At 35.6% G+C, this 288,358-nt stretch overlaps 2 protein-coding genes across 3 annotated transcripts; one reads left to right on the top strand and one right to left on the bottom strand.

The window, feature by feature from the left end:
• The first annotated feature begins 19,672 nt into the window (after window positions 1-19,672).
• Window positions 19,673-29,415, top strand: LOC140136031 (protein rolling stone-like). Its single transcript, XM_072157737.1, has 4 exons — window positions 19,673-19,768; window positions 24,698-24,943; window positions 26,348-26,567; window positions 28,332-29,415. The coding sequence occupies exons 2-4, from the start codon at window positions 24,851-24,853 to the stop codon at window positions 28,901-28,903; spliced, it is 885 nt and encodes a 294-aa protein (XP_072013838.1). The 5' UTR covers window positions 19,673-19,768; window positions 24,698-24,850; the 3' UTR covers window positions 28,904-29,415.
• A 16,104-nt stretch (window positions 29,416-45,519) lies between these two features.
• LOC140136030 (neuronal acetylcholine receptor subunit beta-4-like) lies at window positions 45,520-200,899 on the bottom strand. Of its 2 annotated transcripts, XM_072157735.1 has the most exons (6): window positions 200,711-200,899; window positions 200,221-200,563; window positions 138,385-138,524; window positions 50,658-50,812; window positions 46,973-48,074; window positions 45,520-46,180 (listed from the first exon to the last, which is right to left on the bottom strand). In XM_072157735.1, the coding sequence occupies exons 2-6, from the start codon at window positions 200,318-200,320 to the stop codon at window positions 45,971-45,973; spliced, it is 1,707 nt and encodes a 568-aa protein (XP_072013836.1). In that variant the 5' UTR covers window positions 200,321-200,563; window positions 200,711-200,899; the 3' UTR covers window positions 45,520-45,970. The 2 variants fall into 2 exon arrangements, with proteins under 2 accessions (XP_072013836.1, XP_072013835.1); XM_072157734.1 differs by lacking the exon at window positions 200,711-200,899 and having other exon boundaries at window positions 200,221-200,667.
• Between the last annotated feature and the right edge of the window lie 87,459 nt (window positions 200,900-288,358).

Here is a 288,358-nt window from a genome sequence, read left to right as displayed (position 1 = left end):
ATTCTAGAAAATATAGTTTTGTAACATGTCCTAAATTTTTAGCTAATTTAGGTGTTTGGAAATATTCGCACTTTGGTGTTTTAGGAAGGATATGTAAATATAGATAACACCAAAAAATATGAAGAAATTATTTCCAAACCGTGTTACGTTCCACGGCCATTATGTTTCTCATTTTCAAGAATGTGGTTAACAATATGCACACTATTGTCTCATTTCGTGAACAAAGGCCAACACAGTATTGTTATATTGCGTTCGCTTTATAATCGTTCACCCAACTGAATACCAGCTCATTGCACAGGTAAATCAGAAACATGTGTGTGTGGATTTAACCAGAGAAGATCTGATGTAACATAGTTGAGCTGTTTTCAATGAGTGTTATCTTGGTTTAATAGCTTTTAATGGGGTTTAAGTCCGGCAAAGGTCGTGGTGAATTCTACTGTAGACATGACTGCATCATGAAAATGTGAATTGCTTAGTCATATCCATGACTCGTTCAAGTTTAACTCGAGTCAATAAAAACAAAATTACCCATTTCTTGCACAATAAGATTCTTGCCATTCTTCTTCTTGTAGAAAGGGGTAAGGAACTTAATGCTAATTGTCCCTGTCGACTCGTAATGAGCTCGGGGAGCTGATGATGGCTGCGATGGTTATTATGCATAGGCGGACCAGGGTTCGCGCCTATATAGATTTACATCCCAAGATGATGCTAAATGCTATAAGGTGTTTCTTGGTTTTTGGGCCATATTGGTCAGCGACTTTCTGTATATATCGAAATGATTATTATATGTCATTACGCTGTATAAATGCGCCATAACTTTTCTTTTCAGGACACGCTTTTGCGGCTGGTGCTCTGCTCCCTTTGGTGTGTGACTTTCGGGTGATGCATTCTGGCAAAGGATGGTTTTCTTTACCGGAAATTCATATCAAGCTGCCATTTACACCGTTCTTCTCCGAGATCATTGAGTTAGTATGAGTTAAAATAATAATTACTATTTACTACACAGATGTTTTAAAGTAGGCCTAATTGAGTTTTGAACTGGTGGGTGTAGCCTCAAATCAAGAATTCCAACTGGAAAGAAAAGTAGATTTATGATATCCCGTATTTCCAGTGGCGGTGCCGGGGGCGTAATTTCTTTCTGCAACCATAATGGGCCGCAATGCAATAACACATAGTACATACATATAATTATAGGCCTATGAGGCTAGATATAACACGAGTTTGTTACATTATTATTTCCTCTTACTTAATAAAATAAAAAGAAATCGATAGAATTAAAATTCTACAACGGTTTACCTGGGGTTCGAACCCACAACCTATGTACCCATAGTCTAATGCCTACACGACTGTGCTATGATTCGTTGTGCCAGAAAGGTGCTTGTTTATGATACTTATTGATTACGGAATAAAGTGCATACACACAATATACTATTACTAGTATATTAGTACTAATAAATACGAATATAATCCTAACCCTAACCCTAACCCTAATCCCTAACCCTAACCCTAACCCTAACCCTAAACCCTAACCCTAAACCCTAACCCTGACCCTAACCCTAACTCTAACTCTAACACTAACCCTAACCCCTAACCCCTTACCCTAACCCTAACCATAAGACCCTAACCCTGACAATAATGAACCTTGCCTCGGACTATGCGGTTAGTGATATATTGCGGCCCATTATGGTTGCAGAAAGAAATTAAGCGTGCCGGGGTGGGGTGGGATGGTGGAGGGAGGCATGCAGGCCATTTCAGTCAGATTTAAAAGCCCATTAGTTTTTGAACAAAAAATACAACATTTTGGGCATATTCAGACGTGCCTGATGAGGGGCATTGCGATTGACGATTGCCCACCCCACAACTCAACGCAAAAAAGAGAAATAATCCTTGTTCCCATTACCGATTAAATACGCACACATTCGGAAACACCTTGATTTGGGTGCAAAATATTTCAATGTTCATGAAACTTTCACTGCAAATAATATGAAACTGAAACTGAATTTCAACCAGTCTTTCAACTGTAAGCAATGATGTTTGACCAATTAAGTGGTATCCCAGCAAACACAAAAACGTTTTAAAAACGTTTTAAATAAGTTATATTTTGGCTTTTGGTTTAGGTAAAAACGTTTTAATAACATTAAAATGTCGGGTTATATAAAGGTCATGATAACGTTTTAAAACGTTTTGTATGAAAACACACAACTACAATATTTTTAAATGTTTTCAAAAAATGTTAAACTATTTTTGAAAACATTTTTGCCAAACATTGTGTCAATACTTAAGGGCTGGGGTATGAGCGACCTTGAAGTTCCGGTATCTGGAGAGGGGAAGCAATGAGTTACCCCAAATCACAGCGGCAGGTAGTGACTGGGCCGCCGAGTGCTAATATATATTTATTTTGGAAGGTTCGTGTTTGTTTTAAATTTTGGGGCGTTTTTCCAAAATTTGACATTTTTGGTCATATTTCAAAAAAGCGACATGCCAAAGACAACTCTTTGGGCACATAGTTTGTTATTGTTATTGCAGTTCTTTTCCACATACCTACGTTAACATTCGATTTCGTGATTTGCTAATATTATATATTTTATGACTGCAATTTGGCGTTTTCAATGCGTTTTACACGTATCATGAAATTAACGCAAATATCTAGTCACGCTGCTTTTAGAATTTTTACCTGATCGTCGGCTTTTGCAGGCAACAGAATGCAGATTGGCTCACGATAGATGTCGTATTCCTCTATGTGGTTCACTCATTGATAAAATGAGTTTGCATTCCTTGTAACAACACACACATTGCCGTCTGGAAACCGGGTCTGGTACTGATTTTGGGACAGCCAATAGACTTCAGCGCCGTATCAAATCTCATAAAAACCACACGACTGACGACTATGTGTTTATGTTTCCCGCACGAAAGCTTGTGTCTACATCTATTATTATACTTCTTTGGAAACGTTGACCTTTGACCATTCTTTGTATAACGCCCTGATATGACCTTGATATGTTCGCTTGATTGGGTACGTTATAGCATCCATTTCATTGAGGTGTTAGGACTTGGTCAGTATAATACTTGCAGGGATACAATAGTTTAACATGGTGTGTGAGCATGGTGAAAGACTCATTATTGATTAGGCGCGGACATATTAAAGGCACAGGTCCTTTGCGTGTATAGCAGAAAATTATAATAGAATGTGTGAATAGAATGTTTGAATTTTGCAACTAAAATACTAACTGCATTCTGCATTATGTATTTATTTATTTATTTAGGCCTATGCCTATTTATTTATTTACTGACTTATTTATTTATTTTATTTATTTGGAATATTAGTTAGTAGGTCTAGTTAGTAATATTCCATGATAGGCCTACGTCGGTTTATTATTGATTGTTGATAACTTGACAACTTGATTGATTGATCGATTGATAGTCATTTCACATTATATTCCTAGTTTATAGGCCAATTTGAATAGCATCGTACATTAGATAAATAGACCTATCAGTATTGATTTATTCTATTCAGCAATATCAAGGATTACTATCAAACTTCTCATAGCTGATTGTCAGTTGGCTCAGTGGTAACGCAGTAGGTTTTACAACACCGAGGTCCCGGGTTCGATTCCCACCTCTGCCTATTTTTTGCAAAGCTGAGAAAAAATGAAATTTCTGGACTGCAAACTTATTTGGCGCGCGATCTGAGCTGGTCCTTTTCTGGTGGCTGTGTCTGTTACAGGCACACTCCCTCTGCATCCAAACCAGGTTCACGCTCATTACACCTCCCTTAAATAACAGTACGTTAAAATATTTGAACCCAGCAAACACAGAAATGTTCTTAAAATGTTTTTTCTGCCTCCGCCAGGAGGTAGTATGATTTGAAATTTACACCTAAAATGCCGCACATTGCGCGGCATATAGGCCGATTGTACAAATTTATATTCTGACAAGTACTCTAATTTCCGCCCAATATCGAAAGCCCAATATATATCCCCACCACTTTGCGCCATACATAAATTCGCCTATCGCCATTTCCGAATGTTCAAAAGGTAATCACGCTTCCTCAGCATGTGCAATAAATTAGCATTAAAATTAATCTTATTCTATAGGGATTCTAGAAACACCTAGCACGTGGCGCCAATGGTGCGAGTCTATCAAGCTCATGAATTATGCATTAGAATTTTTTCAAACTCATATGTTGTATAATTGAAGACCGAATTAAAAAGACTAGCTTGCGTATGCCGTCCTGTCAACCAGACCAAAAATGCCATACTGCGCAGGTCAGCAACCAATCACGGCGTGCCTTTGTCATGACGTCAGATGCAAACTAGTATTTTAATTCGGTATTTAATTATGGGTTGTAGCCTCATCATGGAATAAAGATAGAGCACATCAGCAATATCGTAGAAATAAAGTCGGACAACCGTTATGCTGTGTGTGGCAATGGGAAAACACATTAAACAAGGTTTAATTTCATGATTACATGAAACCTGATTATCAATGCAAAAACTTTGGCTGGAGAAGTTGAAGCTGACGTTCATGGCGACACTTTGGATGTGATAATTTGACATCATGGATTGTTTTGTGCAAAATTTGAGGTATTTTTGTGTCATTTAATACGCGGTGAGTCAGCAGGCCGACTGGCATGCATGCTAGGCTCGACTAGGCCGCAATCATCGTGCATGCGTGTCTACATCATAATAATAGGTTGAAATGATGGGATTGAAAAGACCGGCTAGCTATTTGATTTCTCTGCATACGAGATGTATGTGCTGTGCCGTGTTCAACTATGATGCGCCTAGTTGCGCCTATAGCCGCGCCTATGGCCGGCTTCATTGCTGTTCAAATCATGTACTAAAGTATTGCAATTTTATTGCGTTGATATAATTCGGAATAATTCGTTTTAAAGTATTTGCTTCCCATGCGTGGTTGGTCATGTTGGTGGTATGTATGTCAGTTTTTACATTCTACTGAGTACTGTTGCAATATTTTTGTATGCATACCCATGACCGTTTCAAGACTATGACTGAGAAATTTGCTTTTTGTTTGTTAAGATAAAAATAAAAATGCAAGAATCATCTTTCCCCACACAATACTTCTTACAAACAAGGTGTTGATATTGGCCCTTTCGATGCAAAACAAAGCACAAATGAAGGAAAGAAAACAAAACAATAATGTTTTTGATTTTTATTCAATTACACATACAAAAAAGTAATGGCCTATGAAAAGACCCCCCTAAATATAATAATATTAATATTATTTTAGTCCTGAATACAAAATGTAATAAACAAGCATAAAAGAATCTGATACGAAAATCTGTTTCTCTGAAACGTTACAATTGTAATTTTCAGTCAAAAAATCCACAAAAATGACTCTTGATACAACTTAGGCCTATATTTTAAAAAACAGAAACGGCTGCCTGCATCTGGAACTCTTCATATCTGAAAGTTTGAAGGTCTTATTTCATACATCAGAATTATCTGCAAGATGGCTTTAGGTGACCGTGGCCCTATTGGCTAATGCACAAATTTAGATTTTCTTTCTATTTAAATAATACTATAGTATGTTAAAGCTTATGCCCTGTAGATTACATTCGGTTCTTGAGATATGGCCTGTCAAAATGGCGCGTGAAACCAAAACAAAAAATTGGCAACAACTTTCTTTTTATTTTTTTTTTTTTTGCAGTTTCCAGTTGCCAGATGATTTTCTAATTACATGCATGAATTATGCAAAGTAAAGATTTCAGATAATCAGATACAATTAAAAGAGCTATGGCACTGAGGCATGGTAGGCCTACATGGGTAGAACACACACTATACTACAAAATTACGGTTGCGTTTTGGCAAATTTCAATTTGCATAATTAATCAGGGCCACTTATTAGAAAAGTTGATTAGGGCCCAAATTAATTATGCAAATGGAAATTTGCCAAAGGCATCCATGGGTTTTATATCTTATTTTGTAGCCGATCTGAACATTTTACTTTGTATAACTCTTGCATATATAATTAGAAAATAAGGCCTACCTGACAACATTGCATAACAAAAATAAAAGAAAGCCATTTTCACAGGCCATATTTTGGTAACCGAATATCCGATTAAAATAAAATTTTCAGTCTTGTAATCAGGAGAGAATGGGCTCACATATTTCAATCAGACAAAAATCTATATCCAATAGCGTTACCTTAAAGCTAGCATTATAAGTGTCTCCTTAACTAATAACAAAAGTTGCCCATTTGTATCTTGGAGGCATTGTCTTTTTTAAAGACATTTCTTGTTTCAAAACCTTTTAAGAACATTTAAATGTCGGGTTATATAAAGGTCATGAAAACGTTTTTAAAACGTTATTGAAAATATTTTGGGCAAACATTTTTCACAAAATATTTTTTCAACCCCAAAATAACATTCTGTTTAGAATGTTTTGTATCAAGTTTTCAAGAATTTTTTTGGAATGTTATTAAAACGTTTTTATACCCTTTATATAACCCGACATTTAAACGTTTTCTGTAAAACATTTTTGTTTGCTGAGCAGTAGATTATCAAAAATGTTTTTAAGGTTATGAAAACGTTTTATACTCTTAATATACCCATTATATAACCCGACATTTAAACGTTTTCTGACAACCTTTTATAACCTTTTGCGAATGATGTCGAAAACGTTTTGTGTTTGCTGGGATATTGTGTGCTGTTCTGAAAGTCGATAATATTTGCGTTTTACACTTGTAGGTTGAAGTCGCCCAATCCGCAAGTTATACGAGATATGGTTTTATGGGGGACACGATACACACCAGATGAGGCTCTCAAGGCTAGTCTTCTTGATGCGGTAGTCCCAACTCAAGACTTGGTACCATTCTCATGTGATTTGGCCAAGAGAAGTCTAGGTAAGAGAAGTGACGATTATTGATGCCTTTCTTTATCCAGACCGTACAGCCGCCTACAATTCAGGGTCGTAATTGCCGATGGGTGGACGGGGACTACGGAGAGGGGGATGGGTGGAGAGAGGGAGGGAAGAGAGGGGTTGAGAGGGAGAAAGATATTGGAATACATGCAGACGGATATGGAGAAAGAGGACAGAGAGGCGAGAAAGGGGTTCATTCAACAAGCTTACGGAGCCTGAATCCACAGTGGCGTGCAGAATGCAACTGACTAGGAATTTCGAAAACAGGCGTGCAAACTGCAGAATGCAACTGACTAGGTATTTCGAAGTAAAATGGGAACCATGAGAATGGCTAGCTTACCGGGCTGGCCAGAGACAGAAATTGGTCCAGTACAGAGAGATGTAGAAAGAAATTGAGAGAGTTTAGAATAGAAAAAGAATACGGTATGAGATCTTAGAAAGGCAGACAGGACTATGAGAGACAGAGAGTAGAGAGGACAGAAAGAGAATGGGAGAGAGATAGAAGCAAGAGACAGAGGATGTAGCTGAAAGTACTGAGTGAGGGGGGGGGGGTATATGGGTGGCGGCATTAAATTACATGATTTAAAGTAGTACTACACCCCTTGATAACTTTGTGACTAATTTTGCATTTTTCTCAAAAATAATAACCCATTGGTAATAAAAGTTATGTATATTATAGGGGCTAGGAATTACTACACTGGAATTTCAGTGACTCAAGACAAGCGGTACGTTATTTATGATAAGAAAAGAGGTACCGCTGGAATGTATATTGGATTCCTTGCCCCTATAACATACATAACTTTTGTTACCAGTGTGAAGTTATTTTTGAGAAAATGCAAAATTAGTCACAAAATTTTATCAGGGGGTGTAGTAAAGTAATACATCTTCAATTAATTTCGTAACTTTTTTTATCTGTAGGTAAAAATGGTATCGACAGAAGCATGATGGCAACGATGAAAAATGACCTGTATGGAAATCGACTTAGAAGCAAAAACATACTCCGAGACGAAATTGGCACGTCGAAACTGTAGCAAAAGCTTAATTTTATTCATAGGGAATTTTGGAGCAAGGAGTATTCGGGAAGATTGGGAATGCACTTCGAAAATCATGCGATAACGAAAATGTTGCAATAATAATTTCACCGCGGCGAAATTGGGGGATGGACTTTTTGGCGCTCAGAATTTCTCAGGTATTATCCAATGTCCGTCGCCTCTTACCAAGAAAAAAAAACGTTTTTCCATGGCGACATTCTAGAATCTGCGCGACGAAAGAAATGGTCACCACGGTGAAATTAATTTATTAATTTCAGAACGACAAAATTCTTATCATGACATTAATGACATTGCTCAGAGGTCGCCGTATAGTAATCTATGTATATTTTGACCAATTTTATAGAGACTAACGAGCCATGTTACATTTGAAATGAATGTGCAAATAATTCCTTTCCATCGCTTTAATAATTACGTCATTAACGACATTATTTTGACACTCAAAAACATGTTTTGGGATAAAGAGTTACTTTTAGTAGTTTGTGGGCACTTCCGTAGTTGCGAATGGACATTTCAGACTTTGAGGACCCAGAACTTCTAAATTTGATTCTAATCCCATTCTCAGTTGGCATGACAAATCACAAAAATACTTCCGTTGGGGACGTATATTCACAGAAAGTGAATTTTTTTTATTTACTTGTCACAATTTCACAGATCTTTGATGGAAACTGATAAAGGTTTTGTTTGCAAGAGGGACCAAGCTGAAGAAAACCAGGAATAATAATAATAAAAAGAAAAACTTTTGTCTTTTTGTTAAATGTATCAATCTTCGCCATTGCGGTGATATATGCAAACTTTATTTGTTTGAGTGAAAAATACTTAAAAGGTGGTTAAAGGTGATAGTTTTAGGATTGAACGTCCACAACAGGGTAAACAATTAATTTGCTCAGACTTTTTTGAAATTGGCAGGAAATTGTTCATCTACTCATGTGGAGTAAGGAAAAAAACAGTTTGCACTATCTACCTTATCTAATCGCTGAGATATGAGATATTTGTAAAGTTTGATTAAGTGGTTGACATAATTACGAAACTGCCCATGTGATATCGTCTCTGACAAGTTATTTTATAATATATTAAGGGCTGGGGTATGAACGTTTGGAGAGTATTTATTTTGGGACATCAGAGCACATCAGACATATCGAATTGCATTCTGAATACGAAGAATGTCATTCTGATATCAAATAATTTTGATTTTTTGAAATTCGCAATTTAATACACATTTTATGGCAAATCATTAAAATTGATATTTTTGATATTTAACAGTACTTGAAGTAAACTTTATAAATCTGATGATTTATACTTAAAGTGTATGTAGGTGGGATGAAAAGCCGACGATCAATTGAAAATTTTGACCTTTCGTATTGAAGATATGGATTTTTTTCCCAAAACACCAAAAAAAAAAATTAGGTCTTTTTGGGAAAAAATCCATATCTTCAATATGAAAGGTCAAAATTTTCAATTGACCGTCGGCTTTTTCCTCCTGCTACATACACTTTAAGAATATATCATTAGATTTATATAATTTACTTCGAGGATTGTTATATATCAAAAATTTGAAAAATATCAAATAATTTGTCATAAAATTTGTATTATATTGTGATTTTCAAAAAATGAAAATTATTTGATATCAGAAAGACATGTTTCGTATTCAGAATGCAATTCGATAGGTCTGAGGTGCTCTCATGTCCCACAAAAAAAATACTGTCGAAACGCAATAAACGCTCATTTTAGATCCCTTAACATGATTAAAGCAACTAAAAGGCTTATGTCAGGTTTGTTGCCTTCGTGTGTTTTTTGTTTTTGTTTTGTTTTGTTCTCTTCAAAATGAATTACAACAGCATTGTGCATAAGATTTCGTGGAATTACTATATTGCTATTCAACAGGGTTTTATGCTACATGTATCTACTGCTGATATAGACATTGATGACTTAGTGGCATTGCTGATAAAGACCAGAGGATGATTTAAGGAAGCCCACCATGCATTGCAAAAGTATTATCGCTAGAGTTTCAACTGCCACTTTGCTTTTCGAATCCCATTGAACTCTGTGCAAAAGATGTTGTTGTAAAATTGCTTGTGTGTCATTATTACTTGGTCGATTTCAGATTGAAAGTGATGTGTGTTTAAAGGATAATTCACACCTTCTGTAGATAACATAAAATGTGAAATCGACTGGCATAAAACTGGTGTTTTTATTGTTGACATAACTGTCCCAATTCAAATTTAACCACACAGTTCTATGTAGTAGCAGAGCAGTGTTGTCATGTTTCTTCACACTGCTATGCTAGGTGCATGAATACCCAGTAGGGTGTTGGGAAGTCTACTACTGATGGAGGCCAGAGATGGAGGCATTGATGACTTAGCGACAATGTTATCTACTACTGATGGAGGCATTGATGACTTCATGACAATGATATCTACTGCTGATGGAGGCATTGATGACTTAGTGACAATGCTATCTACTGCTGATGGAGGCATTGATGACTTAGTGATAATGCTATCTACTGCTGATGGAGGCAATGATGACTTCATGACAATGCTATCTACTGCTGATGGAGGCATTGATGACTTAGTGACAATGCTATCTACTGCTGATGGAGGCATTGATGACTTCGTCATGACAATGCTATCTACTGCTGATGGAGGCATTGCTGACTTAGTGACAATGCTATCTACTACTGATGGAGGCATTGATGACTAAGTGACAATGCTATCTACTGCTGATGGAGGCATTGATGACTTAGTGACAATGCTATCTACTGCTGATGGAGGCATTGATGACTTCGTGACAATGTTATCTACTGCTGATGGAGGCAATGATGACTTCATCATGACAATTCTATCTACTGCTGATGGAGGCATTGACGACTTCACGACAATGCTATCTACTGCTGATGGAGGCAATGATGACTTCATCATGACAATGCTATCTACTGCTGATGGAGGCATTGATAACTTGGTGACAATGCTATCTACTGCTTGATGGAGGCATTGATGACTTCGTCATGACAATGCTATCTACTGCTGATGGAGGCATTGCTGACTTAGTGACAATGCTATCTACTACTGATGGAGGCATTGATGACTAAGTGACAATGCTATCTACTGCTGATGGAGGCATTGATGCCTTAGAGACAATGCTATCTACTACTGATGGAGGCCAGAGGATGATTTAAGGAAGCCCCATCATGCACTGTAAAAGTACATAACATAAAATGTGAAATCGACCAACCTTTTGAAGGTGTTTTTATTGTAAATATATCTGTCCAAATTCAAATTCAACCATGCACGTGTGTATGCAGTGGGCGGGCAGTGGTGTCATGTTCACTCACACAGCTGTGCTAACCGCAAGTTTGCTGGGAAGTGCTTAAATCATCCTCTGGATGGAGGCATTGATGACTTAGCGACAATGTTATCTACTACTGATGGAGGCATTGATGACTTCATGACAATGATATCTACTGCTGATGGAGGCATTGATGACTTAGTGACAATGCTATCTACTGCTGATGGAGGCATTGATGACTTAGTGATAATGCTATCTACTGCTGATGGAGGCAATGATGACTTCATGACAATGCTATCTACTGCTGATGGAGGCATTGATGACTTAGTGACAATGCTATCTACTGCTGATGGAGGCATTGATGACTTCGTCATGACAATGCTATCTACTGCTGATGGAGGCATTGCTGACTTAGTGACAATGCTATCTACTACTGATGGAGGCATTGATGACTAAGTGACAATGCTATCTACTGCTGATGGAGGCATTGATGACTTAGTGACAATGCTATCTATTGCTGATGGAGGCATTGATGACTTCGTGACAATGTTATCTACTGCTGATGGAGGCAATGATGACTTCATCATGACAATTCTATCTACTGTTGATGGAGGCATTGACGACTTCACGACAATGCTATCTACTGCTGATGGAGGCAATGATGACTTCATCATGACAATGCTATCTACTGCTGATGGAGGCATTGATGACTTCATGACAATGCTATCTACTGCTGTTGGGGGCATTGATGACTTCGTCATGACAATGCTATCTACTGCTGATGGAGGCATTGCTGACTTAGTGACAATGCTATCTACTACTGATGGAGGCATTGATGACTAAGTGACAATGCTATCTACTGCTGATGGAGGCATTGATGCCTTAGAGACAATGCTATCTACTACTGATGGAGGCCAGAGGATGATTTAAGGAAGCCCCATCATGCACTGTAAAAGTGTTATCACTAGAGTTTCAACTGCCACTTTACTTTTCAAATCCCATTGAACTCTGTGCAAAAGATGTTGTTTTAGAATTGCCCGTGTGTCGTCATTACTTGGTCGATTTCAGATCTAAAGTGATGTATGCATGAAGGATAATTCACACCTTCTGTACATAACATAAAATGTGAAATCGACCAACCTTTTGAAGGTGTTTTCATTGTAAATATATATCTGTCCAAATTCGAATTCAACCATGCACGTGTGTATGCAGTGGGCGGGCAGTGGTGTCATGTTCACTCACACAGCTGTGCTAACCGCAAGACTTGCTGGGAAGTGCTTAAATCATCCTCTGGATGGAGGCATTGATGACTTAGCGACAATGTTATCTACTACTGATGGAGGCATTGATGACTTCATGACAATGATATCTACTGCTGATGGAGGCATTGATGACTTAGTGACAATGCTATCTACTGCTGATGGAGGCATTGATGACTTAGTGATAATGCTATCTACTGCTGATGGAGGCAATGATGACTTCATGACAATGCTATCTACTGCTGATGGAGGCATTGATGACTTAGTGACAATGCTATCTACTGCTGATGGAGGCATTGATGACTTCGTCATGACAATGCTATCTACTGCTGATGGAGGCATTGCTGACTTAGTGACAATGCTATCTACTACTGATGGAGGCATTGATGACTAAGTGACAATGCTATGCTATCTACTGCTGATGGAGGCATTGATGACTTCGTGACAATGTTATCTACTGCTGATGGAGGCAATGATGACTTCATCATGACAATGCTATCTACTGTTGATGGAGGCATTGACGACTTCACGACAATGCTATCTACTGCTGATGGAGGCAATGATGACTTCATCATGACAATGCTATCTACTGCTGATGGAGGCATTGATAACTTAGTGACATTGCTATCTACTGCTGATGGAGGCATTGATGACTTCGTCATGACAATGCTATCTACTGCTGATGGAGGCATTGCTGACTTAGTGACAATGCTATCTACTGCTGATGGAGGCATTGATGACTTAGTAACAATGCTATCTACTGCTGATGGAGGCATTGATGACTTAGTGGCAATGCTCTCTACTTCTGATGGAGGCATTGATGACTTAGTGACAATGCTATCTACTGCTGATAGAGGCATTGATGACTTAGTGATAATGCTATCTACTGCTGATGGAGGCATTGATGACTTAATGACAATGCTATCTACTGCTGATGGAGGCATTGGTGACTTCATGTCAATGCTATTTACTTCTGATGGAGGCATTGATGACTTAGTGATAATGCTATCTACTTCTGATGGAAGCATTGATGACTTCATGACAATGCTATCTACTGCTGATGGAGGCATTGATGACTTAGTGACAATGCTATCTACTGCTGATGGAGGCATTGATGACTTAGTGACAATGCTATCTACTGCTGATGGAGGCATTGATGACTTCATGACAATGCTATCTACTTCTGATGGAGGCATTGATGACTTAGTGACAATGCTATCTACTGCTGATGGAGGCATTGATGACTTCATGACAATGCTATCTACTTCTGATGGAGGCATTGATATGACTTCATGACAATGCTATCTACTGCTGATGGAGGCATTGATGACTTCATGACAATGCTATCTACTGCTGATGGAGGCATTGATGACTTCATGACAATGTTATCTACTTCTGATGGAGGCATTGATGACTTAGTGACAATGCTATCTACTACTGATGGAGTCTTTGATGACTTCATGACAATGCTATCTACTTCTGATGGAAGCATTGATGACTTAGTGACAATGCTATCTATTGCTGATGGAGGCATTGATGACTTCATGACAAGGCTATCTACTACTGATGGAGGCATTGATGACTTAGCGACAATGCTATCTACTACTGATGGAGGCATTGATGACTTCATGACAATGATATCGACTGCTGATGGAGGCATTGATGACTTAGTGACAATGCTATCTACTGCTGATGGAGGCATTGATGACTTAGTGATAATGCTATCTACTGCTGATGGAGGCAATGATGACTTCATGACAATGATATCTACTGCTGATGGAGGCATTGATGACTTAGTGACAATGCTATCTACTGCTGATGGAGGCATTGATGACTTCATGACAATGCTATCTACTGCTGATGGAGGCATTGATGACTTCACGACAATGCTATCTACTGCTGATGGAGGCAATGATGACTTCATCATGACAATGCTATCTACTGCTGATGGAGGCATTGATGACTTAGTGACAATGTTATCTACTGCTGATGGAGGCATTGATGACTTCGTGACAATGCTATCTACTGCTGATGGAGGCATTGATGCCTTAGAGACAATGCTATCTTCTTCTGATGGAAGCATTGATGACTTAGTGACAATGCTATCTACTGCTGATGGAGACATTGATGACTTCATGACAAGGCTATCTACTGCTGATAGAGGCATTGATGACTTAGTGACAATGCTATATACTGCTGATGGAGGCATTGACGACTTCACGACAATGCTATCTACTGCTGATGGAGGCAATGATGACTTCATCATGACAATGCTATCTACTGCTGATGGAGGCATTGATAACTTGGTGACAATGCTATCTACTGCTGATGGAGGCATTGATGACTTCGTCATGACAATGCTATCTACTGCTGATGGAGGCATTGCTGACTTAGTGACAATGCTATCTACTACTGATGGAGGCATTGATGACTAAGTGACAATGCTATCTACTGCTGATGGAGGCATTGATGCCTTAGAGACAATGCTATCTACTACTGATGGAGGCCAGAGGATGATTTAAGGAAGCCCCATCATGCACTGTAAAAGTGTTATCACTAGAGTTTCAACTGCCACTTTACTTTTCAAATCCCATTGAACTCTGTGCAAAAGATGTTGTTTTAGAATTGCCCGTGTGTCGTCATTACTTGGTCGATTTCAGATCTAAAGTGATGTATGCATGAAGGATAATTCACACCTTCTGTACATAACATAAAATGTGAAATCGACCAACCTTTTGAAGGTGTTTTCATTGTAAATATATCTGTCCAAATTCGAATTCAACCATGCACGTGTGTATGCAGTGGGCGGGCAGTGGTGTCATGTTCACTCACACAGCTGTGCTAACCGCAAGACTTGCTGGGAAGTGCTTAAATCATCCTCTGGATGGAGGCATTGATGACTTAGCGACAATGTTATCTACTACTGATGGAGGCATTGATGACTTCATGACAATGATATCTACTGCTGATGGAGGCATTGATGACTTAGTGACAATGCTATCTACTGCTGATGGAGGCATTGATGACTTAGTGATAATGCTATCTACTGCTGATGGAGGCAATGATGACTTCATGACAATGCTATCTACTGCTGATGGAGGCATTGATGACTTAGTGACAATGCTATCTACTGCTGATGGAGGCATTGATGACTTCGTCATGACAATGCTATCTACTGCTGATGGAGGCATTGCTGACTTAGTGACAATGCTATCTACTACTGATGGAGGCATTGATGACTAAGTGACAATGCTATCTACTGCTGATGGAGGCATTGATGACTTCGTGACAATGTTATCTACTGCTGATGGAGGCAATGATGACTTCATCATGACAATGCTATCTACTGCTGATGGAGGCATTGACGACTTCACGACAATGCTATCTACTGCTGATGGAGGCAATGATGACTTCATCATGACAATGCTATCTACTGCTGATGGAGGCATTGATAACTTAGTGACATTGCTATCTACTGCTGATGGAGGCATTGATGACTTCGTCATGACAATGCTATCTACTGCTGATGGAGGCATTGCTGACTTAGTGACAATGCTATCTACTGCTGATGGAGGCATTGATGACTTAGTAACAATGCTATCTACTGCTGATGGAGGCATTGATGACTTAGTGGCAATGCTCTCTACTTCTGATGGAGGCATTGATGACTTAGTGACAATGCTATCTACTGCTGATAGAGGCATTGATGACTTAGTGATAATGCTATCTACTGCTGATGGAGGCATTGATGACTTAATGACAATGCTATCTACTGCTGATGGAGGCATTGGTGACTTCATGTCAATGCTATTTACTTCTGATGGAGGCATTGATGACTTAGTGATAATGCTATCTACTTCTGATGGAAGCATTGATGACTTCATGACAATGCTATCTACTGCTGATGGAGGCATTGATGACTTAGTGACAATGCTATCTACTGCTGATGGAGGCATTGATGACTTAGTGACAATGCTATCTACTGCTGATGGAGGCATTGATGACTTCATGACAATGCTATCTACTTCTGATGGAGGCATTGATATGACTTCATGACAATGCTATCTACTGCTGATGGAGGCATTGATGACTTCATGACAATGCTATCTACTGCTGATGGAGGCATTGATGACTTCATGACAATGTTATCTACTTCTGATGGAGGCATTGATGACTTAGTGACAATGCTATCTACTACTGATGGAGTCTTTGATGACTTCATGACAATGCTATCTACTTCTGATGGAAGCATTGATGACTTAGTGACAATGCTATCTATTGCTGATGGAGGCATTGATGACTTCATGACAAGGCTATCTACTACTGATGGAGGCATTGATGACTTAGCGACAATGCTATCTACTACTGATGGAGGCATTGATGACTTCATGACAATGATATCGACTGCTGATGGAGGCATTGATGACTTAGTGACAATGCTATCTACTGCTGATGGAGGCATTGATGACTTAGTGATAATGCTATCTACTGCTGATGGAGGCAATGATGACTTCATGACAATGATATCTACTGCTGATGGAGGCATTGATGACTTAGTGACAATGCTATCTACTGCTGATGGAGGCATTGATGACTTCATGACAATGCTATCTACTGCTGATGGAGGCATTGATGACTTCACGACAATGCTATCTACTGCTGATGGAGGCAATGATGACTTCATCATGACAATGCTATCTACTGCTGATGGAGGCATTGATGACTTAGTGACAATGTTATCTACTGCTGATGGAGGCATTGATGACTTCGTGACAATGCTATCTACTGCTGATGGAGGCATTGATGCCTTAGAGACAATGCTATCTTCTTCTGATGGAAGCATTGATGACTTAGTGACAATGCTATCTACTGCTGATGGAGACATTGATGACTTCATGACAAGGCTATCTACTGCTGATAGAGGCATTGATGACTTAGTGACAATGCTATATACTGCTGATGGAGGCATTGATGACTTAGTGACAATGCTATCTACTGCTGATGGAGGCATTGGTGACTTCATGTCAATGCTATTTACTTCTGATGGAGGCATTGATGACTTAGTGACAATGCTATCTACTGCTGATGGAGGCATTGATGACTTCATGGCAATGCTATCTACTGCTGATGGAGGCATTGATGACTTAGTGACAATGCTATCTACTGCTGATGGAGGTATTGATGACTTAGTGACAATGCTATTTTCTGCTGATGGAGGCATTGATGACTTCATGACAAGGCTATCTACTGCTGATTGGGGCATTGATGACTTAGTGACAATGCTATATACTGCTGATGGAGGCATTGATGACTTAGTGACAATGCTATATACTGCTGATGGAGGCATTGGTGACTTCATGTCAATGCTATTTACTTCTGATGGAGGCATTGATGACTTAGTGACAATGCTATCTACTGCTGATGGAGGCATTGATGACTTCATGGCAATGCTATCTACTGCTGATGGAGGCATTGATGACTTAGTGACAATGCTATCTACTGCTGATGGAGGTATTGATGACTTAGTGACAATGCTATTTTCTGCTGATGGAGGCATTGATGACTTCATGACAAGGCTATCTACTGCTGATTGGGGCATTGATGACTTAGTGACAATGCTATACTGCTGATGGAGGCATTGATGACTTAGTGACAATGCTATATACTGCTGATGGAGGCATTGATGACTTAGTGACAATGCTATCTACTGCTGATGGAGGCATTGATGACTTACCGGTAGGTCTACTGATATGCTATCTACTGCTGATGGAGGCATTGATGACTTACTGACAATGCTATCTACTGCTGATGGAGGCATTGATGAATTCTGACAATGCTATCTACTGCTGATAGAGGCATTGGCGACTTTGTGACAATGCTCTACACAGTGGGGGTAGAGTTCATGATGACTTAGCTTCGTAACAATGATCTACTGCTGAAATGACAATGCTATAGGCCGACTGCTGATAGAAGCATTATGAGCTGTAGTGAGTGACAAAGCTATATCTACTGCTGATAGATGCATGACTTATGATACTAGGCCTATATAAGCTGCTTAAAGTGGCGACACAGCGCTATCTAGGTCTACTGATGATGGGAGCAGTGACGACTTGGTGACAATAGGCATGCTTAGCCTATAGGCCTACTGCTTTCAATTATTTGAGAGGAAATGCAGGGGGTAAAATTTCAAAGTTGGTCAAAAAAATTAATGTAGGCATATTGCGCTCATCACAAGGATTCAGAAAAAAATATAGTTTGATGTGTCTCCGAAATACAGTTCTCGAGTTGTAGGCATAGGCCTAAAGGTCAAATTTTGGGGTCCAATTAGTCTCAAATTGTTCCTTTGGCAAAAACGACTGGTCATATTGAGAAAAGATGCATTGTTTTGGATGTTTAATTAGCCTACATAGTACGTCCCAAAATAGGTCAAGACCAACAGGGCTCAATGGATTTTGATCTTTTTTTGCTGTTACCAAGGTATCAAACCATTTGAAATAGGTCTATGGCAAACTATTCCTTTTTTTAAATGTTCTTACTAGTGGAGTAATCTGAGACCATTTTTTTAAATGAGAGAATTTTTAAATTTCTGACGTTTGACCGTTCCCCTATAACTCAAGAACTGTAGGCCTACATCGGAGATAGTTCAAACTATACTTTTTCTGAATTCCTATGACAAGAGGAATACATTGGTAGGCCTATGGTGTTTTTTTTTTGGTTTTTTTTATTAAGATTTTACCAACTTCGAAATTTCACCTGCTGCATTAGCGGCCACTTTGGATAAATTTATGCAAATTAGGCATTGTTCCACCACGGGGATTTTCGGGGACTTAGTGTGTTTATTAAGTATGCTTTTCTGAAATGAATGGTAATTAAATGGGTTTGCAGTGGTGTGTGATTTCATACTTTGACGTAGGCTAATTGTGATCTTTTCAATCTAAACCTTGATGATTCAAATTTTGGGATTTTTAGCATTTTTACCTTTATTTTGATTAAAACGACAAATAAACAGCAGTATGTTTGCCTATATTAGGTTTGAAATTTTAGCTTTTTAAAAAGAATTGCTGGAATTGGTGCCCTAAACCCCGGATTACATCTGTCTAACTTTTTTTTCCTTTCAATTTTTGCTGCCTGGCCTGTGCCTGGCCAAGGACACTGAAATCACACGCGCTTCCTGTACAGTCATACCGGCTGTCGGTATCCGATTACGAAATTGATTGTTTTGTTTGCGTTTCTAGTTCTACAGTCAATAAAAACTAGCGTCTATGTCCCGGTCTAGGACAAGATATGTGCTTTTGTAGGTATTACAGTACGCCAGGATTTAACACTATTGTGTCTTATATATTATCATGTATCTAGAAAGTATTTAAGGGAAGTGAGAGTTCATGTGTATTGTGTAAGCTTATCAGTCATGCATAAATAGCTAAATTAATATGATATAAACCAACCCCGGAAGTGGCTAGTTGCTCGAGAACTCTAGCTTCGAATTTGCACACGATAGTTACGCATTCGATGCTAGAGTACTTTACTATGGTTTTTCGGTCGGACAGCGGTGCAATTTTTTACACCGGAGGTTATTTATTCTGTTAATGTTGAAATTTGGATGAAAGTTATTTCGATGAGTCAACTGTATCTTTTGAGCAACATGTGCGTATTTTGGACAGTTTAAAATTTTGCTGAAGTGTAATTTTAGCAACATTTTTGATGCAATCGCCTGTCGTGATTGGCCGTGTTTACTTCTGAACTTCCATTGCTTTACACGGTGTCATGCTTCAGCAAATCCGACTAGATTTTGAATGCAAAGGTCTCTAGCCTAGAATGTGAAGCTATCGGTGAGCAAATTCTTGGCTAGAGTTCTCGAGCAAGTGGCTAGTTATGCCCAGTGTGGTATTAGACTCGCTTGCCAGTCCTATATACGCCGTGCCTATGTATATGAAGGACTGGCTTACGCCATTTTGGATGTCAATGGGAAATACACACTTAACGATTTGCTCCGATAAAAAAAAAAAAAAAAAATCTTAAAAATTTCATCAATGTATATAAAAGTGGTACCAACCTTATTGTGCTTGCTAATTTAAGACTCGGTTGAAACAAAATTAAGGATCGAATGCATTTTAGTGTCCAAAAAGGCAAAATTATCATCAAAGATCTGCGAAATCGGCACCCTTGAAGGGTTCAGAATTTGAATCGAAGCGAAAATATCCGATCTTTGCGATCAAAAACACAAAATTACAACTTTAAACATACTATTGGCAAAAGACATTATTACCAAACAATATAGAATAGAAAATTTGACATCATTTTCTCAAAATATTGAAGAAATTTGCTCACTAGACATCGAAAAAGTACGCAATCCAATTCCCGTTCAAACGCGTGGGAAACTGAAAGTGCATAATCCCCACTAGTGTGGTATCCGTGTTGTGGACGTGGTGTTCCACGTAATTTGTGTGTTACAGACCAAAATCGCCAGATTGCTACGAAGTTGTGTTGTCAGTTCTGGTAAGATCAAGATGATCATAGTTGTTTAATGGGTTACTTACATGTTTACGAACTGAACTTAGCCTAGGACAGCTAGTGAGGGAGTATAAAAAGTATACGTCGAACAACTGAATACATGCACAACGTGTGGACCAATATATTTTTGTAAACATTTTGGGCCTATAACAAAATGTATATTTTCGTACAATTGTACAACTATCGTCTACCCTATGACTTATAAAAGTTACCTGTTATCAAGTGTCCGCAAAAAATTGATTGGCTTACGATTGCGAAGAATGGTTTTTGCAACCAATCACATACACAAAACGGGTTATAAATAAATAAGGCGCCCGTCGGAAATTTTGTACACGTCCATGATGACGTCATGCCCAGTGCCACGAGGTAGCGGAGGCTTCGCTTTTCTGCAAGCGGCGAGTGGTATAAAAGTCAGTTTCACACATTTATGGAGCATATCATAAAATCTCTGAGCACATCCACAGCGCATTTGACAGATAAAAATGACATTTGCAATTCTGAGCAACGGGATTCCATGAAATTGAAGATTATGTAAGTTATTCTACAGGATCTGTAATAATTAACAGCTGGTCTGCTGTATTTGAAGTGCATATATAGACTATGCCATAGTCGAATTTTATTAAAAATATGTTATTATTAGTCATGATGAACCCATTTCGTTGAACTCAAAATTATACTGATGTTTATTAAAATTAAAGTATTCAATAGTAAAATGGTCATAAAGAGTTAAAAATATCAGATGATTAGTGACAATAAAAGAAATGGAATGCAACATTATCTTGCATAATTATAATGGCTCACTTTAATACTGAACAATTCTGATTTTGGAATCTACCAGTTTATTGATAGCGAACCCCGAAAATCCGACTATGGACTTTGAATTTTAAGCAGAACTTTACCCGGGACTTTGCTCTCTAAAAACACACTGTCAAGCATACTTGTTTATCAGTCCATTAACCACAAGTACTAAGCATGGTATAGTACAAGACGCGCTAGATGTTTGATGAGAGATTAACTTTTGCGTCAACACATTGGCCTAACTCTCCATAGAGTCCCGTGTTAAAAATCTTAACCGCAAGGCAAAGTCAGTAGTCCACTTGGGAAGCTAACAAACAGAGGGAGTGCGGTGACTGAAAAGATCAGATACAGATGTGAAAATCTATCAGTTGCACACAAATCAATATAAATCAGAGTTTTATGCTTAAATGTAATAGCCAGAGTATGCAAAATGGGCAAGTGGACTACGGAGAAGTCTAAAGTGCATATTGAAGTTTGTAAGTTTGTGATTTCGTATGTTATGTGCAATAGATATTACAGGAAGCTTAAATTGGCACGCTTTCCTGCAATTTGTCCGTCGCTTACGAAAGTTATTTGTAGTTCAGGGCATGTCACACCGAGTGTGACGTGACCTCGCTGGGCATATATAAAAAGCATGGTAAGCTTAAGCGTACACGTGAATATTCGGTGGTTTGGTGCCCACAGTCATGCAGTACTCCCGGCAGTACTGCTTTTTAATCAATTCTATGACTTATATATAAAATCTAGAGTGGTAAAATCATTAAGTACATGCACATTCTAAGCTTACCATGCTTACTCACTAATTAGCTGTCCCATGTACCCAAATATTTTTGGCACATTCTCGATCTTTCATTATTGTAAAAAACAAAAACAAAAAAACCTTTCCCAACACGTAATGTGGAAGTGATATGTGAGCTGAAAAGATGACATCATTTAGGGGTGGTGCAATAATTATGTGTACCCCGGGTGAATTATAGGGGGGGGTTTTTTGGCAGGCCACAAGGGGGGAGCAAGCATTTTTGGCAGGTCAAAAGGGGGTCAAGCGATTTTTGGCAGGTCGAAAGGGGGGGCAAGCAATTTTTGGCGCAGATATTTTGGGTACCCTTTTATATTACGCCCTAAAAAGGCGTAGGAAAAGCGTTAGGAACACGTTCAAATATGCAAGATTTCCTGCTTGCTTCGCTCGCATTATATGATAAGACAATTTAAGGTTTTAAATTCGGGTTCCCAAAAATCTTGCATGTGTAAGGGGGGGCAAAGATTTTTTGGCACGTCAAAAGGGGGGGGGCAAAGGTTTTTGGCACATCGAAGAAGGGGCAAAGATTTTTGGCATGGCCAAAGGGGGGCGATTTTTTTGGCAGACCATTTTGAGAATTCACCCCGAGTACACATAATTATTGCACCACCCTTAGCGAAATTCAGACTCTATGCACCATAGAAAATCATCCGAATAACATGGAAACTATGTGAAATTTTTTTAATCAATCATGAAATATTAATCAAGACAATTTATGGAATCGAGGCATACCAAAAACAGTTCCTAGTTAATAAACTTTCTGCTCAGGTCGCAGGAGAACACTGGATTGTTTTGTTTTTCCCAATACATCGCTGCTGTAGCTTATTACGCATTGGCACTGTGCAATCAGGGTACAGGAACTGATGTCCACATCAAGTTGTCCACATCCAACTTTGTTTCGTCAGCACAGGCATGGACTGTTTATATCATACTGTACTGACATTTTGTGTTACAGAATACTACTCTCTTCAAATTTGGATAATAAGGAGTCCTAAATCATCACAAATTCACTTACAAATCTCAGGTCATATGTTTCCTTTCTTATATTTTCAACGTCATCATCGACTGATTCAATTTGTTGAAAAAATCCTTGCAAATGAGATATTTTGAAAAGAAGTACAGCCCTATGAAGTATACAGCTCTAGCAAAATTATGATTTTCCAACGGATGGGTCGAAGTAGTCTTTCCGCAGCCAGTTCCACTCCTTCCATATAAGCATGCAGTCAGAATGGCAGATGGAGCGGAACCAAAGTGGCTGCGGTGAAGACTATCTAGTACTTAGGGTTGTAAAATTCCGGAAATTTTCGGAGGGAAAGTTTCCACCAGAAATTTTAGGGATTAACAGGAATTAATGGGAATTAACAGGAATTTTCATTCAAATCTAAAAATCAAAGTTTAAACAGGGAATCACTGTTTAGATTAGGGTATTTGAGTAGTTTATAAGAGCATACAGTCATAATAAAGAACTACTTCAAGAATGATCAATAACCATTTTCATCAAAAAAAACACAACAAGCATGACCAGATCTTACTGCGTTATTTTTTTGCTCAATAAAACATCTTTCACTAGAGAGTACAATGAGTCAATAACCGCAAACTCTGAAGGGATGATCATTATCTTAAATCTTATTACATAAAGACTTCTATTATTTTAGTAATAGAATACTTTAGCACTATCAACATTTTTGTTACCAGCTACCAGCTACATGTAAGTGATCTTGAATATTAAATTTAAACTCTCATTCAGTGCTACATGTAGCTCATAAGATGTGAACTACAAAGATCTTGCATGAGTTAATGCCCTGGAGTTAGCGTCTTCTGTTCAGTACCAAAATGCACATGTACCATGATGTAGGCCTACATATGCACATTTCTTTTTTTTTGAAAATTAAAATACAAATAATCACCAATTATTTTTCATAGTCACCAATTATGGAACTAAGAACCCACATTTCAGGTAAATTTTGGAGGGAAATGTCTGTAAATAATAGAAAGATTTGTCATCTTTGGGAAAGTTAAAATATATGTAAGGGGGGTAAAGCATTTTCAGGCATTTCTTGTCGATATAAATTGGCAATAAAATTGCATTACACATTTACCTGTTTTTGTTTATTATAGGCTGGTATTTAGCATGTTAGCTTGGTGACACCATACTTACTTGAAATACTGCCTATAGGAGAAACAGCAACACATACCAGTGAGTGAGAACTTGATCTGCTGTACCTCTCTGTCCAGTGATATGTCAAATTGGTAGTTCATCTTTAATAGATAATGGGTGCCTGCTGTTGTAGACCTCGAAGCAGAATCCAGTGGTCTGATTTGTTGCTTGATCACAAGGATCCGAAGCTATTCACAAAATCACAGGTAAGTGCTGACAGATTTGAAATGAACAAATCGCCAGTTGCATTACATAGTGATGGATGTCAAACCCAGGGTGTTTTACATAGTGATGGATATTGATCGCAAATTTATCACAAAATGGGCATCAGGAAAATGTTTAGGTAAATTGCATTGGGCATAAATAACAAACTTGCCATTAATGTTCAACAATTCATGTGTTTATTAAAAGTAGACCCTTGAAAGATATTTTCAAAACGTTAAAATGTAGTTATGTTGTACAGCTCACATATGTAATAGATTGCCAAAGTTATTCGTCACTATCTGTCTTGGGCAATTATTTTGAGAGCGCAACAACTAGCTGTCACTATGGATTTTATCCTAAAATGCAGATCCGTCACTATGTAATGCACCCGACGAAATAGGGTTTAAATTGTAAGAGGGCTCTATCTGTAGTAGCTGTCAGGTGTCAAAACTGTCAAATGTTTATAGTGCATTGCAGATATGTTAATTTACAATTTTACATGAAGTTAAAACACAGGGGATCAACTGTGACAGCAAACAAAGATACTTAGAATTGATCAAGTAATGCTAGTTCAGAGTAGGGTTTGCCCAACATTTGAATCAAATTGCCTGTCCAAATTAGACCTTTAAAACATTTACCAGACTTCTGCAGACCACTGGGGGTTTGAAGAATTTGTGTCGCTATGACCTTGTTTTGCAAATCTGGTCTAATAAAAAGGTCAGTAGCCTTTCTCAACACCTACAATTATAATGTAGCATCTGTCCAATCAAAGGCACTCATTTTGCCTGTCCCAGGAGCAAACTCCCCATCTAAAATGACAGACAGACAGGTTGCTAGCTAAGACACTGGTTCAGAGATAAAATGAGAGATTTAATTGAATTCATTGAAAGCAATTTTACACAGCTGTAAGGTAAGGTAGAGTGGGTATGAACAAAAATGTGTAGTTATAATTAAAAAAGTAATTTATTTCTTCAGCCCCCCGATTCAAATAGTTATAATTCAACCCTTTCCCGAAATGATTTGAATGTTTGTACATTCATCAATCGATTGGGTTGGAATGAAATTCGTACGGTATTGCAAATAAGCCCTGTTCCCCCAATCAATGTTGAATCCTGACATTTGGTTCATGTGCGCTCAGAAGTACCCAACATTGATTGGTAGGGCAGGGGGAGGTATTGGGGGTGAGGGTGTTTCCTGTTTAGACTTGACACTAAAGAAAGCACCATTTCATCACTCTAAAAATAACATAATTATGGCCATTACAAGGTGCCCATTTTATTTTTCATTCCAACCTATTTTATCTAGTATTGTAGTTACACCACAATTTACAAGAACAATGGAAATTTACAATACCATGGAGTGTCATTGTTTTTTTTGTTTTTTTGTTTTCTCTTTCATTGTTGCAGTGGTTTGATTCCCGCGGTTACTTCTTGGCCTACCGAGTCCTTGTCAGCTGTTACTTTTTGGCATGGTTGATTATATTATGTGTGATTAGAATTCCAGACCGGGGTAGTCGCACATTTATATATCTCTCAGAATGGTCATTTATAATACTTAATTGCTACTTCTTAGCAGCAGCTTTGGGTGCGTTATTATACACATATAGGGAATACCAGCAAGTACAGAGTAAGTGCTATTAACACTCTTCATTTGGGTGTCGTCTGCAGTCTGGAGACGACAAGTTTCAGATTTTCTTTAAAAATTTAGATATTTTGGAATTTTACATTTTTATGACCATATTTGGGATCAGCATGAAAAATGCATTAAAATTAGTACAAACAAGCCTAGTATTGGTTCAGAGGTTCTTGAGATAGCTCTTGATATATTGAGAAAATATCTCAAAATCTGGACTCCTTATGTTGAAGCCTATACTAGTAATTGGCTAACATGCAGATCATTAAATATATATATCTCAGAATGCTCATTTGAAGTACTTAATTGGTACTTCATATGCTTTGGTTCACCTCAAGTTAGATGGTGACGTAGGTGTGTAGTTCGCTGATAGCAGTCAAGCACTCATAAAGTTAATTGTGCAGAGCATACATGCGCAAGTCTGTCAGCACACTTGCCGCACATCTGCGAAAAAGTATTGACATCTACCACACTTGAGGTAATCCCCACACTCTTAGATTAAGGGTTCTAAGAGGCTTTTTCGGCTGTAGTCCAGGGGAACTTTCAAAGCTTCTTCAAAGGGAACATGGCACACTGGTTAAGGTCTTTGCCTTTGGTGCGCAAGGTCCCAGGAAAAAAATCTTATCTACTCTCCGCGTGGCAAGGTGGATGACCCATGATAAAAGACAGTAATCCGGGTTAAGGGATCTAGAATGAGCGTTTATGGCGTTTCGACAGTATTTTTTGTGGGACATAAGAGCACCTCAGACATATCGAATTGCATTCTGAATACGAAGAATGTCTTTCTGATATCAAATAATTTTCATTTTTTGAAATTCACGATATAATACAAATTTTATGACAAATTATTAAAATTTGATATTTTCAAATTTTTGATATATAACAGTCCTCAAAATAAATTTTATAAATCTAATGATGTATTCTTAAAGTGTATGTAGCTGGGAGGAAAAGCCGACGATCAATTGAAAATTTTGACCTTTTATATTGAAGATCTGGATTTTTTCCCCCAAAAGACCTATTTTTTGTTGGTGTTTTGGGGAAAAATCCATATCTTCAATACGAAAGGTCAAAATTTTCAATTGATCGTCGGCTTTTCATCCCACCTACATACACTTTAAGTATAAATCATCAGATTTATAAAGTTTACTTCAAGTACTGTTAAATATCAAAAATATCAATTTTAATGATTTGCCATAAAATGTGTATTACATTGCGAATTTCAAAAAATCAAAATTATTTGATATCAGAATGACATTCTTCGTATTCAGAATGCAATTCGATATGTCTGATGTGCTCTAATGTCCCACAATAAATACTGTCCAAACGCTCATACCTTCCCTTAATAAGCCCGATTGTTGGCTATACTTGCCTGTCGTATCCACTTCACCAGGTCACCCTACCAAAATATCAGAATAGATGCACACAAATATCGATTTAAAAATTTGGAAAATTGTGGCCTAATTTTGTAAATTTTTGTCCTGGTATTTATGCATATCCAAGTGTTCCCTCTGAGTAGTATGCCTCAAGCTTTATTGCAGTTTGGAAGCTACATTAACAGTTGGTAAGTCAATCTCTCTAAAACTATCACCAACCTCTTGAGTACACCACAGGATTATATCATGGCTTTTTCGTAATAACTTTATTTGGGGTTCATCTCGACTTGGAACCTGAGATATGTCCTTCAGTATTTGTTCTTTCTCCTAATAACTATTAATCTGTAACTCTTATTTTTTTATCCTGAAAAATTTAAATATGCAGGAAGATCCGAAGATTCTGAGCCAGAACCTCCATTACTACGCAGCTCGGTGACAAGCACTGCTAACACCGGCACCAATCGTCTTCCAGTATATCTCAGGATATCATGGTGTCTCTTCAGTATCAGTGCAGGTGTATGTACTATGGTAACTATGGTATACTGGTCTATTCTCTTCTCAGCAAAGGATGCAACTAAAATTAGTTTAGCTATCGAGTTTAATGTTCATTTGGTTGGTACTGTACTACTTTTCGTCGATCTGTGTATATCTGCCTTTCCTATGCGTGTCATCCACAGTGTTTACCCGTGTATATTTGGAATGACATATGTACTATTTTCAGTGATATACTGGGCAGCGGGTGGGGTAACTAGTAGTGGACGTACGGCTATATACCCTATATTGGACTGGGATAAGCCTTTGCAAACTGTCGGGTTTGTTTTGTTAGCATGCGTATTGGGTATACTGGGCTATGCAATATTCTATGGGGCGTACCGATTACGTGTCAAGATATTTGACAGATATTTTAGAAGAAATGAACTTGGATATCAACAGGTTACCGATTATAATGAGGTTTAGGGCGTGTTCTTCAGTACCTTTTGTTGTAACATCTGTAATACATGTCACAAAGTTTTGAATTAAATCTTTTACTAGAACTTACTTTTACAACATGCTACGTTGCATCTGATACCAGCAGACTTCATCAGGTAACTGACCTGCTGAGTTGGTCATGTATGGGTCAGTTGCCTGATGAAGTCTGATGGTATCAGACGCAATGTAGCAAGTTGTAAAAGTGAGTTCCAGTAAAAGATTGTGATTTCAACGACTGGATGGCTGAGAATATTCACTATTTTAATACTGACATGTCTTAAATAGTTACTGCAATATTTGTAAGTAGTCTCTTTGTGGAATGCCTTAAATAGTATTATATATATATAGTCTTATAGTATTTTATCATAAACCTCTGTACGTATATTTCTTTTTTTACCCCTCATACATACCAGCTGGAACACCAGTTCCTGACAATCTTAATTAAACAGTAATTGCAATATTTGTAAATACAGTCCAACCTCTCTTATCCGCCATGATGGGACCAAGCATTGGCGGATAAGTGAAAAATCCGGATAAATGAATTATATGTAATTATGCATTGAATGTCTGAAGTGCTAACATCGAGACAGCAAAAGGTTACTCAAAATGGGGTAATAACACTGACAGATAGTATTTGAATGCTGTATGCCACATAGTTATGGCCTTCTAAATGCTTCAGCGCATGAAATCAAGCTCCCAAAGCATTAAAAACATGTTTTTCTATGAAGATCACATGTCCGGATAATAGGGAGATCCATATAAATGAGGTCTGGATAAGAGAGGTTGGAATGTAGCCTCTTTGTACAGTGCCTGAAATAGTATTTTTATATGTAGTCTTAAAGCCTGTAAATTACTTTTTTATGTTAGTATTTTTATGACCTTGTCTTTGACAATGATACTGCCCATGCAGTGCATTCTGCCAGAATCGAAAGCTCCTGCCACAGAACTTTGTAAATGTACTTATATATTTTTCTTACATTACTTACAGTATTTTTACTTTTTACATGTATACTGCTGTATTAAATCAATAGTTTGATTATTGTAGTATGTTTTGAAGAATGTGCATTGGGGTGTATGTACATGTTGATTCTTTTAAAGGAATTTCAGTTGAGATCTGTTGAAGACCAACAAAATCTCCAAAATTCTCTGAAGTTGCTTAAAAATGGTTGATAATCATAAATGGGATAATTACCCTTAAACATTTTTCTTCATAAAGAAGATTTTTTGGAAGCTTTTAGAAATATCTTCCACAGCTAGGGGGAGTATGTTTTTTAAATGTAAGTGGTCTGAGTTAATCATTTTGAAACCCATACTCCCCCTGTATTATGGCTTTACCTATATCTTCCACAACTGGAATGAGTATTTCAAATGGAAGCTACCCAATTGTCTATTTTATTTAAAACTCATACTCCCTCTGTGGAAGACTTTAGCTAAATCTTCCACAGGGGGAATGTGGATTTTAAATGTAATAGCCGGACATAACAACATTTTATCCAAAAGTGGTAAAATATTAACCAACTTTGGTTACTATGTATTTACTTGTTAAATTATTTTAACCAACCACTGTGTTTTAACCACATTTTAACACAAAGTTGTGTAAAAAGTGCCCTACTTTGCTTTTTGAACCAGTGTTTGGTTACCAAGTGAACAACAATATGGTTTGTTAAAATATTTTCACCCAATGTTGGTAAAATGTCAACCAACTGTTGGTTAAATTTTAACCAAACAAAGTAAATTTAACCAATGTTGGTTAGAATGAACCATGTTGGCAAGTTATCACATATTATCCTATATAGTAACATTGTTTACAATCTCAGTTCCCCAGTTATAACCTGTTTTTAAGCATGTTGCTCTTTATACTAGCTATATTATCACTGATAAAAATGGGGCAAATATTATCTAACGTTGGTTCAAATGACACAACAGTTGTCTAAATGAATGGCCAAAAAAATGAAACCAACAATTGGCTTAAGTGTATTGGTTTAATTTCGGCCAATAATTTAGACTATCGATAAGATTTCACACCACCAAATAGTATTATATGGTTGTGCGTCCTTAATTAAAAAAAAACCTCAAAGCATTAAAATGAATAGATATTTGCATAATTTTGGATATATTTAGATTGGTCATGATGAGTAATGTTAAACACTGCAAGTGTACCACATATGGGATAGATCGAGTAATTTTTCTTCTGTTATCTTTACAGAAACACTGCCATGATTTTGCATGTAAATTAGATAATTCCTGGACATCATAGACTTTGAAGCTCTTTGAGGGCCAATTATAAAAAATAATTCTTAGCCAGAGGGATCAGGCAAGGGCTGATTTCAACCATCATAGCTGTCATTAAGAACTAAGGATGAAATCAAAACTTGCCTGCTGGTTCTGGGCGGTTCCATCCGGTTGGAGCTGGTTTCTATTGTTCTAAACAATGGAACATGGTTCAACCACCGGTCAACCGGCAGTCGAGGTTTGATTCCATCCCTAAGTCGCTGCTGTCTGAGACTAGTAAACCAACTAGTCTGGGCTCCTGTGAAGAAAAAATGATGTTTTTTCTTAAGGCAAAATTAGCACATATCTCTATGGGACTCTGATTTGGTGGTGTGAGATCATAATATTTAAACCAACATTATGGCAAAGTTAATTTGCCTATATTATTTAGAGGCATCAGATGGAACTTACTTAAAATTATATACTGTCTTTGTAGTCTGTTATATATTTGTCGATATCTGTGAATTTACCTCTGACTGCATTTTATTCTGAAGGGCTACAGAACACATGTATATTGTAACTGTCACAATTCAGCGATTTCTGCACTAGTTTATTTTAGCATACTGCCATTTTACTGTATTATTGTAAAAAATGTAGAGCCTTATTATTTTATAATCAATTGGACCAATCTGATGTGATATAGTCTACATTTTACAAAAAATATAAATATTACAAAATGTGGTGTGTTTCGTCGTTCATTGTCGTATACAATAAGTTGATAGTAATATCAGGTGCTATAGTATGGACACAAGCAGTGGGAAATACAAGGACCAAACAATATTTACACTGGAGGGGAGGGGGTGGGAGGTGGGGTAAATAGGAATAAGAATGGGCTTTTCACAGGACTGGTACCAAAAATCACGTAGTGAGGATGATGTGGTGATTGGACCATTTTCGCTTAATATTTGCTGTTCCCCCTTTATGCTAGGAGCTGCTAGGTCAGAAGGTAAAAGAAATGCAACCTAAATTTTGTTTTCACAGTGCATTTAGGTTCCTGTATCAACATTGAACATCATTTTAGAAAAATCAACCCATGCGAAATGGGATAAAAGGGTAATCAAAGCTTTTACAAGGGTCAAATTTTTGAAACTGTTCACATCCTGTTGAAACCCACTCCAACATATTCCTCTGACCAATAAGGATTATATTTTGACTTATCTGTCGTTCTTGAAATGTCAAATTTGGTGCATTTTGCAGGCGACAAAATCATCTAAAGATGCTCTGATTTTGACAAATGTTGTTCAAATTGTTCCTCTTACAAAAACAATTCAAAATCGAGGATGTGTTAATAGGTTGTTGCACAGGTAACATCATAAAACAGGCCAAGGTCTATAAATTCAATGGGATTCCACTGAATCCTACCGAAGTAGCAAAACAACCAGGATAGGCCTTGTGGCAAACTATTTTAATTTGGACAGGTTTTTGGAAACAAAAAGTATGAGACAATTATAAAAGGCTATAACAATGTTGACATAGGCCTATGTGGAGCCCAAAATATAACCTTTGACCTTTCACTTACTACTTGAGAACGGTGCATTATATAGTTAGATCAAACTATACTTTTTCTGAATCGTTATGAAATGAGGAGTACTGTGGTATTGATTTTAATAATTAAGGTTTGAGCAATTTTGACATTTGACCCCTGTATTTGTAATAAGCTTAATTGATGACATATCTTGCTTGATTTTTTCTACACTGTCTTATAGGGTTATAGGACTCTCATCAGGGACCTAATAGAATTGCATTGTGAAAACCAGATTTAGGTTCCACTTTTTTACCTTTTGGGATTTGAAGCTGTTATAGTCCTAGCCTACTTTGAAACTAGAGCAGTTACTGCATTTTAGCTGAACCGTGGTGCTTTGGCAGTTCAAAAGGGCCCAAAATATAAATATTGACCAAGATCTGATGAGTAGTGTTCGTGGCATTTCAAGATATGTCCATTTCATTTCAGGTAGGAAGTAAGGAAGTAACATAAACTTATATAGGCCGATACCAGGTTTAGCAGAAACTTGCAGCTTGAAGGGCTTGCAGCAAGGATATTAAAATCTAAGAGTCTTCCTCTCACCCAAAACCCCATATATATTTTTAATTGTTTACTCAACGAATGTCTCTTATTGTGAGCTACTGCGAAAGTCTTCAGTCTTACACCTGTATTCATCAATTTCTTATTAAATTGCCCTGTCCGGGCAACATAGTTATTTTCTGCAACCATAATGGACCGCAATACGTAACCCTAAACCCTGGCTAAACCTGAACCCTCACCCTAACACTAACCCTTAAGATTTATTGATCATCTAAATTATTGAAAAAAAAAACATGCATGCTTACCTTATTTATTCAGAGCCTTTCTTTGGTATATGCATTTGAAATGAATCTCCTAAGGGATCGGATAGCAACGTTTGCACTGCACCGTCAAGTTGGTAGGCTTATATATACCTTGCTCGTTTTCTTTCTAATCATTTTTTTATTTAGCTTTTATTTTTTGAAAGAAAAACAATATTAGAAAACCATTTTAATTGTAAATTAATTTTGATATAATATTGATGTATTGGTGAAATATGATGAATGTGTACTTAGTATTTAATAAGGAAACGTAAAACAGGCTGGAAGAATTCATTTAAATTAAAAGAAAAGTATAAAATCACAATCAGCAGAAAGCAAGTCCAAAGTATACCATGCGATGGAGATTTAAATTTAAAGAGTGCACACCAGTAAATAGTCCCCATTGACTTTCTGTACAAACAGTGTTCGGGAAAACGTCATTTTCTTGACCTGAGCGACTCAGTTCTTCAAAACTTCACTTTCGGCAAGTTGAATGGCAGATAAAGACAGCCAGTGCAAAGAAAACACATGGAGTCCAGTGATTTTTCGCGGGAAATTGCCGACTAGATCACTTTATAACTTTTATATGCCATGACAGATTATATGTCAGCTTAAAAATGTCATGTTTCTGACATGTAATACATTTTGAAAGCTTAGCCGCTTCATAAAAAGTCAGATCCTGTTCATTTTTCATAGACAATCTAATACCCAGACCTAAATGAGGATTAAATATGAATATTAAAAATGTTTTAAGCCTTTTCTAACGTATTACTCTAAGTCTTATTCGAAACACCGATTTTTCCTCCAAAAGTACTTGAACACTGTTACCAAAATAATTGGTATGCCGCCATCTAGAACGTTTCAAAATATGTGCAATATTCCAATCTCTGACCTGCTTAAAAAAAGCATATATATATGTGACGTGTCATGTCAAAAGGAGACACTTTTGGGCAGGTTATCAATTTTGAGATTCTTACATATCTTTAATATGAAGATATTTTGCTCCACAACGCCGTTTTCCCCAATGAAATCGGACATTCCTAAGCGAAGATATTGAGTTCGTAAGTTATGGTATTATAAAATTGGAAATTGAGATATCGGCCTTTGAAAATATTATTGACAATGTTGAGAGTAGGAATTACCTTGAAAAAATGTTTAAAAAATACAAGATGCCAGTTATATTCCAGTCTGAAACTATCAGACAATATTTTTAACATTGATAACATCACAAATTCACAACAAACCCAAATTGTGAAAAAATTACCACCGGTTAGATTTTTGGCTATTTCTCCATTTTCGATCCTGCCCAAAAGTGTCTCCTTTTGACATGACACGTCACATATGCTTTGATTCTAAAATTCGAGGGTCTTAAAATTTTGTATTTGACAGAGATGTGTAGCTGGGATTCCAAAAACATATCCCATAATATTATAAATTTGATGGAAAAAAAACACCCAAAATTATACTAATTTTCGATAATATCTGTTCCAAATTACGATAACTTAGTTCTGGATAGTTGTCACAAATTTTGCTTAAAAACAACGAAGAATCGGCAATCTGTGGACATTTTGTTGAAAACACACCCTATCTCTAAGTAAAATGATCTGCCGCAAATCCCCGTACCTACTTTCCACTCAAACCCGACGGAGAAGGGCTTTATTAAAGTTTTTATTTATTAATCGAGAGAGACGATTTTTAAAGCAGGATTCAAATATATAATACAGTTATTAACTGGGATTGCATCCCGGGGATTGCATAGGCATATAAACTAACTTTCAGAGTCGGACCCCTTTTCAGTTTTCAATAAGAACCATCATACACACGCGACTGGTGTACGAGACTAGCACTATAGGGGCTGTGCAATAATTATGAGCCCCCCGAAATTTCCGAACGGCCCGCCAAAAATCGCTTGCGCCCCCCTCGGCCCGCCAAAAATCGCTTGCCCCCCTTTACACATGCCAAATTTTTGGGATCCCAATTTGCAAACCTTAAATGGTCTATATATATGTTGCGAGCGAAGCGAGCAGGAAAATTTGCATATTAAAGCGTTTCCGAACGGCCCGCCAAAAATCGCTTGCCCCCCCCTCGGCCCGCCAAAATCGCTTCCCCCCCTCTCGGCCCGCCCAAAAATCTTTGCCCCCCCTTTACACATGCCAAATTTTGGGATCCCAATTTGCAAACCTTAAATGGTCCCAAAAATCGCCTGCCCCCCTCTCGGATGGCCAAAAATTGCTTTCCCCCCTTTCGACTCGCCAACAATTTCTTCCCATCCTCAATTTTACCCTCCCCCGGGCTCATAATTATTGCACCGCCCCAAACCAATTTCGAATTAATTTCAAAGTGGACTACAAAAATGTCCCGAATGGAAACTCGCCAAAAGTGCATATTGTTTTGTTTTTGGTTTTTGTTATCATATTTTCTATTTTAAAAAGCCTTAGTATAATCTAAAATCATTTAATTAATTATTGAAAGGATTTTGCACGAGGGGTAACTTTCAAGTTAGACAGGGAATTTTGTGTTTCTAGTATCCTCTTTTTAGGTTATGGTTTTGTGGGGCACGGTGGCATGGCGGTACGGGCTTGGTAATCGGTATAAAAGATACTTGAACACTGTTACGAAAATTGGTATGCCGCCATCTAACGTTACAAAATTTGTGCAATTTTCCAATCTCTGACCAGCTTGAAAAGAAGCATTATGCTTACTGATTCCAAAATTCAGGGGTCTTCAAATTTTGTATTGGACAGATATGTGTAGCTGGGATTCCAAAAACATATCCCCAAAATATACTACATTTGATGGAATCTAGAAATAACTACAATACTGTGTAAAAGTGGTAAACATTTTTTAAATTCATGATTGAAAGGATTTTTGCACGAGGGATAAGTGTCAAGTTAGACACTTATTGGGGCATTTTAAGCTTCTAGTATCCTCTTTTTAGGGTATGGTTTTGTGGGGACACGGTGGCATGGCGGTACGGGCATTCCACTGTACTCGCAATCGATCTAAACGGTACTTGAACACTGTTACCAAAATTGGTATACCGCCATCTACGGTGTTACAAAATTTGTGCGATTTTCCAATCTCTGAACAGCTCTCCGGCAATCACAACATTATGCCTTATATATTAGGAAAATTATTATCAAGCACGAATCACATGGTTTTATTTTAAACAAACTCATATTGACCATAAAAACGAATAAAAAACAGCCGTGTTTCACTCAACACGCGATATTCAAAATTCCCGGTTGCCGAAAGTGTCTGGTGCAACCATCATTCATCATTCATTCGGTTGCGAAGCAGGCGACTACAAAGTTTCTCCATGTACTACGATTTGAAGCCAAAGTGGTAATGGCATCTGGCAGTCTATTCCCAGAATATAATAAATTTGATGGAAAAAACACCCAAAACTATACTAATTTGCGATTATGTCTGTTCAAAATTACGATAACTTAGTTCTGGAAAATTTTCACAAATTTTGCTTAACAGCAACGAAGAATCGGCAATCTTTGAACATTTTGTTGAAAACAGACCTTATCTAATATACGTCTAGCCCTCTTCTTTTGTTCCATTGTCTATTGTATTTCTTTTGTTAAAAGTCTGGTCAACTGTCGATTATATCAAGTAATGTTGACACGTCAAGATAATCTGGACAGGTCAAGATAATCTGGACAGGTCAAGATAATCTTGGTCAGGTCAAGATAATCTTGGTCAGGTCAATAAATTTTGAACAAGAGAAGTACATGTTCGCATTTAGAAACACTGGCCACATTATTTGACTTTTTGGACATTTCAACAAACTTAAAAAGTACATTATGAATTGATCAAACTATAGAGGGCTCTAATTTTGAATTCATATATTTTACACGATCAGCATAAATTATTATGCAAGTTTATGCATATTATATTTAAATAAAGATGGTATATTGAATGACACCAAGAACACCTCTATTGAATAATGCAAATTAGTTTGTATTATGTCTCTTAACTTAAGCTTGCATAATAAGGACGAGGGTATCAACATAGATGAACTCCTGGATGGGGCAGCTTTAATTAGCATGAGGCCGCATTGATATGTAAATAGCGTATTGTTATTTAAATTTGTGCCCAGACGTATTGAGGGCGACAGTCATGTTATCCAGACGGAGAATGGCTGCATGTGCCGGGCATGTCAAATTGCTGAGTGAAGGCTGATAATCACCTTTCTGTATAGGTAATTAAGCTAGTATATTTCGTGTACCAGTTGGTTATAACAAAAATATAGTACCATATTAAATATATTAAGTGTATAAACTTTGAAATTTACATGAATTTGAAGAGCAGAGCTTCGAAATCTAGCTAAGTCAGGTGGTGTGAAATTCTGCTACGTGACCCCCTCTGCGTGGTAGAATTATATTCATAAAACATTGAATTTAACAGATATCATGGGCAGCCAACCACGATTTATCAGCATTTAAAATATATGTTAATTAACAAAGATAAATAATAAAGAGTACAAATGGCAATTAACTAGTAAACAAGCCTGACATCTTTAAATGTTGCCACGTGATTTCCCGAACACATGATATGTCAACATGTGACCACTATTCAGATTCACCATAAATATTTGGAGTATTGATGCACGGCTTGCACATACACTGTGCATTTCTTTACCTCCGTATAAAATCAATAATTCATGCTGGGAGCCAAGTAACATTCTGTCTGCTTAGTGCATATATGTATTTTATTTTACTTGAGAGCATAATAGAAATACATAAGACGAATAAGGCGCCATGATGGAAGGTCAGTTCGGGTATCAAAGGTTATCGTAACTTCAAATACTACTTGTATTTCACACCTCGCCTCTGTCACATATTTCCTTTATATTATTGACAGCAAGTCCTAATTTTGACTTTGCTATTGCAAAATATCATTTCATATCAAATTAGTAGACTTTCTTTGAAAAAACATATCACTGGTGCCTGATGGGAATAACCGTCCGCCATTTCATTAAACTGGATCGTTTTCGCCTGGTTTGTGCCCAGATGTATTGGGGGCGTGCTATACTCTCATTGAACAGGCAAAGTTCGCAAAACGAACAACGTTGTTATTTGCCAATATCAAGTAACATGATCCAAGGGGTCGAACATGAATTATTCATAACGGATCGATAACTGGCCTCACTTTCTAGCTGGTAAACCAGCGGAATTTTTCATAGGTTTTGCGTTGCTAATAGAACAACCGTGAATTTAGTGTCACCCCCTTGGTATCAATCTACCTTTGTCCCCCCCCTCTCCCAACAAAACGCAGATTCCGACAAATTAGGTTACAAAACAAGAGCCATGAGGTCTTACATCAGTTCAACCAAGGATATTTTGTGCACCTAAAATGCAGTACATTACAGGCCACAAGACTAGATGTAGGAAACCTACAACAATCTGCGGCCTAACCCCAACCAAAATAGGTCGAGAAGGGTACCCAGGAAAATGTGTTGATTTGGTTCGGGACATTTATTCTAAACGTATATTAAAGATAAATATATATTCTATGGTGTTAAAAGAGTTGTCTTGGTAAAACCCACCTACTTTGGTAATTTGACCTTTGAACTATTTACATATTCATTATTAATATTATGAATTAATGAGGAATTAATAAGGCTCTCGAGTGGGATAGGACCAGCGCACTGAATGGTCTATTGTTCTATTGTGTCCGATTTGAGCGCTGACATATTGGAAAATGTTGCCAATCAATATTCATGAGAGTGTACATTCAACGTCCAATTTTCGAAATTGGATGACTTGTGCTTGGCAGGTAACTAGGTGTAAAATACATCTGACTGGGCGTTTTAAATACGTAACGCATAAAGGCATTGACATCATCGAATGGCTGCCTATAGTGCTGTTAGTGTTAGGCCTATGTGTGTGTGTGGGGGGGGCTGTGTTTAGTTTCTAATAATAATTATTATAAGGCCTACATTTATTTGTCATTCCTTTCTTTTCCTTTCTCTGTACTTATTCTTTCCTTGCTAAAGTATCACTCCCTCTTCTTATCTCCCTTCCCTTCTCCATCCCCTCATACTTATTGTCCCCTCTCATTCCTATCATTTTCCTTACCTTTCTATTCATTTACTTCTATTTATTTATTTCTCTTCATTTCTTCCTCTTTCTCTCTTCCTCCAGCCCCCTCTCATTCTTCATGTCCCCTCCTCCACCTCTTCCTCCCTCATCCCCTCCCAAGACCTCTCACAAAAGAGCTGCTCCCCTTCAGTACGCCATTGTTCATGACATTCTCCTTAAAATAAAATAAAATGTCAATTTGTGAAACAACTTTTATATAGGCCTATACCGGTATACTTATTATATGTTACATGTATACGTAGCTATTACCATACAGTACTATAGACATGCAGACATGGCAGCCTTGATGTGTCATTCAGCAAGCGCATTCAATTTATTTAAATGAAGCACCTACAGTCAGTGGGGTGACAACGAACTGTTCATCGGCGGCTAATGTGTGCCTTTTGTGCTTACGGCTACTCAATCACATCCTTGTGTGTTATGGTAACAAAGGGTACTTTTCGTTCCAGTAAGCGCTTTCACGCGACTTTTGTTTGATCACTTATTGACAGTAGCCTGCTCGGCCCTGATTTGGTAAAACGATCTAACTTGAAATTTGGACATTTTGAGATAAATCCATATCATGGGTAATGTGAGGGCGCTCTTTCCATTGGTGACATCCTAAAATCACCACCATGCCACCAAATAATGAGATTTTTATGTTTTCTAAGACATTAGATCTGTTTAATAATTTATTTTATTCAAAAAGAAAAACGTCACGTGTTCAAACTTAAAAGCTCTTTTTCTCGAAACAGCGATTTTAATTTCAAGTTAGACCATTTTACCAAATCAGGGCCGTGCTAGGTAAAGCGTTAATACACTGTCGGGTCAGCTTACCGATTTAATGGCGGAAGCCCTTTGTCCCAAACAAAAGGTACCTTTCGATGAATAGCTTGTCAGATTTCAAATCGGCACAAGTGAACAATGCGTTACATAATCTATTGCCTCTCCATCTTTAATAGCTCCATGGATAGGACCACAAGTGAATTGAATAGAATCTCCCGTAAAATCAATTGAATCAATTCTGTATTGATTTGATTAAATCACTTGCATTTGTCACTAGATAGACCCATAGACTCGAACGCAGGACACATGGAAGGAATATTACACTGTCTCGGGGTGTTTTTATTTTGGGAAAAACCCTAAACTTTTACAAGATAATAGTACATCAGCTTTTCCATTTTATCTTTTGGAATCTATTACAACAAATTCGTTTATTTTATGGTTCGCATGTTAGTCGCTAACATGCTCACCATACCTCAACAAGACACCGATTATCTATGGTAATGGTCTGTTTCTCACCCTTTATCTACTACATAAAAATTGTTTTCTGAAAATTGCGACATACTAAAAAGCCTGCGAATGCCTGCCAATGATCTACCGTAAATCCCCGTACCTACTTGCCACTCAGACCCGACGAAGAAGGGCTTTATTTGTCGAAGTTTTTATTTATTAATCGAGAGAGACGATTTTTAAAGAAGGATTCAAATATATGATACAGTTATCAACTGGGATTGCATAGGTATATGAACTAAATTTCAGAGTCGGTCCCCTTTTCAGGATATTCTTCTGCTTGGTTTTCAATAGGAACCATCATACACACCCGGCTGGTGTTTATAGACTAGTACTAAACCAACTTCCAATTTATTTCAAGTGGAGTACAAAAATGTCCCGAAACTCGCCAAAAGAGCATTTTTTGTTTTTTGTTTTTGTTATTATATTTTCTATTTTCCGGATAATCTAAAAACATTTAATTTTCATTAAAATGATTGAAAGGATTTTTGCATGAGGGATAACTTTCAAGTTAGACACTTATAGGGGCATTTTGTGCTTCTGGTATCCTCTTTTTAGATTATGGTTTTGTGGGGCACGGTGGCATGGCGGTACGGGCTCTACCTCGCAATCGGTCTAAAAGATACTTGAACACTGTTACGAAAATTGGTATGCCGCCATCTAACGTTACAAATTTGTACAATTTTGCAATCTCTGAACAGCTTAAAAAGAAGCATATCTGATATGCTTACTGATTCCAAAATTCGAGGGTCTTGACATTTTGTATTCAGTATTAAATGTGTAGCTGGGATTCCAAAAACATATCCCAAAAGTATACTAAATTTGATGGAAAAACACTCAAAATTATACTGCAAACTATTTTCCCCTCCCCTTTGGTTTTGGTGGGCGGTCGTAGAGGGGCATAGTTCGCTTCAACCATTCACTGGACGTTAAACAAATCGTTCCTTATATAATTTTTTTAACATTTTTTTGTTAAATTAATTAATGATTGAAAGGATTTTAGTACGAGGTTATAACTTTCAAGTTAGACACTTATAGGGGCATTTTGTGCTTCAAGTATCCTCTTTTTAGTAGATTTATTTGCATATTGAATTTGGTTAGGTTCACAAACATTATTTATTATGTAGCCCTAAGCTTCTGAAAATCTCAACGTTTTTGGAGGGGTGAGTTTGTGGATCAGAATGTGCTCCTTTAAAATAATAAACACAAATATATGCTACAGTACAAGTCATTGATTTTTCAAATCTTTCTTTGATTTATTTATTAAAAGTTATTACCATCATATTCAACAGCTAAAAAGGGATCATAAAACAGTGTTTGACTTTAACTATTATCAAATTTAACGAAAATTACAGCTAGATTCCTCCTATATGGAAGTCTCAATGCCGGCAACCTTAACCCACTAGGTCTTACCTATGGTGAACACAAGTAACCCTTGCCTGCATGTACAGTCCCAACAACTGACATTCACGTCAACTGATTACCTTTGATGCATTTGGAAGTGTTACCATAAATGAACAATTATCTGCCTCTTTCGCAAAGGTAACGCACAGAGGTTTGTGTTGCTCACCCCCTCGACACTACTGACCATCTAACAGCATTTCTGATTGGTTGATAACTTGAAATGCTCATTTTAATTGCCAATTATAACTAGGCTTTAAATGTTTTATAGTCAAACTTGTATTAGCAGGTGATTTTATTAATACCTTCCTTGATTGGTTCAAATTTGGACACAATCTTCATTTTGGCCAATCGGCAGGTAGTTCTCATGGGGTTTAAATTATGAATTTAATTGCTGAATTACACACTTGATGACCATATAAGACAATATGTTGACTTCCGTTTCCTGTACGTTTATGTTGTTTCACAATACAAAATATTTGGTCAGAAACCCTACCTACATCTTGTCAAACGGGTCAAAGGTCAAGTAATAGTAAATATATTCAACCAATCTGAATTGGAAAAGCTAGAAATTAACTAGCTAACAAAATATATAGTACAACATGATCTAATATTACTATGTCAAATTATAATGCCACTAGTCAAAGGCCCGGTCAAAGGTCAGATAATAGAGGTCAAAGATCAATCAACTATATTGTCCGTTGTATTAAACCCATACATTGATTGCACATTCATGCGGGTGTTTGACCAGATTGACAACCTCGTCCCCTTACATTACCCCAATGCAGATTTTGGAATCAAGTGAAAGCACATTTGTTTCTCATACCCCAGTGAAATCTTAGGCCTGGAATATGTTTCCATAATTCAGGCGGTATGAACAAAAAACATGGTAGTTTGGTGGTTTACCACCAGTGCTACCATCTCTCAGAAGTCGTGTAGTCTTCTATGTGCCACCAGACATGCTAATATTACTCCTAGAGTCCAAATCACTGGAGCAAATGAACTCAAACCTTGGAAAACCGTGTTTGAATGATAGCCTCAATGTGAAGTATAAAATAAACACTATATGGGTTACATTCGGATCACAATCTAGTCATGCGCCTTTATTCTATATGCACGGGAAGGTTAGAGTTATTGTCAGACTTTTAAGTTTTCTTAGAGTCATGTTGTCAAGTTCCTGCAGAGTTCTTGTCGCTATAGTTTCTGGTAATGTATGTACTGAAATAACTTCACAGGTCCGTCATGGTGTTATAATGTCTCACCATGGAAGAAAGAGATGAGAAGGAACCACAACGACTTCGATCGGCCAAGTTTTAATCCGCTTATCTATTGACGCATGAAAAGAAAAGCTATCAATGGTACTTACTTTCATGTATGATCCATTTACCGCGATCGATGCTTGGCAAAATCATTACTGGAAAAAATGTATAACAAACCCATCCACGAACAAACAAACGCTACCCAGAAGAAAGATTATGAAATTTCACTGATGCTCTGAACATGTATAGTAGCTTTGTTTTGGGATCTACAGTTAAACTGTTTTCTTGATCGTGTTGTGTAGAAAATGTCCTATAAAACATCGAAAAGGTAATCAAAATCGGCCGTTTTTTTGCTGAGTTTCATCTTTAGCAAATAAGGTAAGATTTTGGTGACTTTTCGATGAAAAATAGATGTAAAATGTTCTTAAATAATGCACAATGTTCCGGTTGAGTCCGGTACATAAAACCTGTTTAATTTAATAGTTTATATGTGTATAATCGTAACTAGCTAACTCGTTTCAGTGCCAAAGACTGCCAACTCTGAGAAAAAAGTCATCAAAGTTCGGGAAAATTGGGCAAAATGGAAGAAAAAGATGTAGGCCATCAATGACCGATGATCACGTCACCAAAGAAAATCCTATAGGGTGCTTGCACGGAAGGTCATTAGTTCAAATCATCCTTCACACACGCTCCAGAAGACATGCAAATACATGGAATACAATACCAATCACCTATTTAACGCGGGGTATTGATCAAAGTAAATCCTCATGAATAACAATGTCAACTAAATGTCGGTAAAGGGAGTGTACAAAGTGAATGCGTTCGTTGTGGTTCCTTCTTATCTCTTTCTTCCATGGTCTCACCAAGATACAGTGGTTCCGGTCATACCAAAGATGTCAACGGTCAACAGTCAAACCGTCATAGGATAAGCAAGTCGGAGTTCAAAGGTCGTAATGTGTCTCGCTTTAAATCTATAATTAAGACTATTTGTCATCTGGATTATCATAATGTCTGCGTCTTTATCGTCATATAAAAAGGTAGATTCTCCAGTAATATTCACTGTCTTTGGGTGTTCAAGTCATACGTTTGCAGAATTTTTCAGATGTTTTTTTATTAAACACTTTCTAAATCAAAATATATGTCACGTTGCGTTCGTTTATTAGGCTTTACATTTACAAACTATATAAAGCTTCTGCTTTTAGTCATGAATAGCAATAACGTAGCGTCTATGTTGTCATATTCGGGTAGGTTGGTTCGGTTTACATACATACATACTTTGTTTCAGCCCAAACCCGGCTTTATCCTGCGAAACATTCAATGCAATTTAATCTTGTCATCGTGTCACGACTACGTTAACAATTTAACTCACTCTGCGACTGGTAAAATATAAGTGTCATAAGTTTTTAAATCAGTAGGTGCTATGAGTATTTTGATTCACATTATAATAATCACCGTCCTGTCAATGCTTAGGTCATTTATCATACCGCGTTTTTCTTATACATAACGTGATGCGGGATTCTGCTCTGTTGGAGCACTCTACCAGACCAGGCCAGACCAGACCAGAAGTTGGTAATTCAGAAAGTTATTTTTGTCAAGGTCATAGTTGATATGTTCGTCTTCAATAGTGTTGCATGCTTGGTATTGGTAAAAAGTTCTTGTCATGTGATCACAGTCTGTTGGCTATAGAATAATGATAATGATAGTCCGCGTTCATCAGGACTCCACATTGCAATTTCTTTTTTCCAATTTAAATTACATGTATACCTTATTAAACCCCTACAAAATTGTCAGGATTTAGTCTGTCAAAAGCGGTCACAGATGCTAGATTACAAAGACAGTCTATTGTTTTCTTGTTGGCAAATATTGCCGTATACTAAATGTTTCGGGGAAAGGAATTTTATCAATATTGTTTCGTTCATTATTTATTAACCAGCAAACACAAGAACGCACTCCCTATTTTCAATAATATTATTACTAATATCATATACCTCCCATGTTGTGTTATTATTAAACAGTATAACCTAAGTTTGCATAGAACGATATATATATTAAAGCTAAATTACAGTCTAATCACCAGTGATGGATGATCAATGAGTGACCAATCAAATGACTTGTTACTTCTTGTGTCGAAAAGTAGAATCTATCTCATTGGTCACCAATCGCTCATGACTGCGATTGAACTGTACATTAAGTCATTTTTTTTAACGATGCACTCACTTGCATTCTTTATTTGAATTCTGTATTTTTTTTATAATGTTCATTTCAACAGTGACCATGGAAATCATATTGTCACAAAATTTTCTTAAATTTCATTATTCCCTGTTAGTTTGAAGTTTGTTGCCGCTCTGCAGCACAAAAAGTCCCACCCTTAAGTGCATCTTTAAAAAACAGTTTTTCATATCAGCTGCATGTGGTCCTCAGTTCGGATCCTCTGTAGTAGACGGTGATGGCTTTATGTTAATGATTTCAGGTTTGTCAACGATCTGCGGAGGATGGAACCCAGCTGGCTCCCAAAGTACTGGGGAAGAGAGGAGGATGGAAGTGGTTCCTACAAAAACAGCAATCATGTAGATATAAAGAAAAATACGATCAACGATCATTGAGACGTAGGACCAGTCTTCTTCAACCTGAAAAAAAAAATACAAGAGAACGATGTTATTAATTGTTGATCTTACTGGCTGTTGATTAATATCATAGTCTCTCTCTATATAATGTATAATAGGCTATGGATTTTTGTATACTACCGCTTCAGGACATATATTTTAATCCTACCTTAATGTAAGGCATTACTGCATAATTCCGCCACTAACTTTGGCGGTGACCACTAAGCTTTATAGCCACTACATTGTAGCGGTCTCCAATATCAAAGGTAGCGGTCACGAACATGTGTGGCTAAACTCTGCTAAGAGTAAACACTCTAATTAGTTCCATAATTTTCCTCTGTAGTCGATGATAGCGCTTGAGATCTTCGAAGTACATTCTTACCTCAAACACAGCAATTTTAATTTTAATTTTAATTATCGGCAGCTGATATTAATTTCTTATTAAAATTATTAATATGAGCTGGCGATAGCTGACCTATATCGAGGAATCCAAAATTTCAAGTTCCAGATACTTGACAGTGTTAAGCTTCCAAGCATAGAATGCGGCCAATGAGCTAGTGGCCAAGGCGTTATGGATGCTACGAAAGTCAGTGGTGAAATTATGCAGCAGTGCCTAAACGATTGCCTGTTGTCAATACTGTACGATTTAATATCACATTTATATTCTTCAGTTTGGATTGGATGCATTTTAGGGTGTCATAAAACGTAACGAATTGTCCCTTGAATAGGAATAGACATGCACTTAACGGGAATATTGAAAATATAGACATAATAATAAAAACCGACTATGAAGTCGCATGGGCAAATCCTCATTACCCTTTTGTCTTTGTCATTGTCCCTTGTCCTTTCCACAATAAAGTTGATGTAGTTTAGACCCTCCTTGAGTCTTGCTGGAAGTCCTTTTTCACCATCTAAATTTGCATCTGGATCAATCTCTTCACCAGTCTCACTCTCTCGCCACTCCAAGCCTTCATCCAAAGCTGGGTTCAGCGAAAATCTTGTACCTTCCATATTCGACCCGCGATGTAGAGGCTTATAATTGACGCTGTTTGCTCGGCTACCGAAGGCATTCCTATTAAAGCACGACCTGTCTAATGCTGGAGAGTCTGTACAACTATGTGTTTGCATGCATATTTTCTTAGAGTTTGCTAATGCCTCTATTTCTTTGACGTGTTCCATTTCATCGCAAGTGATGTTGTAACTAAGGTAATTCTTAGGTCTTTCAACCCAAAGGTACTTTGCCATGTTACTGTCAATGAATACGAGTCTAACCCATGCTGGCATGGTGTGAGTGTCTGCACCACGAAAAAATATGTTAATGTTAATAACTGTGACAACAGTAGACACAGCGACCATACCCATCGTGAACAGCAGATAACAACCTATCATAGGAATGGAAGAAGAGGTGGTTGGTATGCTCTCTGCAATCAGCAGCAAGAACACAATTAAGGCAAGGAGAATGGAGATACACAATGTTACTTTCTCACCACTTTCAGTGGGAAGGTAGAAGACAAAGATTGTTAGGAACGTTATAAGCACACAGGGGATTACAAAGGTCACGATGTAGAACAATGACTTCCGGTGAAGTACAAAGGCAAAGGTCAAGTCAACGTATGTGTTATCACAGCATGGGTACTTAATAGTGTGCTTCTCAATGGGAGTATCAACAATATCCCATTCCTGATTTGGCCAATATAATTCTCGCTCAATTCTAGAGCTTAAAGCTTCAAGATCAATTTTACTAGCGTCATATGTCCAAGAACCAAATTTCAGGACGCATTCTTGTTCGTCAAAAGGAAAATATTGAATGTCAATATTGCAGGCACTTTTATAAACTGCAGGAGGCAGCCAATAGACAGTACCATTGGCGTGTACTAGAGCCATCGTTTCCTTCGTAACATCGTACGGACCATCAACACTGTAATAGAAAAGATACATTAACGAAATATCAATTGAAGGTGGAAAATGTATGTTTTGACATATGAAGACATCAACAATACTGCAAATTCTGCAGCATGTTTGTTTTTCATAAGATGAAAGAGCGGAATCAGTTCAGCAGCGGAATCCACAGATATTTATTCTTGTATAACACAATGATAATTAAGCATGCTTTTTGACAATAAAGATTTCATAAAAAATGAAATTAGACTAACACTACATATTAGACAACGTAGAGTCCTCAGGAACAAGCTCGGTCAGGCATTTAAAAATGACGATATACAAGTTGTCCGTCCTGCGATCGGTCAGAGACGTCCAGCCAAGCTTGTTCCCGATAATACTAGACGAGGGTGTTCAAACAGGGACACTGAGAATAGTCTAGCCCAATATGTTGTGCTCACCGGGTGTGCTCATCGTTGTTTACAGTGTTATACAGTTAATTGTACCAGTATTAGTGTCAGATAGGTACGTTTTACTATACCATCTGATATATGTGATCAGCTGTTTACATCTTGGTAAGGCAAAAGTTATAAAATAATTTACTGTTGGCTGGCGCGGGACATTGGAAAAATATTACGCAAATGGAACGTAAGAAAGTCGTCACAGTCGTCGAAAGTACTCTGTTAATGATATGTACGTACGACCCTCTTGCATGGGATTGTATTCTAGGCTTTCAACACAAAGTACTTCCAGATGCGACTTATGGCAATCCACAGCTGAAAACATTTACTGACAGTAACGAGATGACCCGACATATGACCCTCGTAAGTGAATGTATGTAAATAAAGATGACTAAATAGTTTGACATCTTGCGTCAGGCGGGAAAAGTATGGTGAATAATTTTGATGTTTAAAGCCAGACAAAATTAATGGTTTCATCTTAATACACAACCAGTCTGTATCAATGTTGTGTTTTCCTTGTGATTTGTGATAATCCGCAAATAGCTCGTGTGTTGATACTCAAACAATTGAGGTAAGCACGTATATGTAGGAAGGAAGAAAAGATACCATGACAGTAAATGTTCATTCTCTACTAAAGAGTAAAACAAAAATAACTACCTATTTGGTTTGGTTTCTGTATTTCAAAAAGTATTTCTTCAATTGAAAAGATTTTTGGCATGCATCATCATTTATCAGTCATCTGTAGTTGACATCATGTTTGAATGAGCACACATTAAATAAAGGAGTTCACTAATTCAAAAGTTAATCGATTATTAATGCACGTTTTCCCGATACCGGGTGCTCGATTATAATCCAGTGTACTTGCTAATAATGGTTGCCCAATAATAATGCAATTTTTCCTGATGCTGGGTGCCTGATTATAATGCAAGTGCCCGATTGCAATTTCCCTATTCTGGTCAGAGAATTGGGCATGATGTCAAATTGAGAATCACTGATAATGATCAGAATGCGGACAGGACACTGTAAAAGGATACTAATTTTTGCGACTTTTGAAATCAGCAATCTCTCCATTCTCGTGTGATTACTCATGCATTAGAACACCTGTGGGATTAGAGCCCCTGAATATGCATAGGCAATGAGTCTGTAGTTGATGCATGTCAACAATATTTTCAGTGGAAGAATTTTTTTTTTTTTATATAGAAACAAATCCTAAAGGGTAGCTATTTTTTTACTCTTTAGTATATACCGAGGGTTGAGAACACTAGAAGTCCTTAATACTCAGAATATGAAAATCACTCGGAAGGATGTCTCTTTTCCCATTCAATTCGGTATAACGCATCACATCAAAAGCCGCATCGCATCAAAATACGCTTCTATTTATTACTTTATTTGGTAATTCGTCGGTTGTATTCCATAGTGGCGTATAGTGGGGCGCCGCGAATAAACAACTTATCGAGAAAATCGGGTTTGAAGAAATGCCAATTTAAAATCGAGTTGTGTAAATCAGACATTCATTATATTTTGTAAATGATGTGAAATTTCTGTAGTAAACTAAATAGATTTTATTGTTATATATTTTTCAAAAGAAATAAATACATAACATTGCTGGCAAACGGAAAACAAAAAGCACAAAACTATACGTCAGTATGGAAAACACGCAAAACTCAATACCATAACCTAACGTTAACCTTACGCCATCTCGGTCGCCGTGTAATCCCTATAGCGTTACTTTTCGTCGACTTCATTCCATAGTGGCGTATAGGTCCGATACGCCACTATGACATGTAGAGGGGTGTACGCCACTATGATATTTCATAATTATAAAATGTGTATAAAAAGAGGCGTATGGTCGATACGCCACTATGGAAAACACAAAATTTCACTTTGTAACTATACGCCACATTTAATTAATTAATTAATAATTAATTAGCTAATTTTGACTGATGAGACTTAGAAAAATGAAAGAGAATATTATTAAAAACATATGTGCCAATTTTCAAAAAAATGACCAAAAATCACTATACGCCACTATGGAATACAGCCGACGAATTTAGGTTAAGTGTTTTTCAGATATTGCTTTTGTTTCAAGTGTTCGGGTACTTTTTGTGAGCAGCATAGTTACCTATTCATTAGCCATTATAACCTTTACATAAATTACTTACTTATTGTATAGAACAAGATCTGGTCTCCACAGTGTAGTGATGGGTATATGGATGACTGTAACATTGCCATAATGTAGCGGACTCCAAGCTAATCGATAATCGATCCATCGTTGTTTTACCCACAGACTGGTGGTCATCACTTGATTTCGTTCATCCTGAATAATCAAATATAAAAAGAAAACACAAATAGTCTTTGTAAGGTAATGTAGTTTAATAGTTCAATTAGGAAATGCTAGTTTGAAATGAGAATTAAAAAATCGAGGGTTGACAACCAGAAAGCCTCATCTCACAATGACAGGCTACGATACAGTCTACTGAACCACTAAAAATGATAAAATTTAATAGAAAACAAAGAAATGTTGGAGGAAATATTGATTTTGTAGACCAAACAAGTAGCTATCCTTCCTTATATGTTTGTATGATTTTAAAGGGTATTAAATAAGGATTTCAAATCTGGATTATCTCAAAAAGTTATTTTGTCAACTTTATGCTTATTATCGGAGACCTGGTTATTGTGAGTTAAGGCTTTCTGGTTGACAACCCTAGAAATGTTGCACGATATAGTGACATAAAATGTCGGATTTGAAAACGATTGCTACCTCTTTTATGTCAGAAGCCAATCGTATTTACCCGGCTGTAAAATTAGTGGCTATTAGAGACCAATTGACCGTGGATTGAGTTATTTATATTATGAATTTGAAATCTGATCTGATATGATTTGCCCAGATGTACCTCAACGATGGAACGACTGAGCCCGTTATTAAAGCAGTACATACGCCATCAACGGTCGGGGTTTTCTTTTCTGGCTTTTGTGTGTGATCAGTCCATTCCGGAATTGCACACGAAGAAATACCGGGACGGAATGTAATACACACCCCAACGGCGCCACGAAATTCGATCGCAGCCAGTATTTTATCACTGTTGTCTGCGATCTCTGATTACGAGCAAGATTTGATCGAAATGATATAAAATATGTTTTGTGAGTAGAGCAGTCAGTTTATGATAGTGACAATTGAAACAAACTCTCTACTCATTGATAGACAATAAGGAGCCAATCAATACACGTAATTTAATACTTTGGCTTCATTTGCATGTGAAATTAAATTGTACGGAGCACACAACCTCTTACCGCGTTGTTTTATCCCAATTTGCTTATTGTACAGAATGGTTACGTGAAATAAAACCTAGCTAGTAAAATTAAAGATACTGATATTGCACAAATTGATTTCTTACAAATAAAATGAATCCTCCAGATATCATAAATTGGATGCATTACCTCTGGCATCACATCTTTTGAACTATTCTAAACACTAAAAATCCTGCACTAAAAACTCTTTTTTCCTGATCAGCAATTTTTCTGTTTGTTTTAATGCTTTTGTGCTAATGGTGTGACGGTGACGGATACAGCGACTGCGGGTTTTATAAATTAAATTAAATGGAGGGAACGACCTGGACAATTTAGCTTTTAAAAATTTGATCGTTAAAAGGAAAACCGTCGAAGAGCGGCCAACCATTGAAACGTGTAACTCTTCACGCTTTCGTTTTCTTCTCAATTTACTTCTACTTTACCCGTGGAAACTAACTTTCATTTTATAGCTTCAAACATTTAATAACATTCAGATCTACGCATACTCAATTTAAGAGAAGGCTTCAAGGCATATAGTATACACATGAACCTCTGTAGATCTAACGTTTCATCAGTCATCGAGGCTCGGTATAAGTTTGCCTAAACTAGCCAATTACAGCACACTGAAACGTGGATGGGCAGATTGCAGGCACGTCGACGATTGAAGGAATGGAAACATTCCTTGGGACCACAGAGCTTTAAAATTTAATTAGGTTGTGAACAGTTCATATTTCATCCGACATTAGACAAGGGCCTTTTGGTGAGTGAAAAAGAAGACAAACCGGCCATTCACCGCAATGGCATAATGAGTTTCCTGTATTGTAAAGCGTATTCAAAAACCGGTGTTATTCAGTATTCGTTCCCTAAGCATAAACGTGACGCGCAAAAGATTAACCCGTATAAATGTGGGGCATATGCCTTGTTTAATTTTACCTCTACTTCCCTCGCGACCGCCTTTTATCCCTTCTTTACTCTTTCTCTCTCACCAACGAATTAAATTAAAACAAATGTTGTGCATACAGCTAATGCTCTGTATAACCTGGTGTAGCCCACGCTGTATAATCTATTGCTTAACAAACAAAACGCCTGTCAAATAGTGATCAATGGAACTTATGCACTACGGTTTTTAACTGGGACCAATCTAGAATTATGTGGATCAGTATTATTCATAATGCGTCCACATATTAGAGAATAGAGATGATGGAGCATACGTTATCTTGATGTACGGTACGCATGACGCGAATTTTTACAGATTGTGCGCTACTTCCATCACGCGTTACTGTGTTTTGATCCTTATGATCTTAATGTAGATTGCTCCATCGGTAAATGATGTTCCTTACTTGAGCTATAGTCTAGACTTGATCGCAGATTGCTTCAATTCCGGTAAATTATGTTCCTTGAGTTATAGCATAGACTTCATCGCAGTTGTAACACTAATGATGTTGTTTTAGCTTCTTTCAAGTGTACACCATTCGTGTTCCCTAGTTTACACAACCCTTAACGAGTAACGGTACCTCCCACGACGATATTACCCTTAAGACCAGGCCTCTAATAGAACCTGCATTATATTGTTCATTTACGGTACTTGAAAGCTTTATTGTAATTGTTTATTGTCCACCAGATGAACCCCAATTATATAGAAGTAAGACCGTTGATCAGTTCTAAAACACAATTTCATTTAAATGTGATGCAGTATATCAAAAGGGGGGACTTGCAGGTAAAGTCAATTTTGAGTTCAGTATTTCAGCTTGAGCATTTTGAAAGCTTTATAATTACACCTCATTGATTAAGGCATTCATATTTTACACGTGAAAAAGCATGCCAAATTCTTACTTTTTTCTTTATTCTGTTCTGTCTAGTTGATTCTATATCTTGAAAAGCACTCTGCCACAAATGTATCACAAATAAATTTGTTAATGTGCTTTCAGATGATAACCACATGGTGGCGACTTCAGCACATTAACTACTCTGACCAGCCTTTGAAATCAATTTTCCGGACTTCTGTTTATTCGGACGGCCAGAGTTCAGCCGTTCAATATATGAACTTCCTTATATAAATTGGTCGCTGACTTTCAAACGGAAATGTTCATTTAGCCCGTACGTCCGAGAGACTAGAGAGGCTATGGCTTACATGACAATATCGTTTACATTTTATCTGTGCTGATGTGTAAATAGCAATAAAGTTTAGATCTTTCTTATTTTAAATTTTTTAATAGATGTAGATTCAAAAACATCTTAATGTAGATTGCTCCAATGTCGGTAAATGATGTTCCTTACTTGAGCTATAGCCTAGACTTCATCGCAGTTGTAATACTAATGATGTTGTTTTATATTCTCTCAAGTGTACACCATTATTGACAATCGTGTTCCCTAGTTTACACAACTCTCAACGAGTAACGGTACCTCCCACGACGATATTACCCTTAAGACCAGGCCTTTGAATTGAATTGAATTGAATTGTTCATTTACGGTACTTGAAAGCTTTATTGTAATCTATTGTCCACCAGATTATTCCCAATTATATAGAAATAAGACCGATATTCAGTTCTTTAAAACAGAATTCCAATTAAATACTTTACTTCCAGATGACAACCACATGGTGGCGACCTCAGCAGATTAACTACTCTTACCAGCCTTTGATATCAGTTTGCCGGACTTCTGTTTATTCTGACGACTAGGTTTCAACCGTTCAATATAATGAACTTCCTTATATAAATTGGTCGCGGATTTTCAAACGGAAATGTCCATTTAGCCCGTACGTCCGAGAGAATGCAGATGCTATGGCTTACGCGTCAATATCGTTTACATATGTGCTGTAAATAGCAATAAAATTTCGATCTTATTTAAAAGTTGACAGTATCCTAATTTACAAACCCATGTTGAATAAAACTATCGGTAAATTTTGTTTTACAAGTCAAATAATGTACAGTTTAGACGTTTCATCTTCTAGCAACATTCCCACTGTCATCTCCTGATTGAATAACTTTTTGACGACGTGTTGTATGGTTTTATTTGGAAAATTATATCATTTGCATTGTACTAATGCTATTACCAGCTTGTACCGATAATAAAATAATTACAAATATTGCTTTAATACCGTAAAACCTCGTCTACAAGCTTATAAATGAAAAGTTTTTTGTTTGTTTTTGATGAAAGCTAAATTAAAACGAGACAGCCGTAAATATGCAAATACAATAGATTGGTCTTACAATAGTACTTGTTTGCATATGTTTGTATCGGTAATTAATTTGCTGAAACTCCAAAATATTATAATTTTGTCGATGAACGGGGTTTGGATTAATTTAGCTTTCATTAAAAGCACTCTATATGCTTGTAGACGAGGTTTTACGGTATATGTAGACCATCGTTTACTTGACTTGTTCCAAAGGTAAACTCTAACCATAACCCTTTCGCCGTAACCATATAAGTAACGGGTTTTTGCAGTTGAAATCCACACACCCCTTATAGAAGACATGACCTTAATCTTCCACACGGGGGGAGGATTTCATATGGAGTTACTTGAATGGGTGACTCCACTTGAAATCTGCACTCTCTGTGTGGAAGATTAAGGCCATGTCTTCCATAGCGGGTGTGTGGATTTTAACTGGAATAGCATTGCGTGTCGAACAAGCGAAGAATGAGTTAATATATTATCCTTATTTCCATTTTTATCTTACATTCATAAGCTAGCCTATATTCATTTTCATTTTATGGTATTCCTGTGTGTATATCTATCCGCCCTTCTTGTAATTCGACAAACATTTCCATATAAATATTTCTGTTGTTCTTTCTCCTCCCTCCTGAGTTAACTCTTCCCTTTCAATTAGGTTCTTACGCTATACAACGTATTCATATATCTTTGGAGGGTTTAAAGATTTTGTTTATGAATGCTGCACCATGTCTTATAAGCTGGACCAGAAATAGTTTCTTCATCTTATTTCAAGTAATCATGGAGGCTGGGTTGAAAGGCATACAGTAGGCAAAATTGAGTTGTGTTTATTAAATTTTTGTGGTGGTATGTGCAAACAGAATGATAGTATGTCGATTTTCTGTGATATATTGGAACTCAAATGACGGCTTGAAGATTTCATTCATTCATTCATTTATGGTTTATTAACACAATGCATTGTAGCCCGCAGGCTAAATTACAGCAAAGTTTACATTAAAAGACATATATAATATACACAATAAAGAATTATGACAAAATGCAAGTGAACAACAAAATAAATAAACAAAATATTGCAGCAAACCCTATAGCACAAACCATACGAAAGCAAAACAAGTTAATAATCCACCCCAAGAAATCCAACCCAGACTACTCACAAGCACACAACATTTGCACAGCACAATTTACAGCACACTGGAAGGGCACCATAACCACTCACAACAGTTGCTCACACACACCACTCAGCATGACACTAGACACATCCTGAATTATACCACAATCAAGAGTCCTCACACCAACAAAACTCACATATCATAGTCTATTCACCCACCCACCCACCCCCCCTATACTTTCAATACAACAATACAATAAGATAATATCAAGAATTTGGAAAAATAAAACACTTCAATATAAAAACAGTTAGCCAGCAACATGATTAAAATTAGAGCACATTACATGAGTTCATTGAGCAAATCGACAAAATAAGGTATTGCACTATTTTGAAACCGATTGGTTCTGCACTTGATTTTGTTAAAATGGTTTGCATTTCTCAGAGAATATTGCACTTTATCTTTAACTTTTAAAGGCAACCAGGTACTGAACTCATCTGACTTGTAGATATCCATGGCAAATTTAACACACAGCATTTTACGCCTTTCCTGAAGGCTGGTGAGGTTGCACAGATCAAGAGCATGGTCATACGACAGATAATCTGGACCAAGAATGATCCTGAGGGCTCTTTTTTGCACCCTCTCTAGCATTAAGACCTGAGATTCAGTTATTCCTGCATTCCACACAGGTACGGCATACTCTAATAAAGGCCGCACATAACATCTGTAAATAGTAATCAAATCATCAACAGAAAGGCTGAATTTCTTAAGCACTTTAAGCATGTACAACTTATTGCTAGCCTTACGCTTGACTTGAGACAAATGAAGATCCCATTTCAAGTCGGAGGAAATTGTAACACCTAAAATTTTCACTTTGTCCACAATTGCCAAATTCTCGGAACACATTTGGACAGGTGCACTGTCGGGTGGGTTCTTCATAAAGGTAACATTCATGTTAACACACTTTTCAGGATTTAATTTCATATCATTTTGCTTTGCCCAGTCACAAAACCATCAAGAACATTTTGCAAAGATTCAGTATCACCAATACGGGTTTTCTCAACAATTGTCATGTCATCAACATACTTTAAACTCAGAACCCGGCCATCGGTAACATTTGTGCGGACAGCTTCATTAAATTTGGCCAGAAAACCAAGAGGGCCAAACTTGGTACCCTGCGGAAGACCACCTTTTAGGGTAACAAACTCAGAACTGTGATTTTGATAACGAACACACTGCATTCGTTCTTCTAAGAAACTGCACACCCAAGGGATCACTGATGGACGAGTTCCCAAGTTAAGAAGGTCCTTTATGACGATATTATGATTGATAAGGTCAAAAGCCTTACTGAAGTCGGTTATGACAACCGAACACTTTGATTTCAATTGGTCCGTATAAGAACACAAATTGTTAACCAGTTTGACTAGATAATGTGAAGTTGAAACACCCTTGCGGTTACCAAATTGATTTGGGTCAAGATTGTGTTCAATATCCGACATAATCCATTCGGTGACAAATCCCTCAGCTAACTTCGCGAAATGGTCAGTTAATGAGACCGGACGCAGTTTGTCCCACGAAGGCGGCGAAGTTTTAGGCAAGGGTATTACAGTAGCTTTTTTCCATTGTATAGGGACAACACCATTCTGGTAAGAACAATTGAGAAGATCAGCTAACGGCTTGCTGAGTTCGTAGGCGAATTCGCGAATTAGGTTCGCAGGAATGCCATCCGGACCCCCTGCTTTCCGACGATTAAGGTTCTTTAAACGATCATACACGTCCCATTCATAAATTGTGGGACAAGAATCCGGCGCTGGAAGAAACACTGGTAGGGAAGACCGTTCCAAAACATCAATGTCTTTTGTGATGGAAGCAAAATGCTGGTTGATGCTGTCAGCAACCGCAGAAACATTAGTTTTGTCAACTCCAGGTGGAGGAGCTATAGTTGGCGAACTCTTCTGGCCTGAAGTAATGAACTTGATCTCTCTATACCAAGCAGCAGGGTTTTCGGATTTCATATTTTGAATCCTGTTGTGATAGTAGTCTTTTTTAGCATCAGAAATTTTGCGGATGATCATATTTCTGACTGATTTCCACCGGGGATCACCTTTGCCAAACAGTTTTTGTCTCTCATTGATCAGGGCTTTGATATCATCTGTCATCCATGGTCTATCTTCTATATGAAGCTTTACTGTCCGTGTAGGAAAGTGGTCGCTGATAGCTGCATTAAGTGTCTCATACATAGCATTACACTTGCTCTGAGGATCATTAGCCGAGTAAACTTCGGTCCAATCATGCGCAATAATCCACTGTCCAAATTCCCGAACAGAGGATTCTTTCATGGGTCTAATTGATTTCTTCACGGTGACATTGTGTTTGGTGAGACTAGGAAGAGGTTTCCACAAAACAACATTATGATCAGTCCTACGCCCGAATGGTGGAAACGTGTCAGGAGTTTCATACTGTTTGGAAACATTGGTGACTATTTTGTCTAGAATAGCATTACCTCGGGTAGGCTTGTTTACTACTTGTGCGAAACCTCCAGTAGCTAATCGCTCGATGTCAATGCGATTAACGTCACCAGCAATCGTGATACCAGCATTAGGGTATTTGGTGCTGATGATATCTATAGACTGTTGCAAGTGGTCAAGCAACAAATCAACATGAGGATCATCAGGTGGAGAATAAACGGCACAATAATACAAAGATGTTATAGATCGTGGAAGGAATGCTGGTCTTATTTGCATCCACACGACCTCCAATTCGTCTGGAACCTGAATGTCAACAGTTTTTGGATGCAGTGAGTCACGAATATACAGGGCGACTCCTCCGTGGATACGATTTTCACGCGGTTTAGAAAACAAAGTAAAGTTATCCACTTGCAAGTGATCTAGCGAGGAATCTGGCTTGATCCATGTTTCTGATATACATGCAATATCAACAGAGTGATCATGAATGAACGATCTAAATTCATCCATCTTGTTGTTAACTGACATTGGGTTGCAAACAACAACAGTTGGAAATTTGTCTTTACGTGTAATAAGTTTGGGAATAGCAGTGAGATTGGAGAGAGTGGCTCCCCTCTGATCCGATACTTTAGTCTATCTTGAAGGATTGGTAACAGGAATACGCCTGTGGATGTGCGTGCCTCCTCTCCGTCCACGTCGGCGTTCATACTTTTTAAGCCAATTAAGATCAACATTGGGCTCAGTGAGACTTGCATTATGATATCTAAAGTCTAACAGCTCATTGCGAGAATAGCGATACTCCGTACTGTGGTCACTATTTAGTACGGGTGAAGAGATTGAATACAAAATAGTGAGTTCATTTGAATGACATGCTGTAGCTCTGTGAGTAAGTCTATAGAATTATACTAAACGTACTACGATGAAAATGAAAATATAGATGCAAAAATGGGACCGATTCAAAATAAATTCCTCTTTTCAGAAAACGTACCCTTAATAAGTTATGGTTAGTATTAATATTGCTCATTTTAATGTGATCGTACTATTAAATATTGAATGTAAATTAACATGACAGTTAGGTTTGATAGTATCACACTAACGCAAAATCATATAAATAATAATTAGTATTTCGTATGTCTGGAAAGAAAAATATACGTACATATGTGTTTGCTATAAAGTTTATTTATGCTACGGCACACACCGCAGTATTTTCCTTTACATACTGGTGTGAGTGGAGTTCAAGTAATAGTACCTAACATACGATTTTAAATAATATAAACTGTAAGTCATCAATTCTCGCACTAGTCTTTCAAAGAAGTAAAAATGCACAAAATGCTAAATTTCTAGGATAAAACGTCTTGATATAAGATCTCTGCAAAGTTGAGCCCGCTAGTATATATACACACCGCAGTGGTGAGAATATGCACAAGTTTAAACTGTAAACAAAATGATCTAATGTCATAAATTCTTAGGAAGATTTGGCCTTTCATATTTCCCAGTACATTTCGAGACAGCAATATCTTATGTTATAAGATCCTTTGAAAGATTGAACATAAACTAAAAATGCAAACATTCAAATCCGCAAGGACAATGTTCTATAACCCCAATATGCTTGTACACCCATCGAGTGACCTTTATATTCAATGGGTACCTAAACTCATACGCGAGTCAAGTGTTGTGATATCATATTTAAATGGAGCTTATGGAACTATGGCATGGTAGATGAGGCAACTTGTACTCATAGTAATAGGCTTTGAACCGTCTTTCCACTATACAGCTGACAAGTAATTAAAGATGAAAAAGGGTCGTATAGGTTTCATAAGAAAAATCGTACTTACTTTCGATCATTTATTTCCAAAATGCCCTGTCATATTTGCTTGTGAAATTAGACCTAAGTTTTTTCTTTTGTACCTAGTTTTACGATTGACATAACCGTCTTTACCATAAAAACCAGCATTGATATTAAACCACCTGGACGGGATCTGAAGTATTGGCTTCTAATATTCAAAAGTGTCTTTTTATGATACTGTAAAATATTCATTGGTTTTTTTCTTATTTTATGATGTCATTCACTATAGTGGGTATTTCTTGTACTGTTCGAACGGCATTTTGTTCATTTAAAATCAAGTATCTTTCCATTTAATTACAAGATTGTAGAAATATCTTGAACAATTTCAGAACCTAAACAAAATGTGTACTCTTTTAAACTCAAGACCAGGTTACAAAGGAGAACAAAAGCTATAATAATTATAATTAATAGCTTCATATTGGCGACCATGTGTTTTACAGTATAGGCATATCAGGATGTATAATTACTTTATTAAGATTTCACAAAGCTTACAAAGGTTCCTATTATTCAGTATACTATTACGTTCTTCACAATAGCGGTAACATATCAGCATGTTGTTCTCTATACAAAACAACCTGTAGGCAATTCCGACAATCTTCCACTCAACAAATCGCACGCCCACTAATACACCCAGAGTGTTCCATAGCACTATACTTAATCTAATTTATCATTGAATAGGATGTCCATATATTATTATCCATCACTATGTACATCCGATAAAGAATGGAGCGTTTTCTCTTCTCTCGGACAGGACAAAAACCCTATCGGCATTTTCTCTTGCGTCGACTAAGAAGCCATGTAGTTAAAGTTGTTTTTTACATTATTAGTAGACCATGGTTCCTAGTAAAGTAGTGTATGCAAAAAGCCGTGGGCATCCCTACAGACCAGTACTTGAAGGAGTTGATCGTACCCGCTGGGTTGATGTCTGTGAGAAGGCAAAGGTCCGGTCATTGAAGACATGGATTGCATTATTAACAACTAAACCACACTGTATCTCCTAATGCTTTTTGAAATTAACACTATAGAAACAGGATATTGAAAGAAATGTATGTGAACAATACGAATTCATCTTAACGGAATGTTCTTTCCTTTTTTCAACGGTTCTTTTTTGTGACATAATGAGATGTTATTATCTGAGGTTATATATAGGCATTGCATCCTGCAGAAAAATTTTAAGCATTTCCTAGTATGCTAAGTATAAAAGAATTTAACTCTGAATCGTGCAACAGTTTGTAATATTTTAAAACACACATTCTCCAGATTGTAACAAAGACGATCTACTTATGTAATATTACGCTTTACAAATATGTATTCATACATGTTAAAACCTTATAGCGTGGTATCTATTTCCGAAACCATAGCGTTAATGTTCCATAAAACGATCTAAGTAATCACAAACTGTAATGCAACAAAAATGCGTGACTTGGGAATACGTGAAGGACAGTATTGCTCTGGAATCCCTATTGTCTTAAGATTTATCAAGTGTCGGTATAGGAAACCGCATAAGCTCGACGCGAATTTTACAGATTATGCGCGTTGGCATCATGCGTTACTGTGTTCTTATTCTGGACATTAGTGATGCTTTATGGATACTAATTTAAACAAATCTTTATGTAAATTGCTCCAATGTTGGTAAAACGATGTTCATTACTTGAGCTACAGTCTGGACTTGGTCGTTGTTACCGTATTACTAATGATGTTATTTTTTAAGTGTTCAATATTAATGACAATCATGATCCATAGTTTACACAACCCTTAAGGAGTAACAGTACCTCCCGCGATATACATCTTTAGACTAGCCTCTAATAGAACCTTCATTACTCATATACGATAGCTGAAAGCTTTATTGTAATTGTTTATTGTTCACTAGAGTATCCCCAGTAAGACCATTATTTAGTTCTTTCAAACACAATTCCAATAAAATAATGCTTGTTATGTACTTCCAGATGATAACTGCATGGTGGTGACTTCAGCAGATAAAATACTCTTACCAGCCTTTGAAATCAGTTTTCCGGACTTCTGTTTATTCGGACGACCAGGGTTCAAGCGTTCAATATAAGAACTTCCTAATATAAATTCGTCGCGGATTTTTAAACGGAAATGTCCATTTAGCCCGTACGTCCGAGAGACCGCAGAGGCTATGACTTACACATCAGTATCGTTTACATTTTATCTGTGCTGTAAATATCAATAAAGTTTCGATTTTATTCTAAAGTTGACCGTATTCTAATATACAAACCCATATTGAATAAATCCATTGGTAAATCTTGTTTTAGAAATTTCATATTCCGATCGGAAAACTTTATCAGTAATGTGCTGATCTAGCAACACTCCCTCTCATCTCCAGATTAAATAATGTTTTGATGACGTTGGTATAATTATAGTTGCAAAATCATAGTATTCGAATTGTGCTAATGATATTACCAGCTTGTACCGATAATGAAATAATTGCAAATATTGCTTTAATATAGATAGACCATCATTTGCTCGACACTACACTTGCTCTAAACAGAAAACTCTAACCATAACCCTATCGCCTTAACCATATTATATTGAAAGTCACAAGTAATGGGCTATTCCCGTTGAAATTCATTCACCCCCTATGGAAGACATGACCTTAATCTCCAATACAGGGAATGTGCATTTCAAATGGAGTTACCTGAATGTGTGACTCCATTTGAAATCTGCACTCCCTGTGTGGAAGATTAAGACCATGTCTTCCATAGCGGGTGTGTGGATTTCAAGTGCAATAGCATTGCGTATCGAACAAGCGGAGGATTATTGCGTTAATATAGTCCTTATTTCCATTTCATCTTACATTCATAAGCTAGCCTATATTCATTTTCATTTTATGGTATTGCTGTGTGTATATCTATCCGCCCTTCTTGTAATTCGACAAACATTTCCATATAAATATTTCTGTTGTTCTTTCTCCTCCCTCCTGAGTTAACTCTTCCCTTTCAATTAGGTTCTTACGCTATACAACGTATTCATATATCTTTGGAGGGTTTAAAGATTTTGATAATGAATGCTGCACCATGTCTTATAGGCTGGACCAGAATTAGTTTCTTCATCTTATTTCAAGTAATCATGGAGGCTGGGTTGAAAGGCATACAGTAGGCAAAATTGAGTTGTGTTTATTGAATTTTTGTAGTGGTATGTGCAAACAGAATGATAGTATGTCGATTTTCTGTGATATATTGGAACTTAGATGACGGCTTGAAGAGATTGAATACAAAATAGTGTGTTCATTTGAATGGCATGATGTAGCTCTGTGAGTAAGTCTATAGAATTATACTAAACCCACTGCGATTTAAAATGGAAATATAGATGCAAAAATGGGACCGATTCAAAATAAATTCTTCTTTTCAGCAACCGTACCCTTAATAAGTATGATTAGTATTAATAATGCTCAATTTATTGTGATCGCACTATGAAATATTGAATGTAAATTACCATGACAGTTAGGTTTGATAGAATCACACTAACGCAAAATCATATAAATAATAATTAGTATTTCGTATGTCTGGAAAGAAAAATATACGTACATATGTCTTTGCTATAAAGTTTATTTATGCTACGACACACACCGCTGTATTTCCCTTTACATACTGATGTGAGTAGGTTCAAGTAATAGTACCTAACATTTGATTTAAACAAAATAAGCTATAAGCCATCAATTCTAGCACTATAGTCTTTCAAAGAAGTAAAAATGCACAAAATGCTAAATTTGTAGGATAAAACGTCTTGATATAAGATCTCTGCAAAGTTGAGCCCTGTAGTATATTATACTCCGCAGTGGTAAAAATATGCACAAGTTTAAACTGTAAACAAAATGATCTAATGTCATAGATTCTTAGGAAGATTTAGCCTTCCATATTTCCCAGTACATTTCTAGACAGTAATATCTCATGTTATAAGATCCTTTGAAAGATTGATCATAAACTAAAAATGCAAACATTCAAATCCGGAAGGACAAAGTTCTATAACTCCAATATGCATGTATACTTATCGAGTGACCTTTATATTCAATGGGTACCTAAACTCATACGCGAGTCAAGTGTTGTGATATCATATTTAAATGGAGCTTATGGAACTATGGCATGATAGATGAGGCAACTTGTACTCATAGTAATAGGCTTTGAACCGTCTTTCCACTATACAGCTGACAAGTAATTAAAGATGAAAAAGGGTCGTATAGGTTTCATAAGAAAAATCGTACTTACTTTCGATCATTTATTTCCAAAATGCCCTGTCATATTTGCTTGTGAAATTAGACCTAAGTTTTTTCTTTTTGTACCTAGTTTTACGATTGACATAACCGTCTTTACCATAAAAGCCAGCATTGATATTAAACCACCTGGACGGGATCTGAAGTATTGGCTTCTAATATTCAAAAGTGTCTTTTTATGATACTGTAAAATATTCATTGTTTTTTTTTCTTATTTTATGATGTCATTCACTATAGTGGGTATTTCTTGTACTGTTCGAACGGCATTTTGTTCATTTAAAATCAAGTATCTTTCCATTTATGACAAGATTGTAGAAATATCTTGAACAATTTCAGAACCTAAACAAAATGTGTACTCTTTTAAACTCAAGACCAGGTTACAAAGGAGAACAAAAGCTATAATAATTATAATTAATAGCTTCATATTGGCGACCATGTGTTTTACAGTATAGGCATATCAGGATGTATAATTACTTTATTAAGATTTCACAAAGCTTACAAAGGTTCCTATTATTCAGTATACTATTACGTTCTTCACAATAGCGGTAACATATCAGCATGTTGTTCTCTATACAAAACAACCTGTAGGCAATTCCGACAATCTTCCACTCAACAAATCGCACGCCCACTAATACACCCAGAGTGTTCCATAGCACTATACTTAATCTAATTTATCATTGAATAGGATGTCCATATATTATTATCCATCACTATGTACATCCGATAAAGAATGGAGCGTTTTCTCTTCTCTCGGACAGGACAAAAACCCTATCGGCATTTTCTCTTGCGTCGACTAAGAAGCCATGTAGTTAAAGTTGTTTTTTACATTCGTAGTAGACCATGGTTCCTAGTAAAGTAGTGTATGCAAAAAGCCGTGGGCATCCCTACAGACCAGTACTTGAAGGAGTTGATCGTAGCCGCTGGGTTGATGTCTGTGAGAAGGCAAAGGTCCGGTCATGGTTTGCATTATTAACAACTAAACCACACTGTATCTCCTAATGCTTTTTGTAATTTACACTATAGAAACAGGATATTGAAAGAAATGTATGTGAACAATACGAATTCATCTTAACGGAATGTTCTTTCCTTTTTTCAACGGTTCTTTTTTGTGACATAATGAGATGTTATTATCTGAGGTTATATATAGGCATTGCATCCTGCAGAAAAATGTTAAGCATTTCCTAGTATGCTAAGTATAAAAGAATTTAACTCTGAATCGTGCAACAGTTTGTAATATTTTAAAACACACATTCTCCAGATTGTAACAAAGACGATCTACTTATGTAATATTACGCTTTACAAATATGTATTCATACATGTTAAAACCTTATAGCGTGGTATCTATTTCCGAAACCATAGCGTTAATGTTCCATAAAACGATCTAAGTAATCACAAACTGTAATGCAACAAAATGCGTGACTTGGGAATACGTGAAGGACAGTATTGCTCTGGAATCCCTATTGTCTTAAGATTTATCAAGTGTCGGTATAGGAAACCCGGCATTGGAGACCATTTATAAGAGCTGATTTTATGACTAAATTTGGTTGAAGCTATGCACCACACAAATCGCTAGTTGGTTTACATGGACACCCGGTAATTCACTTCATTGGGGGTAATACATGTTAAGCAAGCCGGAGAAGCAACAGCAAGAAAGAACAAGAACAACAACGAGATAACAACAATAGTAGCAGCATCAACAATATACATAGTCATAACATGAGCTTAAACAAACATCGCTTTTAGAGGAAACCATAGATCTAGAAAGCTGCAATATTAAAATGTCATCTCGTTAATTTTGGTTAAAAACAAATTAACAATTAGCTCATTTTGAGTTTAAATATAATTGTTCAAGGAAGTGAAATGTATCACTATTCTAGAGTTACGTTGACCAGTAATAGTCACATTGAGTCCACATGATAGAATAGATCTACCGTAAAACCTCGTCTACAAGCATATAGAGTGTTTTTTGATGAAAGTTAAATTAATATGAAGCAGTCGTAAATATGCCAATACAATACATTGGTATTACAAGAGTACTTGTTTGTATATGCTTGTCTTGGTAATTTATTTGCTCAAACTCCATAATGTTATAATTTGTTTCGATGGATGGCGCCTGTATTAATTTGGCTTTCATTAAAAAAACTCTATATGCTTTTACGGTATATCCAGTATTGCCGCTTGACCGCATAAGCTCGACGCGAATTTTACAGATTATGCGCGTTGGCATCATGCGTTACTGTGTTCTTATTCTGGACATTAGTGATGCTTTATGGATACTAATTTAAACAAATCTTTATGTAAATTGCTCCAATGTTGGTAAAACGATGTTCATTACTTGAGCTACAGTCTGGACTTGGTCGTTGTTACCGTATTACTAATGATGTTATTTTTTAAGTGTTCAATATTAATGACAATCATGATCCATAGTTTACACAACCCTTAAGGAGTAACAGTACCTCCCGCGATATACATCTTTAGACTAGCCTCTAATAGAACCTTCATTACTCATATACGATAGCTGAAAGCTTTATTGTAATTGTTTATTGTTCACTAGAGTATCCCCAGTAAGACCATTATTTAGTTCTTTCAAACACAATTCCAATAAAATAATGCTTGTTATGTACTTCCAGATGATAACTGCATGGTGGTGACTTCAGCAGATAAAATACTCTTACCAGCCTTTGAAATCAGTTTTCCGGACTTCTGTTTATTCGGACGACCAGGGTTCAAGCGTTCAATATAAGAACTTCCTAATATAAATTCGTCGCGGATTTTTAAACGGAAATGTCCATTTAGCCCGTACGTCCGAGAGACCGCAGAGGCTATGACTTACACATCAGTATCGTTTACATTTTATCTGTGCTGTAAATATCAATAAAGTTTCGATTTTATATTCTAAAGTTGACCGTATTCTAATATACAAACCCATATTGAATAAATCCATTGGTAAATCTTGTTTTAGAAATTTCATATTCCGATCGGAAAACTTTATCAGTAATGTGCTGATCTAGCAACACTCCCACTCTCATCTCCAGATTAAATAATGTTTTGATGACGTTGGTATAATTATAGTTGCAAAATCATAGTATTCGAATTGTGCTAATGATATTACCAGCTTGTACCGATAATGAAATAATTGCAAATATTGCTTTAATATAGATAGACCATCATTTGCTCGACACTACACTTGTTCTAAACAGAAAACTCTAACCATTACCCTATCGCCTTAACCATACTGAAAGTCATAAGTAATGGGCTATTCCAGTTGAAATCCTTACACCCCCTATGGAAGACATGACCTTAATCTCCAATACAGGGAATGTGAATTTCAAATGGAGTTACCTGAATGGGTGACTCCAATTGAAATCTGCACTCCCTGTGTGGAAGATTAAGATCATGTCTTCCATAGCGGGTGTGTGGATTTCAACGGGAATAGCATTGCGTGTCGAACAAGCGGAGGATTGTGTTAATATATTATTATCCTTATTTCCATTTCATCTTACATTCATAAGCTAGCCTATATTCATTTTCATTTTATAGTATTCCTGTGTGTATATCTATCCGCCCTTCTTGTAATTCGACAACCATTTCCATATAAATATTTCTGTTGTTCTTTCTCCTCCCCCCTGAGTTAACTCTTCCCTTTCAATTAGGTTCTTACGCTATACAACGTATTCATATATCTTTGGAGGGTTTAAATATTTTGTTTATGAATGCTGCACCATGTCTTATAGGCTGGACCAGAAAGAGTTTCTTCATCTTATTTCAAGTAATCATGGAGGCTGGGTTGAAAGGCATACAGTAGGCAAAATTGAGTTGTGTTTATTGAATTTTTGTGGTGGTATGTGCAAACAGAATGAAAGTATGTCGATTTTCTGTGATATATTGGGACTCAAATGACGGCTTGAAGAGATTGAATACAAAATAGTGCGTTCATTGGAATGACATGATGTAGCTCTGTGAGTAAGTCTATAGAATTATATTAAACTCAATACGATAAAAATGAAAATATAGATGCAAAAATGGGACCGATTCAAAATAAATTCTTCTTTTCAGCAACCGTACCCTTAACAGCTATGGGTAGTATTAATAATGCTCAATTTATTGTGATCGTACTATGTAAATTACCATGACAGTAAGGTTTGATAGAATCACACTAACGCAAAATCATATAAATAATAATTAGTATTTCGTATGTCTGGAAAGAAAAATATACGTACATATGTCTTTGCTATAAAGTTTATTTATGCTACGACACACACCGCTGTATTTCCCTTTACATACTGATGTGAGTAGGTTCAAGTAATAGTACCTAACATTTGATTTAAACAATATATACTTTAAGCCATCAATTCTCGCACTATAGTCTTTCAAACAAGTAAAAATGCACAAAATGCTCAATTTGTAGGATAAAACGTCCTGATATAAGATCGCTGCAAAGTTGAGCCCTGTAGTATACTCCGCAGTGGTGAGCATATGCATAAGTTTAAACTGTAAACAAATGATCTAATGTCATAGATTCTTAGGAAGATTTAGCCTTTCATATTTCCCAGTACATTTAAAGTCCTTCAAAGAAGTAAAAATGTACAAAATGCTAAACTTCTAGGATAAAACGTCTTGATATAAGATATCTGTAAAGTTGAGCCCTGTAGTATATATACTCCGCAGTGGTGAGAATATGCATAAGTTTAAACTGTAAACAAAATGATCTAATGTCATAGATTCCTAGGAAGATTTAGCCTTCCATATTTCCTAGTACATTTCGAGACAGCAGTTTCTTATGTTATAAGATCCTTTGAAAGATTGATCATAAACTAAAAATTCAAACATTCAAATGCAAGGACAAAGTTCTGTTTTGTTTTTTACATTATTAGTAGACCATGGTTCCTAGTAAAGTAGTGTATGCAAAAAGCCGTGGGCATCCCTACAGACCAGTACTTGAAGGAGTTGATCGTAGCCGCTGGGTTGATGTCTGTGAGAAGGCAAAGGTCCGGTCATTGAATACATCGATTGCATTATGAACAACTAAACCACAGTATACTTCCTAATGCTTTTTTTTTGGTAATTTACATAGAAACAGGATATTGAATGAAATGTATGAGAACAATACGAATTCATCTTAACGGAATGTTCTTTCCTTTTTTCAACGGTTCTTTTTTGTGACATAATGAGATGTTATTTCTGAGGTTATAAATATGTTTCATATCCTGCAGAAAAATGTGAAGCATTTCACGGTAGGTGTATGGTATTTAAGAATTTCACACTGTATCGTGCAAATGTTACATTCTGTAATATTTTAAAATACACATTCTCAAGATTGTAACAAAGACGATCTACTTATGTAATATTACGCTTTACAAATATGCATTCATACCTGTTACAACTTTAGAGCGTGGTGTATCTTTCAAAACCAAACATAGTGTAAACGTTCCATAAAACGTTCTAAGTAATCACAAAATGTAATGTAAAGATCAGATGCACAAAATGCGTGACTTGGGAATACGTGAAGGACAATATTACTCTAGAGTCACTATTGTCTCAAGATTGATCAAGTGTCGGTAATAATTTTTTTTACCAGAGTATCCCCCGTAAGACTGTTATTCAGTTCTTTAAAACACAATTTCAATAAAACAATTTTTGTTATGTACTTCCAGATGATAACCACGTGGTGGTGACTTCAGCAGATAAAATTCTCTTACTAGCCTTTGAAATCAGTTTTCCGGACTTCTGTTTATTCGGGCGACCAGGATTCAACCGTTCAATATAAGAACTTCCTAATATAAATTCGTCGCGGATTTTCAAACGGAAATGTCCATTTAGCCCGTACGTCCGAGAGACCGCAGAGGCTATGGCTTACACGTCAGTATCGTTTACATTTTATCTGTGCTGTAAATATCAACAAAGTTTCGATCTTATTCTAAAGTTGACAGTATCCTAATGTAAAAACCCATATTGAATAAAACAATAGGTAAATCTTGTTTTACAAGTCAAATAATTTACGTTTTAGAAGTTTCATCTTCCGATCGGAAGACTTCATCAGTAATGAGTTGATCTAGCAACACTCCTACTGTCATCTCCAGATTGAATAATGTTTTTACCAGTTTGTACCGGTAATAGAATAATTGCAAATATTACTTTAATGTCTGTAGACCATCGTTTGCTCAACACTCCACTTGTTCTAAACAGCAAACTCTAACCATAACCATATCGCCTTAACCATATTGAAAGTCATAAGTAATGGGCTATTCCCGTTGAAATCCTTACACCCCCTATGGAAGACATGACCTTTATCTCCAATACAGGGAATGTGAATTTCAAATGGAGTTACCTGAATGGGTGACTCCAATTGAAATCTGCACTCCCTGTGTGGAAGATTAAGATCATGTCTTCCATAGGGGGTGTGGGGATTTCAAGTGGAATAGCATTGCGTATCGAACAAGCGGAGGATTGTGTTAATATATTATTATCCTTATTTCCATTTCATCTTACATTCATAAGCTAACCTATATTCATTTTCATTTTATGGTATTCCTGTGTGTATATCTATCCGCCCTTCTTGTAATTCGACAAACATTTCCATATAAATATTTCTGTTGTTCTTTCTCCTCCCTCCTGAGTTAACTCTTCCCTTTCAATTAGGTTCTTACGCTATACAACGTATTCATATATCTTTGGAGGGTTTAAAGATTTTGTTTATTAATGCTGCACCATGTCTTATAAGCTGGACCAGAATTAGTTTCTTCATCTTATTTCAAGTAATCATGGAGGCTGGGTTGAAAGGCATACAGTAGGCAAAATTGAGTTGTGTTTATTGAATTTTTGTGGTGGTATGTGCAAACAGAATGATAGTATGTCGATTTTCTGTGATATATTGGAACTCAAATGACGGCTTGAAGAGATTGAATACAAAATAGTGAGTTCATTTGAATGGCATGATGTAGCTCTGTGAGTAAGTCTATAGAATTATACTAAACGTACTACGATGAAAATGAAAATATAGATGCAAAAATGGGACCGATTCAAAATAAATTCCTCTTTTCAGAAAACGTACCCTTAATAAGTTATGGTTAGTATTAATATTGCTCATTTTAATGTGATCGTACTATTAAATATTGAATGTAAATTAACATGACAGTTAGGTTTGATAGTATCACACTAACGCAAAATCATATAAATAATAATTAGTATTTCGTATGTCTGGAAAGAAAAATATACGTACATATGTGTTTGCTATAAAGTTTATTTATGCTACGACACACACCGCAGTATTTTCCGTTACATACTGGTGTGAGTGGAGTTCAAGTAATAGTACCTAACATACGATTTTAAATAATATAAACTGTAAGTCATCAATTCTCGCACTAGTCTTTCAAAGAAGTAAAAATGCACAAATGCTAAATTTCTAGGATAAAACGTCTTGATATAAGATCTCTGCAAAGTTGAGCCCGCTAGTATATATACACACCGCAGTGGTGAGAATATGCACAAGTTTAAACTGTAAACAAAATGATCTAATGTCATAAATTCTTAGGAAGATTTGGCCTTTCATATTTCCCAGTACATTTCGAGACAGCAATATCTTATGTTATAAGATCCTTTGAAAGATTGAACATAAACTAAAAATGCAAACATTCAAATCCGCAAGGACAATGTTCTATAACCCCAATATGCTTGTACACCCATCGAGTGACCTTTATATTCAATGGGTACCTAAACTCATACGCGAGTCAAGTGTTGTGATATCATATTTAAATGGAGCTTATGGAACTATGGCATGATAGATGAGGCAACTTGTACTCATAGTAATAGGCTTTGAACCGTCTTTCCACTATACAGCTGACAAGTAATTAAAGATGAAAAAGGGTTGTATAGGTTTCATAAGAAAAATCGTACTTACTTTCGATCATTTATTTCCAAAATGCCCTGTCATATTTGCTTGTGAAATTAGACCTAAGTTTTTTTCTTTTGTACCTAGTTTTACCATTGACATAACCGTCTTTACCATAAAAGCCAGCATTGATATTAAACCACCTGGACGGGATCTGAAGTATTGGCTTCTAATATTCAAAAGTGTCTTTTTATGATACTGTAAAATATTCATTGGTTGTTTTCTTATTTTATGATGTCATTCACTATAGTGGGTATTTCTTGTACTGTTCGAACGGCATTTTGTTCATTTAAAATCAAGTATCTTTCCATTTATGACAAGATTGTAGAAATATCTTGAACAATTTTAGAACCTAAACAAAATGTGTACTCTTTTAAACTCAAGACCAGGTTACAAAGGAGAACAAAAGCTATAATAATTATAATTAATAGCTTCATATTGGCGACCATGTGTTTTACAGTATAGGCATATCAGGATGTATAATTACTTTATTAAGATTTCACAAAGCTTACAAAGGTTCCTATTATTCAGTATACTATTACGTTCTTCACAATAGCGGTAACATATCAGCATGTTGTTCTCTATACAAAACAACCTGTAGGCAATTCCGACAATCTTCCACTCAACAAATCGCACGCCCACTAATACACCCAGAGTGTTCCATAGCACTATACTTAATCTAATTTATCATTGAATAGGATGTCCATATATTATTATCCATCACTATGTACATCCGATAAAGAATGGAGCGTTTTCTCTTCTCTCGGACAGGACAAAAACCCTATCGGCATTTTCTCTTGCGTCGACTAAGAAGCCATGTAGTTAAAGTTGTTTTTTACATTATTAGTAGACCATGGTTCCTAGTAAAGTAGTGTATGCAAAAAAGCCGTGGGCATCCCTATAGACCAGTACTTGAAGGAGTTGATCGTAGCCGCTGGGTTGATGTATGTGAGAAGGCAAAGGTCCGGTCATTGAGGACATGGATTGCATTATTAACAACTAAACCACACTGTATCTCCTAATGCTTTTTGTAATTTACACTATAGAAACAGGATATTGAAAGAAATGTATGTGAACAATACGAATTCATCTTAACGGAATGTTCTTTCCTTTTTTCAACGGTTCTTTTTTGTGACATAATGAGATGTTATTATCTGAGGTTATATATAGGCATTGCATCCTGCAGAAAAATTTTAAGCATTTCCTAGTATGCTAAGTATAAAAGAATTTAACTCTGAATCGTGCAACAGTTTGTAATATTTTAAAACACACATTCTCCAGATTGTAACAAAGACGATCTACTTATGTAATATTACGCTTTACAAATATGTATTCATACATGTTAAAACCTTATAGCGTGGTATCTATTTCCGAAACCATAGCGTTAATGTTCCATAAAACGATCTAAGTAATCACAAACTGTAATGCAACAAAAATGCGTGACTTGGGAATACGTGAAGGACAGTATTGCTCTGGAATCCCTATTGTCTTAAGATTTATCAAGTGTCGGTATAGGAAACCCGGCATTGGAGACCATTTATAAGAGCTGATTTTAAGACTAAATTTGGTTGAAGCTATGCACCACACAAATCGCTAAATGATGGTAGTTGGTTTACATGGACACCCGGTAATTCACTTCATTGGGGGTAATACATGTTAAGCAAGCCGGAGAAGCAACAGCAAGAAAGAACAAGAACAACAACGAGATAACAACAATAGTAGCAGCATCAACAATATATATAGTCATAACATGAGCTTTAACAAACATCATTTTTAGAGGAAACCAAAGATGTAGAAAGCTGCAATATTAAAATGTCATCTTGTTAATTTTAGTTAAAAACAATTGCCTCATGATTTGAGGGTAAATATAATTGTTCAAGGAAGTGACATGTATCATCATTCTAGAGTTACGTTGACCAGTAATAGTCACATTGAGTCCACATGATCGAATAGATCTACCGTAAAACCTCGTCTACAAGCATATAGAGTGTTTTTGATGTTAAATTAATATGAAGCAGTCGTAAATATGCCAATACAATACATTGGTATTACAAGAGTACTTGTTTGTAAATGCTTGTCTTGGTAATTTATTTGCTCAAAATCCATAATGTTATAATTTTTTCGATGGAAAAACTCTATATGCGTTTAGACGAGGTTTTACGGTATATCCAGTATTGCCGCTTGACCGCGTATGCTCGACGCGAATTTTTACAGATAATGCGCGTTTGGCATCATGCGTTACTGTGTTCTTATTCTGGACATTAGTGATGCTGTATATATAATAATTTAAACAAATCTTTATGTAAATTGCTCCAATGTTGGTAAAACGATGTTCATTACTTGAGCTATAGTCTGGACTTGGTCGTTGTTACGGTATTACTAATGATGTCCTTTTTTAAGTGTTCACCATTAATGACAATCATGTTCCATAGTTTACACAACCCTTAAAGAGTAACAGTACCTCCCACGATATACATCTTTAGACTAGCCTCTAACAGAACCTTCATTACTCACTTAGGATAGTTGAAAGCTTTATTGTAATTGTTAAATGTTCACCAGAGTATCCCCAGTAAGACCGTTATTCAGTTCTTTAAAACACAATTTCAATAAAACAATTTTTGTTATGTACTTCCAGATGATAACCACGTGGTGGTGACTTCAGCAGATAAAATACTCTTACTAGCCTTTGAAATCAGTTTTCCGGACTTCTGTTTAATCGGGCGACCAGGATTCAGCCGTTCAATATAAGAACTTCCTAATATAAATTCATCGCGGATTTTCAAACGGAAATGTCCATTTAGCCCGTACGTCCGAGAGACCACAGAGGCTATGGCTTACACGTTAGCATCGTTTACATTTTATCTGTGCTGTAAATATCAATAAAGTTTCGATCTTATTCTAAAGTTGACAGTATCCTAATTTACAAACCCATATTGAATAAAGCCATTGGTAAATCTTGTTTTACAAGTCAAATAATTTACGTTTTAGAAGTTTCATCTTCCGATCGGAAAACTTTATCAGTAATGTGCTGATCTAGCAACACTCCCACTCTCATCTCCAGATTGAATAATGTTTTGATGACGTTGGTATAATTATATTTGCAAGATCATAGTATTCGAATTGTACTAATGATATTACCAGCTTGTACCGATAATAAAATAATTGCAAATATTGCTTTAATATAGGTAGACCATCGTATGTTCGAAACTCAACTTGTAATAAACAATAAACTCTAACAATAACCCTATCGCCTTAACCATATTGAAAGTCATAAGCAATGGGCTATTCCAGTTGAAATCCATACACCCCTATGGAAGACATGACCTTAATCTCCAATACAGGGAATGTGAATTTCAAATGGAGTTACCTGAATGGGTGACTCCACTTGAAATCTGCACTCCCTGTGTGGAAGATTAAGACCATGTCTTCCATAGGGGGTGTGTGCATTTCAACTGGAATACCATTGCGTGTCGAACAATATTGGAGGACTGCGTTAATATATTATCCTTATTTCCATTTCATTTGATTCATAAGCTAGCCTATATTCATTTTCATTTTATGGTATTCCTGTGTGTATATCTATCCGCCCTTCTTGTAATTCGACAAACATTTCCATATAAATATTTCTGTTGTTCTTTCTCCTCCCTCCTGAGTTAACTCTTCCCTTTCAATTAGGTTCTTACGCTATACAACGTATTCATATATCTTTGGAGGGTTTAAAGATTTTGTTTATGAATGCTGCACCATGTCTTATAGGCTGGACCAGAAATAGTTTCTTCATCTTATTTCAAGTAATCATGGAGGCTGGGTTGAAAGGCATACAGTAGGCAAAATTGAGTTGTGTTTATTGAATTTTTGTGGTGGTATGTGCAAACAGAATGATAGTATGTCGATTTTCTGTGATATATTGGAACTCAAATGACGGCTTGAAGAGATTGAACACAAAATAGTGAGTTCATTTGAATGGCATGATGTAGCTCTGTGAGTAAGTCTATAGAATTATACTAAACGTACTACGATTAAAATGAAAATATAGATGCAAAAATGGGACCGATTCAAAATAAATTCCTCTTTTCAGAAAACGTACCCTTAATAAGTTATGGTTAGTATTAATATTGCTCATTTTAATGTGATCGTACTATTAAATATTGAATGTAAATTAACATGACAGTTAGGTTTGATAGTATCACACTAACGCAAAATCATATAAATAATAATTAGTATTTCGTATGTCTGGAAAGAAAAATATACGTACATATGTGTTTGCTATAAAGTTTATTTATGCTACGGCACACACCGCAGTATTTTCCTTTACATACTGGTGTGAGTGGAGTTCAAGTAATAGTACCTAACATACGATTTTAAATAATATAAACTGTAAGTCATCAATTCTCGCACTAGTCTTTCAAAGAAGTAAAATGCACAAAATGCTAAATTTCTAGGATAAAACGTCTTGATATAAGATCTCTGCAAAGTTGAGCCCGCTAGTATATATACACACCGCAGTGGTGAGAATATGCACAAGTTTAAACTGTAAACAAAATGATCTAATGTCATAAATTCTTAGGAAGATTTGGCCTTTCATATTTCCCAGTACATTTCGAGACAGCAATATCTTATGTTATAAGATCCTTTGAAAGATTGAACATAAACTAAAAATGCAAACATTCAAATCCGCAAGGACAATGTTCTATAACCCCAACATGCTTGTACACCCATCGAGTGACCTTTATATTCAATGGGTACCTAAACTCATACGCGAGTCAAGTGTTGTGATATCATATTTAAATGGAGCTTATGGAACTATGGCATGGTAGATGAGGCAACTTGTACTCATAGTAATAGGCTTTGAACCGTCTTTCCACTATACAGCTGACAAGTAATTAAAGATGAAAAAGGGTCGTATAGGTTTCATAAGAAAAATCGATCATTTATTTCCAAAATGCCCTGTCATATTTGCTTGTGAAATTAGACCTAAGTTTTTTTTCTTTTGTACCTAGTTTTACGATTGACATAACCGTCTTTACCATAAAAGCCAGCATTGATATTAAACCACCTGGACGGGATCTGAAGTATTGGCTTCTAATATTCAAAAGTGTCTTTTTATGATACTGTAAAATATTCATTGGTTTTTTTCTTATTTTATGATGTCATTCACTATAGTGGGTATTTCTTGTACTGTTCGAACGGCATTTTGTTCATTTAAAATCAAGTATCTTTCCATTTATGACAAGATTGTAGAAACATCTTGAACAATTTCAGAACCTAAACAAAATGTGTACTCTTTTAAACTCAAGACCAGGTTACAAAGGAGAACAAAAGCTATAATAATTATAATTAATAGCTTCATATTGGCGACCATGTGTTTTACAGTATAGGCATATCAGGATGTATAATTACTTTATTAAGATTTCACAAAGCTTACAAAGGTTCCTATTATTCAGTATACTATTACGTTCTTCACAATAGCGGTAACATATCAGCATGTTGTTCTCTTTACAAAACAACCTGTAGGCAATTCCGACAATCTTCCACTCAACAAATCGCACGCCCACTAATACACCCAGAGTGTTCCATAGCACTATACTTAATCTAATTTATCATTGAATAGGATGTCCATATATTATTATCCATCACTATGTACATCCGATAAAGAATGGAGCGTTTTCTCTTCTCTCGGACAGGACAAAAACCCTATCGGCATTTTCTCTTGCGTCGACTAAGAAGCCATGTAGTTAAAGTTGTTTTTTACATTATTAGTAGACCATGGTTCCTAGTAAAGTAGTGTATGCAAAAAGCCGTGGGCATCCCTACAGACCAGTACTTGAAGGAGTTGATCGTAGCCGCTGGGTTGATGTCTGTGAGAAGGCAAAGGTCCGGTCATTGAAGACATGGATTGCATTATTAACAACTAAACCACACTGTATCTCCTAATGCTTTTTGTAATTTACACTATAGAAACAGGATATTGAAAGAAATGTATGTGAACAATACGAATTCATCTTAACGGAATGTTCTTTCCTTTTTTCAACGGTTCTTTTTTGTGACATAATGAGATGTTATTATCTGAGGTTATTTATAGGCATTGCATCCTGCAGAAAAATTTTAAGCATTTCCTAGTATGCTAAGTATAAAAGAATTTAACTCTGAATCGTGCAACAGTTTGTAATATTTTAAAACACACATTCTCCAGATTGTAACAAAGACGATCTACTTATGTAATATTACGCTTTACAAATATGTATTCATACATGTTAAAACCTTATAGCGTGGTATCTATTTCCGAAACCATAGCGTTAATGTTCCATAAAACGATCTAAGTAATCACAAACTGTAATGCAACAAAAATGCGTGACTTGGGAATACGTGAAGGACAGTATTGCTCTGGAATCCCTATTGTCTTAAGATTTATCAAGTGTCGTTATAGGAAACCCGGCATTGGAGACCATTTATAAGAGCTGATGTTAAGACTAAATTTGGTTGAAGCTATGCACCACACAAATCGCTAAATGATGGTAATTGGTTTACATGGACACCCGGTAATTCACTTCATTGGGGGTAATACATGTTAAGCAAGCCGGAGAAGCAACAGCAAGAAAGAACAAGAACAACACCGAGATAACAACAATAGTAGCAGCATCAACAATATACATAGTCATAACATGAGCTTAAACAAACATCGCTTTTAGAGGAAACCATAGATCTAGAAAGCTGCAATATTAAAATGTCATCTCGTTAATTTTGGTTAAAAACAAATTAACAATTACCTCATTTTGAGTTTAAATATAATTGTTCAAGGAAGTGAAATGTATCACTATTCTAGAGTTACGTTGACCAGTAATAGTCACATTGAGTCCACATGATAGAATAGATCTACCGTAAAACCTCGTCTACAAGCATATAGAGTGTTTTTGATGAAAGTTAAATTAATATGAAGCAGTCGTAAATGTGCCAATACAATACATTGGTATTACAAGCGTACTTGTTTGTATATGCTTGTCTTGGTAATTTATTTGCTCAAACTCCATAATGTTATAATTTGTTTCGATGGATGGCGCCTGTATTAATTTGGCTTTCATTAAAAAAGCTCTATATGCTTTTAGACGAGGTTTTACGGTATATCCAGTATTGCCGCTTGACCGCATAAGCTCGACGCGAATTTTACAGATTATGCGCGTTGGCATCATGCGTTACTGTGTTCATATTCTGGACATTAGTGATGCTGTATGGATAATAATTTAAACAAATCTTTATGTTAATTGCTCCAATGTTGGTAAAACGATGTTCATTACTTGAGCTACAGTCTGGACTTGGTCGTTGTTACCGTATTACTAATGATGTTATTTTTTAAGTGTTCAACATTAATGACAATCATGATCCATAGTTTACACAACCCTTAAGGAGTAACAGTACCTCCCACGATATACATCTTTAGACTAGCCTCTAATAGAACCTTCATTACTCATATACGATAGCTGAAAGCTTTATTGTAATTGTTTATTGTTCACTAGAGTGTCCCCAGTAAGACCATTATTTAGTTCTTTCAAACACAATTCCAATAAAATAATGCTTGTTATGTACTTCCAGATGATAACTGCATGGTGGTGACTTCAGCAGATAAAATACTCTTACCTGCCTTTGAAATCAGTTTTCCGGACTTCTGTTTATTCGGACGACCAGGGTTCAAGCGTTCAATATAAGAACTTCCTAATATAAATTCGTCGCGGATTTTTAAACGGAAATGTCCATTTAGCCCGTACGTCCGAGAGACCGCAGAGGCTATGACTTACACATCAGTATCGTTTACATTTTATCTGTGCTGTAAATATCAATAAAGTTTCGATTTTATTCTAAAGTTGACCGTATTCTAATATACAAACCCATATTGAATAAATCCATTGGTAAATCTTGTTTTAGAAATTTCATATTCCGATCGGAAAACTTTATCAGTAATGTGCTGATCTAGCAACACTCCCACTCTCATCTCCAGATTAAATAATGTTTTGATGACGTTGGTATAATTATAGTTGCAAAATCATAGTATTCGAATTGTGCTAATGATATTACCAGCTTGTACCGATAATGAAATAATTGCAAATATTGCTTTAATATAGATAGACCATCATTTGCTCGACACTACACTTGTTCTAAACAGAAAACTCTAACCATAACCCTATCGCCTTAACCATATTATATTGAAAGTCATAAGTAATGGGCTATTCCCGTTGAAATCCTTACACCCTCTATGGAAGACATGACCTTAATCTCCAATACAGGGAATGTGAATTTCAAATGTAGTTACCTGAATGGGTGACTCCAATTGAAATCTGCACTCCCTGTGTGGAAGATTAAGACCATGTCTTCCATAGCGGGTGTGTGGATTTCAAGTGGAATAGCATTGCGTGTCGAACAAGCAAAGAATGAGTTAATATATTATCCTTATTTCCATTTCATCTTACATTCATAAGCTAGCCTATATTCATTTTCATTTTATGGTATTCCTGTGTGTATATCTATCCGCCCTTCTTGTAATTCGACAAACATTTCCATATAAATATTTCTGTTGTTCTTTCTCCTCCCTCCTGAGTTAACTCTTCCCTTTCAATTAGGTTCTTACGCTATACAACGTATTCATATATCTTTGGAGGGTTTAAAGATTTTGTTTATGAATGCTGCACCATGTCTTATAGGCTGGACCAGAAATAGTTTCTTCATCTTATTTCAAGTAATCATGGAGGCTGGGTTGAAAGGCATACAGTAGGCAAAATTGAGTTGTGTTTATTGAATTTTTGTGGTGGTATGTGCAAACAGAATGATAGTATGTCGATTTTCTGTGATATATTGGAACTCAGATGACGGCTTGAAGAGATAGTGAGGTCATTTGAATGACATGATGTAGCTCTGTGAGTAAGTCTATAGAATTATACTAAACACACTGCGATTAAAATGGAAATATAGAAGCAAAAATTGGACCGATTCAAAATAAATTCTTCTTTTCAGCAACCGTACCCTTAATAAGTTATGGTTCGTATTAATATTGCTCAATTTAATGTGATCGTACTATGAAATATTGAATGTAAATTAACATGACAGTTAGGTTTGATACAATCACACTTAACGCAAAATCATATAAATAATAATTAGTATTTCGTATGTCTGGAAAGAAAAATATACGTACATATGTGTTTGCTATAAAGTTTATTTATGCTACGGCACACACTGCAGTATTTTCCTTTACATACTAATGTGAGTAGTTCAAGTAATAGTACCTAACATTTGATTTAAACAATAATTATAAGCTATAAGCCATCAATTCTCGCACTATAGTCTTTCAAAGAAGTAAAAATTTACAAAATGCTAAACTTCTAGGATAAAACGTCTTGATATAAGATCTCTACAAAGTTGTGCCCTGTAGTATATATACTCCGCAGTGGTGAAAATATGTACAAGTTTAAACTGTAAACAAAATGATCTAATGTCATAGATTCTTAGGAAGATTTAACCTTCCATATTTCCCAGTACATTTCGAGACAGTAATATCTCATGTTATAAGATCCTTTGAAAGATTGAACATAGACTAAAAAGCAAACATTCAAATCCGCAAGGACAAAGTATTGTAACCCCAATATGCTTGTACACTTATCGAGTGACCTTTATATTGAATGGGTACCTAAACTCATACGCCACAACATGAGTCAAGTGTTGTGATATCATAGTTGAATGGAGCATATGGAACTATGACATGGTAGATGAGGCAACTTGTACTCATAGTAATAGGCTTTGAACCGTCTTTCCACTATACAGCTGACAAGTAATTAAAGATGGAAAAGGGTCGTATAGGTTTCATAAGAAAAATCGTATTTACTTTCGATCATTTATTTCCAAAATGCCCTGTCAGATTTGCTTGTGAAATTAGACCCAAGTTTTGTTCTTTTGTACCTAGTTTTACGATTGACATAACCGTCTTTACCATAAAAGCCACCATTGATATTAAACCACCTGGACGGGATCTGAAGTATTGGCTTCTAATATTCAAAAGTGTCTTTTTATGATACTCTAAAATATTCATTGGTTTATTTCTTATTTTATGATGTCATTCACTATAGTGGGAATTTTATATTTAAAATATATTTCTTGTACTGTACGAACGGCATTTTGTTGATTTAAAATCAAGTAACTTTCCATTTATGTCAAGATTATAGAAATATCTTTAACAATATCAGAATCTAAACAAAATGTGTACTCTTTCAAACTCAAGACCAGGTTACAAAAGGAGAACAAAAGCTAAAATAGTTATACTTAATCGGTTCAAATTGCCGACCATGTTTTTTAAAGTATAGGCATAGCAGGATGTATTTAGATTTTAAAATAGATTTCATAAAGCTCACAAAGGTTCCCATTTATTAAGTATCCTATTACGTTCTTCACAATAGCGGTAACATATCAGTATGTTGTTCTCTATACAAAACAACCTGTAGGCAATTCCGACAATCTTCCACTCAACAAATCGCACGCCCACTAATACACCCAGAGTGTTCTATAGCACTATACTTAATCTAATTTCTCATTGAATAGGATGTCCATATATTATTATCCATCACTATGTACATCCGATAAAGAATGAAGCGTTTTCTCTTCTCTCGGACAGGACAAAAACCCTATCGGCATTTTTACATGCGTCGACTAAGAAGCCATGTAGTTAAGGTTGTTTTTTTACATTATTAGTAGACCATGGTACCTAGTAAAGTAGTGTATGCAAAAAGCCGTGGGCATCCCTATAGACCAGTACTTGAAGGAGTTGATCGTAGCTGCTGGGTTGATGTCTGTGAGAAGGCAAAGGTCCGGTCATTGAAGACATGGATTGCATTATGAACAACTAAACCACACTATATTTCCTAATGCTTTTTTTGTAATTTACTGTATAGAAACAAGATATTGAATGAAATGTATGTGAACAATACGAATTCATCTTAACGGAATGTTCTTTCCTTTTTTCAACGGTTCTTTTTTGCGACATAATGAGATGTTATTTCTGAGGTTATAAATAAGTTTCATATCCTGCAGAAAAATGTGAAGCATTTCACGGTAGGTTTATGCTATATAAGAATTTCACACTGTATCGTGCCGAATGTTACATTCTGTAATATTTTAAAACACACATTCTCAAGATTGTAACAAAGACGATCTACTTATGTAATATTACGCTTTACAAATATGTATTCATATACCTGTTAAAACTTTAGAGCGTGGTGTATCTTTCAAAACCAAACATAGTGTAAACGTTCCATAAAACGTTCTAAGTAATCACAAAATGTAATGTAAAGATCAGATGCACAAAAATGCGTGACTTGGGAATACGTGAAGGACAGTATTACTCTAGAGCCCCTATTGTCTCAAGATTTATCAAGTGTCGGTTATAGTAAACCCGACATTGGAGACCGTTTATAAGAGCTGATATTTAAGACAAGAATTTGATTAAAGCTATGTAACAACCGAATCTCTAAATGCTGTTATTTCATAGACACCCCGTAATTCACATCTTTGGGAATATTAACACAGAATGTGTCAGCAGTAACAGCAACAATACAATAACAACAACGATGTGAACAACAAGGGTAGCAGCAGCAGCAACAGCAGCAGAAACAGCAGCAGCAACAGCAACAACAATATATTGAATCACAGCAGCAGTGTAAACTGCATAATGTAATACAATTCATCTACGAATTCGTTACAAGAGGAAACTCAAGATATAGAAATCCTGCTTCTATTAAAATCTGTCATCTCGTAAATTTTGGTTTAAAACAATTGGCTCATAAATAAGTTGAGGTTGCTTTAAGAATTGTTCAAGCAAATGACATGTAGCAAAAATCTAAATAAAGTCTATGCAGGTCAGTGATGTTTCAAATATTAGTTGTCAGTTGGTTTTAAAATGAAAAAGAAATAAACCTTGACTTTTAAGTAATATTCATTAAACCCTATTGAAAACAAGGAATCGCCCATTTTTAGGAACAACATTCCTTGTAACTCAATCAAAGTGGCCATCGACGTCATCTAACAAAGCACAATCCAGCCAAAGTTTAATTAAAACTTTGTTTATACTGCGATCCGAAGACAAAGTCACCTGCTTGTGAAAATTGGTCCATATCAATTTAGCAAATTACTCTCTTTTTAGACAAAATTCAGCATTGGCTATGATTTTCTTTGGTAAACTAAGATGTTGTGTGTAATACCCAAAGGACCACTCGGGCAAAACGTCTGCGCTTGTCTTAATGTTACCATGGCAACGCATCCCTTTGATCCCACATGAGGTATCCATAGCTCCTTATTAACTCTCAACAGCTCTTATGCCACAGTGTCCAGATAGAATTACTTCGTGTTTGAAGACGCGCTTTTGGTTGGACTGTATATATAGAACACTGACCAACATGATGAAGCCACCACAAACTTGTTTTCAAGGCGTCAGTTAAAAACAAAGACATACAAATTGCAGTACTACACTAAAAAGGTACCTCCTATACGTATGAAAGAAACTCTCCCTCTTGGAATTCGATACCAAAGGAAGGTAAAATAAAACGAACGATACGTTAAAAAAACACTCCTCATGTTTAGCCTCTGGCGAAAGTTTTATGTGTTCTGAGTTTTGATGATTGATCGTTACGCGTGACCCAAAACGGCATTCTCGTCTATTTCCCCACTTCTTATTTTACTTCACTAGACTACGCTCTCTATTCTGCCTTCCCCTCATGCTTATTTCTCCTATTTCATTACTATATCTTCTCTCTTTTTCTGTCATGTCGTAGACGCTTCTTTCTCTTGCCTTTTTTTCTCCTGTTTCGTATCGGTTTTTATTTTGTTTTTTTCATGTCATTTTATTTTACTTGTTTCGGCATTTGAAACGTGAATTGTTTTTGCTTTTGAATCATTGAAATATATTTGATATTGAATGCATTTCGTGACGAATGTAAATGAAGACAATTTCCGTCTTTCCGTGTTCTTTTCCCCCTTATTTAGGATTTTTTAACATTTCAACAGAAACAATCGAAACAAAGTGTTCTTGGCAAATTTATATTTGATATTCACCGTTGCTATTTGAAGTCGCACCACAACAAATTCAAAGATTTCTTATGTTTTTTTTTTTGCAAATGCTCGAGTAAGCTTGTCCTCTTCTTCCTCAGAAAGTCTTAAATATCAACCTGCATTAAATATTATTGAATTTAGACCAGATATAATAATATTTTTATTGGGAGAAAAAGTTGAAGCACAATTCCTCTAACCTGTATAATTTCCGGAACATACGAAACAACCAAAGAAATACAGAAACTATAAATTGTAAAATTATATGAATTTCAAAATGGCTTTTATCATTTTGTTTTGCAAGTTAGACGTCACACTATTGTTAACAAAATTACATAAACATAAACGGTGACACATTAATTACCAATTTTGATTCATAAACAAATAATGTAAACATAATTTCCTCCATATGAACTACCCAATTTAATGAAACTAAAGCATAAAGGTAATTGAGTGTGACGTGAAATGTACATCAATACATCAATTGATGACAAATTTGCAATACGAGTTATACAAGAAATCTTACAAATGTCTTCTTTTACTCGTTGTGTATAGCATTTTACAGGTAGAAAGGATCGCGCATATCCTTATTTAGCTATAGATTATTCTAAGAATAAATGAATAATAATAAATGAATAATACGAAGAAAAACAAGCAATAAAAAAACTAAAATGTTAACTGTAGTAATTAATGTTGTTTTACCACTTCTTGGAATACCAACGTACACTAATTTTCTTTGTGATACAAATGTGCAAGTAATGTAGTTTTACCAGTTCCTGCATTACAACATATACATGTACTTATATTCTGCACGCTTATGTAAAAATACAAATTTGCTAGTGATGTAGTTTTACCAATTCTTGGATTGGCAACGTATACCTCTTGTAATACATGAAGTTAAAGCCATATTATAACATTTGCTGAGGAGAACGCCCTAAAAAATTTAAAATCTGGTTTTTACACGATTGTACTTTAGTCAATAAAGATAGACTTTAGGTGCTGTAGTTTTGTCAAAATCCGAGATTTTGAATAAAACGATGGAACCGGCGTTTTATTATTACGATGGAAATATTAGTCGAACACGTATGCACAGTACGTACACGGCGTGCGGGATACACATACACACACACCCCCGCCGAGGATCGTACCGTATTACAACCGCAGGAGTAACATGCATGGGCGCTAGTAGTAAATTCCAATTTTCTATGCTTTACCTCACTTGTTCGGCTCAAAATTAAAAGGGGACATATCTGACAGTAAAAGCTAACATTTTATGGAAAATAAATACTAATCTATTTTTACAGAAATGTTATAATTAAAGTACAAATGTGCATGCAACGTATACATGTACCACTGTACATGTAAAAATACAAATGACTAGTAATGTAGTTCTACCACTTAAAATACCAATTTCTATCACATTCTTCAACCTCAAGACGCAGATGCATCTGTCACCAGCACCCACAAACCCCTCCACACATCCCATCCCAACCCATCCTATCCCACCCCATCCACACACTTCTCCCCATCCCCACTCGCCCAAATGCATACATTTCGGTCACATTTGTCCAGCATTATAATTATCTTTTATCTTATCTTTATTTCAAATTTATTCCATGATTTTGATTACAACTATTGTAAATACTCCATTCCAGAGACAAAGATTCCACACCTCCACACATCCCATCCCATCCCATCCCATCCATACACATCTCTCCATCCCCACATACATTTTGGTTACACTTCTCTAGGATTATAATTATCTTACATTAATATCTTATCTTTTATTCCTAGATTGTTTCACTACTGTTTGCCATGCACAGTTTGAATAACTATGATGGTACGAGTCTTTAAATAAACACTTTGTTGAGATAGTGCGATATTCAGAGCATGTGTCGACAGCGTTCAAATCCGTGAAGAACAGAACCAATTTGTAGTAACAGATATTTTCTAGTAACTAATTAACGTCCACGCAGTTTGAAGACATCGAGGTCGCCACGTAATTACACGGTTCACAGTGAATTCCCATTTTCTAACTCAAGTGTGAAATATCAACTATATACCTACACTCCCAGGAGAGTGTGATTTTAATTGATATCAGCAAATTGAAAGACACACATGTAGGTTGGAAAAATACAGTCGCATCGCTTTTATGTATTTAACGTTAGCAACTATTTTAAACTGTCGCGATTTGGTAGTTCACAGCATCTTGGGAATAGTAGTGAGCTTTGGCAAAAATTGCATTGCTCATTTCATAGCGAGCGTGTAGAAGAATTCAAATATCACATATATACCTTTGTAGGTCCGGTGGTTCTTGAGTTATGTTGTATAATAATAATAATAAATAAATTTTGGATTTATAAAGAGGGCTGAAACAACAACACTTTTGTAAAACGTACATAACTCATTAACATCAATAAATCAAGCAAGCTTTCAAAGTATACGATTTGTAGAATGAACTTTTGCAAAACAAGAAAGTGCTATTCTTTAATAATATATTGATTTTGATAATGAAAATCACCTTTTTTTGGCTGCTTCGACCAAGAATACATCGTGTGCCCTTAAGTGTAGCGACAAAAATATATCGTGTAATTGCCAATATTGGGCAATGTTGTACAACGTGATTATTTGAATAACGTCTATTTTGGCCTCACCGATCGATACTTGTGAATTGCATTCCACATTTGACCAAATTGTGAATGCAATGCATGTTCCAGTGTGGGTAATTTAACTCGTAAGATGTTCAACTTTGTTCTCGTCACAAGCGCACTGCTTCCTTGTTGAATTGACCAGTTAACGGAACGTGGTTAAGTATACAGTTGTCTCACGGCTATTCGAAAAAGGTTAAGACTTTATAAATTGTTGAGTTTTAAGTAATCTTCTATGAATTAAATACAAGAAAATATAGAAAGCCCTTATCAATCAGTAAAATGTATCCTTAGTATCCTTAACGTAAAAAACAAAACATAGTTGAATAAAGTATAGACCAAAATGAAGTTACTCCTTTTGCTAACCAAGGAACAATTTTATTCTCAACATCAGAACAAAATAAGGAAAATTCTCTGTAGAAATATTCGCGTTACAAAGTGGTGCAAAATCGAATAATATAATAATAAAATGAAATTTAGTATTTGACCGGATGGACATTAATTTATCGTAATCTTAATGTGGTACTACACCCCCCTGATAAAATTTGTGACTAATTTAGTATTTATCGCAAAAAATAACTACACACTGGTAACAACAGTTATGTGTTATAGGGGCAACTAATCCAATTACTTCTCTGAAAATTGAGTGATTCAAGACAAGTGGTTCATTATATATATATTAAGAAATGAGGTACATTCTAGCGATACCTCTTTTCTTATCATAAATAACGTACCACTTGTCTTGAGTCACCGAAATTCCAATGTAGTAACTTAATTCCTTACCCTTATAATACACATAACTTTTGTTACCAGTGTGTACCACCTTAAAAGCAGAACATGAAATATTCGTTACATAGAAACTACTTTTACAGAATCACGAGTGACATCGGCTATACAATGTCTTGGTTCATTGCAATACAATTTCCATAGCAGAGTTGACAAGTGAAAGTAACGTTTACTGATTGTATTCATCAGTGGAAAATGAAATAAACATAGTTGACACAAACAGTACAATTCAGGGGAAATTCACTACTGGTAATATGAATAAGGCATTGATGTCATTTATGCTATCGCAAATCTGTATCAAATATTAATACTGACACTTACAGGGACTTTTGTAAAGGGACTAGGCAGATGGTGTCACCAGAAAAGATCAAAATCTACTCAACAGATAACGAATTCTATAAAGCGCTGCTATAAGGCTATATAATTGTGTGTTTGCTTTAATTTTATCCATTTCAATTATTATCATTATTTTTTCAATGTTGTATGAATTATTTTGCTATGTGTTATAACCTATTATTCATTCAAATGTTATTCCATATACAATCTTAGAGATAAAAAATTCAAAGTGTCCTTTATTTGACTTGCCATCTCATGAAAACCATTGTTGGCCCTTAAAAGAAACCATAAAAGGATCTTTGGTCACTCTGAGGAACTATTATTTGTCTTCTACATAGTAGTAATGGTTCTGCAAATTGCTGTCCATTTTCGGGAACCTTTTTAAATGTTCAAGTGTGAGGATTATCCCAGAATGACACTTTTAAGAACCCGTTTGGAACTTTTTTTAAAGTGTATACGTTAAGTGACCGTTTATAATCTCAACTTTGTTGCACTGTTGCAAGGATATTGGCATGATTTATTGTAAAAATGAGAAGCGAGTTATAATAAGAAACGGATTCAGTATATAACCGGGTGGACATTGGCTGTATATATATTAAAGAACAGAACATGAAATATTTGTTACATACAAACTACCTGTCGAGAGTCACGAGGGACATCGACAGTATACAATATCTTGGTTCATTGCAATACAATTGCCATAGCAGAGTTGACAGATGAATGTAACGTTTACTGATTGTATTCATCAGTGGAAAAATGTTAGTCCTTTATTCGAGGTCTCATGAAAACCATTGATGGTCCTGAAAAGGAACCATAAAAGGAGCTTTGGTTACTCTGAGGAACTATTTGTTATTATCTACAGAGGCTGCAGAACCTGTAATGGTTCTACAAAGGGCTTTCAATTGTCAGGGACCTTTTTAAATGTTCAAGTGTGATGGTTCTTCCAGAAGGACACTTAAGAACCAGTTTGGAACGTTTTAAACAGTGTATACACCAATCCGAGAAGCGTTTACTGTATTTGGCCCTCTATTGACGGTACCACAGGTGTACCAGTGCGGGAGATTTAACTTGTTCAATGAATTCATGATCGTGTATTGAAAATCACTGTTGTGTACAATTCTGTATAGCACACTAACAAGTAAATGATAGAACCCCCGACCTTGGGACACCGCAGTTTTACGTGCAGGCAGGGTCAGGGACACCGCAGTAATGGCTTAGTCAGATTGGTGTATACGCTTACCGCTTACCGTTTATACTCTCAACTTTGTTGCAAGGATATTGACATGACTTATTGTGAAAATGAGAAGCGAGTTATAACTAGTGGCAAATGGTGGTCATAGACCACAAACCTAGCTGGGGCATGTTGGTGTTTTACAGGTATCTGACCCCTGCAAAATGTTCCAAAAATGTTCCCCTGGTCATGAGGTTTGGCGTCACCGAGTTTGAGTCCCATACTCTTTACAGATGCCTAGAAAATTAAATTCTAAGATTTGACCCAGATAACCTTTGATCTGACCCCTACACAGCGTTCCAAAGTCTTCCCCTGGTCAGTAAGTTTCTTGTCACAAGAGTTTGAGCCCCGTATCCCTTACAGATGTCCAGAAAATGCATTTCGAAAATTTGACATCTGCATGACCTTTGACCTGACCCCTGCAAACTGTTACCTTGTTCATGAGATTTGTTGTCACCAAGTTTGAGTCCCATACTCCTTACAGATGCCCAGAAAATTAAATTCTAAGATTTGACCCAGATAACCTTTTACCTGACCCCTGCACAGCGTTCCAAAGTGTTCCCCTAGTCAGTAAGTTTCTTGTCACAAGAGTTTGAGCCCCGTATCCCTTACAGATCTCCAGAAAATGCATTTTGAAAATTTGACCTCTGCATGACCTTTGACCTGACCCCTGTAAAATGTTCCCCTGATCATGAGATTTGTTGTCACTAATTTTGAGCCCCACACCCCTTACAGATGTTGAGATAAGGCAATTGTAAGATTTTACCCCCTTAATGACCTTTGACCCCAATTCTGAGTGCAAGGTATGGGCACTGGGTTAAGCCGATGCACATGTGTAAGTGACGTCATTGTGCTATGTAATATGTGGCAGAAGAAGCATTTTGAAGGTATTTGGTTATATACCGAAAATGCCCTTTAATGACCTTTGATCCCAATTCTGTTTGCACCCTATGGGCACTGGATATAGCCGATACATATGTGCAAGTTACGTAATTGTAGGGTGTAACATGTAGGAGGAGAAGCATTTTGAAGTTTGTTGCCAGAAGAAGAAGAAGAAGAAGAAGAACTAGTGGCAAATGGTGGTCATAGACCACAAACCTAGCTGGGGTATGTTGGTGTTTTAGAGGTATCTGACCCCTGCAAAATGTTCCAAAAATGTTCCCCTGGTCATGAGGTTTGGCGTCACCGAGTTTGAGTCCCACACTCCTTAGGGCTCATATTGAAATTCCCTTACACAGGAAGGTGTGCACCATCCTGCAGCTTTCCTGTGCTAGCCTTCTTTTGTTAAAATCCTGGGCAGGGTGTATCACTGATGCATATAATCCATCCGTGTTATGACTGAGCTTTCCTGAGGCGCGCGCTTAGCGAGGGGAATCCTGCCTTCTTTCTGTGAAATCATGGTAGGGTATTTCAATATGAGCCCTTACAGACGCCCAGAAACTTAAATTCTAAGATTTGACCCAGATAACCTTTGACCTGACCCCTGCACAGCGTTCCAAAGTGTTCTCCTGATCAGTAAGTTTCTTGTCACAAGAGTTTGAGCCCTGTATCCCTTACAGATGTCCAGAAAATGCATTTCGAAAATTTGACATCTGCATGACCTTTGACCTGACCCCTGCAAACTGTTCCCCTGTTCATGAGATTTGTTGTCACCGAGTTTGAGTCCCATACTCCTTACAGATGCCCAGAAAATTAAATTCTAAGATTTGACCCAGATAACCTTTGACCTGACCCCTGCACAGCGTTCCAAAGTGTTCCCCTAGTCAGTAAGTTTCTTGTCACAAGAGTTTGAGCCCTGTATCCCTTACAGATGTCCAGAAAATGCATTTCGAAAATTTGACATCTGCATGACCTTTGACCTGACCCCTGCAAACTGTTCCCCTGTTCATGAGATTTGTTGTCACCGAGTTTGAGTCCCATACTCCTTACAGATGCCCAGAAAATTAAATTCTAAGATTTGACCCAGATAACCTTTGACCTGACCCCTGCACAGCGTTCCAAAGTGTTCCCCTAGTCAGTAAGTTTCTTGTCACAAGAGTTTGAACCCCGTATCCCTTACAGATGTCCAGAAAATGCATTTAGAAAATTTGACCTCTGCATGACCTTTGACCTGACCCCTGTAAAATGTTCCCCTGATCATGAGATTTGTTGTCACTGATTTTGAGCCCCACACCCCTTACAGATGTTGAGATAAGGCAATTGTAAGATTTTACCCCCTTAATGACCTTTGACCCCAATTCAGAGTGCAAGGTATGGGCACTGGGTAAAGCCAATGCACATGTGTAAGTGACGTCATTGTGCTATGTAATATGTGGCAGAAGAAGCATTTTGAAGGTATTTGGTTATATACCGAAAATGCCCCTTTAATGACCTTTGATCCCAATTCTGTTTGCACCCTATGGGCACTGGATATAGCCGATACATATGTGCAAGTTACGTAATTGTAGGGTGTAACATGTAGGAGGGGAAGCATTTTGAAGTTTGTTGCCAGAAGAAGAAGAAGAAGAAGAAAGAACTAGTGGCAAATGGTGGTCATAGACCACAAACCTAGCGGGGGCATGTTGGGGTTGTGGAGGTATCTGACCCCTGCAAAATGTTCCAAAAATGTTCCCCTGGTCATAAGGTTTGTTGTTACCGAGTTTGAGTCCCATATTCCTTACAGATGTCCAGCCAGAAAATGCAATTTTAAGATTTGACCCCAGATGACCTTGACCTGACCCCTGCAAAATGTTCCAAAAATGTCCCCCTGGTCATTAAGTTTGTTGTCACCAAGTGTGAGCCCCATATCCCTTACAGATGTACATTTCTAAGATTTGACCTCTGCATGACCTTTGACCTGACCCCTGCAAAATGTTCCCCTGGTCATGAGATTTGTTGTCACAGAGTTTGAACCCCATACCCCTTACAGATATCCCAAAAATTAAATTAGAAGATTTGACCCCAGATAACCTTTGACCTGGCCCCTGCAAAGTATTCCAAAATGTTCCCCTGATCATTAAGTTTGTTGTCACCAAGTCTGAGCCCCATATCCCTTACAGATGTCCAGGAAATTCATTTCTAAAATTTGACCTCTGCATGACCTTTGACCTGACCCGTGCAAATTGTTCCTCTGGTCATGAGATTTGTTGTCACCGAGTTTGAGCCCCATACCCCTTACAGATGTCCAGATAATGCAATTGGAAGATTTTACCCCCTTAATGACCTTTGACCCCAATTCTGTAAGCAAGTTATAGGCGTGTGGTATAGCCGATGCATATATGCAAATGACATCATTGTACTATATAATATGTGGCAGAAGATGCATTTTGAAGATATTTGGTTAAATACCGGAAATGCCCTTTAATGACCTTTGCCCCAATTCTGTTTAGACACTATGGGCACTGGATATAGCCAATACATATGTGCAAGTTACGTAACTGTAGGGTGTAACATGTAGGAGTAGAAGCATTTTGAAATAATTGCCAGAAAGAAGAAGAAAGAAAGAAAGAAAGAAAGAAAGAAAGATCGGATAGCAAAACAGTACCTAGCTCGGGGGGTTGAAAACCCCCCAGCTAGGTAAGAAGAAAGAAAGAACTGGTGGCAAATGGTGGTCATAGACCACAAACCTAGCTGGGGCATGTTGGTGTTGTGGAGGTATCAGCCCCTACAAAATGTTCCAAAAATGCTCCCCTGGTCATGGGGTTTCACCGAGTTTGAGTCCCGTACTCCTAACAGATGTCCAAAAAATTCAATTCTAAGATTTGACCCCAGATGACCTTTGACCTGACCTATGCATGATGTTCCATAATATTCCCCTGGTCTTGAGGTTTGTTGTCACCATGTTTGAGCCCGGTACCTCTTACAGATATCCAGAAAATGAAATTCTACGATTTGACCCCAGATGACCTTTGACATGACCCTTGCACAGTGTTCCAAAATGTTCCCCAGGTCAGTAAGTTTGTTGTTGTGGAGTTTGAGCCCCGTACCCCTAACAGATGTCCAGAAAATGCATTTAGAAAATTTGACCTCTACATGACCTTTGACCTGACCCCTTCAAAATGTTCCCCTGGTCATGAGATATGTTGTCACTGAGTTTGAGCCCCATACCCCTTGCAGATATCCAGAAAATGAAGTTATAAAGATTTGACCCCAGATAACCTTTGACCTGACCCCTGCAAAGTGTTCCAACATGTTCCCCTGATCATTAAGTTTGTTGTCACCAAGTTTGAGTCCCGTACCCCTTACAGATGTCCAGGAAATGCGTTTCTAAAATTTGACCTCTGCATGACCTTTGACCTGACCTGCGCAAAATGTTCCCCTGGTCATGAGATTTATTGTATCAAGTTTGAGCCCCATACTCCTTACAGATGTCCAGATAATGCAATTGTAAGATTTTACCCCCTAAATGACCTTTGACCCCAATTCTGTGTGCAAGGTATGGGCACTGGGTAAAACCGATGCACATGTGTAAGTGACGTCATTGTGCTATGTAATGTGTGGCAGAAGAAGCATTTTGAAGATATTTGGTTATATACCGAAAATGCCCCTTTAATGACCTTTGATCCCAATTCTGTTTGCACCATATGGGCACTGGATATAGGCGATACATATGTGCAAGTTACGTAATTGTAGGGTGTAACATGTAGGAGGAGAAGCATTTTGAAGTTTGTTGCCAGAAGAAGAAGAAGAAGAAGAAAGACTAGTGGCAAATGGTGGTCATAGACCACAAACCTAGCTGGGGCATGTTGGTGTTGTGGAGGTATCTGACCCCTACAAAATGTTCCAAAAATGCTCCCCTGGTCATGGGGTTTGTTTTCACCGAGTTTGAGTCCCGTACTCCTAACAGATGTCCAAAAAATTCAATTCTAAGATTTGACCCCAGATGACCTTTGACCTGACCTATGCATGATGTTCCATAATGTTCAACTGGTCTTGAGTTTTGTTGTCACCATGTTTGAGCCCCGTACCTCTTACCGATATCCAGAAAATGAAATTCTACGATTTGACCCCAGATGACCTTTGACATGACCCTTGCACAGTGTTCCAAAATGTTCCCCAGGTCAGTAAGTTTGTTGTTGTGGAGTTTGAGCCCTGTACCCCTAACAGATGTCCAGAAAATGCATTTAGAAAATTTGACCTCTACATGACCTTTGACCTGACCCGTGCAAAATGTTCCCCTGGTCATGAGATTTGTTGTCACTGAGTTTGAGCCCCATACCCCTTGCAGATAACCAGAAAATGAAGTTATAAAGATTTGACCCCAGATAACCTTTGACCTGACCCCTGCAAAGTGTTCCAACATGTTCCCCTGATCATTAAGTTTGTTGTCACCAAGTTTGAGCCCCGTACCCCTTACAGATGTCCAGGAAATGCGTTTCTAAAATTTGACCTCTGCATGACCTTTGACCTGACCCCCGCAAAATGTTCCCCTGTTCATGAGATTTATTGTATCGAGTTTGAGCCCCATACTCCTTACAGATGTCCAGATAATGCAATTGTAAGATTTTACCCCTTAATGACCTTTGACCCCAATTCTTTGTGCAAGGTATGGGCACTGGGTAAAGCCGATGCACATGTGTAAGTGACGTCATTGTGCTATGTAATATGTGGCAGAAGAAGCATTTTGAAGATATTTGGTTATATACCGAAAATGCCCTTTAATGACCTTTGATCCCAATTCTGTTTGCACCATATAGGCACTGGATATAGGCGATACATATGTGCAAGTTACGTAATTGTAGGGTGTAACATGTAGGAGGAGAAGCATTTTGAAATTACCTAGTTTTTGTTGCCAGAAGAAAGCAGAACCGGATAGCATTAGAATACCTAGCTGGGGGGGTGTATACCCCCCCAGCTAGGTAAAGAATCGGAGAGCATTACAGTACCTAGCTGGGGGTGTAAACCCCCCCAGCTAGGTAAAGAAAGAAGAATCGGATAGCAAAACAGTACCTAGCTCGGGGGGTTGAAAACCCCCCAGCTAGGTAATAAGAAACGGATTCAGTATATGACCGGGTGGACATTGGCTGTATATATACTAAAGAACAGAACATGAAATATTTGTTACATAGAAACTATCTGTAGAGAGTCACGAGGGACATCAACTATACAATATCTTGGTTCATTGCAATACATTTACCATAGCAAAGTTGACAGGTGATTGTAACGTTTACTGATTGTATTCATCAGTGGAAAAATGAAATAAACATAGTTGACACAAACACTACAATTCAGGGAAATTCCCTACTGGTAATATGAATAAGGCATTGATGTCATTTATGCTATCGCAAATATGTATCAAATATTAATACTGACACTTACAGTGACTTTTGTAAATGGGCTAGGGTCACTAGGCAGACGGCTGGATGGTGTCAGCAGAAAAGAGTTAGATCGAAAACTGCTGATAATGAATTCTATGAAGCTCTGATATAAGGGCTATATCATAAGCACATACATTGTGATTATGGCTATTGTTACATTGATCATTCTATCTATATGTGTTATTCTTTTTAACCTTACAGTATCGTCTTCATCGTCAAGGCTACATGATTTTCAAACCGGTAATAATGGCAATGTCTCATCTTAAGATTTGGAGACTCAATACTTTGACTGTTGGTACTTATTTTCTTCATTGACATATTGCTTGATAATGCCCTCTATAATGACCAATCCAATTCATGTTATTTTAGATTTTGGTTGAAGCGAATAGTGTATGACGTTTTATATGTGATGTGATCAAGCAAACTCAGTCGGAAGCCGGAAATATTGATTTTGAGATATAGCCAAACAAAGGAAGTATTTCCTTTTGTTTCCTATTGTTTTGGAAATTCTTTAACTGCTCAAATATTTTGAACTGGTTGTCCAAATTGAATGGGGTTTTCTGCAAAATGTAGCTTTACAAATGCTTTTTACAATCCTATAAGAAACTGAAAAATATATATGTCCGACTTCAGACTGTTTTTGGTTGATACTGATCATATTTATCAATGGTACAGAGAAATAATGCTAGTTGACACATACTGCACAATTTGAAGGAAATACACAACTCGTAATATGAATAAGCCATTGCTATCAAATCTGGCTGTCATCTCAGTATTAAATATTAACACTGACACCTATCGGAACTTCTGTTTAGGCTTACCAGACGTATTGATGTCGGTAGATGAGGTTTATCTCGAAATCTTTTGAACCAAAACAAATCAGGACATGTTTGCTCTCTTACGGTGGCTACTCTTTATGCTTTGTGGAAAATAAGGTTCGTTATGTCAAATATGAAATGAAATTCTATGTCGGATATGAAATATTGCTCACTGTGGTTAATATGAAATAAGGTTTGCTATGTCGAATATAAAATAAGGTTTGCTATGGGTAAGGTTAGGGCTAGGGTCATGGTTAAAGCTAGGTTAGGTTAGGACTAGGTTTAGGGTTATGGCTGGACATGACATATAGCAAACCATATTTCCGACATAACTAGCCTTTGACCTTTGACATAGGTGGCTGTAACCTTTAATACCATTCATCTCATGTCGTGAATTTTGATTTCAAATAATGGTCAGAAAAGTAAAAATTTATCAACAAATGCGATGTTTTTATTTTATTTGGCATCGTTACGGATAAAAGGTTAATGTTACAGACCTAGTTGAAAACGTCGTCTGCTAAAATGTAAGTGCACGTGTTTACATCGAATCTGTTGGCTTATATCAACTTCTCCACAATGCGCTGCTAAAATTGCCGCTAAATGCACTTAACGCACTCCATTTGGATCTGTCGCTTTGAATATCGAACTAGCAACCCGGGTGTCACAGCAATGATACTAGAAACTTGAAAAGAACTCAACACGGCCGAGCCAGCGTCCATTTATCAACGCGGTAACAGAACAATAGTATTTGACATATGCAACACAAGCATTGATTAGGACAATTTGATTGGATCCGTGTCACACTCCGATATAGGTTTCACCATCAGGATGTTTTAAGTATGAGACTTCACAGTGACACGTTATCATGGTATCTGAAGAAGAGAGTGCATAGCAAAGGTATTACTTACCAAGTACCCGCCGTCGTCTTCGACCTGCATTTTTATTTTGCATTTGCCAAAACCAGCTGGATAAATTCATGTTTAAATTTTTATTATTGCAATTCTGTACGAGGGAATGAATGTTAAAATTGTATATCATTGCCCTTATCCGGCATTCTGAACTTGCAATTACCTCTTTCGTATGAATTACAGAAACCAATCACATTCACATTCAGTTCGCATTCCTTCTTTGACTACAACTTATATGTTGAATGTTAACCTTTATAAACCTTAATAACTTTCTAGAAGAAACTTTTATATCTCAACAACAGCAACAAAAAAGCCCCCCAAAACCAACCAACCAAAACAAACAAACAAACAAAACAAAAACACCATGTAGGTAAGCATAGTGTTTACAGCGTTGATACACATTGATAACGGTGTTGGGTAAGTCATGCAGTAATTTAAAATGAAACCAAATAAATTAACTTGCTGTTCACCTTTATTGGGCTATTCCATTTAAAATCCACACTACTCCTGTGGAAGATTTTGGATATATCTGCCACAATGGGAGTATGAATTTCAAATGGAATGAACACATTAGCAGCTCCATTTGAAACACACCCTCCATCGAGTGGAAGATTCAGATTGAATCTTTCTCAGAGGGTGTATGAAGTTCAAATGGAGCTACTAATGTGTTCATTCCATTTGAAATTCACACTCTCACTGTGGAGAATATTTCAAAATCTTCCACAGGGGTAGTGTGGATTTTAAATGGAATAGCCCATTGCACCTAATGTTTAGTGAAAGATCCAGCACTTTCTATAGAAAATTTGTTTATTTTTCTCAAAAGGTAAATAAGTAAACGTGATGATTTCTTTACGTCCTTCTCTTACAAGTAATTATACGTATTATTACATAAAGGAGTCTCCAACTCATGTAAATACATTATTTTGAACTGAGCAAGTCATGGAGATAATTTAAAATTCCTGCAAGGTATATAACAGCATTGCTTGTCTTTTGGGAATCTAGCTGTATGCAAGTCAAACAGGATTCGCCTTTGGTTAAAATGTAGATACGCTTTTGTTTAAGTAGGACGAATAGAGATATGTTGCATCCCCGCGGTAGAGTGATGTCGACAATGAATGCAAGAACACAAAGAACCTGTGTATTATGTGCCTATTGAATACGCAAGTCATGACTGTTTTGTAAGAAATACAAGTATTTAAGTATTTTCAAGAAGATATTGACCAAAACCTGCCAGCAGTATCTAGAGCAATTGATCAGAATTATAAACAACGAAACAAAATGTTTTAATCATAAACCTCCCCCAAATGCCAAAAACCGCTTGATATGCGTTTTTTAATCACTTTCTTCATTGTATATACCGTTTACCTTTGCTGAGAACTATGAAATATTACCTCAAAGATTGCCTAAGAGAAACGTCGTGCAAATATCTTCCGAATCATCATGGAATAGCTGTATTGAATTGAATAGTACATGTGTTAAAAGTATGCAGTGTTTAAAGATCGGTTTATTGCCAGTGATAGTGGATAGTCTTTTTTACCATGACATGTCCTGCATAATGCCCTAAAGTCTATCGTCTTATGCGTGTGTTACTCAAAGACTTTGCTTGTCAATCCCTCCATAGTTCATAGGTCATTTATCCTCCACATATTTACCATGTCTATGTTATTTAAGTGTTTCTTCGTGATACGATGAGGCCAGTTTTGCTCAGTGTAACTAAACATATAGAAGTCGTCAGATAAAGGGAAACGTGACAGAGCATAGAATATTATTTTATGTACCTTTTTAAATGTTTCGTGAACATTAATGACACTCTTTAGCATAGCGATTCGGATGCCGACATTTTGACTACACGGACAGCTCAACAGATTTTGCAGTTTCTTCCTCCGCGTACATAAAATGTTACGAGAACGTATACGTATATGCTACCCAATTGCATTATCTTGTAGTGGTCAGGTCCCTCCAGTCTGATACGTCCAAATTGAGCTCTTAGTCTATACATTCATTGAAGATAATATGTCTAAACATTTCCCTACGTTTTAAAGTTTCCATCTAAATGAAATGGTTTATTATGTCAAAATGCATTCATGGTCTATCTTAGTTGGGGCCTTTCACATTGACGATAAGACACTTGGTACAAAAACCTTTTAAATCATGGAATAACTCCATTGAATTGAATAGTGAATGTGTTAAAATTATGCAGTGCTTAAAGATCAATGTATTGCTAGTGATAGTGGATAGTCTTTTTTTACCATGATATGTCCTGCATAATGCCCTAAAGTCTATCGTCTTATGCGTGAGTTACTCAAAGACTTTGCTTGTCAATCTCTCCATAGTTCATTCTAGTCTACAAGATGTCATTTATCCTTCACATTTTCACCATGTCTATGTTATTTAAGTGTTTCTTTGTGATGCGATGAGGCCAGTTTTCTCAGTGTAACTAAACGTATAGAAGTCGTCAAATAAAGGGAAACGTGACACAGCATAGACTATTATTTTACCTTTTTAAATGTTTCGTGAACATTAATGACACTCTTTACAGCTATAAGCATAATGATTCGGATGCCGAAATTTTGACTGCACTGACAGCTCAACAGATTTTGCAGTTTCTTTCTCCGCGTACATAAAACATTACGAGAACGTATTCGTATACGCTACCCAATTGCATTATCTTGTAGTGGTCAGGTCCCTCCAGTCTGATATTTCCAAATTGAGCTTTTAGTCTATGCATTCATTGAAGATAATATGTCTAAACATTTTCCTACGTTTTAAAGTTTCCATCTAAATGAAATGGTTTATTATGTCAAAATGCATTCATGGTCTAACTTAGTTGGAGCCTTTTACTTTGTCGATGAGACACTTCGTACAAAAACCTTTTATATTATGGAATAACTCCATTGAATTGAATAGTGTATGTGTTAAAAGTATGCAGTGCTTAAAGATCAATGTATTGCTAGTGATAGTGGATAGTCTTTTTTTACCATGATATGTCCTGCATAATGCCCTAAAGTCTATCGTCTTATGCGTGAATTACTCAAAGACTTTGCTTGTCAATCTCTCCATAGTTCATTCTAGTCTACAAGATGTCATTTATCCTTCACATTTTCACCATGTCTATGTTGTTTAAGTGTTTCTTCGTGATACGATGAGGCCTGTTTTGCTCAAAGTAACTAGACGCATAGAAGTCGTCAGGTAAAAGGAAACGTGACACAACATAGAATTGTATGTACCTTTTTGAATACTTAGCAAACATTAATGACAATCTTTAAAGCTATCAACATACTGATTAAAATCTCACGATATGCATAAAAAAGATCGTAGTGTGACCGAATTAGGGAAGTAAAGATCAAATTAGATTAGGTCAAATGATATTAGACTAAACGGACCAATTGAGATTCCAGACTATAGTTCCTTTTATCTTAATAGAATGTCAATATTTTGACTACACAAACAGTTCAACAAGATTCGTACAAAATGCTCTAAAAGATCGTATAGCGTATGTGTCAAATGATGAGGAAGATAAGTAATCGAACCTTGTAGTGGTCAGGACCCTCTTCTTTGATCTCAAATGAGCTGAACGTCTATAGATTTCACTGATGATATCAAAAATTGTTTCCTCTTTTGGTGTTTCATTCTCTCATCAAATTGCTATAGAACCTATTATGTTTAAATGACATTTAAATGTCGGATTATATAACGATAATGAATACGTATTTTTAAAAAACGTTCTTGTAAAATATTTTGGCCAAAATTTTTGCAAAATACTTTGTCAACAGTTAAATAACATTCTGTTAGAATGTTTTGCATCACGTTTCAAAAATGTTTTATGAATGTTATTAAAACGTTTTTATACCCTTTATATAACTCAACATTTAAAAATTGTCTGTAAAACGTTCTGTGTTTGCTGAGTATTCAGCATACTAGGAATTAACAGCTTCAAAATCAGACTGTAGTCAATGTTAGTGGATAGTGCTCTTTTTTATATAACATGTCCTGCCTAACATTGCACCCGACGAAATGCAATTGCCTTTCTTTCGCCTCTCTAATTGGGGGAGTCTAGTTACAGCGGTACGCATAAATGTTCTTTATACTTTTTGTATGGATGTAAATGCACTTAACTAACTCATTCTCATATGCGGTTTTAAAGAGTACAATTATATAGACTGTTCACTAATATTCCGGAATAACTCATTGATTTCAACACAACAAGAGGTAGGTTATATGTGATAAGGGATTACCTTGATTTGGGCGACAATATTATGCTTATCCACATAAATATTGTTGTATAGGACAGAAATTACTTATTTATATCACAAAGAAGATCCCGTAACGAAATTGTTGTGAATGTCGCTTTGCGATTAAGATCCGACCCACATTTGGTTGGTTCTTGTTATTTGCACCGATCACATAAATCACCGCAAGTCGCTAGCGAGTAAAATATGAATTAGGCTAATTATAAAAGAAGCCGCAAATTATTTTAATTCTTTAGAGAGAAACAAGTTTGAATTATATATAGAACACATCTAAGCAACAGTGTAATAAATACAATAAATTTAAAATGCACTTAGGGTAACTGATATTTTATAACCAATAATTCCCTAACGAGATTACGATGAATCTGATCATATGGTCTGAGTTATTACCAATATGTTCTTTCAATTTCCTATTAATATTAGAACATGACCTATATTATATATATAAAATACATTCATGCTAACTCTCTCCATGTGGGTATCGACTGCAGAAGTTTCAATTTTTTATATAAATTCACAAATTTCAGAATTGTACTTTTTCATGACCATATTTGGAATCAGCATGAAAAATGCATTAAAATGAGTACAAACAAGCCTAGGTTTAGTGGTTCTTGAGATAGGTCTTGATATTTTGAGAAAATATCTCAAAACCTTTATAATGTTGAAGCCTATATGGCTAGCGCGCAGAACATCAAAGTTGCTTTCATTTTAATGATACACATAAAATATATTATAATTTCAATTCGTTAAATATGTTTTTTAAGATTTTACAAAGATTTTTCAACATATTAAGTAAGACACGTACTTCTTACTTATGGTAATTTGATAATTATGTAAAATTTCGTAACTACATGCTTTAGACCTATTCTCATTTTGTTTTTGTTTAAGATACCGCGGTGCAAACATAAAATGGTGACTTTAGATTTCTAAACGATCAGCTATCACAAAGTAATATAATTATACAGGATTAATGGTACAAAATTAAATAACCGTAAACCGAAATAGTGGGTTGCTTGAAGCAAACAAACAAACAAACACACACACAAACAAACAAACACACAAACAAACAAACAAACAAACAAACACACAAACAAACCCTTCATACTTTAAAATTGGTATATATCAAATTTATTCTCCATATAGGGCAACAAAACTGGGTGAGAAACCAAATAATTTTATTTCACATACGGCATTTCAATGACCCCTGAAATTGCGTTAGACAACTGTGTAAATTAGTAGCGGGTTACAACAACATATCAGCTTGGCTCTTATTACTACTCACGTCTAAATTTGGTCAATTTAATTAGTTTAGCAGAGACCCTTTTCAATTATTAATAAGGTGGTTTTGTTGCTCATGTTGATGCATGAAACCCGTGTCTTTATACGCTATATTTTCTTAATTTTATTACTTATACCAATGCAATAGGTTACGTTTCCGTTCTAGTAATATTATTCTGACACGAGCCACTTAAAGGAATATGTTTGGATATTACCATGTGTCTTTCTACCACAACTTTTGACCTTGAACTCCGGCCTTTTAAAATCACATTCTTAGCTCTTAGAAAATATTGAAATACAGGCATAAAAGTTCATGGGAGGAAAGTGCGTAAAATATTGTGTGGCTAATACACTCTTGATACATTTTTACTTACATAAATCCAAATACAACATATTTCAGCACTAAAATTCCGTAGGGTTAACAGAAACTGTTACTAAAATCTTAAGTGTGATGAGAAATAGTAGGAATGAGGTTGTTCATCGGTCCACCCTCCTTTAATCTGTTCACTTTCAACCTGGTTTGCGAAATCCGTTTTACTAATTCGTCTATGAAATCAGCAGCATGCTTTTTAAAATGCCTGTAATGTAATTTGCAAAAGTAAGCCCTAGCGGGGCTCAGTTGTGCTTCCGAATAGACAATACTATAATGAAAGACAGAGATAAAACGACAAGTTCGCGTTTGAAATTCTGACAACTAGACAGAAAATGTCGTACTGCGCAGGTCGGCAACCAATCACGGCGAGCCTTTGCCCTGACGTCAGACGCGATTTAGTCTTTTGATATCTGTCTTTCATTATAGTAACAACATTATAGTCTAAACAATTCCTATGTCTTTTGTATACATGTACTTTCTTTTGCCTAGCTATTAGTTAAATTATAAGAATATTGAAGTCAGCACACTGGACTCAAATAGACGAGGTTTTTGGTGCTATTATGTTGACGCTTTAAACTAATCAATCCAATGGATCAACGCAATTGTTAGGCATGTTCTAATCTGAATTGCAACACTATTGCTGTCATCATTCGACCAATCTAAGGGATTAGTAGTTATCTTAAATATTAACTTGGCCTCCTTTCTACTTTCACCTTGTGCAATACCGATGAAAGAAGCGAATGAGATTCTCTTTCTAATGTCAATCGGATGGCTTAGAACCAATTTTCAAGTAATTCTCTTGATAGAATCACTTTGTTATTTTTTGTTTGTTTTTTAAATTCATTAGAGTCATATTTGGTTGGTTGAATTTCTGGATAGTCCATGGAATTGTAAAAGCCGTATTATTTATTATTTTGTCACAATTCCGTGTCTTTCTTAGCCACTGATCATATTGTATAATGCAACAAAAGTATTATATATATATTGGACATGTTTTGTGCCCTTTTGAAAATTTGCTTATGATTCATGCATAATTCGTCTCATGTAAGCAACAAATATATGCATTCGCTTGAGGAGTTGCTTCAAAAATACCTTCGTACTTTCAAAGTTTTTGAATATTTAATTTGTTTTGATCACTTAAACAGTAGGGTTTTAAGGGCAATATAACTAGGTGAGAAACCAATACATTTCATTAAACGTACGTCATCTCAATGACCCATGAAATTGCGTTAGACAACTGTGTAAATTAGTAGCGGGTTACAACAACATATCAGCTTGGCTCTTATTACTACTCACGTCTAAATTTGGTCAATTTAATTAGTTTAGATGAGACATTTTTCAATTATTAAAAAGGTGGTTTTGTTGCTCATATCGATGCATGAATCTAGTACTAGTATCTTTATGCTCTATATTTTCTTAATTTTATTACTTATACCAATGCAATAGATTACGTTTCATTATATTAATATTTTTCTGATACAAATCAACTAAAGGAAGATTGTCCAATTTTACCATGTACTTTTTCTATCATGGCCTATGACCTTGACCCCAACTCCCCACCTATTAAGTTTCACACACGTATTTCAATCTCTCTTGATATGAGAGCCAACATGTGTAGTCGAAGGCCCATAGAATATTGTCTGAATAATAAATAGGTTAGCCTCTTTGAGCTGTATTGAGTTTATGGTTAACCCTCCTTTGAACACCTTTCAGCCCTAAAATCTAACAGGGTTAATAAAAAACTGTTACCAGTATATCCAGTGTGATGGAGAAAAAGTGTAGATCAGGTTGTTGATGGGACTATCCTGCTTTAATTTCATTATCTTGATCATGGTTTGTGAAAAGTCGTTTTCTTAATTCTTCTATCAAATAAGCAACATGTGTGATTATACTTAATGGTGCCTTTCAAATTCCTGTAATGCAATTTGGAAAAGTAAGACCGAGCGGGGCTCAGTTGTACAGACAATACCAGTAGCCATTTAAACAAAACAATTTCTACGTCTTTTTGTATTTTTTTTCAAACTTAGCTATTAGTTAAATTATAAGAAGGGTAGTCAGCACACTGGACTCAAATTAAAGAGGTTCTTGATACTATTATGTTGACGCTTTAAAGTAATTAAAGCAACGAATTGCTGACCAAGTTTTAATCTGAATTGCAACACTATTGCTGTCAACATTCGACCAATCTAAGGGATTAGTAGTTATCTTAAATATTAACTTGGCCTTCTTTCTACTTTCACCTTGTGTAATACCGATGAAAGAAGTGAATGAGTTTCCCGTTCTAATGTCAATCGGAAGGCTAAGAAGAAAGCAACCTTTGCCAAGTTTTAGGTAACACTCTTGATATTATGACTTTGTTATGTTTCCTTTACTTCATTAGAATAATATCTGGTTGAAGGTCCCTGGTCCATAACGACTATATTTAACGACTATTATCTTATTATTTTACACGGTTGTTTGAAGTGATCATTTAAAATTTTTTCTAACAAAACATTATAATGTTCAATTCTAAACCAGGACAATACCAACAACTATCACACTGATATGTACATATATTTCCAGCTTTTTTAACATAGATTTTCGTTTCTTTTTCAACTTCTTCATCTTTTTTTGCTTTTCTATAGCAACTTTTGTTCTATAAATTATATATTTGTGTTTTATTCTATAAGTTATATATTTGTGTACAAACTGAGGGCGCTATTTACATAAATTGAATTTAGCCAAATAATATTAGTTATTCCTTACATTGCATGATAAAAATAGTTTGAAAAATCTACTTACTCATTGTTACTCATTTTCGGATGTTTTCAAGTCATTATACAAGTGTCTACCCCTTGTTAAGATGCAAACAAGATTTTAGATAAATATCGCCATCAGTGTTCACCTTTACTTAAAAATTACTATAGATTTACATGCCCTCAATCAACCGTGGTACAAATTCGGTGTCTTTCTTAGCCTAGCCACAGATCCCATTGAACATTATAACAAAACAAGTATTTGATATATATTTTGGTATGTTTTTGAGCCCTATTGAAAATCTGTTCATGATTCAAGAAACATTGTATATAAGGTTATAATGCCGCGGAGTTCGACTGACGATCACAATGTTCATGATGTTACAGGTTCAAATTCTGGCGGCGCTATTGTGTTCTGCAATTTTGTAAAGCCCATCACATCTATTCTTAAAATACTTTCCGTATACAAGGCAGCCATTCTGCACACTTGCACTTCATTAAAAAAGGAATATTCCTGAATACTTCTGATAAGAGTGGCTATATTTTATGCTCTATGTTTGGCTAATCACTGCTCGTTCAGTAACATCGAATACTTACTATTTTCATAATCAGCTCTCTAAAGCACGAGACACCCGATATTGTGTTACATGACATATCCTACTGTATATTTCACATCACCCGTCTATTCTTACCTACTTTTAACCAAAAAGACATCAGCACTAATGGTTTTCAGCGCCTATATTTCACACCTTTTTACTCATATTAATGAATACATTACAGTAATGATAAAATATTCAGAAGTGATTTTACTTAATTCTTCCCTATCTTTAATCAAATTAATGTGCTAGTGCTGAAATGTTCGCATCAATAGATACTCGAAGGGCAATCCTGTCTTCAGCTGGCGGAAATTATTTATATCGGCAAGTGAAGAAAATCTTAGTTGGCATCCTTGTAACACAGTGCTGTTACCTAACTAAGGTCCTCCTAACTATAAATCGATTATTTCATGCCTCTGTTTCTATACATTTGATCAGACCGCTAAGGCAGGCGTTTGCCTATGTCCACAGAGGCGATAAGAGAGGCATCCGCGCTACCATCCACGATCGAAACCAGAATGTAATATGTAGCATCCGCTAAGGGGAGGTCCCCGGCTCTCATGATAATTCAACACACACATACGGAGATATACACACACATCAGTAAGAAATTTGACCCGTCTGGCTGAATTTAATATGATTTAAAATCGGCGTGGTTGAGATTTCGAGTCGATTTGAGATAGATTTTGAAGACTTGGGATACTTGAAAGCTTGCCCTATATTATTATTATTCTACAGGCGTCTTAAGCTTGTAAATCCTTCAAAACGTACGTGCACTTGTGACTGTTAAATTTACACCAACGCACAATATTTAAACGTTTCATTTAATCATTTCATTTTGTATAAAACAAACTTCAAAAATCTTATTACAAATTAATTTAAGTAAATCTTAAATTGGTAACAGAAAAAATATCATAACATCACTGCTACCTTCTTTCACTACATTTACAATTTATTTATTAGTTTTAAATAAATTGAAGCGAAGTAAGCATTTTGTTAGATTTTCATCAACATTGCTGTTCTCATCTGCTAGACTGCTCGTATGCAATATGCCAAATATTTCATCCATTTCGTTTCCGAATCGTTGACTAGACTTCATAAAGCAGATGTCGGGATGCCACAGGGACACGCCGATATTTCCCCGGACGAAATAAGAGATTGCGCCTTATATTTATATTATAAAGTATAAAAGACGAAATGAAAAAATGTTTTCCGAGAGTGTTCCGTGGTCTTAAAAAGAAAAACTGCTGTGTACTCCTTGGGTGCGTGGCTGCGATGCGGGCTGCTGATAATGCTGGGTGAATGATTCGATGTTCAATGCTGATTTCAGCAGCTGTATAAATACAAACCTGGCCTGCCAATTCAATTGCATCGATCGAATTCTTTTGTGTGGGTTTGGAAAAGGGGGATGTTGCAATATAGCACGACATTTATTTCTTTAAATGCCATAAATCTACTAAGCTTTAGGAATCATTAATTTGTAAGGTGTATGTTTTTCTTAGGTAAAGTATACTTTACATTTTGAACGTGCTGTGGCGAATGGAATGCCAAGTAGTTTAGTCAGTGAAATATATTCGTCTTTTTACAGTTAATATGTGTTGAAATTATAACCAATGATTTTCTTTACTTTTCATCTGATTGAAAACAAATTTTAGATAGTTATTATTATGTATTTCATATATGTCTGTATATAATCAGTTTAATAATTTTTGTTTCTTTTCATTTGTCTAACACATGGATATGGGTTATTCCATTTGAAATCCATACTCCCTCTGTGGAAGATTTTGGAAATATCTTCCACAGAGGGAGTATGTTTTTCAAATGTAATTGGTCAGGATTACTTGACCCATACTCCCCGTGTACTATGGCATTTTATGATACCTATATCTTCCAAAACTGGATTGAGTATTTCTAATGGAAGTTACCCAATTTCCACAGGGGTGATGTGCATTTTAAATGGAACAGCCCAATGCATGGTTTTTTAGATTTCAGATTTGGACAAATACAACATAACAGGAATTTTAGACACAAACTTAAACTGCCCTCCCATAAAAATTACACCAGCAAATAAGGGCATATACCCTTAATTCTTGTTGGGATTTTTAGGGGAGGGAGCTCTCTATTTGTACATAACATTTACCCCAAGGCAAAGGAGCCCAGGTGCGCCATTAGGCTAACGTTATACGGTATTTAATAGTAAACCTTTTTCGTAATATTTGGTATATTTTGGGTTATGTTTTCGGAATTCAAGCCGCACATTCATATCCAATCTAGAATCAATAACCCACCAGGCGGGGCATTCGGGCCCAAGGAGGACATTTTAGTAATCGAATATTAGTAGGTTATTATCAATATCCCCAGTAGTCAAAAGCAATATTGCTCCAATCCTTCAAATACATCCATAATGCATTTTTTTGTTTCTATTGTTTATCAGTATATCTATTTTACAATGCCAGCGTATTTATCTCATACTCACCAACCAACACCTCTCACACAATCAAACCAAAATGTTTTACGTGAAGATCCAGGAGAAGGAAAAACAACGTTACTGCCAACTTTGAACATTCAAAAATATACACATAGTCCATTTCTAGCCTCTTCATTTTGTTTGCTTGTCCAACAGCTCACAACAGGCATCACGTATATATAAAGTAGAATATTCATCATCCACATACACACCCACCCCTCACCCCCCCACCAAATTAACCTCCATCCACCCCACACCCCAACATACCATCACACAGTCACATACCCAAACAACCCACCCACATCACGTTCTATACGTTTACGCTAGAACAAGAAAAACAACGTTGTTCAATATCATTATTCCACGGACCCCTGGTCGCACTGATATTTCCAAACGCATACACACTTTACAACAATTAAAGTGTTTAATTCTGAAAGTGCTAACGATTCGTAAAGAGTAAAGCTTGTTTTAGACAGATTATGCCATATTCAATACGTAATCGACGGAATAAGTAACCCAATATTAGGCGAGTAGCATAATGATTGTAAACTGTTCGTGTTTTGCATTTACTAAGCGTGAATTAGTTTTGATATTTACCCATAACCACAACCAAAGTTTATCTCGAGAAATTAGATCAGATCTGAATCTTTTGATATTGCACCTGCTCCATAGTCATAACATAATAAAATGTAAGTAATAAAAGTCTCGCTGATTTTCATTAAGCTGGGATATATCTGCTTATGGTGAAGTAACTATTGGTTGATCGAATCTCTTGAGCTGAAGATATTTAATTTAGTCACGCCTTGGTATTCACCGCTCCGAGGAAGGATAAAATCAATGATGCTGGTGCCAAGCGCAGAATTTGAATTTGCATTTTCCTATGAGGCATCGGATAAGTTTGTCTCATAAAGGAAGTGAGAAAATAATTATTATTTAATAAAGGGGATTTGATCTTCATAAAACTTTGCCAAATGACAATGAAGAGTTATTAAAGGTGAATGCTTCTTTTGTTTTGATCCTCTGCTCACGTCCTCAACTGGAGTTTATCTTACCGACAACCTTTTGATGTAACCCCGACTTTTTTGCGTATTTGTAACTCATATTGGATTACCTTCGCGGTGACTCCGACAGGTATATACTTTCGAAGCTATGTTTCATGTTTGTCAGATGATTCGTTGAAAACAATGAAGTCAAATGCATTGTTTGAACAGAATTTCTGACAGACTCACCAGAAATCAAACAGTTTAAAATAGTTTGATACTAACGTTATAGCTCAAAAAATACAAGTATTTCTAGGAATCTTATATTAAGATTTTCGTGAGTTAAGTTAAACTTACAAATTCAGACCAGTACCACTGACGCTATTCAGAGTTCGTGAAAACACATTAAGCTGACACATTTTTAAACGTATTTGTGGCATAATGAATTTGTGGTTAAATTTGACACTAACATATTGCTAACACTGTGTCTGAAGTAGGAGAATGAAAAAAGGTAGAAATGTATTCCAGTCGTACTTTAGCGCCTTACCAAAACCTAGGAGACATTTGCGCTACATGCATAATGCATCAATATAAGTGCTATAATCTTTGTCACCGAGGACAATTGCATCACTTTGGGCGTTGGATAGAATTTCAGCAAAGGCTTTTCGGTTGTTAGAACATGTGTTTGACTCCGAGATTCTGATAGGCATGCTACTGGGCAAGACTGGGATGTATGCAATTACACATACAAACGAGAGATCAGTGTGGTAAAACGAATGATTCACAATAACACTTATATGGAAAGTTTACCAAAAGATTTAGAGGATTGTCCGATATAGAGACTACGGGATATGATCAGAATAACACTTAGGTATATCATATATAGCTTGAAAGAACATATGTACGTTGAAAGCTGCCTTTTTCATAGTTATTACTTCCCTGCAAATTGCGTGTCTTGGTGCAATTCTATGCGTATGATATGTTTAGCATTAATGCAATTAGTTTAGTATTCCTTTCGTAGTTAGACATTTTGCAAGTCAGAAGCAACTAAAGTAAAGACTTTTAAATCTTTAAAATATTTTAATTACGTGACCAGCAAGAATTAGGACTTTTAAAGTTGCTTTATACTATTTGTAGGATCACAATTCACTATCAACGATTATGAAATCGTTTGGGTCATCATTACCTTAAAAGCAAAACATTTAAAATAGTCTTACTAGGTCCTGGATTTCCACGTATACAGTATCAGAAAAATGATATCATCAAAAAAAAATCATCAATAACTAATTTGGAACAAATGAAACTTAACAAACTTTGTATTAAAGTATCAGTAGCTGGATGCTTGATTTTAACCATATTAAAGGAAGTGTCCGGCAATCACAACATAATGTCTTATATGTTAGAAAAATAATTATCAAGCACGAATCACATGGTTTTATTTAAAACAAATTCATATTAACCATAAAAACGAATAAAAACAGCCATCTCTCAACACGCAATATTCAAAATTCCCGCGCCGAAATTGTCTAGAGCAACGACGTCCCAATAATTCAATGAAGTCTGACGACAAATGAGCACAGATAACCATGACGTCATTGCTCTAGAACATTTCGGCACGGGAATTTTGAATATCGCGTGTTGAAAGATTGCTATTTTTATTCGATTTATGGTTAATATGAGTTTGTTTTAAATAAAACCATGTCATTAGTGCTTGATAATTATATTTCTAACATATAAGACTTAATGATGAAGTGAAATTAATAAGACTTAATGTTGTGATTGCCGGACAATTCCTTTAACAGGTAACACGAGTCCAAAAACTTCAGCGTACCAGGAGCAAAAACTACCATTCTCAATAATATGCTCACTTTTCTTACCTACCATTTAGGCACATAGAATTATCTGGAGTACTTTATATTAAATTCTATTACCCCCACGACCCATTATTCAAAATCGCGCACTGTGATTTGTTGAAACGCATCACGTGACAGACCATTAATTAGCGATAAAGTGTCAAGGGCAACGAACTTTATGTTCTTCTATCATCTCAACGCACAGCAGAGCGCACAGCACACCTGCTTATGTAGGGGAGAATGGAATGTCAGGGGTGTGTTATTGTATGTGCATACCTGCTTATAGGGAAGAATGGAATGTTAGGTTGTGTTATTGGAATGTGCATACGCTTTGGTTACGCGTATGTGCTCCACCTTGAGGTAAACAACTTGAAATATTTGGGCAAAAAATTTGATATTTTCTCTTTAAATCACACTATTTTGTGGTAATAGAATAGAAATAAAGGGTGCAGCATTATCCTTTACACGCAAATAATGTGTCCTCGGCAGTAAAACGTTTAAATAATGGGTTCGGCTGCGCCTCACCCATTATTTACGTTTTACTGCCTCGGACACATTATTTTCGTGTAAAGGATCATGCATTACCCTTTATTTCTTAATTAATAATCCTGAACTGCTTGGTCCCATTTGTATCTAAATGTAGTGATCGAATTAAAGGATAAGAATGAGAACAGTATCTATAGACTAGGGGATTTTGGCAGGACGCTGTTCTATATCCGCCTATAAGCTTGTACATTTAACAATGACCTTTGCATGTGTTAGGTACAAAACTCATACCCACAAACATGAGGTCAGCTTTAAAGCTATCGCTGCTGTATGGAGCTTATGAAATGTGCCACTGCCAATGGTACCATTCTTACGCATAGTCAGTATCATCATTCGTCCTGTTAAAACACATGGCAACTATTATGCTTATGACCTCCTTCCAACCAGATGGTGGTATGTAAAAGTCCTGCAGCAAATGTCATTGGCCTTATTACATCATATAGGTTATGAGAAGTGCATAATATTTAGTATTCCACAGCCACATTAAGGGAGGTGTTATGAGCGAACCGTGGTTTGGATTCCAGAGGGAGGGTGCCTGTAAGAGGCACAGCCATCAGAAAATGAATAACTGAGATCGCGCGCCAAACTTACTGCAGTAATTTTCCAAGTCTTTAAAAAAATAGACATAGGTGGGAATCGAACCCGGCACCTTCCGGTTCTGAATCAACAGATAGTATCACTAAGCCAACTTCCTATCTGCAATAAAACATGTGATATTAATTCTTGTTAACGGAAAAATCAATACTAATGTACGATGTCATTCAAACTCTAATAGAAGTCCCACAACTAAAGTAGCAATCGATAAATCTGCTCACTCAATCATCAAATAATCAATCGAAAAATAAATAAATAAATAAATAAATGTGTCCGTTCTCTCGAGCCCCAAAACGTCATTAAATAAATAAATAAAATAAATTACATTAATAAATAGATAAATAAATAAATAAATAAATAAATACATACATAAATGTGTCCGTTCTCTCGAGCCCCAAAACGTCATTAAATAAATAAATAAAATAAAATACATTAATAAATTAATAAATAAATAAATAAATAAATAAATAAATAAATAAATAAATAAATAAATAAATAAATAAATAAATAAATAATACAAAAAGAAATTATAAATTAGTTTTTCTAGGACCTACGCTGGAAAAATAAATCAGCGCATAAGAAAAAGAAACAGATGCTCGGATTCGAACAAGCGACACTGAGAACAGCAACAAAGAAACCACAATGCCTTAGACCACTCGGCCATAGAAGCACACAGTCTTCTCCATGTCAATATATAGGCCCTATTTACCTTTAACGTTGCGCAATATTGGCACATGACACGGGCACATGTCTGTGGGTAAAGATACTGCATGATAGAAAGGCGTGCAAAGGATCTATCCCTGAAGTTAATGGTCATTGACATGTAACCAATTTTTTGTATACCAGCTACACTCAACCTATACAAAGAAGTATATTATTAGGCGTTGACGCAATCATGAATGCGGGAAGTATAAAACCATAGTCGCCACTCGTGCACTTGTTTGAGTCCACAGGTATTCCGGAAACAGCATTCAACCCCGAATTCAGAGGTCGATTTTGGGTTGTTACATGCAAATACAAACTAATTATATCATGAAAAAACCCACCAAGAGGACTACGATACTTATTCAGAGCCAATCTACATTCTGTTATTTACAAAAGCCGACGGTCAAAGTAAAATTATAAAAGGAGCAAGACCAGATATCAACGTTAAATCACGGTAAGCCTAAAATCGCATCGAAAACGCAAAAATACAGTCACAAAATTTATAATATTACTAAATCACCGCAACGAATTGTAACGTAGGTATGCAGAAAAGAGTTGTATTAGCAATAACAAAGTATGTGCAAAAAGATTTGTCTTTGGCATGTCGCTTTTTTGAAATATCGCCAAAAATATGAAATTTTGGAAAAACGCCCCAAAATTTAAAGCAAACACGAACCTTCCAAAATAAATATATATTATCACTCGGCGGCCCAGTCACTACCTGTCGCTGTGATTTGGGGTAACTCGTTGCTTCCCTTCTCCAGATACCTGTACTTCAAGGTCGCTCATACCCCAGCCCTTAAGAAAAGTAATAATTTGCTATGCTATTCGTAATATGTGACGCGATCTGAGCAAAATCAGTCGGAACTCGGCAATATTGATTTTGAGATATAGCCAAACAAAGCGAATATTTCCTTTTGTTTCCTCTTGTTTTGGAAACACTTTAATTGCTAATATCTTTGGAACTAGTTGTCCAATTTCAATGGGTTTTTCTGCAAAAGCAGCTTTGTAAATGCTATTTAGTAGCCTGTAAGAAACTGAAAATTTAATATTTCCGAGTTCCGACTGATTTTGCTTGATCGCATCACATATGGGCAACAACGAGGAAGGATGAATATATCTATAACAACAAGATACGAGTATGACTTGTTACATACAAAATTAGGTCGATAACCCCGGGTCAATTATGTTAAGCTCAAAAGAAAAAATGATGATAAATACATTTTCTATTCGATTTAATGATATTCATCAAGCTAAAAGCAATAAATATGAGCTCGCCTTTTTGGTCCGCATTTACGTAAAAGTTAAAGCAATTAGAGCAATTAAAATAACGGGTAATTAAGCGTTAATTGGTTAAAGTTATGATTTGATTATTTTACAAATTATTGTAAGGAATAATTTTACATACATGCATTGCAATAAGGTGTATATTCATCAATATTTTTGGAGTTTTGAAGTACGCACTACGTGACGCCATGACAAGTGCACACATTTAATACACAAATACAGTTTGATACAAAAATATGTTTATATAAAAATGATATAAATAAGATCTTGAAATCAGTTGGGAGTGTTACAAATGGTGTTTTTTTAATTTATTTATTGAAAGCGCTTTGTCACAAATAGCTTTTAAGCCTTACAAGGATCATGGATATGGTTGTTTGATAGTAAGTAAAACTGCATCTTTTTAAGAAAAGGTCAACACTGATGGCGCTATTTATTTTAAATCATGTTTTCATCTTTACAAGGGATGATGGCATTAAAACAGCACAAAAAGAGTAACAAATAACAACGAAATTTTTATCTTGAAATGGTATGAATAACTTATATCAAGTTATTTGGCTAAATTAAATTTAAAATATATGTAAATAGCACCCTCAATGTGCACACAAATATACAGTTACTAGAATAAAAAATACCACAAAAAAGCAGAAAAAATGAATAAGTTAGAAACGAAACGAAAATCCATGTTAAAAAGAGCTGGAAATATATGTACATATTAGTGTGATAGCTGTTGGTATTGTCCAGGTCTAGAATTGAACATTATATAATGTTTTGTTAGAAAATTGCATATATGATCACATCAAACAATGTATTGCATTCGCATAGGTACGTCTTGAAAATGAAGTTCTTATTGTTTTGCTCAATTTCCGTCAAATTCATCATTGAGCTTTACACATTGTTGGCTACTCTAGATACCAGTATTCTGGATTTGAAAGTCTGAACACATTTTTGTTTCAGAACAGTCCCTAACTACTATAGCAACATGCCGTCATTGAACGTAACCATTGTATACATAATTGAACATAGATCTTATTTGTAGGTCAAATTCTTTCCACATGTAAGAAGATAAGCCACATTTAAATTGTTAATCAGTTATTGAAAAACAAACACTATGGCATGATCAGTTTTTGTCATTTAAAATAAGAACTTTTCAGTTCATTAGGTATCATGACTCTGAGATCAGCCATTTCTCTCACCACGATGCCATTTTGCTGTTTGTCTATGTCTAAGCCTTACACCATGATTGATTCATGCCTGTTTCTTTTATGGATTTACGCCTTGCAACTTGATTTATCATTAAACTTGTAATTGCCCATGCATTCTTAAACACCCCAGGATTGGGAGGTATTGAATAGTATCATCTCTTCTGCTTAGGACATTGATGCTACTTTAGCCCCCATTACTAGAGCTGCTTGTAAATACCATACGTCCTAGCTTCGTCACAGTATAACAGTTCCGACACTGAAGGGATACGTACAGCGAGTTGATTCTGTAGAATAGCTAACATTAAAGAAAGCCTGAATAATTCCGAGTGCTTATCATCACCCGTCAGGCATTATGCGTGTGTTTGGTTTTATTCCTGTCACTAGTTCTGCTTTTCACACAAAACATGTTTTGGTAATTACCACACAGAGGTTAGGCAATACGGTCGTATACATATTTCACGTAAATAAAATATCATATTTAGTTAAAATGGAGGAAATTGTACGTTGTGATACGATATTTATGCTAATTGTGGTACTCTTATTATTCATGAAGTTAATATCTGTTTTAATCCAACATAAGACACTGTTGGTTTAATGTGATCAAACTGCGTTTATTTTCTCACTAGTAATGACAACTCAAACTGTTCTTGGATGTACTTGAGTGTTCAAAGGGCAATTTGAACTGTTAACTGTTTTCTCAGTTACGCATTCTTGAGGAATAATTTGCTTTAATCGAACAACTAAATCGTATAGGAAATGCAAATATATACAGCTGGGAGCTGCAGCTGAAGTGAACATAGCAGGCGAGATGGGGGTTCAGAAATGGCACTTTTGAATAATCATGAAAAGGGGTTTGCAATCCATGGAGCCACAACGAAGATTATTACATCGCCAGCGGGATAAACACTCGTTGAAAACGGGCTCCGAATGTGCACATAAGTATACCATCGCCTTAGCTACCTAACCGGTGAAGTATAAAATGCCATTCTCCATACTAATCGTCCACGCACCAGGGGATTAAGTAATATCCCAACCATGATTTTATTAATTATTCCTATATGGATTTAATGTTGACGGTATTATCAGTGAGATAATTCAATTATTGTACATTAACTTGAGCTGCTGCTTGCTGGAATTTTTTAGTTAGAGAAAGGAGGAATATAAATAAGATTAAGCATATTGAAGTATAGAATACAATAAATCTTGTAACAATGTATTTATTATGACCCACATATTTAACAAACATCTGAGTTTGGACGTATTTTCATCAACATATAATATTGCAAATAATGTTTAATGCATGTTAATAATGATAATAAAAAAATACATTTCTAAAGCGCCAGTGTGCAAGAAACCCTCTTAGCGCTTCTTTCTCTCTTCTTATAACGAACTCTTCATTCGATCACAATTGTAATGTACCTATCAATCTTATCAATTTACCGAGGTATCCTACAGGCGCAATGTGGAATCAATTATTGATCTCTGAAATATGAGAAAACGTTAAATGCATTGAATTGAACTTACCATCACCTCTCTGACCATAAGTTTTGATGGAAAAATGCTCACCTTCACTGTCCCTACACATAACCTAAGGCGTTGTAAATATTAGAAGAGGTCCCGATACTTATAATTATTTTGCTTCAGTACCCCGGGCCATGAGATTACTTCGACCACTTTGAAGAAAGAGAAAGGGAGAGCGGGGAGAGGGAGAGAGAAAGACAGAAAGACAGAGACAGAATGGGAGAGGGTAAGAGAGAGAGAAGAAGGGAAAAAGCGGTTCCATTTTTTGCAAAAGGTACTTGTTTCTCTCTCATATGACATCAGCAAATAGGCTTCAGGCAATTTTGATCATGTTGTTATGTGCAAAATGTTGCTCTCTTTAGTAAACAAATCATACCTTTAATAAAGCAAAGAAATTTTCCACAAAGTAATTTTTACGGAATTGCCTTGTTTGTTTCTTCTTGTTATGTTTTTATTGGTCATTGGTGCTTAATTTAATCCAACTCACGAATTAAGAAGCTTAAACCAAGCTGACCGAATGGTTTCTTGTTATCGTTGTATCAAGTTGTTTTATCTCACATTGAATCAAATAAGTCCCATTTAACAGTATACACGCCTCGCTCTCCCCACCACTTATTTTATGTAGGATTTTACGTTTCAAATCCTTCACATCCGTAAGAGCTTTACTATAAGATCGGGTTGAATATATTGTGTGTAAATATATGATTGCTACGCAACATTTGGAAGCTCCAGTCTTCGATAGGAATCCAATTGACACACACATGTAAAAATCTACACATGATTTCAGGAAAACACTGCACTCATTTGTTTGGGGTTACAAATACATTATCCTGTTTTACCAAATAAAACATAGCTCATACTTAATGCCTTATTTGGACCTACTGGTAATTATAGTCAAATTTTAATATTTGGTCAAGTTTGGAAATAAGGGCCCAAAACATAAAATTTTGCATGTTTTCTTTCTGGAATTTGTAGTAGGTGAACTCTATTTGGCATATATTCTAATTTGATTTAACAGTAATAAAGCTAATAGAACAACCGGATACTGGAACACATAGACCACAGTGCATAGACAGAATGTGCAGATAAATAAAATATGACCCAGACCAGGAACATTAAGGAGAAGTAGCCGTCAATGGATTAAGCAGACGGAGCGATAAATCACAACATCATACTATGAGTCAAAATAATGTGGGATCCAATGACCTCCATTTCAACAGAGGAAGCTCAAAACCGATCTAGTGCTTTTGGGGATGAGTTTTAGTACCCAGCACATTCAAGGTCATTACTTGGGTGTACCAGCTCTTTGAAGTTGAAGACATGTGACCTAAAAGATGAGGTTTTGGGATCCATGTTTTATTGTCATATCTAGAAATCTACAGCTTCAAAACCCATCAAACAAAATCGATCAAACTTAAAATTACAAACTGATGAAATCTTAATTCAATTAATTCAATGTTTTATTGATAACAATACGAAATGGTGTCATTAAATATCGATTTCTTTAGCTGTAATTAGCACATGCTGACCTTCTTTACATTGACCTTGTTAGTAAATAACTCATTGGCCCTTAAATAGATTTGCCCTGACATTTAATGCAACAAACAGCCACATATTCAAAGAAGTCATAAATCCATTAGGCCAAGCTGCATTCATTCAAGTGTAATATTTTAGTTTAAAAATATGCTATTGAATGTATGACATTATATTCCAACTCAGGTGTCCTTCGTATTATGAGGCTGAGAGCACGTACACAGAGGAATGTAAATTGACAGAAATTTAATTGTATCAAGACTCGAAGGTGTTTTAAGACAATGAAAAACTTAAAAATTATATTGTAGGGGATGGAAATCAGCATGACCTCATTATTGGCACAACAAAATCTTATTATCTAACACGGTCTTAACAGGAGAGGTGGGTTAATGTTAGCTATAATTTTGCAAAAACAAATTCGTATTACCCCGGGCAGGGTTGTTATTAACTACAGACCATCGAGACTATGAAAAGTCGTCTTTGTAAGGTCTCCTTTACCTTTAACTAAAAATTTAAGGTGGTACTACACCCCTCGATAAATTTGTGTCTATTTTTTGCATTTTTCTCAAAAACTAATAACACAGTGGTAACAAAAGTTATATATTTTATAGGGGCAAGGAATCCAGTTACTACAGTGGAATTTCATTGACCCAAGACAAGCGGGTTGTTATTTATGATAAGAAATAAGGTACCGCTAGGATGTACCTCATTTCCTATCATATATGAACCGCTTGTCTTGAGTCAATGAAATTTCAGTGTAGTAATTGGATTCCTTGCCCCAATAATATACATAACTTTTGTTACCAGTGTGTTATTAGTTTTTGAGAAAAATGCAAAAATAGTCACAACTTACCACAGGGGTGTAGTACCCCCTTCAATGAAGAAAATTAAAAATTTAATGTATGTGCTAGGTACTAAAACTCATACTTAAATCTAATTTCACTACGCTAAGCGCTGTGAAACCATAAGCTACACGCTTGGTATTTAAAATCTTAAAATTATAACGCTGTCTTATCGGCGACTTACAAGACGACTGAAGTCTCAAAATATAGCGTCATTTCACCAGACACTGGATTACCAAAATGTTTTGAAATTCTAAATAGGAATCAGTTTCTTGTACCTCACAAATAACTACTTTAACAAAATACAGTCATTTACATTGACGGAAACATTGTGTGCATCATTTAATATATGTCTTAAAATTCCAAGCAAATGTTAGAAAATAGGCCACATTTAAATTATTAAACAGCTATTGAAACATAGGTCTTAAAATTCCAAGCAAATAGGCCACATTTAAATTATTAAATAGCTATTGAAAAACGAAGACTCTTCCTTAATCAGTTTTCTTCATTTAAAATAAGAACTTTTCGGTTCATTAGGTGTGACTCTGAGACAAAATTAATCATTCCTTGCTTCACAGTGCCATTTTGATGCCTGTCTATGCCTAAGCCCTATACTATGATTGATTCAAGCCTGTTTCTTTTGTGGCTTTACGCCTTGTAACTTGATTTATCATTAAATTTGTAATTGCACATGCATTCTTAAACATCCAAAGATTGGGAAGTATTGTGGAGGTATTGTATAGTATTATTTCCTCTGCTTAGGACTTTGAAGCTACTGTAGCCCCCTTTGCTAGGGCAGCTTGTGAATACCATACGTCCTAGCTTTGTCACAGTATAACAGTTCCGGCACTGTTGGTACAAACGGAGTGAGCTGATTATGCAGAAAAACTAAAGACTGACTAATTCCGAGTGCTAAACTGCACCCGGCAGGCATTATATGCGAGTATTTGGTTTTATTCCTGTCACTAGTTCCGCCTTTCACACAAAGCATGTTTTGGTAATTAGCACACAGATGAAAGGCAAGGTCGTTTACATATTTCACGTAAATAAAAAATAAAATATCATATTTAGATGAAATGGCGGAAATGGTTTGCTGTGATACGATATTTATGCAAATTGATATACTCTGATTATTTATGATGTCTATGTCTATTTTAGCCCGAAAATGACACTGTTGGTTTAATGTGATCAAACAGCCTTAATTCCCTCACTAATGACAACCCAAACTGTGCTTGGATGTACTTGAGTGTTCAAATGGTAATTTGAAACCCTAACATTTCTCAGTTACGCATTCTTGAAGAATAATTTGCTTTAATCGAACAACTAAATCGTATAGGAAATGCAAATATATACAGCTGGAAGCTGCAGCTGAAGTGAACATAGCAGGCGAGATGGGGGTTCAGAAATAGCACTTTTGAATAATCATGAAAAAGGAGTTTGCAATCCATGGAGCCACAGCGAAGATTATTACATCGCCTGCGGGATAAACACTCGTAGAAAACAGGCTCCGAATGTGCACATAAGTATATCATCATCTTACCTACCTAACCGGTGCAGTAAAAAATGCCATTCTCCCATACTAATCGTCCCCGCACCAGGGGATTAAGTAATATCCCAACCATGATTTTCTCTAAGGTGGTTGACTATTTATTAAAGCGTGCTCTTATGTATACCTATATGGCTTTAATGTTGACTGAATTATCTGTGAGATAATTCAATTATAGTAAATTAACTTGGGCTACTGCTATTAACTTGGGCTACTGCTTGCTTGAATTTTAGTTAGAGAAAGGATGAACATAAACAAAATTAAGCATATTGAAGCATGTTATGCAATAAATCCTTTAAAAATTTATTTATTATAATCCACATGGTTAACAAACAGCAGTACTGACATATTTTCATCAAAATATATTGCAGCTAAATTCAAATGCATTGAAAGTTATGTTTTGAAGCTGTAGATTTCTAGATATGATATCAAAACGTGCATCTCAAAAATGTTATCTTTTTGGTCACATGTCTTCAACCTCAAAATGCTGGTACGCCAAAATAATGACCTTGAGTGCGCTGGGTACTACAACACATATTCAGAAGCATGATGCTTGTTCTGGGCTTCCTCTGTTGAAGTGCAGGTTATTAAACTCAGGAAAAAAGACCTCTGCATTTGATTATAATTACAGGTAGCCCATAGGCGCAATCAATTATTGATCTTTTGAAATTTGGATTACCATCACAACTCTGACCACAGGTTTTGTTGAAAGAAAAGCTTACCTTCACCGTCACAGGTGTCCTTCGTGCTAAGAGAACGTACATAGAGGAATGTAAATTGACCGACATTTAATTGTAACAAGACTCGAAGGTGTTTTTTATAACACTAACTAACAGAGAAAGTAAGTGTTGAGTAGGGGAGTGGAAATCAACATGACCTCATTATTGACCCTACGAGATCTTAAAATCTAACACGGTCTTACCAGGAGGTGGGTTACTGTTAGTTTTAATTAGGGAAAATTAGTCAACAATGGATTAGACAGACGTCGACAATGGACTAATCCAGAATTTAAAGGCACCCCCCCCTAAAGAAGACATGGGATTCCCAAATTTTTTCACCATTTTTTTGCTCTGGGAATTCCCAAAATAAATTGGGAATTCCCAAGAAAAAGACATCTTTTTTATTTTAGGTTTGGGAACTTCCAAAAATTTGGCAAAAATTTGCTTGTCTTCTTTAGGGACACTGGGAATTCGCAATTTTAATTATTTTATTGTCAAAATGGTAATTCCCATTTTTAAATACAATTTTGATCTGGGAATTCCCAAAAATTTATGGTACAAACTTACATGTCTTCTTAAGGGAGGTGCCATTATTTTCTGGAATGGCCCAATACACCACATCACACTATGAACCCAAATGGTCTCATTTCTAGGGTTTAATAACTTGCACTGCAACAGAGGAAATTCAGAACAAACGGGTACCAGCAAACTCAAGGTCATTATATGGTGTACAAGCATATTGAAGTAAAGACATGTAACATAAAAAATGAGTTTTTGAGATATACAGGGTGTCCCAGAATGATTTATACCGAGAAAGATGGAATTTTTTAGGTATGAACGGCATTTCTATTGGTCATATTGTTTTGCATTTTAAGTTTTACATATATACTGCGCCAAGAAAGTATCCTTACACTTGGAAAAATAATCACAATTTCAACACTGAACCATATTGGGGTAAATTTGTTTTTGTAATAGATGCACTTTTTAATCCCGCACATTATGACACCACATTGAATCCAATGTGACTTCAAAAAGTAAAGTTACAAGCAATTGAATAGACGAAGGTCCAGTTTTAAAAGTGACAAATTGGCCTATACGATGTGCAAAAAGATTCCAACAAGCGCAACAAAGTGACTACACAGTTTCTTCAATGAATCATTATTTAAAGCAGTATTTATTTCAGTTTTTACTTCTCCGTACTTTTCGTAACTTGCATTTTATTTATCAGCTCTTTTGTTTCAGTTTTCTTTTGTTCCTTTTGTTTTTAAATTAAAGGCATACACAAATTAGCCATTTACCACTCTCAAACCAGATGTCTAGTCCGTGGAGTTTTGAATAGACCAGTGTGTCACTTTTAAAACTGGACCTTCGTCTAATCAAATGCTTGTAACTTTGCTTCTTGAAGTCACATTGGATTCAATAGGGTGTCAAAATGTGCCGGATTAGATAGTGCATCTATTAAAAAAACAAATTTACCCCAATATGGTTCAGTTTTGAAATTGTGATTATTTTTCCAAGTGTAAGGATACTTTCTTGGCGCGGTATATTTAGCTTTCTGGGATTTTTTAGATTTTAAAAATTGGACGTTTCTAGTAGAAGTTAGAGAGGATTGCGTAAAAATGGTGAATTCCAAGTTTTGACAAAGCAACCTATTTTGAAAATCTGTAAAATTACTAACCGTTCAGCACAAAGTAATGTTATGCAGTATATTGCTGTGTCCTGTTCTTACTTCTACTAAATAGTCGATATCTATCGTTTATTTATCATGTTACGAAGTATGGAATAAAGGATTTGCTATGCTTGAGTGACCTTAAACTATTCTTTCTTTGGCGGCAGTTTTGAAGACAATTATTGAGGTGTGTGAGTTTCATCATTTGAAATGCCGGCAGAGATGGATTTTTCATAAAAGTATAGAGAAGGTTCATCCTTAGTGTCACAGCATGCATTTATGTCCACAGTATATGGGCAAACCCACAGCTACGTAACGAAGAAGATTAAAATTTACTGCGGAGGATCCTTGAGGAAGTTATATCTGTAATAATGACATTTTTGGGTACAAATTGTGGTAAAAATCACACAAAAAGTATGTTTTTCAACTAAATATCTGATATCATATTGACATGTTTCACTTAATCCCATATCAAGAATTATTTAGCATTGTAAGCTCTACATCTGTGCCAAATTTGGTGTATTCACTATCAAAGAATGTAGAATTTCTCCAATATATTGCACAGTGCGGCTGGACGATGGTGATAAAGGATCCATGTGTTGTGATGCCTTTGCACTGTAAATTACACACAAGCAGTTTTCGTCCATTTTCAGTAAAAGCAATGTCACGCCAAAACGAATCAAGCTATTTCCATGAAAGTCACAGAATAAGTAGGAGACATGTGTGGCATTATATTGCATTTATTAAAATTAGATACACTGTTGACTATATATTTTTGAGATTTTGTTCAAACACGGTATAAATCATTCTGGGACATCCTGTACGTTTTTATATCTTCAGCTTCAAAATCCATAAAACAAAATCGATGAAATTTCAAAAACCAATCTGATGAAATACCAAATATTCCTAATTTTAATTTCTGGAAATGTTTTATTCAATTGGAACAGTGAGTGTGTACAGGTGCCATTGAATATTGATTTTTAGCTGTAGCTAGCACATTTTGACCGTCTTTACACTGACCTTGTTAGTAGATAACTCATTGGCCCTTACATAGATTTGCCCTGACATTTTTAATTCGACAAACAGCCACATATTGAAAGCAGTCACAAATCCATTAGGCCAAGCTTCATTCAGTAAAGTGTAATAGTTTAGTTTAAGTAATAAACATTTGAATACATGATCCAACAATCCAACTCAGGTGTCTTTAGTTTTATGAGGCTGAGAGCACGTACATAGAGGAATGTAAATTGACCGAATTTTAATTGTATCAAGACTCCAAGGTGTTTTAAATAACTACAAAGCTGAGGAAGTAAGTGTTGGGAAAGGTGGTGAAAATCAACATGACCTCATTATTTGCACTACGAGATCTTAAAATCTAACACGGTCTTTCCAGGAGCTGGGTTACTCTTAGCCTGTCATTTTGAAGAAGCAAAAATTCGTATTACCAGGGGCAGGGTTATCACTAACTAGAGACCATCAAGAATATGAAAAGTCGTCTTTGTAAGGTCTGCTTTACAGTTAACTAAAAACTGTAATAAAGGAACTTCAAATCAGTTACAAAAACTACTGAAGTTTCGAAATATAAGCGTTTTGAAGGCATTGGATTACCATATAATCGCAAAGTTGGGGACAAGAAATTAAAATATGATGTCATTTTATCAAACATTGGATTACCACATTGTTATGAAAGTCTGAATAGGAATCACATTTTCTTTTCAAAATATCACTCTCAAAGAACTACTATACCAATCTACATTCATTTTACATTGATGGAAATAAAACATTGTGTGCATCATTTAACATAAGTCTTTATTGTAGGTCACATTCTTTGCAAGTGTACGAAAATAGGCCAAATTTAAATTATTAACAGCTATTGAAAAACGAACATTCATGCATAATCCGTTTTCTTCATTTAAAATGGGCACCCTTCGGTTCATTAGATTTGACTAAAATCAGTCATTCCTTGTTTTACATCGCCATGTTGCTGCCTGTCTGTGCCTAAGCCTTACACCATGATTGATTCATGCCTGTTTCTTTTATGGCTTTACGCCTTGCAACTTGATTTATCATTAAACATGTAATTGCCCATGCATTCTTAAACACCCAAGGATTGGGAGGTATTGAATAGTGTCGTATTCTCTGCTTAGGACATTGATGCTACTTTAGCCCCCTTTGCTAGGGAAGCTTGTGAATGTCATACGCCCTAGCTTCGTCGCAGTATAACAGTTCCGGCACTGTAAGAATAAACACAGTGAGTTGATCCTGCAGAATAACTAACGTTAGAGAAAGTCTGAATAATTCCGAGTGCTTATTATCACCCGTCAGGCATTATGCGTGTGTTTGATTGTTCTCCTTTCACTAGTTCCGTTTTTCACACAAAACATGTTTGGGTAATTAGCACACAGTTGATGGGTAATGAGGTCGTTTATCATATTTAGTCAAAATGTGGGAATTGGCGGAAATTGTGCGTTGTGATACGATATTAATGCTATTTGTGGTACTCTTATTATTCATGAAGTTAATATCTGTTTTAATCCAACATAAGACACTGTTGGTTTAATGTGATCAAACTGCGTTTAATTTATCACTAGTAATGACAACCCAAACTGTACTTGAGTCTTCAAATGGTAATTTGAACCGTTAACATTTTCTCAGTTACGCATTCTTGAGGAATAATTTGCTTTAATCGAACAACTAAATCGTATAGGAAATGCAAATATATACAGCTGGGAGCTGCAGCTGAAGTGAACATAGCAGGCGAGATGGGGGTTCAGAAATGGCACTTTTGAATAATCATGAAAAAAGGGTTTCCAATCCAGGGAGCCACAGCGAAGATTATTACATCGCCTGCTGGATGAACACTCGTAGGAAACGGGCTCCGAATGTGCACATAAGTATATCATCGTTTTACCTACATAACCGAAGCAGTATAAAATGCCATTCTCCCATACTAATCGTCCCCGCATCAGGGGATTAAGTAATATCCCAACCATGATTTATCTCTAAGGTGTTTGATTATTTATTAAAACGTGCTCTAATGTATTCTTATATGGATTTAATGATGACGGAATAATATGTGAGATAATTCAATTATCGTAAATTAACTTGAGCTGCTGTTTGCTGGAAATTTTTGTTAGAGAAAGGATAAACACACACAAAATGAAATTAAGCATATTGAAGTGTGTTACACCATAAATCGTTTTAAAACCTTTTTATTATAATCCACATTGTTAACAAACAGCAGTTCCGACGTATTTTCGTCATCGTATTTCTAATTCATTTTTGCATATTTCCATTAACAACCTCTTCAGTTGATCACAATTATAATGTAGCCACTAATTTTATCAATTTACCTAGCTAGCCCAAAAGCGTAATATATAATCAATTATTGATCTTTGAAATTTGAGAAAAAGTTAAGAGCATTGAATTGAAATTACCGTCACCTCTCTGACCACAGGTTTTGTTGAAAAAAAGCTCACCTTCACTGTCCCCTTGCCTAACCTAAGGCGTTGTTAATATTAGAAGAGGTCATGCTCCTTATAATTATTGCTTCAGTACCCTGGGCCATGAGTTTACTTTGACCACATTGAAAAGGGAAAGAGAGCGATAGAGGGAAAAGAGAGAGATGAGAAAAAATCGTTTCTATTTTTTTTGCAAAAGGTGCTTGTCTATCATATTACATCAGCAAAATAAGCTTCAGGCAATTTTCATCATACATGTTCGTATGTGCATAATCTCAATCGTATGTAAACTAATCACACCTTTAATAAAGCAAAAGAAGAGTCCACAAAATATTTGTTACTAAAGAATTCCTTTCTTTTTCTCCTTGTTGTAATGCTATTTTTCTGGTCATTTGTGGTGAATTTAATCCAACTCACGTATCAAGAAGCTTAGACGAAGTTGACCGGATGGCTTTGCATGGTTTCTTGTTATCATTGTATCAAGTTAAGATTTATCGGGCACTGAATCAAATAAGTCCCATTTAACAGTATACACGCTTCGTTCCCTCCCAACACTTATTTTATGTAGGCTTTCGCGTTTTAAATTCATCGCATCTGTATGGGTTTCGGTTTTACTACAAGTTTCAACGCTCAATTTGAACATAACGAATGTGAATATATTAATGCAGAAACATTTGGACGTTTCTCCCAACTTCATGTTGGAATCCAATTGAAACACACATGTAGAAACCTCTATGTGACCTCTAGTTAACATATATTCCAATCTAATTTAGCAGTACAGTTAATAGGAACAACTGGTTAGTGGAACACATAGGCAATTAAATTACACAGATGAATAAAATATAACCCATACCAAAACATTAGGGGAAAAGTAGCCGCCAATGGATTATGCAGACGTCAACAATTCATAACATTACACATAGAATGACCTTGACTGTGTTGGGTACTAAAACTCATACCCAAATGCATGATGTCGGGTTTCAACTTCCATTTCAACAGAGGAAGCTCAGAACTGACCGAATGCTTTTGGGTATGAGTTTTAGTACCCAGCACTTTCAAGGTCAGTCTATGTATGTGCAAGCATTTAGAGGTTATTGGACATAATTATAAGATATTGATGAGGTTTTGAGACCCTAGTTTTAATAGCATACATATCTAAAGCTTCCACCGCAGAAAACAAAATCAATTAAAGTTCAAAATTATCTGATGAAATATGACATTGTAATATTTCATATGTTAATATCTGAACTCGATTTATTTTAACCCACTCCACACGGTTGTCAGCTGCAGACTATAAACTTCCAATTTTCAAATATTTTCATGACTATAGCATGAAAATGCCTTAATTTGAGTACAAAAAAGCCCAGTATTGATATAGTGGTTCTTAAGATAGCTGTTGAGATTTTGAGAAAATATAATACTAAAACATGGACTTTCAATGGGAAGCCTATGGTCAGCAGTCAGAGCGTGAGTGAGTATGCCCAGGTGTCATTAAATATCGATTTTTAGTTGTAGTTAGCTCTGGTTTGACCGTCGTTACACTGACCTTGTTAGTAAACAACTCATTGGCCCTTAAATAGATTTGCTCTGACATTTTAATGCGACAAACAGCCACATATTCCAAGGAGTCACAAATCCATTAGGCCAAGCTGCATTCAGTAAAGTGTAATATTTTAGTTTAAGAAATAATCATTTGAATATATTACATTATAATCCAACTCAAGTGTCTTTCGTTTCATGAGACTGAGAGCACGTACATAGAGGAATGTAAATTGACCGGCATTTAATTGTATCAAGACTCAAAGGTGTTTAAAAAAAACTAAAAAGCTGAGGAAGTAAGTGTTAGGAAGGGTGGTGAAAATCAACATGACCTCATTGTTGGCACTACGATATCTTAAAATCTAACACGGTCTTTCCAGGAGCTGCGTTACTGTTAGCTATAATTTTCAAGACCATCAAGACTATGGAAAGTCGTCTTTGTGAGGTCTGCTTTACAGTTAACTAAAAACTGTGATAAAGAAATTCAAATCAGTTACAAAATCTACTGAAGTTTCGAAATATAAGCGTTTTAGAAGGCATTGGATTACCATATGTCGCAAAGTTGGGGCACAATACATTAAAATAAAATGTCATTTTATCAGACACTGGATTACCAAATTGTTTTGAGCGTCTGCATAGGAATCACATTTTTTCTCTTCAAAATGTTAATCTTAAAGAACTACTATACCCCACAAACATTCCTTTTACATTGACGGACATATTGTGTGCATCATCTAACATACGTCTTATTTGTAGGACACGTTCTTTGCAAGTGTACAAAAATAGGCCAAATTTAAATTATTAACAGCTATTGAAAAACGAACACTCATGCATAATCAGTTTTCTTCATTTAAAATAGGAAGTTTTCGGTTCATTAGATTTGACTAAAATCAGTCATTCCTTGCTTTACATCGCCATGTTGCTGTCTGTCTGTGCCTAAGCCTTACACCATGATTGATTCATGCCTGTTTCTTTTATGGCTTTACGCCTTGCAACTTGATTTATCATTAAACTTGTAATTGCCCATGCATTCTTAAACACCCAAGGATTGGGAGGTATTGAATAGTGTCGTATTCTCTGCTTAGGACATTGATGCTACTTTAGCCCCCTTTGCTAGGGAAGCTTGTGAATGCCATACGCCATAGCTTCGTCGTAGTATAACAGTTCCGGCACTGTAAGGATAAACACAGCGAGTTGATCCTGCAGAATCACTAACGTTAGAGAAAGTCTGAATAATTCCGAGTGCTTATCATCACCCGTTAGGCATTATGCGTGTGTTTGATTTTTCTCCTGTCACTAAGAAGAAGAAGAAGTTCCGTTATTCACACAAAACATGTTTTGGTAATTAGCACACAGATGACGGGTAATGAGGTCGTTTATCATATTTAGTAAAAATGGGGGAAATGGCGGAAATTGTGCGCTGTGATACGATATTTATGCAAATTGTGGTACTCTTCATTACTTATGAAGTCAATGTCTGTTTAATCCAAAAGAGACACTGACGGTTTATTGTGATCAAACTGAAATTATTCTCTTACTGATGACAACCCAAACTGTGCTTGGATGTACTTGAGTCTTCAAAGGGTAATTTGAACCGTTAACATTTTCTCAGTTTCGCATTCTCGAGGAATAATTTGCTTTAATCGAACAACTAAATCGTATAGGAAATGCAAATATATACAGCTGGGAGCTACAGCTGAAGTGAACATAGCAGGCGAGATGGGGGTTCAGAAATAGCACTTTTGAATAATCATGAAAAGGGGTTGGCAATCCATGGAGCCACAACGAAGATTATTACATCGCCTGCGGGATAAACACTCGTTGAAAACGGGCTCCAAATGTGCACATAAGTATACATCCCCTTACCTACCTAACCGGTGAAGTATAAAATGCCATTCTCCAATACTAATCGTCCCCGCATCAGGGGATTAAGTAATATCCCAACCATGATTTATCTCTAAGGTGGTTGACTATTTATTAAAACGTACTATATAATGTATTCTTATATGGATTTAATGTTGACGGAATAATCTGTGAGATAATTCAATTATCGTAAATTAACTTGAGCTCCTGCTTGCTGGAATTTTAGTTAAAAAAAAAAAAGAATGAATATACACAAAATTAAGCATATTGAAGTATGTTATACCATAAATCATTTTAAAATCTATTTATTATAATCCACATGTTTAACAAACAGCAGTTCCGACGTATGTTCGTCATCATATTTCTAATTCATTTTTGCATATTTCCATAACAACCTCTTCAGTTGATCACAATTATAATGTAGCCACAATCTTATCAATTTACCTAGGTAGCCCAAAAGCGTAATATATAATCAATTATTGATCTTTGAAATTTGAGAAAAAGTTAAGAGCATTGAATTGAAATTACCGTCACCTCTCTGACCACAGGTTTTGTTGAAAAAAGGCTCACCTTCACTGTCCCCTTGCATAACCTAAGGCGTCGTTAATATTAGAAGAGGTCATGCTCCTTATAATTATTAGCTTCAGTACCCTGGGCCATGAGTTTACTTCGACCACATTGAAAAAGGAAAGAGAGAGATAGAGGGAAAAGAGAGAGATGAGGAAAAAAACGTTCCTATTTTTTTGCAAAAGGTGCTTGTCTATCATATTACATCAGCAAAATAAGCTTCAGGCAATTTTCATCATGCATGTTATTATATGCACAATTTTCTCAATCGTATATAAACTAATCACACCTTTAATAAAGCAAAACAAGAGTCCACAAAATATTGTTTACTAAAGAATTCCGTTCTTTTTATCCTTGTTGTTATGTTATTTTTCTGGTCATTTGTGGTGAATTTAATCCAACTCACGTATCAAGAAGCTTAGACGAAGTTGACCGGATAGTTTTGCATGGTTTCTTGTTATCATTGTATCAAGTTAAGATTTATCGGGCACTGAATCAAATAAGTCCCATTTAACAGTATACACGCTTCGTTCCCTCCCAACACTTATTTTATGTAGGCTTCCGCGTTTTAAATTCATCGCATCTGTATGGGTTTCGGTTTTACTACAAGTTTCAACGATCAATTTGAACATAACGAATGTGAATATATTAATGCAGAAACATTTGGACGTTTCTCCCAACTTCATGTTGGAATCGAATTGAAACACACATATAGAAACCTCTATATGACCTCTAGTTAGCCTATATTCCAATCTAATTTAGCAGTACAGTTAATAGGAACAACTGGTTAGTGGAACACATAGGCAATTAAATTGCACAGATGAATAAAATATAACCCAGACCAGAACATTAAGGGAAAAGTAGCCGCCAATGGATTATGCAGACGTGAACAATTCATAACATTACACATAGAATGACCTTGACTGTGTTGGGTACTAAAACTCATACCCAAATGCTCGAGGTCGGGTCTGAGCTTTCACTGTCAAAATGATCTCATTATTTGGGTGTAATAACCTCCATTTCTACAGAGGAATCTCAAATCTAATTGCATGCTTTTGGGTATGAGTTTTAGTACCCCGGGTTTAGTACCCAGCACATTCAAGATTATTCTATGTGTGTGCAAGCATTTAGAGGTTACAGGACTGTGTACAGACATATGAGATTTTGATGAGGTTTTGAGACCCTAGTCAGTTTAATATCATACATACCTACAGCTTTAAATTGCAGAAGACAAAATCAATGAAAGTTCTAAATTATCTGATGAAATATGACATTGTAATATTTCATATGTTAATATCTTAACATGGTTCATTTGCAGAAGACAAGTTTCAAATTTTCTTAAAAAAATAAAAAAATTCAGAATTGGATATTTTCATGGAATCAGCATGAAAAATGCATTAAATTGAGCACAAACAAGCCTAGTATTGGTTCAGTGGTTCTTCAGATAGCTCATGAGATTTTCAGAAAATATCTAAAAACATGAACTTTCAATGGGAAACCTATGGTCAGCATGCAAAGCGTGAGTGAGTATGCCCAGGTGGCATTAACTATCGATTTTTAGTTGTAGTTAGCACTGTTTTGACCGGCGTTACACTGACCTTGTTAGTAAACAACTCATTGGCCCTTAAATAGATTTACTGTGACATTTTAATGCGACAAACAGCCACATATTCCAAGGAGTCAAAAATGCATTAGGTCAAGCTGCATTCATTCAAGTGTAATATCTTAGTTCAAGAAATAAGCTATAGAATATAATAACATTATATTCCAACTCAAGTGTCCTTCGTTTTATGAGACTAAGAGCACGTACATAGAGGAATGTAAATTGACCGAAATTTGATTGTATCAAGACTCGAAGGTGTTTAAAAAAACTAAAATGATGAGAAAGTAAGTGTTGAGTAGGGTGATGAAAATCAACATGACCTCATTATTGTTACTACGAGACTTTAAAATCTAACACGGTCTTTACCAGGAGGTGGGTTACTGTTATCTTTAATTTGGAAAAGGTATTCGTATTACCTCAGGCAGGGTTATCATTAACTGCAGACCATCAAGTCTATGAGCAGTCGTCGTCATGTTCTGGATAATCATAAATTACAAACTTGGAGAACAAGTACCCGATTCCGTTAATAGTACCTGATACTTAATGCGTATGAACGAAGGATATCTATCTATTACCCAATGTATATTTCACACTGCACATATACCAAATATTAGGTAGTACATCGATCGGGCAATGTGTACTATCCTAATTCTGTAGTACGGATAGCATTTGGGATACTATTGATAGAATAGAGGCAAAAGACCTAATTTCGTCTTACCGTTCACAGAATTACCACAAATTAAAAATTTAGAGCACAAGACCTCGAAATCTATTGTCATTTCACTATGTGCTGGAAACTAATAGCCATAAACTTGAACTTAAGAGTCATCATCAACCATCAAAAATCAACGTAGTCATTCTAGTATGCTATTAACAATTAATGTGATCGTTAGGCATATGCATATAGCGTATTATTGTCTCACCAAGGCTTAGAACAATAGTAGGCTATTATTATACATTTCATCGTAATATATACATTGTTATTTCAATTAGTGTATAAAATTCTTCCAAGACAAATGGTTTGCGGAAACGGTTCGGCTTCCTAATTTTCACATCCCATTAACACGCTTTTAAGCTCAACCTAACTGCTCATTGTTACCATTCGATTGAATGTATTTAATATCATAGCTTTTAATGGATATTTCATGACTTAACTATTAAAAATCATAGTCATTTAGCATATGGTTTGCAACATCAACATATGTCGCTTCCCTGATAAAATCTTTGCATGTATACCAAAATGGAGAAATTCATACGAGTTACCCAATCTGCATTGATATACATCAATGGGTTGTGGCACTTCAATGGTATGTGCATACATGATATTGCGGCGTACCGTATTACTGCATTGCCTGGTGAATGCGTAAGCAACGCACTAAAAGCGCGACACCTGTTTTCATCGTTGCATGTACCTTGCATGAAGTGCGTTTACGCGCCAGAGTTGGCTTCAAATATTGCAATTCTTGCGCTAGTGCTTCGTGAAATATGACGACGTACTATCCCATTGATCTGAATTTATGTTGCAGTTCCGCATTGATCTGGATTCAGTATCTCGTGTAGATGGCGCCATGATTAATAGGCTCATAAACAGTGATTTTAAGAAGAGTATATCATATTAGCATTAATCAATTATGACACCCGCATCCGTTTTATGTATTAAAGAAATCAGTAATGATTAATAGATATGGTATCGGAAATCACGTGTGTGAAGCGTCTTGAATCAAAATAGTTTCTTGATCTCTTTTCCTATTATCTATTTGTGTTGAGTTCCTTTATTGTGAATTATACATGTTTTATATTCCATATTTATGATTAATATCTGATAAGCTTACCGTTCCATTAACATTCCAGTCATGTGTGTCTAATTTGCTCTGCTGCTTCTTTTTCTGTTTATTTGCGGTGACTGTCAAGTGTTGATTTTCTCATGTACATTTTCACTGTAACCAATTTGGCAATTGCATTGCATTGTACCATAGATGTCAAAGAAATTCTGATCACTCGACGCACCTGTAAGATTAGTATCTTTGAAAAGAGCGGTATTGTATTCAGTCTATGATTGCAGACATACACAGGTGATGAGTGCAACCTGCTTGTAGTGCTGGGCGATCTATTCAAAAAATTGTATTCATCTATTGCTATGGTAGTTAATCCGATTATTACGTCACTTCGACAGCGAATATATATATCTCCGAGCTATTATCGATTGCACAATAAGCCTATGACCTTGAGGGAAGGAATTTAGGTACAAACTGACATCCGGTAGAGAAACCTAGGATTCATGTGAGAGTGGATCACATATTTGCATCACATTCATGATACTGATTGAATGACCTTGAACCTGACTCTCCAGCTGTGGTGTGTAAATCCCTGTGCATTAGAATTGCATACAAGCCATTGTGTGCTAATTATTGCGGTTATCCACAAGGGAAACAGGTTTTTGCTATATCATTTAAACATAGATTCTATTAGAATCTGATTTAAACGAGACATCAGACTATTTCATACGGTAAATGCAAAAAGTATACTGTGCCAAACAAGTATCTTTACACTTGGAAGAAAAATCCTAATTTTAAAGTTAAACCATATTAAGGTAAATTTATTTGTTTAATAGATTTAATAGGTACACTATCTCATCGCGCACATTATGACACCCCATTGAATCCAATGTGACTTCAAGAAGCAAAGTTACAAGCATTTGATTAGACGAAGGTCCAGTTTTAAAAGTGACAAACTGGCCTATTCAAAACTCCACGGACTAGACATCTGGTTTGAGAGTAGTGAATGGCTAATTTATGCGTGCATTTAATTTAAAGCAAAAGGAATAAAAGAAAACTGAAACAAAAGAACTGGCAAATAAAATGAAAGTTTTGGAATTGTGATTATTTTTCCAAGTGTAAGGATACTTTTTGGCGCAGTATATATGTTACTTATATGTTAGATTTTGATTAAATAAAAAGATCAGAATGATGTCGAAAACGACGCCGCGCCGTTACATTGAGATATGATGCCGATCTAAATAATAGTACCAGTACGATCATGAAATCTCACTACAAAGTTTTATCGCCATGGTACTAGTATTATCATAAACGTTTTGACGATTTTTCCAGAATGAAAAATGGTGCGAAATAAAAATTATGAATAAAAGTTGCTGGTATCAAACAGTATGTTTAGTTTGAAATGATCCAGGTGTACTTAATTATATATGTATTTATTCGAATAAAACAGGTGTTACGTGTGCTACGAATGATAAATTATGCAACAGTTAGCCATACGTATGCAAATTAGGGAGGAGTAAAGTCATAAAAATAAACGTTAAAAATGTTTTAAAGAGCAAGGTACCAATATGAAATATCTATATATATATACATTAAATTATCTTTCTGAAATTTTTTTTACATTACTAGAATTATTTAATCACGCTAATTTAATTTCAGCGTTCAGTGAAGCGTACAATGTATCATCATATTGTACAATGTACTTTGTTAGTGTATAGTACATATTGGATGTTTATCTCGTTAAACCTCAGCCTTATTCCATCAAGATAACCAAGATTTGACGAAAAATGACGTAACGTCTGATTGTTAAATTATGTGCAGCTAGGTTGCAACTTCTTACTCCTCAGTGGGTACTGAACGACGAGAGATTGGCGTTTGACCAATATGTTAGTGCGATTTCTCCAACGTAACAAAAGACGTCCTACCTCATTGGCTAGAAACCAATCGCTCTTCGCTTTGAACAGGCGGAAGCACACAGAAAGGCGTAAGATTTTGCAATTTCCAAATAACCTGATTCTATACGTAATATATGATACATTTACAATTGTTAAACTAAAGGCTCTATATGTAGTGCCATCGGGGCGACCCCGATAGGTACAGATGGGTCTTTTTACCATACCCTCATAAAGTGTAGTGTTATTATTTTTTTATGTAAATGAAAAACGCCAGTACTATGTAAATGTTCATGCTTATACTCGAAACAGGGTACTATAAAATAAAAAGAACCATCGGTAACCTATCGGACACCGATAGCACAATAGGACCAATTTAAACACGGTGCCTAAAATTACTTACCACATCAATGATTTGCGATATAGACAATCCGACGAAGACTTTGAGCGGAGACGTGTCATTCAGCACTGGTCGTACAGATTTGTTATAAAACTGGGTTAAGTTTTGTAGGAGTCTTTCTTCATCAATTGAACCCATGCATTCTGAAACGACAAAATAGGACAATAGATTTAACGTAAATTATAAGTTAAACTTAAACAAACTGATGGTCAAATCTTTCTAGATTGATTTTGCTCATTGTCTTATATTCTGTTTACGTTGTCAGGTCTAGTGTTACCCACCTAGGAATTGTAGTAGGGTCATTTGGTCATTTTGTTATTTCCGTGTTTTTTGTAGCTAAAGTGCTACTTTTCCAGTCAGAATGAATGAGTTTTGGAGAACGCCAAAGTGCATCATCTTTCCCAAAAAGGGAATTAGTTTGAAGTTTCCGATTGTATTATGATATAACATGATAATGAAAATAATAGGATATTATTCTGTCAGATATGCTATGATATAATAAAGATATGATATGATGTGTGATGTGATGAGACATGTAATGATGTGATATGATATGTTATGATATACTGTAAATTATGATATGATATGATATATTATGATATGATATGATATGATATTATATGATATGATATGATATATTATGATATGATATGATATGATATGATATGATATGATATGATATGATAATGCACGACATTATGATATGATATACAATTATATGATAAGATTAAATAATAGTTGTATTGAATTCAATTAATGAAAATAATACATTTCAAATACATTTTGCAAACCGTCATAAGAACATTTAAACCGAGTACATATTTCATTCGGCAGGAAAGGTATGATACTACATGACACTAATTCCCATCACAGACTATATGCCATTCATCCATCCATGCATTCATCCATCCTTCCACTGTAATAACCTTTACAGAAATAGCATAGAGACTCGCAAAAGCAAATATTTGGCCTGCGAAAACTAGCCTACTATTTCTTAAGCAAATAGACATTTTAAATTGAATACTTTGCAATAATATTATTTCTTATTCAACGAGAATGTTGCGAGAGAGGTGTATACTCGTTTATTATCACCCCCTATATTAATTTCACACGTATGCTCACAACATACATTTAAAAGCAAAAATGTTTTTGGTCACAGTCGAGCAATGCAATACATCGTCTCCATTTGATAAAAAAGAATGGTATAAAAAAGCAGTTTGACTAATTGAAAGCTTTAGTCTCAGGTACACTTATACATCTGCCATTTCATTACACAGTTAGCTGTTCCACTTCTGACGGCTAATACCGAGTATTGAACTTTAATACTAGATTTTATGGCGGGCATTTTGGTACTAATTTATTTTGGAAGCAGCGCTGAATACCTGTAACGGAAAAAAACTGAGGACGAATATAGGAATGCCTCGGGTACAATTCACCATTTTCTAAATGTACTCTCTCACTTACATAGACTAGTTCGATACCCGTTAATTCAATATTTTTGAAAGCCATTCGTATGAGTAGTTGATGCCGGTTTCAGTTTTTCTCTCTCTAATCTACCCGCTCGTAATCATCGGGTGCCATATCTACGTATATAGCCCGTAAATTGCTTGACCTGAACAATTCTAGTCATTATGTTTAGTAACATCCATATCTTAGTTGAAAATTAAAAACAAATTTCAGCTAATTTGAATACAAACGAGAAAACATGTTACAGTATAATAATCCTAGCTTATTTGGATAAATATGAATATCAAATTAAGACGATAAAGAGATAATAATCTGCGATTTTGATATCATATTGCAAAGTGTTAAGAGGTTTACCCTCTCTTTGTGATTATATTTCGCGCGCTTTTTTTTAAAACAAAATGTTTAACAAAATTAAACGTTTGAAAGTATATATTTTTGGATTTAAATTGACGTGTAGGCAATTACCATTGTTATCATTATTATATCGGTTCAGCAGTTCTTGAGACAGATCTCAACAAGAAAAAAACCCATCTAGATTGGGTTTACTTAATCAAGCACAGTAAATCCGTTGCTTGTATGCAAGTAATTTCTTAAGGTCATAGTGAGTAGTACGCTAGGAAGTGGTAAAACATCTGTACTGCCTTCAGCCTTCCCTTATGATTGCACATGGGTGTAAACAAAAATAAGAAGGCTTCTGATGAGTGTGAAGTATCAGGTCCACGGGGTATACATTAAACTATGACTACTTAATCGCCAGACGTGCCATTGCAATGTTGGTTGACACTATGTAACATATTTGGGGCAAATAACACGATTGGTGGTTAGAAAATTTCCCCGTATTTTACGGTGAGATTACCTTTTTTTGTTGTCTAAAAATAAAATCTAGGGCACATACGAGTTATAGCAATATCATGCAAACATTGCTCAGCTTTGGATGTATTATATTATTTCTTAAAAGTCAGGTGCTTCGGGAACTGATCTAAAAGCAGTCAAAATACAGGGCATGTGACTTTTTAAAAAACATTTTGTAGGTAGCTTCCGAAATGCCTGGAAAGCCTGTTCTATTGTATTCGTAAACACCTGCATACACAAATATGAGTGTATGTAAATACATCTGAAACAGGATCTTAAGAATGTCTTTACACGAGGTTGTTTTTCTATATAACTACCTGTAATTCAGGCTACAAAATGACGTGTGAAATAATATATTATTTCATTCCATGTCATAAGTACCAGTTTTATAATGGAACTTTAATTACGCTAGAAAATAGCTTCTGGGAAATAGCTTTTAGTGAAATGGAACATGAGAAAATGATCGGTTCGCAAATATAGCACGCATACATTTTCATAACTCATTTCTTCTCTTCAACACATCGACATTTTTTCCATATTAAGAAAGGCAAGCAACGTCAAGAGAAACAGAGGCCTTGGCCCTGTCTCCTGCACGTCTTTCTTTCGTGATCAATTTTAGAATCGATCGCATTTTGAATAAGGTAATATACCTTATATAAGAAGTCGGGGAGCTCAGGACTTTCTCTGAATTTACAATAGTATTAAAAGTACGACATATAACCAAATATGACAATCATCCATTAATATTTTATTACGACACCTAGCATATATCTTTAGTGAATGCAAAAAAGGAGCAAGTCGAACTATATCGCAATTTTTATATGCCCTAATACGGACAGGCAGGTTTTTTGTGTGCGAGTATCAAGTTTCAAGTGTTCAAGATTCTATTGCCATATATCAGCCATTTGACGACGAAGGAAATAGAAGTAGACATATACTATTGAATACTAGCTCTTACTTCAACTTAACAGGCAATGCCATGAACTGTCAACACGAATTATTCTGATAGATTATCATTTATTAGGATCATATCATTTAAAAAAGATATTATTAGACATTTATGAATATTGCGTATATTAAACCAAGTTAATTTGACGCGTCGTTGGAACAGATGCTGTCAAACCGATTTTGATCATTTTAAAATTATGAGACAAATGAAAACTTAATTGGAGCAGGGTAAAAGCGGAGTGCATTGCCCTACTTATTAATACTTTGTATTCAGATTGTTCGCGGCATTGATTTATACTAAATGTGTGCATGAATCCGTTAATGCGCGGGTTTTACTTGTTTCTAGGATTCCTCAAATGTGACTGGACGCGGCGAATCAGCCGTAGAGTCGGCCCCGGTCAATTTTGTTTTATTTCGTGTTTAGAAAATATACACCATAAGCTTTAAAATGGTATATCATTTGACTTCAAACGATGTCCAAAAGCGGGGTTATGATTTGTTGAACTCTGTTCCTTCGACAAAATTGTATTTTTTATCGGTTATACATGTGTCTCTTTTTCTACATTTCTGGTAATAAATATCCAACAGTCATAATTGGCGGTCATTTCAAATAATACCCAAGTCAACGAGGTTCAGAAATATCCTCTCATTGTTCATTGTTGATTATACATACCCAGACAAAATACAATGCTTTGTTATCTACCACTTGAACAGGATTTAGCCAAAGCAAACAAAGACAAGAACTATTCTATAGAAATAGGTAGAAGCTTATTATCCTCTTCAGCAGTAGTATTATTGATTGATTTAAACAGCGTTTGATAAGATACTTGTCGCAACGAATTGATACACCTATGAATACGACCTTCACATACATTTGACACTTTAACTCAAAATACAATTTGCCGAGTTTACGGCTGATTCGCCGCGTCCACTCACAAATAAAAAGAATGCTTATATGCGTAGGTGTTTATCGGCAAACGAGGATACACACATGCTATTTTATTTAAACCATATACCTCTCTGCAATGGGGGTCGTCCTCGGTTCAAGGAGGTCTACAAATGTTGTGATGTACCCCCGGTGGGGTCACTCAACTTGCAATACTGACCGCACGTTCGTTACCAAAATCGCGGAAAAAGGGGTAATTTTTAGGGTTGATCATTTAATTTTGTTTACATTAAAAAATATTTCATGAGAGATGGGATTTCCCTCTCCTGTAATCACAACAACAAAGTCAGTCAGATCTATTATTATCTTGGGGATTCCCAGATAAAACAATATGATCATTGTATTGCATCATATGAAAAACCCTGTTGCGAAATGAGAATATAAGAGAATAAGCTGTTAATAGAACTGCTGAGATTTTCCAGGTTTACTAGTTTGGTATAAATGACAGAAGCAAGATATTTCCGTGGCAGATTTATGAGAGTGTAACCTATAACATTGTATAACTAACATAAGTGTTCGTGAAGAAGGGCACTTGCAAACTCTGAACCTGGCAATTGTTTTGCGAAGCTAAAGTGCTACTTTTACGCCAGAACGAAGGAGATCTAGAGTACGCCAAAGTGCTTCATCTTTCCCAAAAAAGGAATTAGTTTTAAGTTATATTTTTTTTAAACTATTGTTTTCTCTTTCTTCGACTTGCCGAAGTCTGGTTTGTGAAAGGACATGTCTGTCAATGAAAGTGGAATAGAGTGAATTGTAACAGTTCCTGGAAGCTATGATTGATTGGTGCAAGTAACATAATTTTGGAAATTGTCATCTGTGCAAAGATCTTGTACGCAAAGGGTATGTTGAAGTAAACAGTGGACTTCGCTAGACAAGTAGAAACAGGATATACATCAATCGTCCGGAATATTGGGTGCACTATAACTTTGATCCATATCAGAAGGTGATAATATTGAATTGTTTAAGATTTGTGATTTGTGCTATTTATTATGTACACGCATAAAATAACAACTTTTGTTAACTTATACAAACAGTGTGTTTTGTTGTGCATTCTGAAGTGATTTTGGGAAAAAGGCGTTTTGGGTCTTTGCCCATAACAAATTCCATAATTGAATCTGTAATGCGAGATACTTTTTTTTATCGTACGTTTAGATATATACCTTCCTCAGTTTCCAGGTAAAATGCCATATTTATACACATACACACAAAAAATGACGGAAAACGTCCTTGGTATGTCGATGGAGATAAGTTTGCTCCATGTATACCAGGTTCGCGTATGAGTGTTTGTGCATTCATTTGTTTGGCTTTGTTATAATTGTGTTAGTTTCCGTCTGTGAGTGTGTTTCCTCTCTCTGAAGTATTTATTTTTATTTTTATAAGATCCTATATATTAATACGTCGTTATAGTTTTCACACATCAATCTTTCGCCTAAAACAGAATGTAATATCCGTAAGTTTTCTCAACGGCAACACTAATTCCATGTCACCCGTTTCATCCTGGATTAGTTCAATCCCAGGCGACTGTCTTTATATACTGTGAGAATTAGCGCCGTATTAAAGTAAATACCCTACATCCGTGATAATTCTGTGCGTGTTTCCACGCCATCAGTTGGCATTCGATTCTCCCCAAAGCAGTTTTCTATAGCAAACTAGAAAATGAGAGAGAAATACGGTGCGAAGTATCATTAATAATAATCTCTACACTGTGAAATATATCCATGAACTGGACCGCCTTTGGGCAGTACGGCAGGCGGGCTTCATCGTCAAGTTTCCTCTATATTTCAATCTTAATTCATACTTGTAGCGAAAAGCGATTGTTTTTAACCAATACAAGTGATCTTACCACTTTATGCAATTACGTACAACCACACTCATTGGTTAATAATCCATCGCTCATCACGAGGTGGTTTAGTAACAGTTTCAGCCTGTTCACGGACGCTCTGTAGCATGGACATTCACTTCAAATGGCGGCAAGAGCTTTTACGAAATACTTACCCTGTGTGTTCTGTTATCACAAAAGATAGATAAGAGGACAGTTATGCTATCGATTAGAATCGTGCTTTCAATTTCAATTTGAAAACAACTAGTGATCAATCACTCTTAAGTACATTAGTGACGTGTATTTATCCTTCTTCGTAGTACAAGAATTTATCAGATATAATTTAAGAGATAAAAGTCTCTCTCACATCCAAATTAAAAGATGAGTTAGATTTCATGTGCAAATTCGCCTTTTTTCCAAAACAAGTGTTTATAATTAAATGAACGTGTTTTTGAAAGTGCTGATTAGTAACATCGTTAATTATGGATGTATAAATTTACATGCTAAGGGGGTACTACACCCTTGCCCAATTTTGTGCCTATTTTTGCATTTTTCTCAAAACTTACAGCGCATTTGGTGACAAGTAAGATATGTATATTATAGGGCAAGGACTACAACTACTGCACTGGAAATTTTATTTCAGCACAGACAACAGTTGTGGAGTTACAGTCAAAAATGAGGGAAACCCAATATTTGATCAATAAATCAATAAGTACTTGTCTTGATTTGCTGAATTTTCAGTGCAGTAGTTGTAGTCCTTGCCCCTATAATATACATATCGCACCTGTCACCAATGCGATATAATTTTTGAGAAAAATGCAAAAATAGGCACAAAATTGGCCAGGGGGTGTAGTACCCCCTTAAAGGAGCACAGGAAGAATATTTGAAAAGATACGACGACGCTTACACTTTGACTAACAAAATGCACCTCTACTTCAAGTGATTAAAAAACTAGAAACACCGTTCCCCGCCGTAGCAAGGCGTTGGACTTTGAGAGGCTCTTTGTAGATTTAAGTAGATTAACTCTGAGTAGATCAACACTTAGAAGAACCAGAATGGTCGACTGCAGATCCGTCGGATAACGCTTTTTCAATGGGAAATGAACTTTGCTGCTTGGATGATGTCACGTAGAACACAATAATCATGACGAGAGAAGGTGAAATAATTACATCATCGCAAATGAAAAGAGTTCTGGTTTAAAAAAAACAACCAAAAAACCCAAAAAACAATCACTTTAAAACATTTTCTTGAACTTATGTTTCATGAGAAAAGGTTACAGTTATTTGTATCAACAGATTGGACAAGTTAATGGACTGGTATCTAAGGTATTGCTTATACCAGTAGCACTATATATTAACTTCAACACAATTTAGATCGGTCCTTTGAGGCTCAGAAGAAAAATGTTCTGTATTAAATCTTGTTTTCCTCCCAATTACATGTGATGACGAGCTGTGTATAATCAGTGTTCACGCAACTGACGAGAATTCAAAGCGACATGCGATATATTATATTTTTGATTATACATATACGTTCAATCCAAAATTTTGAATGCCGGCGGCATGAAAAGTTATCGAAAATTTAGCCCCTTCAGGATTTGTGATATAATTGTGTTTATCCGATACTATGTGACCTTTTCATAGAGCTCTATGTGATAATTTTTACAATTCGTCTGCGCCTTGTCGGGTCATTTTTCAAGCAATTCCAATCAGAGAAATCCCATATCCTTTACAATTGGATTACACGGCATCCAGAGGCTTACTTCTAAATTATACTTGCATATCATACGTATTTCAATACAGGCCATGGGCCAGAATATTTCAGTCGACTACTCCTTTCTTTTCTTTAATATGCTTCTGTTGAACATAGGAGTTAATGCTACTATTCAATGATGGATTATGCAAACTTAAAACTAAAGCAGTTCAATGTATTTTATAAGCTTCTAACATACCAAAACATTTTCAGTGACAAGCACCAACTAAAGACAGTTTTTTCCACACATGTTTCGTCGCAGGTAATAATAGTTGACATTTTTTGCTGAATATTTTAAACAAGCTAAATTGTGTTATGATTTCGACACTATTGAGTTAACTTATAGTCAGACTTGGTAGTGAATTCATTCGTCCTATCTGTAGAGTGTCATGTACAGACCATGCGGTGTCATGTAACTCCCAAAGATAATGACAAGATCTTATTCAACATCACGTCTATCCAGTATGCCTAACGAAAGGCCACGGGTAGTTTGTAGCAGTGTAAAGTACGCACTTTCAATCGAGACATGTCTTTGGCTGGCTCTTATGTTTATTTAGAATTTTATACAAAATAAATGAAACACGTTGGACAGAATTGAACAAATAGAGCGAAGATGAAGATAAATGATAAACTTTTATGGGGAGAATACCGTGGTTGCTTACTTTAGAAGTAATCTGTGTTATGAGTTGGAAAATTAAAATTGTACAGTGTTTACATTGAAAACTCGGTGGAGCAACGGGCTTCAATTTCAAAGTACGTGAGATGTGTATTATAGACAATTTAAGGAATGGATCATATGGATAATTCCCAATTGCCATTTACAAGAATGTAATCTTAAACTTAAAGTTCTGGTAATTTATACAGCCTTTATTTCTTATGCAAGGAATACGTTTTAAGCTTAATCTGTAGGACTCAAAGTAAAATTCTTTATTGCTTTTAATCACGCATTTCTTGTTAAGTTAAATGGTGGGCTTTAATGACTCTTTGTTGTGTTGAAAGAAAATATGAGAGAAAACAGTCTTCACGATTAAACTCTTATCATCATAAAAAAAACGTAACGTTTTTGAATAACATGTTTTATATTCTGCTATTATTGTAAAAAACATTTCCATTCAAACAACCAATATGTTTGAGAAACGCAATCTATGTAGCGGAATAAGCCCAATCGGTATTGTAACTTCCGGTTTTTGAGAGCAGTTTTGGGACACTTTGACCTCTGACATATCGGGGGAATTGCTATAATTATTGCCAATTAATTTATTATTTTCATAATCGTATCATTTAAAATATTTAAATAATTAATTTATAAAATAGTTAATTTTTGGTGGTTTGTTTTCATTCTTGTAAAACATTTTAGATTATATTTTGTACGCACAAAAACAAATATTTTTGAATTTTCCAATATGTCAGAGGGCAAAGTGTTCCAAAACTGCAAAAACTGTCCCACAATGCATTGCAAACTTCCAATGCCGATTTGGCTTATTGCATCGCAAATACTTACCAAAGCAAAAGTGAAGCAAAGGTTTGTATCTTGAATCAGCTAAGAGGTATGCCGAAGTTGTCTGATAACATCCGCATGATGCCATCAGACGTGCAAAATTATACCTTACAAATATGATTTAAGCAGTTGTGGTTTTTACTGAGTCTTATAAGATCCGGCAGTTTGATATCATAAAGGCAATACTAACAGCAAAACATTTCAAGTATGTTCACATAAAATGTCCAGGAAGAAATTTGAATTAGATATGGCAACCTGGTCTCCTAGTGAGCATAGTATGAATATACTGCATAGCTTGTTTTATTTGTAACTTAGTTTAACAAAAAGGGTGCAAAGTCGCTGCGATATTTATATGAAAACAAAAGATGATTGGGCAAAGTCAATAGAAAATAAAGAAAGTGTTAGATTTATTTGCAAAGAAATATTGATTTTAAATGGCCGAAATGGACGTTTGGCCTTCTGTAATATTGTATTACCTTACTTTATAACATGCAATTTGAAAATGTGCGCTAGGAAGAGTTTAAAAATTTATTTTTGGATTGGTGATGGTTATTTTGTTTGAACAAGTTTCATAAAACATCGACGTCTCGGCCATTACCAAGACTTACAGCACTGTGATTACCAAATAGATTCAATCGCTGCTAAAATTGGGCTATTCCGATTGAAATCCATACACCCCTTATGGAAGACATGACCTTAATCTTCCACAGAGGGAGTGTGAATTTCAAATGGGGTTACCTGAATGAGTGACTGCATTTGAAATCTACACCCCTGTGTACAAGATTAAGGTCATGTCTTCCATAGGGGGTGTATGGATTTCATCTGGAATAGCCCACTGCACCGTAATCAAGTATCCCGTCTCGTGGAATGGTACAGGAGTTGAAGTGAGAATGTGCAAATAGTAATTGGCAGACGATAGGTATTTCCCGCCGAATGTTGTATACTACACATTTGGAGTCTATATAAGGTATTAATGACAACAGAATTCCAAACAAGACACACCCCTTCTCATTACAAATCCAATCAACTGTTTTGGACCCTGGGTATTCGAATAGTCAATTAACAGCCTGTAGGCTTGGGAGTTTTGTTTTCGTGATCAGAAATTCAAAATCAAATATCATTATTTATAGCAATAACCCAGCAAACACAAAACGTTTTCGACATCATTCGCAAAAGGTTGTAAAAGGTTGTCAGAAAACGTTTAAATGTCGGGTTATATAAAGGGTACATTAATGGTATAAAACGTTTTCATAACATTAAATAACATTTGTTGGTAATTTACTGCACAGCAAACACAAATGTTTTACAGAAAACATTTAAATGTCGGGTTATATAAAGGGTATAAAAACGTTTTAATAACATTCCAAAAACATTTTTGAAAACTTGGTACAAATCATTCTAAACAGAATGTTATTTTGGGGTTGAAAAATATTTTGCAAAAAATGTTTGCCCAAAATATTTACAATAACGTTTTTAAAATGTTTTCACGACCTTTATATAACCCGACATTTAAAATGTTATTAAAACGTTTTGTAAAAAACATTTTAAGAACATTTCTGTGTTTACTGGGTGCAAATATTTTAACATAATGTTATTTAAGTGTTGACAAAATATTTGGCCAAAAATGTTTGCAAAAATAGTTTACAATGACATTTCGAAAACATTCTAAAAATATTGTTGTAGTGTGTTTTCATACAAAACGTTTTAAAACGATTTCATGACCTTTATATAACCCGACATTTTAATGTTATTAAAACGTTTTTACCTAAACCAAAACCCAAAATATAACTTATTTAAAACGTTTTAAAAACGTTTTGTGTTTGCTGGGAATATATCGTCGCCAGAGTGCTACACTATCGTAAGTGACATTTTTGGCCAAAATGAGATTTTGACGAATTATGGAAGGCCATATAAAAACGCACATTTTAAACCAGGTTTTAAGTTTCAAAAATGCTTAATTATTTTTAATTAATAAAATAAAATATCGTAAGTGCAATGCAATTTTAATTAATGCATGCAAGACTATCGTATGTGCCACTTACGATAGTCTTGCACGCTAATTTTGTTTTTCATTTGCTGCAAGACCATCGTATGTGCCACATACGCTACTTTATTGGGCCTAAACAACAAAATCACGGAATGCTACACCATCGTAAGTGCAAAACAGTCTCTAACACATCACTGGCTGTGACGCTGACGGCTGTATGCGTTGTCGCCATGCTGACTAAGTTCATAGCTCCCATGACTGGTAATAGAGACGATAAATCCAGTGTTTTTAGTTTTAGATTCAGTAATTAATCTTGAGAGATAACATTACGGCAAAAGGTGTCTTGCTATTGTAAATATTATGTGCCAAAATAAATTAACACTTGTTAACAAACATAAAATGACAAAATATTGGATATTTGAGCCGATATTATGCATATCTTAATTTAGCAATGCATGCTACACTATCGTATGTGGCACATACGATAGTGTTGCACTCTACACTTATTTATATTTGAGTGCAACACTATCGTATGTGGCACATACGATAGTGTTGCACTCTCTACACTCATTTCTATTTGAGTGTAACACTATCGTATGTGGCACTTACGACATCTAAATCAGTAAATAATTCATCGATTTATTAACTTTAACACCATTTATATAGTTTATATTATTAAAATCAAATTGCTTTACATTCCCATGTAATTTTATGGCTACTTGGAAACAAACGGCTACGCTAAACACAAAAACGGTCCTCCTGTAAAACTGTCCAAACTGCACTTACGATAGTGTAGCACTCTGCCGATGATATATATGCGCAGAGAGGTATCTTCTAAGGGATTAAATCAAAACTCGACCGCAGGTTCAGTGCGGTTTCCGGTGGATAAAAGATACATCCTGTAAGGAGTACAGGTTAAAACCACTAATGGCCGCCTGGGCGATGCATGGAAATACGACGATGAACTATTTGTTTGTGTGGCATCTGAAAAAACTGTTTTAAAATCACTGAAATTGATATATTATATTATTATACTTAATATTATTATATTGATGCTATATATATAGGGAGAGCGTGGCGCAATGGTTAGAGTACTTGCCTTTAGTGCATGAGGTCCCGGGTTCGATTCCCGGCGGTGACGATTAGCTGGGATATTGACTTGGAAAAAAAAAAAAGTCTGAAATTAATTGGCAACATCTGTAGATTAAATTCAGACTTCCGCTCTCCCCATGGTTCATTTAGAATTGGGTAAATGAATCATGAAAGTACTCCGTCCTTCGGAGGGGACGTTAAGCCGTCGGTCCCGTGTGCAGAGAGTCATACCTGTACATGTATCTCGCAGCCAGTTTCGAAAAGAGTAGGGTGTTAACCCCTGACTGTTCCTAAGCCGTCCCGGTGTTCAAATGGACCCCAATGGAAATAAGCTTCAATAGAGGCTTTCTTGGGTTATCCAGGGTTGTCAAAACCCGAACAAATCAAATCAAATCAAAATATATTGGGGTTTGATGCTTCGAAATGGTATATTTTCTCTTATTATATGACATTTTGGTTGTAATATTACCAAAATTCATCCGCACGGCAATTTTAAGGTGTTTACGGTTAATTACGCTAAACAAGAAACGCCTCTGGTCAACCTATGTTGATCATGTGACATCTAAATTATCTAGTTTCACCTGATATTGGCGGCGTTTAACTGTGAGAGTTCTGAATATGAGAAAATTTCGCCCGAAATTAGCCATTTTCCCATTTGAAACCGTGTAATAGATAATTTGTAGTATTTAACCTAATGGAGCAATCTAAACATGGACTCGAAATCAGTACCCATGTGAGACTTAATCCAGATCAATGCGAACTTGAGACTGTCTCCTGTCTAAGTTCATGCAATAACAACGCGAATATTGCAATAGCGAGTACACGCACGTCATGCAACGCATAACGGAAACGAGCTTTGCGCATTACAGTTACAAGACGCAGTATTACAAAGACACGCTTAAATAATCACGTGCTGCAGTATAGCGGTACGCATGTGTAGACGCAATGTAAGCCACTTAAGTATCACGTTGATGCATATTAATTCGAATCGGCTATGTCATGCATACTTCCCCAATATCATCCGTCGAATCTGCAAACTTTACTTTAGGTCCACCAGGGAATTATCCAGGACAATTTGAACTTGTTTGCCTTCCTTAATTATAATCAATCCTTTCACATATACGGAGATGATTTCTTAATGCTTCTATATACATACAATGTTTAGAGAAATGTAATTTCTTTTAAAATAATAATTCATGCTTTCTTTACTCCCAGTTTAATGACACGAGTTTACAAAAAATAACCTGTCAGAGAGACAGTTGTATTGCTCTGTGTTAAGGGAAGGGGTATGAACGTTTGGACAGTATTTATTGTGAGACATTAGAGCACATCAGACATATCGAATTGCATTCTGAATACGAAGAATGTCCTTCTGATATCAAATAATTTTGATTTTTGAAATTCGCAATGTAATACACATTTTATGGCAAATCATCATGATCATTAGAAATTGATATTTTCGATATTTAACAGTACTCGAAGTAAACTATATAAATCTGATGATTTATATTTGAAGTTTATGTAGGTGGGATGAAAAGCCGACGATCAATTGAAAATTGTGACCTTTCGTATTGAAGATATGGATTTTTTTCCCAAAACACCAAAAATTTGGTCTTTTGGGGAAAAAAATCCATATTTTCAATATGAAAGTTCAACATCTTCAATTGATCGTCGGCTTTTCCTCCCAGCTACATACACTTTAAGACTATATCATTAAATTGATAAAATTTACTTCGAGGACTGTTATATCTCAAAAATTTGAAAAATATCAAATTTTAATAATTTGTCATAAAATTCGTATTATATCGTGAATTTCATAAAATGAAAATTATTTGATATCAGAAAGACATTCTTCGTTATCAGAATGCAATTCGATAGGTCTGATGTGCTCTCATGTTCCACAAAAATGCTGTCGAAACGCTCAAAACGTTCATTCCAGTTCCCTTAAGGTACAACCTAAAAAAATATGTTAGAATGTATTTTTGTCCATTATATTACTTTTCTTTAAAACAATATTATATTTTGCATCAAATATGCTGATTATTGCGCTATACAAAAAGCGCACACACTTCTTTGAACTTAAAGAAACATAATCTTCCTTCATGGACAATTTTGCTTATATAAATCATAATGAATAACGGTATACTGCGTGTATAGCCTCGTCATATTACCGAATTGTAATATATGTTACATCTTTAACTTACGAAAATGTCAATATTTTTGCTAACAAATGCGTCTGCAGTTTACAATATACAACATGGTCTTCACATCACGTTATGGCCTTTCAAGTAGCATGTACGCTTCAATACATTCTGTTTAAGCTAAGTTCCGTATGTTTTATCGAACTCCGTGTTGTACGATGACAAGCTTACAATGTATTTTTTTTGCTGCATAGGGACAAAGTTCACCACAAGATGTCTGTTTTGAGACATTTTTGTTCTACAAGCTTAAAATCGTGCAAGCTATTATAAAGCAACCCACGTGTTAATTTTATTCAATTTAAATTCATTACAAGGTCCTTATTAGCACTTCATCAAACAATTGGTTAAATAAATGAAGTTATTTTGACGCCCTTATCAAATTTAAACATATAATTCCCTTAAGCAGAAGGTTTATGACGCGCACACTATCGACAAGCATATACGGGAATGCCCTAACTAGAGGTCAATAGAGACAAGCGAGTGGGAATATAACATGTTCAACGAAAGGAAAGACTTAATAGATGTGTAAAAGCTGAAGTAGAATTTGCTTGCAGCAGGTTTAAACTCTACAAGTAGAGGTGTGTTAACCTTGTCTTTCATTGTGTAACCTAGCAAGAGAAGCTGTCAAGAATATCAACTTTATAGGTTCAATCGATATTTAACAAATTTTACCATTTGCCTATGTTGAAGTATAGTTTAGATACTATTTTTATAGCTTTCTTTACAAGAAATATTATAGAACAGTTGTATCCAATGGCAAGATACAACTGTTCTATGATATTTCTTGTAAAGAAAGCTATGAAATTTTGAATGCCGTCGCATATCCATTGCTAATTTATAAATATTGTGCAGCTTTTCTTTGGTTTCAACTTAAACAGAAGCATACTGCTGATTCCATTGATAGGATTTTTTGTACTTTTGTTTGCTAAAAATGAGTTTGACGGATATGGTCCACAATTAGTCAAAGTCATTTGTTGATTCGTAACAGCGTTTAGGCTTTTGAGATGGAAAACCAGAAGGAAGAAGAAAATTAAAATAATATTGGTTTTGGTAGAATTATATATCTGATAGAATCAAATACCCTATTGTTTTATCAAGATCAATAGAGAAAAGGGAGTGAGAATTGTTTAATAAAGAACAATAGAATAATAGATGTGTATAAACTGAAGTAGATACTTTGTATGTTGAATTATCATAGATATATCATTTTATAGCTTTCTAGATCAGTTATATCCAGTGGCAAGTAGCATAAAATGTTGAATGCCCTCTTATATTGCTAATAATTTATAAATTTGCTTAACTGTATACATTTTTTTGCTTAAAAAATGAGTTTGAAGGGTGATACACAATTGAATAGTCATTTAATAATTTATAATTTATTGCATCGTTTAAGCTTATGAGATGAAAAACCAGAAGGCAGAAGTGAATAAAATGGTTTCCGAAACATTCTGGTATACTTATATATGAAAAAAAAATGGTAAAACATTACACAAATTTTCTCCTATGAAACACCTGAAACTTGCCAAATTCTGTACATTGATGTCTTTCTAAAAATCTCAGAAGCAACGGCTATTTTTGCCCAGATAGGACAAGGTGTCTTAAAAAAGCTACTACGCCATTATTGTTATTTTTACTTTGGGTAGCAGACCCGTTTTAACCATAACAATTTGCATTCCTGAGTCCCTAGTGAAACGGGAGTATTAGCTATTTAATTTATATTAATGACACAGGATTTTACAATACGAGCGTAGAATATACTATAAATCATTTATTATATATTTTATTCTACACATGTCAACTTGTCAAGGTATGAAAATATAGTCTATGAGTTGAATGCAAGATATGCTTTAAACAGGTATAGTATCACAAAGCAGCTGACATGACTGTTTTGGGCCAATATGTATGTCTGAAGAAAAAAAAACCACCCGAAAATAAAAGCAAACTCGTTATGATGGTGATCGAGATATACAAGCGTGCATAATTATGAACTAGATGCTTTGAAAGCGATTTAAAATATCATAAAACTTCGAAGTAAATTGTACTTTTCTCACATAAGTCTGTCTGATTATTAAACGTCTTCGCAGTATTATTGAATTTGATTTAATGCAACCAATCAACTTAATGAGCGCTCCCGTCTAACCTCTTTTACGGAATCGACTGATGATGCAATTCTCCTTAAGCCCCATCCATTTGTGCATCCATGTAAACAACAAACTACTATCCGATGTAGTTTCGTTTTAAGATTAACATTAATGTTAAGAGAGACATTAAGAAGAAAATAAATAACGGCGTCTAGAGAGACTAACCTCCTACCCGCGGGAATTGAGCACAGACGAAATTTGTCAAAATTTGAAGAACAACAAAATGTCACAGAACAATTTGCAAATTTATTATTTTTTTAGTATATTTTAAATGAATTTGTAAAATATTTTTCCACGAAAACAAATATTACGTCATGATTTTGACGTAATAACTCTTGCTTAACTAATATTTTAGAGTCTCGTTAACTGTTACATGTACAGAAGGAAAGGATCTTCGTATACAATTCATTAATATGATGACCCTATACCGTCGACCCCCAGGTCGACTGCCAATACAATTTACGTGATGTGAAGTACAGATAATTCAACCTCAAGATAGCCTCGAGGCAGACACTCCTTAACTGTGGATCCATTAAATGCACAAATTCGCTCGATTTAAGTTATAAAATCGGAACGTTCATCACAGCAGCTTCATCTATATATCTGCAGTTGATTTCTTATGACAGTACGTTGCTCTTACTTATAATAGAAGGGAATGATGGGAGTGCCATTTTTACAAAGAAAAATAATATTATATGATTCAATTACATATCAACGAGATGTGATTACCCATGGGTAATATCAGCTATATTAAGTGATTCTAAAATACTGAAATATTTGTTACTAAATGATAAGAAAATCTGGAACACATGTCGGCTGAATATTTATATCAATCGGATTTTGAAAGAACAATTTACCCGACGGATTTCCCCATCTTAAAGTGTAAAATATTTACGTACAACTTAAATTGGCTGCATATTAACACAGATAGATATCTGCCGGATAATCGTAATTAAAGATATGAAGCTTCACTAATAGACTATTTCTATTTTGATCAGTAATTGATTATATTTGTTCTTTTTTCATTCGGGGCATTACTTTTGGTGCTCCTGTAAGTCTTGACAAATGTAAGAAAGACAAAGGACAATACATATATAACATACACACATTTATCATAGCGTTTAGTATCCATGTTACTCCAGATGACACAGCCATAGCCGTGAATTTCTATATGTGAATATTCATATGTCTGGAAAAATCTAAAAATGCCCAGAGGTTGCCTTCTGTATATATAAATTCATCAATTCTAATGATACTAAAATAAATTTAACGATATAATGTTCCCGATGTCAACGGCTGAATTATGATAATTAACAAATTCAAAAGTACTGTAATATTTAGCAAAATTAATAATATGCAAAACATCTACTTAACATATACAGGACACAATAATAAACAAATACAAACGTGTTTTATAAAACAGTCTAAACAATCATAATCAATAACTCAAAACAATTTGGATGCTGCCGTAATAAATTTGCGCCTTGTATCATTTGATTTTTTTTATACTAAGTTCTTCTCCCTCGCTTAACAAAATACTCACATTGCCGTTCCTGAATTGGACATAAAATATCGTTTTCATTAAAAATATGGCATTTTGTAATTTGGTCAGATGCATTTCTTGAAATGAAATAAGTCTCTATCTTATGTGAAATATAGCAGGATACTATATGACAGTCAAGACACTTTTAGTAAAGCGTTCCTCTGAAATGTTATCATGTATTACGATGGAGTGGTCAGGTGCTAAGTGGTATACATTTTAGGGTCATATCAAGAAACCTTGCTATGAAACTTAATTACCATTCACTATATTTATATTATTTTGTTAACCCGTAGAAGCCTACAGCATCGCCGTCTATATTGGAACACCTCGTCGACAGACACCACAATATATTTCAGCTCGATCGAATTTTATAATGTTGTTAATAATAATTTTTCACTTAACTGTGCCTCTGGGACTCCATGTATTCGACATTTTTAGGGGAAATCATTTAGCAAAATAAAGAAAATAGATCTAATAAACTCAATTGGTGCAGAAAACGCTCCAATATTTGGGACTTCATAAATCAATACTCATTCACTATTGCAGGTGAATACAATTTATGAGGCACATTATTTTCATTAAATAAATATGAAGATGGTTTCTAGTGTGAAAAATAGGCCCCGGAAGGAGTCGTTTCATATTTTGGTATGAAACGGCTGATAAAAAACAAGAAATGTTACTTAACATTATTATATTCTATGTTGTAGTGAAAGCCATTACTGTGGCCTTACATTAACGTACCCCTCACTCATTATAACAGAAATTGCAAGTGATCGTAATATCAATTAATTATGTCTACGAATAACCTTAAATCTATAGTATGTTCTATATATATATCAAACAATATAAACACGATAAAAGTATAGGTTTCAACTGAAGATGAATCTAACACTTAGCATTAAAATTGTAAACTTTTACCATTATAATTTACATTATCTATCCGTCCTTTTCTTGAGAGTGGTGATTTGTCTGAAGACATCTATTTTGATAGTGCAACATTTTGAAAGGTAATGTTTAGGCATAAATTTACACGATATGAATTTGCATATCGCCATCCTGGTTCCTGAAATTTACAAGTTCCATAAAATGATATTTACCGTTGTGAATATGCGTTATTTGTAAAACTACTTCAAAGATTTTTGTGGCTTTTTCAAAGCAGACTGTTCTAGCTACTCGATAAAAACGCGTCCACTGGCATATATTGTAAACGTGCATTTTGTGCTTGTGCGACCAGTGAAGTAAAATATTCAGCAATCTTGAATACACCCACATTCCATCGTTGGCCCAGTTTTATCAACTATTACCATTTTCCCAAAACAATCCACAGGGAGTGTAATCTCAATTGCTCCATATACAAAGATGATCACAGGAGATAAAAAGCATTACCGAGAGGAATGAATACGTACTTAACTATCGAACACTGACAATTTTCTGTTTTAATGATCATTAAAATCCGTCTTAATTAACTGTCTCCCACAAGTAGCGTCGAAATTAAACCGACATTTGTGTATAGCAAAGAAGATGAAAACCCGTAGGGCTGGGTTGGTTGTATAACGATCTGTCGGTCAGGTGGTATGCTATTCGATGCGTAATGCCGCCCCTGATTGGTTGGGAGGGAGTTTTGGCAGGTGTTTCGTTACATAATCACACTACTGCATCAAATACCTCGAGAGACAATACGGAGATTGAAAAATATACTGGGTGTGCAAAATGTATGACTAGTTAAATTATTTGCATCCTAAATTAAATGAAAGCACCCGCAGGACGTTTAAACAAGAAGCTTCATCGGCAATTGTAGATTCAATCATTACCATTGTGCAAATAGCTTAAAATAATGGTTTAATTCACTTAAAGTAGCTGAACACTGGTATATAATTCATTTGGATGTCAACACTTTTAATTTCTAACTGAAAAAAAGTAGTACAATGTTGTTTCATAATAGAATTGGTGCCATGTTAATGGTAATTATAAGTCAGTATTCTTGAAAGTCGTAACACATCGTCGTCGTAATAACTATGCATGCAATTACTTACTAGAGATCTAAACGCAAATGAATTAATACCAGTTGCAAACAACAAGGCATCGTGATTTCTCAAAACAAAAAAAACTCTATGAACTGGAGTCGTTCATACCATATAATACATCAAGACATACGGTCTCCTTACAATCGCCTCATCGCAACATAAAAAATTTATGTTAGATATCGTGGGTCTACCCACAATGCACTACGGAAAACATGGTGAGGAATACCAAAAGATCTATTTCCAACACCTTCGTTCAAATAGATATGTGGTAAAAACCTTACGGTATGTGTGATGTAACAACTACGTACGCATTGTCGAAAACCTTTCATTAGCAAAGACAAAAAGTATGGCTTTGAAGTCATTATTGTGCGATATCACCTATACCTCGTGTCGCCGAGAGTTTGATAGTGACGTCACTGCGTGTTTCAGTATAATACGCTTGCGTAAAAGGCGACAAAACGGAAAGTTCTCTCACATAAGTTATAAAGTTGTTATGGCACAATGTTTGAAGTAAAAAAGGGTGTAAATGTGTTAGATTTGGTCACTGTAAAGATATAGCGAACAGTAGGAGATTCAAACGCTTTGGACAAAACGTTTTGTAGGTTAATTTATGCTGGGGCTGTTTTTGTTTACTTCTTCGTTCAACTTTCAATATCTTTCATATAATCTATTTAATTAAAAACAATAATATGTTTTAGATCAAATGTATTGGTTACTATATAAAAGCACACACTTCTTTTGAACTTAAAAACTCAATCTTCCTTCATTGACAATGGTATAAATCATAATGAATAAAGGTATACTCCGAGGTAAATCCTTGTCATACCATATTAATATATGATACATATTTTAACTTTAGAAAATGTCAATATTTTTGCTAACAAATACGTCTGCGCTTACAGTATACAACATGGTCTTCGTATCACGTTATAGCCTTGCAAGTAGTATAATGTACGCTTCAATACATCTGAGCTAAGTTCCGTATGTTATATCGAACTTTGTCTTGTACGATGACAAGCTTACAATGTATTTTTTCACTGTAGAGGGACAGAGTTCATCACAAGATGTCTGTTTTGAGACATATTTGTTCTATAAAGTATTGACGTCTTCTTTATAAGCTTAAAATCGTGCAAAACATTAACAGGCAACCCACGTGTTAATTTTATTCAATTTAAATTCATTACAAGGTCCTTATTAGCACCTCATCAAACAATTGGTTAAATAAATGAAGTTATTTTGACGCCCTTATCAAATTTAAACATATAATTCCCTTAAGCAGAAGGTTTATGACGCGCACACTATCGACAAGCATATATGGGAATGCCCTAACTAGAGGTCAATAGAGAATAGCGAGTAAGAATATAACATGTTCAACGAAAGGAAAGACTTAATAGATGTGTAAAAGCTGAAGTAGAATTTGCTTGCAGCAGGTTTAAACTCCACAAGTAGAGGTGTGTTAACCTTGTCTTTCATTGTGTAACCTAGCAAGAGAAGCTGTCAAGAATATCAACTTCATAGGTTCAATCGATATTTAACAAATGTTACCATTTGCATAGATATTTTCTATGTTGAAATATCGTTTAGATAGTATTTTATAGCTTTCTTTATAAGAAATATAGAACAGTTGTATCCAATGGCAAGATTTATAAACACCACATGTTGTGAAATTTGGAATGCCCTCTTATATCCATTACTAATTTAGAAACGTGTGCAGGTTTTCTTCTCTCTTTGCTCTCATTCGCCTATAAATGAATGCATGCTACTGTTTCCATTGATGCGTTTTTGCATGTATTTATTTGCTAGAATGAGTTTGAAGAATGGGTCCATAATTAGTCAAAGTCATTTGATGATTTGTCGCAGCGTTAAGGTTTATGAGATGGAAAGCCAGAAGAAGGAAGTGAAAAGTAAATTTCTTTCCGAAACATTCTGGAACAATTGTATATCTGATAGAATTAAATACTACTTGTGTTCTTTTCAATATCCTATTGTTTTATCAAGATCGTGGTAAGATACGGTATCTTTCTTATAGCGTTAAAAACTAGAGATCAATAGAGAAATGGGAGTAAGAACATCTGAACATAAAATGTTCAATTGAAAAGACCTAATATAGACGTGTAGACACTGAAGTCGATACTTTCTATGTTAAATTATCTTAGATATATCATTTTATAGCTTTCTAGAACAGTTATATCCAGTGGCAAGATACGCTATATAAACACAGCATGTATAAAATTTTGAATATCCTCTTATATCCATTACTAATAATTTAACAATTTACGCAGCTTTTTGTCTTTATTTGATCTCTACCATATATAATAGAATACATCCTGCTGCTTACATTTATACATGTTTTTGCTTTTGTTTGCTAAAATGAGTTTGACGAATGGTTCCACAATAAACCAAAGTCATTTGATGAGTTATAGCATGTATGAGATGGGAAACCAGAAAGAGGAAGCAAATATATAAAATTAATTTCTTTCCGAAACATTATGGTACAATATATGACCAAATGGTGGTAAAACACAAAGTTTCTCTCATGGAACATTACAAATTTGCCAAATACACAACATTACTGTCCTTCTGCTCTGTTAATTACAGACTGATAATTTATTTTACTTGGGAATCACACCGATTCAAAGACACTGCTACGTTATTTATTGGTATAGTTTTACTTTGGGAACCAGACTAATTTAAAAACCATTTGACTCCCTGAGTCCCAAGTGAAAAGGCAATATCTTGAATGTTATTTATTAACAGATATTGATTTTACGTTTACGAGAGCAGAATACCGTAAAAACTCGATAGTTAGCATATGTGCTTACTATCGAGCGCTTTTAAAACATGTAAACATGAAGTGCCCCATCCACAAAAATGTGAAGGGTTTTGAGCAAATCATCGCGTCGATACACATAGTTATATATGAACAAGTAAACCTGCAAATTTGTGTTTCAACCCCATTAGCTTAGTTGGTAAAGCGCCAGACTTTGGTACAATTTCATGTTTTCAAAAGCGCTCGATAGTAAGCACATTGGCTAACTATTAAGATTTTACGGTATAATATTAAACATATCAAGACATTTTATTCTACACATATCATGGACATGAAAAGATATTCTATGTTTTGAATGCATAGTATGATATATAGTAGTAATCACAATGCTATAATGACCATATAAATATAAAAGTGAATTCTTTATGCTGGTTATCGAGATATTCAGACAGACAGACTTATGAACTAGATACTTTAGAAGCGCTTTAAAATAAATTGTACTTTTCTCACATTTTGCAGAAATCTGTTCTCAATATTATTGAATTTGGATTGATGTAACCAATCAACTTAATGAGCGCTCCCGTCTAACCTCTTTCGACTGATGATGCAATTCTCCTTAAGCCCCATCCATTTGTGCATCCATGTAAACAATAAACTACTATCCGATGTAGTTTTGTTTTAAGATTAACATTAATGTTAAGAGATACATTAAGAAGAAAATAAGTAATGGCGTCTAGAGAGACTAACCTCCTACCCGCGGGAATTGAGTACAGACGAAATTTGTCAAAATTTGAAGAACAACAAAATGTCACAGAACAATTTGCAAATTTATTATTTTTTTAGTATATTTTTTAAATGAATTTGTAAAATATTTTTCCACGAAATGATTTTGACGTAATAACTCTTGCTAAACTAATATTTTAGAGTCTCGTTAACCGTTACATGTACAGAAGGAACGGATCTTCGTATACAATTCATTAATATGATGGCCCTTTCCCGTCGACCCCATGGTCTGACTGCCAATACAATTTACGTGATGTGAAGTACAGATAATTCAACCTCAAGATAGCCTCGAGGCAGACACTCCTTAAATGTGGATCCATTAAATGCACAAATTCGCTCGATTTAAGTTATAAAATCGGAACGTTCATCACAGCAGCTTCATCTATATATCTGCAGTTGATTTCTTATGACAGTACGTTGCTCTTACTTATAATAGAAGGAAATGGTGGGAGTGCCATTTTTACAAAGAAAAATAATATTATATGATTCAATTACATATAAACAAGATGTGATTACCCATGGGTAATATCAGCAACATTAAGTGATTTTAAAATACTGAAATGTTTGTTACTAAATGATAAGAAAATCTGGAACACATGTCGGCTGAATATTTATATCAATCGGATTTTAAAAGAACAATTTACCCGACGGATTTCCCCATCTTAAAGTGTAAAATATTTACGTACAACTTAAATTAGCTGCATATTAACACAGATAGATATCTGCCGGATAACCGTAATTAAAGATCTGAAGCTTCACTAATAGACTATTTCTATTTTGATCAGTAATTGATTATATTTGTTCTTTTTTCATTCGGGGCATTACTTTTGGTGCTCCTATAAGTCTTGACAAATGTAAGAAAGACACAGGACAATACATATATAACATACACACATTTATCATAGCGTTTAGTATTCATGTTACTCCAGATGACACAGCCATAGCCGTGAATTTCTATATGTGAATATTCATATGTCTGGAAAAATCTAAAAATGCCCAGAGGTTGCCTTCTGTATATTACCAACTATATAATTTCATCAATTCTAATGATACTAAAATAAATTTAACGATATAATGTTCCCGATGTCAACGGCTGAATTATGATAATTAACAAATCCAAAAGTACTGTAATATTTTAGCAAAATTAATAATATGCAAAACACTTACTTAACATATACATGACACAATAATAAACAAATACAAATATGTTTTACAAAACAGTCTAAAGAATCATAATCAATAACTCAAAACAATTTGGATGCTGCCGTAATAAATTCGCGCCTTGTATCATTTGATTTTTTATATATACTAAGTTCTTCTCCCTCGCTTATCAAAATACTCACTCACATTGCCGTTCCTGAATTGGACATAAAATATCGTTTTCATTAAAAGTATGGCATTTTGTAATTTGGTCAGATGCATTTCTTGAAATGAAATAAGTCTCTATCTTATGTGAAATATATCAGGATACTCTATGACCGTCAAGACACTTTTAGTAAAGCGTTCCTCTGAAATGTTATCATGTATTACGATGGAGTGGTCAGGTGCTAAGTGGTATACATTTTAGGGTCATATCAAGAAACCTTGCCATGAAACTTAATTACCATTCACCATATTTATATTATTTTGTTAACCCGTAGAAGCCTACAGCATCGCCGTCTATATTGGAACACCTCGTCGACAGACTCCACAATATATTTCAGCTCGATCGAATTTTATAATGTTGTTAATAATAATTTTTCACTTAACTGTGCCTCTGGGACTCCATGTATTCGACATTTTTAGGGGAAATCATTTAGCAAAATAAAGAAAATAGATCTAATAAACTCAATTGGTGCAGAAAACGCTCCAATATTTGGGACTTCATAAATCAATACTCATTCACTTTTGCAGGTGAATACAATTTATGAGGCACATTATTTTCATTAAATAAATATGAAGATGGTTTCTAGTGTGAAAAATAGGCCCCGGAAGGAGTCGTTTCATATTTTGTTATGAAACGGCTGATAAAAAACAAGAAATGTTACTTAACATTATTATATTCTATGTTGTAGTGAAAGCCATTACTGTGGCCTTACATTAACGTACCCCTCACTCATTATAACAGAAATTGCAAGTGATCGTAATATCAATTAATTATATCTACGAATAACCTTAAATCTATAGCATGTTTTATATCAAACAATATAATTACAATAAAAGTATAGGTTTCAGCTAAAGATGAATCTAACACTTAGCATTAAAATTGTAAACTTTTACCATTATAATTTACATTATCTATCCGTCCTTTTCTTGAGAGTGGTGATTTGGCTGAAGACATCTATTTTGATAGTACAACATTTTGAAAGATAATGTTTAGGTATGAATTTACACCACATGAATTTGCATATTGCCATCCTGATTCTTAAAAGTTACAAGTTCCATAAAATGATATTTACCGTTGCGAATTATGCGTTATTTGTAAAAGAACTTCAGAGATTTTTGTGGCTTTTTCAAAGCAGTCTGTTCTTGCTACCCGACTAAAACGCGTCCATTGGCATAGATTGTAGACGTGCATTTTGTGCTTGTGCGATCAGTGAAGTAAAATATTCAGCAATCTTGAATAAACCCACATTCCATCGTTGGCCCAGTTTTATCAACTATTACCCAATATTTTCCCCCAAAACAATCCGTAGGGAGTGCAATCTCAATTGCTCCATATACAAAACTATCGAACACTGACAATTTTCTGTTTTAATGATCATTAAAATCCGTCTTAATTAGCTATCTCCCAAGTAGCGTCGAAATTAAACCGACATTTGTGTATAGCAAAGAAGATGAAAACCCGTAGGGCTGGGTTGGTTGTATAACGATCTGTCGGTCAGGTGGTATGCTATTCGATGCGTAATGCCGCCCCTGATTGGTTGGGAGGGAGTTTTGGCAGGTGTTTCGTTACATAATCACGCTACTGCATCAAATACCTCGAGAGACAATACGGAGACTGAAAAATATACTGGGTGTACAAAATTTATGACTAGTTAAATTATTTGCATCCTAAATTAAATGAAAGCACCCGCAGGACGTTTAAACAAGAAGCTTCATCGGCAATTGTAGATTCAATCAGTACCATTGTGCAAATAGCTTAAAATAATAGTGTAATTCACTTAAAGTAGCTGAACACTGGTATATAAATCCATTTGGATGTCAACACATTTAATTTCTAACTGAAAAAAAGTAGTACAATGTTGTTTCATAATAGAATTGGTGCCATGTTAATGGTAATTATAAGTCAGTATTCTTGAAAGTCGTGACACATCGTCGTCGTAATAACTATGCATGTAATTACTTACTAGATATCTAAACGCAAATGAATTAATACCAGTTGCAAACAATAAGGCATCGTGATTTCTCAAAAAAACCTTATGAACTGGAGTCGTTCATACCATATAATACATCAAGACATACGGTCTCCTTACAATCGCCTCATCGCAACATAAAGAATTTATGTTAGATATCGTGGGTCTACCCACAATGCACTACGGAAAACATGGTGTGGAATACCAAAAGATCTATTTCCAACACCTTCGTTCAAATAGATATGTGGTAAATGGCTTACGTTATGTGTGATGTAACAACTACGTACACATTGTCGAAAACTTTTCATTAGCAAAGACAAAAAGTATGGCTTTGAAGTCGTTATTGTGAGATATCACCTATACCTCGTGTCGCCGCGAGTTTGGTAGTGACGTCACTGCGTGTTTCAGTATAATACGCTTGCGTAAAAAGGCGACACAATCGGAAAGTTCTCTCACATAAGTTATTAAGTTGTTATGGCACAATGTTTGAAGTAAAAACGGTGCAAATGTGTTAGATTTGGTCACTTTAAAGCTATAGCGAACAGTAGGAGATTTAAAGGCTTTGGACAAAACGTTTTGTAGGTTAATTTATGCTGGGGCTGTTTTTTGTTTACTTTTTCTTTCAACTTTCAATATCTTTCATATAATCTCTTTAATTAAAGACAAATGTATTGGTTACTATACAAAAGCACACTTCTTTTGAACTTAAAAAACTCAATCTTCCTTCATTGACAATGATATAAATCATAATGAATAAAGGTATACTCCGAGGTAAATCCTTGTCATACCATATTAATATATGATACATCTTTTAAGGGGGTACTACACCCTTCGATAAATTTGTGACTATTTTTGCAGTTTTCTCAAAAACTAATAACACACTGGTAACAAAAGTTATGTATATTATAAGGGCAAGGAATCCAATTACTACATTGGAATTTCAGTGACCCAAGACAAGCGGTTCGTTATTTATGATAAGAAATGAGGTACCGCTAGGATGTACCTCATTTCCTATCATATAATACTGAACCGCTTGTCTTGAGTCACTGAAATTTCAGTGTAGTAATTGGATTCCTTGCCCCAAAAATATACATAAGTTTTGTTACCAGTGTGTTTTTAGTTTTTGAGAAAAATACAAAAATAGTCACAAATTTACCACAGAGGTGTAGTACCCCCTTAACTCTAGAAAATGTCAATATTTTTGCTAATAATTACGACTGAATCTTACAATATACAACATGGTATTCATATAACGGTATAGTCTTTCAAGAAGCATGTACACTTCAATACATATATGAGTTAAGTTCCGTATGTTATATCGAACTTTGTCTTGTACGATGACAAGCTTACAATGTATTTTTTCACTGTGGAGGGACAGAGTTCAACACAAGATGTTTGTTTTGAGACAATTTTGTTCTGCAAGGTATTGATGTATTCTTTGTAAGCTTAAAATCGTGCAAAACATTAAAAAGCAACCCACGTGTTATTTTTATTCAATTTAAATTCATTACAGGGTCCTTATTAGCACTTCATCAAACAATTGGTTAGCTAAATAAAGTTATTTTGACGCCCTTATCAAATTTAAACATATAATTCCCTTAAGCAGAAGGTTTATGACGCGCACACTATCGACAAGCATATATGGAAATGCCCTAACAAGAGGTCAATAGAGAAAGGCGAGTGGGAATATAATGTTCAACGAAAGGAAAGACTTAATAGATGTGTAAAAGCTGAAGTAGAATTTGCTTGCAGCAGGTTTAAACTCCACAAGTAGAGGTGTGTTAACCTTGTCTTTCATTGTGTAACCTAGCAAGAGAAGCTGCCAAGAATATCAACTTTATAGGTTCAATCGATATTTAACAAATTTTACCATTTGCATAGATATTTTCTATGTTGGCGTATCGTCTAGATAGTATTTAATAGCTTTCTTTACAAGAACAAGAAATATTCTAGAACAATTGTATCCAATGGCAAGATTTATAAACACCACATGTTGTGAAATTTGGAATGCCCTCTTATATCCATTACTAATTTAGAAACGTGTGCAGATTTTCTTCTCTCTTTGCTCTCATTCAGATTTAAAAGAATGCATGTTACTCTTTCCATTGATATGTTTTTTTGCTTGTTTTTGTTTGCTAAAATGAGTTTGAAGGATGGGTCCATAATTAGTCAAAGTCATTTGATGACATATCGGAGCGTTTAAGCTTATGAGATGGAAAACCAGAATGCAGAATCGAATAAAATATTTTTCCAAAACGTTCTAGTACAATTGTATATCTGATAAAAATCGAATACTATTTGTTTTCTTTTCTATACCCTGTTGTTTTTTCAAGATCATGATAAGATACAGTATTTTCCTTATAGCGTTAAAAACTAGAGATTAATAGAGAAATGGGAACATAACATGTTGAATTGAAAAGATTTAATATAGATGTGTAGAAACTGACGTAGATACTTTCTATGTTTAATTATTATAGATATATCATTTTATAGCTTTCTAGAACAGTTATATCCAGTGGCAAGATACGGTATATAAACACCACATGGTATAAAATTTTGAATGTCCTCTTCTATCCATTACTAATAATTTACAAATTTACGCAGCTTTTTGTCTTTATTTGATCTCTATCATATATGAAAGAATGCATGCTGCTGCTTATATTTATAAATTTTTTGCTTTTGTTTGCTAAAATGAGTTTGACGGATGGTTCCACAAGACATTTGATGAGTTATAGCATGTATGAGATGGAAAACCACAATAAGGAAGCAAAAAATATAACATTAATTTCTTTCCGAAACATTATGGTACAATATATGACAAAATGGTGGTAAAACACAAAGTTTCTCCTATGGAACATTACAAATTTGTCAAATACACAACATTACTGTCCTTCTGCTCTGTTAATTACAGACTGATATTTCATTTTACTTGGGAATCACACCGATTCAAAGACACTGCTACGTTATTTATTGGTATAGTTTTACTTTGGGAGCCAGACTAATTTAAAAACCATTTGACTCCCTGAGTCCCAAGTGAAAAGGCAATATCTTGAATGTTATTTATTAACAGATATTGATTTTACGTTTACGAGAGCAGAATACCGTAAAAACTCGATAGTTAGCATATGTGCTTACTATCGAGCGCTTTTAAAACATATAAACATGAAGTGCCCCATCCACAAAAATGTGAAAGGTTTTGAGCAAATCATCGCGTCGATACACATAGTTATATATGAACAAGTAAACCTGCAAATTTGTGTTTCAACCCCATTAGCTTAGTTGGTAAAGCGCCAGACTTTGGTACAATTTCATGTTTTCAAAAGCGCTCGATAGTAAGCACATTTGCTAACTATTAAGATTTTACGGTATAATATTAAACATATCAAGACATTTTATTCTACACATATCATGGACATGAAAAGATATTCTATGTTTTGAATGCACAGTATGATATATAGTAGTAATCACAATGCTATAATGACCATATAAATATAAAAGTGAATTCTTTATGCTGGTTATCGAGATATTCAGACAGACAGACTTATGAACTAGATACTTTAGAAGCGCTTTAAAATAAATTGTACTTTTCTCACATTTTGCAGAAATCTGTTCTCAATATTATTGAATTTGGATTGATGCAACCAATCAACTTAATGAGCGCTCCCGTCTAACCTCTTTCGACTGATGATGCAATTCTCCTTAAGCCCCATCCATTTGTGCATCCATGTAAACAATAAACTACTATCCGATGTAGTTTGTTTTGTTTTAAGATTAACATTAATGTTAAGAGATACATTAAGAAGAGAATAAATAATGGCGTGTAGAGAGACTAACCTCCTACCCGCTGGAATTGAGTACAGACGAAATTTGTCAAAATTTGAAGAACAACAAATTGTCACAGAACAATTTGCAAATTTATTATTTTTTTAGTATTATTATTTTAAATGAATTTGTAAAATATTTTTCCACGTAAACAAATATTACGTAATGCTTTTGACGTAATAACTCTTGCTAAACCAATACTTTCGTTAAAATAACTCTCGTTAACTGTTACATGTACGGAAGGAAATGATCTTCGTATACAATTCATTAATATGATGGCCCTTTCCCGTCGACCCCATGGTCTGACTGCCAATACAATTTACGTGATGTGAAGTACAGATAATTCAACCTCAAGATAGCCTCGAGGCAGACACTCCTTAACTGTGGATCCATTAAACGCACAAATTCGCTCGATTTAAGTTATAAAATCGGAACGTTCATCACAGCCGCTTCATCTTTATATCTGCAGTTGATTTCTTATGACAGTGCGTTGCTCTTACTTATAATAGAAGGAAATGATGAGAGTGCCATTTTACAAAGAAAAATAATATTATATGATTCAATTACATATAAACGAGATGTGATTACCCATGGGTAATATCAGCTATATTAAGTGATTCTAAAATACTGAAATGTTTGTTACTAAATGATAAGAAAATCTGGAACACATGTCGGCTGAATATTTATATCAATCGGATTTTGAAAGAACATTTTACCCAACGGATTTTCCCATCTTAAAGTGTAAAATATTTACTTACAACTTAAATTAGCTGCATATTAACATTAAGATAGATGTTTGCCGGATAACCGTAATTAAAGATCTGAAGCTTCACTAATAGACTATTTTCAATTTTGATGATCTGAAATTGATTATATTTGTTCTTGTTTTCATTCGGGCCATTACTTTTAGTGCTCCTGTAAGTCTTGACAAATGTAAGAAAGACAAAGGAAAATAAATATACATACACACATTTATCATAGCGTTTAGTGTCCATGTTACTCCAGATGACACAGCCATAGCCGTGAATTTCTATCTGTGAATATTCATGTGTCTGGAAAAATCTAAATATGCCTAAAGGTTGCCTTACCAACTATATAAATTCATAAATTCGAATGATACAAAATAAATTTAATGATATAATGTTCCCGATGTCAACGACTAATTTATACTTTACAATTCAAAAGTACTGTGATATTTAGCATTATTAATAATATGCAAAACACTTACCTAATATTATACATGACACAATAATAAACAAATGCAAATATGTTTTACAAAACAGTCTAAAGAATCATAATCAATAACTCAAAACAATTTGGATGCTGCCGTAATAAATTCGCGCCTTGTATCATTTGATTTTTTTATACTAAGTTCTTCTCCCTCGCTTAACAAAATACTCACTCACATTCTATCTATCTATCTTGCGGACGCATCCGAGAAAGAGTTTACAATTCTTTTCCAGGAATCTCTATCAGCCATCAGATTTGGGAGGTCATTAATTTCTTGATTGACGTCCCTTGCCACACAGTCGATGTAGTTGAATGGTCTTCTTCCTCTACATGTTCGTGGAAGCCTCATACAGATGACATCTGAAATTATTTGGTCTTTTGCACGGTAGCAGTGGCCTGCAAATCTGGCTCGCCGTTGAGCAACGATGGAGGACACCTGTGGAACACCATCATAGATCTCTGCTTTGGTTTTATGTTCACGCCAGGATATATTTCGAACCCTCATCAACAGCCGGGTGTAGGTACCATCAAGACGGTCCTGAAGATCTTTCTTCATTGTCCAGGTCTCACTTCCATATAAGAGGATACTCTCTATGCAGGCTCTAAAGAAGGCAAGCTTGGTATTTCTTGATATGTTGGACTGCCAGATGGTGTGCAGTTTGTTGCAAGCTTTCCATGCTTGGGCTTTGCGAGTCAGAAAGTCTTTCTTGCTGTCGGCAACAAATGAACCAAGATATTTAAAGTCCGACACCTCCTTGAGTTGTGTGCCATCCCGAGAAAGGATTGGAGTTGGGTTCTTATCTCCATTAATACACATAATTATATTCTGTCTTCTTGGAATTGAGAAAGAGGCCAACTTTGGCGGAAGCATCTTCTAAAGATGACAGAAGATCTTGGGCATCTTGTGATAACGTAGCTGTTAAAGCGATGTCGTCTGCGTAGTCAAGATCGGTTAAATACTTGTTCTTCTCTCTGCTCGTCTTATTGGGCATGATGTCAATCCCTTTGGACTTGTCAGTGTCTATCGACTGTCTGAGGAGATAGTCTACCACTATCACAAAAGGTAAGGGGCCAAGGTGTCACCCTGCAGGATTCCAGCAGTAGAGAGAAACTCTTCAGTTGGTCCATCACCTGTTTGTACAAAACTTCAAGGATTATCATACATTATTGCAATAGCATTCACAATCTCCTGAGGGATCCCATAATTACGAAGAATATGCAGCATGGCCTTCCGGTTAACACTGTCGAAAGCTTTTGAGAAGTCAACAAACACAATATATGCCTGCTTCTTTGAGATTTTAAGCTCTTCCATTATCCTTCTAAGGGCTAGAATCTGTGGTGTGGTTGATCTACCCTTGCGAAAACCATTTTGGTTACGTCTGAGAATAGGATCTAGATGAGGAGAAATCCTGTTGAGCAGCATAGTGTTATACAGCTTGGCAGCAAGTGCTGACAGTGTGATACCTCTATAATTTGATGGTTGTGAAAGATCCCCTTTCTTCGGGAGAGGTATAATTGTGGATCTTGACAAGGCTTTTGGCTTATTTCCCTTCATGGTTTCATTACAGAAATCAAGCAGTTGCTGATGGAAGAGTGGGTTTTCCAAACAATGGCTGGTATGTTGTCAGGACCAGGTGTTTTTGACTTGTTGAGCTTGCTCAGACCTTTTTGCAGTTCCTCCATAGTAAATGGACCAGTGTGTATTGGGAGATCGTCAGAGACATTGCTGTTAAAGAACGTATCTTCAAGGTTTACGTCTTGCTCTGGTTTCCCTAGTAAGTTGGAAAAGTGTAGAAACCAGTTGTCACGACGCTCTTCAGATGTATTGCCTTTCACTCTAACCACAGGAGCAGATTTGGTGTCAGTTATCTCCCGGAGGAGTTCCCAAGAAGCTGCATGTTTATATTCATGATGGAGGTTGTCAAGTTCCTCTGTCTTCTTTTGAATACAGGACTCCAGAGTTTCTGTGTAGGCTTTATCAAGAGTAACTTTGGCCGATTCGAGGAGCTTTTGTGATGCTCGGGTGGATCTAGCATTGTGTTTCATAGATGCACTCTTTAAGACATCTCTTGCCTCAGTGACTTTGTCTGATGCAGCAATGTTGTAGGACTGCTTTGATTTTGTAGGGAGCATCTCCAGTGCAACTTCCTCATTAGCCGCAACTAAGGTATCATAAGTGGTGCTAATATTGGGTTCTTGTAGCTCATCGTGTAGAGAACTGAAGCGGTTATAGACTGCTACCACAAACTACTCACCCAGGATGGTGTCTCTGGTAACCTTCTTCCAGTCAATACGTTTCATTGGGTCTTTCATGGAAGTTCTGCATTTCCGGTAGCTGATTTGACATTTGCATGAAACAATCCTATGGTCCGAGTTCACACCCTCGAAGGAGCTGTATGCACGTGAATTCTTGATTGAGTTGATCCACTTCTTTCTTACCAGGACAAAGTCTAGTTGAACTAGTTGGCCATTAGGACGCCTATGTGTCCATAATCTGTTGATGCGGTTTTGAAACCTTGTGTTTGTGGCTATGAGGTTATGTTCCTGCAGGAAGTCTTTCATGTGGTTGCCATTTCTATTGGTTTCTTTAGCAGGTGTGAAGAGAGCATCCAATGGCCCAAGCTGAGCATTAAAGTCTCCTCCAATTATAAGTAAGTTATGAGCTGGGATGGCATTAACTGTAGAAGAGAGTTCTTGGTAGAAGGAGATAACAGCTTCTTCAGGTTGTTCGTTATGTGGACTGTAGCAGCAGAGAACTGTGGATGTTGGATTGCCCAGCAGAGAAATTTCCATAATCCGTTCATTATGACTAATAATGGACATGCAGGAATTGATGGCTCTTGGTGAGATTAAGAAGCCTACTCCACCAGTGGCAGCATTCCTTTGGTTCTTCCATGCTGAAGAGGTGACTAATCTGTATCCATTCAGATCTTCCTACAAGAGGGAGTCATTGTGACAAATCCGGTGTTCCTGCAGACATATGATGTCAATGCCATAATGTGCGGCTTCATGAGCAAGTTCTTCTTTTTTGGCTAGTGAGTTGAGAGTTCTGATGTTGAAAGTGCTGATGGTAAATGGTTTTTCCTTTGTACAAATTTGTCTTGACCATCCTTATCTGCATCAGGTTTGGTCCGTCCAGGGATGGTATCAACTGGCTTTGAGATCAAACCGTCATTGATGTTAGCATAGTCTAACGGTGACTTAGATGGTCCAGACTTCATAGCAGGGGCTTTAACCCTGGTGCTTAAATGTAAACTCATATTTCTTGTCAATGGCTGAATAAGACAGAGGTCGCCACTCCTTCTGTCATAGAGGATATAAAGGAAAGGTTTCAGCATTTAGTCCAGTTGCCACCCATACTAAATCATATGGGGATACACCTGGTCGCCTGCCGAGGAGATCTGTGTGTATGTACCCCTCAGCGGCATCGGTGAAGTCTCGATTTTTCCCAGACTCAGGTGTCTCTACCCTACAGAAGTACCTGAAACAGGTATTCTGTCCTACCATGCAAACGAAGCTGAAGACTAAACTAAATATTAAGCCCTAGACAACTGGATGCTGAGAAGGAGGAAGAACTAGTATAAGCATGAAAATACATGGAGCACCCAAAGGATGTTGAAAACATCCAGTGGGAAACCCAGCCCCTTAAGATGGTAGTAGGGTTCCTGAATTGGACATAAAATATCGTTTTCATTAAAAATATGGCATTTTGTAATTTGGTCAGATGCATTTCTTGAAATGAAATAAGTCTCTATCTTATGTGAAATATAGCGGGATACTCTATGACCGTCAAGACACTTTTAGTAAAGCGTTCCTCTGAAATGTTATCATGTATTACGATGGAGTGGTCAGGTGCTAAGTGGTATACATTTTAGGGTCATATCAAGAAACCTTGCCATGAAACTTAATTACCATTCACCATATTTATATTATTTTGTTAACCCGTAGAAGCCTAAAGCATCGCCGTATATATTGGAACACATCAACGACAGACTCCACAACATATTTCAGGTCGATCGAACTTTATAATTCTGTTAATAATAATTTTTCACGTAACTGTGCCTCTGGGACCAAATCTATTCGACATTTTTAGGGGAAATCATTTTGCAAAATAAAGAAAATAGATCTAATAAACTCAATTGGTGCAGAAAACGCGCCAATATTTGAGACTTCGTAAATCAATACTACTCCTCTATTGCAGATGAACACAATGTGTGAGGCACATATTCATTAAATAAATATGAAGATGGTTTGTAATATGAAAAACAGGCCCCGGAAGGAGTCATTTCATATTTTGATATGAAACATGATGAAAAGAGAAATGTTACTTAACATGTTGGTATTTAGCCTAACCTGTTGTGGGTGTTATTACTGTGGCCTTACATTAACTAACCATAATGTAGAAAAATATGATTGCAAATGATTTTTTAAAATATCAATTAATTATATCTACGAATAGCCTTTAAATAGTGGATATATATTGCATGTTCTACATCAAACGATAGAAACACGACCAATGTATAGGTTTTAACTAAAGATGAATATAACGTTAACATTTACTATTATAACATTATCCCCACGTCCTTCCCTCGGAAGTGATAATTTTGCCGAGGACAACTATTTTGATAATAGTAAAACATTTTAAAAGGTAATTCACAGGCATAAATTTACATAACATGACTATTACGTCTTCTTCGGCTCGATTAAAACGCGTCTGGGTGCATAGAATGTACAAGTGCATTTTGTGCTTGTGAGACCAGCCAAGTAAAATATATAGCAATCCTACATAAACCCACATTCCATTGTTAGCCCAGTTTTATCAACTGTTACCCAACATTTCCCCAAAACAATCCGTAGGGAGTGCAATCTCAATTGCTCCATATACAAAGATGATCACAGGAGATGAAAAGCATTACCGAGAGGAATGAATACGTACTTAACTATCGAACACTGACAATTTTCTGTTTTAATGATCATTAAAATCCGTCTTAATTAACTGTCTCCCACAAGTAGCGTCGAAATTAAACCGACATTTGTGTATAGCAAAGAAGATGAAAACCCGTAGGGCTGGGTTGGTTGTATAACGATCTGTCGGTCAGGTGGTATGCTATTCGATGCGTAATGCCGCCCTTGATTGGTTGGGAGGGAGTTTTGGCAGGTGTTTCGTTACATAATCACGCTACTGCATCAAATACCTCGAGAGACAATACGGAGATTGAAAAATATACTGGGTGTACAAAATTTATGACTAGTTAAATTATTTGCATCCTAAATTAAATGAAAGCACCCGCAGGACGTTTAAACAAGAAGCTTCATCGGCAATTGTAGATTCAATCAGTACCATTGTGCAAATAGCTTAAAATAATATTGTAATTCACTTAAAATACACTGGTATATAATTCATTTGGATGTCAACACATTAAATTTTTAACTGAAGAAAAATAAGTAATACAAGGATGTTTCATAATGGAATTTACGCAATGTTAATGCTAATTATAATTCAGTACTCTTGAAAATCGTGACACATCGCCGTCGTAATAACGATGCATGCAATTAATTACGGTACTAGTGATGGATATATGCAAATGAATTCAACAAACAAGTGATCTGGATTTCTCAAAACAAATAGTAATCTATGATTTGGAATCGTTCATATCATAGGATACATCAAGACATACGGTCTCTTTACAAACACTTCATCTCAACATGAAGAAGTAATGTTAGAAGGCTTAGGTTAATTTCAGGTCTACCCACAATGCACCACAAAAAACGTACGAAATACCATTTTTTGACAGTTTCATTCAAATGCATATGTTGTAACAGACATCTTACACCATGTGTTTTTTTTTTTCAATGATGTAACAACTACACAGGCAATGCTATGAATTGTCTGTCAGCAATATATCATCAGGCACAAAGCACTGCTGTGTAGTCTTTATTGTATGATATTAAGATTTAATTTAAATCTGGTCAACCAGTTATACCTATTTTTGATGGACGAACAGACGTTACGACTGAAAGCTTTAGTCTTCAGCTGGGTTGTGATGCAAATGACCTTGAGTACCGGACACTTCAGGTATTGATGACAATCGGCGATGAATGTCCTTTATGATTCTGTCCCAGCCATGAGAGAGTTTTGCCGATTGTCATCGTTACCGGAAGTGTCCGGTACTCAAGGACATTAGAATCACACCCCAGCTGAAGACTAAAGGTTTCAGTCGTAACGTCGGTTCGTCCGTCAAAAAAAGGTATATATCTGGATGACCAGATTTAAATTAAATCTTAATTTTAACATACCCATCCGATGAATAAGAGTCTACACAGTTTGATTATTGTATGATATTACAAAACTTCCATTATAAAGTTGCTAAGGCACAATACTTGCTGTGAATATTTATTTAACTTGGTCACTATAAGCTTAACCAACAGCGGGGGATTTAGAACAAGAATTCAAGAGAGACATTGAAAGAATATGTTATACATAACCTTTAGTGACACAAAGAGTGATAATAAAATAGAAATTAAAAGAGTCAGGGATATATTGGGAAAGATAGGTCATGTAGAGGGCAAATAGTCAAAGCTTAAGAGAGGAAATACTAAAAAGCAACCTAGATTATTATAAACCGGAATAATGTTAACCGGAAGAGAATTAGACAAGAACGAAGAAGGTCGGAAAATTCACGGAACAAACCATTGGCATCACTCAAAGACTCATCTCTGTACATGCACATTACCCTAAGCAGCCCACACCCAGAGGTATCTTCGCAACCAGGCAGGATCGGGCAATCACCAGTCCTTGTCCAAGATCATTTCAAACTGGTTCAATTTTCATGTATCCCAGCGAATATACGTACAGGATACTAGGACAAGTATCGTCACACAAATCAGCACCAGAATTTGGTTAAACAGACTGCTGGAAAATGGTGTCATGCCATTCATACTGATGACGTGAAACGACATGTTTGAGAAATACCGAAATGAATCATGGGATACGGTTTTTCTCCCTTTGGTTAGTAGTAGCAGGAACTTTTCACTATTGTAATGAAAACAGTCATGTGGAAATATCAGTCAGGCTTATCAAACATAACAGGGTTGTCTATATTTACATATGAGTACGATATATACTCCCTTTTTACATGCCAACACTTGTTATTACATCAACTAAATTAATTTACCTAGTTCCGCAAAAAGGATTTTCCTGCGTTCGATAGAATTCTCTCTTAGGGTAGTTTGACGTATCGGCCACTTGAAATCAAGACTTGGGTTTACACTAGGTGACATTATATATATAGCTATATATATAGCTAGCTAGTGATTGAGTTCATTGATGAAGTACTGTTAATACATTCGATAAGATCATCGCGTCGCTGAGTCATGATAAAGTTCATTTTCACCAACACATATATACATTGGGGAATAACAATAATCATTGTACATATTTATCGATGATGACCCAATTTAGAAATACAACAGGATCTATTTGATGCTATCTTCATTATTAAAATCCCAAACATACTTCCTTGTATATTTGTCACATGATCACCTTTTTATTCAATGAATGCTGAGACAATACCAAGATTTCCAGACTGTTATTGTGGATCTGTATAGGGTGTTTTATAGCAATGATAACCCTCATACGCTTGAATGTTAAACCCGATAACACAATTTTCAGGATATTAAACAAAACAAAATTTAATATCCGTTGAACTCACTGCAATAACCACAATTAAAACATCGAGAACGTTCTCGGGTGGGACTAGTGGGAAACTGAGATAAAGCTATGTAAATTTACATGGAAAATGCTGGTAATATGAAACACGGTTACTAAATCCCTGTGTTTCTGCTGTTGCAAAACCATTTGTAAATAACTATCAGAAACTAAAACAGCTGTTTCGTAAGCAAATATGAGCAAGCTCCTATTGCACTGGGATGTGTATTTCGTGTGGAATATGTACACTTAGTGTGGAATAGGGAGGGTGGGGGTGTAGATGTGGATCTGTCTATCTATCTGTTAGTGGATGGGTTTATGGTGTGATTAAGAAGTGCAATATAACTACATTACACCACAATTGTATTTTATCCAAAAGCTAAGGGTAGTACACATACTATTCCAAGATATGGTAAAACTACTTCACTTGCACATTTGTACTGTACCATAGCAAGTGGGAAGAATATATTTCAAAACCATGTGTCTGCTTACTTAAAGCCATAATGTACGATCTTATAATATGAAATTGGTTTTTTTTTAACCGGATTTTTTGCATATTTGTGTCCTAACTTGCACCTGAATGGAATCGGTCAAATTTGTTGTCTTTGTAGGTCAACAGAGCAAAGTTCGACATATTATCATAATTCAAAAAATTATGATAATATGTCCTCCCATAGAACTGCATGTTATGTGGCCAAAATAACCAGTGGGGTTTCTTTCACCTTACCTTGTTATTTCAACTTAAAATGGACAACAACCCTTCCTGGCAGTTATTACTAATATTATAGAATAACAAATTTAAAATTTGACGGAAATCGTACATTAAGGCTTTAAAGGTTCTATGTGGTAGACGTTGTTAATCCATAAAAATTGGTAAAGCTAATTTACAACCGCAATCTTGTTTACCATAAACGTTTCACATAAAATATACGTTGACATACCAAGTACATAATTTTGTCCTTAAATATTTAAATATTTCGCAAAAAAGTAGGATACGTTATAATTCCAATTAAAAAGTGGAAAAATTACATATACATTATTAGCAGAATTGTACCTTTATCTATATATTAAATGTTGCGACATTTAAAGTAGTGATAAAACTGCATACAGGCTCAATTGAAATATACCATAAACGTTTTACATGAAGTGTATGTTAGTATTCCAAGAAGTGGTAAAAGTACATCATCATAATATGATGCATATTATACATATGATGTACATATTATGCATATTATGCACATTTCGTAGAAGTGGTAATACTACATATCAGTAGTAAAATTGTATTTTTACGCAAAGGATGATCTAACCACCTCCCATAATCTATAGATACGATGTTGTTTTGAAACTGTCTTAGTGTAGAATCTACTCAGTTGCTACGACAACACACGAGCTGTATTTAGGAGCATACTTCGAACCATTTATGGATCACATTAATATTTTTATAAACTGATGTTTACATAGTGAAATAACAGTTTTAATAAGGGTAAAAACTCAAATGACCAACACACAACCCTATGCAGTGTAAATGTGAACTTAATTGTGCTGGCTAAATTTGGAGGTACTGTAATCATCTGTTCGCTTTTATCTAATACATTTTACCTACTTCTTCGCATGACGAAAACAGGTATGCACTAGTATTCTATGAAGTGTTAAAACTATAATACTTGCACATTTTTTACTTTTACCTCAACTTATCACATGGAGAATAAAGGTATGCATTTGTATTCCAATAAGTGGTAGAACCACAATACTTGCACATTTGTAATTTATCTTAAATGTTTCACACACAGAAGGGTACTAAACGTTTGTATTCCACAAGCTGGTAGAACTACATTTCTTCCACATTATTGCTTCATCAAACTTTTAATATAAAGAATAGTATAAACATTGATATTACAAAGAAGGGTAGCCTACATTAAGTGAACATGTTGCACTTTTACCGAAAGTTTTACATAAAGTACAGTAGTAGATAATAATGTTCTTAGATGTGGTAGAACTTCATCACACCCACCATGCTTGCACTTATTTTGCACTGTTACCTATAAAGTTCACCATCAGAGTGTTGTACTTTGTAATTCTAATAACTGGTAAAAGTACATTTCTTTTATTTTTGTAATTGAAATACAGAAGACTATTCCGAAATCAGCAAAATTACATTACTTACACATTTGTACTTTCTGCTGAACGTTTCATTTACAGTAGTATAATTATGTTGCTATTCAAAAGTGCTTTAAGTACATACCTTGCTTACATGTACTTTTGCACTCAATATCTCAAAAGGCATGCATTCTTTTACTGAATCATGAAAAAAAGGTTTTTTTTCTATATGAACAGGATGAAAATGGGTCATTCAAGTTGAAATCCATACACCCCCTATGGACGATATAACGTTGATTTCCCACACATGGAGTTTGAATTTCGAATGGGATTACCTGAATTGGGGATTCCGTTTGAAATCCACAAAGGGCTGTATGGATTTTAAACTAGAATAGCCAAATGTATGACTTTTGCTTAACCATTCGTAAATGTTAATTTACATGTTCTTATCGTCTGCACTCTTTGGTATTTTTAATACTTGATTAAATATTGAAATAAGAAGAACCAATATAGTTTGCAACATCTCTAGTCCATTCATCAGAGTTCTACGATAATAAAATAATCACTGATATTTGTTATGTCACTTAAAGGTTCATGATCACATCTAGGCCTGTACCAATTTCCAATCCATTTTCAAATTTTGAGGTCAATTGCGCTTTGATATTAGAAGTAAAAATATGTTTCACACCGGCCCATAGAACGATATGTGTAGTATATCACAATTTGGGATGAGGCTATCACTTTTTCATTGATAACATCTAAATGGGATATATTTTATGCCTAAAATTTCACCGAGATTATGAGAAAAATCTGAACTTTCTTCTGATGCCAAAATATTTAAGTATAGGTGAAGATAGGTGAAGGTGAGTGTATTAATACCTTTGTTTCTCGTCTCATAGTTAAGAATGCATTCACAATGAATATGAAGTCAATATTTGTTGTAATCTTACGACTATTTATCACTTTCTCTTTTTGTTTAAAACAATGAGTAGCATTGTGGCAATAAGCGGTTAATCTCATCAGGACAATCATATTGATGTGACGAAAGTTCAAAATTGCGCCATTTGTAGTGATAAATTGGTCAATGATTTCCTTTGAGTTTCCACAGAATCGAGACAAGATGTTAATAGCGAGAACCTCTTTTAATTTGCAGGTTATGTTTGCTCCGCTAGTGCTCCATTTTGTATGTCTGCGTGGGTCCATGACCATGAATAAATTTTAAGAAGCAACAAAGTAAACATAAACGGAATTCCTGTTGTAATGTAGAGCTTATTTGACACCATTTTGTGAGAAAGGCAGGAGAACACGTGACATTTTTCTCAACTGTATTTTGCATTTTGTGTATATTTACGGGGTAATTTGCTTTGTTATGTCTGTAACATAAGTGCAGAAGAATTTTGTATTGAATATCCTTTTTGTAAACAATTTACGTCTTTCAACAAATCAAGATTGTGTTTTGGCCTATGTTCTTTGTATCTAATACAATTAAATGTTCGAGAATTTGCTATTATATAAATCCTATAATAATAGGTACACGCTACGCATAATGTCAGTGTTTTAATAGTCGATTCATTTATATACGTTTACACGAAACGTTATTCAATTAATGCTGGTACAAATTTAATATATTCCATTCCATTCAGATATACTGTAGAAGACAACTGTCATTGTAGTCAATCATGTGCTTTTATTACTTGTTTATGCAACTAAATGATGGTAAACATTGAATAATAAAACATAAAGTCGCATATTTAAAATACATTATAAAATGCAATACTTTCTACATTATGTTAAGATGTGTATATCGAGATAACTAACCTCACCAAGCTTTGTTTTTGAAAGCTACGAGTCAATGACTTTACCTTGCTTTATACACCTTACCAACGCAACGAACGTTTATTCTTTTACCGCTATTTCAATTTTAAATCCATTTCTATACTACCCGTTAATTATTAATCATTTATCAATTTTAAATCCATTCTTATCCTACCCTTAATTAATCGCAGGGATAAAATTGTCTGTGAGAGTAGTTGTTGTTAACGTCTGTTTCAGAGGGCATACAGAATCACTCAAAGTGGAGCATTTTAGACATTGTTTTGTATTGTATCTTAACTAAGTTCATACAACATTACAAGTATACATTTTTAGAATGATGCAAGGTATCCAAGGCAGAAGAACAAGAAGAATTGTCTCCATTGTATTTTGTGTTATGTGTGAGTATGTTTGCGAGGTCATTGGTTTGTTATGTATAAAAACTGTATAACGTAAGTGTAGTAGAATATTTATTTGAATAAGCTCTTTCTAAACAATTTACGTCTTTCAACAAAGCAAGATTGTGTTTTTGTTTATGTTCTTTGTATCTAAATTAAATGTTCGAAAATTTGCTATTATAATAGGTACACATAGGTACTATACATAATGTCAGCGTTTTAATAGTGTACTCATTAACGAAACGTTATTCAATTAATTCTGTAACAAACTTGATAATACTCCATTCCATTCTGATATATTATGCAAGTCAACTACAAATGTAAATAAGCATGTACTTTTATCACTTTGTTAATTGTTCATGTAACAAAAGAATGGTAAACATTGAGAACTAAACACAAAGTCGCATTAAAAAAAATTACAATATAAACTGCAATACTTTTTGCCATGTTTACCTTATGTTAAGATTTATACACCGAGATAAAAAACGTCACAAAAAGCTTTGTTATTGATTTAATTTTTGTATTATAACTAATAGTAAGACAAGAAGATAGTGATTAAGTTTTGTTGCCATCCATTACTGTTATTTTTCTGCGTATAAAAATACAAAACTAATAAATTCGTATAAACGATGTATTTAATGGTAGGAAAAACTGTTACGGTCATTACACATCGATTTTGTCAATTCGAATGATTATCAACAAAATGTTATTCTAATCAATTTCTTGAATAAAACATCTACGAATTTTATTCTTTAATAGCTCTGAAATATAAGATTTGCTGTGTATGATTGATTTTCACCGTAAAATTCATTTGAATTCTAAATGAGAAATGCAGTACTGCGATAAGCACTGTTATTTGGTAATATTCTAAGGTATGAGTCAATGACTTTACCTTGCTTTACCAGCGACTATTTATTTTGTTACTAGAGTTTCAATTTTAAATCCATTCCTATACTACCCTTAATTGTAAATCATTTATCAATTTTAAATCCATTCTTATCCTACCCTTAATTAGTCACAGTCATCCGATTGTCTGTGAGAGCAGTTGTTGTTAACGTCTGTTTCAGGGGGCATGCAGGATCGCTCAAAGTGGGACATTTTAGACATTGTTTTATATTATATCTTAAAAAGTAATGATGATAAGTACATACAAGTATACGTTTTTAGAAAGAAAATAATGCAAGGAAACCAAGGCAGTAGAACAAGTATCATGTTCTCAACTGTATTTTGCTTTTTGTGTATGTTTGTGAGGTCATTGATTTGTTATGTAGGTATTAAAAACTGTATAACAAAAGTGCAGAAGAGTTTTTATTTGAATAAGCTCTTTCTAAACAATTAACGTCTTTCAACAAAGCAAGATTGTGTTTTTGATTATGTTCTTAGTATCTAATACAATTAAATGTTCAAAACTTTGCTAGTATTATATTACCTTATGATAGGTACACGTTACTATAACGGACAATGTTTGCGTTGTAATAGTTGACTCATGAATGTACATTGACACCAAATGTTATTCAATTAATTCTGTAATAAATTTGATATATTCCATTCCATTATACTTTAGAAGTCAACTACAACTGTAAATAATCATGTACTTTTATCACTTTGTTAATTGTCCATGTAATAAAAGAATGGTAAACATTGAGAACTAAACACAAAGTCGCATTTTTAACATAATACAATACTTTTTGCCTTATGTTAAGATTTGTACACCGAGATAACAAACGTCACAAAAAAGCTTTGTTATTGATTTAATTTTTGTATTATAACTAAGAGTAAGACAAGAAAGATAGTGATTAAGTTTTATTGCCATCCATTACTGTTATCTCTCTGCGTATAAAAATACAAAACTAATAAATTCGTATAAACGATGTTTTTAATGGTAGGAAAACATATGGAAAATGTTACGGTCATTACACATCGATTGTGTCAATTCGAATGATTATCAACAAAATGTTATTTTAATCAATTTCTTGAATAAAACATCTACGAATTTTATTCTTTAATAGCTCTAAAATATAAGATTTGCTGTGTATGATTGATTTTCACCGTAAAATTCATTTTAATTCTAAATGAGAAATGCAGTACTGTCACTGTTATTTGGTAATATTCTATGGTACGAGTCAATGACTTTACCTTGCTTTACCAACGACTATTTATTTTGTTACTAGTGTTTCAATTTTAAATCCATTCATATACTACCCTTAATTATTAATATTTATATCAATTTTAAATCCATTCTTATCCTACCCTTAATTAATCACAAGCATCCAATAATTGTCTGTGAGAGCAGTTGTTGTTAACGTCTGTTTCAAGGGACATGCAGGATCGCTCAAAGTGGGACATTTTAGACATTGTTTTGTATTGTATCTTAAAAAGTAATGATGATAAGTACATACGAGTATACATTTTTAGAAAGAAAATAATGCAAGGAAACCAAGGCACAAGAACAAGTATCATGTTCTCAACTGTATTTTGCTTTTTGTGTATGTTTCCCAAGGGGTATGTTTGTGAGGTCATTGATTTGTTATATAGGTATTAAAAACTGTAAACGAAAGTACAGAATAATTTGTATTTGAATTAAAGCTCTTTCTAAACAATTTACGTCTTTCAACAAAGCAAGATTGTGTTTTTGTTTTAAGTTCTTTGTATCTAATCCGTATCTAATACAATTAAATGTTCAAAGATTAGCTATTATGATAGGCACACGCTACTACTACGCATAATGTTAGCGATGTCATAATTAACTCATTAATGTACGTTTACATGGAAAGTTATTTGTAATTCTGTACCAAATTTGGTATATTTCATTCCATTCAGATACATTGTAGAAGTCAACTACAATCATGTACTTTTATCACTTTGTTAATTGTTCATGTAACAAAAGAATGGTAAACATTGAGAACTAAACATTAAGTCGCATTTTTAACATAATACAATACTTTTTGCCTTATGTTAAGATTTGTACACCAAGGTAACAAACATCACAAAAAGTTAATGTTATTTCTCTGCTTATAAAAATACAAAACTAATAATTTTTTTTTATAAACGACGGGTTTAATGGCAGGAAAAACATAGGGAAACTGTTACGGTCATTACACATCGATTGTGTCACGTCGAATGACTATCAATAAAATGTTATTCTAATCAATTTCTTGAATAAAACATCTACGAATTTTATTCTTTAATAGCTCTAAAATATAAGATTTATTGTGTATGATTGATTTTCAGCGTAAAATTCATTTGATTCCAAATGAGAAATGCAGTACTGTGATAAGCACTGTTATTTGGTAATATCATAAGGTATGAGTCAATGACTTTACCTTGCTTAACCAACGACTAATTATTCTGATACCGCTTTTTCAATTTTGAATCCATTCCTATACTACCCTCAATTATTAATCATTTATCAATTTTAAATCCATTCCTATTCTACCTTTAATTAATCCCAGTTATCAAAATGTCTGTCATAGAGGTTCATGTTATAAATGTGTTTAAACTAAGGTTCTTAATGTAGTCTATTCAGAGTACATAACCCCATCATCTCCTAAGTGGTAAAGTTGTCGAATTTGAGACTATTTGAACGTTTTTTAAAAACATTTTTATTATGCGCATGTGTTTTGTTTAAAAAATTGTGCCGGCATATTTCACCAGGTCTTTAGCTGCTATATGTGTCTTTTGATTAACAGCTCTTGTTGTTGCCTTTCACATGATGGACATTATCAAATGGGGGAGGGGCCAAGCTTGACTTATTCAACCTTAATGTAATAAGTAATATCACATCTGATCATAATAAACTTATATAGCCTTGAGCAGATGTAAGTTTCTTACCACAAAACAACAATGACAACCAGTGAAAGTAAACATCATAAATCATTAACAGCTATTTACGGATTCGGTGTTGTAGGATGAAGTATGCTTGGAAAGAGCAGATCATATGACATCTATACTGCATTATTTTACATACTTTATTCTTACATTTAACCTGTTTATTTTTCCTATATGTGACCGTCCACCACGAAACTCTCGTAAAGTCAGCCACCGGTCAATTATGTTTTATTTCGTGTTTAGAAAATATAAGCTTTAAAATAATATATCATTTGCGGAGTAATGGTTTGTTGAACTTTGCTCTTTCAGCAAAAGATACCTTTATATTTCGATGCTACGTATGTCTATTTTTCCACATTGCTGGTATAATAAAGATTAAACAGTCATAATTGGCGGTCACTTCAAATCATCTCCAAGTCAACGAGGTTCAGGAATGTCCTCTCATTGTTAATGGTTAAATCCCACCACTTGAACAGGATATAGCCAAAGCAAACAAAGACTAGACCTATTTACGAATTCTATACATAGGTAGAAGCTTATTATCCTCTTCAACAATAGGATTAATGATTGGTTTAAACAGTTTTTGACTGTCACTAACAAAACGAAGAACATGTCGCAGCAACTTGAGGTACATATGAATACAACCTTTATGCACATTTTGGGCTGTAGCTCAGAATACAATTTGCCGACTTAACGAGCGGTTTGTGATGGACGGTCACATATAATTATATATTTCTCTACAGATATTCTTTAATCTCATACTCTCCTCTACTTGACGAGTTTCCTAATTAATCACGTGATCTGCCTGTCTCTCTTCATCTTGTTTTTTAATATAAGATGTGTAGAGGTAAATCTATAATATGAAGTGTTGGGTTACATTGTAGCAAATTGACCAGAGTATTGCGTTGTGAGAAAATATATTTTCAAGTAAAATATGACAATGTACTCGTGTTTTCATACTCACTTTGTGTCCAAGGGTCATTTGCTTGCAGGGCAATAACAAAATGTTTTTAAATAACAGGGGGAAATCAATAATGTTAATTTCGTTAAGAAGAATACTCCATTCAGAGTACATAAGCCCATCAGCTAAGTGGTAAAGTTACGGAATTTGAGACTAATTTTTAATTTTGTTTACATTTTTATTATGCGCATGTGTATTGTTTAAAACATTGTGCCGGCATCTTTCACCAGGTCTTTAGCTGCTATATGTGTCTTTTGATTAAACGCGCTATTGTTGTGGCCTTTCACATGATGGACTTTGTCAAATGGGGGAGGGGACTAGCTCAAGTCAAGTGTTGGGTTACATTTTAGCAAATTGACCAGAGTATTGCGTTGTGAGAAAATATATTTTCAAGTAAATATGACAATGTGCTCGTGTTTTAATACTCACTTTGTGTCCAAGGGTCATTTACTTGCAGGGGTAATAACAAAATGTTTGTAAATAGCAGGGGGAAATAAATAATTTTAATTTCTTTAACAGGGGAAAATAAATAATTTTAATTATCTTATTCAGTTGTATCAGGTGTAATGAATTGAATACATGAAAACAAAACCCACCCAACCCAAGTCCATGGAAAGTGATTTTTAGAAAACTAAAAAAAATGTGTATCATTTAATTCCTTCAGTTAGAGTTACCTGGGAAATAGGGCAAGTTATACATTCAAATGAGTGGGTTAAACTGTACTAGGTATGACGATTTGCATTTTGGGGACTTCGTGAAGGGTAATTCTGTATGCCAGACTTGGGTTTTTAATCACATAGTAAGTGTATTCTTTACTCTTTGCTCCCATTCTTCAACACACTCATTATGAAATGATCAATGTCATTTTTTTCAAAGCTCACTACAATTTTGCAAGATGCTGTGAACTACCAAATCGCAACAGTTTAAAATAGTTGCTAAAATAAAATTAACTCAATTTTACCAAAGTATGGACTTGGGTGGGTTTTGTATTCAGGTATTCAATTGTTAACTGAATTGTATCATAGGGTTAAATCAAAATATGATTTTGTTGATAATATATTTACATGTTAATACTCACCATACTTCTGGCGAGTCTTGTTTAGTAGTACTTTTTTAAAATCATCACTTATGGGAGGCGCAATTTTTAAACACTCTCCGATTAAATGTAACATCATCATGGCCATTCTTCGTGCATTGAGTAGCTGAACAAAAAATTGAATGACAAAGCATTCATCTAAATATACACTCACATGATTGCACAGTTGACCACGTGAAACATTAGTGGTCATTGTATAATGTGATACACACAGATAGTTAAGGGCATCGGTACGTCACATTGGCCAAATAGATTTTTAAAATGGCGTTGACCATGTGTGGGGACATTTTACAAAAAATAGTTTAACTTATATAATTATATATAAATCAACAAGTAAACATCTCTTTCAATATATGAATGGTACAAATAATAGGTTGTTAAATTCCTTTAAACTCTTTTGCAGACCATAAAATCCTCAAATGATTTAAACAGAATATAAAGGAGGTAGTAAAGATAAATATACACTTTAATGGGCCCCTGACAAACAGACAGGCAAGCAGCGTTAACTTCATAAACAATTTGTATCTCAAGTAACAATGGCGTGGCTTTGCTTTAAAAGACAGTCCCGTGATAACCTTTTCACTCACTCAAATCTACCTAAATTTCGCTGATCGATCCTACTGGTAACAGAATATGGCGCGTGCGATCGCCGGACTCACTATAAATGGATAGAAAGGAGCAAAATAAATATTGTTGAAAAGTTTCTTCTAGAGGGACTTGGCTCATCGATCATGTCTGGTCTTCTCAGTACGTTGTCCATCTCAGATGTATTACTTGTTGCGTTCAAATGTACGATGAACTTAGGACCCGATTATTAACTCCACGCGGTTTCGACTGGAGAAGACAAGTTTTTTAAAAAATTGAAAAAATTGACAAATGTTCGAATTGTAAATTTTCATGATCATATTTGGAATCAGCATGAAAAATACATTAAAATGAGCACAAACAAGCCTAGTATTGGTTCAGAGGCTCAAGAGATAGCTCTTGATATTTTGCAAAAAATTCTTAAACTTGGATTTTTTTAAATGTTGAAGCCTATGGCTACGCAGAGCATGAACATTTTAATGTAGCTCCGTTTGAAATCCAATATTGTCTCCACTGTATATAATGGCGGTTATTAAAGCTCTTTGAATACCTATCTATCTTAAAGTCGGCACTTTCTGTGTTTGACCTAAATTCGCTACAATAAGATGCACACGATACGATCAACAATTATTAATGTTATTATTTTGTTAATTATAGATGACTTGATAAACCTAGTTACCCATTATTATAGAGTTTCTGTTCTGTAATTTCTGTGTGAGGTTTACTTACGATATTATTTTAAAGTACTTGAAATTAGCCAACATCTTCGAGGGCCAGGACGTGCGAGCCCGCAGCATCGCGCATCGGGACCCTCAGTGATATATTCACATGCTTTTGCACTGTTTGTTAATTTTTAGATTGTCACCATAAATAGAATTCGAATCGTGAATAAGTACATTCTAAATTGGTATGAATGAAATATCATTGTAAACCAAATTTATAATAATTGATCATGAAGCATGTCTGGTGTTGGGTAATTGGTTTTTAAGTGATAACAGTAACTGTTAAAGATAACGCGTGTTCTTATGAACATTAAGGTTATTAATTATTTTAAACTGTTGTGATTTGGTAGTTCACAATGGTATTACGAATGGTATTGAGCTTTGGTAAAAACTGCATTGCTCAATTCATAGCGAGCGTGTAGAAGAATTAAAATATCACAGATATACTTTTATAGGTGCTGCGGTCCTTGAGTTATGTTGTAAAGAGGGCTGAAACAACAACACTTTTGTAATATGTAAATAACTCAATAACAACAATAAATTAAGCAAGTTTGCAAAATATACGATTTATAGAATGAACTTTTGCAAAACATCAAGGTGTTAATTTTCAATAATATATTGATCTAGATAATGAAAATCGATTTTAGGTTGCTTCGACCAACAATACCTCATCTACCCTTAAGAGCAATAATGAGAAAGGGTAATTTAAATTGGTTTTTTGATGAGGAGACTTCATATTAACATAGATTTATGTACAATGTTTTGTTGCATTTATAATTCGGTATTGACTACATAATAGTGTGTGATAAGTACATTTTCTAGGTGCGGTATAACCGTGTGATATTTTTGCAATTCCATAGGATAGAACAGCAGCGTTCCCATTTTTAATATTATGTGATACAATGATATAAAACAGCCATAAACCTTGAACAGCGCATTTCATTAGCGCGTTTTTAATTTTTAAAAAGGTAGAATGAGCCAAATTAAATCCAATTTCGCACTTACAAGGAGTAAATAACTCGACCATGAAACCGGCTTAAAGACTCCCGAAGGTCAACTGCGGACTTTGGTTGAACCACAGATCCTGCAAAGATTGCAGGTTATTTCCCATAAATTAATATGTGTAAGCTGAAAACCATGTTCAGAAAACAATTTGACAATCTTATCGCCAAAATTAGTCACTAACACCGAATTTTCCGGCGTATTTTGTTAATGTTTGCGCAATACTAGGTCATCAAGACTTTCAAATCAGTGTCAGTACACAGCCATTGGCATGACAGTAGTTTGAGGTTAACAGAATTGTTCACTATCTGTCAAGTGCTATTGTTAATCTTTTACAAGAAAGTGGCCCGGCCTCTCTAAACAACTTAAACCTTAATCAATCTGTTATTTTGCAGCCGTAATTCATATGTACTGATTGGAGTGGCACATTTGTTCTCCGTGTAACATAATACATCAGCACCTTTTAGCCGGAATCTACCTCTATCGAGTTTGAAGGCATCAGTTCCATGATTCACGTCTTCAATGGGATCGACTACATATTGCGCATTAAATCCAGACTAATTCAGATTCATGGAGATTTGCTTCATTCATAATGCGTTAACGCGATCGACGTCGCGCAACACGTCCCATGCGCCATATGATCAGGAATAAAGGCGTACATTATGGCTATGTGCTCCTGCGTACTTGCTTGTGTAGCTAGAACAAAGAGTTTATGAGAAAAAGAATTTGAAAGTGATATGTTTGACGCCATATTGGATTTTCACACAAGCGCATATGACAAATCAAACATGGCGGGGCACGCGTTCTCCTATTTATTTCAGTGAACTAAAACTGAATCTAACAGCCACGTGTGGCTGACCTAAACTGTCTACAGTGACTTCACTAGGTAGCTTTTTCTTCTATAGTACACAGTAGGGCCCTATGTATAAACACTGAAAATAAACTGTTTACGCTGTAATCTAGTTAAGCACGATCAACATAACTTACGAATGCCTGATTAAGCAGCTAGTTGTCCGACTTGCAAAATAGCTGTCTACCATGGTTGCTCGGGCTTAAACGGGCGAATTTTGGATGGTTCAGGAAGACATGCTTGCATCTTATAAAACACCAACCCCCCTGGTTAATAATACGAAAGAAACACGTGACAGACGAAAGAAACACGTGACAGTATTGTCTTAAGGGGGAACTAAACCCCTGCCCAATTTTGTGCCTATTTTTACATTTTTCTCAAAAATTATAGCGCATTGGTGACAAGGAAGATATGTATATTATAGGGGCAAGGACTACAACTACTGCACTGACAATATTCAGGAACTTAAGGCAAGTTGATTTATTGATCAAATATTGGGTTTCCCTCATTTTTGACTGTAACTCCACAACTGTTGTCCAGTGCAGTAGTTGTAGTCCTTGATCCCTATACATATCTTACTTGTCATCAATGCTCTATAATTTTTGAGAAAAATGCAAAAATAGGCACACAATTGAGCAGGGGTGTAGTACCCCCTTAAAGTATTAAACGTGAGTAAAACCATTAAGGAAAAGAAGGAAAAGCTCCAGTTCCTTATTCTACGATGAAATATCCGGGGAAATATCTTTCTCTTGAATGATCAATGTCGTGACACTCAAAGAATGAAATTTCACCTCTCTCTTATATACTCGAGCTAACAAGTAAGAAATATATCTAAGCACGTGAAAGAGGTGAGCACAAACAAGGATTTCATTAGCATTATGCATATATGTGGCTTTGTAACAAATATATCTAATGCCTTGTCATGTTCGACGTGACCAAAATGTTGTTGTTCGCCAATAGTTCATGACAATTTGTAACTCCTTTTGATATTTCTTAATGAATCAAATACGACAATGGAAGCAAAGAATCAATAATTACATAGTACAGCAATTGTCAATTTCGTTTTTGGTTTGAATGAAATTTTTATCATCACGCCGCGTTGGTCATTGAAACTTATCTATATGGATGAAGCTTATCATATAATTGCGGCATAAAATGTCAGGCCACACCACGGAAAGTTCAAGCATGGCGACTATTAAGCAACGCGATAGGATCAGTTAACCACAAGTACAGTTTACTACGCGGTAGTCTCCGTCTTTCTCTCTATAGGGTTACACTTTACGAGCCAGGTATCAGCCGTATAATAAACGCAGAACTCAATTTATATGATAAACAGGGAATTTTTTTTTGTTAAATATTATTTTAAGAAAGACATTCTGCTTATATACACGTTCTTTGAATCTGTTTAAAACCCCGTTTGACAGTATATCATTGTAAGACAGTAAGTACGTATGTAAGTGTATTTCAAAACATACATTTAAAAGGTCAAACATGATATGTTTTGGTATCACTAACAGTGTACGATGACACATTCTGCTATAACCTTCTCACCTCAAAGTTTACGATGATAGGTATATTGTATACCGCCCATCATGGTCATCAATACCGCCCATTGACTACATACATCATTTTGATGCACCACGTGGTTAAGGTCAAAGGTAATAAATGCGAGTTTAAAAACGTCAAAGGTGATAATCCAGAAACTTCAACACAAATTTATGTTGTCGTATAGCTAGTCTGTTAAAATGATTATGAGGCTCAATAGTTCAGGATTTTATTACGCACAATATAAGCTTTTAGACTGATAAGATAACTCGAGACATACTGATATACTATGGCGATGCTACATTGTACAGCTGTTATGGACTAATTGGAGAGGAGCTGCGAGACAGCAGTATAATAGATAGGTTAAACCTGATGTCCCAATAAAACATGAAATTAGGTTAACAAAAGAGGCAATTCGTGATATTTTGTGTTTCAAGTCTATTCTATATAGTTAAAGAGATATACTAAAATTCCCTTCACGACTAGATTTGTTTCACGTGATATATAAAATGCACGAAATTCTAGCATTTCATCAATACCGCGTGTTACAAAATATCGCCCTTTTCACTTGACAGTAATTACACATTCATCAAAGCTATATACCTATTACAAATGACGGCAAAAGGCTTCACATTAGGAAATGTACGACTCATTTGCAACATGAATATATTAGAGGGATTAAGTTTTAGGAAATAAATGAAAAGGGGAATGGTGGAAAGGAAACACGAGGATATATTAACTGGAGTAAGTAAGTCGATGAGGACTGAGGCAGATGAATAAAATGGGAAAGAAGCTTTAGTTACATCAAAAGAAGAGGCTATAGAGTAGGGGTGAGTAACTTTACTGACCCATCAGGCTAGAGAAATAACGACTGCAACTGTGTGCGTAATGCTCCGAATTTAAAATTGTCATTTTGTTCTCGACAATGATCTTGTACTTGTATATTTATTTTTATGTTTGCAATTTATGATCTCTTTTCTGCCATATAGGTTGGTTAATGGTTGAAATGATCAAAGTAATTTCTAATGAATAGACTCATAGGGGGGGGGTATTCCTGTTGAAATCCTTACACCTCTGAATTTCAAATGTGGTACATGAATGGATGACTATGGATAGATTTGAAATCTATAGAGTAAGGTCATGTCTAGGCCTACTATTTAAAGGATTGCAACTGGAATATTCCATTAATAAATGTGGCCATCTTAATTTCATCTTAACACTCTTTCATTTATATGACACCTTTAATGAATAAGTTCAGTTGTTTTAAAAATGTTAATTTTCTGTCAACTTAACAAGCATGTATCCCAGACAAACCAAACGTTTTCCGCATGTTCAGTCTAAAGGAACATGATAATCAAAATGTCACAAGAAAGAGGTCGAAATCATATCGTTAGTCAACTGTAAACGGATATAACAACTCTAATTTTTCATAAATTTTGATTGATTTATTATTATATCCTACCAGATTTCTGGTCTTTTGACATAAATGTAGTTTGTTGTACTGCTAATTTGCAACGTACACTCGATGGCCATCATTTTAAGAATTTATACCTATATCATGAAGGAGTGAAATATTTATTAAAGCGTCAACAGCACGACATGCACAAGCAACAACAAACCATTAAGTATAGGTAAATTTGTTGTTAGAAGAAACCCAGGATGTGGTAAGTCTACATTATTTGTGGCATTTCGATATCACGTATCCATCGACCAGTACTCAACAGGAGGGTTCATTACACCGCAAAGCGGATTGATATAAATATCTTTTGTATTAAACTTTACACAGAGTTACATACATATTAAAGTTTACAAAGATGACAACATGGCCTGTATGGGTTATTATCTTCCTTTTTCTTCACCCAAACAAATGAACAAAGAAGATACATGATTTCTTGCACAAAAAGGCGGTCTATTTTCTAAGCAAAGACACAAAATATTCCGTGCTGATCAAAGTATAACTGCGTATGAAAATAGAATAGAACCTTTTAGCACCTTTTAGAGTGACAACAAAAACTATGAATTCAACAATATAATATCAATAGCAGAATAAAAGTGCGGCACAAAATATTGCTCATTCTTTTATAAGGAAAATCGGGTAATGGAAAATTTACACTAAAGAACAAAGGGGATGGTAGCTACAGAGCAAAGTGAAGAAGAAGATAAATAAAAAACAGCAGAACAAGCGTATGAAGTGGTATTAGAAGGTGGAGACGTATTAGCAGTAGAAGTAGCAGAAGAAGATGGCGGAGAAGAAGAACAAGAAACAAGACAAGACAAGACCATAGGAATAACAAGCGCAAAATTCTTTTTAAAAACCAAGCAGAGCAAGCGTAAAAGGTAAAGGAGGAGAAGACATATAGCAGCAGAAAAAAAGAAAAAGAAAGAGACAGAAAAAAGAAAGAAAGAAAGAAAGAAGAAGAACCAAAAGAAGATGGAAGAACAAGGCAAATGAAAAAGAGGAAAGAGCAAAAGGAGAAGAGGAAGAAGAAGAAGATGATGATGAAGAAAAAGAGGAAGAAGAAGAGGAGGAAGAAGAAGAAGGTAAAGAAGAAGACGACGATGAAAAAGATGATGATGAAGAAGAAGAAAATGAGGAAGAGGAAGAGGAAGAAGTAGAAAAACTTGAAGAGGAAGAAAAAGAAGAACAAAGAGAAGAACAAAGAGAAGAAGGAGAAGACGACGAAGAAGAAGATGAAGAAGAAGTCGACGATGAAAAAGATGATGATGAAGAAGAAGAAAATGAGGAAGAGGAAGAAGAAGTAGAAAACTTGAAGAGGAAGAAGAAGAAAAAGAAGAAAAAAAGAAGACGAGAAGAAGACGAGAAGAAGAAGAAAACGAAGAAGAAGAAGAAGAAGAAAGAGAAGAAGGAGAAGACGAAGAAGCAGAAGAAGAAGAAGAAGAAGAAGAAATAGAAGAAGAAGAAGAAGAAGAAGAGGAAGAAGAAGAAAAGAAAAGAGTAGGAAGAAGAAAAAGAAGAAGAGGAGGTGGAAGAACATGATGAAGAAAAAGAAGGTAATGATGAAGAAGAATTAAGAAGAAGATGAGGAAGAAGAAGAAGAAGAAGAGGGGGATGAGGAAGGAGAAAAAGAAGATGATGATGAAAGTAAAGAATATGAAGAGGAAGAAGAAGAATTGAAGAACTCAGTGCTAGTAGTAGAAGACGAAGAAGAAGGGATAAAAATAACAAAAAGGAAGAAGATGATCAAAAAGAAAGAAAAAACAAAAAAAAAAATAAGAAGGAAGAAGAGAATGAGAAGATGAAGGAAAGGCTGTGACTAAGGGAGGTTATTTTTGCCAATGAACAACATACTCTTGCAATAAAAGTCAGGGCAGTTGGAGGGCAGCGTCATATTTTGTTGGCTAGCCGTTTGACATCGTTTGGGAATAGCCTGATTTATAGCAACCATATGTCATATACCATATGTAACCAGGGTTAATGAACCGATGTCAAACTATATGATTTAAAGTTAGCGCCATTGATTCATTTTGTGGCAGAGGAAACATTTGCTCCTCTCTGAATCCTACTTAGCTCACATGTTAAAAATCTGCTAACTCTTTGTGACACTTGATGTATTTAACTTATTGTTATTTGTTACGGAAACTTGCCTCTATAACTCCGATGTTGTGGTGTTGAGGTCATATAATATTAAGTATGTCACCTATTTCTAGATGCTATTATAAATTGTATTGTAGGTTTTCATTATCACACATGAGAGAACGTTGTCGCTCCTCATGAACACTGTGAGAACCTACGTTAATGCAATCAATATTAATTTGTAGAATTGTGCAAACATGTACGGGTACATGCATGGAATAACATCACATTTTGACCTTATGTGCTCTAATAACATTAATTTCTAATTTCAATCGCAACTGAAGAATGTACCAAGAACATGAAAGAATGCACATTAAGCACGCGAATATTTCTAAGACACAATAATTGATTAGTCGAGACTGCTGTGTATATTTTCAATCTAAATAAGAGTTAAGTAGAAGATGCGAAGGTGAGTTTGAATTTCTGTACTTGCTGATTGGATTTATTATTTCTGTAAGCACTTGAACATTTTGATTACTATTTCAATTTGGTAGATGGGATCTAGAAGTGCTAGTATATATCGGTATGAAGATCTAAATCTCTTCTGAAAATCCTCTTTTAAAAAGAAAATGTAAAGTACGAGTGAAATGTATTTCAATTTGGGAATGAGGCAGCAAATGCTATTATAAATTTAAATGTGTTTTATTGATTTATCAGGTTAATAAATTGGTTAAAACAATATGAAAGTTATGCAGTTTTTACTTAATGTACCAAAAACATCACATAGTTTTTCTCTGCGACATTTTCTGATAAATGCAACGCGTGCTTTCACAATGTGTTTAATAAAACAACTATTGCATAAATATTAAGTTCGTTATTGATAACAAAGCATTGATTTTAATATTATATTGCATATGGTTTACATTTCGTGGTATTCGTTACATTTCAGAGTATAATATCATTTACAATTGAAGTATTAATTGATGTATTCCATTGGATTTCATTCTTTGTAAACCTTTATTGACATATGCAATATGTGATGTTAATAATGGCTTCGTTATATTAAGGGGGTACTACACCCCTGTGGTAAATTTGTGACTATTTTTTGCATTTTTCTCAAAAAAATAATAACACACTGGTAACAAAATTACTACACTGGAATTTCAGTGACTCAAGACAAGCAGTTCAGTATATATGATAGGAAATGAGGTACATCCTAGCGGTACCTTATTTCTTATCATAAATAACGAACCGCTTGTCTTGGGTCACTGAAATTCCAGTGTAGTAATTGGATTCCTTGCCCCTATGATATACATAACTTTTGTTCCCAGTGTGTTATTAGTTTTTGAGAAAAATGCAAAAATTGACACAAATTTATCGAGGGGTGTAGTACTCCCTTAATAATATAGAAATATGGAATGAATATAAATTTAAGAATTCAAAATCTGCATTTGAAGACCTAAACAAAGTAAACGATATTGAATATAAAAGGTCAAATTCATTGATATTCAGTGTCAATATTCAGTGATATTTTATCCTAGGGTGATTTCCAATTTGACATCGACCTATCACTTTCAGATACTCGCAATGGGCTATTCCAGTTAAAATCCACACTACCCCTGTGGAAGATTAGCTGAAGTCTTCCACAAAGGGAGTATAAGTTTTGAATAGAATAGACAATTGGGTAACTTCCATTTGAAATACTCACTCCTGTTGTGGAAGATATAGGTAAAGCCATAATACAGAGGGAGTATGAGTTTCAAAATGATCAACCCTGACCAATTACATTTGAAAAACATACTCCCCCCTGAGAAAGATATTTCAAAAATCTTCCACAGGGGTAGTGTGGATTTCAAATAGAACAGCCCAATGATTGAAAGAAAACGAGGTCTTGGCGTCACCTATTGTATGTGACCCCTATGTGGGTAATTACTGGTCTCGGAAATGTGTATATACATGTATACCCCCTAGTTAATATAGTCTCTGTGACACGAGACACAAATTTATTTACATTTTCACGCCCCCAGGTGTACTTATGCCTCACAAAGCTTGACCACGTGTATCCTTTGCCAGTTTCAAATGACTGTGTTTTGGCACTGGCATTGGCAAGTTTTAATTGAAGCTTTTGTGTTGCTATTCACTTGGTTAAAATGGTATACTTGTGTACGCAATGTCTGAGTTTTAATTGAAGTCTTGTGCTGCCTTTTATCAATAGCAATTGTGCTGCTTTCACACGACATTTGCAAGTATTAATTGAAACACCTCGGTAGTATTTCTTTTACATTATTCGACGAATACCCGGCAATTTATAGAACGTGACGAGATGAATGCAACAGACAAGCAGAGGAGTGTGTAAGCTTACATTCATGCCCATCTTGTTCTAAATATTCCTTAGTCTCTGCAATCTTGAAATGCAAACAAAAGAACAATACCAGTATCTTCTCGATTTCTCATCACGCAACGTGAAAAAGGTGGTAAAATGATAGTCAGTGTTGATGCTACTATAACAGGCAGGTAAAATTTACAGCGTCGTTTGTCAAGATGGTTTATAAGCGTATATGAATTTATTATTCACTGTTGTTGTTTCAAATTATTTTGATAACTTATGGTAATTCCACGCCTCGTAGAAGTCAATCGACAGAAAAAAAAATTCAACTTAAGGGTACAAATGCTATGAATCATATGATTTGGATAATTAATAACACTCCAGGAATCGAATACTGTAAATTACCTGTTCCATGAGTTAGTGTTAATGATCATATTATTATAATTAATTAACCACAGAAATCGTTTTTGAATATAGAGTGGAACATCAACATCTGATATTGCAAGTGATTATGCTTGGGTGACAACTGAGTCGCAAGAAAACCACGTACATCAGTTAGAAAGGTAATCTGAGACCCTAGTAAACAAAAAAAGATCCTCTGTTTGATAATAACAACCCTTAGGCAATAACAACCGTGAAGCAGGTATATATAATTAAAATTATTCAAAACTTAATTAGTAAACATTAAAGAAGACACGAGTGTATTTCAATTGATGATCCAACAAACACTGAAACTAGTAGGTGTTTAACATAACGCATAATCCACCATTGCGTTGTTATAGGGAATAGCATATTTTGGGTATAGTCTGCAATGAAGATCGTATCCCGAAGGTACACTTCCGGTTTCACCCTTCATCATTTTTGTTTGTTTTTGTTTTGGCATGTTTGAAGAAAAAAAATGGTTGCTGTTCATTTCGTATCTCCTACAGGTTGATTTCTATTTAATGTTTTGTAAGACTACGACAATTCATTGCCTGAATCTGATATGTGCCTGGTAAGCTTATCATATTCTTTGATTGTGCATAGCGTACTCAATATTGATTTCACTAGCAATGAATTATAGTATTAATTATGAATACGCATTTATAGAGAACTTTAAAGTGAACGCAAGAAAGCTTAAAAATGAATATTAATTAACTTAGGATGGTTAAATATAGATATACTTACTCGTTGGTGCGCAAGATATTAAACTAAAACAAATCAACATATAAATGACACGTCTTCTGCAGATACATTGCCCAAATCTAGTCCAATCGTTGGTCGCCATTCTTTCTTCTAGACCAGTGAATGTGTTCCGCTAATTGAATCCGTTATCCGCTAACCTTGGGCTTAATGTCACTTAAAGCTCTTCGTATCATAATCGAATATCCGATGACGCATATAACTACATGGTGTTGATGGTATTGGTTCTTCCGTACAAATCTGGTTCCACTTCGGTTCTAAAGTTAAGTTTTAAGCGAGAGTTCGATCAGGATGGAATCCACGCTACACACAAGCCGCATGCTGTCTGCTGTGGACAGTAAAAGTAGCAGAGACTCAAGTTAAATTTCAACAGTATTTCGCCATCGATGATTGACGCGTGGTTGGAAAATTGCAACAACATACGATAAGTGATAAAAATGCGGTAGTTTTATCAAATCAAATGTAATAGTAATACTTTTTATTTGTCATGTCTTGAAAGTTGAATTCCGTAAGCATTCCATGACGATGAGGCCGCCTTACAACTTTCAACCTTGGTTCTTCCTGACCGTGGCCATGCGCTATTTCTTAACCTGTGTCAAACAGCTGGGTATGCCCCATGCATATTACCTATCGTATCGGTTGCCACATTGATAACACTACTGCGCATGAACCTGATTGAGTAGCGCTTGACGCAAGCGCAATGCACTGTCTCTTCCAATCAATTTTCGCCCGCTGCTGTCCGCTTGGCAGTAGAGCATGTTGTGCGGGAAACAGGCCAGGCAATACCGTAAACATTACTTACGGGATGACCGACTCACCATTGGTTCCTGTACGTAACAAACAGATTTAACAATTATTAGCCCGCTCCCATATCCCCTGAGTTCACATATTGATTAGAATTTGAACAGCCCATAGAGAAATATAAATACATATTAAAATACGTACGTAGTAACGAGTTTTTCAACTGGTAGGTTAGAATTGGAATGGTTAAAAAAGAAGTGGCAAAAAATGCCTGCAAAGAATGATACAATACACCGAGCGTGTGAGAGGATTGCCTATGGGACGGGTTCTTCTTTTTATTAATTTTGCGGGACATGTATTCCAGGCTGAATAATGTTTGCCTTATATACCAATAGTGTTGCTGTATATTGTTGTTTCTTAAAACCTCATTTGATACATTTCAGATTGAATTATTTACACATTAAGGGGATATAAATAGGCTATAATCTAATTTTAATTCTAAACCGTTTTTATATCGGCATAATGCCGAACAATTGGTGCCGCCATCTTAAAAATATAGTTTTGATGTTATTTAATGAAAATTAATGTTTTAATTTTAATGAATATATAATTAGCCAATGAGGCAATTAAGAAATTAAGTATAATGGCTAAAATAGGTTCAAAATACTCTCCTTTATGAAGCAGCTTAATAACGTAAATTCGACCTGTAATCGTTTGTGCACTGGTTCAAACCCCACCGGTTCTGATTTTTCACACTTTCAATTCACATTATTTTTTGGTTATTTACTGCTTGAGATTTGCGGCCTTTGTATGCGATCTACACTTATATTCTCGTGTCCCAGATTTTCTTACGTCCTAATAGGTTAAAATAAAGGCCGCTGGTTTCAAATGACAATGAAACTTAAATTACAAATATCTTGATTTTTTTTTCAATTCATATGAAATGTGTAATACACCAATATTCAAGCAAACGACTTAGATATCAATGTTCACGTAGCCTTTTATCGCTTGCTTATTATCATCGATGAATATGATATTGATGTATTCATCCACCAATACACCGTGATATTAAATATCAAAACCGCTTTGTTTCCACCTGCCCAGTGATTCAATTTTCGTTTATATTTCTTTTATGTACGCATATTTTGCAAAGCATAAAAATCAATGAGAGCATCTAATTGATGGAACTTAGAGCCATCTCGTAGTTGTGTGCTTCTCCGCCTGTCTGATTAAAATCTGTAAGATTGCTTAAAGATGGACATGAGATAAACATGGCCTTGCGATGTTTCCTGGAGTTTCTTAATAAACACTCTGGGCAATCAAATAACATTAGCAGGCTTACTTCTATCACCAGGGAACTACTTATTGTAAATCAAGTGTGTAAGCGTCATAATACTTATACCAGTACCAGAGAGAATACTTACAGAATGTAATAGATTACATGTAAACAACTGCTTCCTTATATATAAAACTGTCCCTAAAGGTTTTGTGTAAAACTTTTATCTGAAGGAATTGTAGTAAGAATTTGGTCGTGTCAAATGTTGATTGTTTGTCCAAAGGTATTTTGTTCCTTATTATTGTTATATGTCTTTGACCAGAATACAATCGGTAGACGATGTTTTTTAATACAATTTTGAAACACATATCTTTCTTTTACTTGAGGCTTTGAAATATATAATATAGAACAATCGACCTTTGTTGTTATTGCTGTAAATTTTAAATAATTTTGCTGAAAGAAATCTCCACAGGAGAAGAATTCCGAATAAAATTATGACCATGGTGCAATCTGTAACCGATGACGTCTTAATACATTTCGAAAAAGCGATCCTGTACCAATTTCAAACACTGCACCTGCATTTTACACGGTATTAACCCTGGAACTACGAAGGTTGTACCAACCCGCCTAAGATTTTTTATCCGTCATAAAAAACGCGTGTGTTTACGCCCAAACGACCTAATCGTAGAACAATCATTTGCGCTCATTTTAATGATAATATTTTTAATTGTTGAGGCTCTTGACATTTTACTTATTAGTTAGGTTAAAATAGTAATTTCCTTTTATATTAAGCAGAGATTTTGCCTATACATTTGTTCATAGCCAGAATTACCCAAATTTGCAATTCGCGCTCACATTATGACGTCATAGAGACATTTTGTGGGGCATGTTTGTACTTATTTTGATATCAATGGATAGAGGAGAACCACAGCTACACATTGTACCAAATATAATTGTATATGACGTTTATAAATGAAATTTTGTTACATTTTCATTAAGTACAAAACTGTTTTTAAATAGACAAAACATCGTTTAGCAAATACATTCTTCAATTTCAGAGTCTCGAGTCTCACGTAAGATAATGACAAATATGTTCAAACATTATCATTCAACATGTTCAATGACCATGGCAGTGAATTCGTATTTCACTTTGAAATAACAATATTATTTCATTTGGCAACTAATCTACTCCCATATTCATCTGTAATCTTTCTTTGATATTTTTCCGCCATTTAATGTTATGTGAAATCGGTAAAACCACGATGTGCAAGCAGTTTAATTTTTCCGTGACAAGTCAATCAATTTTCTTTATGACAGCTATGTCAATTTTCATTGTACATGTCAATGAAAGTAGCCGACGGCTTATTATACATTAGCGTCTGGATGTCATTAACAGTTTTCTTATTTCTATCTTAAGACGTCTATTCATTTACCGCTTATCATAAGAGTATTGTAGCTGTAAAACATTTTAACACGAATGTAAAAATGTATCACACGAATCAAAGTTGAAATGGAAAGCTTGAAAAAATAACCTTCTCAATGCGGGTACATGTGTTACTGAGGGCTCTCGTGGTGCACCTTGAGGCAATGGGTGTTTAGTTTTTTAAGGCCTACTTGCTATCTAGAGCTCCCGGGTGTGTAAGAGTAAGCGAATAAAAAAAACCACACTGATATTGTATAATTGTGACACCTTGTTATCGGTGGCATCTCTATCGTACTCATTTTGCTGGTGATGTGATCTTGCATTTAGTGGTATATGTCAGTCGTGCCTAAACTACTAACTTCACTTACACTTGGTATCTAAAGTGATATCAGAATGGAAAGCCCACTGCTGGATCGATTATTCAAGTAAATGTGAGTACACATAAAAAGGTTTCGATATAAGATACACAAATAGAGGTCTGACCGATATTTCACTAATGTCCACCAACACAACAACCTACATATCTGGATTTGCATTAACCTTAACAACTCCTTATAACTGATAACGAAAATACATGATATTATGTGAATTAGACAACATCAGAAATTCGTTTATGATTAATTTGTACTACTACTGATCTATAACAATATACACAAGGGAATTATAGATATAAGATCGCTTGAATATTTTGTATAAAACGTTTGTAGAGGACTGTATTTTTGTGAACGGCGTAAAATATTTGATTAAACCACCTAAATCGGTATTTACTCAATGGATTCAGCGTGGTATATAACAATTTTATATCGTTGTTAATTTTGATCTGATTTGATGATATTAGTTTATTATATATCTCTGATTATTCTTAAATCTGACTTTTATTCTGTCTTTCATTAAGTGTGCCTCCTTACGTTGCTCAAAAACACCGTCTTTATGTGGTGATTGTGACTCTTCTTGTATGTCATTGAGATTCTTTAATATTTATTTCCCATTTCTCTTACCATCGTGTTTTCCCTCTTTTCCCTTTCAATATGCTCTCGCTGTAATTTTATCATTACAATAATTTCAGGTTAATTGAATGTCATACAACAACTACCTGCTCTACAAAACGCAATCCCATTTTACCTTTTACCTGCTTTACTATAGACTGAAAAGGGACAATAAGAAATTCAACAGCAGTGACAACAGCAACAGCAACAACGAAGTATTGGTTGTTGATGTTTCAAGCACAATTCATCTTTAACTCTCAATGTAGAAGGAGAAAACCCATACTACATTATCATTTGGTGGTGCATGACCAAAGTTAAACGCCATCTTTACCTCCTCAGACAGAAACTTTATCTCCACAGGTTTAAGTCATAGAGGTGCAAACACTAGGAGCCAAAATGATCGCATATCTACTGGCGCAGTTCAATAATCTCCATTCAACCATCATAGCTCCAAATTTGACCTCAAGTAGTTGAGTATGAGTTTTTGTACCCACATACCGTATTCTAATTATAAAAGCATATTGGGGTCACAGAACTTTGTCCTGGTGGTTGAATTTATTTTGAATCCAAGTGAAATTAAGTTCCTGAATTCATCGTCTATTTCAATACATTCTACTTGGTTCGGTCAGAATATGAAATACAGTTACCCGTCGTTCAACATGTGCTTGATATTTATGGTTAGGACGAGAAAATCTAGCCATTCCAGCCATACTGAGATTTTTCAGGCTTTGCAACAAAAATATAATTTAACTAAAAGGTCCGATTGTAATGTTTTAAAGAAAAATTTTCCTGATTAAAAAGTGTCTGCAAAAACAAGACGCCAGTAATGATCTTGCTTAAGTTTCATGAATCCAATAACTCCATAACTCCGTTTACATATTAAGTGATATAAATAGGCTTTGATCTAATTTTAATTTTAAAACGTTTTTACATCTTTAGAAAATAGGGGTTTGAAGTTTTCTTAATGAAGATTAATGTTTTAATTTCAATGAATATGTAAGTAACCGTTGAGACACGTACGAAATGAAGTCATAATGGCTAGCATTGCTTGAACATTAATTTGCTTATATGACGTACCTGAATAGCTATAATTCGATGTGTGCTGGTTCAAACCCCATCGGTTCTGATTTTTTATATTATTTGTTGCCTTGGGATCTGTATCATTTGTATGCGATCATCACTTTTATTGTCTTGTTCTGGATTTTCATAAGCCCTACTAGGTTAAAGTAAAAGCCGCCTGTTTCAAATGGCAATAACACTTAACCCGTTTTGTAACACGGACTACGAGGGGGCTGACCCCCCCCCTTTTTAAAATTTTAAACGTCATAATACCCTTATATTTGGTACCAATGTATAGCTATTGGTCTATTCTATTCAGTGATACCAAAATAAGTACAAACATTCCCCACATAATGTCGCTATGACGTCATAATGTGAGGACGACCATGCAAATTTGGGAAATTCTGTCTGTGTACAAAAGTATACGCTAAATAGATTTTCTACTTAAATGCGATTTTCACCGAAATATCTGCTTAATCTAAAAGGAAATGACTATCTAAACTAACTAGTAAAATGTCAGTAGCTCTTGGAATAATTTTACAAGAGCGAAATGAAAATCATTGATTTTACTTTAGAAACCAATGTTGTGCCTCACACCCTGATACTTTTGATGGGCGGTCCTGCCCCCGGGGTAAGGTGCTTATATCAGTGTTCATGTAGCCTTTTATCGCTTGCTTATTATCATCCATGAATATGATATTGATGTATTCATCCACCTATACACCGTGATATTAAATATCAAAACCGCTTTGTTTCCACCTGCCCTGTGATTCAATATTCGACTTATATTTCTTTTATGGACGAATAATTTGCAAAGTACAAAATTAATGAGAGCATCTAATTGATGGTATTTAGAGCCAACTCATAGTTGTGCTGTTTTTCCGCCTGTCTGATTAAAATCTGTGTACGATTGCTCAAAAATGGACTTGAGGTCTTGCGAAGTTTCTTGAAGTTTTTTGATAAACACTCTGGGCAATCAAATACATTAGCAGGCTTACTTTTACCACAAGGGAACTACTTATTGTAAACAAGTATGTATGCGTCATAATACTTATACCACGACCAGAGAGAATACTTGTAGAGTAAGAGTAAAATAGATTACATGTTAACAAATGCTACCCTGCATATAAAAAAAGTTCCCCTAAGAATACAAGATTTTGTGTAAAACTTTTGTCAGAAGGAATTGTAACAGAATTTGGTCGTGTCAAATGCTCCTAGCACCTAACACGGGTATTTGTTTCTTATTATTGTAATACGTCTTACAGCAGAAAACAACCTGTTGACGATGGCTGGTTTATCAATACAATATGAAATACATATCGATATTTCAATTAAGCTTCAAAAAATAATAGAGAACTATTATGCTTTGTTGTTATTTTGAATATTACTGCAGAGGCAAATCGCAACAGGGGAAGAAGAATGAAATAGATTTCATATAAACAACTGCTTCCTTATACATCAAAAATATCTCCCCTAAGAATACAAGGTATTTATAAAAACTTTTATCAAATGAAATCATAATAGAAACTCGGTCATGTCGAATGTTGATCGTCCGGTTAGAATGCTGCTAGCATTTAGCAAAGGTATTTTGTTCCTTATTATACGTACTTTTATCAGAAAAGAACTGGTAGACGATGTTTTTAATTACAATTATGAAACGCATATTTATCTGTTATGTAAGGTTCGAAAAATAAAAGGGAACTATTAATATTTTTTGTTATTTTGAATCACTTGAATAATGCACAGAAATAAATCCCCACAGGTGAAGAAGGATCCTAGTACAATTATGAAACACATCTCGATCTGTTAAATAATAGAGGACAATTAACATTTCTTGCTATTTTGAATAATTTGAATAATTCACAGAGAGATATCCCAACAGCAAAAGAAGGATCCTCGTACAAATATGACCATGGTGCAATATGTAGTAGATCATGTTTTAATAATTTGCAAAAAAGCGACAACCCTCTACTTATAATTTCAAATTCTATCTGGATTTCATAACTAGTTTGGTAGTGTTGCTTTGATTATTTCGTTTTTGGCTCTATAATTTTGTTGAACTCGTAACCGTCGTCTTTCCTATTTTAATATGTACACAACCGTTTCGAAACAGACAAATAAGGTAGAGCAAATAAAATCCTCACTTTTTGGAGTCTCATGCGAATTAAATAGCAAATGCATTAATGCACTATTATTCAATGATAATAAGAGTGGAATTGGCCTTTGAAATGATCTGCACCATATTGTTATTACATCTGTGATCTTTCTTTAATATTTTTCTGCCATTTAATGTTATGTGAAATCGGTAAAACTACGATGTGCAAGCAGTTTAATTTTTCCGTGACAAGTTAAATCAATTTTCTTTATGACAGCTATGTCAATTTTCATTGTACATGTCAATGAAAGTCGCCGACGGCTTACCGTATTATACATTAGCGTCTGGATGTCATTAACAGTTTTCTTATTTCTATCTTAAGATGTCTATTCATTTACCGCTTATCATAAGAGTATTGTAGTTGTAAAACATTTTAACACGAATGTAAAAATGTCTCACACGAATCAAAGTTGAAATGGAAAGCATGAAAAATAAAAACTTCTCAATGCGGGTACATGTGTTACTGAGGGCTCTCGTGGTGCACCTTGAGGCAATGGGTGTTTTGTTTTTTAAGGACTACTTGCTATCTAGAGCTCCCGGGTGTGTAAGAGTATAAGCGAGAAGAAAACAACCGCACTGATATTGTATAATTGTGACGCCCTGTTATCGGTGGCATCTCTATCGTACTCATTTTGCTGGTGATGTGATCTTGCATTTAGTGGTATATGTCAGTCGTGCCTAAACTACTAACTTCACTTACACTTGGCATATAAAGTAATAATAATAATAATGGAGGGTTCTTAGTAGGCGCGCAATCTTCAAAAGAACTCAAGGCGCACAAACAATAAAGACAAACAAGTTACATATGTGAATCCGGAAAAGCACGAAGAAAAAGATGAGTTTTAAGTTGCTTTTAAACTGAGTAAGCGAATGTGAAGTTGGAGGCTGTTTGGAAGCGAGTTCCAAACAGCCGGGGCAGCGAAATGAAAGGAGCGTTCACCAGCAGATTTTAGATTTACACGAGGAGATTTCAATAATCTTTCAGTAGAAGATCGAAGTGATCGAGCTGGTTATCAGAATGATATCAGAATGGAAAGCCCACTGCTTGATCGATTATTCAAGTAAATGTGAGTACACATAAAAAGGTTTGGAAATAAGATACACAAATAGAGGTCTGACCGATATCTCACTAATGTCCACCAACACAACAACCTACATATCTGGATTTGCATTTGTACCTTAACAACTGCTTATAACTGATAACGAAAATACACGATATGATGTGAATTAGACAACATCAGAAATTCGTTGATGATAAATTTGTACTACTACTGATCCATAACAATATACACAAGGAAAATATAGATATCAGATCACTTAAATATTTTGTTACATGAAATACGAAAAAAAAACCGTTTGTAGAGGACTGTATTTTTGTCAACGGCGTAAAATATTTGATTAAACCACCTAAATCGGTATTTACTCAATGAATTCAGCGCGGTTATATAACACTTTTACGTCGTTGTTAATTTTGATATCTTATCTTTATTATTCATAAACATGACTTTTATTCTGTCTTTCATTGAGTGTGACTTCAAACGTCACTGAAAAACATTATCTTTTTTATGTTGTGATATTCACTCTTCTTGTATGTCACTGAGATTCTTTAATATTTATTTCCCATTTCTCTTACCATCGTGTTTTCCCTCTTTTCCCTTTCAATATGGTCTCGCTGTAATCTTATCATTACAATAATTACAGGTTAATTGAATGTCATACAACAACTACCTGCTCTACAAAACGTAATCTCATTTTACCTTTTACTTGCTTTACTATAGACTGAGAAGGGACAATAGGAAATTCAACAGCAGTGACAACAGCAACAGCAACAACCAAGTATTGGTTGTTGATGTTTCAAGCACAATTCATCTTTAACTCTCAATGCAGAAGGAGAAAACCCATACTTCATTATCATTTGGTGGTACACGACCAACAAACCTCGTTTTTTGCTTCAAACACTCTTCGTATTTTTGACGCCAATTAGCATTCGTTATGTGGTATCAATGCCTTAAGTTAAACGCCATCTTTAACTCCTCAGACAGAAACTTTATCTCTACAGGTTTAAGTCATAGAGGTGCAAACACCAGGAGCTAAAATGATCGCATTTCCATTGGCAAAGTTCTATAATCTCCATTCAACCATCATAGCTCCAAATTTGACCTCAAGTTGTTGAGTATGAGTTTTTGTACCCAACATATTCAAATGTTATTATAAAAGCATTGGGGTAACACAACTTTGTCCTGGTTGTTGAGTTTATTTTGAATCCAAGTGAAATTAAGTTCTTGAATTCATCGTCTATTTCAATGCATTCTCGGTCAAAATGTGAAATACAGTTACTCGTCGTTCAACATGGGCTGGATCGTTTGCACGAGAAAATTTAGCCATTTCAGCCATACTGATAACTAAAAGGTCCGGTTGTAATGTTTTAAGGAAACACTTTACTGATTAAGAAATGTATGTAAAAAACAACACGCCAGTTTTGATCTTGGTTAAGTTTCATAACTCCATTAACGCCATAACCTCATTTACATATTAAGCGGATATAAATTGGCTTTGAACTAATTTTAATTCTAAAACGTTTTTACATCGGCATTATGCCAAAACAATCGGGACATCATTTTAACAAAATACAGTTTTGGAGATTTTTTTAATGAAAATTAATGTTTTAATTTCAATGAATACGTAAGAAGGCGTTGAGACATTTGCAAAATGAAGTCATAATTGCTAGCATTGCTTGAACATTAATTTGCTCCTGTGACGTAGATGAATAACAACCATTCGACCGGTAATCGGGTTCAAACCCCACCGGTTCTGATTTTAAAAATATTTTGCCTTGGTTTCATTAATATTTATTACTTGGGATCTGCATCCTTTGTATGCGATCATCACTTATATTCTCTTGTACCGGATTTTCTTTTAAGAAAAGTCCTACTAGGTTAACATAAAGGCCGTCTGTTTCAAATGACAATGAAACTTAACCCTAGCACTATTGAGCAATATTTTGTAACACAGACTACGATTTTCAATTGTAATATCCAATCGTCATATACCGTTATATTTGGTACCGATGCATAGCTATGGGTCGCCTCTATTCAGTGATACCAAAATAACCTACATAATGTCGCTATGACGTCATAATGTGTGGGCGCCCATGCAAATTTGGGAAATTCTGGCTGTGTACAAAAATATAGGTAAAATTGATTTTCGGCTAAATATTCTACGAAAATGCGATGTTCACCAAAATGTCTGTTCAATATAAAAGGAAATGACTATTTAAATCTAACTAGGCTAACCAGGAAAAAGTCAGTAGATTTTGGAATAATTGTACAAGAGCGAAATGAAAATCATTGACTTTACTATAGAAACCAATGGTGTGCCTCACACCCTGTTCATTTTGATGGCCGGTCCTGCCCCCGGGTAAGCTGCTGATATCAGTGTTCACGTAGCCTTTTATCGCTTGCTTATTATCAGCCATGAATATAATATTGATGTATTCATCCACCTATACACCGTGATATTAAATATCAAAACCGCTTTGTTTCCACCTGCCCTTTGATTCAATATTCGACTTATATACTTCTTTCATGGATGGATATTTTGCAAAGTACAACATTAATGAGCGCATCTAATTGATGGTTTTTGGAGTCAACTCATAGTTGTGCTGCTTTTCCGCCTGTCTGATTAAAATCTGTATACGATTGCTCAAAAATGGACTTGAGGTCTTGTGAAGTTTTTTTGATAAACACTCTGGGCATTCAAATTCATTAAGGGTAGATGCGGTATTGTTGGTCGATTTTTATTGTCTACATCAATATATTATTGAAAAATAACACTTTGATGTTTTGCAAAAGTTCATTATACAAATCATATACTTTGAAAACTTGCTTAATTTATTGTTGTTAATAAGTTATGTACATTTTACAAAAGTGTTGTTGTTTCAGCCCTCTTTACAACATAACTCAAGAACCACAGGACCTACAAAATATTTCGGTGATATTTGAATTCTTCTACACGCTCGCAAGGAAATGAGCAATGCAATTTTTGCCAAAGCTCACTACCATTCGCAAGATGGTGTGAACTACCAAATCGCAACACTTTAAAATAGTTTATTACCTTAACAGGCTTACTTCTACCACAAGGGAACTACGTATTGTAAACAAGTGTGTATGCGTCATAATATTTATACCACGACCAGAGAGAATACTTGTAGAGTAAGAGTAAAATAGATTACATGTAAACAAATGCTACCCTGCATATAAAAAAGTTCCCCTAAGAATACAAGATTTTATGTAAAACTTTTGCCATGGTGAACAGCAGTGACAACAGCAACAGCAACAACCAAGTATTGGTTGTTGATGTTTCAAGCACAATTCATCTTTAACTCTCAATGTAGAAGGAGAAAACCCATACTTCATTATCATTTGGTGGTACACGACCAACAAACCTCGTTTTTTGCTTCAAACACTCTTCGTATTTTTGACGCCAATTAGCATTCGTTATGTGGTATCAATGCCTTAAGTTAAACGCCATCTTTAACTCCTCAGACAGAAACTTTATCTCTACAGGTTTAAGTCATAGAGGTGCAAACACTAGGAGCTAAAATGATCGCATTTCCATTGGCAAAGTTCTATAATCTCCATTCAACCATCATAGCTCCAAATTTGACCTCAAGTTGTTGAGTATGAGTTTTTGTACCCACATATTCAAATGTTATTATAAAAGCAAATTGGGGTTACAGGACTTTGTCCTGGTGGTTGAGTTTATTTTCAATCCAAGTGAAATCAAGTTCCTGAATTCATCGTATATTTCAATGCATTCTACTTGGTTCGGTCAAAATGTGAAATACAGTTACCTGTCGTTCAACATGCGCTTGATATTTATGGTTTGCACGAGAAAATTTAGCCATTTCAGCCATACTGAGATTTTTCAGGCTTTGTAACAAAAATATAATTTAACTAAAAGGTCCGATTGTATTGTTTTAAAGAAACATTTTCCTGATTTAAAAATATCTGTACAAACAACACGCCAGTATAATGATCTGTGTTAAGTTCTATAACTCCAATAACTCCATAGCTCCGTTTACATAATTGATATAAATATGCTGTGATCTAATTTTAATTTTAAAACATTTTTACATCGGCATTATGCAAATACGATCGGGCCACCATCTTTAGAAAATAGGGGTTTGAAGTTTTTTTTAATGAAAATTAATGTTTTAATTTCAATGAATACGTAAGAAGCCGTTGAGACATTTGCAAAATGAAGTCATAATAGCTAGCATTGCTTGAACATTAATTTGCTTCTGTGACGTAGCTGAATAACAATAATTCGACCGGTAATCGGTTGTGTGCCAGTTCAAACCCCACCGGTTCTGATTTTTAAAATAGTTTTGCCTTGGTTTCATTAATATTTATTACTTAGGATACCTTTGTATGCGATCATCACTTATATTCTCTTGTACCGGATTTTCTTAAGTCCTACTAGGTTAAAATAAAGGCCGTCTGTTTCAAATGACAATGAAACTTAACCCTTGCACTATTGAGCCATGTTTTGTAACACGGACTACAATTTTCAGTTGTAATAATTATCCAATCGTCATATACCGTTATATTTGGTACCGATGCATAGCTATGGGTCTCCTCTATTCAGTGATACCAAAATAAGTATAAACATTCCCCACATAATGTCGCTATGACGTCATAATGTGAGGACGACCATGCAAATTTGGGAAATTCTGTCTGTGTACAAAAGTATACGCTAAATAGATTTTCTACTTAAATGCGATTTTCACCGAAATATCTGCTTAATCTAAAAGGAAATGACTATCTAAACTAACCAGTAAAATGTCAGTAGCTCTCGGAATAATTTTACAAGAGCGAAATGAAAATCATTGATTTTACTTTAGAAACCAATGTTGTGCCTCACACCCTGATACTTTTGATGGCCGGTCCTGCCCCCGGGTTAAGGTGCTTATATCAGTGTTCATGTAGCCTTTTATCGCTTGCTTATTATCATCCATTAATATGATATTGATGTATTCATCCACCTATACACCGTGATATTAAATATCAAAACCGCTTTGTTTCCACCTGCCCTGTGATTCAATATTCGACTTATATTTCTTTTATGGACGAATAATTTGCAAAGTACAAAATTAATGAGAGCATCTAATTGATGGTATTTAGAGCCAACTCATAGTTGTGCTGTTTTTCCGCCTGTCTGATTAAAATCTGTGTACGATTGCTCAAAAATGGACTTGAGGTCTTGCGAAGTTTCTTGAAGTTTTTTGATAAACACTCTGGGCAATCAAATACATTAGCAGGCCTACTTCTACCACAAGGGAACTACTTATTGTAAACAAGTATGTATGCGTCATAATACTTATACCACGACCAGAGAGAATACTTGTAGAGTAAGAGTAAAATAGATTACATGTTAACAAATGCTACCCTGCATATAAAAAAAGTTCCCCTAAGAATACAAGATTTTGTATAAACTTTTGTCAGAAGGAATTGTAACAGAATTTTGTCGTGTCAAATGCTCCTAGCACCTAACACGGGTATTTGTTTCTTATTATTGTAATACGTCTTACAGCAGAAAACAACCTGTTGACGATGGCTGGTTTATCAATATGAAATACATATCGATATTTCAATTAAGCTTCAAAAAATAATAGAGAACTATTATGCTTTGTTGTTATTTTGAATAATACTGCAGAGGCAAATCGCAACAGGGGAAGAAGAATGAAATAGATTTCATATAAACAACTGCTTCCTTATACATCAAAAATATCTCCCTAAGAATACAAGGTATTTATAAAACTTTTATCAAATGAAATCATAATAGAAACTCGGTCATGTCGAATGTTGATCGTCCGGTTAGAATGCTGCTAGCATTTAGCAAAGGTATTTTGTTCCTTATTATACGTACTTTTATCAGAAAAGAATTGGTAGACGATGTTTTTAATTACAATTATGAAACGCATATTTATCTGTTATGTAAGGTTCGAAAAATAAAAGGGAACTATTAATATTTTTTGTTATTTTGAATCACTTGAATAATGCACAGAAATAAATCCCCACAGGTGAAGAAGGATCCTAGTACAATTATGAAACACATCTCGATCTGTTAAATAATGGAGAACAATTAACATTTCTTGCTATTTTGAATAATTTGAATAATTCACAGAGAGATATCCCAACAGGAGAAGAAGGATCCTCGTACAAATATGACCATGGTGCAATATGTAGTAGATCATGTTTTAATAATTTGCAAAAAAGCGACAACCCTCTACTTATAATTTCAAACTCTATCTGGATTTCATAACTAGTTTGGTAGTGTTGCTTTGATTATTTCGTTTTTGGCTCTATAATTTTGTTGAACTCGTACCCGTCGTCTTTCCTATTTTAATATGTACACAACCGTTTCGAAACAGACAAATAACGTAGAGCAAATAAAATCCTCACTTTTTGGAGTCTCATGCGAATTAAATAGCAAATGCATTAATGCACTATTATTCAATGATAATAAGAGTGGAATTGGCCTTTGAAATGATCTGCACCATATTGTTATTACATCTGTGATCTTTCTTTAATATTTTTCTGCGATTTAATTTTATGTGAAATCGGTAAAACTACGATGTGCAAGCAGTTTAATTTTTCCGTGACAAGTTAAATCAATTTTCTTTATGACAGCTATGTCAATTTTCATTGTACATGTCAATGAAAGTCGCCGACGGCTTACCGTATTATACATTAGCGTCTGGATGTCATTAACAGTTTTCTTATTTCTATCTTAAGATGTCTATTCATTTACCGCTTATCATAAGAGCTTTGTAGCTGTAAAACATTTTAACACGAATGTAAAAATGTATCACACGAATCAAAGTTGAAATGGAAAGCTTGAAAAAAATAACCTTCTCAATGCGGGTACATGTGTTACTGAGGGCTCTCGTGGTGCACCTTGAGGCAATGGGTGTTTTGTTTTTTAAGGACTACTTGCTATCTAGAGCTCCCGGGTGTGCAAGAGTAAGCGAGAATAAAAAAACGCACTGATATTGTATAATTTTGACGCCTTGTTATCGGTGGCATCTCTATCGTACTCATTTTGCTGGTGATGTGATCTTGCATTTAGTGGTATATGTCAGTCGTGCCTAAACTACTAAGTTCACTTACACTTAGCATATAAAGTGATATCAGAATGGAAAGCCCACTGCTTGATCGATTATTCAAGTAAATGTGAGTACACATAAAAAGGTTTTGAAATAAGATACACAAATAGAGGTCTGACCGATATCTCACTAATGTCCACCAACACAACAACCTACATATCTGGATTTGCATGTTATACCTTACCTTAGCCTATTAACAATATCACCCATCTGCTTATAGAAGATACGTATTATTGTGAATTAAAAACGTTATATTTTTTTTGTAATTGGCATAACAGTATACTCAACAAATACAAAAATGCTCTTAAAATGTTATAAACGTGTTATAAATGCGTCTTGGTTTTGGTCAAACATTTAAATATCGGGTTATATAAAAGTTATATAAACGTTTATAACGTGTTGTATGAAAAAATATGACAACAACATTTTCAATTTTGAAAATGTTCTGAAAATGTTACAACTTTTTGAAAACATAATTGCAATATACACTGAATGAGTAATCATTTAATAATCACTAAAGGCTGCTTGATAATCACTTTATGTCGTTGTTTAATCATTTCGATCTGATTTGATGATGACACGGACTGTAGTTATTATGTTTTTTCACCAAGTGTGTCCACTTACGTTTTTGAAAAAAAATTGTCTTTTTTTCTTGTGATTTATCACTGTCCCTGTATATCACTTGTGTTTCGTTAATTTATTTCCCATTTCTCTATCTTACATCGTGTTTCTCCCTCTTTTCCATTTCAATGCTCTTCATTTTATCATTACATTAATATCAGGTTAATTGAAGGTCATGCAACAACTACCTGCTCTACAAAATCTCATTTTACCATATACCTGCTTTACTACAGACTGGACTGAGAAGGGAAAATAGGACATCAACTGCATGGTAACAGCAACAACAATAGCAACAGCAGCAACAACAGCAAGAACAACGGCAACAACAAGAACAATAACAACAACCATGTATTGGTTGTTGATGTTTCAAGCACAATTCATCTTTAACTCTCAATGTATAGAAGGAAAGAAAACCCATACTACATGTACATTAGCATTTGTTGGTACACGGCCAACAAACCTCGTTTTTTGCTTCAAACACTATTCGTATTTTTGACGCCAATTAGCACTCGTTATGTAGTATCAATGCCTTAAATTAAACGCCATCTTTACCTCCTCAGACAGAAACTTTATATCTACAGGTTTAAGTCATAGAGGTGCAAACACTAGGAGCTAATGTAATCGTGTTTCCAGTGGCACAGTTCAATAACATTCATTCAATCATCATAGCTCCAAATTTGTCCTCAAGTTGTTGAGTATGAGTTTTTGTACCAAACATATTCAAATGTTATTTTGTCAGTATAAAAGCACATTAGGGTTACAGAACTTTGTCCTGGTGGATGAGTTTAGTTCGGATCCAAGTGAAATCAAGTTCTTGAATTCATCGTCTATTTCAATTCATTCTACGTAGTTCGGTCAAAATACAGTTACCAGTCGTTCAGCACGTGCTTGATATAATATTGGTGTCAGCTATACCTTTGTTTCAGGTTTTGCAACATGAATATAACCAAAGGTTCAGATTGTAATGTCAAAACTTTTTTGTGTAAAGTTACATAATTCCAAGGACGATTTTTGACATTAATAAAGACAAACACAAAAAGAAGCCAGGTAGCTGTTTCTCTATCAATTTCTAAAAACTTTATCACAATACAAACATCGCTATAAAGTCTCGTTAACATTTTCTTATTTGTGCAATTGATATGAAGACACACAGATGGTTAAACGTACATTATAAACATTACAATTTGTAGACAGAAAGTTGACGAAACACACATACTTTAACTGGATCTCTAAAGATGCACTCCCGTGAAATATATAACATAAAATAAAACAAATATAAACATTACTAAAGAGTACGGTATTGCCATTTAAGTGTAATGTAAATGTAACTTGTTTAATGAATACTCCACTTAACGATTGAAACTAGCCCATAATATTTAAAAAAAATAATGTATGGCAGCCAACACATTGCCATCAACTTGCCCGGTCATCCAGATTGGACCAGTGTTGTTCACAACTGGCACAACAACGTGTTAACTTGCCGGGATAGTCTAAATATGTTTTGTAAGTGCATAATAATACAAGTTTTGTTTTAATAAGTATATTAAGATGTCAGGTCAGCAACATGGCTCAAGTGTACAACTGGCACCTGGGAAAATGCCATGTTGACGCGTTTACCACTATCAATTGCAGATGGACAAGTACCGAATTTGAGACATGAAAACCACATTAATGAACAGAGAATCATTGCGCGATGCACAATAGGCACCTGGAATAACACACTTCAATGTACTCACGATACTCCAGTTATATCAGCTTACATTCAATTTGCTTTGGTTCTAAAAAGGAATCAACTGTCTTTACCCTCCAATATGTTCCTAAAATAACCACTGGCTGTATAAACTACTTCAATTTACTTTCTTGTGTTCATTAGGAAAAGAGAGAACAAATTTTCCCAGTGGCGTAAAATTTAGCACCCAGTTGACATACCACTTAATACACTGCCCCTATACTCACCTATGATGAATCACTCAATTAATGTGCAAACATACATACCTGGATACCTGTTGGGATGAAATGAAAAAGGAAACAATCAGTGTTTCTATAAAATCTATTGTTTATACATGTAATTATATACGTATATTGTTTTTAAAGATGTTATGTCATTATGATATAATGTTATTAATTATTATTATTATCATCATTATTATTATAGTAGTAGTAGTATTAATATTTTTTTATCATCATTGTTATTGTTATTATTATTATTATTATTATTATTATTATTATTATTATTATTATTATTATTATTATTATTATTATTATTATTATTATTATTATTATTATTATTATTATTATTAAAAGAACCACTAACCACGAAATGTGGATATCTGACTAGTTTGCCCCACAGGGCTACAAAGAACCACTAACCGCGAAATATTGATATCCAAGAAGCTTAAAATATAACTTTGCTCCCGATAAAGGGCAGGCCTGAAGAATGATGGAAATTATGGGGTAAAAAGTACAAAAAGTAACCATTAAGGTTACTATTGCTTTCTTGCCCCAGTATCAACAAAAAACATCAAGGTCGCAGGGCCGGCGACTATAAACACTCCAAGTGGGACCCCAAATATAAGATCCCCGCGGGGCAAGAAAGAAACAGTAACCTTAATGTAACACTGACCAAAATTAACCACATTTACATTTTAACCACTTTTACTGATTTAAACATATGTTAGATAATAAGATAAGATAAGGGTATATTATTATCATCATCATCATCATCATTATTAGTGCTATCATTATCATTATTAAAATTACAGTGGCCGTGTGGTGTAGCAGGTATAGGAAGTACTGGTATCGTTGTGAACCACGACACACGCATATGGTTAACAAAAAATATATCCTAGGATATGCAATTCTTGAAGGCGCACATCTATTAATTTGCTATGATAAGCAAAATAATTCCACCTTCTTAATGGCTATTAAATTCAGATGGAATACATATTGTGTGCATTAAATGAATAAATTACGATATAATTTCCTGATTATTCAAACCATTTGCAACAATTTTTCTGCTGTGTATCTTTTTCAATTTCCTGTTCACAAGCGCGTGAAGTAGAAAATACGAGGAGGTAATGAAATTATTAATGAACATTGGTTTTAAACGATCTATCCATGAGAAGAATGTGTAAAAAAACATGATGATAATTTGTGTAACATGTATATGGTCGCTTACCCGTGTTTGTCTCAATGGAATGGTAAATTGCTAAACATAACCACCCACAAGGCTTGTTGTAAAAATATCAAATTAAGCAATTAATACAGTCGATCGGATAAGTTATTTCATTAAACTTGTAACGTCATCATGATAACGATAGAGCGGTAGCACTGATCACAGAACGCCGACATACTTGGCTTTGTCGCTCAAAGGAGTTTGCAAAATAATTGGAATGGTACTTACTTTAAAAAAAAAGCACGCGTGTGCAATTCTAAAACATAGACAGTTTTAAACGATTACATATATTTCCATCTTTACAACAATCGTAATTTAGTATAATCTTAGAATAAATGTCATATAAACCGATACTTTTATTTAACTATATATTTCAACTGTTGTTTTTCAATATGAAAAGGAAATGCTTACCTTTTATTAGCGCAGCTGGTAAAACCAACACGATTGGCATCTAAAACACTCAATTAACATGGAAGACGAAACTCTAATAAAAGGAACAAATATACACAAACAACCCCAAACACATTTCAATTATATCATTTGTAAGTTGTATTTGATGCATCACTGTACTACGCTTAATATAGTTCAACATTGATATTCATATAACTTGAACATATTGTTAGGGATGAAATCAAAACTCGACCGGCGGTTGACCGCCGGTTCTGTCCGGATTCTATTGTTCTAAACATTGGAAACCGGACAGAACCGGCGGTCACCCGCAGCTCGAGTTTTGATTTCATCCCTTATTAACATTTCGTTTGTGATATGTGTTTATTTTTCGTTATTTGGTCTTCGTCCCTTAAATTCTGAATATGAGATGGTTTTGCACCAGTCCACTACCAAAGTACAAATATGTGGTGTGATCAAGCAAAATCAGTCTGAAGTTGGGCAAATTCAATTGTCAGTTTTCAACCTGATTGAAAAAGCATTTTCAAAGCTACATTTTGCAGAACATTCCATTGGAATCGAATATCTAGTTCCAGAGATATGAACAGTTGAAGTGTTTCCAAAACAATGAACAACAAAAGAAATTTTGTCCTTTGTTTGTCTATATCTGGAAATCAATATTTGCGACTTCCGACTGATTTTGCTTGATCACATCACATACATGACATACACTGTCTTTGATTCTTTACCACCCTCAAAACAAAATATTTGTTGGCAATGGGGTGTTCCAGTTGAAATACAAACACCCCCTATGGAAGACATGGTATTAATCTTCCGCACAGGGAGTGTGAATTTCAAATGGGTTGCCCTGAATGGGTGAATCCATTTGAAATCTACACCCCCTTGTGTAAGATATAAGGGTCATGTCTTTCATAGGGGTGCGTGGATTTCAACTGGAATAGACTAGTAAAGTAGATACTGCGTCGTAATACATGCGATAATATCATTAGAGAAATCCCGAGAAAAAACGTGAAAATTATATAGACCAACCCACCAACAGGCAAAGTCCCAACTTCACCCGTTAATAAGGGCCGATCGTACCATGAAGTGCGAAAGACGAAAATGCAACGCACATACCGCGTATTTGTGTGTTCATTCGCGTAAACGCGGAGACAAACAACGCGTTATCGCACAACGCAAAGGCACGCAAAATTGGTGTGATCGAACGAGCGACCCTCATGGATATGCAAGAATTCACAGTATAAATAGAATGGTGACTTTGCCTGATGGTGTATTGTCTGTATATTTTGTCATTTTTGGTTGTACCCCTTGTACGAATTGCCTTTTATTCATTTTTAATACCAAAAACAATAAGGATATTCAAAGTTCATTGATCTTAGTTTAAAAGTCAGTGCCAATCGCTGTAACAAATAATATTCATCTCTCGAATATAATAAACTCACGAAGACAACGCGACCAAGCCTTGGTTAGGGTGAACCGTAGGTAATCATGTCTACATACTGTCGATCGTATGTTGTCCTTATGATTATAACTGCAATCTAACACACTCGATCTGTTACATCTGTCACGTTTGTCTTCATATACCCGGCTTCCCTTGCACCTCGTGGTGAAAACGTCGTTTGAAATGTGTTATGTCCCCGGGTAACAATTGCGCGTCGAAGACAGTCACTGAACAGAAAGCCAAGCAATATAAAAGCACCACACTAGAGGAACTATTTCAACAACAACGGAGGATTTATGTGTAAATTAAATACTGCATCTTTGACATAATTAAAATAATCGCCCTCTAAACCTTGTTAATATAACTCTCACGAGGGCCATATAAAGGACGAGCTAACTAACGTTAGAGTTGCTCTTTGTATGCATGTGCGAGTGCGAGGACAAGTTCTGATTACTATACAGTAAGCCATTGTAAAGGATTACGAGGTACCTGTTTGAGTATACTAAATGTACATGTCTACCGTAGTACCTAGGATTTATACAGTACACGTCATTGGTATCCAACACGTATTATACTGCACCATATGTTTGATTTTGAAATGAAAAACAAACACAATAAACGCAGATCTTCCTTTGACTTATCACTCTTCTGGGTAGATTTTGTTTAAGTCAGTTTATAATTTCTTCTGTTTAGAAATACATTATTAATTTGATCAATGTTGTCAATATTTGATTAATTTTGTTATACCTAAATCATATAAATAATTTATTTCTTTATTTATTACAATTGGCAATGCGCACAAGTAGAAACCAATAGTGTTCAAGAACCACTTAATTAAGGGGAAGCCCCCGCATAAAAGCAAACAAAAGTTAAACCCAAATAGGGAAAACAAGGCAAACAGACAAGTATAGAGGTAAGGATAGCGAGCAAAAGTAGTATTCTTGAAGGCAGGCAACGTGGATCAAGAGACAACATGTCCAGGTAAGTCATTCCACAACTTGGGTCCAAGATTGAAGAAAGGTGGGAAGAGAACACGGGAGTGGTTACATCTCGAGTTGGAACGTGAGTGAGGTGTGAATACATTAAAATCTGGTGAAAGCCGGCAATAATCTTGCAGCATGGCGCACAGTGAAGGATTCACGACGGACCTCAAGAGAGGGGTCAGTTTGGGTAAAGAAACTGTCATGATCCAGGTCCCAGGATTGCAATATGGCAGACAAATCTCTGAACAGTCCCCAGACAGTTTATTACTTCATTAATCTTTGTTTAATGATCAGTCAATCGTTTCAACCAATTGTTCATCTCTTGAATTCCATTTAAAATCCACACTCCCCTTTGGATGATTTTGGAAATATTTTCCACAGAGGCAGTATGAATTTCAAATGGAATTAAGACAATAGCAGCTCCATTTGAAACTCACTCTCCCTCTGTGAAAGATTCGGGTTGAATCTTTCTCAGAGGGTGTATGATATTACCTCGTGTGTTCATTCCATTTGAAATTCACACTCCCACAGGGGGGAGTGTGGATTTTGAATCGAATAGCCCAATATACTCAAAAGACAACGCTATAATATTTAGACCAAGCATTATATGGTTATCATGTCTACATGTACATACCGTCTATCGCATACTCGACCCGTTACATCTGTCACGTCTGTCTGCATATACCCGTCTCCCCTTGCACCTCGTGGTGAAAACATCGTTTAAAATGAGTGTTTTGTCCCCGGGTAACAATTGCGAGTCAAAGACAGTCGCTGAACTGTACACTGAGCAAAATAAAATCAACTGAGGGTGTACGTGTAAATTAAAGACTGAATCTTTGACATAATTAAAATCATTTCTCTCTAAAGAGGTATCTTCTTAATACTTTATAACTCTTGTGAGAGCCATACAAAGGACAAGTTCACTTCTGTTAGAGAGTAGCTCTTTGAGTGAATGTTCTTAGTCATCCAGTAGTTTCAAAGAGAGTTTTGGAATGAAAACTAATACTGGAACTTACTTTTTGCAACTATTGCGTGACCAGTCCAACGTGTCAGTTGCCTGATGAAGTATGGTGGTTCCAGACACAACGTCGCAATAGTTGCAAAAAGTAAGTTCCAGTATTAGATTTAATTCCAAAACTCAGAGTAGCTCTTTGTATGAATGTGTTGGAGTAAGTTCCAATTATGCACAACTTAACATACCACATGTTCTAGAGGGTTTTACTGGAGGTACACATTTGAGTATAGTACACGTTTCTATCTGCAATGCGCAGACCTTACCAATAATTAATTAGGGCACGGTGGCTCAGTGGTTACGGCCTTGGACTCATAATATGAGAGCTTGCTTGATGTGCATGGGTTCGAGTCCCCGTCCCACCACCGTGTTGCGCCCTTGGGCAAGGCGCTTTGCCTCGCTTGCCTCACCCCACCCAGGTGCGATGGGAAGATGTTAGGAGTTGTCACAGTCGTTGTACTGATGAACCCTGCGCCAATTGTAGGCTACAAACGTGGTTCCGACATATTCTAATGACGGCGGAATAAATGTAAAGCGCTTTGAGGCTGTTTACGGCATAAAGCGCTATATAAATATCTACATTTATTTATTTTAATACTTGATACTTTATTGGTATGTAACACGTATTCTACACAATCGTCCATGATGTTTGTGAAATGAAAGTCTTCATGTGGCAGATTATTGTCTGGACAAACCTTTCTGAGGCAAAATGCGAATCTTCATTTGACAGATTATTGTTCCAGGCAGATGTTTCTAAGACAGTATATAATTTTACCGTTACTTGTTCCATTTTTTTTTATTTGGTCTTCTATTTAGAAAAATATCCCGCTTCAATACCGTATTTTATCTTATCTACCTTACATTACATATACTTATATCGTATTTCTTCTAATACAAAAACAATAACGATTTTCAAAGTTCATTGATCTTTTTTAAACGTCGGTGCCAAACATTTCAACAAAATATATTTATCTCATGACTTTACCTCACAAAAACAACGCTATATATATTTAGACCTCCGCTATACATTTAGACCAAGCGTTGGTGAGGATGAACTGTAGGTAATCATGTCTACATGCCGTCTATCGTATGTTCGCCTTATGATTAAAACTTCAACCTAACCATACTTGATCTGTCACATCCGTCACGTTTGTCTTCATATACCCGACTTCCCTTGCACCTCGTAGCGAAAACGTTGTTTGAAATGTGTTATGTTCAGGGTAACAATTGCGCGTCAAAGCCCGGCGTCATAGCGATGCAAAACAAATCCGCACTACAGAGGCAACTATTTCAACAACAGATTGTTTATGTGTAAATTAAAGACATCTTCTTTGACATAATTAAAATCATCGCCCTCTAAAGATATATCTTGTTAATATAACTCTCGTGAGGGCCATATAAAGGTCGAGTTCACTAACGTTAGAGTGTTACTCTTTGTATGAATTTGCGTAGACAAGTTTTGATTATATACAAAGGAAAATATTGTAAATGTTTAGCAGCTACATGTTTCAGTATTATGCAGTGTATAACGCACAGACCATAGTAACTAGGATATATACATAACACGTTGCTGGCATTCAACACGTATTTTACTGGTGCATATGTTTGATTTTGAAATGAAAAACAAACACAATAAATGCAGGCAGTCTTCCTTTGACTGATTTGTTCTCTGGAAAGACATGTTTAAGGCAGCTTATAATTATGCACTTTCTGAGCGCTACTTGTTACTAATAAGTCTTCTGTTTAGAATTAAGTTTAATATTATTTGAGAGATGTGTATATATTTCTATTACTACTCACACCATACAAACAATAGACTCATATAATAGTTCGTTGATCTTTGTTTGAAAGTCAGCGCCAATCACGTCAACAAATATTTTCATCTCTTGAATGAATAAACTCTCACAGCCTTGGTTATCATTATGAAATGTTGGTAATGATGTCTACATACCGTCTATCGTATGTTCGCCCTTATAATAATCATAACTGTAACCTAACCATACTCGATCTGTTACATCTGTCACGTTTGTCGACATATACCCGGCTTCCCTTGCACCTCGTGGTGAAAACGTCGTTTGAAATGTGTTATGTCCCCGGGTAACAATTGCTAGTCAAAGACAGTCGCTGTGCTGTGAATTAAGCGATATAAAACAACCACACTAGAGGAAACTATTTCAACAACAACGGAGGGCTTATGTGTAAATTAAAGACTGCATCTTTGACATAATTAAAATAATTGCCCTCTAAAGATATATCTTGTTAACATAATGCCAGAGTGTTACTGTTTGTATGAATGTATCATGATAAGTTCCGATTAAAAATATGGTGTAAAGGGGTAATATTATTTACAAGATATATATTTAAACATATATTTGAGTATAAGACACGTTTATATCTACAATACGCAGATTGTAGTACCAAAAACCGAAACCGTTTGCATCCATCACTCAAGTACACATATTTCTATCATAGTTAGAGCTCCTGAGGCGGCAAATTTAGAGGGTGTCTACACAACGAGTCACAAAAGCTTTTAGGGTGGATCTTGGTCAATTTGGAAGTAGTGATTTGGAATCAAGATTTATGTGTACTTCAAATTTGACATGAAAGGGTAAATTAGGGGTCAAATTTCAATTTTGGTCAAAAAACCGTACCAAACTATTTCTCATAAGGATTCAGAATATTATAGTTTGACCTATTTGCGTATCGTTCTCATGTTAAGCAAACAAGTCAAAAGTCAACAGGTGTTGAATTGTACTCGACCGGCGGTCAACCGGCGGTCGAGTTTTGATTTTATTCCTAACAGATCTTGGCCGTGTATATTTTTAAAAAAATCACATTTTGTCAGTGAATAACTCACTAATCTTCAGATCTTTTACATTGATTTAAAAATGATTGACTAGTATGAATTATGTCAACATTTTTCCCATTAACAAAACTAGCAAATAATTCTAAACCGTATTTAACGGTTGCTGCACTCGGTCGGATGCAGTTCATCAAAGTCAGTTTTCGTTTAGTAATCCCTTCTCTTCACACATTGGAATTTTATTGGAGCAAAAACGTGTTGATTACATTCCCAGACCTAAGTTTAATTCATAGACTCGCTCACAAAGTGTATTACTGGGTGCAACATTGTCTACTATCCACTGTTTAATATATTTGTTTCTGTATGTATAATTAATTCACCAAAATATATTTAAAAATAAACTAAAAGCAGTAATTTATTACGCCTTAGATGCCTTCCACATTGTCCACATTTGATATTTTGGAAGCAGTGAATACGTTATGTATTGTGAAAGTTAACATTTCGATGCCTCCCAAAATCTTTTACAAACAAACCAAAACAACGTCAGGGTCATTTGGTACGTACTTTCGACTCGACTGGTTGTGCATGCACATTGACAATGAAATGACGTTGCAAAGCATTTCGGCAATTTCCAAAATGGTCAATAGATTTCGAGTTGTAAGTGTCCAAACACTTTTAAAACGTTTTATAACCTTCATTAAACCCGACATTTAATGTTACTTAAACATTTTCGCCAAAACCTAAAATAAAAATATTACCTGTTTAAAACGTTTCAAAACATTGTGTCTTTGCAGGGTTTGCTATTAAATATGCACTGAATGCCAACAGTAGTAAACTTAGTGTCGTGGCACATTAACAATGATGATGGTTACAAAGAAGTTAGCGACTTAGCATCTGTTGTTTACGCGTCGTGCCAAACCTAAATAGTTTGGTTTTGGTTTCAATTCATAACGCCTCTCCATGGATTGCCGGTGATAACATCATTCCATTCCATATCAGAACCAAAAGCAAGTGCATATTCAGATCAGTCTAAATCATAAACTTTCCCACAAGAAAAGTTTCAGATTTCCACGTTACTGTGGATAAACGATAAAAAAAACCCAATAAAGTTTGTCTTTAGGGACAGATTAAGTCGACTTGATTCCTCACTTTCAAAACTTTCAATACCAGACTCTGTCCTTACCAAGCTATACCAGTGCAGACACAAACCAAGTTATGGAAATCGGTAAAGACATTATTATTTATTCAACAGAGCCTGCTTAACCTTAAGAATACTTGGGATGTAAACAGTGTGGTAATATGAACTATAATTACACGGCTAGAGACTTCAAACGGATTTATTACTTTGTAATGGTTCATCAACTTACACGACAATCGTGAAAGATAAGCACATGAATCACACCAGTGATGTAGACAGTAGTATGTTATATTGATGTTGCTAGTATACTATCTGATATCCTGGTATTATTTGTTTATGTTATTTCCAATGGTTACACCATGTTAGATTGATGGTATTTGTACTTACGGAGTGAATCGGCGGGCATCGTAAAATAAAATACAAGGTTTGTTGCATTATGTTGATTTAATTCTGCGGTTTGTTGCAGGCCGATGCCATACCAATATAATAAAGGGGAGGGGGGGGGGAATGTAAAACCAGTCATTATTTTCGCGCTGAATTCAAATCCACACAATTTACGCATTCCAAAAATCCAAATGGGTACTTGTCACCTTTACACTTATACTGTGACCACGATACTCCATCAATGGTAACAATTGTAACTAATAATTGTCTTTTCCTGGTGTTTTCAAATATCAAATACAGCTAATATAAAACTATACAGTCAGAATTAATAGGTAAATTTTCACGGGAAAATTGTCTGGACACGTGACATCCATGGGCGCAGACATGTTAGCATTATGGAATGTGACCCCGAGCACAGCGGGTGGTCTACCAATGTATTTGAATAGGAAGAATTCATCCTTTGATGCAAAATAAGCAACTTGTCGCAAGTTAATAATATTAAGAGTTTCCGTAGATAAATATTTTTTTCCGTAGGTAGATATTTTTGAAATTACATTTTGATGATATCGTGAAGAAATTAAGATTGCATGATATTTAATAAATTTGCAAGACACAAATTTCTATCGAAATTGAAGTCAAGAATACTATTCCAATTCAAAATTACTAAGACTTGAACAGCAAGGTCACAGCCGGGGGTCAGAGATCAGGCTCGAAGTAACACTTACATTGATACATATGGTCAAAAGTCCAGAAAATTTTCCCGTGAAAATATACCCATTAATGTTGACTGCTATATGCGTACATGTATTTATAACTGAGTTACTTTTGTGATGTCTTTATAAATGTAGCCAGCCCCATCCGCACTCTACATAAACTTATCACCAAGTTCCAGATCAAAATTAATTGAATACCATTTCGTAATGTATGTACGTCATAATAATAATCTGTATCAATATTTTAAAATATCTGAGTCTATGTGTGAACGTAAAACGTTTTCAAAGTTATAGTCGCGCCGATAGCGTTTCATCTTGTCAGTGTTACCGGTAGTGTAATCTCTCTGATGAGATTTGACTGCGTCGAAATATCTTTAGTTTCTTGCCATAATTGTCGACAACGGCTATCAGCTCACCATCTTCATTTATTGCTATTCCGCGTGGTGTATCCAGGTCTGGTATCATACAACCACTGTACTGCGAAGAGCTTGTAAAGCGACATACACAGCAAAAACATTCCGCGCTATTGACGACAAAGATGTCACCAATCTTGCTGCAACATATGCCTTTAGGTTTCCAGTTCATATTTGCGACGGGTGATGTGACTTTGTTAAGGAATTTGCCAAAGTAATCTATTTCAAGTACACTTCCCTCGTCTAAAGCGGAAACTAAAAGAAGTAGTACTCGTCAAATCTATCGTCTTCCCAAGTTTAAATGTACCACTGCCTGGTACTTTACGAGCTTCAGCCTCACCGATTTCTAACCTCGCAAGCCGTTTGCCAGTTTTTCCAACTCGAAGAGAGTCGAGCATGATTACAGAATGAGTCTATGTGTAAACGTAAAACGTTGTCAAAGTTATAGTCGCCCAACCGCGTTTCATCTTGTCAGTGTTACCGTTAGTGCTATCTTTCTGGTGAGATTTAACTGCGTCGAAATGTCTTTAGTTTCTTGCCATAATTGTCGACAACGGCTATCAGCTCACCATCTTCACTTATTGCTATTCCGCGTGGTGTATCCAGGTCTGGTATCATACAACCACTGTACTGCGAAGAGCTTGTAAAGCGACATACACAGCAAAAACATTCCGCGCTATTGACGACAAAGATCTCACCAATCTTGCTGCAACATATGCCTTTAGGTTTCCAGTTCATATTTGCGACGGGTGATGTGACTTTGTTGAGGACTTTGCCAGAGTAATCTATTTCAAGTACACTTCCCTCGTCTAAAGAGGAAACTAAAAGAACATTGGTATCAGAGTGCTTAGTAGTTACATAACTCGGTACGATATCAACTTTGAATGCTCTGACAAACGATTCGTTGGGCTTGTAAATGCTAATCATCTTGCTGTGGGATTCTCCGACAATTCCAACAATGATTTGTTCCTTGTTATCAATCGTTATCCCTCTTGCGTAACCTTTGACACACCTCTTTCCATTGACATCAACTAATTGAAACAGACGCATGAATCTCCCTTCTTTGTCGTGAACCTTCACCCATGGATTGCTGTCAGTAATGTAGTAAAGGCCATCAGCACTCTTGGTGATATCCCACGGTTTGCTTGAACTTCCGGGAATGAGACCTTGGTTAGTATTGATGACCAGGTTTAGTTTGCCATCAAGACTGAAGACGTAAACTTTACTAGATCTGTATGAGGGTACCGCTAACTGGAAGGTTGAACTTGATGCAGATGTTATCGCACAGCAGTACGCGTAGTAGCAACTGTTGACACTCGTCAAATCTATCGTCTTCTCAAGTTTAAATGTACCATTCCCTGGTACATTACGAGCTTCAGCCTCACCGATGCCTAACCGCGCAAGCCATTTGCCAGTTTTTCCAACTCGAAGAGAGTCGAGCATGATTACAGAATGGTTCTTCAAAGTACGCATGGATTTATGTGGAAGCAAGCATTCATTACACACAAATCCACATTCGCGACATCTAGCTACTATTTCACGATCACGAATTTCACAAGAACTACACACCGGTGGATTGTCAACTTGATTTCGCCTCGTGATGAAGAAGTTTGTGGGTAGACCGTCCACTCCAGCGGCTGGAAGCACACACTCTTTACGACAATTTGGACACGAAACGACTTGACTTTCACTTGCCTCTATGTTGCTGTCATGAGAAGCCCACTCGCGAATACATCCCAGACAAAATGAATGCAAACATGGAAGCGCTTTGGGAACCTCATAGGTTGATAGGCAAATTCCACACACAGTAATGAAGTCCTGTGTGCTAGATTTGACAGGCGAGGTTGGTTTTGACAGTGACATTGCGACGGTCAGCGTAGATAGATTCGGAATGATGCGAGAAACCTTTTCTATACACCAGATTGAAGTTTTTCCATACAAGCACACATGTATTTGATTAGAGTGAACGTGACCTTTAAGTTCAAAGTCTCTTTTAAATGATATCAAAACAATGCAAGCTCTTTGATCGGTAATCAGTGATATTACTGATATTACCGTCGATATGTCACAAATTGGCTATCATAATTAAACATGGAAATGATATCATTCGATATGGCAAAATATTAACTCTTTCTCTGCTGTATTGATTATATTAGAATATAACACCCATGGCCTATATTGTTTATTATGTTGAGAAGAGAATCATAAGTGGATAGGGAAAGAAATTGATAGAATTTCGAATGAAGCTGGAAGGATCATCAGTTTGTCGCTGCAGGACTTTGAAGCTGTCTATGCTGATCTGTTGAGTACAAATCTGACTGTTGTGATGACTCTGATGGATGACCCTGGTCATCTACCCGATCTTTTCTCATCTCAGCTGATTCCAAAATCTGGACGAATACGCTTGGCTTCTGCTACCCGATATCTGGTCTCCTTATCTGGTCTCCGAAAGCAATCAGACTTCACAACTCTAATTTTCAACGGGACACAGTTCTTAGTCAGATGTAATTAAGGGATCTTTTGTGGTAATCTCCGTGTATACTAATGAATGTTTTCTATTATTTTTTTATGAGCACTCATGTGTGAAATTTCCTCTTGGTGCTGACTATGAGCTAGGCATACTTGCCTTGTGGGCATGATGGGCATTTTGCTCAAACACTACCCCTGCGGTGCACAGTATGCCTGGGGTAAAGTATGATAAGAAAGTCCAATATTTAGCAACTCAAATGTCCAATACATTTTTTATAAAGTTATGATAAATAATTTATTTGATAGAATAACTATTTTGGAAAGAAATAGAAATTTTTGGAAGATGTGGCAAAGCTTCCACGAATTTTACATTCACTAATTATGGACGCCAAAGGACTTGAAACAAGTCTAATCAAGTATACTTGACCTTACTTGACTCGACTTGCCCTTAAGAATAATTATATAGGTCTAAAATAAATAAATAAATAAATAAATAAATAAATAAATAAATAAATAAATAAATAAAGCTTACTTGTCGTCTTCTATAGATGAGTTGACTTCTGACGTCAATGTCTGACAATATGCGCATGCATCAACACAATTTCCACTGTTTTTTGCCTGACAGTATGCGCGCGCGTCATATTTTGTTCAGGGCTCGTGTTTTTAAAACACCCGCTACATCACAATAAGGCTATTGAACAGTGTAGTGGTTACATGGGGCTCACTCAAGCATATCGATATACCAGTCTCTTACCTTTGTTGATAAACATTGCGGTAAACTCATCTATACCAGATTTAAGCCATTTTCCTCATATGCGTATTTCCTCTTTGCTAACTTATGATTTCATTATACCACGAAAAACGCCTTATTTTGGTACGAGATGTTCTTGAATCCGGGTAATGATGAACGAGAACTCGATTACTGCTCAATCAGGTCATCAATTGAGTCTCTTCAATATATACCATCAAGTTCTTCAGTGAGATCTTTATGAAACATAACATGATTTAAAGTGACTTAAATTGTATGCCCATAGTCCTACGGGATAATGGTTTTCTGAAGGTCCATAGGGACCCCCGGGGGACACTTCACGTTCACAGTAAGGGACATTCGGTGAGAGCAATATATAAAAAAATATGGGGTCATTGGGTGAGAGCGTGAATTTTGGCATTCAGTGACAGAAAATTCTGGTGTCATTGAGTGAGAGCCAAAACAGTCCCACAGAAGCCTCCAACATGCTGTTCAAATGAAGACCTTTGGGTGTCAAATCGAATGGAACAGGGGTCTTCGGGTGACAGAGCATGTGTTTGAAACAAATATGGGGTCTTTGAGTGACAGTGATGTTGATAAAGGTAGCAACCCGACTGAACTTGCATGTTTTATCTGTATGTATAACAAACAGGATAATATTTTGATACATCAGAGAATGACCAAATAAAACATCATCAAATTTATCGTCCAACAAAATTTTATTTTTCATCAACAAATACGTAAATCAAATCTGGAAATATAAGTAATATCAAATACGTGTATTTCGAATGGCTTACAAACATGACAAATAAGAAATAGCAGATTATATATTTTTACGCGATATAATAAAAACACTCGATGGTCAAGGCGAAATTCATTTGACAGGCACAGAAAACTGATATGAGTCTGAGAAGTGGCCAGAGATTGAATTGAAGACATTGAGGCGATGATATTGGAATAAATAGCGCAAAGGAAATAAAAGAGGCCATAACCAAAAAAGAAAAAAGACTAGCCATGCACAATGACTAAACAGATCTAAGTTCAGTCAAGAACACGGTGTAGAAACTGGCCCCCATTAGCTATGGTTCCATAAGTACACCGAGTCGACTGCCACCTACTCTCTTGCGCAGGATGCCACTTGATCACGATTCTTATTCCTTCCTTCCCCCGATTCCTGCGGGTATTTTTAGCGCTGTGTAGAAAAACAAATAATATTCCTGTTTATGTACCACGTGATTGAGCATTGCATCTAACGTCCCAAGGCAAAATAAGCTATTTGAAATTCTCATTTCACAAGCATATTGTCCGCTCATAGAAGGTCAATATTCCAATTTACGGGAAAGCATTCTTTTAAAATCGTTAATAAGTGGTGTTCACGTTGCCAATGTTAAACAAGCAATTAGCTTTATAAGTTATAACATGTAAATCTATTTTAAGAGACTTAGTCAGTGAAATAGGACCAACCTGGGTAAACAAACAAACAAACAAACAGTTTCTAAGAGATGTAGATGAGAGGTACTAACTGGAATATGTAGTGTTTGGAGATTTACTCTCATGGATAATCAGTGGTTTGCTAACCAGAAAACTAATGAAGACAATCTCTGGTATTATGGTAAAAGATAAATTCATTCTCAAAAAAGTGAGGCTGTCAAATTTGGGAACAATGGTTAAAATACACACGTAAATAAATGTAGTACATATGGCTCCCCTTGAAGGGCCCCGTAGAGATCAGTACAAGTTCCAAAAGGGGCTACTCCTGGTTAAAGAAAGATCGAATGTATGTGACAATCCCGCCGCAAAAGGCTTTAATCTCAGCATTATTGGACATTCAAATTATCCTCAAAATTACCTTTACAATGACATAACCATGTTGCTTGTTTGCAAGGTATAGAAAACAATCACTTAAAACGTTGTTGTTGTTGTTGGGTGAGGGGGGCTTCAATGGATTCAGCAATATACAAAATAATGATAGCTCTTATTCCTGTGTCTTCTTCCTCGTCCAACTACATTCACGATGATTATTTGTAACATTTACGAGACACGCATGGAGGGTGTAGAAATCATGTTATTACCATCATGTGTCGCGATTGTTACGATTTAAATGAAAAATGACTGGTAAGTTAAGTGAAACACAAAGATATGCTTCACACAGCTACGATGAGACAAATACAAGTTCCACAACGGACTTATTTTTGCAGAAAAAAAGTTCACTGCAACTGAAATGTATCTCATAATGAGCTACATTGACAATTAGGCTATATCTGAACCGTGTGGCGCTCTGATATAAAATGTTATCCAGTTAATGCCTAGAAATACAAGAAAATATCTGCAAGCACAACAAAATAAGTAGGATAATGGATTGAATAAAGTTGACATCGTCATTATGGAGAGTGTCTATGCACCATCTGGTAAAATTGAAAACATTATTCAACATTGCGGTCATTGGTATCATTATGATGAGTCCTACCGTAGCAATATCACAATTAATATAGTCATGGTGCCGATCTTTCACGCTTTCATAACTTAATGATGTCAGAAACACATGATTTTAAATTTATCACCTCTACCCATCGACTCAAGAGATACAGACAATTAATCAACAGGCAAAGTTCACGTACCTCAACACACGCGTTGTGTGCCCTCGCGTTTACGCGGCTGAACGTTGTGTGTCTTCGCGTTTACGCAAAAGACCGTACAAAAAGCGGTATATATGTGTAGCAGTTTCGTATGTTGCACTCCTCAGAAAGAAGGCTTCTACTCCACCTCCCATCTTAATCTAAATCGCCGTCCTAATCCATACCTGAGAAATTACCTCCAAATCTCATCATCTGTGCTCCGTAAAATGAAGAATTCTATTTTCGATTATATGCAGCTTGGTCAGAAAATTTTACAATCTATGGTCAGATATAATTTTAATTAGTGGTAGAAGCTTATGATATCTGAAATTTGTACTTATCAGTAAAACGGGAACCTCATCATATTACTTTTGGGTAATTACAGCATCGGTGGCATCAAAGAACGATATCGTGTCCCATCCGATGACTAAACTGACTAATAATAAGTTAAGTATAATTCTGAGCGTTACTTGTTCCTATCCGGTCCCCTGTTTAGAAAAAACGTTATTATATTGTTTGAGTAATCAGTATATTTAATTTTATACCCACATCATACATGCGATAAACAGAGTCAAATGATATTGTTTAAAAGTTAGTGCCAATTGTTTTATCAAAATTTCTCTTTTGAATTTTAAGCTCACAAATGCAACACTGTTAATTCAGATTAAGTGTGTAGGGGGAACTGTGGGTACTTTGCGGCAACCAATCAGTTACTGACCAATCAGTAATCAGTTACTGACCAATCAGTAATCAGTTACTGACCAATCAGTAATCAGTTACTGCTCAATTAGTAACCAGTGACCTCATCAGCAATCAGTTACCGACCAATCAGTTATCAGTTATCAGACATACCGCCCATCGCATGTTTGTTTATACAAAACTGTAATTTAATTATACTCGATCTGTTACATCTGTTGAGTTTGTCTTCATATAACCGTCTTCCCTTGCTCTTCATAGTGAAAACGTCTTTTGAAATCTGTTATGTCCCCGGGTAACTATTGCAAGTCATATACTGCGGACAAAACGATATAAAACCACTGCGGCAGAGGAAACTATTTGAGCGACACAAATGGCTAGTTGAAGTGTAAATTAAAGACCGCATATTTGACATGATTAAAATCATTTCTCTTAAGATATTTCTTGCCAACACAACTAAATTATTCATGTCAAAATGCCACTTGGTATGAAAGTGTAAGAATAAGTTCCGATTATATACAACTTACGAATACTGTGTAGAGAGTAATACTATTATTTATGAAGCACATGTCTGAGTAGAATTCGTGTTTATATCTACAATGGACAGATCGTAATACCAACAATGTACACTGAATACGTTATTGGTATGATTATATCTCATTTCTTTGATTTTTACAAAAATAGTGGACTTCTATGAATGCTGTCAACATCTCCTCATTGAAAAAATAGAAAACACTAAATAATAGCAAAGCTTATAATAACTAACGGTTGCCGAATCCAGTCTAATGCAATTCATCAAAGTCAGTTTTCGTTTAGTAATCCCTTCTCTTAAGGGATCTAAAATGAGCGTTTATTGCGTTTCGACAGTATTTTTTGTGGGACATGAGAGCACCTCAGACCTATCGAATTACATTCTGAATACGAAGCATGTCTTTCTGATATCAAATAATTTTCATTTTTTGAAAATCACAATATAATACAAATTTTATGACAAATTATAAAAATTTGATATTTTTCAAAATTTTGATATTTAACAGTCCTCGAAGTAAATTATATAAATCTAATGACATATTCTTAAAGTGTATGTAGCAGGGAGGAAAAGCCGACGGTCAATTGAAAATTTTGACCTTTCATATTGAAGATATGGATTTTTTCCCAAAAAGACCTAATTTTTTTGGTGTTTTGGGAAAAAAATCCATATCTTCAATACGACAAGGTCAAAATTTTCAATTGATCGTCGGCTTTTCATCCCACCTACATACACTTTAAGTATAAATCATCAGATTTATAAAGTTTACTTCAACTACTGTTAAATATCAAAAATATCAATTTTTAATGATTTGCCATAAAATGTGTATTAAATTGCGAATTTTAAAAAATCAAAATTATTTCATATCAGAATGACATTCTTCGTATTCAGAATGCAATTCGATATGTCTGATGTGCTCTAATGTCCCACAATAAATACTGTCCAAACGTTCATACCCCAGCCCTTAACACATTGGAATTTTATTGGAGCAAAAACGTGTTGATTACATTCCCAGACCTAAGTTTATTCATAGACTTGCTCACGAAGTGTACGACTGGGTGCAACATTGTCTACTATCTACTGTTTAATATATTACTAATGGCCTTTTTGAAAATTTTGTTGTTGTGTTGTTGTATGTATAATTGATTCATCAGAAAATTTTAATTAAAATCTAATTTTAGACCGAAACTGAAAGCAATGATGTATTAAGTGCATCTGTTCTACCTTTAAGATGAATTTTTACCACATCGCTGAGCGATAGCGCGCGATGAGTTTTTAGCCAATGGGAACAGAGAGCTAACTTACTAGCCAATTACCAATCATTCGTCGCTCAGCGATGGGGTATAAATTCAGCTTTACACCTGACCAGTTTTGTCTTCCATAATGAAATCAAAGATGTGTCGGAAGCGATTAAGCAATGTTCATCATGTATGTAGGCAAATTAAGCACCGGTACGGTATACAGCTCTAGGTAATTGAACATGAACGCGGTATTTGAACGCGGGATGTCAATTTGGTGTCATAAAAGAATAGCGATTGGTAATATTGACATCACGTGACATTGCGCGTTTAGGTACCGTGTTCACGCTCGTTCACCTAGCGCCCTCTATTGTTAATATACACAGGACAAAGACAAGAATGAGGTAGGAATGATGAAAAATTAGTGTAAAAGCAAAAATTGTACCGAAATTCTTGACATTCTTGTACAGGATTGGTATATTCACAACGATGATAATTACTATGAAGTTAGAGACTTAGCATCTGTTGTTTTTGAGTAATGACAAATCTAATCACTATGCTTTTGGGTAAAATTAACAAAGTTTCTTCATGTATTGACGCATAAACAAGAACAGAATCATTCAATATCAAAATCAAAAGCAAGTGCATATTCAGAGTAGTCTAAATCGTAAATGTCCCCAACAAGGAAAGTTTCAGATTTCCACGTTTCTGTGGATGACTAACGATAAAAATAAAAAGCAGCAATAAAGTCTGTCTTTAGGGACAGATCGAGTCGACTTGATTCCCCACTTTAAAAAAAGTTTAATACCAGACTTTTTTCCCTACCTAAACCAATGCAGACAACCGGTAAAGACATTATCATTTATTCAACAGAGCCTGCTTAACCGTTAAATATGCCGGTACAGTGCTAACCTACTTAGGACCCGTCGGGGGAGAGGTAGGAATTATGAAAAAATAAGTACAACTGAGAATAAAATCCACTATTACTAAAAAAACAGTGTAAAGAAATTCATGACTTTGATATTAAATAATATTATGCGCAGGATGACAACAGTAGTAAACTAAGTCTCTTGGCACATTAACAATGATGATGATTACAAAGAAGTTAGAAGTCTTAGTACAATGTTGTTTGTGAGTCGTGAAAAATCTAAACAGTATGTTTTTGGGTAAAATTCACAAATCCTCTTCATGTTTAGACGCTGATAACGATAAACAGAACAGAATCCTTCCATAATCAGGAATCAAAAGCAAGTGCTTATCAGATCCGCTTGCAATTTGTCATTCCAGTTGAAATCCATACACCCCCTATAGAAAACATAACCGTAATATTCCACACAGGTAGAATACAATTTCAAATTGGGTTACCTGAATCAGTGACGCCATTCAAAATCTACATTCTTTGTATAGGAGATTAAGGTCATGTCTTCCATAGGGGGTGTATTTATCTCAACTGTTATAACCCAATGTAATCTTTCCCAGTTAGGCAAGGTTAAGGTTAAATGAGATCAAATATTGCTTTTCCTACTGGAAAAATATATTGTGACTTTACACGTAAGAAAACATCTGTACCTATCATGCTGAATAAAGAAATCAAGAAAAAAATGTGAGAAAATGTGTTTTTTGGTCTATTTTGTAATGCTGTCAATGACCCGTATGTGACTTTGTTTACTCGTCCTCCACAACAGTCGCTAAGTAAAATTGATTGACAGGCAATTCTGTCACGTGGACAATTATTTCGATTGTCTAAAACACAGACGTCTAAAAGGATCACGTATTTTGTTAGCAGTCAAGCCGATTGCAAAAATTCTACGCCGCTGCACTCGTACTACAAGCTCTATTTATCCATGCGCACGCACGGCGTAGCCATGTTGAGCTCGATTCAATCATGCCAATACTCGTCCCAAACCAAACTGGCCCTACCTATACACTCATTTTTATCTTGATTTATTTATTTGCTTATTCGGGTGGGTGGGAGGGTGGGTGGGTTGGTTGGTTGGTTGGTTGGTTGGTTGGTTGGTTGGTTGGTTGGTTTTATTATTTATTTTCATTTTTATTTTTTTATTTTTTTATTTTTTTATTTTTTTTTATATATATATATTTATTTACAAATTCAAAGTATAGACCTCTGGCAAGGCAACCGTTACTTAAAGTTTCACGGAATACCCTCACTTACGATCATTGGGTAAACCGATCATCAGACGGATAGTTTGTCATGATTTCAAATTTACAGAAATGTTTATACGAGTATATACATTCTGTGGTGTCAAAATCATGACGAACCAAGCCAACCAGAACAGTCTCTACTCCAAAAGTAGTCGAGAGTGCTCAACCACTAAAAATAGTGGGGGCGTATTATAACAAGTTTACTTTACTGTAAATTTGAAATCATGACAAACTATCCGTCTGATGATCGGTTTACCCAATGATCGTAAGTGAGGGTATTCCGTGAAACTTTAAGTAACGGTTGCCTTGCCAGAGGTCTATACTTTGAATTTGTTTCTATTGCTCACCTGTAATGGGTTTGAGCACTCTAAAATTCCAAAGTTAGTCACTTGTAAAGTAAACTTGTTATATATTTATTTATTTATTTTTGGTTATTTTTCTGTACTTACATATCATAATACTTTCCGTGTGTTTTTCTTTTTACTTTTGAATTTTATATTACTTGAGAGAGATGTCTAGTTGTCTATGGTTTAACATGTTTAATATTTATGCCTAAACACTTGTTTGTACTTTCCCGTATAGTTGGCCTGAAAAGCTAAATTTTGATTTTTAATCTTTTTTTTTAGTCAGAGTTACATAATGCCCAAAATCAACTAGGCCAATGTGCGAGTGTCAAGCACATTTGCCACAGGGTTTCATTCAAATTCGAGTAACTTCCCATTTGACCCCAGATGACCTTTGCGAGAGGACCTCTGGTTTGCACAATTTCACATTTATTTCCAGCAAGTGTTTGCCCAATCACAGCTATTTTCTTAAATAATTAAAATGTTGCAAATGTTCTGAATCAAGTGACCTTTGAACTTGTTTTCCTTGACACTCTTGACCCTTCAGATAAGAAGTATTTCAACAAACCATAGCAGTAGTGATCTACCGTATTACTTTCAGGGTGACTGAAAATTTGATTATCTCAGTATTATAATAATCTGCCGGGGTGTGTTGCGAGCGCAGCGAACAGGAAAACTTGCATTTATTGTATTTACATACTGTTTTCCTCCTTTCCTAAGCCGCCTTACAGCGTTTTATTTAAAAGGCGCCCCGTGAATGTCTGCCAAACATCGCTTGCCCCCCATCTCGGCTTGCCAAAAATTGCCCCCCCCCCTTTTGGCTCGCCAAAAATGTCTTTCCTCCCCAATTTTACCCTCACCCAGGGCTCATAATTTATATTACACACCCCGACCATGTTAGGTTTGTGAATTGGGTTACCAAATATTTGTCATGTGCAGGGCAGGATTTGTTGGCAAGCGGAGAGGGCGGGGACTGGGGAAGGGATTTTTATGGGCCCGGGTTATGGACATGCCTGGGGAAGCAGTATTTTTGTCAGGCCATTTTCAAATTTTTACATAGGGAGCCTGATGCAAAATGGGAGGCCTTAAAAGTTTTGACCCTCCTACTAAGGGGGGGCCCTGAAAAAATTGACCACAAAATTTTCCGGGAAAATTGAGTTTATATGCTTTTCTGATGATGGGGTTGACCCATAATTTTCATGTCAAAAAAGAAAAGGGGTGGGCCCTGAAATTTTTGAGACCTGAAAAGGGGGGGGGGGGCAAACAATTTTCGTGATAATTTTTTTTTTTGCATCAGGCCCCCACTAACAAGTGTTTGTGAACGGTAGGCCTATTATTTGAGGACTTTTTGCAATTCTATAATTTTCATTTATTCATTTTTATTATTTTGTTTTATTTATTTCATATATCCTAGGCCTATATTTAGGAGAGAGAGAGAGAGAGAGAGAGAGAGAGAGAGAGAGAGAGCAGCAGGAGAAAGAAGTGGAGGAAGAAAACGGCACAGAAATTGGACACAGTTGTTTGTCATATAGCAGGGCAAATTGAAATTGGGCCGAACTGGTTCTTGGCCATGCGGACATGAGCAGGCGGTGGTGGAAGCGATATCGCAATTTTTGGCGTCGCCATTGGATTAACACATAATCATGAAATCTTCACATACAATTCTAAATTTGTTATGTGGTGTCAAAGCAAAATTATCTTACTCTAAAATCGTTGGGGTACGACAATGTACCACACTGTACGTATGTTATTTTTCAATAAATGCTAACCGTGTATTTTGAATGGGGCTGTCAACCTTGTATTTTCGCCAGCCTCGAACGTCACGTGTCGCGTGACCTATGCCGCCTGGTGAGCGTGCCACGTCATTGGATGCGAGTTGTCTGTATCATCCGATACAACGTGTGTGTGTTGTTCTGGCTTGAATTCTCGAGGAAATAATATAAAATGGTCCGTATTTGAACAGTTTTGATGAAAAAGTAAGTATTTAATTTTTGATTAGAATGTCATGCTAATCATTAATAACCATGTCCATTGTGCTGTGAACAGATTGAAAGATAAAGCTAAAACAATTCATTTTGTTCATGTGTATTTCTGTCATGGCCCATAACTCGAGATATTGAAATCCGTGAAAATGACAGCATCAATGTGACAAAACACACAGATATTTCATTTTTGGCGAATCCTAGTAAAATTAGCATACCACGTGTTGTTTAAGAAGGTATCATAGATATAATGTGGCTGAGAATTCTGGCGATTATATCATACACAAAAACAATATTATTGATGCAAAATGACAATAAAGTGGTACCAGATTTCACTCAAATTTTGTCAATGCATAAGCTTATAAAATAAAATCCACACAAGCTGTGTTTTTAATTGATAGCAACATTATTATGTTGACCTGTTTATAGTCTGCAGCCAAATCGAGAGAGAAATCGGGACTTGTATAAATAAATTATGGCCTCTGTCACAAAAATCTTCATGCTCATTATACGTGAACAAAATTAAAACACTTTCAAAGTACATTTGTGCATGAGCTAGATTAATAAATAATAATTAATAATAATGCTTAGAATGTTAGCTTCGAGATGACCTATGATTTTTAGGCCTACGATGTTTACTTTCTGCAAAAAAAAAATGGTTTAGGTGGCTACGTAACAGCCCATTTGAGCCTGGAACCATCCAAATTTAGCGTAACCTTAATATATTTCTATGTTTCTGCGGATAAACGATAAATAATAGTAAAAAATGTAAAAAAAGTCTTTCTTAAGGGACGGATTAAGTCGACTTGATTCCCACTGTAAAAAACCCGAATACCAGACTTTCTTATTACTAAGCTAAACAGCCTAGTCTACTCGCATGTAAATACTAATAATTTGAACTATAATTACACGGCTAGAGACGCCAACCTTAAACGGATTTATTACTTTCTAATGAATCATCAACTTACACGACAATTATTGTGAAAAGTAAGTACATTAAGGCGTGGGGTATGGGCGAACTTGAAGTACAGGTATCTGGAGAGGGGAAGCAATGAGTTACCTCAAATCACAGCGGCAGGTAGTGGATGGGCCGCCGAGTGCTAATATATATTTATTTTGGAAGGTTCGTGTTTGTTTAAAATTTTGGGGCGTTTTTTCAAAATTTGATATTTTTGGTGATATTTCAAAAAAGCGACATGCCAAAGACAACTCTTTGGGCATATAGTTTGTTATTGTTATTGCAGTTCTTTTCCACATACCTACGTTAACATTCGATTGGGTGATTTACTAATATTATATACTAGCGGGATACCCGCGCTTCGCGCGGGTCCCCGCTAGATGAGTAAATGGGAGCGATCACTAAAACAGGAGGAATTACTGAAAAGGTAGAATCATTGAAAAGGTAAATTTTATTTTTCTAAACCTGTTCCTTCTTGCATTTCCATTTAGCTTCTTTCTTTCTTTCTTTTCAGTTTCTTCTACATGGGTCTAGTTTGTTCCCATTAAAAAATTGCTATTTAGCTTGGGATTTTCCGTTTCCATGTTATTTATTTATTTAGGCCTAACCGCATTCCCATTATTTTCTAAATCTGTCCTTTATTACGTTTCCCTTTTAGCTTCTTTTTTATGCTGCTTAGCTTGTGATTTCCCGTTATTTATGTTAATATATTTAATTCTGTTTTCATTATTTTGGCTTCATCCATCCATAGTAGGCCTACCTTTTCAGTTTTGTCCTACTTTCTTTTCTTTTCTATTTCTCTGGCACGGAAAGTTGGCCTATGCATATGCGACCCGTGCGTGCGAGTCACATCCCTTGTACGCCAACGCACTAACACCAACGCGCTGCCCAGTTAGTTACGGTACTCGCTACCACTGAGTTTTGACAATAAAAAGGCCCGGGGAAAAAAATTCCGGTTTTAACCATATTTGTTGACCGTTTTCAACCAAATAAAGTGCAATGCATTTCCCGTATATATTCCTCAATCTCCGGACGATTCATAGGGCCTAGAATAAATAATGAAATTGTACACTGACTGTCTGCACCCCGGGTCTCCACGCAGGCACTATCACCACTCTAGACTACCAGACCACTGTTTCCTACGTTACCTTAGTGATGACGCAAAGACCTGATTCACGCGTCGTAGCCTTAATTTCTTGGCTGCCAACCTTGATGCAGTGGCGGTAAATGGGGCGCGTAGATCTGCGTAGGGACGAAAAGCTCGTAAGATCATTATTAAATTATGCGCTGTTGTGCATCTAGATAGCCTGAATCATTTCTTGGCCACCTCGCAGTTGGCAGAAAACGGGGCAATGTGGCTCTGCGTATGGTTTTTTAATGGAAATATTATTACGCGGTTCACACTGTCCTTATTACCCACAATGCCACTGCGATCGATTTTGCATAGCAACACGACAGTTTTTTATGTTATTCTCTTAGTTACCACCAATTTTTGCAAATATGAACCTCAGATGGTTTAATGGCAATATGTACCCGATCAATGTACCAATAAATCAGAGCTGAAAGTGAAATCATCTCTGAGTCTATTCGCGCACAACATTTAGCGACTTCCTTTTATTTATATAGATTTTATGACTGCAATTTGGCGTTTTCAATGCGTTTTACACGTATCATGAAATTAACGCAAATATCTAGTCACGCTGCTTTTAGAATTTTTACCTGATCGTCGGCTTTTGCAGGCAACATAATGCAGATTGGGTCACGATAGATGTCGTATTCCTCTATGTGGTTCACTCATTGATAAAATGAGTTTGCATTCCTTGTAACAACACACACATTGCCGTCTGGAAACCGGGCCTGGAACTGATTTTGGGACAGCCATAGACTTCAGCGCCGTATCAAATCTCATAAAAACCACACGACTGACGACTATGTGTTTATGTTTCCCGCACGAAAGCTTGTGTCTACATATATGACTATACTTCTTTGGAAACGTTGACCTTTGACCATTCTTTGTATAACGCCCTGATATGACCTTGATATGTTCGCTTGATTGGGTACGTTATAGCATCCATTTCATTGAGTTGTTAGGACTTGGTCAGTAGATAATGCTACAGGGATAACATGGTGTGTGAGCATGGTGAAAGACTCATTATTGATTAGGCGCGGACATATTAAAGGTACAGGTCCTTTGCGTGTATAGCAGAAAATTATAATAGAATGTTTGGAATTTTGCAAATAAAATACTAACTGCATTCTGCATTCTGTATTTATTTAGGCCTATCCCTATTTATTTATTTATTTGGTATATTAGTTAGTAGTTTGTAATATTCAATGATACGTCGGTTTATTATTGATTGATTGATTGTTGATAACTTGAAAACTTGATTGATTGATTGATCGATTGATAGTCATTTCACATTATATTCCTAGTTTATAGGCCCCTATGGAACGTCTATATCAAGGATTACTATCAAACTTCTCATAGCTAATTGTCAATTGGCTCAGTGGTAACGCACTAGGTTTTACAACACGGAGGTCTCGGGTTCGATTCCCAGCTCTGCCTATTTTTTGCAAGGCTAAGAAAAAAATGAAATTTCTGGACTGCAAACTTATTTGGCGCGCGATCTGAGCTGGTCCTTATCTGGTGGCAGTGTCTGTTACAGGCACACTCCCTCTGGAATCCAAACCAGGTTCACGCTCATTACACCTCCCTTAATCACACCAGTAATGTAGACATGCTGTGCTATATTGAAAGCTCCAATACTATCTGACATCCTGGTATAGTTGCTTATGCTATTTCCTGTAGGTTACACCCTGTAAAATTGATGGTAGCTCCGGATGGTAGCAGATAACCAAACAGAAGAAAGGTATTGTACTTTGATCCATCCGTCAAGGTTGAATCGGCTGAATACATGAACGTGATTTAAGTCTGCTCACCGTATGCTTATATATTATCTTTGCTGGCTGTGGTTAATCCAACTTCCGATAGACATTTAAATACGTTGTCAGACAAAAGGGATCAAAAGGAACCAATATGGCTTTGGCATTGTTGTCAGACAAAAGCACTAATATGGCTACCTGCATCCTTTCATTCCTTGTTTAATATCCGTCAGATGGAGACTTGCGGATCTACTTGATGAAAGTATACTGCTGTGTGATTTGAAACCATAAAAATGGGGTCATGGTGATATTTCCCCTACAATTAGCAAATTTGTTCCTATTTATTCAACAAATTAAAATAATGACCAATGTTCATCCAACTTAATTAGCATAGCCCACACATTTTCCCCACAAAGATTCTTTGTGTCTAAAGAAAATAATCGTATCAAGTCGGATATTTTGTATTTGTCTAATGGACCTGTACATATAATTTTTATGTAATATAACTAAAAAAACTATAAACATCCCTTTGACCGTTTACAACATTATAAATCATTTTTGCAAAATTTAGTCTTTTAATTCTAAAACCCGCTGGAAGTTAGAACAAGATAAAACATGATCAAATAATATTCCCAAAACAATTTCTTGACATTTTCAACAAATACAAAAATCTAAATTTAAAATAGTTGGTAGAACAGCAACATGTATTTCGAATGGATAATAAATAATTGAAGATCATTATGTTTGTTCGCTGGGACCCCAAAAACGAGTGTTAAAGAAATAAAAACACCTGATGGTCAAGGAGAAATTCATTTGACAGGCACAGAAAACTGATATGAGTTTGAGAAGTGGCCTTAGGTTAAATTCATGACATTGAGGCGATGATATTGGAATAAATAGCGCAAAGGAAATAAAAGAGGCCATAACCAAAAAAGAAAAAAGACTAGCCATGTACAATGACTAGACAGAACTAAGTTCAGTCAAGAACACGGTGTAGAAACTGGCCCCCATTAGCTATGGTTCCATAAGTACACCGAGTCGACTGCCACCTACTCTCTTGCGCAGGATGCCACTTGATCACGATTCTTATTCCTTCCTTCCCCCGATTCCTGCGGGTATTTTTAGCGCTGTGTAGAAAAACAAATAATATTCCTGTTTATGTACCACGTGATTGAGCAATACATGTAACGTCCCAAGGCAAAATAAGCTATTTGAAATTCTCATTTCACAAGCATATTGTCCGCTCATAGAAGGTCAATATTCCAATTTACGGGAAAGCATTCTTTTAAAATCGTTAATAAGTGGTGTTCACGTTGCCTATATTCATTTTAAAGAAAGATGCGTTATAAAGTATTACATGGAAAGTCAGTGACATATTTAGTTTAGTGTTTCAGCGTTTTAGACAAGATGACAAGGAAGAATAATTGGACTATTGTCGTGCAAGTGAGATCGTCGAATTTGGAGAACTATGGTTAACAAGGGGCTCAAGCAATCGACTATTGACCTATTGGGCTATTCCATTTAAAATCCCCTCTACCCCTATGGAAGTTGTAGCTAAAGTCTACCACAGAGGGAGCATAAGCTTTGAATAGAATACACTTTTGGCTTTTGAGTAACATCCATTTGAAATACCCACTCCAGTTGTGGAATATATAGGTAAAGCCATTATACATGGGGAGTATGGGTTTCAAAATGATATACTCTGACCAATTACATTTGAAAAACATATTCCCCCTGTGGAAGATATTTCCAAAATCTTCCACAGGGGTAGTGTGGATTTCAACTGGAATAGCACATTTACATTTGGTGGTGCAGTTAAGGCAAAATATTTTTACACGGAAGAGTTCTAATTCTTCCTTTAACGCTTACATTTGGCTACATGCAGAATTTGTAACATCTTTCATATAAATTCACCAATATAAAAAATAATGATCAGCTCTTATTCAGTTTCCCGTATCATCCTCGTCCAACTACATTCACGATGATTATTTGTAACATTTACGAGACACGTATGGAGGGTGTAGAAATCATGTTATCAGCATCATATGTCACGATTTAAATGAAAAATGACTGGTAAGTTAATGAAACACACTGAGATGTTTCACATTGCTACGACGAGCCAAATGCAAGTACCAAAACGGGAGTTACACAGTTCATTTAACCAGGCATTTGCATGAGATGCTTTTTGTTTCAAACGTTTCAAACAAATTTTGCAATCTCAATACAATACAAAATGCACGAAATGTATCACGTATATGTTAACGGTTGAAATAGGTTTGAAGTAATTAAAAGAAGCACATTTTTAGGATCATCTTTGAGAAGTTTATCAAGTTCTGTGTCAATCGTTTAGGGCAGTACTAGTAGCTACTTACAATTCGTTATTAAAATTTAGTGTCAAGATGAAAATGAATCGTTAAGTGTTTAACATCTATAGATTAATTCATTCATTCAACAAATCAACTTGAACAGAATATAACACAGATCAAAACCGAGATGTACCAAGCTTCCAGACCTGTGAGGGAGCACCGTCTCGCCAGACTCATACAAGGCTAAAGGGGATTGTATGAGTACTGATAAATGAGAGAAAACCAGCACATATCGGCATGAAGAATATTGGTATTACTGGTGATCTATGTGTGCTATATCCATAAAAATATATGTGCGTATTAGACAGAGGCGCAGAGAGTCAGACGCACCCCGACACACGACACACAAGATGGGAGGGGGTGTGCGTGTATGCATGGGTGGGTGTTGGATGTGACCTCATTTTGTGATACATTTTGTAGCCATTTATATGTCTGCGTGTTGAAAAGAGGAAGCGAGAATTACTAATTGACGATGAACATGAACTATATTGACAATAATGTATCTGAACCTTGAGTTCAGCTATAAACCTGTAAAAACTGACGCGATGGTATCTTTAGGGAGTTGATAGGAAGTAGTCATCGTAGTACGGGAATGAACAGATGAAGAAAAAAAGCTATTTTGGAGATAATGGATTAAACATGTATTGGGGATAATGAATTGAATAAAGATGACATCGTCATTATGGATAGTGTAATCTAAACACAATCTGAAAAAACCCATTATGACAACATTGCGGTCATAGGTATCATTATGAAGAATTCTACCAAGCAATATCAAATTAACATGGTCATGGTACCAATCTTTCATGATTTCGTAACTTAATAATGTCAGTACGAAGAAAAATAAAAACATATGAAATTCCATTTTCGACGAGACAAGATTGTTATTTTAGGACACTATACTATACCTAGCCTTTAGCTTCATGGAGTGAGCAGAACCACATGATTATATGACCATTTTATCACCTCTATATCACATCTTCTATATTAATCTAAATCGCCATCGCAATTTATACGTGCTGATCTGTCCTTTAAAGAAATTAAGCTCCAAACCTCATCATCTGTGGTTGATAAAATGAGGAATTCTGTTTCCAATATATGCATATTGGTCTGAACATACTACGGTCTATGGTCAGATACAATTTGCACTGGTGGTATAAGCTTATGAAATCCGAAACTTTTAGTTATCAGTCGGCGGGAACCTCATTCTACTTTTGAGTAGTTAATCACAGCGTCGGTGACATCAAAGACAATATCGTGTCTGATCCGTGAACTTATGACCAACCTGACTAATAATAATCACTTTTTTTGTTAATCTGTATTAAAGATTTTTATCCTCATGGTCTGGAAATGTTCTTCCGATTTTTAGGCCGGGGTAGACGTGTTTGTATTTTTTTCTTAACTGTGCATTTGTCATACAAGTTGACGTTGAACGCCCCCAACGGATCATGTTACTAACTTAACCATTTGTTTACACATCGACTAGAAATTATATTCTTGTTAATGTATGTAGTCGGAAACAGTAATGACAAATTAATTCGCCTAGATTTAAGAGTGGCAATTAGGAAAGACAATAAAAAGTGTAAATAAATAAAAACATATGAAATTGCAATTGCAATAACACAAGTACGAAGAAAAATTAAAATATTGCAATTGCGATAAGACACAAGTTGGTTATTGTAGGACACTATACTATATCTTACCTTCAGCTTCAGGGAGTGAGCAGAACCACATGATTATATGACCATTTTATCACCTGTATATCACATCTTCTTTTTTAATTTGAATCGCCATCGTAATCTATACGTGCTGATCTGTCCTATAAAGGAATTAAGCTCCAAACCTCATCATCTGTGGTTGATAAAATGAGGAATTCTGTTTCAGATATATGCATATTGGTCTGAACATGCTACGGTCTATGGTCAGATACAATTTGCACTGGTGGTATATATAAGCTTATGGAATCCGAAACTTTTAGTTATCAGTCGGCGGGAACCTCATTCTACTTTTGGGTAGTTAATCACAGCGTCGGTGACATCAAAGACGCTGATCCGTGAACTTATGACCAACCTGACTAGTAATAATCACTTTTTTGTTAATCCGTATTAAAGATTTTTATCCTCATGGTCTGGGAATGTTCTTCCGATTCAGGCCGGGGTAGACATGTTTGTATTTTGTTCTTAACTGTGCATTTGTCATACAAGTTGACGTTGAACGCCCCCAACGGATCATGTTACTAACTTAACCATTTGTTTACACATCGACTCTTTAGAGAAATTACATTCAAGTTAATGTATGTAGTTGGAAACAGATAAATGACAAATTAATTCGCCTCAGATTTAAGAGTGGCAATTAGGAAAGACAATAAAAAGTGTAAATAAATAAAAACATATGAAATTGCAATTGCAATAAGACAAGTACGAAGAAAAATTAAAATATTGCAATTGCGATAAGACACAACTTGGTTATTGTAGGACACTATACTATACCTTACCTTTAGCTTCAGGGAGTGAGCAGAACCACATGATTATATGACCATTTTGTCACCTGTATATCACATCTTCAGAGATTCTTTTTTAATTTGAATCGCCATCGTAATCTATACGTGCTGATCTGTCCTTTAAAGGAATTAAGCTCCAAACCGCATCATCTGTGGCTGATAAAATGAGGAATTCTATTTCAGATATATGCATATTGGTCTGAACATGCAACGGTCTATGGTCAGATACAATTTGCACTGGTGGTATAAGCTTATGGAATCCGAAACTTTTAGTTATCAATCGGCGGGAACCTCATTCTACTTTTGGGTAGTTAATCACAACGTCGGTGACATCAAAGACGCTGATCCGTGAACTTATGACCAACCTGACTAATAATAATCACTTTTTGGTTAATCCGTATTAAAGATTTTTATCCTCATGGTCTGGGAATGTTCTTCCGATTCAGGCCGGGGTAGACGTGTTTGTATTTTTTCTTAACTGTGCATTTGTCATACAAGTTGACGTTGAACGCCCCCAACGGATCATGTTACTAACTTAACCATTTGCAAGCCATCGACTCTTTAAAGAAATTACATTCAAGTTAATATGTATATGTAGTCGGAAACAGATAAATGACAAATTAATTCGCCTCAGATTTAAGAGTGGCAATTAGGAAAGACAATAAAAAGTTGATAATGTTTTATGCTTACTCTGCACAATAATTAATTGCAATTTTCAGCTTCCTTAGAAGTAAATATAGTTAACATTTATATTCTATCTGAGAGTCGTAGTTTTATTATAAAAAATGACAATTATGAGCAATGTTTCTAAGTCCCGCCTTGTGAAAATGTTCGAAGAACAGAAGAACAACCATTTTGATGGTACTATATAGATTAACTAGAAACAATCGTATGATTGATTCTGTGTCGGCTTGCGATAAGAATCCATATACCATGTTTTACCAAATGTGTGCTAGTATGATCTGCTTGCTTGTGTAAATGCCTAACCGGTCCGGGGCCCGGGGGCTGCGTGCGTGCGTATGTTCTTGCGTAAGAATGTGTGGTGCGCACAAATGTGTGTAGGTGGCTGTAAGGGTGTGGATGTTTGTGGGGTATGCAGGTGCGTGTCTAAATTAGACTCTTATGTGTAAGCATTCGCGCGTGGTAATGTGTAAGTTGCAGCACAGAGTGGTTGCAGTAGTAGCTTGTGGGGTGGGGTACAATATCTTTGTGGGGTACAAATTATGGATCCTACTAAAAATAGCTTACAGGACCCCGTAAGGCCTGGAACGTGCAGAAATACTATTTTAGAGGTACCACATAGGGGGCATGTTTTTCGTTACCCACAAGAATGGTGTGCTACAAATATACCCCATAAAGAACCCCTGGCCTAATGGTGGACCCCACAAAAAGTGTCGTGTACGTCGGGGCGTGTTGGGTGGTTATATATACGTGTGTTTATGTATGGAGTGGTGTGCATGGGGGTAGACGAGTTCATGGGGGTGGGTGGTAAGTGGTAGCGCATAATAACGCCGAAATTACGAGGACCATCGACATTAAGTTTCCACATACCGTTTGGGATTTTTAATAATTCCAAACTGTTGCTTATTATGAACATAAATTATGAAATAAATATTTAATAATAAAATAAACATTATAATCCACTATAAAAATGTCTTATTCAACCAATGTGCAAATAAAAATGTTCAATTTAGTGAGAACAGCAAATCAAAGCCCCATATAATATGTGTATTCAACTATTGGTGAGGTTGAATAACCTAGTAATTGCCTCCTTTGATTACAGCTTTGTTGAGAGAATATATCACTCATTGGAATGTAATTCAAATATGCTTATAATGTTGTTATGATTACCTAGTATGTACTGTGCGATTGTTTGTTTGATTATGATCAGATGATATCATGTGTACATAGGCAATGGGCTATTCCGATTGAAAGCCACACTACCCCTGTGGAAGATTTAGCTTAAGTATTCCACAGAGGGAGTATGCGTTTTGAATAGAATAGACAGTTGGATAACTTCCATTTGAAATACTCACTCCAGCTGTGGATGATATAGGTAAAGCCATAATACAGGGGGAGTATGAGTTTCAAAATGATTAACCCATGACCAATTACATTTGAAAAACATACTCCCCATGTGGAAGATATTTCCAAAATCTGCCACAGGGGTAGTGTGGATTTTAACTGGAATAACCCAATGGCCAGCAGACAAATACGTGCATTGATAAGGTTTGTGTATGTGAAGGATGGCCGTTATCATGGTTATATGTCGTTTGAATTTGGAGCACATAGTTCAACTTCCACCAAGAAGGCTTTGAAAAGTAAATAACAAAATGTCAACACTCGGTCATCTAGTGTATGCTATCATGATGCTTCAATATTGAAATTCAAAACTAATTCTGTATTTTAAAATGAGTTTCTTAATAATTAAATTTTCCAAGCCAAAAAGGCATTAAATAGGGTCATCCAAAATCACCATATATACTCACATAGATCCGGGAAAAAATAAAAATACCCATGGCGCTCCCGATTATAGATAAGTAAATATACTTTCAATTTCCAGGCTCTCTGTTATATATAAACTTGCCAAATATTAATCCATCATAACATAATAATGTACTTAATTATCTCATTCATCAATGTCATTATTAAAATTAAGCTAATTATATAAAGAACAACGCAGCAGTTAGCTATACCCATAACATTACATTAATCAACACTTATAAAGCGTATTTACCGCTGGATTCAAAGCGCAATCTTATGAAAACAAAGAAGCAAAATGCGAGAGAAACTAAACACAGATGAGTTTTGATGAGTTTTGAGAGCAGACTTGAAAGTTTCATTACGGATATGATTTTGAAGATTATTCCAAGCTCTATGACCAGTCACTGAGAAGACCTTGTCTCTAGGTTCAGCTCGTGACAAGAACGGGAAATAATTGGTTGCTGGCCCAAGACGTGTTTTTTCACAGACGGTCTTTCATGTAATAGGGACAGAGTCCATTCAGTAACTTAGGCACCAGAACCAAATTTGTTTTATCTTTGGATCAAACGTCGATGCTTCTTCGAAGCTTGTTGTTAAGGGGGTACTACACCCCTGCCGAATTCTGTGCCTATTTTTGAATTTGGGGTACTACACCCCTGCCGAATTCTGTGCCTATTTTTGCATTTTTTATCACAAATTATAGCGGATTGGGGACAAGTAAGATATGAATATTATAGGGGCAAGGACTAGAACTACTGCACTGGAAATTTTATTTCAGCACAGACAACAGTTGTGGAGTTACAGTAAAAAAATGAGGGAAACCAATATTTGATCAATCAATCAATAACTACTTGCTTTGAGTTGCTGAATTTTCAGTACAGTAGTTGTAGTCCTTGCCCCTATACATACCTTACTTGTCACCAATGTGCTATAATTTTTGAGAAACAACAAAAATAGGCACAAAATTGGCCAGGGGTGTAGTACCCCCTTAATGAGCTAATTAATCAGAATTACTGGCAAATTTGTATTGGTGAATATCATGCACAGATTCATATGTAATCATAATTAACACTAGTCAATTAATTCATTTTTATAAATAATAAGGGTCGACCAAGCATCGATGATCGATCAAACGGACGAACTAATTTGGTTCTATTGCCTCATACACGCACAGGGGGGAGTTTAAACTTGACGCGGTCTTCAATACGGAGCCAATGCAAATCAGTGAGCAAAGGGGTGATTTTAGTTGTCGGTAAATCAGTTGGGCATATTTGTTTTGGAGCTTATGCAAACAATTGAGATCTTTGATACCATTTAACGGAAGATTACAGTAGTCTAGATGGAAGATGATGAGAGATTTGGCAATGTTAGAACAAGTGTCATAGTCCATAAGAATGCAAATTTATAACCTTTGTTAAAGATTTTAGAATTTTAAAATGTGTTCTCTTTTATTTAGGAAACGCCGAGGTATTCAGAAGCTGAAATCAAAATAGGGCTTACATGGTAATCAAATCACCAGAATACGAGTGTGCGTTGTATATACTTGGACTCCATATAATTTCTTCACACTAGAAGGCTCGAACTAATCTTGCAGATTCAAACAGGGAAATGTCATAAGCGAAATCCAGATCATTCAGCATCCTTGCAAGACACGTTCGGCGTGGATGGCTCACAACTCCAAGATCGACTCCAGAAGGTAGTCTACCAGGACAATGAACATTGTAAAACTCCTAGATGACACTGACCACAACCCTAGGTATTCCGTAATGTTGTAGCACTGAAAACATGACCAATCTGTGTTGTTGGAGTCGAAGGCTTTCTTGAAGTTGACAAAAGTGACTTTCAGGGGAAGTTGATACTCCTTGAAGCCTTCCATGAGCCTCCTCAAGATGTGTTTCTGCTGAGCACAAGCTGTGTCTAAAAGTATCCTGGTTCAATATAAGATTGAATCCTGCTCAGAAGATCTTGTTGTACACTTTTGCAGCAGTAGATATTACTTCATTACTTCAGTAATTTGTCGTAAGGACGGAGAGTTCACCTTTTTCTGGCAGAGGAATGATTACATTTGTTCCTGGGTAATCTTATTTGGGCAGGTCTAAGGTTATGCTCCTGGCAAATTATTGACCAGTCGCTCACCATTGTTGATTCGGTACAGCAGTAGGGGCCAATAACCCAAGGATGACATGACTATCTAATTCCTAATCTGGCATTAAAATCACAGAGGATGAGGTAGATGTTGTGCCTCTTCCCGGGCCTCTTCACGCGGTCCACGTGATCATATAGAGGTCAGTAGAAGATTTTGAACACTCAGTGGGTGCATATGCAACAGTGATGCCTAGCTGAGGGTTACTATAAAAACAACTTCTGATATCACTCTTGTTCGGCAGTTTAAAGTTTTAAATTCGTCCGGAACATAACTCACTCTTGAAAGACAGATATTAAATCCAACCTACACTACAGCCATGTTCCTGCTCGCTAAGTTCACATTATATCTAAAATTTAGATTATTAAGGTTTACAAATTGGGAACCCCAAAATTTGGCATGTGCTAGGAGTTGGCCAAAGAATTTGTGGCAGGTTGAGAAGGTGCAAAGCATTTTTTGGCAGGCCGAGAAGGGGGAGCATTTTTTGCAGTTTAGACATTGGGTTCTCATAATTATTGCACACCAGCATTGCACTTCGTACATGGAAGAAGGATGGTCGATCAAACTCCGATAGTAAGGGGGCTTTTCAGGCACCGCGATTTTTATTTTTGCTCTGATAAAATGTTCCAACTGATACTGAGTTTAAACTTGATATCGAGATTAGAGTAGTATTTTCAGTGTTTTACAATTTTTAGCCCAAAATCAATTTTGGTCTATATTTTAGCCACAACCCACCCTTAGTAAGCGTATAACCAAACAATACGTCATGAAGGGTAAGGCTGTTTCTTCCAGGTCAGCGTAATATATCCGTCTGCCCACACATGGGACTCAGTAGTTGACTATTACAGTCGTGGCTCATTGAGTTAATCTTGGCTAGACCGCGTAAAAAAGCTTCTTATAAAGCGTAATGGTCAGTCAATCAAGTAGACCAGATAATTAAGAAAACAGGAGTTAATTATTAGTAGTCACTGTCCGTGGGTGTAGAGGTGATTTACGGTGTCAAGACAGCGTCTTGACAGTTTCGTTTTGGCACTGTATTTTACTCTTATTATGTTACATAGGTAAAAGTGATTCTGAAATGATTCTGAAGACAAAAGAAAACAAAATGAATGGAAATTAAGTAATGAAAAGTGAATACAGTTAAGTGCATCACGCATCGCATTGATATTAAAAAAGGTGTTCTTTCTGATTATTATCATGTTTAAAACAAAACTGCTAAGAGGTTACATAAGAGGTTTTGCTTTAAACATCTTCAGGGGCTAATGACACATAAGAAGTTTTACAACGTTATTATTACCGACGTATTTTTTACCTTTACAAAGGTTGTGTACCAATGATCTCTGTTATGACTCCAAATTCCACACTAATGTACAGAACCAGAAAAATAGAAAAAGGGACCGGTGGCGTGCGTAGGTTTACAACAGTCGTGTCTCTATTCCCCCGTCTGCTCTAAAAAGACTCGGCCCGCAACACCGCAATAGCTAATGCACCAATTTCCCCTCCTCCTCCTAATTGATGCATTTCCCCCGACTGACTGACAAAAGTGACTGACAAAAAGCACGCCACTGAACGGGAAAACAGTACCCCCACCCTTGACCCCACATACAAAAAAACACAAGCAAGCAAAACACAGACACCAACCTATCAGCAATTAATAATAAAAACCCTCTATGAAAGTGTCATCATGTACCGACACCCTAACCAACCGAAAATGAAACAAAATCAATTAAAGGTAATGATTATTGACAAAGAGCACGCCACTGAACGGGACAACAGTACCCCCACCCATGACCCCTCCCCCCCAAAAAAAAACCACAAGCAAGCAAAACACAGACACCAACCTATCAGCAATTAATAATAAAAATCCTCTATGAAAGTGTCATCAGATGAAGTACATGTACCAACACCCTAACCAAACGAAAATGAAACAAAATCTATTAAACGTAACAAATTCTAGTGTTATTTCACATTCTTCCAGCGTTATTTTCTTCCTAATGCTATTTTCAGCGGCATGCGCCATCAACGGCCAAATGTTACCAGTCACAGAACTAGGTCAGCACCCATATAGAATTGCGTTGTAGCTAAACGAGGTATACATAGGTCTTATGCTTTGCCTGTATTTTGTACCGGATCAAATTAATTATAGTGTGTCAGAAAAAAATGATTTATTGGAATGGAAGTTATTAAAAATGGTAGGATTCATTTATATTGGAAATCATGGTTGTGGTTAAGATTATCATGTTTCCTACGCGCATTGGATATGACTGTATCAATAGATTCAGTCATTTATGAAAAAAGGCAATAGTCATAAATAAAATATTCTGCCACTAGTTTTATTCTATATCCAGTCACTAGAGACCATTTCAAATAAGGCATCTGATTATTGTAATCCGACTTGTGCAAGTGATATTGGACTATTCCATTTAAAATCCACACTATCCCTATGGAAGATTTTGGAAATATCTTCCACAGAAGGGGTGTGAATTTCAAGTGGAATGGGCACATTAGGCAGCTCCATTTGAATTTCATACACTTTCTGAGAAAGATTCTACCGGAAACTTCCAAAGAGTTAGAGGTGAGTTTCAAATAGAGTTGGTTTATGTGCTAATTCCATTTGAAATTCGCACTCTCTCTCTCTGGAAGATATTTCCATGATCTTCCACAGGGGTAGTGTGGAATTCAAGTGGAATAGCCCATTATAGGTGATATCAAGTAAACAAAGCGTATACATTTTACTTCAATGACTAGTTGTAAGAAATTACCATTAATACTGAGCGTTTTCTATTATTTATACCGAAACTGATGATTAACAACCTCTCCTGTTAAATTTTCTTTAGATAATGTTCGTAAGTTAAATGACATGTTGCCATCTAATTATATCGGTATTTAGGTTAAATATAAAAATACATTGAATTTAATTCTTAAACAATGTTAAAGCTATCATAAAGTGCATTACTTTGTTCTCTCAATATTATTTGCTCATTGTGCTCCAACATAAATTTTTTTTAAATATTTTCTCAAAATATCAAGAGCTATCTTAAGAACCACTGAACCAATACTAGGCTTGTTTGTACTCATTTTAATGCATTTTACAAACTGATTCCAAATATAAGCATAAGAATGTACAATTCTGAAATTTTTTAATTAAAAAAATTGAAACTTGTCGTCTGCAGGCGTCAACCGAATGGAGAGAGTTAATAAATTGTAAAATGCATTCACATTTAATATTTTATATTAACGTGTCTCCCGAGTGCATAGGTAAAGTCTTTGATTCCAATTTTGGTTAAACTAGATCCACCATGCCTATATATGAGACTGAGCAAACCAATCCAACTCAAAAGGCTATTCAACTTTTTGTATATTCACATGGGATATTATTCCGATTTTATTATTTAAATAAATGCAGAACTTGAATTACTTCACAACCGTCGTATACATTCATTGCCTCTATAGGAAAACTCCTATTCCCTGAGACACACTTCACGCAATCGTATGTAAATACGCTGCTATTTGCCGCAAATTCCACCCCATATCATCAACTCAATTGGACTATCTTGACAGTGTTGATTAAAGAAGGACACCTTGTTCAATCTGACCAACGGTAAACTCTAAAACTAAATTTATATTACAACTGGCTTGTAAATAAGCGATTGCTTTTTCGATCACTTAACTCGATCGTACATTTCAATCCATAACGTAACAAGTAATCTCATTGGTCAATTATTAGTCGTTCATCGCCAGAATTTCAACTGTCAATTTACCTCTTATATCAATACGAGTACAGTTCAATTTTACCTAGAGTAAGCAAGGAGCACCACTTTCTGTGATTGAAAACGGGTCAAAATGTATTTATATTTGGCCGTAAACCCCGGATATATACACGCCCATTTAGTGGAGTGCGGATAATAGGATAATCACAGGCCGCTACTGTTTATCGTAGAATTTTCTGATTATATCTATTTTTGCGTTTCATTGCAGTATGGACCTGCTTACCCGAAGAGTGCGATAACGTCGATGATTTTTGGTGAAGTCAGTAAATTTATCAAATAAAACACACATGAGACTAGTTTGAGGGAAAACTTTAGTGTAGGGTTGTAGAATTCGACAACCATCTGCATGGAACTGTCTATTTTAGAGAACCATCCAATATTAATTTTGAAAATTTGTGAATGTGGACAAATATGACAAACGTGTCCTACTCTATAATAAAGGACGACGAGGTCAAATGGGCTATTCCATTTAATATCCACACTACCACTGTGGAAGATTTTGGAAATACCTTCCACAGGGGGAGTAAGAATTGCAAATGGGATGAACACATTAGGTAGCTCTATTTGAATCTCTTACACCCGCTGAGAAAGATTCAACATTTATGCCTAATGTGCTCATTTCATTTGAAATTCATACTTCCCCTGTGGAAGATATTTTAAAAATCTTCCACAAAGGTAGTATGGATTTTGAATGGAATAGCCCAATTATTACCACACTAAAATGCCGCACACACGAACTATATAAGAAGAAGATGCTTCATATATTTTTGTGGTATAAGTTCCAGTTTTCTTCATTGCCAAATTCCACACAAAATACAAAACATCAAATTTCTGTGTCTATGTATACCTAAAAGCTTAATGTTTGAATTATCATCGCAATCGTTTCAATCAAGATGGCACGCTGATTACACTATTTTTTGCAAGAAAATACGGATTGGAGTCTGTCGCAATGTTGGCCTCATTTCCGGAGCCACAACCACACTAATCAAGACAGAATAACAACTTGCATGAAAGAAGATTGGCGTTATTAACCCAAATCTGTAGAATTCAACTTCCTACAATCATAAATATGTCTTTTGTCAAGAGCACCATACATGGCGTATGGAGAATTATGATGACATATTTCGAGACAAATTTACGAGCTTCGTGAAACTCATTGGTCCCAAAAAAACGAAATGCATTCGGAGTACATATAGTAGAAATATTATTATAATGTGTTCCGATATTATTATTGCAGAATTTCACATGGTTATACGTCGTACATTCAAACATAATTATGATCATAGTGATTTGAAATAATTTCGGATATCAAATTCAACTAACACAAACAAACAAGCAAACAAAGGCCACCATAAGCAAACAAACAAACAAACAAAACAAGCCCACATAAAAGAATAATTCAACACCATAATCATTATGAACAAAGCTTTATCAAACCTCAATATTGATATGTAGCATTTGTACTTTACAAATTCTAATTCAGACGGATCAAATTTTCAGTCATATCCACGTATTCAATTCTGCTATCAGTGAACCATCAAATTAAAACTAAAATATGTAACAAGCTTAAAGAAAATTCAATTATTTAAAACATGCATGTCATTCAACTAACCAAACTATTGACATGAATGTACTATTATTGTATTATACCAACATAGGATGATACGCCAAATCACTTTGGCTAATTGTAGAACCATGCTTTGCGCTCATTGTAGCGACCTTCTGGCTCATGCAGATACTTACCCCAAGCTAGGACTGACGAATCCTGATTGAATTCGGTCATTTTACTTTTATTAAAAGCATCAAAATCATCAATTATTGTGGTTACGATGATTTTTGCGGCCTCCTAAAGTATTTAAGGTGGTACTACACCCCTGATAAATTTGCATTTTTCTCCAAAATAAATATACACTGGTAAATTTCAGTGATTCAAGACAAGTACTAGTAGTTCATTATATATGTTAAGAAATAAGGTACATCAAATTTTGGAAACATATTATTTTAATGGTAGGCTTCAATGTAAGATAAAAAAACAGGAATATAACATGTGCACAAAACACATATTCATTCGATGAGGTATGAGTTTTTAAAATATTGACGAAAGTACAAAATTGATGTATCCAACCGTATCACTATTATATTTTCAGAATAGCCTTCCTGAGCATGTAGTGGTCTGAGTGGTGAAATAATCTAGGAGATAACCCTGACGAAACTTCGCCATAGATAGCTGCTCGGAGCTTTTTTACAGGACAGACAGGCAAGTGTAGCCAATCAGAGGTTACCTTCTCCACCTTTACCAGCCGAGTGGAGGAGTGAAATTAGATTTTCTTTGGTCCTTGGAAGAATTGAACCTTTCTCACAAAAAAGACAAATACTTTTACCAGTATGCCACGCTGCTCCCGGTAAATGATGCAATATTCTGAAACAAAATAACGAGGGTAAGGCGACAGTGAGTAAAAAAAAATTGATAAAAATATTTGATATGATAAAGACCTCAAATACCTTATACTGCGAAAATCACAAAAATCTGTATGATGTTTTAGCAGAAAATCAACTCGACCTATATTTTATATACATCTATGAAGTTCACGGATATTGTAATAATTGTGTGAACACAAAAGACTTATGGTACGTCAATGAAATAATAAGCTCCAATAAACTTGTAATAACATAAGCCACTTTACGTGAGATTTATTTCGGAGCCCTTAGGAATAAACCGACCTTCAATATTGTTTTCATCAGCATTTACGAGATAAATGGAATTGCCCCTGTAAAATGAAGCACATCGCAGACGGTTGAGGTTAGGAGAAGGAAATTTGACCGCCAATTTTCATCACCACAAGATGTAAGTCTTATCGCTTCAATGCCGAATCGAGTCAAAAAGAATGGGTGGAATTATATTTACTAGATTGCCTCATTAGGGCACAGACTTGACTAATCACTAGATCACATTGACCCAGATTTTAAAATACGTTTTTCACCGCAGGCTTGTTATGGGCCATATTTTAATTGTGGTGATGATTAAAAATAAATTGCTTCACTTTATTTACGAGTTTAAAGAAGCTTCTGTGAACAAAAAAAACCAGATTAGTGGTAGTTAATGAGAATGATGTTGTTCCAGATAATTGAACACACTTATGAACAAATTGTAATACACAAGTAAACATGATTTATAACTGTTAATTATAGGGTCGACAATAAACGGTGACATCTGCCTTAATACAGCTTATAAATCATCGCACTGAACAATATGAGGTGAGGCGATGACTTTAGTATACACGCGTAAAGATATATAAGTAAAAACACACTTTTGCGTCCATGACATCACTGACTCTTCGACGCTTAATACTTCGACTATATTAATACGTATTTATAAATACGCATGTTACCACCTCCGCTCTGCCATTTGCAGACAGTAAGTCTCGAAGTGACCTTCTATATAGCGGGTGGTCTTCCTGTATATTTGAATGCAAAAGCCGCAAACAACGCGAGACTGCGCAGCAAAATTGTCTATTTTGTTCAACTTTGTGATTATATTGTAAACCTTTCCGTCGATAAATATTGTTTCCGTCAGCAAATACTTTAAAAATGTTGTTTTTGATAACATATTACAAATACGGAATCCCCCCATATGTAATAATTTTGATATTCAATTAATGATTAAATTTGATGCCACGCTTACTGGTCTTGGTGTGTCGTGCCCATGGGTCACGTGCGTATTTATAAATACGTATTTATAAATATAGTATATAAGGTAGCTGTTTACTATATGTAGTACACTGCTCTTTAATAATGAAGGATGCATAGAAGTTATAACTAGCACATAGTAAATCTGTTTTTCCTTAAAGTTCCTTCCAAACCTTCTGTCAGATATAAGATCACAATTTGTAAGAACTTTCCTGAAAATCAACAAGAATAATTTAAGGATAGCTTTTACTCAACTTAATTAGTGTAAGCTGAAAGCTAATGGTGCCAGGACGGGTGTCTCAGTCGCTTTTATATGACAAATGACTTTGTGTGTCATTTATCTAGACGTTTGTATAAGAATACTACTTAATAGATGTGAAAATAAAATATGGTTAGAATACTTCGCAGTTTATGATTAGTCCTTTGTGTGTAAATGTAAAATTGTTCATATTTTGCTAGTTTTGTTTTTGTTACTTAATTAAATCGTCACATCTCAAGTGCATAATAGTCTAACAATGAGATACAACAGTATCACGCATGCACAATACATCAAAATAACTAGTTAAATCGGGCAGTAACCTCCTTTTCAAAAGCTCCTAGATGATGATGTTTTCTCAGTGTCATATGTGAAGCTACTAAAAGGTTTGATTGAAATTCATTTATCTATTTTTTGATATATTGTGGTATTTAACATACATGTCTGTTTTAGTGTAATATGCACGAAACAAATTTCCATTAACTTTGAAGAATAACAAAAATGTGCGTTGTGCTTATGAGATGAACATTTTAATTACCTGATATCATTAGATATAGACAATTCCTCTAAGCTGTTATAGCTGTTATCAGCACCTTTTACAAAGTATTATTAACAACGACGTTTTTGCTGATATTCGTATGGATTTTAATACAACATTCCTAGCACAACAGGTTTAAATCAATCTACAGTCAACGAAGAGTTTGAAATCGGATTCTGGTAAAAATAAAGTTATTTTTGCCAAAATGCTGGAACATTTTTAAAAGTTTTGTAAACAAAGCAAGTACACATAGTAAACACAATTGCGTCCACGCTATGACGTAACTGCCCCGTCACTGACTCATTGAAGCGCCTGTTCTTGTTTTTTTTTTTGTGGTTGGTATTTATCAGTAAACATTGATTGATTTAAAGATCGACAATGTTCATTTTAGGGAAATCGGATGAGCCGAATTTATGTATGGCGTAGGGTGGTGTGGGTCCTGACTCAACCATTCCAAGACCTAAACAGGTCAATGACATTAAAATTCTTGCTTCAATTTCCGACGGTCAGCTATCCTTTTCTTTTCCAATACATGTCCTAGATAAAACCGCAACGTATCATCTCTTGCATTATGTAACTGGTGCATGTGGTGACCAGTCCTATTTAATATCCATAGTCACGAGCGATAAGGTCTCAACAACGAAATTAAATACGGCCAATTTCCTGAGTTCTTTCATCATTATTGTGAAACAGGTTACACAACATGCACGAATTTTTTGATTCATTATTCAATCGCCCTGACTGTTATAGACTTATACCATTCTGATTTGAATTGGATATTTATACTCCTCAGTCGGTTTATATATATATCAACCAATACTGGGGACCAGGTATTAATCTGATTTTAAAAGAGCCATTTGTGAATAACTTACAGGGTAAAATCTTCTTTTTTTCATCCTCAAATTCACGCCAAATTAAAAGAAAACAGGTATAATCACACCGTATACAACAGTTGGATATAAAAAGCTACAGTATTATTAATAATATTTGTTTCTAAAAAACATAGACACTAAGTTGGCTATATACTGTGTCTCGTCTCAAGCTGAGAGTAACGCCATGTTGGATGTTGTAGTGGCAGACTCGAATCCAACATGGCGTTACTCTTAACTTGAGATGAGACAGACTATAGTCGTGCACGATCTTCGGGCCGCGTCACAAAAACTTGAGATAGAAGCCACATTAAAGTCAATACTTTATCTATATACTTTCTTTAATACGCATAATGTAGACCAGACAGGTCAACTATATCACTCTTAGCATGGGTCTACTTTTTGGCGTAGTGGTAAAAGCCTAACGATTCCCGCCAATTACCTGCTGATCAAAGTATAGGACTCGGATCCTGTCTGGAGCTCATATGGCATCTTCTCTCTTACTCCGGTTTTATGAGAGGAAGCAGCTTTCCTAGAAACAGATGTGTATTCGTTTCTAACTTTGTTGTGACTATGGCGAGCCTCAGTTGTCTCCAAGCGCTGTCTTTCATTTTAGAGCCTTGTCGCAGCCTTCATCCCGCCATTCTGTGTACTTTACAAAAGTGTTGGTCTTCAACAAAAGCGTTGGTCTTCATTTGTGGTATGAATTGTTGCATGACGTGTTGTTAAAATTCTCACATTCCTTGGGCAGTCTCTTGTGAGATGACTATTCCGCGGTCCGTGGAGCAGCTGCAAGATGGTTTCTCAGTCTATTCAAGTCAGCTTTATTGTAAAGCCACGCTTGCCTTGGTAGAGTCACATCATACAATCGTGAGGTTTTTTGTTGTTTTGCCAAAGTAGTGATCTGATGTTCCAATGATGTGGTAAATGGTAACGATGTGTGTGAGGTCCTGCGTCAGAAATTAAAAGCGGTCCTGCCTACTTCATCCGTGTGGGATTTGCTAGTCAGCCACTATCGATGATGACAGGATGCTGATGTAATAGTCTTGGAGATGAGATGGTAACTTTATAGTTAGCAGTATTAGAAACACTCCTCGTTTGGTTGGCGAATTATCATCAGCTCAAACTTTTTTGGTTCCAGGCTGTGTTCTCTGACACTCCTGTGCAAGCCATTCTTGTGATAGCCCATGCATACGCCCCATATGGAAGCACCCGCCGGGTAATCCAAAATGTATGGTACATTGATCTTCATGTAGATATTGTATATACAGTGGACTCATCCGCGATGTATCAGACAAAGCAAACGCTTCTGCCCTAATGCCTGGTTTGAAGAAAGGACACTGAATGAATACTGAATGGGCAGCTGCAGGAAAGTGAGACAGAGAGATGCTCCGATGATACAGATATAAAGGACTCGGATAGCGACGTTTGCATAGTAATTTTGTGGGATCTGAGGAGAGAATTAAAAAAATCAAAATTATTTGATATTAGAAAGATATTTCGTAATTGCATTTCGTATTCAGAATAATGCAATTTGGTATGTCTGATGTGTTCTCAGGCCCTCCAAAACACTGTGCAAAGGTGGGTGACCGACCCCTTAATGACTTATTATATGCGATGTTTTCTATCATGTTTCACTGATGGCGTTAACAAAAAAGTTAGAAATATTTATAAATTATTTTCTCTTTATAAACGTTTTCTCGATGCAGCCGTAAGTGAGATTGACATTTCCTTTTATGTGTAAATAGAATATCAAAAGCTTATTTAATTACACGCCCATGAATATTTTTCATATATCTTAGCTTGTAATAAAGTGCCTGAACACAGACAAAACAAATAGAATATTTTACGTTCCGTGCAAATGACAAAGAATTTACTATGGGATGTCTTTTACCCATATTTAATAGGGTGACCGACCGACTGGTTAGTCGCTATGTAATTCCGAGTATATATACGATGCGTGCAGTAATTCCCGGGTGAATTTTTGTTGAAAATCAACAATGGTTGAAATAAGTGTAAGGACGAAACGTTGTGCTTTTCATAACGCTAGTCAAAATTATCCAATATGAATGCAAATGATATAAAAGCAGGATGAATACGACAGACGGTTCATTATTCCTTCCATTATGTACCCGTTTATGTAATGTGCGTTACGAAATCCCACAAGAAATAACTTGATATAAACGTTATGATTAGAAGTAACGCAACTCCCATGTTGAAAATTGTGGGTTTTTTGATGACAGATAACAAAATTAACATGTTGACACCCTGTCGATCCAATAAATGTATACGTGTTTAGTGGTTAAAATGCATTTCCGCAAGTTTGTGTAATTATAAACTTGGGAGACACAAACTAACGGTTATGAAAATGTATATTCCGAAACTACAACACGATAAAAATAAAAAACTACCTCGTAAGTAATTTGTTTATTTATTTAGTCGTTTATTTATTTGTAAATGAAATTAGTTGCGTATTTATTACAATTTTAAATTATATTCATAACCTCCGCGTACCACCTCTTATATTGCGGCCCAATCAAATCGCTCGCAGAGGTTATTGATATCCACCAATGACTAGAAATTCCGCGTAAAATGGCTTTCTTTGCTGGAATATTTCACGCATGAGAAACTTCCGCATTTGCACATGGCGTGATTTTGCACTGCTGTGATCGGTAAGTCCGTTAAGGGCAAAATGTGAGTTGTGATTAAAATTGTTATTTCAACAAATGTCAGAAATTTAAACAAAGATTAGAAGTGGCGGTTATGTATTCGGTTAATAACTTTACATCAGTTGTATGTCGAGCATTGTGAAAAATCGAAACATTTTGCTTTGGACTTCGGAATATCCTCAGTTCCAAAGACAAAATATTTACAATTTTTCACAATGCCCTCCAAATAACAGTACTGATGCGCAGTCATAATCTGTAACAAAAGACTTCCTTCTAATGTTTTATCATACCACATAGCTATATTATCTTATTCAAGCAGCTGTACCTCTAACATCACATCCTTAAAAGGGACAGTTATCACCTAGTTAGTTAAGCGCCCTCTATTTCATGAAAGGGTTGTTAATAAAACCAATTATCAGTAAGCTTATTGCAGGAAGAGTAATTGTTTTAAGCAACACACCGAGAGAAAACAACTAACAGCATAATCACTTGCTTCCAAACACGACGACTTCCCACTTATCCTCGGGCAATTGATTTTGGGATGATGAATTGTTGGTTTACTGTCGTAATGAGGAAAATTACATATTTTCATTTCTCCTCTAAGGCGGATGCAACGGATAAAAGGCATTTATAAGATTTAGAATAGGTACATTGGATGACACCGTTTTCTTATGGCGGCTGAATTAGTATTGTTCTACCATTTTTTCGTCTATTGCAAACTAATCAATTAAAATAATCAAATAATATTTTTATTGCTTTCTCAATGCATGCAGTGACCATCGTATATTTTCCAGGGATCACTGCATAGGATTGCTTGCGGTGACTCGCTTTTACACTCATGTGTTGATGATAGGTAACATGATGATATCACTGATTCGGGAGTACAAAATATGTGAAGTTGAAGATATCCTTCTTCACATTCGTCCTCTAATTCAGGCCAAATATTAAATATAAGATTATCTTTGAAAATTAAACAGGTAACTGTGACAATATACACACACTGGCCAAAAGTTTTACACGGCGCTGAAACAGAAGAAAATGTGAAGAGTTTGTTTCCAAAAGGCGCTAAATCCAATAGCTGCCTTGTGTCACATTTTTTGGTACGTTTTAACATGTTAAAGTTTATATGTTTGTAACTCTAGCTTATTTTTTAAACTATTTTTCATCATCAGTATGTCCCCTAAAATTTCTCCAACGCAAAATTGAAAAAACAAATGGCTGCAATTGGATTTAGCTCCTTTTTGAACATAAAAAAATCTTTTATATTATTTATTATTTTCTTCTTCGCACGTGGGAAGTTAAAGAGATTTGCGATTATTTTATAGGTAATTATTCTAGTGGTCCAATGTGATTAGATTAGTACTCTTAGGAATTTTACACAAAGCAGCCTTTGGAGTAAGCCTGTAAGTTGAACATTCTTCCAATATCCCCTGTCGATTTCACATTATATAGTAGATGACAGTGTTTTTTGCATGAAATAACCATGAACTATGCTAATCGATGGGATGGAAGGTGTCACCTATTGTGACAGTACTCGCGTATTCCAGTGATTACAATGACGGAAACACATAAATTGGTTTGAATGCGGAAACCTTTGTAAACAAAATGTACAGATGCCTTTACAATGGCCGACAAGTGTTTTTTTTTTTGTTTCTGCAAGGAATCAAGAAAATTGTGGTGGCAGAATGATTCATGGAAGTGTCGGGTGGAAGAAACTCCCAGCATTAGAAAACAAAGGTTCTTTTAGTTCTGGGGCATTCAGAAGAAATAATTGAATCACACCAAAATACTGTCTTGTGTAATCATTATGTGTTTATATGTCATTGTGGAGTAAGCCATATGAACTATGCTAATCGATTGGATGGAAGGTGTCACCTATTGTGACATTACTCGCGTATTCCAGTGATTGCAATGACGGAAACACATAAATTGGTTTGAATGTGGAAACCTTTGTAAACAAAATGTACAGATGCCTTTACGGTCAACAAATGTTTTTTTTGTTTCTGCAAGGATCTTCACGGTTGTTTGATGGGATCATTTATTAGTTTTTCAAACAAAACATCAGTTAATAATGAAGCCAATTCTATATTCTACATCTGATGGATCAAGCCATAAGAACTGAGCAGAGATCTTTCATCAGGTATTGATGGGGTTTGATCTTTTTCCTTTTGGTCGTATTTATGTGCAATATATGGGGTTTGGGTGTTATTTAGTTATTTTATGTGCAATATTTTGGGTTTGGGAGTTATTTATTTATTGGGAGTTATTTATTTATTTATTTATTTGGTTCTGTTGCCTGATCTGCTTGTTTTCCCCATTTCTTTTTTCTTTAAGGACCCCAATGGAAATAAGCCTCAATTTTTATTGAGGCTTTTTGGGCTATCCTTGGTACTCGTCTGGTGTTTACTCCATAATCCATACATTTCGTTGTTATATCTGGTTTTTCATGCAATTGACCACATCTTGTATGTATTTATAATGTATCTTTTTATCATATGTGCTGTAATATTTTTTATGTGAGTACTGAATAAATATGAATGAATGAATAGGATCCACAACTTATAAGTTCACCCCTAATACTTTTTAAAATAAGTCTAAAAATATTTGACGAATCGTAAAAATGTAAAAAGGTATGTATATTAGCCCTATTTGTTTTACACATGTGGACCAATGTATAGCGTCACACGTCATTGAGTTCAGTCACAATGGTTAATTGTGTAAGAAAAGACGCCGTTTTAAAAGTTGCACCTGAGTCCATAGCAGTCAGGTTTTCTTTGACAAACACATGAATAGACCTGGCCTACTGTATTGTTTGAGAGCTGATTCCTATGGACTCATAATTATGCAACTTTTAACACTGTTTATAACGGTCTCTTTTTTACATAATGAACCATTGTGGCTGAAGGCAATGACGTGTGACGTTATAATTTGGTCCATAGGTGTAAAACAAATCAGGCTACCAATACCTTTTTACACGTTTGCATTTCGTCAAATATTTTTCGATTTATTATAAAAAGTATTTAGGGGGAACTTATAAGTTGTGGACCCTATAGTATTCTTTTAATATTCGTGTTCAAAGGTTATATCCTGTTGAAGGCCCATTCGGAAAATCGTAAAATCCAAAACTCCTTCCTTTGCATCTAGGGTTGGGAGAGTATTCACAATATAGGACATACTTGCAGAGTAACAGAATAGTATATATACTGCGCCAAGAAAGTATCCTTACACTTGGAAAAGTAATCACAATTTCAAAACTGAACCATATTGGGGTAAATTTGTTTTTGTAATAGATGCACTATCTACTTCTGCACATTATGACACCACATTGAATCCAATGTGACTTCAAGAAGTAAAGTTATAAGCAATAGAATAGACGAAAGTGACAAATTGGCATATACAAGGCGCAAAAAGATTCCAACAAGCGCAACAAAGAGACTACACAGTTTCTTCAATGAAGCCTTATTTAAAGCAGTATTTATTTCAGGTTTTACTTCTCTGTATTTTCATAACTTGCATTTTATTTGTCAGCTCTTTTGTTTCAGTTTTCTTTTGTTCCTTTTGTTTTAAATTAAAGGCACACACAAATTAGCCATTTACCACTCTCAAACCAGATGTCTAGTCTGTGAAGTTTTGAATAGGCCAGTGTGTTACTTTTAAGACTGGACCTTCGTCTAATCAAATGCTTGTAACTTTGCTTCTTGAAGTCACATTGGATGCAATGTGGTGTCATAATGTGCAGAATTAGATAGTGCGTCTATTTAAAAAACCAAATTTACCCCAATATTGTTCAGTTTGGAAATTGTGATTATTTTTCCAAGTGTATGGATACTTTATTGGCGCAGTATAGGATTCGAAGGGTATTCACAATGTAGGGCATACTTGCAGAGTAACAGAAAAGTATGTATCTATAAGCTGCGGCTAAGATACCAAAAGGGGAAATGAAACTTCCTGTAACTTGAGTTGCAATAGAATGTCCATCTGTGCTGCACTTAATTGGCTGCGTACCGTAACTTTGTCCTCAAAATCTTTGAAGAAATAGCTTGCATTGTACACCACGCTTTTTTTTGTTATATCAAAATTCTTTATAAATCCTGTAAGCCAGTTTGTCACCCATTTTATCATATTCCTGCAACTTGTCCCATTGGGCGCATATGATTTATCCCCTTAAGAGCATGTCCGCGTGCGATTTTCAGAATCGCTTGTAATAATTTAGTACCATTTTCACAATCGCTACCAGCGACGTAGCGACAACGTTACCGTCAAGTCAACTACTTACGACTTGACGCTAGAGCATGCTAGCGACTTTCGATCAGATATCGCAATCGCTTTTCTGGTAAGCGACAGATGTTACGGCAACCCCTCCCCTCCCAAACAAAACAAACAAACAAAAACAAACAACGACAAAAAACAAAATAAAATACAAACGCTACGCTCCTAGCGATTATACCCTGAAATGTAACCTTGATGGCCATGCCCAAATGATGGATTGTCCATTTGACTCTACTACTCCAATGGCGAGATTATATACGTTACCTTGCTTTCAAACATTACCACCTTTATTAGGTCTCTGTCTTAGCGATTCAAAATCAATTTACCTTTGATGATGAAGTCCTTTACTCCGCTACTTGCACATAAACCCCACAAATCTACCAAGGGCTTTCCCTAGATATAACCTAATCTATCGTAGAATAGCTTAGAATAATACCAACTAATAAAAGTCACATAAGTAAGGAAAATTAAAGTACAAACCAATGTATTTACCATTCGTTGCCAGGGTGTATGGGTTGATTTACGTACCAGATTGGTATCGTGGAAGCTGTCACTGTCTGGGTATTTGCAAAGAAAAATGCCGAGGTTATGTGATTACGCTAGAGTCTTCAAATAAATACCAGAGCTTTTCAATTCAAATAAGCAGATTGAGGATATTTGATATTTTTATTCAATACCCATCTCGGGTTCCTTCAATGAAAATATTGAGGTTTATAGTTTTGTGTCAAATTTGATTCCAAAGGGTACGAAAGTGAAGGTAATACTCTAGTAGATGCTCATATTTTGTCTTCAATGAATTGGGTTCCGGTTAATTGATGATGATTACTTTCTTAGCACACACCTTGCCTAAAGGTCTAAACACCCTAAATATCAATACTAGGGTGGCCAGCATCCAACAGAAGTGGCAAGCCTGAAGTGGGGAACTTCTCACAGGGGAAAACTTCCCATTGCCCCCTGGCTACGCCACTGCTGCAGATTTGTGATTACGAGTGGAATAAAGCTCGTACCAATAAGCTACCATGGCTACGGTCATGTGTCCTTGTAAAACTAAAACATCGTATAAATTAGTTGCTGCATGGCAATAACGAAATCTAGCGAAAGCATTGATCTTCTACAGTTGTATGTGTAGTGGAAAAAGAAATGTCTTATTTCTCAAAAATATTAGCAGTGATTAGTGTCAACTTCTTTTTCTTTTTTGAAGGTAAACGCTAGAAGAAAAATGTATGTAGAAACATCAAAACTATAGTTAAGTTAACCTATGCTATCCCATCTTTACATTCAGGCCGCCCTCTCTTGTTTCACACAAGGCAAAATAATACACAGTACATGTATCTGACCACATAAAATCTATTCAAACCCAACTTGCAGAACCTTTGTTTGTTTTAAAACTTGTAGCCTGTGAGAAAGTTTGATAACATTTTTGGTATTGTTTAATTTGAAACGAAAGTTTCAACTACCATGGTCTTTTTTATATATCTCAGAACAAGGCGTAGCAAATGTAAACACATGTCAAATCATCTATACACTGGCCTTACGCGTGGCTAACTTAATAATGTAAAAGCTTACCGATGAGACGCTGATTAATTCTTGCCATGACATGACATATGACATTTGTTGTATCATAATTGGTCGTAATTCATTAACTATGTTCAGTCGTCACGATATAAGAATCAAATATCCTTTTAGCATTAATATGATTTATAGTGTTGCTTGTATGGTTTTCCTTGGAACTTTTACTCAGTGCTGAGATTGTGTGTGATGATTAGTGATGATTTTCTTGATTAGTTTCTTTGTACAATATACATTCAGAGGTGTCAGAATCTGATTGGTCTCTAATTGCCATTCGGTGAGAGAGTCACTGACGCCTATGTGACGGGAACACTATTATAGTTTGTATAGTATAATGTGGACTATGACATACACCAAAATGCATGTATCTAACACGAATGGGGCAAAGGTTATCAAGTTGTCAAGTTACTCGCTTTAGAACACACTTTAGTTGTTAGAGATCATGTAGAGAAGACGGAAAAGGGTGTATGAGATAATAAAGGTTAATGGGTGGGGTCATGTTGCATCATATACTGGACAGACTTTAGCATGGGAATTGGTTTATACCACTCAATTATTTTAAAAACTTTACATCAAACTCATTCGTCTTACATGGACAAACATCCTGTGATGCGTATTAAATTACTGGTATACGGTATACCAAATGCATGCAGTACCACTAATTGTACATGCTATAAATTGTCATCTTACATATTAGTCTCAATCATATAAATTTGTCCTTTAAATCCTCGTCAGTTGGCGCATGTGTTGTAATTAATAGTAGCATTCAGTGTATGATGAAGCCTCAAATTTACTCGTCAAACACCGGAAGTTTTTGCGGCCTTAATTGTCCTCTACGGAGTAGACAAGACATTTGACTATCCATATCGAATGTTGTTGACTGCCAATAAAATCCCGTCTTCATTTCTCACAAAAATCTAATTATATATTATTAGCAGATGACATGTGTGAACTTTATTAACCCAGGTTTGCTTGCTCGCCAGAAGCTAAGTGAATGTCTGAGAGTATAGTGTATACCACACTTGATTTGATTTACGTATCGATTTAGGTACCTAACTTAGCCACTTAACTCGCTGGAAGTCAAGGTCAAAGTCCTGTATAAATTCCTCGATGCAATACTTGACAATGGTATCGGCATGATGTCAAAGAATTACGATGGTGTTGACGACTATATTCATCTCTTTCTTTACCTCAGATTCAGAGTGAGCTCGGTGGTCAATACTACTTGACACTGATTTATGTTCAAAGTGTACCAGCATATTTTCCATTTACACTTTGGCATTATAACCTCACACCCGCTCAGGCCTCATTCGTAAGGTCGATTCGAGTTCCAAGTATACATCGCTAATGGTCGTGTCCACGCGTTTCATATTAATCCGGACCATGCGGACGAATATAGAACCTTTTAACGGCTCTGTGTAATACGCTTGTTAATAAGTACGCATATAGTACGCTTGTTAATAAGTACGAATATAGTACGCTTGTTAATAAGTACGAATATAGTACGCTTGTTAATAAGTACGAATATAGTACGCTTGTTAATAAGTACGAATATAGTACGCTTGTTAATAAGTACGAATATAGTACGCTTGTTAATAAGTACGAATACACCTTGAAAATCAATCTGAACCGAAACAATTTAGAGGAACTCTTTATTCCAAGCCTAATCCTTCTGCCGATCCGAATCCATAATAAATTCAGAATCAAATGTATCGAGCCGTTGGAATTGTCCTATATAATGCATTCAATTTTTCTTCACAATAGGACTAGTGAAACCGAGTCTACAATAGTGGCCTGTCAACGAAATTTAACAATATGAGTTATAAAATAGTGTGCCCCAAGATGTCATTTAATCCAGTCCTCGTTTACGAGTTAAGGGTTAAGGGTTGGGGTAGGGCAGTCTTGTAATAAGACTAGTAGTGTTACACCCTATTCGGCAATCGCTCCTTAGACCTGAACAGGACACAAATTAAGAATTGTAATGCAATACGAACGATTTGATCCGACCCATTGTTTTTTTTCTTTTCGCTTGGCTAACACTCTTCCTACCGCGACCAATTTTAAACAGTACTGACCAGACAGCATTATTAAACGAGGAAGGGATCAAAGGTGAAGCAGGATTCGAACCGAAGGCCACTGGAGCGCGAGTCCATCTAAGCTATATAATATTATAATGCCCTATGGTGATGCCGGTTTTGTAGCACTAACTATGAAGAGGGTTGTGGTAACCTCCCCTATTAGTATTATGTTTCCTTCAAAAATGATATTGTTATATTTGATACCAATGTTTATAGCTATGGGTCTCATCTATTCAGTGATACCAAAATATAAGTACACACGCAATGACGCCATGAAGTTCTAATTTGAGCGCGATTTCGAGAAATTGGGAAAGGTTTCGCTATGTGCTTATATTGGCAAAATTGATTTTCAGCTGAAAATCTCACGAACATGGTATTTTCACCGGTTGTTTGCTAAATGTGAAAGGCTTATGTCTATTGTAACCTATCTGCCAAGTTAATAAACTATATCCCTTAGATTAATTTCACAAGAGCAACATTGGCTTTACCATCCCATCCCCAATCTCGATGTTTGATAATCGGACAATAAAATTAGCGCAAAAGATGGCTCTACAATTAACTTGAGTAATTTGAGGGTAAACACAAGCGTTTTAGTATGCCGAACGAAAAACATACTAGCCCCCTCCCCCCCCCCCTCGACCAGGGTTTAGTCATACGCATGTGTAGAATTGTACATCTCCCCAACCTCGATGTTTGATGATCCGATGGTCCGACAATAAAATGAGCGCAAAAGATAGCTCTACAATTGACTTGAGGCCGTGTGTCCTGAACTCGCCACCCTTAGCGTTACATGACAAATATTATGAATTTTTACACCAACCGGGTTTCTAATTAGATTATCTCGACAATCATCAACCCTAAACTAGCAAAAGTATACATTTTTGGAAAGCTGAAGGCATCAGCAATTCCAATATATACATTTCAACTCATTATACAGGGTGAACTGCAAGTTATATAGGGTGGAATAAAAAAAGATTTTGATAAAAAATGGGTCACTCAATGCATTGCTTATTACCAACTTACAGTAATAAACTGGAAGTAAACAACATTCAATTGGTTAGAGGAAATGGAGATCCAACTGACTTCGGAAGAAACCAAAATCACAGCTGTTTGGTAATCTTGGAATATAGGGTGTCCCAAAGTATGTTAGATTTGTTTACAATTCAACATATTTTGAACCTAAACATTTTCCCCCTAACCCATACAGAAAAAATATGTCCATATTTAGATTCCTCGTCAAATTTCCCTTCAGAAAATCTATACTTTGACTATGATAGGATACGTAATTAAAATTTTACAGTAACTTTCTGATTTTGAAGACATCTGCATTACTTACTACAGTGTTTAATATGACAACGGGTAGTTTTGTATGGAAAAGTTTGTATTTTCTACACTGAACCAATAATAAATGATTAAAAACAATTAGTAGAATTGTTAAACTGTAAGGCCATGAGTCTTTTAGATGCTAAATAGAGTCCAAATCCAATTTACATCCTTTACAGAAGCAGATTACGCACTAAAAATACCAATCCCATAGAGTTTGTGTGTACCACATCCCCCACCACCACATCCCCCACCACCGCCACCCTGCCCATTCTGAATTCTATGAAGCACAGTGTCAGTATTAAAAAAAGCTGAAGTATTTCTTTTTACAGGGTTGAAAGTGCATTTTATTTAGCAATAAAATGAGACCACAAGCATGACAATAACTTCTTGCTTGACAGAGATATCATCATTTGTTTTGAGTCGACTTTGGCAAATGTAACATCGCCACCTTTTTTTGGTGGCGAGCATAAGACACACGACCTTGAGTAATTTGAGGGTAAACACCAGCGTTTTAGCATGCCGAATGAAAAACCTACCAGCCCCCTGCGTAGGACTAGGGTTAGTCATATGCATGTGTAGAATTGTACATCTCCCCAACCTCGATGTTTGATAATCTGATGATCGAACAATAAAATGAGCGCAAAAGATGGCTCTACAATATTAATTAGAGTCATTTGGGGGTAAACACGCGTTTTAGTATGCCAATTCAAAAACCAAACAACCCTATTCGTAGGTCTAGGGTTAATCATAATCATGTGTATATTTCACATCTTACCGTAGGGGTGGTGTTAGAAGCGTTCAATAATTAGTTCTAATATGACGTGCTAATTAAACCGAGGTTATTGAATACACCAAGTCTTATTAACATTTGTTTTGTTGGTAACACTCTTGTTAAATGGGGAAGGGGTTGTACCAACACCTCTATGGATTTTATTCCAATCCCCTGTTCTATTTGGTACCGACGGATAAGTATGGGCCTCTTCTATCCAGTTATACCAAAATAAGTACCAACATTTTCTACATGACCTGCACCATAGAGTAAAATTGGGAAATTCTGGCTGTTTACAAAACAGGTCAAACATTGAAATTACTATGATTATCAAGTAAATCGCCAGATTAAGTTGGAACTCAATATCACTTTGCTCTTGCAAAAATACAAATTGCTGGGCCTCAATATAATGATGTGATCAAGCAAAATCAGTTGGAAGTCATATTGATTTTCAGACACAGCCAAACAAAGACAATAATTTCTTTTCTTGCATATTGTTTTGGAAACAGTTCAACTGTTCATATCTTTGGAACTAAAATGTTCAATTTCAATGGGATTTTCTGCAAAATGTGACTTTGCAAATGCTTTATACAATCATGTAAAAATACTGAAAATTTAATATTCCCGACTTTTGACTGATTTTGCTTGATCGCACCACATATACCCCAGGTAAAGTGGTAGTCTGGTATAGTAGATCAAACTTTCTTTCACTGAAATGAACACAAGAGATTAGCATCAAGTAATGTAAGGGCTTATTTAAGTGTTTTAGTAAACCAGTAAAATTCTGTACACTCACTTAGCATGCTTAGTAATACAAGGATGAAAAGGTAAATATTAAGAACATTTCATCAGGGGTTTTACGTGTTTATATAAAATAGTTTATACTTTTTTGAACTAATATACTATTTAAAACAAATGAAACAAATATATTTCAAAATAGATAACACCTTTTATACCACCGCATGAAAGGTATGGCTACAATAAGTGTTTTGCGCAAACTTAAGCTATATAAATATACAGTGAACGTATAATTTTACAAAGCAAACACCGAGAGGTTAAATCTTTTGCACAAATGTATCATTCCTAGCCGCTAGATATCTATATTATTCTGATATCCGGTAAATTTTGAACCGAATGTCAGTGAAAGCTTTTTCATTAATGTTTTATATATTCAACTCCACATACGGATGGACGATGGGTTCTTTTATAAGTGTAATAATATTGGAAATTGGTTTAAACATTGGTCAAACATTACTATGATCACCTCCTTGTGAAATTGGTCAATTCAAACATCACGTCTTTCCTAAAAACATGAATTCGAATGAATAAAAAGATATATTTTTCCATACATACACCACATGGGAATGTCTTCTTCATTTGAACTAGAGTGACCCTTCTAGAGCATTATGTGGTGCGTCAGGAAGGCCCAAATGTTAACAAAATGGGTAATGCCTAGTACCAAAGCTGAGGAAGCAATGAACGTTCGTCATTTGTGGTACCACCCTTGCAGCAGGCGTGGATCCGCTATCCCCAAGGTTCGCTTATCGTAAGGTTTGCTAGTCCGAAAATTAGGAAGGGGTCGCCAGTCCGAAAAGCAGTACCCTAACCCTAAACCCTAATAATGCAGGGCAGTATGTCACTAAAATAAATCCCGTTGACTATCCTGGCAGGGGTCTGCATAAATCGCACCGACTAAATATTAATTTGGGGTGTCGGGAGATTTAAGGAGACTTAATTTAAGCTTTGTGGGGATGCAATTTCGGACTTTATGCAGCATTGTTCTGTTATTATCAAATTTATTGGGGTTTGAGTTGATATTTCCTAAACTTGGACAGCAATATTATTGGCATTCGTCAGAGCTGATGCACTTGCAATGTACCAATTTTTCTGAAAATGATAGGATAATTTAAGATATGGCTCTTAAAAGTGGTACGTACTCTGGGGTCAAATGTAATAATGTAAAAACAACTGCGTGGATTCCTGGTTGTCCAATGAACTTCTTTGTGTACAGTAAGTTTTATAACATTTGGCCCCAGGAGGCCATTCAAACTTTCTGAGTACGTACCATTTTTAAGAGACATATATTCTTTAAAGCTCCCCCACTTTCAAAACTGAGTACATTACAAGTGTATTTCAGTTCTGACCAACACTAATTGGTATTTACCCAGCAAACACAAAACGTTTTCGACATCATTCGCAAAATGTTATAAAAGGTTGTCAGAAAACGTTTAAATGTCGGGTTATATAAAGGGTATATTAAGAGTATAAAACGTTTTCATAACCTTACAAAACATTTTTTGATAATCTACTGCTCAGCAAACAAAAATGTTTTACAGAAAACGTTTAAATGTCGGGTTATATAAAGGGTATAAAAACATTTTAGTAACATTCCAAAAACATTCTTGAAAACTTGATACAAAACATTCTAAATAGAATGTTATTTTGGGGTGAAAAAATATTTTGCGAAAAATGTTTGGCCAAAATATTTTCAATAACGTTTTAAAAACGTGTTCATGACCTTTATATAACCCGACATTTAAATGTTATTAAAAGGTTTTGAAAAAAACATTTTAAGAACATTTCTGTGTTTGCTGGGTTCAAATATTTTAACATAATGTTATTTAAGTATTGACACAATATTTGGCAAAAATGTTTGCAAAAATAGTTTTACAATACAGTCAACCGGCCGGTCACAGATATAGGCCTTGGTTTCTTTTTTCTGAGTGCATCTGACTTGGTCTATCCTCTGTGAAATTGTAGAAATTAAGTGGAGATAACCTTGTATTTATTTAATTTTGCAATGCTATTAATTTTCGAATGACAAATAATAAAGGTTTTCTGGTTGTAAAGGGTCCAATCTATCATTGCCAGATTTCACTTTAGCGAAAATGAGTGAAGAAATGTGATTTTTGGAACAAAACAGATTGCTCAATTTTTGGGTACAAAGTCGGGTAGTTTTTTTTTTTTTAAGAATACCCCAGCAGACAGATACTTCTGGTTTTTTCAGTGTACAAACTTTACATCATTCCCTTCCAAAAGCCATGAAAATTATATCATATCAACGTTGCAAACGGTCAAATCCACGAAAATAGTCCAAAAACGCATATAAAATATTTTGTCAAAATTCGTCTGTGTGGAAGCCACGGAATCAATCAATATTGCTTTTGTAGTAGACAAGGACATAGAACCAATCGTGCGTGGAGTTTATACAGGCGCGTGAATTCAACCGATCGGATTGACTCGTGGTATTCGGAAAACTGTGTAATATCAGACCTGCTACAACAAAACATGCATAAAGTCGCAATGGCTTTATCAGACAAAAATCCAGTGTGATACTGTCCGACTTTGTCATGTTTATGAGGGTGCAGATTCCATAATATTCTATGGCGTAAAAAGCCGATCTAGTCGTAATTTTATATACTTTTACTTCCATTTTTGTCCTAATGAAAACCGTTGAACACTTCTGATTTTGTTATTAACTGACAGATCAATGTTTTATGAGCAATTTACCTCTGATTATTTTCTAGGGGAAGTTTGTAAACGGTCAGGTCCACGGTTTATTTGGGCACAGTTCATGAAAACTTCAAATATATCATATTATCTTAACGCAATTATTTTCCAGAAATATTTTATGAATACCAGTTTTTGCATGATAAGACAAGGACAAACCTACAAACATAATTTTGAGGCTTTTAAAACAACTGATGACTACTCCATAACTATCAGAAAATGGTTTTAAGATGGGCCTTTACTTCGGCAAACTTCGGAAAAATCAGTGCGGTGACTGGGTTGAGAAATTGCGAGCATAGAAACTGTGACCTCGTAATGCATAGATCGTGACCTGCCGTCTGACTGAATAACATTTTTTGAAAACATTTAAAAATATTGTTGTAGTCTGTTTTCATACAAAACGTTTTAAGGGATGGGTTTATATGTGTGTAAATGGAGGAGAAATGGGAGGATTTTGGCATGTTTGCTGTGATTGTTTGCCTAGCAATATTGATCACAAGTACACAATTGATGGTGCATATCAAGGACCAAACTCTATAGTTTTATATTTGAGCACGATCACTTCTGTAAGGTCATGGGAAATTATGTAAATCGGCTTTTATATTTGATGTTGCATATCGGCTCACGCACTTTATTTTTGTACCCAGTATTTCACAAAGTCCCTGTACTCTGATGACCCTATGACTTTTTGCTGGTATGTTGAGCACTTTAAACAATTAATTATAGTACTTACCTCCTACTTTAGGAACATGCGTATGTCTTAATGTATGTCGACCATGTCAACAACCCAGTGTAGTTTTACATGGTTGGAAAAGTCTATTCCCTTTCGCTATTTTGCCAATCATAATTCATAAATTGTCCAACTTTTTGACAAAAAGAGTTTTACAACTATTCCGCCAGCAAGGAAACACAAATTTATGTGTATCCAGTGCGTCCTTTACGTTTAAATAGTTCAGTTTATTGTCAAGTTGTGCCTCTATACGCCATATTTACGGAATTGATGATACGAGCTGATACGGAATTTTTGAACCCAAATTTCTTGAAATATACATTACCTTTTTAACTTCTCGCCACGAAATTGGATTCATAAGAAGGTCAAATACAAGCCTTCCATTATGGCTGGTATCATCATCTCGATTGGTGTCTTGTGTTAGTATTATTCCATATTTTGCTGGTAGAAGTTCAATGAAACCCTCCATAATTCACGACTACTGTCACTTGTGTTATAAACTCGATGTGTTTACTATATTGTCGCTCGGGTCCGCGACTAATCGCAGGGACCAGTCTATCATTAGCTATTCTATACACTTTTCAATAGCCTTATTGTGATGTGTGGGAGTTTTAAAAGCCGAGCCATGAACAAAATATAATGCGAGCACCCGGGGGCATCAACTTTAGAGGTGACGGTATGTGCCTGTCAATATATGCCCCTCTTTTGAAGCCGACTATACCCGATGACCAGGCACCTTCAGTTTTCAAAATATTATACCCAATGACCCCTTTTTCATTTTGATTGTACATAATTGACCCTTTTTTTAATAAAAAAACCCCAACGTTTTGTACTGATATGCGCCTACTTCGCGACGCTTGTACAAAATGTAGGCACATATCCTCAGCGGTTCTACAGCTAGGTCGGAAGGGCCGCGCGCATACTGCGGGCCAATGAACAATGAGATAGTGGCTTTTCTGATATCACTTTGAGGAACTGTTGAAGTATAAATCAGCCAACGAGTAGGTGTGTCCAAATTGCACATGTTGAATTGAGACCAAGACATGCTGTTATTTCAATTGTTATATCGTTCCGGTTGGTTTATTACCTACCATTGCCTACGAGATGCAGTTCTAAGGTGACAGAGGGACAGGTCTGCAATTCGATTCCACAACCATTCATACCTTTCATCTGTTTTATTGTATTATCGTGCGAATTGCTCCGTGGTACCTTACGGGTACCTGAATTTTATTTGAATGAAGATGACTCTGTCATGCTCGACGTCATATTGCATAATTTCTATACAGTATATGCAATAAACCAACCAGAACAGTATAACAATTGAAATAATAGGCAGTTCTAAGATAGGTTAAGAAGAATATAACGTCATTCTGTATTATTATTCAAGGTTGTAACGTGTGTCTATGCTGTCATGTAGGCCTACCTGGCAACAGACACGCCCCGGTACAAACAGATGAAATTTGTAGAAAAGCGTGATTATGACAAAAACATTAAAAATGATACTTTGAGGTATTGTTTTTTTATTTTTGTATGGCAGATCATACATACACATGTGCTGAGGTCAAAAAGGTAAAAATTTTGTTTTTGACCCCTGACTCACCTGTCATTCCAAACAACCCCTTTACACAAAGAGACGTATAAAAAACGTATAAAAGACGTATAAAGTTGTTCTCTAAAACAGAGTTTTCTCAGTAATCAAATATCGCAGCGAGTGAAATGTTGGTGCATTGGATGTAGCTTAACATTTTTGTGTGTGTTATATACAAATTATTAGAATAAATTTGAAAATCCTTCGTTTAAAGCATTTTTACCCACCATGTACACAAGATCAAAAACACGTTCCATGAGGTTTTTTTCAAATGTGCGCTCCGTATAAATCCACACCGAGCGATTGTTTTCTTCTTTTTTCGTATTGTATTACAAATCGATCAAAGAAATAATGTTGCCATGGGGAAGAACCAAATATAGTACCGATTAGATTTTAAAGGCGCGTAGTGGGGAAAATTTTGGAGAATTTGCTTGAGAAAAAGCTGGTTTGTGAAATTATCGATATCTTGATTACGAGACGTTAATTCAGACATCTGAATACCTACATTATTTCTCAACATTCTGCCAATTGCTATTCCATTTGATTTTCACTCCAAATTGAAGAAAAAAAAAAAAAAAACGAGGTTTTCCTCCATCAGTTCGTTCAAAATTTCAGCGCCGACATGCGTGTTTATTCTAAGAGCCATAATGCGGACGCGATTGTAATCATATGTAATTGCATCCAATTACAGTAATATCATCCGCTTTGAGAACAGTCAATTGCGTAAGCTGAGCTATGCCCCAGTGGATAGAGCGTTGGACTGGGAATCTAATATGAACTATTTTTGTGGGTTCGAATCTCCGTGTGGCTGAATTTTCTTCTTTTTTTTCTCTTTTCTCATTTTTACTTCCTTTCTTTCCTCTTTTCTTTCTCCCTTTTTTCATTTCTTTTTTTTTTTTTTCATTTCTTTCTTTCTTTCTTTTTCGTTCATTTTCTTTCTCTCTCTTTCTTTCTCTTTTTCAATATTTCTTTATTCTTTCTTGCTCCTTTCTTTTTAGTTTTATTTGATTGATTCGCTGAGTGCAGTGAATCGTGATTGATTGTTTTTCACTTTATATAATTCAGAAATTTGTAGGCCTGCTAAGTCTGTCTTGTTGATTTTCATCCCAAATTCGATTTACAAATAATTGCTTTTTGATATTGTTGTTGTTGCCTACCCTTACATTGTAATCAGGGGAATAGCAGCATTGATTTCATCAAAGATATCAAGGCTATAAATTCAAAATGCCCCCAATCAATTTTAAAATTTATAAAATCCTTGTGAAAATTGCCGAAAACGGCTTGTGCCACCCCCCCGGCATCCGAGCTCCGGGCACGAGCTAAGCCAAGTTTCATAGCGTTTTCATGTCTTAACCGTGGATCGATATTCTATTGTAAGTAGGCCTACGTCCCAGTACGCTTGTTCATTTTCTCCATGGCTGTTTCTGTTATGAACTTACGCCCTCTGAAATCAAGCGCATGAAAAACTCTCAGCTAACCTTAAAACGTTATCATGACCTTTATATAACCCGACATTTTAATGTTATTAAAACGTTTTTACCTAGTAAACCAAAAGCCAAAATATAACTTATTTAAAACGTTTTTAAAACGTTTTTGTGTTTGCTGGGTAGGTACAGTAAATAAGTAAATATCACCTCGAACCTCAATAACATTTGATGATATCAGAACAATGTTGTGCAACTATGGAAATGTTACCCCCACAAAACTCAAATTCAGTCTCGGTTACGTAAAGCCATTTTAGGATAATTCCACACATTATGAACACCATAATGTAAACGGATAGAAAGCACATTTTCTATTAAAGATTATTTGACCCCATCTCCCGACTCCCCCATGCGGTTTATACATAACCCTTTCTGACTAGTCTTGGCACTTCGTTAAGAAATATTCCATGCTTAATGTCAAGTTTGTATTATCTATTTCTGAAGATCTTAACATCAAGAAGTATGTAAAAATCTTAAGAGCATTTGTTATTATATAGATATCGACTTATAACGCGTATACACAAAATGTAACAGAACAATATGGCGGCGTCTACTAGGCAGACAGACAGCCGTGTGCTCGTGATACCTTTTGGTCAGGCAGTACGCCAGCAAGGAGTACGTGGGTGAGTAGTAAGTGAGTAAAAAGATAACTTACAATATCATAGGAATTCTAGTAGCGCCATCAGTGGGCCAAACGTGATCACAAAAGTCCATCCATCAATGGCGTGGTATAGAGTTCACGAACATCATATTCATCTTGCTTATTAAAACATACATTATGTTCTCTCAAAATTCCCACGAACTTTATAGTCATTTTTCTTCTTGTGTTTTCTCTAAATATTATTCCTTGCATTAAAAACCAATCTAAAATTAAACATGTAATGAAAGTAAATGTCGACTAAATAGGTTCAATATTATTGTATTAAAATTGCACCAACTGTAAAATAACATTGACTGGAGTCATTGAACCATTTTAGTACACCATACCCTCTTTTTCCATACTCTCCCATCTACAAGAAGGGGGATAGAAGCACCCCATCTAACTATAGACCAGTATCAATCACCTCCACCTGCAGTAAGTTGATAGAGCATATAATCCCCAGTAGCAATATGGACCAATATGATAAGAACAGCGTCCTATAGTTGATGCCCAACATGGAATCCGTCCAGGCCGTTCGTGTGAGACGCAACTTCTCATCACTGCTCATGATCTCTCCAAATCTCTTGATAACCAGGAGGAAGTAGATAGTGTGGTTTTAGACCTTTCAAAAGCCTTTGATCGAGTACCTCACCAGCGGGTGGTAGTAGATGGTCAATCATCTGAATGGGTTCCTGTTCAGTCAGGTGTCCCACAGGGCACAGTCTTGTGGCCCTATTGTTCCATTCCTTCATCAACGACCTGCCCGAAGGCATCTCTTCACATCTGCATCTATTCGCGGACGATTGCCTCATGTACCGTACCATCTCGAAACCATAAGACAACCGCAAATTACAGGAGGATCTTAATCGTCTACATCGTTGGTCTCAAACATGGCAAATGCAGTTCAACGTTGAAAAGTGTTTTACGATGCATTTCACCCTTCGCCGTAATACCACCTTGGCTGAATACCATCTTGGAATTGGAGGGAGAAACCTCGCCACCGTAACTGATAATCCGTACCTGGGACTCACCTTTGCAAATAATATGTCTTGGCAGAAACATATCAACATCATCACATTACGTGCAAATAGGATGCTTGGCCTAGTACGTGAGGCGTAATCTGCGCAAGTGCTCCACCAAAACCAAAATCCGCCAGCAAGCGTATGTATCTCTTGTTCGACCCCACCTTGAGTACTGTAGCCCGGTATGGAGTCCGTACACAAAGAAAAATATAGCAAGGATTGAAGCGATCCAACACAGGGCTGTCAGATTCGTTCGTCAGAAGTACCATCGTACAGAAAGTGTGTCCGGCTTGCTTAAAACTCTCCAGTGGGACACCTAGAGAAGAGGCGTCAAGTTGCAAGCCTCATCCTTTTGTACAAGATGTACAGATGCAAAACAACATCATTGCAGTTAACCCGGATCAATATCTGTCTCCAGCTCTTCCAACTAGCACCAGAGCATACCACCCTAACAAATACCAGCCAGCATTCAATTGTACGCCAAATCCTTCCTTCTCGTACAGTTACATGGTGGAAGGCACTTCCTGGCACCATCCTAGTCTCATCGTCTGTTGAGACTTTCAGGGGAGCTGTGGCTGCATCAATCTAGTCTGCAGCTGTTGCTTGTTTACTCGCACACTATTATACGCACTGGCACACTCACTCTTGCACCGCTCATGGATAAAGAAGTCCCTCGGCTATACAGCCACATGTGGATCCTACAGAGTACAGAAGTAGAAGTAGAAGTAGAAGTAGAAGTAGAAGTAGAAGTAGAAGTAGAAGTAGAAGTAAACATAGCACTACTCCACTCCACTCCACTGCAAGGTGCGGTAGTTATTTTGACACTGACTCTCAAAAGGAGTCGGTGTTAACATGGAGTCAATGACTCTACATTCAGAGTCATCGACCCAAGTGCACAATATATTGCCGTGTTTGCATTATGTTGCTGCAGTGTTGCTGTTCAGCATGCTTGATATTCGCACGGTGTATCATGTACTTATGGGTGTTTGGACAGTACGATGTGGTATTTTCATGCTCTAGGCTAACTTGGTCTTGAGCTAAGGAACGGAGTATAATCTCATAGTTCATTTACCAAATTCCAAATGCACCCTGGGAAAAGCGGAAGTCTGATTTCCCAATTTAGCTCCGCCGGCGGAGGTTGAACATGGGACCTCATGCTCCAAAAGCAAATACCATAAACACGCTCTCAAATTTACTAATCAGACCACTTCAGCACTTTGTTATGTTTCAAAACATACAGTCAGCATAACTCAAGGTAGCAGTTCATATTAAGCATGAACTTATAGCTTAAGTGATAACATGCATATATTGGCCCAACATTGGTTTTCGAACGCCAATCTTGGCATCGCATCGGTAATCTTCATATTGGCATCACAGTGGAAGCCTATATTGGTCCAATATAGGCCCAATATTAGGCCCAAGGCCAATCTTGTACCAATCTTGGGCCCAATGAGCAAATAATATTGGGCCATTATTGAATATATCGGGCCACCATCGGACCAATATCGCCATGTTATAGGGGGTCGTTTCAAAAATCAAGATGAACCTAAAACATACAGTCAGCATACCTCAAGGTAGCAGTTCATATTAAGCATGAACTCATAGCCTAAGTGAGTGTCGTTTCAAAAGTATTAACATAATACTTCCAATCATAGAAGGTACAGATTCAAAAGTTGCAGCTCTACTGGTTTGTGCACACTGTAATGACAACAACTTAACGCGGCTGTGTACTCTAGACATTGTTTCTTTCGCAAAATTGAGTTTTTTTGATATGTTTGTACTTTGTTATGTTTTTTATAAATACAAGGAATGAAAATCCAGATTTGTAAACTTCAACTGCAATATTTTAAGGATTTTATTTCACTATTCCATTCGTGTTTGAAATTGAAAAGGAAAGAAAATCTTTGTTGAACCAGCAGGGTACACGCGCGCAACAACGCATCGCGTTGCGTATCGCGCAATTTGTTAACGCACAAATACGCTACACATACGCGACGCTTATCTGCATGCGCGGCGCATCTTATGGAAACACCACGGAAGCACTGATTTCACAAAACCTAGTGGTCAAATGGCTCCGTTTTAGCTGATAAAATGTGGGTTTTTTCAAGTTCTTTCCTCCGATTTAAATATCAAGTTATGAATGGATTTCGCTCAAACTTCTCAAGGGGCTGTAGATTTACCCGATGTTCACGTAATAAAAGGTACAAAAACGAAAACCGCCGCATTCTCCTGTGAGATTCGATGAAAGTGCAAAATGTGACCACTTTAAACTTCAACGGCCATTATTTCAATGTTCATTTTCTTGGTAAAATGACGATTTAGGTACACGA

Source organism: Amphiura filiformis, chromosome 16, assembly GCF_039555335.1.
Source record: "Amphiura filiformis chromosome 16, Afil_fr2py, whole genome shotgun sequence".
In the NCBI taxonomy this organism is placed as follows: Eukaryota; Metazoa; Echinodermata; class Ophiuroidea; order Amphilepidida; family Amphiuridae; genus Amphiura; species Amphiura filiformis.
The sequence above is the reverse complement of the archived record's forward strand: the minus strand, read 5'-3'. Positions and strand labels throughout refer to the sequence as shown.

Coding starts and splice junctions, on each gene's coding strand:
- LOC140136031 (XM_072157737.1), top strand. CDS start 24,851: ATGGGTGCCTGCTGTTGTAGACCTCGAAGCAGAATCCAGTGGTCTGAT. Junction 24,944..26,347: donor AGCTATTCACAAAATCACAG/GTAAGTGCTGAC, acceptor TCATTGTTGCAG/TGGTTTGATTCCCGCGGTTA. Junction 26,568..28,331: donor GGAATACCAGCAAGTACAGA/GTAAGTGCTATT, acceptor TTAAATATGCAG/GAAGATCCGAAGATTCTGAG.
- LOC140136030 (XM_072157735.1), bottom strand. CDS start 200,320: ATGGCGACCAACGATTGGACTAGATTTGGGCAATGTATCTGCAGAAGA. Junction 50,813..138,384: donor TATCGCAAATCATTGATGTG/GTAAGTAATTTT, acceptor TTGATTATTCAG/GATGAACGAAATCAAGTGAT. Junction 46,181..46,972: donor ACAATGACAAAGACAAAAGG/GTAATGAGGATT, acceptor TTTTTTTTTCAG/GTTGAAGAAGACTGGTCCTA.